The sequence below is a fragment of the Corvus hawaiiensis genome, chromosome 25, assembly GCF_020740725.1.
Source record: "Corvus hawaiiensis isolate bCorHaw1 chromosome 25, bCorHaw1.pri.cur, whole genome shotgun sequence".
Lineage (NCBI taxonomy): Eukaryota > Metazoa > Chordata > Aves > Passeriformes > Corvidae > Corvus > Corvus hawaiiensis.
This window is the reverse complement of record NC_063237.1, coordinates 5,259,815-5,495,685: the sequence shown is the minus strand read 5'-3', so window position 1 is coordinate 5,495,685 and position 235,871 is coordinate 5,259,815. Positions and strand designations below refer to the sequence as shown.

At 54.4% G+C, this 235,871-nt stretch overlaps 15 protein-coding genes and 2 long non-coding RNA genes across 23 annotated transcripts; 8 read left to right on the top strand and 9 right to left on the bottom strand.

Moving 5' to 3' along the window:
* Positions 1-6,110: 6,110 nt before the first annotated feature.
* POU2AF1 (POU class 2 homeobox associating factor 1) lies at positions 6,111-30,647 on the top strand. Of its 3 annotated transcripts, XR_007208260.1 has the most exons (13): positions 6,111-6,590; positions 13,915-14,042; positions 14,708-14,750; positions 14,824-15,095; positions 16,077-16,348; positions 19,339-19,444; positions 20,084-20,230; positions 22,282-22,333; positions 22,730-22,896; positions 23,234-23,350; positions 25,965-26,129; positions 26,328-26,455; positions 30,378-30,647. XR_007208260.1 is itself a non-coding variant. In XM_048329043.1 (12 exons), the coding sequence occupies exons 1-12, from the start codon at positions 6,575-6,577 to the stop codon at positions 26,397-26,399; spliced, it is 1,557 nt and encodes a 518-aa protein (XP_048185000.1). In that variant the 5' UTR covers positions 6,111-6,574; the 3' UTR covers positions 26,400-29,113. The 3 variants fall into 3 exon arrangements, 2 of the variants coding, with proteins under 2 accessions (XP_048185000.1, XP_048185001.1); XM_048329043.1 differs by lacking the exon at positions 30,378-30,647 and having other exon boundaries at positions 26,328-29,113; XM_048329044.1 differs by lacking the exons at positions 19,339-19,444; positions 20,084-20,230; positions 22,282-22,333; ... (3 more) ...; positions 26,328-26,455; positions 30,378-30,647 and having other exon boundaries at positions 6,208-6,590; positions 16,077-18,264.
* Positions 30,648-30,676: 29 nt separating this feature from the next.
* On the bottom strand, positions 30,677-37,612 carry COLCA2 (colorectal cancer associated 2). Its single transcript, XM_048328543.1, has 6 exons — positions 37,598-37,612; positions 37,040-37,122; positions 35,075-35,192; positions 33,292-33,358; positions 31,660-31,886; positions 30,677-31,268 (listed from the first exon to the last, which is right to left on the bottom strand). The coding sequence occupies exons 1-6, from the start codon at positions 37,610-37,612 to the stop codon at positions 30,930-30,932; spliced, it is 849 nt and encodes a 282-aa protein (XP_048184500.1). The 3' UTR covers positions 30,677-30,929.
* A 1,969-nt stretch (positions 37,613-39,581) lies between these two features.
* Positions 39,582-50,256, bottom strand: POU2AF2 (POU class 2 homeobox associating factor 2). Its single transcript, XM_048328542.1, has 6 exons — positions 50,000-50,256; positions 47,494-47,538; positions 45,489-45,651; positions 41,760-41,802; positions 40,810-41,108; positions 39,582-40,148 (listed from the first exon to the last, which is right to left on the bottom strand). The coding sequence occupies exons 1-6, from the start codon at positions 50,254-50,256 to the stop codon at positions 39,750-39,752; spliced, it is 1,206 nt and encodes a 401-aa protein (XP_048184499.1). The 3' UTR covers positions 39,582-39,749.
* LOC125338346 (histone H4 transcription factor) lies at positions 50,148-55,122 on the top strand. The gene is made up of 9 exons (XM_048329010.1): positions 50,148-50,417; positions 51,017-51,243; positions 51,409-51,520; positions 51,955-52,107; positions 52,608-52,685; positions 52,777-52,897; positions 52,992-53,130; positions 53,247-53,371; positions 53,954-55,122. The coding sequence occupies exons 1-9, from the start codon at positions 50,255-50,257 to the stop codon at positions 54,459-54,461; spliced, it is 1,626 nt and encodes a 541-aa protein (XP_048184967.1). The 5' UTR covers positions 50,148-50,254; the 3' UTR covers positions 54,462-55,122.
* An 83-nt stretch (positions 55,123-55,205) lies between these two features.
* Positions 55,206-57,670, top strand: LOC125338347 (complement receptor type 1-like). The gene is made up of 5 exons (XM_048329011.1): positions 55,206-56,231; positions 56,500-56,634; positions 56,801-56,968; positions 57,080-57,283; positions 57,398-57,670. The coding sequence occupies exons 1-5, from the start codon at positions 56,057-56,059 to the stop codon at positions 57,409-57,411; spliced, it is 696 nt and encodes a 231-aa protein (XP_048184968.1). The 5' UTR covers positions 55,206-56,056; the 3' UTR covers positions 57,412-57,670.
* A 1,845-nt stretch (positions 57,671-59,515) lies between these two features.
* On the top strand, positions 59,516-72,118 carry ABCG4 (ATP binding cassette subfamily G member 4). Of its 2 annotated transcripts, none has more exons than XM_048328929.1 (15): positions 59,516-59,954; positions 61,464-61,701; positions 63,902-64,019; positions 64,093-64,225; positions 64,451-64,501; positions 64,637-64,782; positions 65,042-65,165; positions 65,371-65,485; positions 65,650-65,786; positions 65,869-65,967; positions 66,114-66,282; positions 66,794-66,894; positions 67,070-67,228; positions 67,362-67,480; positions 67,563-72,118. In XM_048328929.1, exons 2-15 carry the CDS (start codon positions 61,473-61,475, stop codon positions 67,786-67,788), a joined length of 1,926 nt encoding a protein of 641 aa, XP_048184886.1. In that variant the 5' UTR covers positions 59,516-59,954; positions 61,464-61,472; the 3' UTR covers positions 67,789-72,118. The 2 variants fall into 2 exon arrangements, with proteins under 2 accessions (XP_048184886.1, XP_048184887.1); XM_048328930.1 differs by lacking the exon at positions 59,516-59,954 and adding an exon at positions 60,050-60,161.
* Positions 72,119-72,496: 378 nt separating this feature from the next.
* NLRX1 (NLR family member X1) lies at positions 72,497-79,042 on the top strand. Of its 2 annotated transcripts, none has more exons than XM_048328944.1 (10): positions 72,497-72,607; positions 73,407-73,533; positions 73,631-73,758; positions 73,955-74,015; positions 74,386-74,483; positions 74,672-75,288; positions 75,657-77,071; positions 77,873-77,959; positions 78,043-78,294; positions 78,404-79,042. In XM_048328944.1, exons 3-10 carry the CDS (start codon positions 73,638-73,640, stop codon positions 78,720-78,722), a joined length of 2,970 nt encoding a protein of 989 aa, XP_048184901.1. In that variant the 5' UTR covers positions 72,497-72,607; positions 73,407-73,533; positions 73,631-73,637; the 3' UTR covers positions 78,723-79,042. The 2 variants fall into 2 exon arrangements, with proteins under 2 accessions (XP_048184901.1, XP_048184900.1); XM_048328943.1 differs by lacking the exon at positions 72,497-72,607 and adding an exon at positions 72,759-72,881.
* A 98-nt stretch (positions 79,043-79,140) lies between these two features.
* PDZD3 (PDZ domain containing 3) lies at positions 79,141-82,961 on the top strand. Its single transcript, XM_048328945.1, has 10 exons — positions 79,141-79,444; positions 80,058-80,085; positions 80,304-80,368; positions 80,578-80,789; positions 80,927-81,113; positions 81,196-81,332; positions 81,406-81,610; positions 81,768-81,964; positions 82,066-82,236; positions 82,409-82,961. Exons 1-10 carry the CDS (start codon positions 79,429-79,431, stop codon positions 82,451-82,453), a joined length of 1,263 nt encoding a protein of 420 aa, XP_048184902.1. The 5' UTR covers positions 79,141-79,428; the 3' UTR covers positions 82,454-82,961.
* Positions 82,962-84,111: 1,150 nt separating this feature from the next.
* LOC125338263 lies at positions 84,112-85,093 on the bottom strand. Its single transcript, XR_007208236.1, has 2 exons — positions 84,833-85,093; positions 84,112-84,504 (listed from the first exon to the last, which is right to left on the bottom strand). It is a non-coding gene; the product is annotated as an uncharacterized LOC125338263 (long non-coding RNA).
* A 241-nt stretch (positions 85,094-85,334) lies between these two features.
* Positions 85,335-123,028, top strand: CBL (Cbl proto-oncogene). Its single transcript, XM_048328718.1, has 16 exons — positions 85,335-85,593; positions 91,774-92,021; positions 102,484-102,630; positions 103,885-104,041; positions 105,494-105,615; positions 106,078-106,215; positions 106,651-106,738; positions 109,404-109,535; positions 109,912-110,115; positions 111,488-111,619; positions 112,488-112,865; positions 113,725-113,819; positions 114,722-114,877; positions 115,353-115,456; positions 116,100-116,282; positions 118,803-123,028. Exons 1-16 carry the CDS (start codon positions 85,447-85,449, stop codon positions 119,081-119,083), a joined length of 2,712 nt encoding a protein of 903 aa, XP_048184675.1. The 5' UTR covers positions 85,335-85,446; the 3' UTR covers positions 119,084-123,028.
* A 2,552-nt stretch (positions 123,029-125,580) lies between these two features.
* On the bottom strand, positions 125,581-135,400 carry MCAM (melanoma cell adhesion molecule). 2 transcript variants are annotated; one of them, XM_048328977.1, is made up of 15 exons: positions 135,164-135,400; positions 131,331-131,458; positions 131,011-131,224; positions 130,833-130,903; positions 130,664-130,751; positions 130,391-130,570; positions 130,185-130,312; positions 129,870-130,026; positions 129,658-129,779; positions 129,251-129,389; positions 128,991-129,112; positions 128,776-128,911; positions 127,991-128,135; positions 127,475-127,592; positions 125,581-126,823 (listed from the first exon to the last, which is right to left on the bottom strand). In XM_048328977.1, exons 1-15 carry the CDS (start codon positions 135,228-135,230, stop codon positions 126,794-126,796), a joined length of 1,845 nt encoding a protein of 614 aa, XP_048184934.1. In that variant the 5' UTR covers positions 135,231-135,400; the 3' UTR covers positions 125,581-126,793. The 2 variants fall into 2 exon arrangements, with proteins under 2 accessions (XP_048184934.1, XP_048184935.1); XM_048328978.1 differs by lacking the exon at positions 127,475-127,592.
* An 8,398-nt stretch (positions 135,401-143,798) lies between these two features.
* On the top strand, positions 143,799-147,458 carry RNF26 (ring finger protein 26). Its single transcript, XM_048329005.1, has one exon. The coding sequence runs from the start codon at positions 143,882-143,884 to the stop codon at positions 145,244-145,246; it is 1,365 nt and encodes a 454-aa protein (XP_048184962.1). The 5' UTR covers positions 143,799-143,881; the 3' UTR covers positions 145,247-147,458.
* Positions 147,459-151,587: 4,129 nt separating this feature from the next.
* Positions 151,588-154,101, bottom strand: C1QTNF5 (C1q and TNF related 5). Its single transcript, XM_048329032.1, has 3 exons — positions 153,967-154,101; positions 152,927-153,155; positions 151,588-152,388 (listed from the first exon to the last, which is right to left on the bottom strand). The coding sequence occupies exons 2-3, from the start codon at positions 153,138-153,140 to the stop codon at positions 151,871-151,873; spliced, it is 732 nt and encodes a 243-aa protein (XP_048184989.1). The 5' UTR covers positions 153,141-153,155; positions 153,967-154,101; the 3' UTR covers positions 151,588-151,870.
* Positions 154,102-155,464: 1,363 nt separating this feature from the next.
* Positions 155,465-159,781, bottom strand: LOC125338361 (membrane frizzled-related protein). The gene is made up of 13 exons (XM_048329031.1): positions 159,490-159,781; positions 159,298-159,409; positions 158,957-159,085; positions 158,488-158,649; positions 158,167-158,410; positions 157,955-158,085; positions 157,703-157,828; positions 157,506-157,582; positions 157,223-157,371; positions 156,913-157,043; positions 156,388-156,522; positions 156,154-156,281; positions 155,465-156,073 (listed from the first exon to the last, which is right to left on the bottom strand). Exons 1-13 carry the CDS (start codon positions 159,541-159,543, stop codon positions 155,849-155,851), a joined length of 1,803 nt encoding a protein of 600 aa, XP_048184988.1. The 5' UTR covers positions 159,544-159,781; the 3' UTR covers positions 155,465-155,848.
* Positions 159,782-161,585: 1,804 nt separating this feature from the next.
* On the bottom strand, positions 161,586-175,537 carry USP2 (ubiquitin specific peptidase 2). Of its 2 annotated transcripts, XM_048328674.1 has the most exons (14): positions 175,355-175,537; positions 173,785-173,895; positions 170,922-171,676; positions 164,088-164,138; positions 163,698-163,821; positions 163,351-163,462; positions 163,163-163,273; positions 162,947-163,011; positions 162,753-162,856; positions 162,577-162,657; positions 162,380-162,458; positions 162,167-162,274; positions 161,863-161,983; positions 161,586-161,771 (listed from the first exon to the last, which is right to left on the bottom strand). In XM_048328674.1, the coding sequence occupies exons 3-14, from the start codon at positions 171,633-171,635 to the stop codon at positions 161,684-161,686; spliced, it is 1,758 nt and encodes a 585-aa protein (XP_048184631.1). In that variant the 5' UTR covers positions 171,636-171,676; positions 173,785-173,895; positions 175,355-175,537; the 3' UTR covers positions 161,586-161,683. The 2 variants fall into 2 exon arrangements, with proteins under 2 accessions (XP_048184631.1, XP_048184633.1); XM_048328676.1 differs by lacking the exons at positions 170,922-171,676; positions 173,785-173,895; positions 175,355-175,537 and adding an exon at positions 166,643-167,027.
* A 1,321-nt stretch (positions 175,538-176,858) lies between these two features.
* THY1 (Thy-1 cell surface antigen) lies at positions 176,859-182,252 on the bottom strand. Its single transcript, XM_048328677.1, has 4 exons — positions 182,144-182,252; positions 179,810-179,891; positions 179,371-179,706; positions 176,859-178,803 (listed from the first exon to the last, which is right to left on the bottom strand). The coding sequence occupies exons 2-4, from the start codon at positions 179,844-179,846 to the stop codon at positions 178,691-178,693; spliced, it is 486 nt and encodes a 161-aa protein (XP_048184634.1). The 5' UTR covers positions 179,847-179,891; positions 182,144-182,252; the 3' UTR covers positions 176,859-178,690.
* A 6,512-nt stretch (positions 182,253-188,764) lies between these two features.
* Positions 188,765-189,564, bottom strand: LOC125338224. Its single transcript, XR_007208228.1, has 2 exons — positions 189,508-189,564; positions 188,765-188,909 (listed from the first exon to the last, which is right to left on the bottom strand). It is a non-coding gene; the product is annotated as an uncharacterized LOC125338224 (long non-coding RNA).
* Positions 189,565-235,871: the final 46,307 nt, after the last annotated feature.

Below are 235,871 nucleotides of genomic sequence, written 5' to 3'. Positions count from 1 at the left end.
GCTGTCGGTGGGAAGGAGGTGGCTCTTGCTGGTGAATCCGTGCTGGTTTGTGGGTTCGGCGGGCAGGGATTGTTTGTCTCCCACAATCGAGTCGGATCATTGAAATGCTGATAAACACCTCTGCATCCAAGGCTGGCCTGGCTCTGAGAGCCTTGCTGAGCGTGGCTGCTGAGATCTCCCCGCTGGCTCGCAGGAGCTGCAGATCCCATTTCACCGACTCCCGAAAGGGAGCTGCAGCTTTCTCCTCGGAGTGGGAGCTGTTCGGAACACAAAAATGCCACTTTGCTTCATGCCATGAAGGTCCTCTCCCTCTAACTTAGCCAGGACAGAAAAATAGGTGACTGAACTCGCTGATGTGGATTCCTTTTGATGCCAAGAATTTGCTGTTTCGATCAAGTGCTGCCACAGTAGCAGCAAAAATGGAAGGGTACACACATGGAGTGAGTAAAGTATAAAACTTTTCCTATTTCCCCTCTCCCCCAACTTCCTAATGGAGCCTTTTCGCCCAGACCAAGCAGGGAATTAATGTGACCGCAGAGATGAGCTGAGCTCCGGGGGTGCTCCTGCAGGCAGAGCTGTCCAACCCCTCACGCTCCTCGTGTCCTGGGAAAAGTAAACGTCCCGAGCTTTCCGAAGCAGCTGCACCCTCAGGGGGCTTTCCCAGAGCTTTGGAGGAGACCACAGAAAAGTAAATGAAGCGATGGGAGCTGTTGTGTACACTCAGAGCTCACCATTGTTCTCTGCAGCTCTCTGCCCACTGCTCTGCAGGGATTCAGGGCAAGGCAGGCAGCAGATGCTGCCAGAGCTGCTGAGCCCCGTTCCTCCCCGAAGCTCTGGGGGCAAACGTGCCCAGAGAGTGCTGTCAACACGTTTGTTTTCCAGAAAAGTACCAGACAAAGGGGACTTGACTTTCCTTGTGACTCAGCTTGGATTTGAACTTTTGCCTTGATAGCAGAGTCAGGGCTCATGTGCTGGGTGAATCGGGTGGAAGCAGCCTGATTATCTGACCTGATAGTGGAATATCAGGCACCTTTGGCTCGAAGAAATGCTGGGGGTTAGGTTTTGGCAGGCCTGGGCCAATATCTGCATGTGAAAGGAGGTGTTGGAGCCCCTGGGTTGCTCTGCTGAGTTGGGCACAGGGCTGGGCTGAATTTGGCTTTTCTAGGACGGTTTGAGATGATTCTTCCACTGGGTGAACTGAGCACACAGAGTGGGAGCTCTGAAATGCTTTTCTAGGGCTTGCCTTAGTGTGCATCCAGTCAAAAGTGCTGTTCTCAGAACCTAAACTCGTGTCAACAGTAACAGGAATTTGGAATGAAAGCCTCTTCTGCGAATGGTGAATGTAGGGCGTGAGAAGCATCCCCGAACCCGTGTTACACCCCCTCCTTGCTCTTCAGCTCTGCTGCTGTGAGGAGAAGGGCCACTAAAAACTCCTTGAAAACCTGCTGTGCTTTGGCAGACTCGGCAGAGAGGGAGCAAAGTTTTTTTTGGGCAACATTCCCTGGGTTCTGTGCAGGACAGGCAAAGTCTGAGACTCCAGAGGGAACATGGAACTTCCTGCTGCGTTTATTTCCCAACGGGTGTCACCCCAGGCTTCCCTGAGGTGTCACCCTGGCAGCTCCCAGAGCCAGCCGTGCCATTTCCGTGCGTGGCACTCAGTGATACCCTTAATCCTGTTTTCTCTCCGTGAATCATTTGCGACCTGCGTTGGATTTCTGTCAGCGCCGCGTTTGTTTTGGGGGTGGCTCTGGGTGTAATTTCCCAACAGATCGTTTTGGATGGGTGGTTTGCACTGTGTTTGTTGGTGAGCACAGGCTCTGGAAGCCAGAAAAGCACCAGGGTGATGCTCCCATAGGTGGGGAAGTTACAGAGATGCTGCCCCTTCTCCTCTCAGCCCAGGTGCTTTAGGAGCCTCTCAGGGAATCACAGAATTCATTGAGACAAGGCCCTGAGGCCGTGCTGGGCATGGTCTGTGTGAGCAGCAGGAAGGTGGAGGCAAGGGCAGGGGAGAGCTGAGAGGAGGGGGGAGATCACTACAAACAGTATCCATCGATATTTATGTATTCTTAAATATTTAACAAGTGCTGCAGTGGTTCTGTGTCGGTCTGGGTTTTTTTGGAGGGGGTGAACCAGTTGCATCTTGGAGCTCAGGGACAGACCAGGTGATCTCCTTAGGATAAAAATCCTGGAAAGGGCTCTTCTAGTACTTGGTGTGTGTTAAAAAACCCACAAGGGCTTGCTGATGGGAAATTCTCACCTCTCTAAGTGCAGGCAAATATCATTGAGTTGGATTTTTTTTATTTCCTCTTTACTCTAGAACTTTTTACTCCAGAACTCAGAACTTTTTTGAGGATGTTGAGAAATCTCTTTGCTCAAGCAGAGTTTCGAAGGGTTTCCCACTTTCCTTTGTGCCTGATACAAGGGATAATTTATTGTGGGAAAAGATCCATGTAATGGATTTAGAATGTGCCAGGATCACGTCCTGGCTGTCTGAGAGGGCTCTGCTGGTTTGTGCTGCCCAAGGGCTTCGTCTCCAATGCTGAGCACACACGAGGGCTGCATCATTTGTTCCTTATCAAAGCTGAGGAATGAATCAGAACTCGTTGCAGAGGGTGCAGTGGGAGGTGTGAGGCTCACATCAATATTAAAAAACGAAAGAAGAAGAAGAAAAAAACCCGACAAAGCTGAGTTTATTGCACCACGCTCGTTTAGGCGTTAATTATGGTACTGAATAAAAGGGTGATGCACTCCTTGGGAAGCACAGGATTAAGCAGGGCCTTGTACACAAGGCTGGCCCCAAAAATTTGGCCTCTGCTCCTGTCCCAGTTACAGATTTCTGATGTGACTTTGAGCAAAGCAATTTTGCTGTCTAATCATCTCATCAGTTCCAGAATGAGGAGCCTCGTTCAGTCCTGCCCTGTGTCCTACCAAAAGAGCTGAGGGTGGGTGGGATTTGGGTGGCCCAGAGCTCAGGTTGTGCTCAGGGAATTCACCAGGGCGCCGCGTGAGGTTCCTAAATCAGGGGATGGGATTTACAATAACTGCCTGGAACAGATCCAGGCTCTCTGAGCTGTGGTTCTGGAGGGTTTCTTGCTGTATTTCCACATTCAATGTCAAGCTACAAAGTAAAGACACAGGTTGTAGAATCTGTGATCTCAAATAGCAAACCTTTCCCAGTCCTGTGTCTGTTTTCTCTGCCTTAAATGAGACTCAGCTTTTCATTTCCTCCATCCTCTCCTTAGAAAAGGAGTATGAGAACCTTTTCTAAGCGTGGTTTTCCCCTACATTCATCCAAAGATCCACTTATTAATTGAGGTTTTGTGTTCTCAAAGGTAAATGTTTGTGCTTGCAGACCACAAAGCTTTCTGAAATATCAAACTACTCCTCACATATTCCTACCTCTCGTGCTGCATGGCAGCATTGAAGTGCTAATATTGACTTGTTTAAAAACCAACAAAAATAAACCCCCCCCACCCCACAACAACAACAAACACTCAGCACTTCTGTCAACAGCATTAATCCACTTTGGGGAGAAAATTACTGATTCCCTGGAGCTGGGCTGGTAAGAAAACATCAAAGAGACGAGGGAGTGAATTAAAGCTCAACTTCAGATTGATATAAAATCATTGGGATATTTCTATTTATCACTGAAAATTCTTGCAGGGCCAGACCAGACAGAGCAGGGACAGCCCTTGGTTTTAGTTCCCTTAAGAGCAGCATCAGGCTTAGAGCATAAACACGTTTTTTGCAGAGAGCTTAGCTGCAAGATCACCAAAAATCTGCTTTCTCTCCATCATTTTACCCCGCTCATCTGCACTGCTGTGCTGGGGAGAAGCAGTGGCAGGAGGGATGGGGCATGGAGGAAGGGTTTGCCATGAAAAAGAGGGAAGGATGGAAGGTCTGCAACAGCTTTGAGGCTCCAGATTTATTTATAGACTTAAAGTTCATAGTTTATAATCATTCATGTTCACATTTATAAACCTGAACCGTGAATTACAGAGTTTTCAGGGGAAGAGGCAAATATGATGCTTTTGATCTTTCTATCCACTTTTGTCTCTTCCTTTGGACCTCATAAACAAATGGTCCTTAACTAAATTGTGTTTATAAAATGCATGAAATGAGGAAAAACTCCTATTTTTATTTTGCTAGGTGTGGGGTCATGTGGCCCTTCCTATCTTAATGTACAATTGAAGTTACTTTTTGGAGAGCGATTCTTTGTTAGCACATCAAAAGTTAATCTAGAAACCACGTGTAAAATATGGAAATGGATGATTAGCAGCCACCAAAACACTTTTATCTGAGGAAAACTTGCCCCTTTTCTGCAACTTCCTCATTTTAGATGTCTATTACAATAAGACTTTATCTGCCTGGCTTCGTATTTTTAAAGTATCGATGTAAAGACCTCAAAACCGGTTTAATCCTGAGTTATTTAAATGTTATCCACAGCTTTTCTAAGCTCAATTAAAGCACAGCTGAGGGCAGGATGATAAGCACATATAGATTCTTTTAATATGAGTCTGTATATTTACTTTGGGTATGAAGCAATCTGCCTTCACCTGCACTTCAGACCTGCTGCATACAAACCTCAGTCGGTGCTGCTGCTGCTCTGCAGAGCCCAAATGTACACAGAGGGTGTTCTCAGAGCGAAAAACCAGGCCAGAGACCTGCCTGGACCCTTGATTTGCCATGCTCTGTCCCAGTAGCTCTGTGCTGTCAGAATCCAGAAGCAAATTTCAGCAGAGCACAATTCAAACCCCTTCTGGCACTGCCTTTGCTGCAGCCAAACTCCAGGAACTCTTCCCACTGTTCCCTGGCATTGCCTCGTCCCTCAGGCTTTCAGCAAATCTAAATGTGTGCTTGGGCCCTGGCTTTCAGACTGAATTTGTCAGGAACAGATTTGCTGCTGCATTTTCTTAATTCTACACTTTTGTGAGGTTTCTGAAACCGAGTTTCATTAGGTTGGGGAGAAATGCACCACGGATATCTCACAGATAGGAGAGTCCACGATTCCTTTGTGCTCTGGTGTGGCTGAAATGCCAGTGAAACCAGTCTCAGTGCTTTTCCTCGCTTCACCTGGCATCACTGTGAGTTAAACCCCAGCCTACCTGTCAGGTTTTGCAGTATCAGCTCCGAGGCTGTCAGCTATTACTAAGCACTTCAGCAGCAGGGAGGATGTCACAGCGCGGGGCTGGTACTCAGCAATAATTCAGATATGCAAAATGTGGCTGAACAATGCCCTCGTGCCTGAGAACAGAGGAGGTTGGGGCTATTTTGGAGGGCAGACATGCACATCCCTTAATTCTTTCCACTCCAGTTGCTCTGGGGTTTGCTTCTTTTTTGGTTTCTGGACAAGTCTTTGAAGCAGAGTGAGTGCAATTAAGCATTCAGCTGATTAATCAGTGTTTTCCCACTAAATGCAGTTTGGTGTGTTGTGGAATGGTTCACAGAATGGATCTGCTCCCAAGAGGTGCCTGAAACACCTGAAAGCATAAAATTCCCTTAGTAGAAATTCTGGCCAAAAACCCCACCAGATCCTGCCTTGGTCTTTTTATGGGAAGAGAAATTTGTGAGAGCAAACTTTTGGCAATTCAGTGATTAAAAACTGAACAACAAGAGGGGGAATGATGAGATTCTGACCTCACTGTGCAACTCCAACAAATATTTCTCTGGGAATGAAGCTCCTAAGTCGGTGTTAATTGTGAAAATTGATCCCAGGGGTCTGATTTTTAGAGGGAAGAGGGTTGTGTTCATGGTGTGGATGGTACTGGTGCTGTCGTTATTGCCAAGAGCCTCTCCAGGCTCCCATGGCCTTCCTTCAGCTTTGCAGCTATTTTGGCTGCTTGTCCTTGGGTAGGAAGTGTTGTATTTTGATAAAAACAAAACAGAAAAAAAAAGGGGTTTCTTTTTCAAATGAAGGACGCCCTGGCTTAATGAGGCTTGAAGTGTTTACAGGTGTTTCCTCACAAGTTCAAATTTAGTGGCCCCGGGGAGTTGAGATTCTCATAAGGCAGGAGCAAACACTCAAATGTTGGGTTTAGAAGGGTTGCACATTTAAAGGGCCAGGCAGGCATGGCCTGGGGGCTGGTTTGGCTGTGTGGAGACAAGAGCTGTGCCATCCAGAGCAGCAGAATGTGAGAAAAAAATCACCCTTAGTGCCACAAGAGGTCAAAATCCTCCTCAAAGACCCTTTGCTGCTGTCCAACCTTCTGACCCGATTTTGCAAATCTGTGGTGAAAATCCCACGAGGGGCAGGTCCCACCTTCGACTGTTCAAAGCCATCTTGGTGACACATTTTTTATGCAGAACATCTCCCAGGGCTCGCTGCCCTCGGAGGAGCTGCTGAGCACGGTGAAGGAGAAGAAGAAGGAGAGCAGAGAGCAAAGGGAAAATGTAGAAGTGGTTGTGGTTGGAGGATGTGATGATGTCACCGGGCTCAGCGGGAACACGGCGCTTTTAAAAAGCCGAAAGAAACATCCTGACCCTCACTTGTCACATCCCCACCCGGGAGTCACACACACACAGCCGAGTCACCTTCAGCCAAGAGGGGAAAAAAGGCTCCATCCCACCACAGAACATGCACTGGCAAAAATGTAAGTGAGCTCTGATTTGCTTTTCCTACCTCTGGTGACAGCGGAGGGCTGTGATGGATCAGTCAGCAGAGAGTGGCAGGGGACGTGATGCTCATGAATGGCTCAAGAGAGGCAGATGCTGAGGTGTGATGCTCATTTTCCAGCAGGGATATGAGCTCAGGGCTGCTTTGTTGGCTTTCATCACTATGAATCAAGTGGAAGACTATGATTCATAAAAACAACAACAGGATGCAGGTATTATATCAAAGGTTACGGTGGTTACATAGCAGAAAATTTTCCTTTTGAAAAGTGAAACCTGTGAGAAATCTTATTTCTGTGCCTTTTTTTTTTGATATGCACTTCTTTCAGCTAATAAAAAAGATAAGGAACAAAGCGGTTGAGGGCAATACAGTTATGACTTTACAGGAAATCAGTTTTCTTGTTTTCAAGATAATTTCACTCCTCTGGGCCCACCTTTGCTCGAGTAGTTTACTGATCATACTCCAGGTAGGTGTTTGCTTCTTGCAAGGTTTTCATTCTCTTATCACCATCATATCTCATTTGTCATCAGTAGGTGATGCTCATTTTGGCAGCTGTGCTGCCACCCTTTGCCTCTCACCGTGCTTTTCCATTAACATAGAATGCTACAACACACCTGAGTGGAAAAATTAATTTCTTAAGCCCTTGCCAGTGACTTATCTGACATTATTCATCTTTTTATCACAGCCTGCAGGTTGTTTCACTACGTGTGGTAAACCAACCATGTGCCTTTGTGAGCTTTGAAATGTTTCCTCTGTTTTTTTTTTCCCTGCTTTCTTTCTTTTCAGCTGAACATTTTGGAAGCTCAAATGTGCATTTGGGAAGTTTTATTTCTATTTCCCCCTTCATCCTGTGCAGTTTTCAGGATCAGTAGGGAGAAGACATGGAAAACCCTGCAAGATGATCATATCCAAATCCTGATTCTAATCTTCCATCTCAGAAGTCCATGAATGGTTTCTTTGGGTTGTTTTTTTATTCCTGCAGTGACACAGCAATGCCAACAACAATGCTTTAGGTAGGAGGAAATTGGGAACTGAACTGGTGTTTTTATTTTGCTTTCTTTCTTTGACACTTGCAGTGCTCAAAGGGAAGCAGGAATTACAAGTCAAATTATGTCTGGTGTTCCCTAATGATAACTTGTAGACAACTCCTGGCCAGTGTCCCCTGAGCTTGTAATCCTTGAGTCTCCCTCCACTTGCAGCAATGTCAGAGTTCCTTTTTCCAGCGTGGAACTGTTGGAAATCTTATTAATGCTGTTCTTTCCCGAGCCACTGCAGTGTGTTGGCTTTGCAGGCAGGCAGGAGGGGTGTCCTGGAGACCCCCTGTGTGACCCCTGGGGTCAGAGCAGGTACCCAGGTGCCAGATCCCACAGGTTTCACTGGGAGCTGGAGTTCTCAGCAGCTCTGTGGGTCCCCATTCGGTGTCACCTCTGTTTCCTGTCAGTGTGACCAGCTGTGGCCTCACGTTTCCTGCACCACCTGCTTCGGGCCACCTGTGACCCCATGGATGTTCCCGTGGCCACATGGGACCCGTGGCCTCGCTCTGGAACATGAATTGATGCAGAGGCAGCTCAGGTGACCTGGGAACTTTCCAAACAGAAACCCTGAGATTTGACTCATTTGGTGCTGGTAACACCAAGACTTTGGGTTCAGTCCCTGTATGGGCCATTCCCTTCAGAGCTGGATCATCCTTGTGGGTCCCTCCCAGCTCAGAATACTCTGTGAATCTGTGAAAACCCAAAAGTGATACAAGAACGCCCTCAAGCAGCAGATGTGACCTCACCTGAGGGCATTTCCCAGGGCACCTCTCAAGGGTGGTTTCCTGCTCCTTCAGGGGACATTTCTGCAGGAGCACAAGGAAAGCTGGGACACTTTGCCCTCTGCTGCCGTGGTTGGAGGCTCTTGCTCTGCAGGGAGTCTCGCCTGGCTGGCCCTGCAGGCTGGGAATGTTCCCCAGGGTCACGGCACAGTGACTCCTCTGCAGGAGTGGGGCCCTGGGCTTCCGCTCGCAAAACCCCGAGGGTGGCTCAGCCTGAAAGCCTCCCCTCCCACGGCACAGGAGAAGTGACTGGTCGGGGCTCCCCAGGATTCTGCTGAATGGGAGCAGGCCCAGCAGCCCCTCAGGGATGGGAAATTCATGGGCAGCACCAGCAATTTCCTCTGAATTTGTTTTTAGTGTCACCTCCATAGTGAAGTTTTGCCAACAACCCGAACGTGCCTTTCATACAAATGGTTTCTGTTCTGAAAAGCGTGGAAGCAGGTTGGGCTTGCTGATCTCAAAGGTCTTTCCCAGCCTTGTTAATTCTAAAATTCTAATTCTGCAAGAATCTCCTGTTTAGGTGCTGGTTTTGCCCGTGTCCAAGGTTTTTTGGGTGCTCAGCTCCTGTTGCAGTCACCAGCTGAGATTCAGCTGCTCAGATTCCCTTTACCACTGAGAGATGTGAATTCACACCTCTGCAAATCCCTTCCCAAATGCTTTTAAAGTGAATGGAAAAGCTTTTCTGTCCACAACAGATGTGGGGCTGTACAGAGCCCTCCCTGAAAGTATCAGCTAATGAGACTGAGAGGTGAAACTGTGACATTCTGCACCTTGTGAGTGATAATTTTGGTAAAACCCCACCAGGAAAGAGGGATAGCACGAAAGTTGAGCCCATCCATGCTTTGCAAAGCAGGTGTCAAACTCTCCGAATGACCACAGCAGCAATTAAATGGAAAGCTTGCATTACTAAAATGGAAAGAGTATTATGGGCTGGGAGGAATTAGGACCTGAGGGTGAGACTTATGGTTAAAGACACTTTCTGTCTATCTCAGCTTCCCCTTCACACCAGGGCTTCTCTTATTCTGAAACAGAGAATTTTTAGTAGCCCTCACCACTACCATAGCCAAGGCATCCAACTCTCATTTGGCACGTGGAAGCTCTTATTTTTTTTAATTAGAATAATCAGAGCAGCAGGGACTAGCCAGCATTTTGTGTCTCCCCTTGATTTTTGTTTCTGTCCAAGTGGAAAACTCCAAAGTTCACGCTGCATTTGTTGATCTGCAGTACCTTCCTCGTGTGGGAACAGATGCAGGCTCTGCACCGTGCTCTCCACTCTTTCGATCCTTTTAGGTGTGAAGGGAACCTTTTTTAAAGCACACTTGTCACAAACATTCCTCAAGGACAGCACAGGGCACACAGATCTGCCTGAATCCAAGGCTAATTTGATTCCTGGAAAATCTTCCAACAGCAGGTGGACGCCTGAAAACAAAGGGAAATTTGGTTTGTGTCAAATGCACAAAGAAAGCTCCATGTCCAGCTCCATCCCAGCCTGGATGTGCAAAGCTGGGATGCATCCTTTGGGATGGAAAGGCTGTTGATGGATAATGAAGCAAGAAATGGCCAAATGGAACTCAGATAAACATTTTCTGAGTTGTTTCATGATTTATTTGGCATTGATGAGGTTATTAACTCTCAGGACCAGCCAGAGAATTATCAGTCAGGTGTGTGTTAATTAATTTAGGTCAGGTACCAGGGACCTGGTGCTCACCAGCCACCCAAGCCTGACGCCACCACCGCAACTGATTCAGATGGATCTTGGCAGAAATAACTGGATTTTTGTTTCCAGGGGTTGGAGCTGCAGGTGGGTCATGTCAGAATGTTTCACCTTTAACTGCTGGTTGGATCAATTAAAATATTAATTAAAATAGGGACACACCCTGAAGGCTGCTGAGGGATAGGGATGGAGTTGAAATGATGATTTCTGCTGAGTGACTCCCTGTCATGTCACTATCTGGGATTTTGGGCAGTTAAATGCATTTCAGTGCTCTGTTCTCCTGCTGTGGACTGACCACAAAGCAGAGATAAAGATCACCCTGGTTTTTTTGAGGGAAACTGTGTAATTAGCCAGGAAATAAGGACAGGATCGTGACCAATGTTGAGTCCCTTGCAATGGGCACGGATGTAAAAAGGTTTTGATTTTACTCTAAACATCCAAGTCTCTGAAACTGAGCCCCTTTCTTCTTTTTATTAGCCAAAGTTCACGGGGTCTGATAAAAATGTGATTTGGTCTCCAATATCCAAGCCATTAACTCGGGAGTTTGCTAATTGAAATCTACATTTTCCTTGTTATTCGCAGTCAGTGATTGCTTTTTGGTGTGACTGCAAACAAGAGAAACTTTCCTATTGTGTTTCTTTTCAATTTTTTATTACATTGGAGGTGAAAGGAGAAAAAAGGGGAAAATATTTGCAGTGTTAACACTGCTCAATTGATAAGCTTATCACGTGTCAGCGTGTGAGCGCAGAAATCTTCTGGAAGAGGGACCAGAGTGACACTTGCTGCTGCAGGCAGGGACTAGGCAGGATTAGCAGGGCATTTCAAACTGAAATCTGCCTGCTGGGAAATGGCTCTGCCTTGGCTGGAAGGCTGAAGGCTGAAACCGAGCTGCAGCTCGTGTGTGTGTGAAGGCCAGCGCCGCTGGGGTGAAGTTTAGTGATCTGAAACTCGCCACGCTTCGGTGCCTGCACCCTTCCAGCAGCTGTTCTGCCACTCTCTTCCCTCCAGTTTCACCAATGGTTAAATCAATGTGTAGGGGAGGATAGAGTTTTAATTTTTTGGCGATGTCTTGACAGGTTTTCTCTGCCTGACCTTTTACTCAGATCAATATTTCACAGATATTATTGAGAATCGGGGTCTGTATCTGCATCACTTGAGGGTGACAGATCCCATGGAACCTTTTTTTGTGCAGTTTGGACGCTTCCAGGCTGATTGCAGCGTGGTCTGGAATCCAGTACCTTCCTGCTGTTGTCACTCGATGTTTAGAGGCAAAGGACTGCTGCGCTTGGTGCCTTTCCAGCAGCTCTGGTGTTCTAAAGATTGCTCACAGGGCTTGAAGGTTTTTGTGGACTTTTAGCAAATACATCAGGTGATAACATTGATGGAAGCATTGGGGCCGAGCACGCACGGGGGGCTGGGGAGGCAGCCGGGCCAAAGCGCTGAAATGAGCCCAAATGAATTGTAGAAGCCATTGCAAAGCTTCCCAGTGGTTGGGTTTGGATCCCTTCTCTTCTTTCTTGACTTGAGGTGTTTCAAGCTGCCCCAGCTTCCCAGAGCAGGTGCCAGTCAAAACAGTACTGAGGAACAGCACCTGGATGTTCTGTGGTCCTGGAATTGCAGGAGAAGCCAGGACACTGCTGCTGTTCCTTTGATTTTATTGAATGGAATTTGGGCTCTCATGACTTAAATGAAAATACAATGGAACCTTGGTCCGAGGCAGCTTCAGGGGTTGTTAAAACCTTTCTATAAGGACTTGCAGATGGCTAAATCCAGGTTCTTCCTTTACAAGGATATTTTAATTGTCATTATTCCTCCAAATGCTGATATTTGTACATGACCATGTATCTTTAGCTCGATGAGGAATTGCACCCTGAAGCCCCAAAGCCATTTTGCTGTGGTCTGTCTGCGATGCTCAGACCCCACACACCCCTGAGCAGTGGAAAAGCAGCTGTGCTTGCATTATTTTTATTTCTGGAGGTCAGCTTGGGGGAACCGAAATATGATCTGCAGACTTTGGTTTTTAAAATTTTTTTTTCTCTTTATTTTTTTTTCTGGTTACTCTGCTTACACCGGAAACTCTGAATAGGTATATTTGTCAGCTTTTACAGTAAATTTCTTCTTTCCCATCCCCCAAACCTGGAGCCAGAAACCACCATCCTTCCCCACCCTAATTCTGCAGGGAGGCCCTTTGATGAGTTGGGCATGAGATACTCCCCAAAATGTTCATTTCTGCCTCTCAAGCAGCTCTGGCAGAGCTCAGGTTTGAGGAGCTGATGTCTTCAGGAAGCACCAAGAACACCAGAACTCTTTATTATTTGCACTCATATAAATTAATACCAACTAAATTTAAAAGGCAAAATGTGAGTTGTATTAAAAGCCCTTGTATGGAGAATTAAAGTGACCATTATTCTCTTTAAAACCTTCCTTTCCAAAGCCACAGGATTCATAGGAATGCAAGAAACCTGATTTGAAGTGCCACAAAGGATGCCCACAGAAAGCAAAGGTAGATCAGGCAAAGGCTGGAAATTCATCTTTGCTTCAACTACTGTTTTAAAGCAAACTATTTCCTTAAGGTGCATAACAAAGACAACAGTTCAGTGCATAAATGTAGTTCTGTCTGGTCCCAAAAGGATTTAAAGTGGCCAATCAAGATTTCATAATTAAGTTATGTGTAAAGAGTCAGACAGAGTTAATAAAAGAGCCAAGCTGAAGGGAAAAAAGTATTTTGAAAAGGAAAACAGAGCAGAAACATTTATTCTGTTAAGTAATTTTTGAGGTGGATTTACAATCTCTGTATTTAGAACTCCATTTTTCTCCTCCCAGGAAGGTCCAACAGAAACATCTCCGTGTGCACAGAATTAAATGTAGCTGGGAGAGGTGATCCCAGGTGAAATGATTCATTCTTGTAGAATGTAAATCTAAATAAATGCTCCTGGGGTGGAATAACAGTTTAAAATTCAGATTGGAGCTGCATACCCACCTGTACTTCACAGAACCAAAGGCCAGTTGCAATCTTTAAAAATGGAAAACTTATCAATTAGAGTATTTACCCACCAAAGTGCAGTAAAAAGGGGCAGGCAGCCACTGCTGCTATCGGTGGCTTTACAAACACCAGGCTTTGATATCCCCCAGTTTCCTTCTGCTATCGATTCCCTCCAAACACTGCACGTAAAATATGAGTTGTTAATGCTGGCCCTGGCAGAAATGTGCTTCTCCTGCTTCCACTGCTCACATGGCCTTGGGAGAGGCCTTTGGAGCTGGCTGTAAACTGAATTCTTCAAAATGGAGCGGAATTTATGGGAGTGAGCTGGGAGGTTTTTGGGAATAAGATCCGAGATGTGTTGTCACCTGTTTCTCAACCTCTGTTTGGAACAGAAACACAACTTCAGCACCTGTCTGAGCTCAAAATGAGGTACTTAAGTCCAACTAATGATGTTTAAATGGTTTTCCAAATGAGGATGCTTCCCTGTTTTGGGTTGCATTTATACCTTGTGCCTAAACAGTGAATATATTTCTTTTAAAGATCTGATCTCTACTTTTTTATGTCCCTGCCTGGCCAGCAGTTCTGGTTTGTCACCTGTTGGGTATTTCAGTCAGGTTTTCCTTTTGGGAGTGTGTAAAGCTGCTCTCTGCAGGTCAGTGGCACTGAGGGACACAAAGGGAAGGAGGAATAAAATAAATTAGAACTGGTACAGCCACCTGGCTGCTGTGGGGATTTGGGCTCCCTGGAAGGAAAAGAAAAGTCACCTGCATTTTAAAATTTTTTTTTCTCAGCTTCTGCCCCAGACCAGCAGCCACAGCCTCGCCCCTACCAAGGTGTCCGTGTGAAGGAGCCGGTGAAGGAGCTGTTGAAGAGGAAAAGGGGGAATGTCCATAATTCCAGTGCTACTGCAGCTACAACGGTAAGAGAAAAATCCCCAAACACTGGAGGAAAATTCTCCCTCAGGGAGCTCAGTGATTGCCCAGCCCCAGCAATGCTTTGGCAGTGAGAGAAACCTTTGCATCTCTAAAGCACTCTGAAGGCCCTGCAGCCTGGTGTTACCTGGCAATGCCATTAATATCTCTTTAGGTGCAGTGGTTTTAGTGTGCTGAGCACCTTCCATCACTTAATGGAAAGGGGAAAGTGCTTTGCAGTTGGCAGGATCTGATTCCTTGGGCCAGAAAGTGGCTTGGAAGTGAGGCAGCTTGTTCAGGAGTCTAAAAGGGATGGCCCAGAGCCATCCTTGGCTGTTTGCTGCTTAGTTTCAGCCTCAATTTGCCCTCCCAGGAGGCAGCAGCTTGGCTGGCTCCTCTCTGAAGGAGAATTCCCTTTGCCACATGAGGTTTAAATACACTTTAAGGTCCCCTTGAGCTGAGGGGACATTGTGAGTGTTTGGGGTGGTGTGTCCTGGCTGCCAGGCTCAGTTCTTCTGGCCCTCGTGTGGGGTGGGAGAATTCAGACCCTGACATTGATAATCAGCTGATAATGCCTGATATGCTTTGTCCCTTGGTGTTTCTCTAAGGGATTGAATTTAATGCTGATGGGCTTTACCTCTGATTTCTATTTTTATTTTTTTCTCTCTTCCAGGTTGTTTTGCCCCATCAGCCACTCCCTTCCTATTCACCCATGGGTAACGTATCCCTGACTCTGTGTGACTCTCCAGACAAGGCTGGGCTGGGCTTTAATCCTGTCCTGTTTTCCAGGCCAGCCTTGCATTGACATGGACGCAGCTGCCCCTGCCCTACCTGGCCCAGATGAAGGAGCTCTGGCCTCTGGCTGGATCTCCCAGCCCTCTCCCACCTCTCTGCAGCCCCTGGCCCAGTGGAGCCCTTACCCTGACTACGTGTCCCACGAGGCTGGCAGCTGTCCCTACACAGCAGACATGTATGTCCAGCCCATGTGTCCCAGCTACACCCTGGTGGGACCCTCCTCTGTCCTCACATACACTTCTCAGCCTCTCATCACCAATTTTGCAGTAAGTCAAAAATACCAAGCTGGAAATGGTGTTAATTCCCACCTTCTAGAAAGAGCTGTGGGGTGGAGTTAGTCTAATTTCCTTAATTACTGTAATGTTGTGTGTCCTTGCATCCATGCCATGTAGTTTTCCTAGCTCTGGCTGGACAATAATATGGTTTGAGCAGGGCAAAAAGTTGTGGTTGTGCTGGAATCAGGCAAAATTCACAGTCTTTTCCCCAGCTCTCTTCACTCTTCCAGGCTGAGCAGGGATTTTCACTCTTTTATTTCCAAGCTTAAAATAAAAAAAATTGTAAATGGGTTCCGGGAAACACATGGACCAGGTGAGGCAGGAATGTCATCCAGGTGAGGATGACTTGGCAATAAATTTCTCCAAAGTTGCTGTTTAAGGATAAAAGAGGAAGGTCACAGTACGCAGAGGTAGCAGAACACTTGGCTTCAGGCCAGACAAAATCTGCTTGGCTGACACAAGATGATCTGATCCCCTTTAGAGGGGAAGGGCAGAGAGTTCTGTTCCAGTGGATCTTAGGCAGCTGATTTTCGTTTCCCTGGTTCAGTTTGGCTGCTCAGGCAGACCCAGCAAATCCCCCAAAGGCCATTTCTGTGTCCTTGTGGCCCTCACTGCTGAGGAAGGGCCGTGGGATGGGTTTGGGATGTGGCTCTGCCTGGGCTGTTCCAGAGGCCACAGGGAGCTGCTTCAGCCTTGATGGCAGCAAAGTTGGGACTGTCCAGAGGGCAGTTTCCAGCTCAGGGTGTTACAGGGTCACAGGGAGGGTGGGAATGGGAACAGAAAGCTGGAGAGAGCCTGCCATAAGCATGACCTGGACACAGGACAGGCATCACCCTCAGTGCAGAGCTTCACCCAGAGCAGAAGGATGAGGGATGTTAGAAGTGGGATGAGCATCCCCAGCCTGTGCTGTGTCCTCCCCCTGCCCCACCTGGCCTTTTGTCTCATTTTGTTGTATTTCTGTCCCTTCCCCAGCCCCGAAGCACCACCCCGGCCATGGTGCCACCACTGGAGGTGACGGAGCAGCAGCCGCCCCTCACATACTTCCCGTGGGCACAGCCCCTCTCTGCACTGCCAGCCTCCACCCTGCAGTACCCTGCAGCCTCCTCCTCGCTACCCGGGCCCCAGTTCGTGCCTGTGCCCGTCTCCATCCCCGAGCCAGCCCCACAGGAGCTGGAGGATGCCCGGCGAGCCATCGGCGCCCTGCCCATCGAGAAGCTGCTCCTGGAAGACGAAGACAATGATACGTATGTTTTAAGCCATGCTCTCTCTGTTGAAGGGCTTTAGGTTGCACATCTGGGGCCTGGTCCTCACCTGCTCAATGCTCCACCCAGCACCTCAGTGGGGTTTGAGTAGGGAGGGAAAGCAGGTGGGGTGGGGTGGGAATTTTAGCACACCGCGATTTGTGTGTTGAGTGAAATTTGCTTTGTCCTGGCGCCCAGCACGAGATTGCTCTGCTGTTCCAGCTCCTGCTGCCTCTCCCAGGCAGGCTTTGGATGCTGCACACTTGTGCTCAGCACCAGCACGAGGTGACTTTCACCCTCATGGCCTCAAATTGACAGAATCCAGTGTAGCCAAGGCCAGCTGTAGCATTTGGTGAGGGTACAATTGCCTCTAAATTTTGGCAAACCCGGTTCAATAGGGCTGCTTTTGTGTAAATGCCTTGTTTGTGTGTCTTTGACCTGTGTGGGGAGGAAGTCCCACCAGATTTCAGCCACTAGAAAATGTTTGGAGGGCCTAAATTGACATTTTTCTCTCCTAAATTGAACTGCTCCTTTGGAAATCAGGAAAATGTGAAGTGTAGCTTTGTTCTGCTGGTGCAGTTAGGTGTAGTAGTCTGAAAATAAAGCTGAACTAAGTGCCAGAGCAGTGAGAGATCCCTGTTTGCAGGGCAGGAATTCACACCAAGGTGTAACTGGAAGGTCTCACCTTGTCTGTCCCTGGAACCCAGCCCTGCAGGTGTGGAGCAGTGGGTTGGGGTTGTGTTCTTTTAGCTGCAGGGTGGGTTTGGACTCTGAAATACCCAAATCTGAGGTGTGGGGCTGATTTAGTGGCTGGCTGGTAACGCTGCCTGTTCTGCCAATGGACAGATCCTGTCCCACTGAAGTCCCTGGGAGTTTTGTCTGAGTCAGGATTGCAATTCATGGCCCTGTATCAGGAGATCATTGAGAAGACAGGTATTTTCCAGAATCTGGACTGCAGCCCAACAAGGAATCCATGGCATTACTGTTATTTGGCAACATTTTCGCTTTTCTGTAGCCTTTGAGTGTGAAGCTGGTGATGTGCCGAGCCAGGGCACTTTAGTGACCTCTCCTTGGAAAGCTCCCCAGGCCCAGAGGTGCACACAATTCCTTTATGGCTTTCTGATTTCCTCTCCTGGAGAACGAGTAGCTTCACTTTTCCCTCCGATGCAACTGTAAATATTTTGGTTGATGCTCAGGAGTGCCATGCCACAGGCAAATGTATTTCAGGAGATACATCCCCTTCAAACTCTGTTTACTGGTTTCTTGACAAACAAGAGGCTCTTGGCTGGTGAACACAATTTCTCTGGGTTTTTCTGCTTTCTAAAGCCCAGGATTTTTAGATGATTTTATTATTTGCAAGACTAACTGCAAAATAATTTATTGTACTCTTTATTACCTGGAGTCCAGTTGCCACCCAGGCACTATTTCAAGTGGCCTTTATAGTTCATGCCTGGGTGAGGTTTGAAAACTCAGGTTGAAAGTCTTAAAGACTTTCCAAGAGTATTTTTTTTATTGAGTATTGACAAATGTGGAAGACACGAGCATTAGATCATGTAAGTGATCATAAAGTTGTTGGAAAATAGCAGTAGTTCAGGTTTGCATTGAAATTAGTGGCTTATATTTGTAGAAAAACCCAGCAAAGAAATTAATTCAAAGGAGCTTAATTCACCACTGCTTCCTCCAGTTTTATAAAGTACAGAGATATTCCCTAGGTAGAACTGGGATAAAGCAGTTGTGAATCAAGCCTGTGGTTGCTCTGATTGCTTTTCAATTCCTTTCACTCCAATGTATGTAAATTCTGTGTGTGAACATAAAACAGAGATGAAAGTGTTTCATCATTTCTTTCTGGGTTGTTCTGGTTAGAAAAAAAAGACAAATTCTTCTTTTTTTTTCAATAAAGATCTACAGTAACTTTGCTATGCCTAGAGTGTTTTATTTCCTATCCACAAGCATTGGTTTAGCAATCAATCAGTTCAACAATATCTGTACAGGCTAGAACCAGAGATTAGCTGTCAGTCTTTGTGCTAATTTTGCACATTAAGCAGACTAAGGAGGAATTCCATGATCCAGCTGTGGCCTGGAGGCATTTCCTGCAGCAGTCCTTGCTCCTGCAGTTCAGCTTCGATCACTATGATCCTCTCCTGGCACCCTTGGGGATGTGTGGGTGTGCAGCCACAGCTAATGCTGAGCTTGACTGAAAATCAGATTAGCCAGAAAATTGTATTTCCACTTCCTGAAAGTGCGAGGGGTGGCTCTGGGCTACAAAATTACCCGAGGAGAGAAACAACTGCCTGCCACCTTCTGCTTGAAAAGCATCAAATATTGCTGTCTGGAGCAGAATGAAGCCAGGGGCTGCTGTGACTGTGTATGGGGTGGTCTCCTGTTCTAGGGGGTTGGACTTTCCTGGCAAGTAGGACCTGGGGGAATGGAAGTGGCTCCAGCCAGAGCCAGATGACCACAGTGAAGCAGAGAAGTGTTTTCCCCAACATTAAGGGCCACCAGCCACTCCCATGGGCTGTGACAACTCTTTGTCTTGTGCAAAGTGTAAGGACTGGGTCCCTCTCTCCGGGAGCTGTGATAAAGATTAGATTTAACAGGTTGATTACAAATAATATCAATTAGCGATGGTGAGGTTTCACCAACACACCCAGGGCTGCATCACCCCAAAAAGTGATATATACATCCAATTCCCCAAACTGGGAATTGTGGAGGACTTTGACACCTCCCAGTGTGGAATCTCAGCTGAAAGAAGGTGCTGGAGTGGGAAGGAGGCAGCATGGCAAAGCTCAGGAGTGCTGAGGGCTCTTGGACACTGCAGCTGCTCGAGGTAGGAAGCCCTTCCCATGGGAATGGGAGCTTTTGGGGCTCATGGCGTGGATCTGTGGAACTCTGGGTGTAAAACCCCCAAAGTGGCAGTGCTACCCTGTAAAACTGTTTGCTCCCAGGGTGCTTGGTGGCCCAGCAGTGATCGGTGTCTCTATTTACTGTCTTAGAATTCTGCACATTTATGCAGCTAAAGGCCTGCGGGCCCACACGCTGGCAGCTGCAGAGCGCATGAAACCCCTGAGGAAACTCGATGCCAAGGAACACAGAGGAAAGGTAAAAAAGGGGCCACTTTCTCCTGTAGACTGCAGGGTTGGGGATGGGAACTGGCTTGACACGATTGAGAGCAAGATACCCTAAAAAATCCAGCTCTGCCCCTCTGTTCCTGCAAGGAAGGCTTGGCACTGGTAGGCCTCGCTGAGGTGCCTCTGGCAGCATCATAAAATTAAGTGGCGTGATCATAAAATTAGGTGGGATGAGAATGAGCCTATTCTTTTTTCAGCCCATGATTCGTGGAGTGATGTAAGAAAACACTGGTCCAGCAAAATATTTGTGTGCTGGCATCAGTCTCCTAGGCTGAATGTTTTATGGCCAACTGACTTGTTCTGTACCTGATGCAATGGGGGTTTCAAAAACGCTGCGTTTGGGTTGCCATCCAAATTAAGGGCTGAAGAACACTAGAGGGAGTCCAGCAAGAGCTGGGAAACATCCCCATCTCATGGTGCCATGTGGGATTCCAAACCATCCTGTGAGCTGTGCTCACTGCGGGCACCACAATCCGTGGGATTTCAGACACCACTCTGATTCACACAAAGCCATTCCCTTTCCCCGCTCCCTGTTTGATGCCAGCAGCTGCTGCCAGACTCTCCCATTTGTCTGAGCTGGCTCTCACAGGTGTCTGTGCTGCTGTTGCAGACTCCTCTGCTGGTGGCTGTCACTGCCAGGCAGGCAGCCATCGTCCACGACCTGATCCAGGCAGGAGCAGACATCAATGCCGTGGACAACAAAGGGCAGTCAGCTTTGCACCTTGCTGCGACATACGGCTATGCTCAAGTCCTCCAGGTAGGAGAAGTTTTATGGCTTTAATTGCTGGCAGTATAAAACCACAAGAAAGTGTTGATACTGGTGTTTTTAAATAAAGGCAAGGTGTCAGCGAGCAATGGAGACTGAGCAAAGGCTCCTTGTGCCAGGAGTTGACTTCCCAGGGTGGGTTTATTCCTGTTTTAGGACTGTACTTGCAGCCTGCTGTTACAGAGGAAAATTCTTTAGTGGCTCTGTGGGGCAAAAGAAATGATTTCTGCAGATCACAGCTCTAAATCTGCTGGTGGCAGCCCCCAGTGTGGTAGAGCACTGGAGGGGGATACCCAGCCATGAGGTGTGAGGAGAGGGAGCTCTAAAACCAGGGTGAAACCCCCTCCCTGAGGTCACTGTCATCCAGACAGGAGCAAAAATTGTGTCCAGGCTCCAACCAGCTGAGGAGAAATGAGATGTAACCCTGCAGACAGGGATGGCACAGGCACAGCCTTCAAAATGAGGCACATTTTCAGATTTTCCTTCAAAACCTGACTTATATGCACAGATCTTTGCTTCCCTATGGCTTCATGGATTTCTCTGCAGACAGGAACTGCACCTAAGCTCTGTGCCAGCCATGGACAGCGAAACAGCACTTTGAAAAAGGCCCTGTGGGAATTTTGGGAAGGGATTCCACAGCAGGGATTATCACACTGTGCGTCCTAAACGCTTCACCATTGGCCAGAAAATGGAATTAATAAAAAAAAGCCTGCCTTGAGTTGTGGCAGCGCTGAGCACAGGCAGAGTTTGGTGGGTGCTGCTGAGTTCCCTGAGGGCAGGGGACAGGGGTGAGGTGCCAGGGGACAGGGGTGAGGTGCCAGGGGGTGCCTGTGGTGCTGGCACCACGTCCAGCATTCGTTAGCTGTGCCTGCACGTGCCCCAGGCTGAGCCCTTAGCAGGCAGTTAATGTGTAACACGGCCAGTTCTTTGGAAAACAGGTGCTTCCTTAAGTAGGAAAAAAGGTTTTAATCCAGATGATGCCAACAAAGCCTCGCAGAGTGCCTTGTGGTGGTTTGGATTGCAGGGCTCCTTTGTTTGGTTTTTCTTTTGTGGGTTTCTTTTTTTTTTTTGCCTTGACATAAAAAGGGAAAACGGGCGCAGACTTGCTCCTCAGTGGGGTCAGAGCCATGAAAGGCTTTATGGTTTATTTGTTTATTTTATTGGGTTTTTTTTTTCTAATGGATTAACTATCTAATCTCTAATAATCAAGCACCTAAGAGCTAGCTGTCAATATTTGATCTGTACATATTTTATTATTGTTATAAGAAGATAAGTCAAGCCCTAACAGTTCTGGGTGATCTTTCAGCAAGAGGATTCTGTCCTGAGCCTTGTCTAGCTTGACACAGATGAGTCACTGCAGAAATTCTCAGCCATTAATGTGAACAACTTGCTTTAGTCAATCAAAATAAATAAATAAATTATCTGTAATAATATAGACAAGGAGCTACTTAGCTCCATCATGTTAAATCCGTAATTTTCTCATATTAAAGAGTTCTAAAATGTTGATTCTCTGCTAAATCCAAGAAATTCTCATCTCCAGATCACAATTCCTGGTGTTTCTTTATCCTCGTTGCCACAAGCTGAGGGTTTAACTTCACACACTGCTGCACACTGAAAACAAAAAGTAAATAAATCCAGCCTGAGAATTGTCAGTGTTGGCAAACTTTTAGGTCATAAAGTTTGGCTATACCTGTCAAGGAGGGATTTTCATTTGTCCTTGTCAAGGATCACTCAGAACAAACACGTACTGGTGTTACTGGTGTCTTTGCCTAATCCAGGGTAAAAGTGAAGGAGTCTGGCTCTCCTGAGCTGGGGCAGTGACTGAATTTTACTGTTCTGAACTGGGAATCTGAAAGGATACTTAGGTGGGAGTTAGGAAACCAGGGAACACTCACAGCACTGAAATCTACTGGCAAATAGGGGTTACTTTGTACTTAAATTATCATTATCTGATGTTTGATTTTGGATTTTGTTCATTTTGGCTCATTTTGGCTTGCACAGTTCTGCTGAGCTAAAATCCTGCAATTCTCTGCTGCCTCCAGGTTATCCTGTCACTGGGATTCCCTCTGGATTTGGAAATGAAGGATTTTGAAGGTAAAAAGCTTTGCACAAGTGGTGTGAGAACCTGTGTTGGATATTTCACTGGCTGATGCTCGTTGGTTTTTGGGGTGTGCTGGGAGGCCAGAGCAGGCTCAGGAAATGCCTGGGGGAGAGAGAGTCGTGTCTGTGCACTCAAATACCACAAAATTCAAAGGTGCTGATGGCTCAGGGGGGATTCAGTGCAGAATTGGAACTGAGAACATGCTGGAATGCCCCAAAAAATGTCCCTAGAGCCAGAGAAGAAACCAGAGAAGGGCTTGTGCCCCAACAATGCCTGCACAGATTGAATAAATGATTGAATAAATGACTGAACAAATGCTCTCTGTGCCAGCCCTGCCTCCTCTCTGCACATCAGTGTTTTTCTCACCTCCATCCATATCTATTTTCCAGGCCATACCCCTCTCCACTGTGCTGTCCTGGCCCACAACACCCTGCTGAGGGATCAGGGCAGCCAGGCACTGACAGAGGAGCAGCACAGGGAGCTCCAGCACCAGAGCAGGGAGCTGGAATCCTGCATCCACCTCCTGGTGCAGACCGGAGCCTCCATCTACAGCCGGGTGAGGATCAGCTCGGTTATCTCCGGGTTTCTCCAGGAATTCTCCCCCATTCGATGCTCAAAACATAGAACTGGAGAAGGAATGAGCTGCTGGCACAAGGGCCAAGCCTGTTCCCCTTCCCCAGGGACTGCTGGCAGAGTTAGGTACTGCCTTTTGGAGCTCCTGAAGCAGACACTCGACACTCACAGGGTCACTGGAGGGAAAGAGATGCTCCCCACCAACTGCAGAGCTGGCCTGGGTTTCCTCTGATGGGTTTATGGGATATCTCCAGGTTGTCCTCTAGAACATTTCTTATTTGGCTTGGGTTTTTTATATTTTTTGTTCTGTTTTTAAATAGGATGTAAAGAGCAACAAGACAGTTCTTCATTACACAGTCCAGGATGGGAACGTCTCCCTGCTCAGGTACTTCTTGGAGCTGAACGCTTTCAAGTCCAAGGATTTTGTCAACAACAAGGTAATTTTTGTCAACAACAAGGGGATTTTTACAGAGAGAAAGAGCAACAGCTGTGAATCTGAACTGCTTTTCAACCCCAAACTGCATTTTCCAGTACAAAGACACCAGGAAAGCAGCACCTGGCTTGGACTCTGTCATGAAAAGCAAGGCCCTCTCCCAGCAGGAGCTGACAGAATGATAGTGAAATAACCAGGGAAAGGGGAAGGATGTGGGAAGTGGTTGCTTGAGGAGGAACATGAACTTTAGAACATTGGGCTGAGGATTGAGAAAACAGCCCTGCAGTGATGCAAGGTTTGACAGCAGCAGAACACTGAGAGGTGGCACTGAAGGGCAGCCAGGTATCGATTCATGTCTCCTGTTAAATGTGCCATCACAGGAAGGACAAAGTTCCTGTTTCTGTCAAGGGCTATGGGGGTTCTTTCTGCCCTAAATGTTGTTTGCATGTCTTCTGGCATAGCCATCCCTGGGTTGGGTAAAGCAAGCTGGACACCTCCCGGGTGCTGGCCCACACCTCACCTCGGAGCAGATCCCGAGCAGTGCTGCTATCTCACACAGGCATCAGCTTCACCCTTCCTCCCAAACAAAAATCCTGGCATTCCTGGGAGCCTCAGCTGACACATCACTGTCCCACCAGCCAGAGCCTTGACTCTGGACAGGCTGCCGTGTCTCAGCAGGGCTAAGGGGGTGATTCTGGGTGCTTCCCTCCCTCTGTCCTTCACCTTTGAGGATGGGGACAAGGCTGGGGGTCCCTGGTTTTCATTTCAGCAGCTGCAGTCTCTCAGCCTTACTTGTGCTCCCCAGAGTTTGTGTCCCTCAGGAAGGAACTGAATTTCTCTGTCAGCTCCGTGGCTCACTGAGGCAGACAAAGAGCAGCTTCACTTTTTTTACCCCTCCAGAATTCTGTTGGACTGGAGAAAACATATTTTGGGTTGTGTGTGTGGGTAATGGCACCGAGCTTGTGTTTTTCTGTACAGTGAAGGGCTTTTCACTGCATTCCTTCTGTATCTTTAAAGACCCTTCAGGCAGGTGAGAGCCTGTCCAGAGGAGTCTCTGTTGTCTCTTGATCACAATCCTGGGAGAGCTTCCTCCTGTGATAGGATCACTTGGAGCCTTCAGTCTTGTTGCTGAGCTGTCTGGGGCAGGGAGAAATATGATGGTGGGGCTGTCTGATGCCCAGCCTGGCTCTTTTAGCTCTTCCAAGCATGAAGAAGACAAGGAAACAGCCATGTTTAGGTTTCCCTGGCTCACCCACTGTTTGCGCTTGTCTCACTCCATATCTGTTTCCATGGGGTTTTCACAACGAGAAAAACATTGGAGCCTTGGAGGCTTCACCTGTAGGATTCCTGGAGCCCACATTGTCTCAAATAAGTCCTGTTAAAGTCAACCAGAGGCTTCAAGGTCAGGCCTTGTCAGATTGCCTCATTTTCTTAGCCCATGCCTGAATTTGGAAGCTCTCAAGTGCAGATCTTTCCATTTTAACAAGAAATCCTGTAAAGAGCTTGTAACCATCCCTCAGCTTCCTGGGATAATAAAATTGACAAGGATCTGCTTGTTCAGGGCTTGTAAAACATACCTTGTCTGAGAAAAGCTGTTGAAATTCTGCTATTTTATTTCCTGCTTCAGTTCTCCCTGATGTCTCAGTGGTTAACAGGACCTGAAATTCATGTGGAGTCATTTTAACAACTGGAATATTAATACAGGCTGCAATTTGTGTCCAACCATTCCAATGTCATAACAAACCCGTGATTGTTTCTGAGAGAAAAAAACAAGCAGCTGCCTCAATGAGACTCTTGCAGCCTAAAAATACCTCGCCTTGTGCGTTTGTTTATCAGGTTTTTGTCATTTACAGCCGTTACCAGTCATACCTGACCAGACAGGGCACAGATTTCTACACGGTCTGGTGGCACCAGAGCTTCTCTGCACCCAATTGCAGCACCCTCCATCCATGCCTGGCTTCACAGCCAGCTCTGTCCTTCCCGTGCAGATCCTGTCACTGGAGCCAATCCATGCTTAACCTCGGGAATTTGCAACTTCCTGGCACTTGGAAGTGTTGGAAAAGGGGCCAGTGGGGATGTGTGGAGCACAAAGGGGGCTGGTGGGGTGGAGCTTTGTGTGGTGGGCAAGAGCATGATGTGTTTGGTGTCTATAATCCGATTTAATGTTTCCCAGTAGAATGTTTCCATGGCTCTTACATCCTTCTCTTTTTCCAGTAACTCCCCAGGTCTCTGTTTCCATGAGGGTGTGATTTAGGGGGTGATTTCAGAGCAGTTTTAGGGGGGCATTTCAGAGCAATCGTACATGAGGGTATGATTTAGGGGCAATTCCTGCAACCAGGGAATGTTCCTGCTTCCAGGGCTATTTATCACCTACACCCAAAGCATCAAAGCCCCCAACTTGTGGTGCTCTAACAAAGAAATACAATCTAGATCCACAAACCTCCTGTGTGGGAGAAACAGAGCAGAGATCCTCCCTCACCTCCTGAGGACAAATCCCATGAGGATTCTTCTCTCATTTCACATCTCCTTTTCTAGGATGATTCTGAGGAGATAGCACAGCTCATGAGGGAGTTTATCTGGGTTTTTTACTCCTTTTCCTTCTCCTCCCCCTGCTTTAGGCCCATGGCAACACAGCCCTGCACATGGCAGCTGCTTTGCCTGGTGACAAGAACCAGAAGGAAATCATCCAGCTGCTCCTGGACCACGGGGCAGACCCGAGCATCCGGAATTTGGACAACGACCAGCCAATCCACATGGCCCCTCCTGGAAAAGCTGGGGATCAGGTATGGGATCCACCCTGCTGCTCTCCCCTAACACACCTGCACACCCAGGGGTGCGTGGGTTTCCTGCTTGCAGGTATAAAAATATTCCTGATATATGTGGATGTTTATTTAGTTGCACATGTACATGTAAATAATTGTGTGTGTGAGTGTTTTGGATGGCTCAGATGGTAATTCCTGAAATTCGACATTTTTTGGCAGGTCAGGCATTTGCTGAAGAAAGGGAAAGTCACACCTGCATTCATCTCCTGCCGCAGAAATGCCAGATCCTGAGTGAACTGCAATTTATGGAATGCCTCCAACTCCAGCTTCTGCCTCCTATAAAAACTGTGAGGGTGGTTCTCCAGCACATCCCTGCTCCTCCGGGCTTAAACCAGGGTGGGATGAGAGTGTTTCTCAACCTGTGGGCCTTGAGCAGCTTCCAAATGGTTGAAAACTCAATTTTGTTAACAAAGAATGCTAATTGCTTGCAAGCAAGGAGGCAAGCAGAGCAAATGGCTGCTAGATAAATAAGTGAACATTCCAAATAAGTTCAAAGCACAGCCAAGCTCTGATTTGGTAGCAGCTGAAACCCTTGGAGGTGACAGAGCACAAGGGGGCAGTTTGGCTATAAAAGGTTGAGAAATGCTGCTCTGAGACACCCCCAACCTGTGCCTCTGGCTGGGCCCTGTACAGAGGGGCTGCTGGAAATGCTGAAGCCTCTGGGATGTGCAGTTAGCACTGATCCTGCTCCCCTGGGAATGCAGGATCCTGAGGGGAGGGGAAAGCCTGGATGGAGAGCTCCAGTCAGCCTGAGGAGGCATCCCTGGCTGGATTTCACCTGAGGGAATGGACATCCAAACCCAAGAGCCCCACGGGAGGGTCCTGCAAGCTGGAACTCCCTGTTCTCAGCACTTTGGGAGGGCCCTGGAGCAGCTCTCCATGGCCAGGCTGTCACCCCAGCCCAAGAAAAGAAACAGGTGCTGTAAGAACAAGGACACGGGGCAGGTTTGTGTGGCTCCTGAGGGCTTCCCAGTGAAGGGAGACTTCCAATCCAACCCGAGTCTCCAGCTCTGGTGGCACAGAACAGCTCTGGAAGCCCCTCAGGTGGGGAGCTGAACCCTCACCTGTGTGGGAGACAGAGAATTCCTCTGGGTCTCCAACAGCTTTTAGGGCAGAAAAACTCTGTGGGTCTGCGCACAGCAGGGTCAGGGTGCAAGGAGTGAGGGCTCCCCTACTCCCATTCCCATCTGAGAGGGGTTTAACAGATTCTTTCTAGCGTTTCTGTGAAATGATTTGTGAATTGCTGTGCAATCAGTGTCTCTGCCAGGGCAGGGGACTGAAGGTCGGTGTCTGAAGGGAGGCGAGGCCGTGTTTTGAGAGGCTGTCCCACGCTCAGGGCTCACTCTGAGCTGTGTTTTGCTGGTTTCTCAGTGTTGCACAGGTGCTGTTCTCTAGCAGGATGAGCAGAGAGATGAAGGGAGAGCTCTTAAATCACTGCAGCCACTTCTTTGAGCACTCACCAGCTGCCTCAGTGGTGTGGGATTTCCTGAGGCACTCGAAGGCCTGGGGTGTTTAAACAACTGACATGAACAAAAGCTCTTAAGAAATGCAGAGGTCTCGGTTTTCCAGCCCTCCTCTCTCTGCTGTTGGGCCATTGCCTCTCACTACACCGTGTCTACAATCCTGCCAACACCACTGACAGAGAAGCAGACGTGTATTTGCATGTGTTTGCATAAATTTTCATGTATCTGAGCACAGGCCAGCAAAAGCCTGTGCTGTCTCACTTGGAAGGATGTTATAGCAAGGCCTGAATGGAGAGAGAACTGTATCAGGGAGTTAGTACCGTGTGGCAAGACAAAATGATGGATAAAATATTAATTTCTGGAACATGCCAGCAGCAGAACTGTCAAACTGTGAGCAGCACGTGGTGCAGCAGGGAAAATGTAAAAAGCTTTTTGCCATCTAGAAATGTCTCTGAGGTGACTGAAGTCCTTTGGCAGCGAGTGAAAAAAATACAGGAGCTTTCTCTCCCAGAGTGGCTTTTCTCTTTATTATGTCATCTGTTGGGTGTTTCATACAAAGCAGTGTCACTGGGAGTCTGGAATCATCACCGTCTCCAGAGTATCTGGAAAAACATCCTTTTGGGAGGAATGTGGCTCCATTAAAGCATCACCCTGGCAGCTGGTGCTGCTGGGAGCTGATGGATGAGGTTTGAGTGGGAAGAACCCATGACAGCCCCAGGATTCCTTCTCTCTGTGCTCAGCTTCCCAGAGCTCAGCCACCAGAGGCCTGCTCTGAAAGCAGCCACAATCCACAAGCTGCTCCTGCTGGCTTTGGACTGGAGCCACCAGACTGTTGGAAGCTGCTGCTTCCCCCTGTGTGTAAAACACCTTTCCCTTTCCTAATTCCTGGCCTAGCTGTGAAGAAAATCAATTTAAGTCTCAAACCTGTCCTGAGTGTCTTCTCTACTGGGGTGAGTTTCACTGATTTAAGCAGTTCATAGTTCACCCCTCATTTTTTTATTGCTATTTCAGGGGAAATGTAACTTCTCTAAGCTCAGCATTGCTGGCAGCGTGTGATATCCCTTTATTTGCACAGTTTATCTCTTCCTACCTGTGGCTTTGGATAAGTTGCTCATAACAAAGGCTCGTTATCACCAAACAAACATTCTGAAGTGGCACTGTAGAAAAGCTGTCAGTCGGTTGGCAAGCAAAACTTTTAGATCATTTAGATCAAATTCTCGGGTAGAAAAGCTGAAAATAAGAACCTTCTCTTTTCTCTGTAACTGTGGGTGACTTCTGGAGTTATTCATGGCTTTGTGAGCACGAGATGATCCTCGGGTTTGTGTTTATAAAGGCCGTCAGGGCTTCACCTGGCAGGGACTGATGAAATGCCAGCCTTTCAGCAGGGCTATGCCAGCTCTGGTTTAGGTATTTCCTTTAACTCCTCTTTTATTTTTGGGAGGGATGAAGGAGGGAAATAATACATTTCTCACAGCCAGAAAATGCACAATCAACCTTTGAATGGCTCCTCTGTTGTGTTTTTTCCCTTTCTTGTGTCAACAAGACTTTGTGTCAACAGCCAGCAAGCTTTTACTTGCCCTGAGTGTGTCCCCTGGGGCTGTTGACAGGGGGGTGGGGACAGCATCTCAAACATGTTTCCAGTCTGGCACAGGAGGATTGCAAAACCACTGGAGAAGGAGCAGCAGGGAAAGAGGAAGAGGCTGCAAGGGATGGGGGACAGTGCTGCTTAAGGGATGGAAGCTGATGGAGCCTGGAGATCTTGGTGTGTAGGAACATTTAGCTGGAAATATCCTTGTCTCCTCCACTGAGGAGATTTTTTTTTGCCTGGATCCGGGCATCATCCAAGGATAAGGATGGGAGATGTAGGGTGGTTTTAGTGCTCACATTGCTCAGTGGCTGTGCCCAAGCAGCAGCCATGGCATCAGGGATGGGCACAACCACAGCTCTTGCACAGAGCAGTCCTGGGGAGGATCCACACCACAATACATTGATAACTGTTCAATCTGCCAATAATCGATCAGAATTACACATCCACCTCATCTGGAGGTCAGAGATATCTTGTTAGACTCCAACACTTCCCTTCCCTGCTGTGCACACTTAGGCTACTCCTGTAAGATGTGTTAATAAGGGTGTTCTCCAACCCTTATTCACCATTTCACGGTGCCCTTGGCTCCCTGAGAGCATCTCCTTGGCTCTGCTAAGCTCAGGCCAACCTTGGGGAGGATGTGGGCACCCCATTTTTTATAGAAGCCTCAAATTTCTTGCCTCAGCCTTATCTTCTCCTGGCTCTTTCATGTTGCTGATAAGGGGCCTTGACATGTGGCTCGAGGTGTGCCCGCTCCTGAGGCAGCAGGCAGGGGTAGCTGGCACTGGGTGAGCTCTGGGGCAGAAGTTCAGCCCTCCAGTGCCCCTAAATATCACTCAGGGGCTGAAGCAGCTGCCAGCACTACTAAAATGACACTTGGTGGGGTGTGCCTGTGCAGGGGTGATCACACCTTTAACTGCTGCAAAGTTACAGCTCTTTATGAGCTTGCTGTGACCTCATGAATTTATCACTTGGGCCAACGCTGAGATTAATCAGGGGAGAAGGGGAGATATCATTTGAAGGTGTCAAACTATTTTTAAAGCATATTTTATTTAAAAAAAAGACAAAACCCTGCTAGTCTGGCACTGGATTTTACCTCTGAGGGGCTGTGGGCTAAACCCTGGGCTGGTGTGGCAAACAGCAGCTTTCCTTTTCTGCCAGAACCACTGGAAAATGTCACCAGGGCAGCAGCAGCGGGTGAGGAGCTGCAGATCCACCTCAGAGCTGGGAAAAGCTGGATGCTGGATTAAATATGGACTTTTTATCTGCTGGAAAGGGTGAGTGAGACCTTTCATGTCACTGAATAGGCTGATCAAAATCTCATCCTCACCTCCATGAGAGCAGGGTCAGCAGCAGAAGGGAAAAGCACTGACCTTTAGCACACGAAAAATGACCAGGCTTCAGCATTTGCACCAAATGATCTATTTGTATCAAAAAGAGCTGGTGACATGACACTGGTCTGATAAGGCAGCTTAAGATTTATTTCAAAAACAGCAACAATGAAAAAAAACAGGGAAAAAACCCCACCAAACCACCACAACAACAACCAAACACCCCTGACTGTAGGAGGATTAATGTAGTGACAGCATCATGTAAGAAACTGTGTAAGTAGTGAAGAATAAACTGGACTGTGTTAGGCAGCACAACTTTGCATAGTTCATGGGCAATTTAATCTGATTTGGATGCAGTGGATGTGTGAAACCACAGCCCCCATTAGCTGTAGCAGATGTCACAGCTCCTGTCCCTCCTGAAGAAGTCCTCAGCCACGGCCAGGGGTGGCAGGAACTCCATGCAGTCCGTGCTGGGGCAGGGGAAGCACTGAGGGACCCTGCTGTCCATGTTCTGGGAGCCACAGGCTGTGCAGCAGCAGGCAGGGCTGGGGAAGGGGCAGGGGGGGTGGCAGGGCCACTCCTCCACGGGGCAGCTGTAGGGCTTGGTGTCCAGAGAGGAGGGCGGGCTGGGGGTCAGCGGGGTGAGGGGAGACAGCTGAGGGGGAGAGCAGCTGTAGTTCCACGGGCTGGGCAGGTCAGCTGAGCTGGGCGAGCTGGCAGCCTGGAGTTTGAGGGAGAGAAAAAGGGAAAAAAGGGGATACTTCAGGGAAATGTGGCCAGCAGCCAGAATTCCCATGCTGTTGCCTTTCTCAGGGGGGTCTGGCTGCCCTGGGGGACAGTTTGGCCCTTGGAGGTCTAAACCCAAAGGCAGTTTCTGTTAGTAGGGACAATCCCTAGCAGGAACTGGGCTGCTACTTGAACTTGGGACATTCCCCATCCTGCAGCCTCTCCCAGTTTATTTGGGGCCCTCCATGGGAAAGCAATCAGAGCCCATGAGCATCCCAGGCTCCTAAAAGCAGCCAGATTCCCACATTGCTGCTGTTCTGCCCCAGGATGTGACTCCCTCTCCCCTTGGGGACACTGTGGCCGCTCCCCTGGGGCCCAAAGCTCACCAGGCCCTGGTTGAAGCAGAGCTGGACTGGCTGGAAGGCGTCGGGGGTGTAGTGTGAGGACGGCTGGCAGGCACTGAACGCTGGCTCCGAGGGTGCATCCGACTGGAGGCAGGAATCTATCAGCTGCTCCAGGTATCCGGGGCTTTCCTCGCAGGAGAGGCAGCTGGAAAACTGCCAGGACGGGCAGCAGCTGGGCACAGAAGGGATGGGTTCTGCTTCAAAAGGTTCTGGGAGAGAAGGGACAGCAGACAGCAGCAGGTTATTCAGTGTCTGTCTCACAAAGGGCAGTGCTGCCCCAGGCCAGGCTTCAGTGCTCTCCTATGTTCAGTAACCCTGTGAGTTTAGACATTAAAATAGGTCCTGCAAGGGCAAGGTGAATTTTCCAGGAAAGCAGAAACCAGGAGGGAGATGCTCAAAAGCATGTGAATAACTCAGGGAATTCAGCCCTCTCAACTATAAAGCTCTTCAAATGCTGGAAACTTCTGGCCCCAGGCATTTTGGACAGGGATCCAGCTGGAAACTCCCTCAGACACTTGACCCTCAAACACTCAGACACTGTTTGCAGCCCCAGAAGGTGGTGCCAGGCAGTGATTTGTGCTTCCCAGCCTGGCAGATGTGCCTTTGCCTCATCTCCAGACCCGGGGCAGCTACACCTGCAGGAAAAAGGGGATAACAGGAGGATAATTTGCTCTTTTATCCTCTGAACAGCCAGACAGGAGACAAACTTCTGAGCAGAACAAATGGAGCAAGCCAGGGATGATGTGGCACTGCAATCACGTAGTGTTACTGGCCAAAGGGTGAGTTCCTGGAAAGCTCCCAGCAGACCTGGCTTTTCAGAATTATTATCTTTTCACACCGAGTTCAAACATGGTTTAAGGCAAAGCCCTGTCCACACGAAGGGCACAGGTCTGAAGTGCACACTGTAGGGTCAAGTTGGCAGTGCTCAGCTGGCTGTGGGGAGTGAGAAACACCCAAAATACATAAACTGATGGAGACTTTCCAGCCTGGAAAGGCTTTGGCATGTCAGCTCTGGCGTGTCTCACGTTTCTTTATTAACATAAGCAAATGGACTCCCAGCTATCGACGATGGAACAATTTCTTTGTCCATGCAATGGGTGCACTCACACCTGCCCAACCTTTCCCCTGTGCTTTGGCTGGGTATAATTGAAGGATCTGTGAGCCCAAAGTGCCGCTCCCCTCACCCCTTCCCCCTTTTCCTGAGATATTCGCAGGCAGGAGGAAGAAACCCTTGGTGGTGTTGAAAATCTGGTCTTTCTCTCACTCCTATGGATGCTGCCAGGAGAGGGAGAAGAGAACAGAACTCAGCCAAGTGCTCCAGGGCACTCTGACCCTCAGTGGCACCCACAGCCTGGGGAAGGTGTTGTTATTCCCTAGGGATGAGCATCCCTTCCCGAAGGGGATCCAGTTCCTTGCTGTGGGAAGAACAGCCTCTAGAAAGGAGAGCACCGTGTGCTCCTGAGCTCCTCATCTGCATTCCACGGGCTCCTTCCAGGTGCTGATTGGCCGCACCGCGGGTGGTGCCGGCCTCAAACCTGGGCTGGGAAGGCTCGGGGCTGTGGGAAAATTTGGGAATGGGGAGGGAAGGGCCGTGTGGATGGGCTTTGTACCAACCTGGGTGAGGCGGAGACACAGGCTCTGCAAACTGGATGCTGCTGCTGCTGCCGCTGCCCCAAGGAACCTGAGCAAAGAGAAGGGAAGGAGAGGAATTGTGGCACAGAGCAAGGTGAGTCTGGATTTTAGTGTAAGCTCTTTATATAAACCTAATTTCCCTCATGGCTGTGGCTTGGAAAAGCTCCCCGGCATTGACAGAACGTTCGATTAAAGTGTGTAACAGGACTTTTCCCAGTGCCAGCGCTGGGAACCGCAGCACCAGCCCAGTGTGAAGCCCTGGGATCGGCACCGTGCTGAGGGGCTCTGTTTGCTGCACTCCCGATTGCACAGAGCTGCCTCTGAAACTCACGTGTGTTAATTTCTAGGAGCGTGAATTCCACAGTGGAGGGAATCCCGAGGAATTCGTAGAGATGGATATTACTGAGAATGAGTAATTAACTAAAGACCACCGCAGGGATCCCATCAGAACGGACTGATGTCGTTTGAGAACCAGCTCTGGCACTGCTCCCCACTCCAACACAGGTCTGTGAAAATGGATGTGCCGGTTTGGGCAAAATTGGAAATATATCCTCTGAGAGACAATGGACAACCTCGTTTTTTAAGGGATGTTGGAATCTGAAGCAAGACAGATCAACCACTTCTAGGAACCTGCCCTGCTGGAAGGGAGAAATCCACCCCAAAAGCAATGGGAGTTTTGATGTTTGTTGCATGGGACCAGGATTTTACTCTACAAGTACAAATACTGCTGGATTTCCCCCCTCAGTTTTAATTCATACAGAGCTCCACTTATTTCCATTATTCAAGATGCTCTCGAGTGAGCAGCTCATTTCCCTGGTAACAACTTCCCAGCACATCCCGTGCATTTAATTCCTTAAACAGTGGCTCTTCTGGGCTGAGAGTGCCTTTTCTCCCTGTTGCAGATGTGACAAGGCAGACAGAGATGAAGTCCCCAGGTTGAGCTTTTCTCAGTGCTCATCCTGCCAGCCCAAACCCTCGGGGCTTTTGGGGCGGGACACACCTTGTGCAGGTCACCGAGGTGACTTCTCTCACCGCCACTTTTCACTTTTTCCTGTGTGGGCACCACAGGGGTTGTGTGACGGGGTGGTGGGAAGTGAAAAGCGGTTCCACACAGCCCTGGGACACCTGGCTGAGATGAAGAGGCTGCTGCTGTCGGGGCTGCAGGGGAGGAGTGACCCAGCGTTTCCAAAACCTGACAATTCTGTTCACCCAGACCTCTCTGCCCCTGGCTCTCAGGCTGATTTTTGTGCAGTCAGCTGCAACAAGGTGCAGAAGCTGAAATCTGAAAGCCTTCAAGAGCTGTAATGTCACGAACCAGGAAGAAATAATGATTTGCCAAGCTCTTTATGCAAATCCCCAGAGTGGCTGGAGCTGGAGGAATCCTACAAAGGCTGGAAGAGGGAATGAGAGGGAATGTGCTCGTGTGTGTGCACACAGAGCTCCATCCCCTCCTCCAGAAGGGATGGGGCTGCCCAGGTGAGCCTTCCATCCTGCAGGGAGTGACTTTTCTGGAGCAGCAGCTTTGCTTTCTCGCTGTGTTCCTCAGATTCTCACCCCCCTAGGTCACTGCTGCAGCCAGTCTGGCTGAATGTTCTTTTCCCCCATCCTCACCAGCCTGTCACACTCAGGTTTTGGCCCAGAAATTACAGATTTTGCCCAGTCTTGGCAAAAAAAAAAACCCAAAAAAACAACAAAAAAAACCCACAAAAAACCTAAACAAACAAAACATTAAAGGAGAAGGTGCAAAGCAAGCATTTTTACTCACAACATTTTTACTCACTGCTGAACCGGTGGCTGCTTGCCGTGCCCTCCTCTGCTGCAGTAACTCCTTGACTGTGATCTTTACCCTCACACCTTGGTACACCTTGGGCTTTCCTGGAAGAATTCATGGAAAAAACACTTAACAAGGAGGGAGAACCTCAGAGCAAACAGCAAATCCAGCAGGTTTTCAGGCATGCTCTACATGGAGAACAATTAGAGTTAACATGACTAACTGGTGACTGTTTGCAATCACACTCACAGCCCTCTTTAACACCTGCTATTCCAGCTTGTGGCAAGCAGACGCTCATGAAAATCTTGCTGTTGATAATGTTTAATAACCACATGTTTTATTCTCCTCTATCTCCTTCTTCCCCCCTTCCAGCTCCATCTGGTGCTGCTGTTGGATTCATTTAAATTCCTAACATATTTGCCTCTCTCAGGACCTGTAAATAAATGTGGGAAGCGCTTCATCCAGCAGATGAAGCCCAGGAATAAAACAATGGAAAGATGTGGGTGGTTATTCAGAGAGCTAAACAAAACACAAATAAAATGACTGCTTTCTTGCAAAGCCCAGATTATCTCTTTATTCTGCTCATGTACACCCCTTATTTATTTCAAACAAGCATTTAGGGTGTGTTTAATCCAGCCAAAACCAACCAGCAATCACCAGTCCCTGCCTGATGAGGGATTTTTAGGACAGGAAATGATAAAGAATTTACGTCTTCTGAAAAACCACTTCTTGTACTCATGGTAAAGCACTCAGATCCTCTGGCAGTTGTTTCTGCCCTAACTTTCTGCTGGAGTTTTAATCCAAATCACACAAGAAAAGGAAACACACCCAGACTGGTTAGAAACTCAAAAAATGCCAGAGCAGGCAGCAGACAGCCCTGAAGGAAGCACCAAAAATAAACCCACAGCAGGAGAGCAGCAGTGCCAGAGCTAAACCCGGCCTTCCAGTGCCACCTCTGGATGTGGGACATCCTCTCCGAGGCAGCTGCACGCTGCCAGGACATCCTGGCACAAAACCAGCTCTGGGTTTGCAGGTTCTGCCCACACATCCAGGGAATCCTGCACTGCAGGCACTGTCCTCCTCTGCTGGAACCTCTGCCAGCCCTCCCAGTGCCCCCGTGCTGCTCTGGGTGAGGACAAGCTGTGACAGGCACCCGGGTCCCTCCAGAGAGGTGACGGGGCTGCCTTGAGGGCAGTTTGCTGAGCTGGGCTCAGCTGGGGATTATCCATCTCATGTTTTGGTGTTTTGTTTCTGTTCAACAAACTGAAGATGGGGAAAATGAGGGGAGGGAAGGGTGGAATTGAAGGAGAACACCCTGGTTACCAGGCCTCCCTCCAGCCAGGGAGGGCTCTGAGGTAGCAGCCCCTTCTAGCAGGGTCAAGGGTGGGATGGCGAGGGTGGGCACAGGGTGGGCAGGGAGCAGAGTGGTGGTTCTGGGGGTCAGGGTGATGGGGCTGGGGGTCAGGAAGAAGGGCACCAGGGGTGGTCTGGGGGTCAGGGGGCAGAGTGATGGGGCTGGAGATCGAGGGAAAGGGTGCTGAGGGTGGGCTGGGAGTCAGGCACGGGGTGAGGAGGAGCAGGGTGACAAGGACAGGGGGTGGACTCGGGGTCGGGGGAGCAGGGTTGGGGTTCAGGAGCAGCGTGACCGGGACGGAGTGTGCGAGGAGGGCACCCAGAGGTGCGGGGGTCCCCTGTCACCCCCGGCCCGGGGGTCGCAGCGCAGCTGACCCGGCAGAGCCCCGCTCGGTGCCCGCGGAGCCCCGTCCCGAGCCGGCCGCGCCGGCACCCGGCGGGCAGCAGCCGAGCCTTCCCTGCCTCCTCCCTCCCTCCTCCCCGCCCTCCCCGCTCCCTCCTGCCTTGGCAGGCGGGATCGCCTCGCTCGCGAAGTGACCCCGGCGAACCCCGAAACGGCCCCAAAGCGGGGAGTGGGGGGCCGGCGGGGGCCAGAGCGGGGCTTACCGGACATCCTGAGCCGGAGCGGGCAGCGCCTCGCCAGGGGCCCGGTGCAGCAGCAGAGGTGGCCCCGGCCCCGGCCCCACGAGCTGGCGAAGGGGGCAAGAGGAGTCAGGCTTGAAATTTGGGGGTGAGGGGACCTGCCTGCCTGGTGGCAATGGCAGGTGGATCCCGACAATATTATTGTTTTATCCCTACGGGTATAAGTTTGAGTTTTTCTCTCCTAATGCCAAGTATTTAAAACCTCTAGAAACCAATGATTTGACAATCAATGATTGCGCGATAGTTTCAATTTGAATATTCAAAGGCTCCACAAAATGGGCTATCTTTTTGTGAAACTGAGCACATCCCCATCTAGCAGAGGGTCTGGAGGAATAGGATTCGGTGGGGTCACCCTCCCCACCCTTTGCTTTTGGGACATTTGCAGGGTTTTGTCCATCTTTCCCCAAAGGAAGCAGATGCCTCCAAAGCAGCTCAGTGTTTTCCCCTCAGATGCACAGGCTGGGCTCCAGCCCTCTCATATTTCATTTGCTACCTGCAGTGAGGACTCTGCAAGGGACCGACTTGCTTTTTGCACATTTTTTCGCATTTTAAGGCTAAATTCTGAGGGTTTGGGGCCAAAATGGCAGCGGGCAGGCGTGGCCTAACAAAGAGGCTGCCCTGGGCACCCAGGTGGCTGAAGCTGCCTCAACCCCACTTGCTCCCACAGCATTCCCTCTCTCTGCCCGGATGCTGGGCTCGTACTGGAGTTTATTTGTGTTTTCCCCCAATTCAGGCTGCTTGTCTGTGCTGCACACACACTTGTCTGTGCCTTTTCCCCACTCGCCTCAGCGCTGGCCTGCCCTGCGAGCTGCAGCTGCTGGGCTTCAGTGTGTGTGGCTCAGAGCTCTGAGGTGACCATCCCTTCGCAGCGCTGCTGGAGCTGCGTTTTTAGGCTGCTTTTGAGCTTTTTCCTGGGGACCACGGCCTCTACCATGGGCAGGGAGTCGAGGCAGAGAGCAGGCCGGGCTGTTAATCATCTACCAGCAAGCTCAGGCTGGCTGCTGTCACGGCCGAATCTTTTCTTTTCCTTTAAGTTGAACAAATACCACTGGATTTCTGCGGGGAGTGAGGCCATTCCTGGCTCTGAAATGTGCCCCTGCAGCTCCTGGTAGGCCAAGCCTTGCCTGGGACAGCTTTATAGGGACACATCCCACCGGGAAAGGAGCCCGCCTGCCACGGAGCACAAAGGAATGTGCTGTGCTGGGAATGGGGTGGGGGGGGTGTCACTGAGGAATTTGGGATCTGAAGCTCTTCCCTTCCTGGGGCTGCTCCCTCCTGGAGCTGCTGTGGGTGGGTGCGGCCCGGGCAGGCTGCAGGGAGCTGGAATGCCTGGGAGCTGGGATGGTGTTTACCCCCGTAAGCAGAGCCCAGAGCCGGCAGGCTGCCCAGCTCCAGCCCCGGGGGAGCCGCATGCCTTCAGGGAACACGAGGCAGCTGAGTTCTGGGTGTTCCTGCAGGGCTCGAGCTTCAGAGCATTTCCAGGTGGATAAAAACCCTGCCTTGGGTAGGAGCTGAATGCCTGACGGCGTCAAGCACTTTCAAGACAAGCTCAAAACCCTGTCCCTGCTTCTCCCTCAGAGCCTGATGGCAACACGGCCACGCTGGCCTGGTGGCCCTGCTCACACCAGCCCCTGGCAGAAGGAACAGCTGAGATGGGCACTGGGATGCACTGGTGTCAGCTGGGGAGTGGAAGAAGGCTGGAGCAGGACTCAGGTTTGGGGGCAGCAGCGCTGGCTCTGGGGCCAGGAGACCTGCACACACCCTGGGATGATCGGGGAGCAGCTCTGGCTGGGCAGGGGCCACCCCAGGAGGCTCCATACCTGCCACTCGTGGGAGGGGAAGGGGCTGTGAAGGCTTCAAATGCCCCCCCCCCCCCCAGCCCCAGGATTTGAGGAGAAAAGGCAAGGAGGGATTTAAAACGTCTCATCCCTACACATTCCATGGGGCTGGAATGCTGCAGAGGCTTTTGTTGCTGCTGCTGTCGATGCCAGGCTTGGGGGGGGGGGGGGGGGTGGCGAGAGGAGGCAAAGGGGGTGCTCCCCTCCCTGGGACAGAGCAGTCGGGATGTGCCGTGAGCGTGCCAGCTCGGTGTGTTTGCGTGTGCAGAGCTACCTCTAGTGGCCACGGGCCCCGGAGTGGCCCCGGGACTGGGAATCGGTCCCGTTCCCACCGACAGCCCACCTGGGTGCCCCCTGGAGCAGCCTGCCCCGTGCCCACCAGGTGTGCGTGGATCTGGTGTGAGCAAGGAGGGAGCGGCTCTGCGGTTAGCTCGGGACAGAGGGGATGTCGGGGAGGCTGCGTTTGGTGCTCTGCAGTGGCAGGGATGGGCAGGCTTCCTCGGGCACGGGTCAGCAGGCAGGGCAGTGCCCACACCCTCCAGAACCTCTAAACCATTGAAAAGCCCTCTGAGGAGGAATCCGTGTTGGTAGGAAAAAACCTGCCGAGCGCAGACATTTTTCAGGCTGAGTATTTTACTTGTGGCACAGTGGGACTGGGAGAGATTCCTTTCACGAGGCACTAGAAGGCACCACTCTGAGCTAAACGTGGTGTGTCCAAGGGGCTGTGTTTCTAACCAGAGCACAGAGCATCACGTTTGAAGGAGCAGTTTTAGGAAGGAGTGTAAAATTTGCTTCAATAACGGTCTGTTTCTCTTTCCTCCAGCACTTCTCTCTCCTCAATAAGTTCTCCTGCCTTCGTAAGTCCCCCAGAGGGCACTTCCATCCTCTTTAGCCCAGGCAGAGTGGTCGGGAAGGTGCGGTGCTTCCGAGGGCTGCTCCGGGCACAGGTGGCTCATCCTGGAGGGCTCGTTGGCCCCGGCCATGAACGGGGACAAGCTGTAGGGCGAGGTGGCAGCGTAGCTGGGGGAGTAGTGGACATCTTCAAGGGGGTGCAGAGGGTAGGGCTGGGCTCCAGGGATGGCCGGGGTCCAACCTGAACCTCGGAACGGGGAAACACCTCCGGATTCAGGCGGGGAGAGGCAGCTGGAGCTGGCAGGCAGTGCCTGCAGAGGGTCTGAGCAGGCACTGTCAGCCTGGCTGAGGCTCTCGGGTGAGGTCTGCTCCCAGGGCTCTCTCTGCAGGGAAACAGGGAGAGAAGGCAAGAAAAACCTTTAGGGACTAAAGCCTGTCCTGCAAGTAATGGAACATCTATCCCTGGGAACACTCAGAGGGTTTCTGTGGCTCTGGAGCAGTGTTTGGTGTTAGAACTGCTGAAAGGAAACATCCGTCCTGTCAGTGGTGGGCAAGGCCTGGAATAGGGTCCCAGTAGGACTGACCAGCCCTGATCCTACAGGATCCAGGAGCTCTGTCCTGGTGTGTGAGTGGAGCTGGCTCCTGGGAAGTGGCAGGGATAGGGACAGGCAACAGCCTGGAGTCACCAAGGGCTGTTTCTAGAAAGGGAGGGTTTCGTCAAATCATAGAATCACAGAATATCCTGAGTTGGAAGGGACCCACAGGAATCATCAAATCCTGCTCCTGGCCCTGCCTAGGGCACCCCAACAATCCCACTCTGTGCCTGGGAGTGGTGTCCAGCTCAGAGCAGAGCGGAATGTCCCCAACAGGAAGAGGGGAGAATTAGATGGGACCAAAGAGAGCAAACCTTCCCCCAGAGTCTGGCCCCACTGCTGTGGCTGCTCCTGTAACAGCCACATCCTTCCCCCACGAGTGCCCCTGACTTAACCCCGCATTTAAATGGGGTGAACCTGCCCTGGGGGACGGAACCATCGAGCCACTCACGAGCAGGAAGTGCCCCGTGTCGTTGGGGAAGGATGGCAGGAGAGGGGGCACGGCCGGAGGGCTGAAGAAGGAGCTGGTGCCAGCTGGGAGAGGAGGAGCACGGTGATCCCCGAACTGCTCGCTGAGATAGGGCTCCAGGAGGGCTGGGTAGCCCTGGGGGACAGAGGAGTCGCAGGAAAAGGGCTTGGAGCCCAGAGGGGAGGAGTAGACATCACTGACAAGCTGCTTGGTGCTGTGGAAATCCAGCTCGGCCGGGAAGGATCTGCGGACGCCGTAGTACCCAGCCGTGGTGGGTGAGCCTGGGGGCCAGAAAAAAGGGTGGGAAACTGTAAGAAAAACTCTGACAGCAGCCACAGAACTATGGGCACCTCTGTGGGTGCAAAGCAGAGCCCTTTTCTGTCCAGCATCACCCAGGAATCCATCCTGCCTCGACACAGGTGTGTGAGCCCAGGTGCTTTGGGTTCCATCTGGTGACCTCCAACTGCAGCAAACCAAACGTGTTTGGAGAGCTTTAAATAGGAGGGCAGGGAGATTGAGGTCAGCTTAGCCAGGCTGGGCTTTTGCCTTGTTCTGCTCCCCTGGGGAGGAGGTTCCAGCCTCACTCCCCTTTCTCTGCATGAGAGCTCAAGGAATAAAACAGGTCAGCTCCTGATTTTGTTTTCTCTCTCCAGCTCCAGGGAAAATTGGAAAACACAGGAGGAAAAGGATGGGTTCTGTGTGGCTCCTCTGCTAAAAGAGGTGGGAAGTGCTTTAATTACTGTCTTTGAGGATTTTACACAAGATTATTGCTGTTCTTTTTTCCATTCTTTTAATTACTTTCCTCCTGGGCTCTCTCTGAGGGGTGGCCCCGCTGCAGAGCTTGTTTCACATCCTCTGGAGGAGAACAGACAGGGCTGTGCCAACCCTCCCACCTGCAGGGAAGGTGTTTATCTGCGGAGGGAAAACCTCACCTGGCACTTGGCCAAAGGGTGACTGCACTGTGCTGGTGCTGCCCTGCAAAAGAGAAAGAAACATTTTAAAAATGACTTTTCAAAGCAAGGCAGCTCTCCGAGTGTAATTCACGTGCATTATTTGAGCCTGGGTGCTGTGAAGGGTTTAACTCCCTGATTTCCAGCCCGGGGACTTGGAGGTATTAACAGATGTAGGCTAAGCAGAGATTTTGAAGGTCTTGTGCAGAGCTGATAAGAGGAGGAGTATCAAGATAACTGGCTTCTTCCTCCTGTCCCACAGCATCCCATAAAGCAGGCAGAATGCTGAGGAGTCCTTTTGGTGTTGGCACACACCAGACAAGGTGAGATCTGAGCTCTGGAGTGGCCAAAGTGGGCAGATTCCAGCCCGTGTTCCAGCTCAGCTGTGCGGGGTCTGCTGCCCCGGAGCTGCTTTACCTGGCCCCTCCTGGCAGCACAAGCAGGCTGTGTGGAAAGAGAGTTCCTAGATCCTATTTGGGTCCTACAGCAATAACAATCACCCTCATCATGTCCTCTTGGTCCCCAGGTAAAGGAGAATTACCCCCGGAGTGCCCCTGATGCTCCCAGTGCCTAATTCCTTACACAGCACCCTGGCAAAGGCATCTTCTCCTCTGGAATCCCACTGAGTTCTGCTTTTGGGATCCCCAGGGCAGGAATCCAGAGCCCCGAGCTGCACTGATGTCAGCTCTGTGTCCCCTGGGCAGTGCTCTGTCCGGTTTGCATAGTGCAAACAGGAGGTTCCTGCTGTAGCACGCAACCAAATTTAGAGGTTTAGATTTGAATTAAATTTGCCAGCTCTGAGGACTTCCCTTTACTGCCAAGGGAAGGTTTGCAGCTGCTCCCTGCTCTGTCATGGAAATGAGCTCTGAGCCTGCACAGGCCACACGCGCTGCAGAGGTGACAGGAGGTGTCAGGAAGGAGCCCCTGGGCTTGTGGACAGAGGAGCGTTCATGTCACACGGGCAGGGCTTGCACCTGTCCCCAGCTAAAGCCATCACATGCAAATCCAGGTCCTCTCTCAGCATCCAGGTCACTTTCAGAGGAAAGAGCTGAGCTGGGAGGTTCACACAGCACAGATGCTGCCCAAAGGACAAGGGGCTGCAGTGATGGGAGCTGGGATGCTCTGCTGGAGGAACAGGAAGGTCCCTGGGCATGGCTGGCAGGCTCCAGCAGGGATCATTTCCAGTTATCAGAGGATTTAATCTTTGATCCTGTCTGTTTAACAGCCACTGAACTGCCTGGCTCTGTGCACACACCTGTGGTGCAGAGTCACAGAGGTGCCAGGAGCTCTGAGGGCTTTACCTGCCTTAACTCGAGTGCAGGAGCCTCTGCTGCAGCCCATCCTTGGGCTCATCAGAGCTGAGCCCTGCATTTCATTCCCTTCCCTGCTCCTTATCAGGCTTAATTGAAACCCATTAGTTCATTTCCTCCCTACACTGCTTCCTCTCCATGCCATGGGAATGGGGAGCCTGGATCTCCTGCAGGTCTGCTCAGCCTCCCTGGGGCCCAGAGCGTGTCCAGCTGTTGATAAGCTGGGCTCAGCCTGCCTCGCCCATGGCCAGGCACAGATCCTGCCTGGGATTACTCCAGAGAGCTCTGTTGCTTCACTGCCTCCTAACTCATCTACAGAATGCCTAAATGCAAGGATCCAGCTCAAAATAATGACCTGGCTCTGCACTGGCTGCTCTTTGGCAGTGCTTTGGCTCCCGGGCATCACTTCTCTGGTCCCAGTCTGTAGTAGAGCAGCTGAAGGAATAAAAATTCTCCAAAAAAGCAAAGCTTAGTCTGGGCAGGGCACTGCTGAGTGTCTGGCCCTGGTCTGTGGGCACCCAGCAATGAATTCTCTTTAAACCAGAGCATTGCAGTGCTTCACCTGTGCAGGAATCCACTTCCACACCTCAGAGAAGACAGGAATCCTTTTACCCTGCAGAGGACAACTGCAGGTTCATACCTATGCACAGGAACAGCCAGAGCCTCCCTAAAGCCCAGGCCCGAGCCCTGCAGCTGGTGCAGAATCCCCGATCCGGTGTGGTTTTCCTCACAGCACACCCTGATTTCCCACCACTCGATGTGTGCAGGGCCTGGCTGTCAGGAAATTGTTGAACCCTCAGCCCAAAGCTCTGCTCTGCTGAGCCCTGACCTTCCCTGCTCAGCTCAGGCCTCCTCCAGCGGCCTCTGCTCGCACCAACAACGGCCGAGGGATTTTTTCTGGAGCAAAGATCACCCTGAAACAAAAGATGCAGCTAAATTACCCCACATCATCAAGAGACAAAGGGGTGTTCAGTTATCTGCCACTGGCTTTGATTCTGGGTCGTATTCTGCCAGACAAACAGAGCTGCACTTACAGCTGCTCTTTTCATGATATGTCTGAGCAAATACGGATGTTTGCCCTGCACAATAATTTTTTGTCTCTCTCAGGGAAGGAGCAGCAGGGCTGGTTTTGCATCAGGCAGAGACACACAACTGCTGAGCTGCGGAGCACAAAGCCAAGGGCAATAAAGCGAGGAGGATTTTACAGTTCCAGGGGATTTTGATTGTGGTTGTTGAAGCTGCCGCCTCCAGAAAGGGAGCAGGTAAATGGTGATATCATCAACCAGGAGCTGTTTTCTGAGCTGTTTTCTCAGCTGCTTCCTGCTGCTCCCCAAGGAACTCTTCCTAAACTTCTGCCTGGTGGGAGCTTGTCTTTCCCAATGACTCTTTCCCAGTGCCTCTCCATGGCTCAGGGGAGCTTCTGCCTTCCCGCAGCAGCTCAAGGCTCTGCAGATGGATCTGTGGCTGGATTTTGCTGTGTTTGGTGATGCCCGATCCTGGTTTTTCCTGCCTGTTTTGTTGCACAGAGTTAACGGGCATGAAAGTCACAGTGAGCAGAACCCTCTCAAGTAAGTCCTTGTGAGGTCTCCTCAGCAAAAAAAAGACAGAGCTGAATGGCTTTTGGGGGGAAAAGCATCAGAAGCCCCAATCTCTGTGTTCTGCTGCCAGTAACCCGGGGCTCTGCTCCCTCTCTTTCCTTCCAGGACACAGTTCCAGCACCCCCTCCTCTGTCAGTGTCCCAGAGCTCCCAGCCAGCCTGGAAGGGAGGAGCTGCTGCCCAGCAGAGGTGAGTCCCAGGAGCACCCAGGGGAAGGTTCGTTGTGCCACTGGATGCCACCTCGTACTGGCATCACAATGTTGCGTCCCCTCCTGGGGACAGCGTTGCTTTTCTGGCTGGCAACTGAGGAGAAAAACAATGTAGTGTAGTAGGACTTGGGTTTCCTGTTGCCATAGAACCACTCTAAGAGGAAATCATCTCTTCCAAGCTGATGCTTGGCCTCTTTCCAGCCCATGACATCCCTGCAGCTCCCCCTGGCACTCTGAGAGGAGCTGGAAGGAGCTCGGCATTAGGGGAAGAGCAGCTATTTTCAGGGCACTGTCCAAGTGTAGCTGGTGGAAAAGGAAGTTGACTTGGGAAGGTGTCACATGTGGGATGTGAAAGAGGAATTTAACATCACTGCTATGCTTGAAAAGGGAGGGAAAAAAAGGGCTTTGAGGCATTTAGGGTTCACAGATGTAAAAATCACGGAGCCATCATCGATGTCTTGGGGCAAGCATTAGTGTTGCAAACATTTTCGCTGTTCTCTGTTACTACTGACAGGGCCCCAAGCTCTCTTGAAAGCAGAGGATGGGATGACACGACTTTATGGGGTTAAAAAGGGGGTGGGGGGATGGGACTCACACTGAACCGGGAGCCGCTGCTCTGCTGGGATCGTTTTTCAGCCAGGAGATCCTTGACCGTGTGTTTCACTCGCACTCCTTGGTACACGCGTTTGCCGAAATCTGCAGGGACTGAGGGAATGCAGGGTTCAGGGAGAGCACAGAGCAGCTGGAAGAAGCCAATTCATCACCTCTGGGCATCGAGTTAGGGAGGAAAAATAGAAATCTGCAATTATTAGTAGAAAATCATCCCTCGGGAGCCCAACAGTGAGAGCAGAGGAAAGACCGGTGTGTGCTACCCTTTCCATGCAGGTCCCTCTCTGCCTGGTGGTTTTTGGCTTTTCTTTTTCCAAAGGGAATCCCACACATTTCCCGTTTGGGTCAGCAAATGTTTATTTAACTGTTCAGTCCCTGTTTCTTTCAGCAGAGGGGTTGTGGCTCAGCCCTTGTGGAGCTGCTGGCTCCCAGCACAGCTCCCTGCCAGCTCTGATCCCATGGAAATGCTCTGGATGGATGGAGAGGCTCCTCTGGACCTCAAGAAGAGAAAGGCTCAGCCTGTTTTGTCTCCACAGCAGCCACAGGCAGGTACTCAGGGCTCTGCTCTACCCAGGTTATCGAGGAAGGCACTGAGTGTCCCTGCTGTGGCACCTGGGGGCTCTGGCCCTGTGTTTTTGCCCTGCCTGGGACACAGCACAACCCAAAACAGCTCTGGGTGGCTTTGGCATGAGGCACCTGCCCTCTCCCCGTGCCTGCACGGAGCTTTGGGAGATCCACGCTGTGCTCAGAGCTTGTGGCACAAGGGAGGGTGCAGAGCTGAGGGACAATAGCGGGGCCAGCTCTTTTATCCTGGCCTGGACACAGAGCTCGCACCTGCACAGCCAGGGGGGAGTTTCCATGTGGGCTTTTATTGACTTATCCCGGAAAATAACCCCTAACTGAAGCTAATCCCTTGGAAAACACAGAGCCACGCTCTCCTGCAGGAGCACAAACTGCCACTGCACAGCTGATGTGTTTGATCTCTAGAATTGATCATTTGGCTCTTCTGTGCCTCAGGATGTGTCCCTTGGCTCCGTTTCTGGTGGCATTGTGGCCCCAGGTGTGCACACACACGCACACAAGGGGAGATGAGAGGGTTCAAACAGCACAGTGCTGGCTTGGCGTTGCCCCAGATGGGTTTTTTTTGGGTCGTAGCAGCTGCAAATTTGGGCAACTGGAATTTTATTTTGGTGTTTGAGTGCTGACCAGACAGATTCAGCCAAGGCCAGGCACAAAGCAAACACAAAGCAAGGGATGGAGTCCCAAAACCAGAGGTGAAGGTGAGAATCTCATACCAAAAAGCAACAAAAGTGGCCCAAAATGGACATCAACTCTCCCAGGAATCTGCAGAGGACTCCAGCAAGCCTGATGCTCTGCAGGGGTTTTCCTGACACCTTTACTGTGGTCTCAAGGCATCAGGAAAGCATTTCCACCCCCCTCCACCCTTACACGCAGCTCTGTGCTGGTGAAGTCACTTCACTCACACCCTCAGTTATTCATTCCTCTGCCCAAATGGTTTTAATTAAGCAATGCTCAGCCCTCAGACCCTGGTCTGAAGTTACCACACCACCAAACCTGTTGCTTCCAGTGAATTATCCTGAGGCATCTGATGCTGAGCTGTCAGAACTTCAGACAACTCTGCCACTGGCAGCACTGGGGCAGAAAATGCTAATTCAGGCCTGAGTTTGTATCATTTCCAAGCAAATTGAATCCAATTTCACATCACTTTGATCTAACTGCCTTTTGGAAAAAAAACCCCAAAAAACCATTGCAGTGTGAAGGAGCAGCAATTCAGTCTGGAGAAGGCAGAGCGTGCTAATGGATGCCATTAAATTCCTGGGACATTTCCGATGTCATTTGTCTGCTTTAAACAATTTTTGTGGGTTTTTTTTTTTTTTCAATAGGAGCCCAAGGACAGCACAGTTTGTTCTTTCCCTGATATTGCCATGAAGATGCCTCAACTTGGGAAAACCTGAGGTGCTGGAACTCACCTGTTTCCATTGTTGGTGCTGCTGACGAGTCCCAGCTCCCGGATCCTGCAGGAATTTGGGGAAGGTCTGTCCCTCATGAGCTTCCCAGAGCAGAGTGAAGCCTGTGCTCATAATTCCCTGGGAAACTTCCAGCTGAGCCTGGCGGAAATGGGTTTTCTAGAATTTAGGGATGACTCCAGCACCGTACCTTGTTTGGGATTTGCTTAAATGCAAATCCCTGGATCTGTGTTTCACTCCAATTTGCATGGTCAGTGCAGATCCTTCCCCAGGAGCCTCCTTCCTGTCCGAGCTGACATTTCATGGATGAAAACCAGAGGTTTATGGACAGAAAACCCTCGGGTTGAAGTGAAAGGCTGGCAAGCCTTGCAGGGAGGAACGATTTCCTTACAGGTGAGGAATCTGCCTGGAAAAACAAGGCTTGGGATGAGCACCTTGTCCTGTGTGAGATCCCCACGAGCTGTTGAAGGCCTTGGGCAGGAGTTCTGCCTTTCTGGGACTCACAGACTGGTCTGGGCTTTGCACAGCTAAAACTGTGCCTGGGAACCCAGGGGGCTTTGCCTGGAGTCTGCAGGGAGCAGGACAAGCTCCATGAGAGTTTGGGGCAGGAGCATCCCTGGCTTTGGCTCCCTGTTGTCAGCTGAGGGTTCCCCTTTCTGAGGGGCTGAGGGAACAAGGAGAGGGAACAGCAGCCAGCAAAGGAGCTGCTGGACCCAGATTAAAGGTTCTGGTGGCCAAAACTGCCACGGCCACTCCTCTGTCGGCAGCAGGGCTTGGCTGCGCAACATCTGACCAAGGAATGGAGCCTTTAAACCCTTCTTTAACCACTGCCACTTAAACCCTGCTTTGACACGTCCCCACACTTGCTGGTAGGGAGCCTTTTCCCTGCAGTGGGGCTTGCACAGAGGCTCTCTGGGGTGCTGTGTGCCCGAGCAGGGGGGGCTGGCTCTGTGCAGCATCGCTGTGCTCATCTTACAGGGGCAGGACGAGCCTGGCGCCGAGATGCTGCTCCTAATTCAATCTCCCTCCTTGTGGAGCCTGCTGCCAGCTTGCGGAGCCATTAGGGAAGATCCTGCCCTCCTGCTCATTCCATGAGCTCTCCCCAGCGCTGGCCTGGAGATTCATTCGGCCTCTCAGGTGTCCTGCCTTCCTGGGGAAGGGTTTTTTGATGTATAATTCTTTTTAAAGTGTAATTCCTCTTTTCCTTCGGAGGAAATAAAAAATACCAAGAGCAGCATCTGGCCAAGGCCGTGTGTGGGCAAGGCAAGCTGAAACAACATCCTGAATAATTCCTGATGTTTTTAACCTGGAGAACCACTCGGGTTCTCTGCCTGCTCGGGACCGGGAGGACTCCACACCACGAAGCCCAGGGAGCACTCGAGCCCCTGGGTGCGGAATCTTTCCCAGTGTGTGGATGGATTTCTATATAAAAACAACTCCCCTTTCGGCCCTTCTGTTCTTTCCCAGCCCTTCCTGGTGCCCACAGGTGTCTGGGATTTGGCTGGCAGGTAACAGAAGGGGCAGGAAGCACCAGGTGGGCCGGGGCAGATGGAAAGTGGCCCAGAAAAGGGTTGGTTTTGCTCTGTCAGCAGTGGGCTGCGTTTGCCAGCTGCCTCCTGGCACGGAGTTTTGTCTTCTGGGCTGGATATTGATGTGTTTTGGTGAGGGTGTTCAAGTTCAACCCCAGCCCCATTCAGGTGTTTTCTGTGCTGGTTGCAAAGTGCAACCAACCAGAGAGAGAACAAAAGCTCAGCCAGGCTTCTTTGAGATGAAAACCTCTTGCCTTGTGTTTTTGTTTGAAAAATCATCCCACCCAGATTTCCTGGATTGTTTAGTGGATTTGGGCCCGTGTTTTCCATTCCCATCGGGGCAGAGCTGGGCTGTGTGGTGGGATTTGCAGGAGCTGCTGTGTGTTGGTACGACGCGCTCTGGGCCTGCTCTGTAAGCCCACATTTGCTTTTAAAAAGGCATTTACCTGTGCCAGAGCAAACTTGGAGAATTGTGCCTCAGCTTTGGGTAACAAAAGAGCCTGGGACGGCAGATGGGATAGTCAGCGTGGGTTTAATTCAAACTGTCCTTCCGAGCTGCCTACTGATGGACGTGCAAAGAGAATTCCTTGTGTTATCTCTCGGCAGGAGCTGCAGAGCTGGTGGGTTTTGTGTTCAGTGCTGGCTGGGATGGATTTTCAGTGTGAGGACTCTTGTTTAAGCAAGGAATTATTCCGGAAGCACCAAAAATTAACTTGGAGTCACAGAACACTTTGGGTTGGAGGGAACCTTAAAAAGCTCATTCCGTTCCACCCCTGCCATGGGCAGGGACACCTTCCACTGTCCCAGGCTGCTCCAAGCTCCGTCTAACACCTTGGACACTTCCAGGCATGGGGCAGCCACAGCTTCCTTGCAGTGAAAACCGGTCCTGGCTCCCGGGATAGGCTTTTTCCCGAACCCGAATTAATCCGTGGAATTATCCCGAGGACCTAAAGAACCTGGGAACCTTTGTAACCCGGCACCATTTCCCGACGGGCCCGCTCAGCCGCCGCGCGCACGCCGCGGGTTCCTGCGCGGTGATTGGTGGGTGGGCGGGCGGCGGCGGCTGTGATTGGCTGGCTGGCGGGGGGGGGGGGGGTGCGGTCCGTCGCGTTCCGGGGCCCCCCGCGGGGCAGAGGCGGGCGGAGGGCGCGTCCCCGTTCTCCCCGAACCCCGCGGGTCCCGCCGGGCTCGGGGCCGGTTCCGGGCGGCGACGGGAGCCCTGCGCGACCCCGGCCATGCCGCCCGCCAGGGCCGGCGGTAAGGGGGCCGTGGTGCTGCAGTGCGAGTGGCAGCAGTGCTCCTTCGTGGCCTCGGAGATGGAGGAGTTCTGCGGGCACGTGGCGCAGCACCTGCAGCAGCACCTCCCTGGCGAGCACCGCGACGAGATGGACCCACTGGGTAAGGCACTGGGGAAAAGGAGCTCAGGGGGACCTTGTGGCTCTGCACAAGTCCCTGACAGGAGGGGGCAGCCGGGGGGGTCGGGCTCTGCTCGCAGGGAACAGGGACAGGAGGAGAGGGAACGGCCTCAGGCTGGGCCAGGGGAGGCTCAGGGTGCACAGCAGCAGGAATTTCCCCATGGAAGGGGTGGTCAGGCCTTGGCAGGGGCTGCCCAGGGAGGTCTCGAGTGCCCATCCCTGGAGGTGCTTAAGGAAGGGCTGGAGGTGGCACTCGGTGCTCTGGGCTGGGGACAGGGTGGGGGTGGGGCACAGCTGGGACCCGATGATGTTGGAGGGTTCTCCAACCTAAATAACCCTGTGTGCTTCTGACAAGAGAAAGCTTCCGGCCTTTTTCCTCCTCTCCCTGAGTAGAGCAGTGCTGCAGGGCTGGGATTTCAGGAGAACACATGTGGTGTGTGTCCACCTGCGGGAACCTGAGCTTTGCTTGGAGAGTAAAGTTACTTGGAGGGCAGATTTGCTTGGAGAGACCCTTGGAGCTGCGTTTTTGTGCTGCAGAGGGGTGGTTTGTGCTGCAGGGGTTGTTGTCTGTCTGTGTTGCAGAGGAGTACACGTGCCTGTGGCAGGACTGTGGCTTCTGCTCCCTCGAGAGCCCGGCTGACCTGGTGCGCCACGTCTACTTCCACTGCTACCACACCAAGCTCAAGCAGTGGGGGCTGAGGGCCCTCCAGAGCCAGGCGGACGTCAGCCACTGCCAGCTGGACTTCCAGAGCCGGAATATCATCCCTGAGATCCAGGAGAACTTCCTGTGCCTCTGGGAGTACTGCGAGGTGAGAGCAGGGGGCTCAGTGTGGCAGTGAGAGGGGAGGTGCTGCCGTGCTGCAGCTCACCTGGACACCTGCAAGGCTGCCTGCTGGCTCTGTTGGAGCTGTGTGGAAGCATCTGGGCTTGTTCTGGGCTCTTCACCCTGTCCTGTCTGTCCTTGCCCCGCTCAGAGATCATTTGACAACCCTGAGTGGTTCTACCGGCACGTGGAGGATCACAGCTTCTGCTCCGAGTACAAGGCAGCAGGGAAGGAGAACCACGTGGTGCTCTGTGGCTGGAAAGGTTTGTGGGAGCCTGCAGAGCTTCTCCTGAGAGCTTTGGGCTGGGTTGCAAACAGGGGAACAGGTTTCAGAGACCCCCCCTGATATTCAGAACCAGCTGTGTGCATGGTTCTGGCTGTGAAATGTTCCTGCAGAGTTTCCTTCAGGGAATCAGTTGAGTGCTTAGTGCAGAACTTCCCATTTAAATGTAACCCGTGCCTTGGAGAAGAGGCTGCAGTTTATTCCTTCGATTTTAACTTTTTTCATGAATTTCTCCTGTGTTTGTGCAATTGCCTTAACTGCTTGGGTGGGGGGCCCACACTGATTGTACTGTGGTGACCTCACCCCCCTCCGTGGGGATTTTGGAGCCCTGCCAGCCAGAACAGGAGGCAGAAGCTGCTCTCCAGCGAGGCTGTGACCCGTGGGAGGGCTCTCAGCTGTGCTGTCCCTCCCCAGACTGCGACTGCAGCTTCAAGGGCCGCTGCAAACTGCGGGAGCACCTGCGCAGCCACACGCAGGAGAAGGTGGTGGCCTGTCCCACCTGCGGGGGGATGTTTGCCAACAACACCAAGTTCTTCGACCACATCCGCCGCCAGACCGCCCTGGACCGTAAGCCCCGGGGCAGGGAGGGCTGGGGGAGGCCTGGGCTGGGATATTTGGGCTGCTGGAGCTGCTTGTACCCTGTGAGCCAAGGGCAGGGTGTGCTTGGGACAGCCTGACTTCTCTGCTGACTGATGTGAGCCACAGAATTCCCGAATCAGAAACCTCTGAGACTGAGTCCAGCCTGTGATTGATGCTCACATTGTCAGCCAGCCACGTCCTGACCAGGGATAGGGACTCTACCACCTCCCTGGGCAGCCCCTTCCAGCATGTAATCACCCTTTCCATGAAGAAATTCCTCCTGATGTCCCACCTGCACCTCCCCTGGCACAGCCTGAGGCCGTGTCCTCCAGGCAGTGTCTCCTCTCAGAGGCAGGATGGGAGGCTGTTCCTCTTGTAGGGACCCAGCCTCCCTGTGACACCTCTCCTCACTGCTCTCTGTGCTGTTCTCCCTGCCCTGCCCTCTCCCCTCCCCACCCTGCCCTCCCTCCCTGTCCCCACTGCTGCAGAGCAGAGGTTTCAGTGTTCCCACTGCTCCAAGAGATTTGCCACGGAGAGGCTGCTCCGCGACCACATGAGGAACCACGGTGAGTGCAGGCCCCTGCTCCCAGCCCAGCCTCTGTGGGCTCTGTGCTCTGCCCTGCTCTGGGGTGATGTTTCCCCCTATTTTTGGCCCAGTGAACCACTACAAGTGCCCCCTGTGTGACATGACCTGCCCGCTGCCCTCCTCCCTGCGCAACCACATCCGCTTCCGGCACAGCGAGGAGCGCCCCTTCAAGTGTGACTACTGTGACTACAGGTGAAGGCCGGCGCTGGCCCTGTCCCCAGACCTCCCAGAGGCACCTGTGTGAGTTTGTGTGTGCTGCAGCTTTGTCCCCTCGCTGTCTCCTCAGCTGCAAGAACCTCATTGACCTGCGGAAGCACCTGGACACGCACAGCAAGGAGCCGGCGTATCGCTGCGAGTTCGAGGCCTGCACCTTCTCTGCACGCTCCCTCTGCTCCATCAAACTGCACTACAGGAAAGTCCACGAGGTGGGGAGGCAGCAGAGCTTACGTTGCTCGTGATAGCCCATGTCAGGCTTCTCAGAGAACTTTGTGTCTCCTTCCATGCACCTGTGGGGTGCTGACATCGCTCCCTCTGCCCCCAGGGTGACTCGGAGCCCCGGTACAAGTGCCACGTGTGTGACAAGTGCTTCACACGGGGGAACAACCTCACTGTGCACCTCAGGAAGAAGCACCAGTTCAAGTGGCCCTCGGGACATCCTCGTTTCAGGTACTGCCCACCTTTAGCTCCTCAGTACCTCCTCTCCAGTGCAAGGGATCGCTGGAGCTGCGTCCTGTGCTGTGCTGTCAGTGCTTGGGCTCTGCTGTTTGTAAACGTGCTCAAGACCCATTTCCCAGTGGCTGGGAGGCACTGGGAAGCAAACATGCAGTGGGATCTGAGCAGTGCTGGGTGGCAGTGGTGCCATCACAGCTGCCTCTGGTGGGACAGTTCTGAGCTTGGCAGGGGATGGGTCCAGGCGTCCCCCTCCAGAGAGATCAGAGTCAGAAGCCTCTGCTGCACCCTCTGGGAAACTCCAAAGGGTTTCCAGAGCCTAGAAGCTGGGAGGGGAAGAGGATGGACTTGAAGTGCTCCCAGTGAGACAGAGGTGGAAGGAGGTGGGCTGGGGAGGTGATTGAGGCCTGGCATCAAAGCTCAGGAGCTGCCACGTGGGTCTGCTTTTGGGGGTAGTGGCTGCAGTACCTTCTGTGCAGCACTGGGATTGAAAGCTGGGATGCTGTGCCCTTTCCTTGGCTGCTCCCCATCTCCTGGGAAGGGGAGTGTGCCAGGCTGACCCTTGCTGTCTGTGCCCAGGTACAGGGAGCACGAGGACGGCTACATGAGGCTGCAGCTGGTGCGCTACGAGAGCGTGGAGCTCACGGAGCAGCTGCTCAAGGACAGGGAGAAGCGTGGGGAGGCTCTGGATGGCTCCAGCGAGTGCGTGGTGCTGCCTGAGGGTGAGGGCAACCTGCAGGGCATCCTCTTGGAGCCTCCAGCAAACCCTGCCCTGGCAGAGAGCAGGATGTCCGAGCTGCAGGTGACCCCGGCCCTATGCTCTGCTGCCAGCCCTGAGCCAGCGCGGCCCAGCCCCTGCCCGGGGGCTGCCTCCTCCTCGGAGCAAGGAGCCAGCCCCACGAGCAGCCCCATCATCCGAGTGGTGAACAGGACCAACGAGCAGGGCCAGAGCGAGACTGTCTATTATGTGATGGCCAGCACGGCCTCGGAGGAGCAGGGCACAGCAGCCCTGGCTGCAGAGCTGGAGGAGAACGTCATGGACAGGCTGCAGAAAACAGCAGAGGAGCTGGGCATCCAGATCGTGTGAGGGGCTGCATGAGGAGAGCCTAAACCTCCATGGGCTGTGCTGCTGGGGGAGTGCTTGGGGAGAGGGCTGGGCTTGTCCTCAGCCCGGCCTCGCTGGTGGCTGGTTCTGGTCAGCATGGGCACAGGGGAGGGACGGGAGAGCTCTCCCAGGTGTGAATCGAGGGATCTGAGCTGGAGGGAGCTGTCTGCCTCCTCCTTTTGGGGATTAGGGCCTGTCGAGCTTCTCCCACCCTTCCAGGCGGTTTGGCCTGGGCCTGGCAGGGGCAGTTGGTCACCAGCTGTGCCCGTGCTGAGCCATGCAGGCTGTGGGAGCACACACTGGTGCTGACGCCTCTTCCCTGGGGAGGTGTGTGGCCCTTGGCAGGCCTGTCCTGCCCCCTTCTCCAGGGGATTTCACGCCTTCCTCAGCACTTCCTGCACACGTTTCCTGTCTCACCTGGTGCTGGTGGTGGTGTTTCCCTCCCTGATCCCATAACCAGCACTGGTCTCTGGGAGGACAGCGCTGGAGGTGCTGTCCCTTGCAGGCCACTGCAGCACTGGGACATTGGGAGCCTCTTGCTGCTTTTATCATGCCCTGGGTGTCCTCCCCACATTGGGGTTTGGGCTCCTGGCTGAGCTAAGTGTACTTTGGCAAGAAAATAAACATCAGGCTGCTGGGCCCAGCAGTGTCTGGTGTCTGTTTCTGCTCAGCCCCATCCCTGCCAGCCGTGCTGTGGTGGGTGGATGGCACTGGGATGCCTGCAGTGTGGGAGGTGGGCACTGAGGAGCTGCCAGGCTCTCCTGGCACTGTGCAGGCACCACTGGAGTGTGCTGCTCCCCAGAGGTGGCACTGGAAGGCCAGGTTTAGTTCTGGCGCTGTTGCTGCTGTGGGATTGAGTTTTGCTGCCTCCCCCAGGGCTGTCTGCTGCCTGCTCCGGCCTTGTCTGAATACAGGGAGCAGCCTGGGCTTGTGAGCCGAGCCAGCTCATCCTTTGTTGAGTGCTCGGACAAGGACAGCATGGATTTGGGGTCCCTGGAGTGACACTTAGGCCTTCCCTGCCCTGGGTGTGGAGGTGATGTGCCCAGGGGGACACAGGGAGGCACCTTGCTGGTCTTGGCTGGACGCTGACTTATCCCCTCGTGTCCCTTTCTCAAGCAGCTGAGCAAAAGCTGTTGGAATTCCAGGTTGCCGGAGGAAACCACTTGATCCCAGCACCCCTGAGGGAGAGGCAGAGGCTGTCCCTGACAGCCCCCACTGCTGGAGGATGCTCCTTGCTCCAGGCAGAGCATCCCTGCCCTTGGTGCTCAGCGTGGCCTTGCCCAGCCTTCCCGTCCCTGCCTGGCCTCTGCTCCCGGGCCTTGGCAGAGCTGGGCTGAGGATGCCTTCGAGAGAAGGGCCCCGTGCCAGCTTTGCATTCGCAGCACTTCCAGCCTGGCCCTCTTTCCAATGTGCTCCAAAGCCACGGCTGTGCCCGCATCCTGCTGGTTTTCGAGTGGGTGGTGGGTGCTGGGAGTGGCTGGGAGTTGTCCCTTTAACCACCAGGTGCAGGGTAATCTGCCAGAGATTATCTGCTGGAGGAGGATTGGCATTAAAGGGAATGTCTCCTCCCTCCCCCCATGTCCTGCAGCATCCCCTGGCCTGGGTGTGTGTGTGGAAACCAATTCACTTTCTCCTGGGCGAGCAGAGAGGGGTCTGAGGTTGGAGGGGCGAGGGGAGGAGGGCAGATGATGGCACTGGGCCTCTTCTTCCTCACCGTGCTGGCCACGCTGGTCTCCTGCCAGGACCCAGAAGGTAACAGGGGCCTTGGGGGATGATGAGGGGGTTTATGGGGTGCCCCAGAGCTGCTGGCACCAGTCCCTCCCCAGTGAGGAGCAAGAGCAAGGCTTGGCATGGGAGAATTGGGAGCTGGGCTCTGAGTGGATGCACTCCTCACCACAGCAAGGGCTGGGGCGGGCTGGGCTGAGCTTTTGTGACCCTGTGGGACCCTGAGGGCTGGGCGGCTGTGGGAATGGTGTCCCGCCAGCCCCGCTCAGCCCTGCCCTGCCCGCTGCGGCCCCAGGACAGCTGGACACTTACTGGTCTGGCACGGCGCCCATCTGCGTGGGGGGCTGCAAGGGGAGGCACAAGGAGCTGAAGAGGAGCCAGTGTGGGAACGGCAGCTGCTGCTGGCTGGGCTACAAGTCCTTCTGCAGAGGTAAAGCCACGGGGGGAAGGACGGGGCATCCCCGGGGGTGCTGCAGGGCTTTGTGCCACGCTCAGGTGTGTGAGTGCCGCCAGCAGCCCGGGCCACGCGGGCACACAGCCCGGGGCACTCCCGGGGTTGTCCAGGCTGCCAGCCCCGGTTCCATCCCTGTCCGCAGTGAACTGCGGGCGGCCCGAGGCGGATTTTAACTCGGTGGTGCACGGGAACGACTGGTGGGTGGGCTCCGTGGTGCGCTACAGCTGCCGGCCCGGCTTCCTGCTGCTGGGGGAGCCCGCCAGCGCCTGCCAGTCCGACGGCCGCTGGACCCCCAAGCCCTCCTGCCTCCGTGAGTACCGCGGCTGCCGCGCTGAGCGCTCGCCAGCAGCGCTGCACGCACGTCCCCAGGGGCGAGCACGTCCCCCAGGTGAGCAGCCCGCGATGGGCTCTGCCCCTGCAGGGATCTGCCTGCGGGGCCGCATCGAGATCAGCGAGCGGGACATCACCGGCAAGTGCTCCTCGTCCTGCGGCAGCCAGGCGCACCTGGGAGCCTTCCTCAACCGCGGCTGCATCAAGATCTCGGCCTGTGTCACCAAGCTGTCGGGCTGGGCCCGCTGGTTCCAGCGCTGTGACATCTGCGAGTGCGACTGCCACGTGCCCTGCGGTGAGTCCTGGCGGTGGCACTGCCCAGCTGTGGCTCCCTGGTCTGTGGGGAAGGTTGGCACTGGGAGATGAGGGCTGCAAACAGCTTAAAATCTGCTGTCTTTGCTCTCCTCAGGTTCCTCCACGTAGAGCTGGGCCACCCGGGGCTGTGGCCACTGGCCCTGTGCTGAGGGAGGCTTCCACCCTGGGTTCTGCTTCCCTTCACCACATGTCTCCATTGCTGTGCTCCTTCCATAAGCTCTGCCTGTCCCGAGGCTGCCATCTGCGAGGCAAAGAGATACTCTGGACTCACTCCTGCAGGGCTGGCTCATCCCAGGACTCTCCAGAGGCAAGGGATGCTCTGGGAGCAGCAGCTGCTGGGATCTGCGTGTGTTTCCTGCAGCTGGACTTGGGGACAGCGGTGCCAGCACCCATTTGCCTGGCTGCTTCCCCGAGGAGGCCCAGACCCCCTTCTAGGGCAGAGGCAGCACCTGTGCCTGTTGCAAAATACCTGTCCCTCAGTGCTGCAGGTTGGGATTTCTCCCTCTCGGGTAATTCCAGGCCCTGAATGAGAGGTGGAGCTGCCCTCTGAGCTTGCTGAGGCCATCAGGAGTGTGGCATGTGCCTCCTGTCCCCATGCCACGGGCAGAGCAGCCTGGCCAGGGCTGCAGGGCTCAGCATTGCTGAGGAATCCAGTGGGTCAAACTGCCCTGAGCCTCCCTGGGAGTGCAGAGTGGGGAAAGGTCTTGTCTCCCACGTGGAAAATCTTTCCCTTGGGCTGTTCCACATGCTGGCTGCTGGTCCTGCTCCTTCCAGGGGGTCTGTGGTCTGCTCTGAGAGCCCCTTTCCCCAGGGGCTTCTCCTCCCAGCATTTTGAGGCTACAAAGAGAGAGATTTGGCTCCAGCCAGGAACAGCTTTGTGCCCCTTGAGGACGTCTCTGGCTCCTGATGAAGCAGCGTTATTCCCCAGGGAAGGAGAAGGTCTGGAGCACGTGTGGTGGCATTGCTGAGGGCGCTGCAGGACCAGCCACGGGTAATTAAAAGTATATTTGCAGGGAATCACACAGGTTTTCCTGTCATGCAAAGAGGTTCTGCTGCCTGCTCTGTCCCTGGGGCCCTGAACACCGATGACAGAACCAGGACAGGCTCTCTCTGCCGCTGTCCTGAGCGAGTGGGGACAGTGCCACTGTCCTGATGGGGACACAGCTGTGGACAAGGCCACTTCAGGAGGGTCCCAGCTGGGGATTAGAGGGATGTGAATGGGCCCCATCTCTGCTTCCTTCCACCTTGAACTGACTCCACAGCAGCTGCTGGTTGCTGCATGGCCACCAGCTTGGGCCCAGCTGAGCAGAAAGGGGTTTAACAGCAACGGAGTCATTCCCAGGACATCCTTCTGCCCCCCTCTAGGGAGGAAGGGCTGTGTGGCGCTGCACAGAGCGGGCCTGGGCTGGGACCTGCTCACGGGACTGCCCCAGGGAGGGGAGGCAGCTGGATGCAGGGAGAGCTGGGTGAGTCCCACGTGCCTTTTGCTCCATGACAAGATGACTTAAGACCTCCATGAGGAGCTTGGCTCCATGGATAACTCCCCTGGCCCAGCCCCATGGTCTCCCCTGCCTGGATCCTGCCCTGAGCTCTGTCCCAGCCCTAAGCTGGTGAGGGGTGGGGAAAGCTCTCCTTGGCTCAACAGATGGTTTTTTAATTAATACTCTTGCTGGTGCCACTCATTTCCATATGTCTTTCGTGTTTAAGTGCTGTGGTGGGTGAGAGGTGTGAGTAACAGCGAGGAGGGAGCCAGGCGTGATGCTGGGGGGGTGGAGGTGCAGCGGGATCCAGGTCCTGCAGGATGAGCTGCAGCGGGGAGGGTGTGCTGGGCATAAAGCCCTGGAGGGACACCCCCTAGCACGACCCTTTGTGACCAGCTGTCACCCCACTGGCTGTCCCAAGCCATCGCAGCCCTGGTTTCACCCCATGCCCATGTTGGGGTGTCTGGACAGGGGTCTGTGCAGGGCTGAGCGGGGCACGAGTGGGTTTAGAGTGTGTGGGGCCCCCTCAGGGGGGTTTGGGCTGAGGGGGCAGCGGGGGGAGATGTGGGGGCTGTGTCCCAGGTGCGAGCGGGAGCCGGCGCTGGGGTGCAGGGGGGTGCAGAGGCAGGGCTGGCAAACCCCAGGCGTGTGCTCGGGGATGCTCAGGGCCTGCTGGCAGGCAGCGGGAGGAAATAGGGCCGGTCCCTTTAAGAGGATTTTTCGCTGCCTGGCAGCGCTGCCCGCCCGGGCAGCCCATCCATCCATCCATCCTGCCGCCCATCCCGCTCCCCGCCCGGCAGCACCGGCCGCGGGGCTGGCGGAGAGGGGCACCCCCGAGCAGCCGGGCCTGGGGGGCCGCTGCTGGCCACTGCGGGGCCGCTGCTAGCCACTGCGGGGCTTCTGCTAGCCACTGCGGGGCTGGGGCCGGAGCGCCCCCCGCCCGCCCTGCCCACCCAGCCCCGCGGAGGGATGGGGAGGAGACCCGGGCCGGGCACCCGCGGGGGCAGCGCCCAGCCCGGCTCCCGCCGCTGAGCACCGGAGCCGCGCCGAACCGAGCCGAACCGAGCCGGCCCCCGCCCGGCCGGGCCCCCCGGGCATCGCCCCTTTGTCTGCGGAGGAGGCGAGGCGGGGGCGCTGCGGGAGCGGAGCCGCCGCCCCGCACCCTGCCAGGTGAGGCTGCGGGAGAGCCGGGACCCGGGCCGGGGCCGGGCGGGGGGGGGGCTGGGGATGGAGGGGGCCGGCGGGGAGCAGGGATGAAGGAAGAGCATCCTCGGCAAAGCCTTCCCGTCCCCACCCCGCGCCTCGGGGCTGGGCTAAGCCGCGGAGAGCCGCTTGCGGGATTTAGCGCTCCGTGAACGCCCAGCCGGAGGAGTCAAGGTGAGCCCGAGGGCGCTTCGAGCCCGCTGCCCCCCACCACCACCCCCGAGCCCCCCGTTGCTGCACCCCGCGGATGCTGAGAGGGGACCCGCGGGCTGGGAACCCCCACCCCTCCTTCCCACCCCTCCTTCCCCGGGGCTGGGCTGGCTTCCTTCCAGCACTGAGCGGGATCTGCCTGCAGCAGGGAGTGGGCTGGGGGATCTCCCGCAGCTCCCGGCATCCGGCCGCCCCTCGCAGGGGCCGTGGTTGTGCGCGGCATCCGCAGCGAGCCACTGCCCGCAGCCCCAGCTGAATGTAGGTTAGCGAGGCAGTGAGACCCCGGACTGGGAGGCGAGATGGGTGCAGGGCACAGCCCGCTCAGGCACAGCCCGAGCTCCTTTTCCTGCTGCCGGGGGGATCCCCGATCTCCTCCCAGCCTCTGAGAGCGGGGTGAGCGTGCTCCCCGCCCTGCTCGGCTCAGCATCCCCCGGCGCCGCAGAGTCCCCAAGCCGAGCGGAGACACGAGGAGCTCGGCCGGGCTGCAGCCGCCGTGAGAGCGCTGCAGGCAGGAGAGGGCTGGGGCAGGTGTGTCAGCGTCATGGCCCCAGTTAAGGGCTGGCCTGGCCTCCGAGGCTGTGCTGTAAGAGCCCGGAAGGTGAAACGATGAGGCAAGGAAGGCAGAGAAGGAATGGCACCGGCAGGGCCCCCTCCCTGTTCTGTTAAGGCTCTCCCAGCAAGCCCAGGGGGACCCCAGGCACCAGCTGAGGGTCTGATCTATCCCGGACTGCTCTGGCCCGGGAGCACGGCGTGCTTTGTCCACGAAACCAGCTGGAATAATCTGCTTGCTTCAGATTTCATACCTGTGTTCCCTGAGGCCAGGGTGGGCAGGGCTGGTTCCTGGTGAGTCCTTGGGGACATCCAGGCACAGGGCAGAACATCAGCTCTGCCACCTCCCATCCTGCACCCACCGTGACAAATGGGATCGGGGCAGGGACCCCAGCAGCCCCAGGGCCGGGGGAGCTGAGCAGCCCTGCCAGCTCTGCTGCCGGAGCTGGACCAAGCTGCAGGAAGTGCATGAATTATTGACTGTGGAGCTGCACAAAATCCTGCTGTTCCTCGCCCTGAGCCCCTCGGTGCAGGCTCGGCATCCCTGGCCGGCTCCATCGTTCCAGCCAGATGTGGGTGCTGGCCCCAGCTGGGCGGAGGGGGCAGCGAGGCCTGGAGCCAGCGGGAGAAGGAGAGACAGGACTCGCTGTGGGCTGGTCCCTGCAGTGCCTGGAAGAGGGAGCCCGCTGTGAGCCGATCCCTGTGCGCTCCCCACAGAGCAGCAGGATGGCGGAGAAGGGCATGGATCCCGCGTGCGTCTCCATCGCCCTGGAGGACACGGTGTGCCACGCCAGCCCTCCGGACGCCCCGCTGCTCACCACCCACTTAAAGAAGGTGGAGAACCACATCACAGAGGCCCAGAGGTTCTCCCACCTCCCGAAGCGCTCGGCTGTCAACATCGAGTTCATCGACCTGTCCTACTCCGTGCGGGAGGGATCCTGGTGGAGGAAGAGAGGTAGGAGCTGGCGGGTGGGGAAGGGCAGGGAGGGGAGGGGACCTGCAGGGCTCTCACACCCGTTCTCGTTCCCGTTCTGCATGCCATGATCTCACCCTGGTCTGTCCGAGTGCCAGGGGCTCTTTGTGGCCGCTTGTTTGTTCTGGGTGCCCGCGGGAGGAGGGGGAAGGCTCTTGTCCCGCAGCAGTTGCTGCGTGCCTGCGTGTGCTGTGCAATGCCGGGCGAAGGCCGAGCGCATTCCAGGGAAACCTCTGGCCAGGGCAGCTATCCTGGGGCAGCCAGGAGGGATGGGATGGGATGGGATGGGACGGGACGGGATGGGATGGGATGGGATGGGATGGGATGGGATGGGATGGGATGGGATGGGATGGGTTTCCCCAGCACTGCTGTTTTGGGGTATGATGGCTGTGTGGGATGCAGCAGGAGACCTCAGGGCTGCCCCAGCTCAGAGCCTGGCGAGGAGCAGGTGTGGTTTGGGGGGGATTTCCTCTCCCTGTGCAGCCGAGGCCCTGGCTCCCCTCCCTGTGTACGACTCTGGCCGAGAGCTCAGGGAGGGGAGAGGGGAGGCAGATGGTGGCTGGTGGGTGGTAGTCCGCTTTAATTAGCGCTCTCAGTTAATGGGATGCCAATCAGGCAGCCCGATAAGATGGAGGGTGAGCTGATCTGCAGAAGCCGAAGGCAGGCAGGGACGAGCAGGGACCGAGGTCACAGGGCTGCCCGGTGAGGGGCCCTGCCAGCCAGGAGCGCCGGACGGAGCTCTGCCCCTGTCCCCGGGCTGTGCAGCTCGGGAAACCGAGGCACTGAGACACGGTGGGAGCAGCCCCGACATCTGCCGGGATGGTGCCTCCCTGTTTACCCGGGATGCTGAGGAGGCATCCCAGGAGGATCCATGGCACAGCCGCGGGTTCGCCAGGGCACATTGTGCTGTAGCCCCCAGGAGGGAACCGGCTGCTTGCCAGCGGGCCAATGCCCTGCAGCGAGGGAGGGGAAAAGGCTCGGGCAGCTAGACCAGGTGGGAGCAAGCGAGGGGTCCGGGGGTCGCGGGGATGGCGCTGGGAGAGGCGCTTTTTTTCCCCCGTTCAGGCAGAGCTGGCGGAGCGGGCGGGGGCTCGCGGTGGCTCTGGCCACAGCCCCCGGCCCCGGCTGGCCCGCCGTGCTGAGGCAGGAGGTTACTGGCAGTCAATGAACGTGAGTAACCGCTGCGCAAGCTGCAGTGGCGCCGACGTGAGCAGCATGCGCGGTGCGGAGCCGTGCGCGCTGCCGGGGGGGCTGCCGGCCCCGCTCGCCCCGGCCACCCTGCGCAGCCCCCCGCCCTCCCCTGGCCGCCCCTCCGCCCGCGGGACCCCCTCCTGCTGCAGCGTTCCTGACCCCGAGGGGTGCAGAGGAGGAGCGGGGGGCTGGCGGTGCTGGATGACCTTCCCTGGGGATGGACAAGTCAGAGGGGTCCCCAGGGAGGTGGGACTGTGAGTGGTCTGTCCCTGGGGTTGCCCCAGCTTGGATTTGTCGCCCTTGCCCCACACCAGCTGTCCCCGTGGGGCACAGAGGGGGTACATTTCCATGAGAGGGATGCTCAGGCTCGTGGTGTTATCGCCCCGATGCCATTGCTGTCCAGCCAGGGCTCCATTTCAGGGGCAGCTCCTGAGAGCCTGAGGCTGTGCTTGTTCCTTGCTCCCGACACATCGTGTTCCTTCTGCCAGAAAATGCTAATCAGCCGCGTTTAGAGCAGAGATAATTCCAGGTCTGATTAGCAGTGGCTGCTGCCGGGTGCCACAGCGTGAATGCCAATGAAGGCAGCAGCCGGATTGGGAACTCTGCCTGCCCCGTGCTGCCCTGCTCCTCGCTGGCCCTGTCCCCTGGCCTTAGGGATCAGCATCTGAAGACATGCCCAGGACCAGTGTCACAGCCTGGTAATCTTCCTTGGCAGCTCTGTGCCCTGACCTGGGGATTTCCCTGGTCTTTGCTGTGATCCAGGTCAGGAGCTTCTTCGGCACTGGGAATCAGTGGGATCAGCGAAGGACCAGGGACAGGGATCATGCTGGAGGTGGCAGCTGCTGTGGCTATAGCCCTGGGGGTGCTGATGGAGACACCTCCAGGCACGGCACATGGAGGCCCTGAGGTGGCCCAGGTGCTGGGGTGGCATCGCAGTCCCCATAGCACGGCTGCCCTGGGAAGCCAAACCCCTGCTGCTCTCTCCCTCCAGGGTACAAGACTCTCCTCAAATGCCTGTCAGGGAAGTTCTGCCAGCGGGAGCTCATTGGGATCATGGGCCCCTCGGGAGCCGGGAAATCCACGCTGATGAACATCCTGGCTGGCTACAGGTGAGGCTGGGGGCAGCCTGCGGGGCTGGGGGTGCAGGGCTGTGCTGCATTCCCTCACACCTCCTTCCTGCAGGGAGACTGGGATGAAGGGGCAGATCCTGGTGAACGGGCGGCCGCGGGACCTGCGCACCTTCCGCAAGATGTCCTGCTACATCATGCAGGATGACATGCTGCTGCCACACCTCACCGTGCTCGAGGCCATGATGGTGAGCTCTGGGGTCATCCTGTGGGCTGTCTCCTTGTGGGCACTTGAGCCCACACTGACATCAGGCATTTCCAAGGGCTCTGGGACACGGGAACAAAATCCTGCTGTCCTTGCTGCCTTTGTCCTGAGCCACTGCTCCTGGGCGGGCAGGGATGGAGCCGTGGTGCAGCCGGTTCTGTTCCTGACACCTGACAGTTGTGTCTCCCTGGCCATCCTCTGCCTGCAGGTGTCTGCTAACCTGAAGCTGAATGAGAAGCAGGAGGTGAAGAAGGAGCTGGTGAGTGCTGAGGAGGGTGGGCCCAGACCCCCTCATCTCCCCCCAAGACAGGGCTGAGGGGAGCAGGGGATGGCAAGGAACTCCTGGCGAAGGGAGGTGGATGAAAGTCCATGAAAACCCTTGGCTGTCTCACAGGTGAACGAGATCCTGACGGCCCTGGGGCTGCTGGAGTGCTCGTACACCCGCACCAGCTCCCTGTCGGGGGGCCAGCGCAAGCGCCTGGCCATCGCCCTGGAGCTGGTCAACAACCCGCCCGTCATGTTCTTCGATGAGCCCACCAGGTGAGGCCACAGGGGCTCCCAGCGCTGCCCGCCCAGCTGGGCTGCCCGGCTGGCATGGCCAGAACCCTCCGGTGCCCACCTGAGTGTGGGATGGGACTGTGCCCCCTGGGGCTGGTGCTCTTCTGCATCAATCTGTGGGGAGGGTGCCCACAAGGAGAGGCAAGCAGGGGCATCTTTGGGATGTTCTTCTCCCCCTCTCAACTCTCCCCTTCTCTCTCTGCTGTCTCTCTCTCCTCCTCCCCACGCTGCGTGGCCACAGCGGCCTGGACAGTGCCTCCTGCTTCCAGGTGGTGTCCCTGATGCGGTCCCTGGCTCAGGGTGGGCGCACCATCATCTGCACCATCCACCAGCCCAGCGCCAAGCTCTTCGAGATGTTCGACAAGGTTTGGGCTGGGATGGGGTCCCTCTGGCCCCAAGGCCCAGGAGAGGGGCCATGGGAGGGGTGGGCTGCAGGCATTTGATCTGGGGCTTGTGTGGCTGGGGTCTGGCAAGCGTGGCCTGTGTCACCCTGGCACAGGGAGGTGGGCAGGAGCAGGGGGCAGTGCCCTGGCTGCCCTGCACCTGCCACATCCCAACTTTCTCTTGCAGCTCTACATCCTGAGCCAGGGCCAGTGCATCTTCAAGGGTGTCGTGACCAACCTCATCCCCTACCTGAAGGGTCTTGGCCTCCACTGCCCCACATACCACAACCCCGCTGACTTCAGTGAGTGTCCCTATCCCAGCAGAGGGTGGCGAGCTCCAAACCCAGTGCCCAAGCCCTGGCAGCTGCCCAGGTCACCCCCAGGTTGCCCAAGGGCGATGCCTGTGCCCTTCCTGTTAGGTGCTGGCTGGCTCAGCACCTCTCAGGGGTCCTGTCCTCCTCCACAGTCATCGAGGTGGCCTCAGGAGAGTATGGGGACCTCAACCCCGTCCTGTTCCGTGCTGTCCAGAACGGGATGTGCACCATGGCTGAGAAGAAGAGCAGCCCTGACAAGGCAGATTCATCGTGCCCAACCTGTGGGACGGTGAGTGGGGGGTCAGAGGAGCCTCCTGTGCCAGCAGGGACCCTGTGGTGTGACCCTGAGCCATGTCCCTGTGCTCTTGCAGGATGTGGATCACATTGAGAGCCACACATTTGCCACCAGCACCTCAACTCAGTTCTGCATCCTCTTCAAGAGAACCTTCATCTGCATCCTAAGGGACACGGTGAGGGCAGGGGAGGCTGGGCCGGGGCTTGAGGCTGGGCTCTGTTGGGGGCTGGCAGAGACAAGGAGTTAAATGGGCTGTCTGCTGCTCCCTTGGGATGTTTTTGGGGTGCAGCCCCACCTTGTTGAGCCCCCCTGTGCCTGCAGGTGCTGACCCACCTGCGCTTCATGTCCCACATCTGCATCGGGGTGCTCATCGGGCTGCTCTACCTGCACATCGGCAACGACGCGGGCAAGGTCTTCAACAACACCGGCTTCCTCTTCTTCTCCATGCTCTTCCTCATGTTCGCCGCCCTCATGCCCACCATCCTCACCTGTAAGGAGCTCCTTGCCCCAAAATCCCTTCGCTGCTCCCGGATGTTGGGGTGCTCCGGCTGTGTGGCCGTGTGTGTGTGCTGGGCAGGGTGTGGGCAGCCAGAGGGATTGGGCAGAAGGGGGAAAATGAGAAAGAAGAGGAAAAAAATTAAAGAAGAGGGGAAAAACTTGTGTTTGCCTGTGCTGCAGCTTTGCCCTTCGTTTGGCTATAATATCCTCGTTGGCTCAAAGCAGGTTTGGGTTTGGTTTCAATTTATTTTTTTTCTGAGAATCCGTGTTTTCTGCTTCACCTCTTTTCTTAAAAAGCCCCACCCAAGCTGACTTTTCCATGAGGAAATTTCCCATATCAGGCACTGATTTTTTTTCCCCGATGAAGGTTTGAGCACCCTCTCATGCTGCAGGCAGGGGGTTACCTGGTGCATCTCCCCTGCCTGCACCAGGGAAGGTGGGAGAGGGGCTGGAGCACCCCAGGGCAGGGAATTGCTGGCTGCTCACTCCCTGTGTCCCTGCAGTCCCCCAGGAGATGACCGTATTCCTGAGGGAGCACCTGAACTACTGGTACAGCCTCAAAGCCTATTACCTGGCAAAGACCATGGCAGATGTGCCCTTCCAGGTGAGCTTTCCGTGGATTTAACCACCACCCTGATGCTGAGGTGCCTCCCTTGGCACAGCCAATTCCTCCCCAGTGCCCCAGGCTGGCCATGGAGGGGTCCCTGCCTCCCCCAGGAGGCTCTGTGGGGTGAGGATGGCCGTGGGTGCAGCAGGGCGGTGTCTCTGTCCCCGTGCAGGTGATCTGCCCCATCGCCTACTGCAGCATCGTGTACTGGATGACGGGCCAGCCCCCCGAGGCCACGCGCTTCCTGCTCTTCTCCGCCCTGGCCACCGCCACGGCCCTGGTGGCCCAGTCCCTCGGGCTTCTCATTGGAGCTGCTTCCACTTCCCTGCAGGTCAGACGGGGCTTTGCCTGCTCCATGGAGAGTTGCAAGAGGTCCCATGACAATTTGGGGTGGAGGGAAGTGCTGCCCACGGCTAGTGCAGCTGTGGGCAGGGGCGTGACCCCCAGTGGCCTCTACTCCCCAGGTGGCCACCTTTGTGGGACCCGTCACTGCCATCCCCGTGCTGCTCTTCTCGGGCTTCTTCGTCAGCTTCAAGACCATCCCCACCTACCTGCAGTGGAGCTCCTACGTCTCCTATGTCAGGTGGGCCCCCAGCTACGGCCAGAGCTCCCTGTCCTGGGCTCCCCTGGGGCCCCTGGTGACCCTCAGGTGTGCTCTGCCCTAGGTATGGCTTCGAGGGGGTCATCCTCACCATCTACGCCATGGAGCGCGAGGACCTGGAGTGCCTCGAGGACTTCTGCCCTTTCCAAAAGCCCATCAAGATCCTGCAGGAGCTGGATGTGGAGGAGGCCAAGCTCTACCTGGACTTCCTCATCCTGGGCATCTTTTTCGTCATCCTGCGGCTCCTGGCTTACCTGGTCCTCAGGTACAAGGTCAAATCTGAGAGATAAAGGGGCCGTGGGGTCCCAGTGCCACTCCCGGGCCTGGCCTGCTGTGAGAGATGTTCTGCAGACGGACACGGTGCTCCTGCAGGTCCCGGACCGTGGCGGAGGCTTTGGGAAGTGCCAGCCAGGCCTGGCTCAGTCGAGAAGGGTTTTGAGACATCTCGGAACTGTTTTAACCTTTCCACACACTCTTCATTGCAAAACGTTTTGTACAGCCCGGGCATGTGCCGCCCTCCCCCCCAGGACTGATGGCCCCGCGGAGCTTGGGTCCCCTCTTGTCATCCCTGCCTGGCGCTGCCCTGGGGACACCAGGGACAGTCCTGCGGAGGTGATTTCTGCCGAGCACGGCTGGGAGGAGCCTGCTCCGTGCAGGGGGAGCAGCGGGCTGGGGCTGGGCTGGGAGGAGGGAGCTGCAGAGTTGGAAGAGCAGCTCGTGGCCCCGTTCCTCGTCCCGGCCAGCAGCGCGTGAGTCAGAGCTGAGAAGAGCCCAAAGATGCCATAGGTGAAGTTGCACAAGGCTTTAGTGTTTCCTGTCGCCGTAGCCACAGAGATTGCTGCATCCCCCTTTCCTTTCTGTGCAAATCCTCCTCCTTTTTTTCCCCTTTTTTCTTTTTTCCTTCCCCCCCCCCCCCCCCCCCCCCCCCCCCAAACCCTACTGCATCCCAGTCTTCATGGAGGGGAAAGGGAGCCAGCGGGCAGAGATGGACTTGGGGCTCTGTCTCAGACTCCTGCTGGGATGCCATCCTCAGAGACAGGGTCTTCAAACCAGGGTCTGCGGGAACAGGACAGTGTTCACAGACCTTAGGGAGTCTCACGCTCAGTCCCTGTTGTCTTTGGGGTCGGAGAAAGAGGGTCTGAACCAAACCAACCAACGTGGAGGGAAGTGACTGGTCCCTTCAAGTGCTTGCATGGAGCAAGGAGGATTTAGGTTCCCACACCCTGCCAGTTCCAGGAGGCTGAAAAACAGGGCTGGGCTCGGCTGTGTCATCACAGGAGCCTCTGCTGCAGGAGGAGAGCTGGCCCTGAGCCCTTCCCACAACCTCCCTTCCCCCGGCACCACTGGGGCTGTCTCAACAGGACAGGGAGGACGCGCCTCGCTCAGCACCGACTGTGCAAGGAGGGGATGCCAGGGACACCCGGCCTGTCACAGTGCCAACCTCCCAGGGTGACACTGTGCAGAAGGGGGTCCCAGCAGTGCTGAACTGGAAACCAGGTGAGATCCCAGCGTGGTTTGTTTGCAGCGGGCAATCCGGACACTGGGAAGGCCTTTGCACTTTGTGACTGGTACCGCTAAAAGATCCCTTTTGGCACACGGCTCTGGTGGCTCCTCCAAAGTCGCACACCTTGCGGAGGAAAGGCAGTTCGGCACCTTGCTGGCTCTCCAGAGGAACTGAGCTGAGCCCAGGGCTGGTGGGGCACCTGCACAAGCTGCTGTGCTGGGAACACAGCACCCTGCTCACCTGCACAGCACAGGCTCCGTGGGTGCGCTGGCACTGCTGGCACCGGGCTGCACTTGTCACCCACAGGTTTTTGGTGAGCACAGACGTGGGGGAGGCAGCCCTGCGCCACCCTGGCAGGCTGGCCCTGGTTCAGGTCAGCCTGAGGGGTGCTGCTCCTGGCACTCTGAGCAGCCAGGGACTGCAGGGCAAATGCCAGATTCCAGCAGAGTCCTGGAGACTGATCTTTGGTTTTGCTGGCTCCGGTTGGGGCTGCACAGCAGAGTCTGGCTGGCCTGACACTGATGCTGGGCACTCAGCAAAGCCGAGTTTCCCCTGCCTGGAGGGCATCGAGGAATGTTTGGCCATGGGGCTCTCCTGCACAGAGGGTCTGGAAGCAGGACACACCCTGCTGCCCTTTCTGTGCAGAGCATTGGGCTTTTCCCCAGGGACTATTGTCTGACTTTGCACCATCCCTGACAAAATTCCCCTCTGCTCCTGGATCTTCCTTCAGTGCCGTGCTCTGCAGTGGAGCTGTGGCAGCTGGAGGGCTGCAGGGTCCTGGGCACAGTGCTGCCAACCACAGCCACAGGGGCACGGAGGAGTGGGGGACAGTCCCTGTGTCTGCTCTGTCACGAGGTGCATGGATGGGCAGGGAGCCGGGGGATGGTGGGGCTGTCACCCTTCTCCATCTCCTTGTCCCTGGAGCTGATGGGACTGATGTCCTGCTTCTGTTCTGCTCTTGGGCTGGCACTAGTTAAGCCTGGCCCAGCACAGAGCATGCTCTGCTGGGCTGAGGCTCTTCCCTGGATGGATCCCGAGGTGCAGGAGGTGTCAGCGGGGCAGCTTTGCACAGCTCCTGCGTCCTCCCTGGCATTTGGGGCTCTCGTGGTGGGTCCTGCCTTCTGCACCCTGGAGGCACGGCCGTCCCCAGCGCTGTGTTCTGCACCCAGCACACCTGGACACCCCTGTGCCATCACAGCCAGGGCCACCACCACTGCCAGGAGGACCAGGACAAGACAGACTAGTGTGTGGAGCAAAGGCTGCTACCAGCAGGCACCAGTGACTGCCACTGCCCGTGTCCCCCATGCACAGGGAAGGCTTTGTTGACCAGGGCTCCCACTGCTGGGCCCAGCCTGTCTGGGATGGGGCAGCTGGCAGCACCCCTGGGATGTCCAGGAGGGCTCAGCACAGCCTGTGCCTCCTGCACCGGTGCATTGCAGTGTCCCAGCTGACCAGGTACGTGGCCACTGCGGGGCAGAGGGCCAGGACAAGCCCTGGAGCTGCAGGATGGCTGTCCTCGATCTGGGCAAGGGCTCTGGGGGGTGGGGGTGATGGGGCAGGCCCCTCGTCCCCGGAGCAGCAGGACACAGGTGAATGTGTTGGTACAGAGGGGCTGCGATGAGTGAGGGATGTGGCACAGGGCAAAGGCACCTTCGGTACTGCCTGAGGAAGTGAGCTGAGGTGCCACTGTCCTTTCCCTCTCCTCAAGGACAGTCCCTGAGGTGGTGGAAGGTGCAGGGAAATGCAAAAGGAAGAAGCGAGTTTGCACTGAGCCCCCAGGCCGGCGTGGCTGGGCTGGGCTGGGCTGGGCTGGGCTGGGCTGGGCTGGGCTGGGCTGAGCAGCTGGGGGTTATTGTCCCTCTGCTGCCGGGATGGTCCCTGCCCTGCAGGAGCAGGTTGTCTCTGCCCTGGCATGGCAGAGGGATAGGGTGCAGCTGTCCTGCTCCCGGGGCCCCTTAGGGAAGCAGCAAGGATGCACTTTATCAGGGCAGGGAAGCAGAGCACCCAGGGTGCTTCTGGCTGCAGGAATCCCACGAGAGAACGCAGCTGGATAATCACTAGGAGCGTGATGGAGGAGAGCAGGCTTCTTCCCCCACACCTCCTCTCCTCTCCTGTCCCTGCCTTCCCTTGTGATGCACTTTGCGTGGATGAGGGTGGGGTTCAAGCTGTGGCCCTGGCTCCCTGGGAACACCGGTCAAGCCTCAACCCACCACAAACTGCTTCAGCCCCTTCGGCCCACGGCTGTATCAGGTTCTGCCTCTCACCGGTGCTGGGATGGCAGGCAGGCAGGCAGGGGTATGGCCACTCACCTCCATGCATGTCCAGGCCACCTTTGTCACACGCAAAAGAAGAGCAAATGCTTCATCACCTGGCTGGGGGTTGCTGGAGGGGAGACTGGGCTAGAACAGGGAGGGGATGGGGCTTCTCCCAGGGTTTTACCCCTCCCCCAAATCAGGCAATAAAACAGTGTTTCCTTCTCACTGTGTGGACACCATTTGTCCTGTCCCTCTGCCACGGGCAGCCTGGGATCTCTGTGTGTGTCCCTGCCACGCTGGACCCTGAGCTTTTCCAGCCTTCACCATGTCCACAGGTGCAGAGGAGGCTGGACAGTGCGGGGTACGTGTGATCCCGGGGGCAACCATGCAGAGAAGTGCAGCCATTGAAACTCACATTTCCACAAGACACAGGCGTGAGCTGCTTTCTCCCTGGGACAGCTTGCCAAAATAAATGCAGGTAACAGCTCAAAGGCCGGGGGAGTCTGCTGGCACAGCTCTGTTGTGGCAGCTGGTCAGGTGGCATTTGCCCAGGTCCTTCTGCCTTGCTGGGAGGGGGCTGCGAAGTGGGACCAGGGCACTGCTGCCCACAGCTGCAGCCTGGCAGGAACCAGGCAGGGTGGAGGTGAGGCCCTGGGCTCTCCAGGCTGGGCTGCACACGCAGGTAAGTGCCCCGCAGGGACGGGGTGCCAGGTCCCAGCTTGCTGCTGGCACTCACCAGTGCCCAGAGGGTCCCGGGAGCTGTAGGGCAGGAGGAGATGTTGCGGTTTGTGTCGGTGTTTCCGAGATGCCAGCTGTACTTGTTGGATTTCACACATCAATAAAACTTATATTTATAGTGTACTGCCTGGATGTCTCCCTTTGCTGAGAGCCTCGAGGGCACACGTGTGGGGGGGGGGGGGGGGGGGGTGTTGTCAAGGGATTTGGGATGCAAATACGGCCTGGCAGCCTTACCCAGGTGTGACCCCTCAGTCCCAGCACCCCTGGATGGGCTGGCACTTCCCGGGAGAGCAGCCAGGGACTGAGAAGAGTGCATGTGGCCCCACTGACACAGCTGTGCCTTGCTGGGCGGCCAGAGCAGATCTGCCAGCAGCGAGAGGCAGGTACAGGTGTGCGTGTTTGTGTGTGCATCACGTGTGTCAAACTGGCACAACCGGGCGTGCTGGGCTGCCCTGCCGGCAGAGCCTCCCCCAGCTCCTTTTCCCGGTGGGGAGGGATTCTCGGCAGAGCAGAACTCGTCCTTGCAGGCTGCAGTTGCACAGCCGGGCAGCAGCTGGGGATGCAGAGCCGCCAGATGCGTCCGGAGGACATCCCCGCCTTGCAGCACATCTGGTAAGACCCCCAGGCCCCCAGCCCACCAGTTTGGGCAGGGAGTGCGGATGTTCCTCCCGGCCGCTCTCCCATCCTGCTCGGGGAGCTGGCAGGCGCCGGGCGTGGGGCGGGACAGGGCAGGAAGGCGTTGCAGGAAATTCAATCTGCGGAACAGCCGCCTCCGCAGCGGAGGCGTGCCCGGGACAGGCATGGCAGGAGGCGGATGGGCAGCTCTGGGCTGTGCTCCGTGAGCACCGGGAGCTCGGCTTTCCCGGCTGGAACCCTGCTGGACGAGGTAACCCCGCTGCTTCCAGCGCCGCCGCCGCTCTCGCCCCGCTCCGTGCCGGCCTCCGTGCCCCGGGCTCCGTGCCCTGGGTGGGCTCCGTGCCCTGGGTGGGCTCCGTGCCCTGGGTGGGCTCCGTGCCCCGGGCTCCGTGCCCCGGCACCGCCACGGCCCCGGCCGTGCGGCGGGGAGGGCACAGGGAGCGAGGGCACGAGTGCCACGGGGGGCCCGAGAGGGTCCCGAAAGGGCTCTGCAGCAGGAGGGCAGCACGGGGCCCTCGGCTCAGCAGAGCGGCTGGGAAGGGGTTGGACACTGGGGATGGGACACAGTGGGGTTTGTTCCTGCAAAGGCAGCGAGGTCGGGACACCCGTGTTCAAGGTCGGCTTCTCTGCCCCTGTGCCTCAGTTTCGCCATGTGGATAACATAAAAAGGGACTGTAAACAGCGTGGCTTGTGGAGGGTGTGAGCAAGCTGTCACCCTGCTCGTCCCTTCCTCTCTGATGGGGTTTGCTTGTATCTTTCTTGCCCCGTGCCTCAGTTTCCCAGGATGTTGCGGGCTGTGAGCACCACCCGAGCTCCTGAAGGATCACCCTGGTGAGCCGGGGCAGGAGCCTGAGTCAGCGCCAGCACAGCCGGTTCTGCCAGACCGGACTGCACTGGGGCAGGTAAGGCTGGGCAGAGCTCTGCTGCAGCACAAACCTACAGCCCCCTGTGCTCTGCAGAGCACCCCGGAGCCCCTCACCCACCTCCCCTGTCTTTCAGGTGGAGGATGTCCCGGGCCATGCAGTGCCAGAGCTGCCTGCCCTGGGGCAGCTGGGCACAGCTGCCTCGGTCCCTGGCAGGGAGCAGGGGGACCCGCAGTGTGTCTGTGCGTGCTGCTGCAGTGCCAGGTGAGCTGGGCTCTGTGCCTCTGGCACTCTGTCCTGTCCCCAGGGAAGCCTGTCCCTGTTGGACATCCCTCCCCAGCTGGGCAGGGATGTGGGACACCCCAGCAAGGTGTGAAGCCAGTGGGCTGGGTGAGGTTAGCTGGGCTGGGCTGGGCTGGACAGGGCCATCCCTGACCATGTGCATTCTTCCTCCCCACAGGTCCTGCAGGCAGGTGCTTCCTCAGGAAGATCCTTCGCACAAGCAGCATCTCCCTCCCCAGGTACAGTCAGTGTCACACGGCTGGGGCTCTGCCAGAGCACCTGGGTGGCTGAGCTGGCTGCCTTGGCACCAGGACACTGCTTTGCTTCCACCTAGAAACACACCCAGACCCACCTCCCTGCCTGCTCTGACTCCAGCCCACCTCCTCTGCCTCTCCACGGGTTTTCTGGGAATGCACAGCCCATGGCTTGCTGACCTGCCTTCACCTCCCAGCCGTGCCCCTGCCCTGGCCCTGCGCTCTCCTGTGGTGTGGGGGAAGGAAGGGGTGAGCTGGCTCCTCTCAGCACTTCCCACGGCCTGGTTTGTGACCTGCCCACCCTGCCCCAGGCAGGGTTTGGAGCTGCTCCTCGTGACACTCCCTCCTCTTGCAGGGGCTGTGTTCGCTACCAGGGAGGCTCCCAGCAGAACTCTGCTCAGCCCGGCTCCTCTGGCCATGCCCAGTCCCAGCTGAGGAACGTGGCCTCTTCGGGTGAGTTTGCAGCTCTGTGCGGGAGGGAGGGTCTCACACAGCGGGGTGGGGGCAGCTGCTGTCCTGGGCAGTGTGAGGGTTCCCCATATGGGTGCTGTCCCCTCTCTGCAGTGGCTTGGGGCAGGCAACTTCCCCAGTCCCCTGCCAGGGAGAAGCTCTTGTCAAGTCCAACACCTTCCTCCTTCCAGGCGCCATCAAGAAGCACCAGAAGAGCCTGTCTGCATGGTTCAGCCACCAGCCTAATGAGGAGAGGCAGTTTGGCCCTTCCTTCTCTCTGGATGCCGTCCACGTGGACCCAGTGATCCGGGAGAGCTCCCTGGAGGAGATTCTGAAGCCCTCCCCTGACTTAACCATCCAGAACCAGCTCCAGCAGCCCTCCAGACGGGTTATCAGCCTCCACAACCTCTTTGACGTGGACGCTTGCGGGCGGCAGGTGAAGAACGTGGTGCTCTACGGCACCGTGGGCACGGGCAAGAGCACCCTCATTAAGAAGATGGTGGTGGATTGGTGCCACGGCCGCCTGCCCCGCTTCGAGCTGGTCATCCCCTTCTCCTGCGAGGACCTGTCCCACAGCCATGCCCACATCTCCCTGCGGCGCCTCATCACCAAGAAGTACCAGCACCTCCGGGATGTGGTGCCGGTGCTGGAAGCTTCCAACCTCAAGGTGCTCTTCATCCTCAACGGCCTGGAGTGCCTCAACCTGGACTTCCGCCTGGCTGGCACGGAGCTGTGCTGTGACCCCAACGAGCCCGTGCCTCCCTCTGCCATCGTGGTCAACCTGCTGCGGAAATACCTCCTGCCCGAGGTCAGTGTTGCCCTCCTTTGTGCTGGGATGAGCCCTGAGGCATCACAGGGAGGGCTGTTGTGATAGTTATTTGCAGTCCAGCTTGACTGGGAGCAAGCAGGCAGCCTCCATTCGTGGAGGGACTTGCCAGAGTGGCTTCATGTCACTGGTGGGGTCTTTGGGGAGGCCTGGTAAGGTGATGAAGGCTGTGAACTCCCAGACTCTGTCTATGTCTAGCAGGGAACGGGGAAAGTTCTTCTGTCCCCTCCAGCACCCTTTTTGCACCAGCTTTGTGAACCGCAGCCTGTGGATGGGGTGCTCCTTGTGCACCTCTCCGTGGGCTGTGCCCTGGTGAGCAGCCCCAAACCCATCCACCCCTGTGTCCCCAGGCCAGCATCATCGTCACCACACGCCCATCGGCCGTGCGCCGCATCCCCGGCAAGTACGTGGGACGCTACGCCGAGATCTGCGGCTTCTCCGACACCAACCTGCAGAAGCTCTACTTCCAGATGCGTCTCAGCCAGCCTGGCTGCACCGGAGAGAAAGGCCAGGATTGCAGCTCTGCAGAGCAGGAGAACCTGGTGGAGATGTTGTCGAGGAACTTGGAGCGCCACAACCAAATAACGGCTGCCTGCTTCCTGCCCTCCTACTGCTGGCTGGTGTGCACCACCCTGCACTTCCTCTACTTCACCAGGACGGTCCCTCCCAGCCAGACCCTGACTGGCATCTACACCAGCTTCCTGAGGCTCAACTTTAGCGGGGAGGTGCTGGACAGCACCGACCCCACCCACATCTCCATGATGAAGTATGTGGCCAAGACAGTGGGCAAGCTGGCCTACGAGGGGGTGATGTCCCGCAAGACCTGCTTCTCAGAGGAAGACCTGCAGCAGTGCTTTGAGGTGGAGATGAAGACTGAAAGCGAGCTCAACCTCCTGGAGGTTTTCCGCAGCGATGTCTTCCGCTTCTTCCTCAGCCCGTGTGTGCAGCCAGGCAAGGAGCACACCTTTGTCTTCACCATCCCCGCCATGCAGGAGTACCTGGCAGCCCTGTACGTGGTGCTGGGTGAGAAGAAGACCCTGGCCCAGAGAGTGGGGCAGGAGCTGTCAGAGGTCATCGGGAAGGTGAGCGAAGATGTGGCTGTGGTTGTGAACATCATCTCCAAGGTGCTGCCCCTGCGCTTCCTCCCCGTGCTCTTCAACCTGCTCAAGATCTTCCCTCGCTACTTCTCCCGGGTGAGCGGCAAGGACAAGGATGCCATCGCTCACACCATGGCAGAGGAGCTGTTCAAAGAGGAGGACTACTACAATGATGACGTCTTGGACCAGATCAACTCCAGCATCCTGGGTGTGGAGGGCCCCGTGCGCCACCCCGATGAGGCCCCCGACGATGAGGTCTTCGAGCTCTTTCCCATCTTCATGGGTGGGATCCTGTCCCGCCGCAACCGCGCCATCCTGGAGCAGCTGGGCTGCTCCATCAAGAACCTGGCAGCCTTCGAGATCGCTAAGGCCATGAAGAAGACGGTCATCAGGAAGGGCCGCAAGGGCCTGCCCCCCTCTGAGCTCATGGACTACCTGTTCTTCCTGCACGAGTTCCAGAACGAGCGATTCACGGCTGAGGCCATCCGCTCCCTCCGTGCTGTCAACCTCTCCTCCGTCAAGATGACCCCTCTCAAGTGCTCTGTGCTGGCTTCTGTCATGAGCACCACGTGCCATGAGGTGGAGGAGCTGAAGCTGACCTCCTGCAACCTGGACAGCGGCAGCTTGAGGACCCTCTTCCCTGTCCTGCTGCGATGTAAAGCTCTCCAGTGAGTACCACCTCTTCCTGCCCTTGGGCACTGCTCAAAAATTGGGTTCTTCCTCGCCTCTGCCCATCACGGGGATGCTTTAGGAGCCCAGGTATGGAAAAGCTGAGGATAGGCGTGTTTATCCTCAGTGCAGACCTAGGAACTACAGCTCCCAACATGCAACACTCCTTGAGCAGCCTTTCTAGGGCACTGCGTGCTGGGATTTGCAGTCCCAGCTCACCCTCCCGCAGGAATTTTGGGAAGTTCCCTGCAGCTGGTACAGGCTGGGCAGGCTGCCAGCTGTCCTGGCAGACCCGCGTCCCTACGGGAAGTTCCCTGGCATCCCCGTGTCGTTAGCGCTGTGAGGAGTTTGGTGTCCCAAAGGTGGGAGTCTGGGCTGTGCAGATGTTCCCACAAGCGTTCCAGAATATCTGTGGAGCTGCAGGTCTTCCTGTCGCCCAGGTGGTGGCGAGACGTGCTCAGCACAGATGGATCGGGCTGTGCAGCTGGGCTGTGCCGCACTTCCTTCCTCCAGATGCTCAGGAGGGCTTGATGGAGCCCTGATCCCTCCTCTGACCTTCACCCACCCCCTGAAGACTTCACCATCCCCTTCCTCTTGCCCTGCTCCTGCTGGCACTGGCTCTGCTGGCTCATGCTCCGGTGCGGTGTCACTGTGCTCCCTTTGGCAGAGGAAGCTTGGAGTGGCCTAGTTTGGGGAGCCCAGGGAGGATGGTGATGGGCAAAATGGAGCGGGCAGGGCTGCCAGGCTCACAGGTAACAGCCATTTTGCTCCCGTCACCCCCATGTCTTGCTCTGCACCAGTCTGCAGCTCAACAGCCTGGGCTCCGACGCCTGCAAGGAGATTCGTGACCTGCTCCTGCACGACAAGTGTGTGGTGAGCAGCCTGCGGTGAGTATGGCCCCCGCCCTGCATGACACTGCCACTGCTGCCCACCACGTGCCCCGGCACTCCCTGAGCTCCCGTGTCCACAGGCTGACCAATAACCCCGTGGGCGAGCAGGGCGCTCGCTACCTGGCCGAGGCGCTGGCCGGCAACCGCTCGCTGACCCAGCTGTCGCTGCTGCACACGGCGCTGGGGGACCCCGGCGCCGAGGCCATCGCCCAGCACCTGGCTGAGAACCAGCACCTGCAGGAGCTCAACCTGGGCTACAACTCCCTGACGGACGCGGCAGCCCTGCGTGTGGTGGAGGTGGCCAAGAGGCACGAGACGCTGGACAAAGTGCAGTGAGTCCACTCTGCCACGTCCCTGCCCTTTTGCCCACACAGCCTCCCTGTCCTGTCTGCCTCTGTTCCTCCCCTCAGCCCTCACTGGTGTCTCCTGCTGCTTTCCCAGCCTCTACTTCAACGACATCAGTGAGGATGGCAAGAGGGCGCTTGACAGCCTGCGCATGGACCGGGATGGCGTCAGGGCTCTGGTTTTCCTCACGGCAGGCACTGATGTCTCCGATTACTGGTCCCACATCCTGAACGTGGTGCAGAGGAACCTGCCGTTCTGGGACCGCGAGCGGGTCCGGCAGCACCTCGCCCTCCTCCTGCAGGACCTGGAGAGCAGCCGCAGCCAGACTGCCAATCCCTGGAGAAAAGCCAAATTCCTGCGAGTCGAGAGCGAGGTCAAGAAAATGCTGGGGAAACTGCAGGATGGGACCCTCTAACCTGCTGCCCATCCACCAGCCAGGGATGGGGCAGTGGAGGGTGCCTAGCAGCACATTCCCTGCGCCCTTACCCACCTAGAGATGCTGAGTGGATGGTGCTGTCAAAGGTGCTGGGTGTGTGGGGCTCAGCCTCCTCTGCAGGCGAGGCTGAAGTGTGGGAATGGGACAGAATCCAGGCCAGGAGCAAATGGGACTTGTTCTTCTGGGCTTGTGGAAACCCAGCCCCTGCACCCCAGCCAGAGCAGTGGCAGGCAGCAGGATTGGGGCTTGTCTGTGAATCTTTTGGGAGCATTAAAGTGCACCACTTTGTTTCCACTGAAGCGCACTAGTGCCAAGACGTGATCTGCTCTTCGGGCCCTTCCTGGGGTGGAATGTGGAGCTGCCCCTCCAGCAGCTGGAGCGGAGGGTTCTGCCCCTTCCCCATCTCACAGGGTGTGCGTGGAGCAGCCCCCCTCTGCTCCAGTGCTGAACCAGTCACTCTTCCCCTCGTGTGTCCCCCTGGAAGCCACCAGGAGCTGTCCACACGCTGGGTGTCCCGGGGTGCTGGTCCCTGCTCCCAGCTCTGACTGGCAGTGCCCTGGGGCTGGGAGGGCAGGGGAGACCTCTGGACTGTTTAACCATTAAACCTGGGGCGTCTTGGAAGAGGCGGGGACACTTCCCTGCCACTTCACCCTGTACCTTGCTCCCTCCTGCAATCCCTGCAGCCATGAAGCAAACAAAAGGTACGTGCCGGGGAATCCTCTGGAGACCCTTCCCCATACACACAGGCCCTGCTGCTGCATGGAGCAAGGCAATGCCAGAGCCCAGGCAGCCCGTGGAAGGGAGCTGGAGGCATGCAGGAAAATGTCTCATTGTGGGGATGCCGGGGAGGAATCCCCTCTCCCTGGGTTTGGGGTGCCTTGTGCCCCAAGAGGTGGGGAGGGGTTTTGTGGGGAGGTGTGTGCCAGGGAAGGTCTCTGTCTCCATCTCCTCGCTCCAGCAGCTCTCTGGGGTCCTGGTGAACCTTCTCACCCCTCACTGAAGAGCCTTGTAAACCCCCAGGACTGAGCTCCATCTGCCTGGCCCTGCTTTTCCCTCACTGGGCTGGGCAGTGAGTGCCCATGGGACCTGAGCAGCAGGTCCTGCTGTTGGGAATGCAGGAGGACGTTGGTGACAGGGCCAAGGAACAACCTGTGCTGAGAGACAGAGGGGCTCGGGGGCTGTGTGGGCTTGGCAGACCTCCTCACCTGGCATGGCAGGCTCAGCCTGCGAGTGGACAAGCCTTGAGTGCTCGAGGGTGTGGGGTCTGCTCCCAGCCCACCACCTCCTGTGCTGACCTCTCCTCTCCCTCTGCAGGGCTCGAGGGAGACAAGATGTCCATCATGTAAGTGCTGATCTCCCCTTGGCCAAGGCCTTCCTGGGGTGCAGGAGAGATGTGGGGAATGGTCCAAGAGGGAGATGCCCTCTGGCTTTCCCCAAGGAAAAGGAGGCACAGGCCCCAGCTAGCCCTTTCTGGGAGGAACAGGCTCCCCAAGGCTGGGGGAGGCAGGGACAAGGCTGTCCTGCACTAAATGTGGCCTCTCCTGCCCTTTATCATTTCAGAAAATTTGAATTTAACCCCAAAGTTGGGATCGACAACCCTGCCTTGACACTGACTGAGGACACGGGTAAATACACACCCTCATCTCCCAGGGCATCCTTCTGTCTGCATGGGGTTGTGGCACCTGGGCACTGCTGGGGTCCTGAGCTCTTTCACACTGGGGGCCTGTGGGAGGTGAACACAGGAGGGATGAGCAGATCTCCAGCCCAGGATGGGGCAGAGAACTCGTGTGAGGATCCCTGCAGGGCCCTGCTCACGGGCTGTGCTCCCACACAGACGGCGAGGGCGTGGGGGAGCCCCGCTTCTACCTCCTGACCAAGGACAACACGGAGACCTTCGGCTTCTGCCTCCACGAGGAGCTGGGCTGCCAGGGCCACGTCATCCGGCAGATCGAGCTGGGGGGGGTGGCCCAGCGCAGGGGGCTGCAGGACGGGGACCGGCTGCTCCAGGTCAATGGCCACTTCGTGGACCACATGGACCACGTCAGGGTAAGCTGGGAGCATCCCATGGGAACGCCTGGATCCCCCCAGCCAGGGGCACAGAGGGTTCATGACCCCTGCTGACCCCAGGGACACCCCATCGGAGGGGAGCACCTGCCCAGGGTTCACAGCCTGGGGCCTTCCAGGTGGTGCAGAAGATCAAGGCCAGTGGGAACCAGGTCCTGCTGGCGGTGCTGGACGGTGACTCCTACGAAGCCGCCAAATCCCTGGGCAGGGACCTGTCCCAGATGCTGCCGGACGACATCCGCCCACGCCTGTGCCACGTCATCAGGGACAAAAGCGGCTTTGGCTTCAGTGTGTCGTGTCCGGAAGGTAAAGCAGGATGCTGGCACCACGAGCCTCCCTGCTGAAGCACCCCACTCACCCCAAAGTGCCCCTTCTGCTCCTCCTGCAGGCACCAAGGGCACCTTCCAGCTGTCGGTGCTGCAGGACGGGCCAGCGGACAGAGCAGGGGTGCCACCAGGCTCCTGGCTGCTGGAGCTCAACGGGGACAGCGTGAAGAGCTACTCCCACACACAGCTCACCAAAAAGGTGCCTGCTCATGGCGTGGAGGGTGAGGGATGGGGCTGAGAATGTCACTGAGCACCCCGTGCTTCCCATCCAGCTTAAGCAGAGCGGCAACAAGGTCACACTGCTGGTGGCATCCAGTGCCGTGGAGGAGTTTTACCGCCTGCGGGGCCTGCGGGTCACGGCTGCCTTGGCAGACACCTCCTGGCTCCCCTTCAAGGTGCGGGAGCTGCACCTGGTGAAGGGCCCTGCTGGCTACGGGTTCCTGCTCAAGGAGGATGCCTGCAGCTCGGGGGGCGTAGGTGAGGGGGCCGAGGGGGGCAGTTTGTACTTGAGCAAGGCACTTGTGAGGGTTGGGAGGAGCCCAGTTGGGACCCTGTCCCCACCTGCACACGGGGGCCAGCAGAGCCAGTTCCTCCCTGCGAGCATCTCCCCCCTCCCTCTGCCCCGCTGTGGCAGGCCAGTTCCTGTGGGATGTGGATGTGGGGCTGCCGGCCGAGCAGGCAGGGATGAAGGAAGGGGACCGTGTGCTGGCGGTGAACGGGGAGAGCATCGAGGGGCTGGACCACGAGCAGACCGTGCACAGGATCCGCGCCCATGAGGACCAGGTGACGCTGCTGGTCATCGACCCTGCTAGTGACGAGTTCTACCACTCGGTAGGTTTTGGGGGCATGGTCCTGCCCTGGCTGGGGAGCCCTGGGGTGGGATGGGGGTCCTCCACAGGGGCTGTGCATCCATCCCTCTTCTGCTCTTCCAGATCGGGCTGTCCCCTCTGCAGTTCTTTGAGGACAGTGACCCTGCCTCGGGCTCCTGCACGCCCTCCCTGCCCTCTTGCAGTGGCTCCCCTGCACTCTGTGATGTTGAGGTGGGACCAAAGGGACCTGTGTCCTGGCTGATGGCTGCTGCCAACAGTATAGAGATCATACAGGTAACTCCTCAGGGCAGTGCTCACAGCCTGGCAGTGCTCTGAGTCCTGCCACCCTCCTATTCTGCCCATCCTAATATTTCCCTGCCACCTGTGGTGGCAGCAGGAGGAGGCTGTGTGGTCCCCTGGCCACGGGGGCCAGGCAGAAAGACCCCTCCAACCTGTGTCCCCACAGAGCCAGCGCCAGGAGGAACAGACGAAGCTGTGTCAGGCGTTCTAACAGCCCAGGAGCCTCTGGACAGGCTCTCCCACACGGCACCTCCACCCAGGCCACATCCAGCCCCTCGGGCCGCAGCACTGCTCAGCATGGACCCTGCACACGCAGCTCCTGTGTCTCCATGCCTGGCTCAGCATGACACTCCCAGGGACTCGTCCCTGCTCACCGAGGATGGCTCTGAGCTTTTATCAACCACAGTGGCAGCTCCTTGTAACCTGACCGCAGACCTGTGTCTCTGCCTGCCCAGCTACCTCCAGGGATTTCTCAGGACATTGCACTGAAGTCCTCACCCAGCTCCAGGCTCTGGGAGTTCCCAGGAGAGCTGAGGCACTGCCCTCCGCACTGTGACCCAGGGGACTTGAGGGCTGGCTCAGATCTGCACACGCATGGACATCTCTCCTGTGCTTGTCCTCTCATGCTCTCCCTGAACCCGTGGGCAGTGAGTGTCCACCACCCACCACCACAGTCCCTGCACCACCCTTTTGGGGTGTGATTAAAGGACAAATCCACACTGCTGTTTGTGTGGGTGATGTTATGGACAGCACTGTGACTTGGCAGCGCATCCCAGGGCCAGATCCATCCTCTCTTCCCAAGCCTGGAGCTGGGCAGTGGATGTGGGAAGCTCTCCAGGTGTGCTGCTGAGGAGGGAGGAGCTGAGAGCCATCCTGGGAGCCCCTGGGCACTGGATCTCCTGGGATTTGAGGGCGATCTCCTGTAGGCATCCCTTGTGCTCCACGGCAAGGGTCATTCCTGAGGGTTCCCCTTGCAGGTGACACATCAGGAGCATCTGTTCATGCCCTGCCAGGGCTGTGACAATGCTGGGGGCAAAGGGACAGGGGGGATCCCACCAGGGGAAGTTTCACCTCTCTGCCGAGCGTGGGGGAGTGAAAATAAGCGTGGAGTTCTGCATGTGGCCAAGAACCACAAACCTCTGGCTGAGGTTTTACCTCGGCCCCTTCTCGAGCACGAACGGAAACGCGATAATGGAGCATCACCCCGTCAGGCAGGGAAGTCGCTGCCTCTGTGGTCTCCTCTGAGCTCAGTGCAGACATCTGGGGTGCAAGGAGTTCCTGGCCAGAGCCTTTGGGAGCTGACAGCTCGGGAGGGAGCAGGGCTGACCAGCTGCAGGGTGGTTTGGGGCTGAACAGTCAAGGGAGAGGTGGGATAAGCTTGGCTGGGAGCCCCCAGCAGCACCAAGGTGTGGGATCCCTGCATCTGTCCCAACAGTACCAAGTGAAACCCTCCCAGGAGTCCCAAGTGAGATAGTCAGAACAATCCCAAGCAAAACCAACCTTTGCTTGAAGTCTCACACGTAGCTACAGCCCCGACGTGGAGTGAATCATGCCCAGGGAAGCAGATAGTCGGGAATGCAATTGCTCAAGCGTGTTCCCTGATCTCTTTGGATCAGAGCCATGGTGATTTTTGTACTTGGCTCTCACAAAGCCAGTGTTGCCCTCCCCAGTTCTCTCCCCAGGTACTTGTGGTAGCGTGGAGCTGGCCAGGGCACCCGCTGGTGGTCAGTCCGGCTTGACTATTAGCCAGAATCCATTAGCACCTAATGGGAAAAGCCTCAGGAACACGGCCTCAATAAACGTTGACATATTTGAGGTCAATATAATCCTTAGGAAAATTTACCCAGGTAATTAAAGCCAGACAAGGAGTTGCCTGTCCCAGAAATATTTACCAAGCTTTACCAAAGGCAATAAAATGAAGACAGGGAGTTTTATAACCAATCCATGCTGCGCTCCCTTGTTGTGTTTAGTGCTGCTTCCTGCTGGCCTGTCGATCTGGCTCCTCAGCAAGTGGCTGCCACAGGGGAAGCAAAGCTCCCTCGAGGAGGCTGGTTGAGGCTGTGCTGTCCAGCCTCCAGGCCCGAGTTTGGGGTGCTCGTGTTCCCCAAAGTGATGTAGCCAAACTGCAGCACCTGCAGTTTTCCTTTGCCCGGTTTCCTGTCGCAGCCCCTGTGGTGAGGCTGCTGCCGTGTGGTACCAGCCACAGCTGTTCTTTGCAAAAGGATGTGTCCTTCTACCTTGGAGAGGAGATGAAAAGAGGATCTGAAGGCAGCAAAGAAACAGAGTATGAGCCCATGCTGTAATTTTTTGAAATTTTTGGTGGTGTCAGCTCTGACAAACTCAATCCTTGGTTCCCTTTAGATTCCCTGGTCCCCTTTTCACTCCCTAGTTCCCTTTTCTCTCCCTTGTCTCCTTTTGACCCCCTGGTTCTCTTTTTTGCCCCTGGTCCCTTTTCCCTCCCGGGTCCCCTTTTCTCTTCCTGTTGCTCTCGCTGCCCCGGTCCTGCTCCTTCTCCCGTTGGAGCCTGGATGTCGGGAACACCCGGTGGGCTCTGCCTTCCCCTGCCCTTGCGGGGAGACGTCTCAGGTACCTGCCAGATGTACTGCCACGCTCTCCTGTTCCCATTCCCTCCCTGCCATGGGGACGCCGATGCTGCTCCTGCCTCGGGCACATCCCTCCCCGGGAGAGCGGGAGGTGCGCCGCCGCTTCCTCGCGTCCGGGCCGTTCTTAGAAAAGGGAAGGCGCCGTCAGGAAAGGGGAAGCGATCCTGTTTCGCAAGCTCGGCGCGGGAAGGGCGGCGAAAGGCCGCGGGTCCCTCCCGGGGGCGGCGGGGCGAGCGCGGCCCCCGCGTTCCCATGGCGACCGCGCCCCGCCCCGCCCCGCCCGCCCCGGCCATGGCCGCCGCGCCGCCCTCACGCCGCCGCACTGCGCATGCCCCTCGCTGCCCCGCCAATCAGCGCCGGCTCCTCCCCGGCGGAGGGGGCGTGACCGGGCGCGCGGGGGGGCGGGCGGCCAATCAGCGCCGGCGAGGAGGGCGGGGCCTCGCTGGAACCGGGCGCCGCCGCCGCCGCCGCCACCGCCCACGGCCGCCGCCGCCGCCGCCCTGCCCGGCCCGGCCCGGCCCGGAGCGCCCTCAGCCCGGTCCCTTCCAGGGCCGCGGCCTCGGTGCCGGACGGGCCCCACGGGCCGGGTGTGGGCGCCCCCATGTCGGCGCCGCTGAAGAAGGGCCCCGGCGGGCTCATCGGGCTGATGAAGGACGCGTTCCAGCCGCACCACCACCACCTCGGGCCGCACCAGCCCGGCGCCGTGGACAAGAAGATGGTGGAGAAGTGCTGGAAGCTCATGGATAAGGTGGGGAGGGCGGTGGGATGGGAGCGGCCGTGGGGGGCTGGGGTGGCTATGGGACTCTGGGGTCAGAGGGGGTCTGGGATGAGCCTGGAGCCGTGGGGTTGGCTGGGAGAGAGCTGTCTGTGGCTCAAAGAGGAATATTTGGGGGGCTGAGAGGTGTGTGGGCACAAAATGGGGTGCAGCGCTTTGGGGGAAGGATGTAGCGAGCATGGAGTGACAGGACAAGGGGGAATGGCTTCACACTGATGGAAGGCAGGCTTAGATGGGGTATTGGGAAGAAACTTTTCCCTGGGAGGGTGGTGAGGCCCTGGCACAGGTTGCCCAGAGAAGCTGTGGCTGCCCCATCCCTGAAAGGGTCCAAGGCTAGGTTGGACAGGGCTTGGAGCAACCTGGGATAGGGAAGGTGTCCCTGCCAGGGGCCAGAACAAGATGAGCATTAAGGTCCTTCCAACCCCAAGCATTCTGTGATTCCATGTGGAAGCTGGTGGAAAGGTGAGCGATAGAGGAGAGGCCAGAGGCTGGATGGGAATGGGATGCCAAGATGGGAAAGTGTGAAGAGAGATCAGCAGCTCTGCAAGGAACAAGCTGGAGGAAGAGGGGACAGTTTGGGATGGAGGATGCAGACTTGCTTAAGAGGATCTGGGATGCTCCCCCAGGGCAGTGGTCACAGCCCTAAAGCTGCCAGAGCCCAACATTTGGACAGCACTCTCAGACACTGGGTGGGATTGTTGGGGTGTCCTGTGCAAGGCCAGGAGTTGGACTGGATGATCCTTGTGGGTCCCTTCCAAGCCAGGATATTCTGTGATATCTGTATATCATATACAGGTATAGATGACGATAATCCTGCAGGTGCTGGGGTTGGCACTGGTGGTGCTGGGAATGGGTAGGGGCTGGTGGGGAGCTGCAGGGGGTGACAGCAGCAGGACAAGGGAGAAATCTAGGATTTGCTCCTTGCAAGGTGTGCCTGGGCCTGTGATACAGGCTGGTGTGTGGGTACTGGATAGTGAAGCTTTGTGGCAGGTCCGGTTATTCCTTTTGGAATGAGCAGGAATGTGTTGCTGCTCTCAGGACAAAATATTTTCCTTAGAACTGAGGAAAAACTGTAAAAGCCTGTAAAGAAACCCTTCTGCAATAAGTACATGTAGTTACAGAAAGATAAAGTATTAACTGATGTTAAACAAGAAAAACTTGTGGCGTGGGAGTTGGAAAGGCCTTCTTCCAGTCCCACACCTTTAGGAGGGGCACGGCTCTCTGGGGTCATTAAGACTCTCCCCTCCTCCTCCTCCTTTTAAAATGCCAGGAAATGGCTTTTGCCGGGGGCAGGGCACCAGACCTTTTGGCCTGCTGGTGTGATGGGATATTTGATTTACTGGCCTGGCTAGGTGTGCTGGTCAATCCAGAGTCTTCAGAAATCCTGGAGAGTTGTCAAGGAATGATGTGGTGAGTGAGTGCAGGCACACAGAAATGGGCACAAAATAAAAATCTAACGTTCTTGTATTTCATTCATACTTCCTGTTCAGCCCTGAAATCAAGGCTAAGCTTGACACGTTGCAGTCTGAAATGTGCATTTTATGGCACTGGGTTCAGCACCTTAAAAGTAGTGCAGAGTAAGAGCATCACCCAAGTTGCCCCCAGGCCTTGGGGACTGTCACCTGGCCACCTTCTTCCCCTCTGGGAGCAGAGCAGGCAGGGCTTTTGGGCATCCCTCATCCAATTGCCCCTCAGGCTTATGCATTCCCACTTTTCCTTCTCCTTCCCCTGCATTGTTTATCCATGCAGTGTCTGAACCTCCTGCAGTAAGTGCTAAAAGCAGGCAGAGCAAATGACTTCTTTAAAGGCATATTAAATTATATTCCTGCCAAGAAATCACTCTGTGTTGGCTAGCTCAACAAAAGCCAGGGTTTATAGTTGTGCCTTGCTGTGCCTGTGATGAGCTTTGATCACCTACAGCGAGACTGGGGCAAAGAAAAAAAGCCTTTTGAGAAGTGCCATTGGCTCTGTTACAGACACTGAGGGCCAAGCACAAGTGCTAATGTAGGGAAGGCAGTTTGGGCATGGAAACAGGATCCTAAATAAGTGTAACCTGTAAGAATGCTGATCTTCATGTACAGAATATGTAGATATGGATGGCAACTTGTATTTGACCTCCTAACCTGCTCTGTTCAAAGGAGAAGACTGGCCTGAAAAAAAAAGCTAATTATCATTCTGAAATTATATTTTGATTATATTTTGAAATGCAGTGGGATGTTTTGTGGGGGGAAATTTCACAGCTTCAGGTCTTTAGAGTGGGTTGGATGTGTGCTCCCTCCACTGACAGAAAAGCCAAGGCTGGTGCTGTATTTGTCACAAGTTACATCAACCTCATTTGACTTCAGGTTTACTCTTAGGCAGCATCCAGAAGCTCTCAGGCTTAAGGTCTTGTTCAGTCTGATTTGTACAAAAGGAAAGATCTGGCTCTGAAAAGCCTTTCGGATTTCAGTTAGATTTCAGCTGTACTTCTGCACACTCAGGAGAACACATCTGAATTAAAATCTTTTTAGTGGTGTAGCAAATTGCCAGTGAAGCTAATGGTGAGAAGGGCTAAATGAATGGAAGGTGTTGAAAATGGGTTAGATTTCTGGGCCAAGAATGTGAAATTCCAGGTGCAGATAAAAAACCTGCTCGTGTGCATGTTTAATAGATGATGTTTTTGCCTCTCAGAGCTGCGTGCTGTGTCTGTGTGGGTACACTACACTCACGACCTCATTTGTTAGTCTGCATAATTAGCTGGTGTTGTCAAAGCATTCGTGCATCTCTGCTTTCGGATGTGACTGATGAATTTCCTATGCAAGTTGATTCTTGTCCAAATATTTCCCCTGTAATGCTCTCCATAAGCTGCCTGACATATTTATGTCTTTCAGATTCTTTCATTTGAAGCCCTAATTTTTTGTCAGTACCATTCCTCCCACAGCTGCACGTGGTCACACAGAGCATGGACATAAAATACCCTTTCCATCCCTGTGGATGTTCCCCTTCAGCTGAATGAGGGGATATTTATGCATTTCTCTGCAGAACAGAGATTTAAATGCAGCCCCCTGGAGTTCCCTGCTGTGGGTGGTATTTGAGGAATAGGTGGGTTAGTCATGAGCTGCTTGGGATGGAGCAGAGGAATGGTGGGATTCATGTGGGAAGGCTTGGAGGAGGAAGAGGAGCTTTGAGATAAAGCTTCTCTAAAGCATTTCCTGATACCATTCAGTTCCTAGAACTGAGACAGAGAAGTGCCACTGCAGGTCACCTTCATTGTGAGTAGAAGAAAGGCCAAACACAAATCCAGCAAGAGATAAGAGATGCTTGAGTAGGTTTTGTTTTGCTGTTGGCTGAAGCTGGAATGAGGTGTGATCTCAGTACAGTTGGCTGTTCAGCTGCTAAAGGAAGGAGAAAAATGAGTTTTCAGAACTGCCCTGGAAGAGAAAATTTTACCTGGGAGTAGCCCCTGGATGCTCGTCAGGCCTGGGACTCTTAAATCCAGAATTAGTCCAGGCAAGCTGCAGATTGTTGAGGGGAAAGATTCAATTCCAGGCCTCAAAGATCTAGATGAGATTGTTTTTCCTAGAATGAGTAGGTAACAGATTCTTTCCTCAAAACTGAGTTGGGGAAACTTGTTTTTGATTACTTTCTCCTCTTGCGTTTGGAAAATGGAAATGGGTGAAGTCAATTTTTGGGTTCTTCACAGGCCCACGTCTCTTCACGCTAAACTTTATTGGTGTGCCTAAAAACCCAGAAATTTCTCCCTAAAAGGTTTGTTCCTGAAACAACAAAGCATAAGCCATGCAAACTTTTAGATGATAATTTAAAACCATGGATTGCTTCTGTTCGTTGCCATCACACCTAAACAAAAAATAATTTGCTGCTTTTTGCTCGATTTCCTTCCACGTTGCTGGTCCCTGTGGAAGGCTGCTGAGGGGCAGCTGTTCCCAGGGCTGGGAACATTCCTTTGGATGTTGTCATGATGCTGCAAGTGCACACGTAGAGAAACAAGGAAAATGCCCCTGCTTTTGTTGCTGCTGTGTTATGAAACCACCAAGTTTGCTCAGGAGGCAGCAGTTCCTAATTATGCAGTGTTGTTTAACTGCTTATCTTAGCTAATTTTGGTCTGCTTGGTAAATAAAGAAGCTGATTTGATAATAAAATACCAGCAGCTTTGACCTTTCCCTTGACTGTTTGAGGCATCTACAAGTCACTTCTTGGGAGGCATTTTACAGGGGCTCTGAGAATGAGCAGTTTGCAGAACTCTCTGCTGCTGTGGGGAGATTGTTCTAATTGATACCAAAGTCTGAAATGCAGCAGGTCTGCTGCTCCCAGAGCTGGGTATTTTCAAAGGGTAACAGCCAAATGGTTCTCTATTTCCAGCTGGCTGAGGGCAGTGCAGACTCTGCTTGCTCAATGTGGCTTTCTCCTCGGAGCTGACAGTGTTTGTTAAGGTTTTAAACCCACTGTATAATAAACAATTTCTGCTGAAGAAAAGGTTTTGCTGCCCAGAGCACAGCTCAGCTGGGTCAGAGGAGCGTATTTAGAACCTATTCATGCTCATAGTGAAACTATTTTTTTTTTTTCAGGGGACAAATGTGTTGACTTAATTTGTTGATATGGTTCATTGTACAATGTTCACAGGCTCCAAGGAAGCAGCAGTTGAGGCATCAGCATCAATTGACTAAGTCAGCTGTCTGCCTGTTCATCTCTTTATCTTAAGACCATGGCAACCTCCTCAAAATGGAGGGAAAATTTTGGTAGTTTGTTTTTCCCGTGTATTCTTGCAGAGGCTTTTTTAGGTGTTCATTTTTTTTTTTTTTTTACTGGCAGTCTGATTTTTCTGGTTTGAGTTTTGATACACTGTGTGCCTTTCTCTTGGCTGAAATCAAACTTTTCTCAGTCAGCTCTTGGTACAGGCACTGCTGTAAGTCAGATAAAATTGGAGATGTCACTTCACAAGGTTGCTTTTTGCACATGCCATAAAGTGCAAAGTTAAATGCTAAAGCACCATTTCAGAAGAAATGACTCTGTTTACCATCCATGTTTAAGGGAAGTAGGTATTTTAGTGTGTGCTGTAGGGAACTGCTCAATTCCTCTTGAAGGTTTCACAAGGTTTTGTGGAAATGAGATACTGCAAAAGGTTGTTAAGTTGTTCTTTTGCTTTTTCTTTTGCTTTTTCTTATCCACTTTACTTAAGCTTTGCACTCTGCACTGTTTGATATCTGTAATTCCCTCATACCTGGCAGTGTCATGAGTTTAGACCTCATTTGTATTCGGGATGTTAAGCAGCCAGATAATATTCATTATAGGGAAGAACTTTAGGGAAGCGTAGCTACATTTTGTACTCAAGTTTGCGGGAAATCGCAGATTGTAGAAGTGTTGGACTGCTGGTTCTTACCTTGTAAACTTGATCCAAAACTGACCTCGCAACTCTAATTCCTGCCCTTTCTATAACTGAAAGTTCACTACTTAATTTTTAAAATTGCAGCTTTGCCATCAACTCTCCCTTTTATTCCCTCAGTTTAGAGAATGGAAAAATTTGTCTGTGGCAGATGGTGAAGTGGCTTCCTTTCCCCTCCCCTGTCACATAAATTTATTACCATGAGTTTCATCAGTCCACATGCACTTCAGCCCAGAAACTGCATTCTTTTATGGTGGCTGGGCTCACTATCTGGAGAAAATAGCCTGGAGAAAAGGAGGCTCAGGGGAGACCTTATCACTCTACAACTCCCTGAAAGAAAGTTACAGTAAGCTGGGGTTGGGCTCTGCTCCCAGGCAGGCAGTGACAGGACAAGAGGAAATGACCTCAGGCAGCACCAGAAGAGGTTCAGGTTGGACATCAGGAGGAATTTTTCCATGGAAGGGTGGTCAGGCTTTGGAAGGGGCTGCCCAGGGAAGCGGTGGAGGTGTCCAAGGAAGGACTGGACATGGCACTCCGTGCTCTGGGCTGGTTGGCAAGGTGGGGATCGGTCACAAGTTGGACTTGATCTCAGAGGTCTTTCCCAGCCTCAGTGATTCTGGGATGCTGTGATTCCATCTGAATTTGAACAACAAATGGGCTTTGTTGGAGTGAACGTTTTGGAGCGTCGCGTTTGCGACAGGGAATTGTGTTTAACCCCTGATCGTGCTCCTCTCCTCGAGTTCTCACAAAGGTGTTTTCTCCATTACCCACAGGTGGTGCGTCTGTGTCAGAACCCCAAGCTGGCCCTGAAGAACAGCCCTCCCTACATCCTGGACCTGCTGCCTGACACCTACCAGCACCTGCGCACCATCCTGTCCCGCTACGAGGGCAAGATGGAAACCCTGGGCGAGAACGAGTATTTCAGGGTCTTCATGGAGAACCTGATGAAAAAAACCAAGCAGACCATCAGCCTCTTCAAGGAAGGGAAGGAACGGATGTATGAGGAGAACTCCCAGCCCAGGTAATGCAGAGAAATGGTTTTAAGTGTTTATTGTAGGAATTAAATGCGTCGGAAGCTTGGTATTTAAAGTAGATCAGTTGTCGGCTCGTCTTTCATTTTGTACAAAGGCATAGCTGAGGTCAAGGGACATCTTCAAGGTGAACAGCACTTAAAAAAAAAAGATAGATGGAGGTAGAAACTGCACTTGCTGAATATAAGGCTCTCTTGAACAAAACAGTATGAATTTAATGTACCTGAGAAGGTGTTTCCTCACCAAGCTTTATGAAAGGGAAGACAAGGTGATTTAAGAGTAGAGTAAAGCTCTGGGAAAAATGAATCTTACAAGTTTGTGTAAGGTCTAACAGGCAGAGATATACAAGGCATACATTTGTAACACTAAACTCATTTCAGGTTTTTAAAGTAGATGTTGAATTTTTTTTTTAAAAAAATGGTGGGGGGGGAAAAAACAAAGTGAAAACCACCCAGTGGCTGAGTGTAATTGCCCTGGGGAGAATGTGGTCAACTCCCTGGCAACAACTTGGAATTACTGGAGGGGAAAAAAGTGCTGGCACATGTTTCTGGTTTGATAGTGAACTCTGTGTAGCATATTCCATAGTACTGAGCTCCAACCAAAGGCTGTGGCAGTGGCTCCAGAAGGCATTGCTGGTGCTGTTTGGATTGCTGCTGACTGTGTTGAAGAATGAGTTAAGAAATGGAAATTTCTTTCTGGAGTGTTGTTAACTGTGTGTGTATTGTGATCTGTCATAAATCTGGAATATCTGATGAGTAAATGATGGCTGTGTCAGTCATGAATCCAAAATCCCTCCTCCAGTGCCTTGGTTTTTCAGAGAGAAGCAAAGAGAAATCATTCCAGAGGGTTAATCATCCTCATTGGTTTGTAATCCAGCTAATTGACTGGAGGGAGCAGGGGAAATGCAGATTGATAGATGTGAATGTCAGGACTGCAGCAGAGGCTGGTGTTCTCACAGCAGGCATGGGAGTCCTTGGGGAATTGCTAATTGTCCCATTTATGAATAAACAGCTTAGCAGGGAAGGAACTGTGGTGAGACTTGTGTTAAACACAGGCATTAAAACAGCATCACATCCTGGCCACTCTGATGGCATCTTCCTCTGCTCTAGGAGCAGCCCAGGAAGCAGCAGGGACTGTTTGGTCCTAAAGGGGTAACACCAGAGAGCCTTTTCCTGGTGCTGAGCTTGGGAACTTCCTCAATTCTTTAATTTGTCACAAAAAAGGACAAGATCAGAGCAGTCAGTGCATGTGATTTGTGTACCAGTCCAAGAGATATCTACACAAAGAATGGGGCTTTTGGGTTTTGGGGGATTCTGTTAAATGCTGCACTGCCACTGCCAGATTCCACACTTATGGGAGCTCTTGGAACCAAATCACTTAAGTGCTATTTGTTAATTAAATTAAATGAGTTTTTGCTAAAAATGCACCTATAAATATAAAATATATATACTAATCTAAGATGAAGAAACTGAAATTTTCTCACTTGTTAGGAGTTGAAGAAAAAGACTAATTTTTTTTTAGTAAGAATTAATAAATTCAAATACTCCAAGCGTGGGAGAAGCTTTCTGGAAGATGGTCAGTAAAGCAAATCTGGTATTCACAGGGAATGTACTCATGGCATTGTATATATGTATATATACATATATGAAAAATCTAGTTTGCCCTTGATCTCATGCAGGTTTGTCGCCATTAGTCTGCAGTGTTTTGAGAACAGGACTTTAAAAGTTCCATAAATGTGTTGTTTTGAATCTTTTGCTGACTTTTCCCCCTGTATTTCTTGAAGCTTTTTTCCTCCTTTCTTCCAGATTTCACATTCATTTTGCTTCCTGTTGTGTATCACCTTATTTTCTCCCCCAAATGGCTGCTGGTGTAGAGCAAAATGCACTATTTTGACATTTGTGTGAGCAGTGTGCAAGCTGTGCAGGTGTTTGCTCCTACAGACCAGTCATGAAAAATGACTGAAGCAGGATCAGAACTGCCCTGATCACTTGAGCATCACCCTTCTACTCGTATTATTTCCAACTTGCTCTTTGAGTATTTCCTCTCAGGCATTTGGGAGGTCCCTGTAGCTCTGTGGTTTTGGTGTACAGTGGTTCAGACTATAAATATATAAATTAACCATGCTTGCTCCTTTCCTGCCTAAACTCACGCTGTGATTTTTGTGAGGAGACCTCACTTGTTTTATTAGGAGAGCTTTCAAGATGCTATTTAAATTCTGCTTTAGCTCACTTCCATGTCTGTTTAAAAATTCATGCTGCTGAGGGTGCTTTTAAAGCTCTGTGTGCACTTCCTGACTGATAGGTACGAGCAGTAACTTCTGGTTGCCGTTTAAAACTGAATTTTAGGGAGTGGATCAGATGCAACTTGGTGACTTGTGAGTAGCTGTGGGTTTTTAGTGGAGATGCTGTGCTGCTCCTCTGAGCTTTGATAGCTAAAAGTAACATCTGCAGGCTTGAAATTAAAGAGTGTTTCTAGAGTTAATAATTTTGGATATTTTGTTGTATGCTTGTAATAAGGTAAAGGCAAATCATGCGATAATTGCTTGGTTGTGTGAGGTAATTAACAGGAATTTTTGAGGCTGAGCCCATTCAGAGCTGCTGCTTCCCTTTCTTTATAGATCCAGAGGCAAATACGTGACTTCTCTATTGTGAACTTCTTGAGGCTTTTTTTTTAACCAGTGATAACAAAAAAAAATATTAAATAAACGTATTTTTTCCCCTGCAGTGTGATGGTTCCATTGCTTGACAGTGCCATTCTTGCTCTGAACATGCTGAACCTGCCTCAGATCTTGATTTCAGTTTCATTTAGAGGCTCAGTGGTTTTGCTGGACTATTTTTTTTTCTGTTTCCATTGCAGAAAGCTTTTACTTCTCAGCTCTCTTGCTTTCACAGAGGAGCTGCAATTTGTCAGCCTTCCACACTACATCAATTACTTATTGCAGCAGTGGTTTTGCAGTTGTGTAAATAGATTACACTTGACATGACAGGAGTGAAAAATAGCTTGTTGATCAGGAGACAGGTAGAGGAATTGTGTGTTTCTTGGGAAAAGATTAATTAGGCTGAAGAGTCCATTTTTCACCAAAGAATCAAATTTACTAATTATGTTAAACCAGAAGGAAAATTCAGAGAGGTTATTTTCTAAATAAAATCAGAGCACTGCAAATGTTTCCACATTAGAACACAGCTGTGGAAGCTGCAGGGTGAGTGAGCAGAAATAATTACTCAGGATGTGGACTGGATGTTTAAGGAATAGCACAAGTTATTTTTCTAGTTCAGCTGTGGGAAACAAACTGTTAACAAGCCCAGTTAACAAAATAAATATATCTATAGAGAAAATGGGGTTAGGCAGAGAATATAATAAACTTTTTCCATCTAGCATGGAGGTGAAAAAAAGCTTTGGGAAGCTGGTCCATGTTTAATTGTTCTTCTGACAACGGCTTAGGGGATGCTGGCTCAGCAGGATTTCATATTCTTCTCCAGCTCCAATGTTAAGACTCACTAATTTACACAGGAAAAAGCTACCAGTGTTTAATGTCTCCTGGAAATGACCATGCATATCTCTAAAGGGGAAGGAAGTGCATGAAGAATTACTTAGAGAAGAAAAAAAAAAGAAAAAAAAAAAAAAAAGAAAAATGTTGGAATTTAAAGAGGAAAAAGTTGGAAAACACTTGTGCTAAGCCCTGAACCAGAAAACCCTCTGGGGGAGGGGGGGTTGGTGCTCTAATGTCATCTTTGAGACCTCTTGCACGCATTCCTGCCCAGTGAAAACGAGATAGTGCAAAATGTGGAACTCAAATGGTGCATGTGAGTCCTCTTTCTGTCACTTCCTTCTAATACAGCAGCACTTTTTTTCCTTTTTTTTTTTAAACAAAACCCACTAGTGTGAAGTCTACATCTGCATTTAAATTAGAGCATCTTAAAGAAAAGAACAGGCTCCAAAGCTGCCCACAAGAAAGGTTTCCTTGCCAGGCTCCAGCATATGAACACTAACTAACTACTTATTACCCAAGAAGAAATTCATTATCATGTAAATGTTGTTGGAGGGAAGGAATGTGAATTATTTCTTTTTAATTTGGTTTTAAATTGCAGTTTAGGTGATAGTTTTGGAACTTAAGTAACACTTAGCATAATTGGCTTAAGCTTGCATTCATTATAGTTTTCTTTCTGTCTAAAATTGGACCACTGTCTTGAAAATCAGTTTGTGGACAAATGTAAGATTTCAGATGATTGCGTAATAAGGAAGGAAGATTTTTATTCTTTCCTCTCAGAGCCTATAAAATTGTAGAGTTTTATGGGAGGCTGTGGACTTTCTGTTGTGGGTGGAATTACAAGCACGTTGGTTCGTTTGTAGTAATTATCATTGAAAATGTGATGGATTTCTCCATGCTGGCAAAAATGTGCTGCTGCTGCTACTTGGCAACTCTATCATGTCTCTTGGGTGCTTGGCTGGTGTGTTCAGGGCTGGAATGCCACATTTGGGATTTCTGGGGTAGGATTTTATCCCATCCCACCCCCTGCCATGGGCAGGGACACCTTCCACTGTTCCAGGGTGCTCCAGCCTGGCCTTGGGCACTTCCAAGGATCCAGGGGCAGCCACAACTTCTCTGGGCACCCTGTGCCAGGGCCTGCCCACCCTTAGAATAAAGAACTTCTTAATATCTATTCTGAACCTGCCCCGGTTCCTTGTCATTGCCACTTGGTATCCAAGAGAATTTTGAGGTGGCTGAAGATTAATCATGAAATACGGAGTCTTCCTTGGTGTAGAAGCAGGGCTTTTGTGCTCTGTTCTTCTCTTTAACTATGGCAAATAGCCGCTGAAATACGAATTTGGATTCCAGTGCAGAGAGCCCAAAATTAGGTTTAATGAGAAGTGTCCTGAGCAGTGAGTTTGCTGTGTAATCCCCTTGAATCTGGTAAAGTAAATTAATCTGTTACCTAAGTGAGAGTTTTATCCTTTACCTTGTCAGTCCTCTGAGTATATGTTGAGCTCTTTAAAGACCATTAATCATATCAAATGTATTCTTCTCTTTAAAGCTTTTTCTCTAAAATATAAATTTTAAAAATGGATTTTTAGCTTCGTAACAGTGGAAAAAAAAAATGTAGCACCAGCATTTGTGCCTAAAATAATAAGTCCAGATCCTTTAAAAAAGTCAGTAGGTTTGGTTCTTGTGGTCAGCACAGTGGCTTGATGTCCTTTCTTCTTCACATCAGTCACAGCCATTTGCATACTGATAGGAGAATATAAAGGTTTTGGGTGGTTTGTGGCCTGCAGGGTGTTTTGTGTGGCACTTTGAAGTGATGGGCAGGCTCTGCTCACAGAACTCAAGGTGTTTAAATATATTTATGTGAGCTGAAAAGTGCCAGGATTCAGCAGTGTAAGGAAACTGTCCCATAATACCTAAAGCACTGAAAAAGAACGAGCTGAGGGTGAAAAATTCTACAGAACCAGCAAATATTTAATATTAGGTTGTTCTTTTAGCTGTCCTGAGGAAATCTGTCAATGTTAGAGAGCTACAGCCCAGCCTGACTCTGTAAGGTGCCTTCTGTTGAGCCAGCAATAGTTAAGAGGAATTTCATTCACTTCCTGTGTTGCAAGTTTTGTTGAAAGTAGTTCCGCTGTTTCTATTTTTAACCCCGATCTCTGCGTGGAGAGGACGCCCGAGCTGTCTCAGGGTTACAAAAGACAGCTTGGGATCAGCTCGAGCATTTCCACTCACTGCTTCTGTGAACGTGAACGCACAGAAAACTCCTGGCTGGGCTGAGAGCACAATGGAAGATAGAGTTCTTTTGGAAGCCAGGCACATCAAACTCTCTGCTGAAATCAAACTGCTCCTGCCTGGTGCATCTGAAAGCCTCTGTGACATGAGAACCTCTCACATCTCTGTGGTTTCTGAAAGGTGCATTTCACTTGTTAAAGTCGTTAAAAGAGCTGTTTGGTTTTTGTGTTTTTTTTTTTTTTTAATTAATTTTTTTTAGCTCTCCAAGTATAAAATCGTAAGATGTAGTTATAGGAAAAAACCTGTGGGTTTGTGGTTTGGTTTATTTTAAGTAGTGAAGCTTGCACTTAACTCCAGTGGATGCTCACCTTGTCCCCTAAACAGAATCTGGTGGTAAAGAGTGTAAGAATAAGAAACGAGGACAATAATTACAGAGAAGTGAAGCATTTTGAGGTTGCTTTCTTGTGCTCCAGCTCATAGTTCCTCTGTGTTTGTAGCATGCCTGCAAAGCAGAAGGAGCTTTGCAGACACGACAGTATGTGCACGTCAAATTACGGCATGTGAGCACAATATTGTGACTAAATCAGCCTGGCGAGCTGATCCTTGCTACGTGTGAGGAACTAAATTACACTGTGTCAGCTGGGTAGCTCTGAAGGAGGTGAGAAATACTGGAAGAAAATGAAAAAACTGTAGCTGGCAGTGGCAGAAACCAGCCACGTTAACATTGCCTTGAGGGGAAAAGGCATTTAGTCACAAAGCACATTAATTTAACTAATTGTGTCAGCGTGGCTGAGAGAGACATCCCTGATTAAACCATCCTCTGCCCTTAATGGCTTTCCAAGACGGAGCCCATACGGTGGAAAAACGCTTTTCTCCAGGAAACTGGGGAAGAAAAATCTGCTGAGGGTCTGGGGGGAGAGACAACAGCACCAGAACCCCCAGCTGGAGCTGGCCATGGGGGGCTGCACATGGAGGGGCCTCCTCGGCCCCTTGAATTCCACACAGATGTGTGGAGCAAACCCATCCTGAGGCAGGAAGGAAGGAGCAGAACCGCAGCGGAGGGGCTCGGAGCAGGAAGGAGGGGGGGACCCGTCTGTGGGCTTGGAGAGCCAGCGGGGCACGGGGTAACTGAGGAAAAGCTCTTGCTTCATGCTGGTTTTGTTCCCCAAAGCAGTTGTGTCTTTAGAGCCCGGTGAGTGTGGAGGCAGCAGGGTTTGGCAGCAGGGACTGCAGCTGAGCAGGCTCTGGAGCTGCTGCTGCCTTGTTACGGGAACAATTCTCAGCTCACTCTGTGTGCACAGGGACTGATGCCTCCATGCTCCAGCCGCAGGTGTTCCTCGCGAGTGAAACACTCGGTTACTGTATACAGTGGAAAAATATCGGGCTTTTTACATTTTCACTTGTTGATTCATTATTTCTGACCGTAATAAACTGAAAGCTTTGCGCGTACGTGTGAAAGCGCTCAGGGATGTGAAATCCCACCTCGGCTGTGGCTGTTGCTGTCTCTGGCTGTAACCACGGAACAGAAACAGGCTCTGGTGCTTTGAAGCTGGCACAGGTGTTGCCTCCAGCTGGCTGCACACACCGGGGAGAGCTCACTGATGTGGCCTGTGGTCCCTGGGTAACGTTTTCAGCAGTGCTGGGGTGACAGGTGTTTAAATTCCCCAGCAGCAGGGTTTGGGTGCTGCAGTCGGTGCTTCCCAAACTGGGCTTGGCAACCTCTGGTGCCGCCCTTGGTGACAGTTTTGTGTGGATTACTGTGTGTAGCTAAAATTTTGAAAGAGGGCCATCTTGGGACATTGCTGGAGGTCTGTGGCCAAAACTGTTTGGGAATCTCTCATCTAAGACACTTAAATATTCTTTGAATATATGAGCCTTTTTCTGGGAGTACGTTCACATCTGTTTAGTTGAAGCAATGGCCATAAGAACAGTTCTGATGTTACTAAAAATACAATCACCAGTAAACTTTGATACACCAATAAAAATATTCTGTAGAATTGCAAATGTTTGTTTGGTCTGTATAAATTTACAAACATGTAAATTGTTTTACATTAAAATTTAAACCCTTTTAGCATAGGATTGGTAACTATTTGCTGTATGTAAAAGCCACTAACACAAACTAATTTGCAATTTGCTGCTCTTTATGTTCACTTCCTGTGGTTTTTCCTGTTGTTTACCTACAATATAGCTGAATATTTATTCAAAAATATGATAATCTTGAGAATTTAAAATGTTCAGCTCTCAGAAATGTTTTTGGAAACGGAGTCCTTCAATGTGTGTGTGTAAAACTATTTGTTTATCCATCCTTAAGCCTGAGGAAGTTCTTACTTCTCTCATTAACTGATGTGCTCAGCTGAGTGCAAGCACTTCCTGGAGCTCAGCTGAGGCAGAAGGCTCTTGGGCAGAAGAGATAAACAACTGGACACAGGAATATTCCCTGGCTTCTTGCAGTGTTTTATTTAAACCATGCACTTGTTCAGGGTCAGAAATGCACCAAAGGCTTGTCTGTCATACCCAAACTTCCCCACATTGCGCTGGGCAGCAATAGGAGAGTACAAAATCATTAGCAGGTTCATTAAAGCCTCCATTTTTATGAACTCGGTTAAAAAATTACCGTTTATTTTGCTCGGATTGTAGATGGATTAAATGATTGATAACAGCATGGTGTTTGCTTTTTCTTCTTGCGCTAACACAAACTGTCCTCTTTTTTTGTCACTTTATGGGAGTGAGGACTTTCAGAAGTCCACAGCTCACACCTCTGATTCGCAATTTTCCAGTGCTTGTGAGCCAAAGGCATTGCAGGGACACAGTGGGAATGTCCATGAGGGAGGGAGCTGGGTGTGAATTTACAGTTTAATCATCTTCCCTGGACCACGAGCTCAGAATCGGAGCCTTCCCCTGGTAAATGCAAAGAGAAGTACGCAGCTTTGGATTACTTAACGTGCCACCAGGGTGGGGAGATGCACAAAGCAAACTGCAGAACTGCTTTAAAATACCCACTTTGAGTGTGTAGCACAGCCAGAGACAGCTGGGGAATGGGACAGCTCGTGGAAGAGCAGCTGGGGGCTTTTCCTTGTGTTAATCCCAAGCACCTGCTGTGGTCGGACATGTATGAAATGACAAAAACCAGAATTCTTTGTGTAGCTGGTGCCTTCCATAAACACTTTGAGCAGCTTTCACTGCTGCACACAAATCAAAATGTAGCTGAATAAAGAAGGGTAAGAGAGAACTGCTGTCAGAGAAGATGTAGAGTTTTGGGCCCTTCTCATCTACCCAGACCGTGTCAGAGTGTGGAGAAAGGGCTCGTGTGGGGCTGAGTAAATACAGGAATATATGTCAAACAACAGGGTCACTTCCAGTTGAGTTTAGACTCTGTGAAAATGTGGAAAAATGTCCCAAATGTCCAGGGAATTTTTGCTGAAAGGCTGGAGGTCAGTTCTGCAATCAGGCACATTAGCAGGATAAGTCCTTCAAGCAGCAATAGCATGTCTGGAGCAAGTGGTATCTGGAAAAACATCAAAGATGAAGTGAATAGGAACCAAAATTGGTGAAAGGCTGGAGCCTGGGGGAGCAGAGTTTGCTGCCAAAAACAGGTGTCTTCTGCAACAGCAGCAAACTCAGGGAGAAAGATGGGAAAATGAGAAAATACGACGTGACTGGGGATGTTCTGTGCTCCCTCTCTGTGGTTCAGTGTTTAAATAATCAGTGCCATAAGTGAGCCTGTGCAATGCCTGGGTGGTGGATGCAGTTTTCTGATCAGCTCTGCTGTGTTGGGCAGAGCTCACAAGTTGTTCTTTCCCACATGATGCCAGTTCCTTCTTTTACCTTCAAGCATGTGATGTGGGGGTGAAAAAACCCTCTGGCCTAGAAATAGCCCTGTCTCTTCAGGAAGTTTTCCTAGCGATGGAGTGGAGGAGAAGAGAGGCATCCTTTATTTGGATAAAGGAGTGAGAGAAAGAAGTGCCTCTGGTGAACAGAATAGCAGAGAATATCTATTCTCTTCTGCAGCTTTCCTGCTCCAGCTTAAAAAAGGGCATGTGCTGAAGGATAGAGCACTCCTGATACCTGAGTGTCATCAGGCAGAGAAGGGACTTGGGGTACCAGCTGTAATTCAAATTGGATCATTAAACACAAAATGTTTGAGAGCCCTGACCATGAAGCTTTTGTGTGGAAGTTATTACCATTTTAGGTAAAACCTGCAGGTGTTTTTGCATTCCCTTGGGAGCTTGGGCCTGTTATTATCAGTTAGACATTCCCTGAGCAAACCTATTGTGTTGGGAGCCTCTGGAGACCTGGGAAGACATTCAGCTTCCATTGTCTGGGGCGCAGTAGTAGTTTTATGTGCTCTCAAAAGGAATTTTCAGACCCAAGACCAAAGAGGGCTGATGAGGTTTTGTCTTCAATACTCAATAGGTGAGGTCTGAATATTGGTTTTGCAGTTTCTGTGAATGTGTTTTTCCACGGGAGGATTTTTGCCTTGGAAATAGCCTGCCCACCTTAAAGAGACTGTACGGAGTTTGTCATTGTGGAAAATGTCTTGACAAACACAGGCCTTGCTGGTAATTCCCGTGTTTTGGATGTTCTGAATGCTGGGGAAACACTTGAAAGAGAGCCCCAAATAAGAGTTTTGCATGCTGGGATCATTCTTAAATTGCAATAACCACTGGTTCTGCTTTGTTCAGAGTGATAAACTCTATTTTTTTCTGAAAAACAATTGTTTTTATGGTCCTTTGCAGGAGGAACCTGACCAAGCTGTCCCTGATATTCAGCCACATGCTAGCAGAACTCAAAGGCATTTTCCCCAGTGGCCTCTTCCAGGGAGACACGTTCCGAATCACCAAGGCAGATGCTGCAGAATTTTGGAGAAAGGCTTTTGGTGAAAAGTAAGTTCCTAACTCATCTTAAAAATAGAAGTGTGGGAGCAAATTGCATGCAGTGTTTTTTAAGAAGTCTGTTTGGCCATCCACAAAGGGCTCGGTCAGGTTAAAATAAATGATGGAAGAGACCTACTGGTCATTTGTCCTTCTCTGGGGTGAGGTAAGGAATTATTCATACTTCAAATTTCCCAGTTTTTGTCCTGTATGGTTTTAAATGTGTCAAGTGGTGAGTCTTTCCCCACTTTCCCCAGGAGACTCTTGTATTGTCACAGTGTTTCCCTTGATTATTCAGCTTTAATTTTCCTCTCCTTGATTTAATTCTTTAACTTGTAAGTAAGCTCTACAAGCTATGCAAAATAATCCTTTCTTCTTCTAAATGTTACCATGCCCCCAACATGGGTTGTTCTTTAGCTAAGCCATTCTATTATATTCTTTTCATCTTCCCTCCAATTAGTCTTTCCAATCATTTACTCACCTCTCTTCTTTGAATTTCTGTTTTCAAAATGGCTTTGCTAAGAGTGAGGGGGAAAGGGAAATGCAACAATCTTTGTGTGCAGACTGCTGAAATGTCAGGTTTAATTTCTCTATCTAATGAAACTCTGACTAAATGAGCCATGGAGGTGTTCACAGCAGTGTTTGGGGATTAAAGTTAATGGATTGGGTACTGCTTTCAAACTGAGGGAACTGAGGTACTTCACCTAAAGAGTTTAATTAGTAGCTGTCAGAACAAAAAGCTGTAATATATTTACTCATGAATAGCACAGTTGTCTGAAGTGAGGCATTTTCTTTCTATGCTTCTATTCCACTTGATATATTAAAAGAAGGAAATATTCCTTTAAACAGGAGCTTGTGTTTTGGCTTCTGATTATCTTCCTTCTCCAGTTAATCCTTCTTTAGACAGTTGTTTGCAGCTTTTTTTTTTTAACCATCTAGATTTAACTCCTCCACCAGCTGCAACATCATGAAATTATTATCAGGTGATGCTGTGATAGGACTGCAGAAAGAGGGAAAGGAGAAAGCAGAGGGGGATTTCTAAATCCAAATTTTTGCATGTACAGAGAAGATTGTCTTAAGTTCATTTGTCTGCTGATTTCCTGCTGTCCCAAGAAATCTGTGTTTGTGTAACATGAATAAATCTCTCGTGGGTGTTTTTGGTTTTTCTCTGTTCTGTCATCACAACATGGATACTCACAAAAACAATGTGTAGGTGTGCACATGGTGGGGGTCCTCAGCCATATCCCATTCCCTGGTTTTCCCCAGGACCATTGTTCCTTGGAAAAGCTTCCGCCAGGCCCTGCATGAGGTGCATCCCATCAGCTCAGGGCTGGAGGCCATGGCCCTGAAGTCAACCATCGACCTGACGTGCAATGACTACATTTCAGTATTTGAGTTTGACATCTTCACACGGCTCTTCCAGGTAAGAATTGAGGAAGGGGAATCACTTAAGGTGTCTCAGTGCTTCAGGTTAAACTCTTTTTTCCAGGCCAATATTTTACACACATTATTTATACTGTATGGGATTTGATTGTCTTGCCCTCCACCCCTTAAACAGACCCCACATTGCAGTAAAAGCAGGTAATATTTCTGGCTGTAGGATAAAAGATTCCCTAAATATACACTGCAACTCCCAGGCACATTCAGCATCCTGCCGTGAATCAGGTTTTCCCTTTCAAAGGTCACTTTGAGACTGAAGTTCTGACACAGCTTCTGCAAGCCAGGAAATGCGAAGCTTAGTTTATCACTCTGTCCTCTCTTGTCCCTTTCTTTATTGTCAGATTTATTTTCCATGGGGGTTGTTCAGGATGGAGCTCAAGCATGAGAATTTGGGCTTTCTATCTTTTGAACTGACCCAGCCAGGATGTTGTGGTCGTGTCTGTGTGTGTGAGAAATCTCTGTATCACTGAAGTGATATTAATAGTAGGTAAAATTCTTCCCCACAGTCTCTAGTACTGCTAAATTCAAAAACACAGCTTCTGATGGTACAATTGGGTATTTACAAGAACAATCACTTACTTCTTTGGCTCTGACTTGCCTTTTCCCATGTGATAGGGTGGGTTGTAATTAAGATACATCTAGATGAAGAATTCCCATGTTTGGTGTTGCAATGTAGCTGATCTCATTCAGCACTTTTTCCAGCTGTCATACATAAAGAACAAGTCAAGAGCTACTGCAGATTCCAGGGGAAGCAGAGTTCTTAGGGAGTGCTGGTATTTTTTTGTAGACAAGTTAAAAAACTTGGAAAAATCAGGTGAGATTTAGACACCCAAGCCCTTCTCAGGGTCGAGAGCTTTCAAACGATTGTTACGACTTTTGGGGCATCATTTGAAAGAATATTTGAGATGTATGTGCTGGTTTCTTTATTCAGGTCTGAGATCAGCCTTGCCACACCCTGGTGAGGTTGGGTTGATGAGGAATAGTCACAAGTTACTGACAGTGAAACTGAGACACACAGGGGAGGTCACTGTCCCGAGGCTGTGCAGGAAGTCGGTGTTGGAGAGCAGACCAGTCATGGTTCCTGGGCCTGTGCATAATCTCATTAAACTCCTGCCTTCATCCCTGTCTGGGGAATGAGTCATTTTCTCTGCAGAAGCAGCACAATTGATGGCTATTCTTGAGCTGTGACCTCAGTGACTTCTCCTTTAGTATTTATTAAAGGAGTTTTGATTAAGGTCTGTCTTAGGTGATGGTTTTATCCCCAGCAAGTGACGAACTCAAATGCCAAATGCTGCATGGGAATGAGTGTTTTGGTCTCTCTACTGGATTTGTGATGGAATAGAAAATGTTTCTCTAACTGAAGAACCCTTTGATTCAGGAATATTGACCCTTTTCAGAAGTGTGTGGTTAATTTGTTTCTTTGTTGCTGCTGCAGCCCTGGTCATCTTTGCTGAGGAACTGGAACAGCCTGGCAGTGACTCACCCTGGGTATATGGCATTCCTCACCTATGACGAGGTGAAGGCCCGGCTGCAGAAATTCATTCACAAACCTGGCAGGTGAGAGAGAGCTCAGCCAGCAGGGCCCTGCTGGGAGGTTCTTCCTGACGCCACTGATCGCAGCAGGGCTGACAGATTCTCTGTGGTCCTTTCTGGAGGTTATGTGATTACTTCTGGGCTGCTTTTAAACATGAAAACCTCCTGTAGTCCGTTTGTTGTTGGCTTGTTGAAAGTTAATTTGGAACAAATGATTTTAAGGATATTAACTTCTCTTGCTCTGGATTCTGGGTTTCATTTCACCTGGAGGCCAGTGCTTGGATTCTTTTCTCGTTTTGTATGGTATTGCAAAGTTTCCCTTTGAACTGCCTGGGATCAGTTGAGGAAAGCTGGTACAAATCATCAAGTCATTCCTACTAATTTTTATTTGCCGTCTTGATATGGCCAGACAAAGGCTGCCTACATGTCATTTAATTTTTTCTGCCTGTTCCACACTGAGGTTTCCTTTCCTTTGTGTGTTTTTAGTTACATTTTCCGATTGAGCTGTACCCGCCTGGGTCAGTGGGCCATTGGCTATGTCACTGCAGATGGGAACATTCTCCAGACAATCCCCCACAACAAACCTCTTTTCCAAGCACTGATTGATGGCTTCAGGGAAGGCTTGTAAGTAACTTGATAAAAATTAAGACCTTGATTCAACAAAGCAGTTAAATCTTGAATAGTCCCATTGCTGTCAGTGGAATAACTCATTGCTGAACTATTTTGGCACTCAAGAATTACTGACAGCTGTCTTTGCACTGGAGAGCTGGGCAGTAGCAGATGATAAATGTGCAGCAGTGTTTCCCTTCTCATAAATCCCTTGTTTTGTCAAGCCCTTAATTTGAACCAATACTTTCAAGAATAATATGTTTGATTTTGGTCCAATCGTAAAATTCTTCCAAAACTTTAGAATTCAGAATACCTTGAATTCCCACCCCTTGCTTCTCCCCTTCATTCTTTCTTCGTTGCCACCCCCAAAAGCAGCCTTATATATGTGTGTGTGTGTATACACGTGTGCTCATGCACATATAGAGGTATTTTTTTCCCAACTGCTTCCAGTTATTTATTTCCCGACGGCCGGAATCAGAATCCTGACTTGACTGGCTTGTGTGAGCCCACACCTCAGGACCACATTAAAGTTACACAGGTGAGTGAAATATTCCATCCCATCAAACTCTCTGCCTTTCTCCCTAATTCCCACCCTCCTTAGCTGTTCATACAACTCTGCCAAACTTGGTATTCCCAAGACTTGTTTTTAAGGCTGCAGTATTTTAGAGGAACTACAGAAATCTTTCATGATAGGGAATTGTTGCAGTGGGGATCCTGCAACACGCATATATCAAACCAGGAGTCCCGTGGAAAGGAAATATATATACGGACAGACAGATTCTTGATAGCTGTTTCAGAGAGATGTTTATTTCTCCAGCCGCATGGCCGGAGCTCTGCCCAGGAACTGTTCCAGTCACGGGACCAGGGGTCCTTCAGCCCGCGCAGGGAACACAAACCAACCAATGGGAACGAGGCTGAGCAGGGGCAGGGAAGCCCCGTGTCTGTGCCCTCAGGGCCCCTCTCCCAGGGCTACACGGCAGGGGAGGGACCCCAACACCTCACCCGTTTTATTTTAATAAAAGGAGAATGAAAACAACTGGATAAACATAACAAGAACAGTTTCAAAACAAAACAAGCCACCCTCCTGAGTCTTTAAATGTCCAAACAGATTCTCTGGAACATCTTAGGGCTGACAGAAGGGAGACAGAATTCTCTGAGCATGCTTTGTGGGGAAACTGAGGCAGGAGAGGATTTAACTTCTTCCCTCCCCCTTTTCATCCCCCACTCGGCATTGGAAAGGGATTTTTGGGGAAACAATTGGCAAAAGCATGGTTTTGTGAGGGAAACCATGGGTGAAAAAACGGATTGGGAATACACTGGGGGTAATAGGACATAGGGTAAAAGGGAAAGGTGGGATTAGGAAAGGGAAACTGTAGGGGGGGCTTACAATGGAGATACTGTCTAACATGACTACGATTTTTTGCATATATACTGCCTTTTACAGGAACACCATCAGGCCCAGTGACCTGCGATGCTTGTAACCCTTTTCTCCCTAGTACAATATTAAATTCCACCACCTCTCCATCTCCCAAGCTTGGGATGCATTTTTCAGGGTTATTCTTTTTAATAGCAGTTCTATGCACGAATATGTCTTGCTGGTTGTCACACCTTGTTATAAAACCATAATTTTGCTTAACATTATACCATTTTACTATCCCTAAGGTCTTAGTTGCTATGATCTTTTCCTTTTTCCGAGTGGCTGCTGTTTTCTGTCTCGCTGCGTCTTTGCTGTCTCTTTCAGTCGCTCCCGTGTTGGAATTGTCGGGGCTGCTGGTGCCTGCGCGCTCTTCCCGGGGTCGCGTTCGGGGCTGCGCGGGCCGGGCCGGGCCACGCCGCTCAGTTCTCCGTGCGTTGCCTCCTCTGGTCGCAGCTTCGCTGCCGATGTCGGGCGCTGCACCCACGTCTCGGCCGGGCCCCCGAGCGACGACTCCCCCGCGCCCTGCTCCAGCGCGCGTCTCGGCTGGGCACGGCTCCGTTCCACCGCCATCGCCGCCAGCCGCTGCCCGCGCGCCGCCCCTCTCAGTCGGGCGTTCACGGGGCTCGCTCCACCACGCGCTGCACGCGGCCGTGCGGGTCCTGCCGGGTCCCGCCGCTCCCCGCTCCGCCACCGACACTGCGGCTCGCGTGGCTCCGCCCGCGCGCGGGAACTGCCTCGCCGCCGCTCGCAGAGCGCTCGGTGCACGTGGCCTGGGCCGCACGGTCCCTGCGCCACGCTTCCCTTCGCCAGGACACAGCTGACATTGCTCAACAGTCTCAGTAACTAAATAATATTCACGAAAATATTCTTCCATCGGCATATATTTTGACTCTAGTATTAACTGTGTCCAAACGGTTTTCCAAAAGCCCTTGGTAATAATTAAATCCCAAGAAACATAGAAAAAGTTCTTAAACAACCATGCCAGGAAGTGTTTCAGTTCTTTTTGAGCTTGAATCAAGCTAAAATTTACAAATCGTTGTTCAAGAATCATTTTAAGTTTAAGATAAATGTCCATATGCGGCTCTGAGAGCCAAGAGTCTTCCCACGGTTCCTCCATAGTTTAGATATGGAATAGCAAAGCAAAACCAAGAAGAGGAATCCAAAGTTTCCAGGGTTTACTCACACAAATCAGTCGGTTAGGGATCGGGGATCGTTCTGCTCACAAATCTCCACCATTTGTTGCAGTGGGGATCCTGCAACACGCATATATCAAACCAGGAGTCCCGTGGAAAGGAAACATATATACGGACAGACAGATTCTTGCTAGCTGTTTCAGAGAGATGTTTATTTCTCCAGCCGCATGGCCGGAGCTCTGCCCAGGAACTGCTCCAGTCACGGGACCAAGGGTCCTTCTGCCCGCGCAGGGAACACAAACCAACCAATGGGAACGAGGCTGAGCAGGGACAGGGAAGCCCCGTGTCTGTGCCCTCAGGGCCCCTCTCCCAGGGCTACACGGCAGGGGAGGGACCCCAACAGGGAATGGCAGAGGAGATTGCACAGACAGATTTTAGGGGGTTATTTTTAGAATATTCTGCCAAATACTGATGTTTTTGTGCCATTCAACATGTCTTGAACCCTGCTTTTCGTGGGACACTTAACTGGAAATTGTGGATAATTTGAACTCTACTTTTTTCAGAGCTTGACAGATGCATCTAGCACATGGAATTACAGTGAAATCTTTGCAGACTTCTGTTCTCCCTGTGATTTTATGCTGTCTTTCCCTCAGGAACAATATGAGCTGTACTGCGAGATGGGCTCCACGTTCCAACTGTGTAAAATCTGTGCTGAGAATGACAAGGACGTGAAGATCGAACCTTGTGGGCACCTGATGTGCACCTCCTGTCTCACAGCCTGGCAGGTGAGCCTTGGCCTCTTCTTTTATCTCTCTGAGGGCAGCTGCCTGCTCTTTTACAGATATATTCTCTTCTCAGAACTGTTCAGGTGTGGAGAGAAGGCAGCAGAAACATTGAGCTCATAATGTCACCGCATCAGAAGCTGTTTAGATGCCTGATCTCTTAATATGGAACAGACATAAACTGTGAGAACTGGCTAAAAAGCTGATTTTCTACTTCAAGGAGAAAATATTCTGTATTTGTAGCCCAGTTTTGCCTTTGTCTTCCTCTCAGCTGAAAGCTACCTGCCAAAAAGCAGGTTAAAAGCCGATTGTTTATGAAGCAGGTGATAATTTGTGCACCCCAAAGGCTGCTGTGACAGATCTCTTCTGGCCCCTGCAGGAATCAGAAGGCCAAGGTTGTCCCTTCTGCCGCTGTGAGATCAAAGGCACGGAGCCAATCGTGGTGGATCCGTTTGATCCCAGAGGAGGAGGAGGATTGTCCAGGCAAGGGGCAGAAGGAACCCCCTCTCCCAATTATGACGACGACGACGATGACAAAGCTGATGATTCCCTCTTCATGATGAAAGAACTCGCTGGTACCAAAGTAAGGTCACGGGAAGGGGTGCTGATTAATGTGGCAGTGCCTTTTCTCCAGCAGTTTTCTCTTAATGATTTGTGCCTGTGATGGTCCCCAGACCTTGTAACAGAAAAGATGGAAAACAGAGGTTTAGGTCCGGTTTTGTGAGCTCACTTCACACTGTCAGTTTGGGATCACACTTTGAAGCTTTTGATCTTTTGTGTGTTGTCTTGGAGGAATCCCTAGAGGGGTGAAACAGCTGGCCTGACCTGCTGGAAGACCTGGCTTTGGAACACTCCTCTGTGTGTTAGGTTTTGATTTCCTAGCCAGATTTCACCCAGATCAGCAAAAATCCGTCCATTTTTCCCCAGTGGTGGATCCAGCCAGGCAGGTACAGCCTTCCCAAGCTCCTGATGAATAACAAGGTAGAGGGCAGGCTGTTCTGCTGAGGAACTCAATTTGGCTGTCATCTTTTCATATGGTGGCTGATAAATTTGTTTAATAAAGGTGTGATAAGTCTGCCTTTAGTGCTGCTTCCCTCCAGGAGCTGCGTACAAGACAGGTGTTCTTTGTGGATCCCTGCGTGGTTTTTTCATTTCATTTTCATTTTTCATTTCGAAATCTGATTGCTGCTCTTGCATTGTTTTCCTGCATAAAGAACTGGGTTTGAATTTGGCTAATTTTAATAGCTGAATCAACTAAAATAAGCTGCATTTCAGAAAGAATCTTTTCTGGTTTACCTAGAGTCTTATTTCCCTTCATCTTCCACCCTGTAAATAGTGTACTAATCAGTAAACACTATTCCTGGAGGGTTTTATATACATATTTTGGGGAAGCAAAGCAATTTCCTTGGTGTGACATCCTGTCAATGTTGATACTCTGTTGGCTTTAGTGAGCTCAAACATGCATGAAGCTTTTCAAAATTAAAAAGCACTAGCTTTGATTGTAAAAAAGAGAAACTAAAGAGAAGAACAGGCACTGTTCTGCTTTGTTAAGTGGAAAACCAGCTTTCCAGGGACAAAACTGGAGGGTTTGGTGCACATCAGTGCAAGGCAGTTTGCACAGGGACAGGAAGGTTTGCAGCAGATCGTGCCCTCTGGTGTTGAAAAGCAGCTTTTCCCTGCTCAGGGCGCACTGAGGCAGGTTTGTTACTCCGTCAGAACAGCTTGGTTGATGTTTCCAGGTGTGCATTTGCGGTGGTGTCTCACAGCTAAGCCCATTCCTCAAGGATTGCTGCCAGTGCTGCAGTGCTGGGAACTGGCTGCATTCCTGGAGGATGGCTGTTACTCACAGAGCAATTTATCACCAATATTGCAGCCAGACAGCTGGAAAGCCTCTCCAGAGGACAGGAATTCTGTGGGTTGAGCCGTGTGCTGACTGTGCCCTTGTCCCCTCTCAGGTGGAGCGTCCTCCCTCGCCGTTCTCGGTGGCTCCTCAGGCCGCCCTCCCTCCCGTGCCCCCTCGCCTGGACCTGCTGCAGCAGCGAGTGGCCAACCCCCCCGGGGCCTCCAGCCCTGGCACCACTTCCAAGGTCAGACACACTCCTCTCCCCTTCGGCTGTGATTTGGGTGGGGCAGGCAGGGAGCACAACAATCTGGTGACCCCAATGTGTTCTCTGTGACGTCCCCAAGTACTTTCTTCCTTTTCAGTCCGGCCTCCCTTAGAGTGACTGGCATCCTGAACTACCAAATTATTGTTACTACCATCATATTCCCTGGTTTTCAGCCTCAGTCCCTGCTCCCTGTAGCCTTTGGATTTTCCTTGTATTTTGTTCTAGCTAAGACAGAAGGTATCATATTTCTCTCCCAACTTTTCTGCACTCATTTTTACATCAAGCATTGTTTTAGATAGAAAATGAAGGAAGGAATTCAATGTGTGTGACTGGGAGAAATTAACTGGCTTTCTGATTGATCAGCAGAAGGCAGTAGGACGATCTTGGTGGCATTAAGTTAATGGTTCTTGAGATGCAGCAGCAGTTTTTCATCTGGTTTGGATGAAATAATGAAATTAGGAAAGTTCAAGCAGAAGAAAATACCTATTTCTGTGAATACTCATTGCTGACTGATGAATGTTAACTTGTACAAATAACCCACAATTGAATCATTTTTTTAAATAGTGGGGGGGCTCTGTTTGGAATCCAGTCTAAGGCTGCTGTAAACTCATGTTTTCCTTCAAGAAGAAGAATCTGGGGTGTTCAGTGCCTGGCTGGAGTGCACGTAGTTCCTGTTATCTCCTCAAGCCTGTACGGAAGGTGTGGAGATATCTCCACATCCTCAGAGATAACTCCTTGTAAAAACACATAAAACCACCCCGAAACTCTCCCTTCTGCTCCCACCTGTTTATCTTTTCTGGCTGGGCTGCCTTTGTTAAGCAATATTTTCCATTCCTGTGCCCTGCAGGCCGCACCTGGTGCTCTGCACAAGGACAAACCTCTGCCAATCCCACCCACGCTCCGGGACCTCCCTCCACCGCCGCCTCCGGACCGGCCGCACTCCCTGGGCACCGAGGGGCGCCCGCAGCGCCGGCCCCTGCCCTGCACCCCGGGGGACTGTCCTGCCAGGGACAAGCCACCCCCGCTGCCCTCCAACCGCCAGGGTGACCTGTGGCCAGCCAGGCCCATCCCCAAAGCCCCGGCGGCAGCTGTGAGCCCCGGGGATGTGTGGGCTGGGAGAGAACTGTCCAACCGGCACTCGCTTCCCTTCTCCCTGCCCTCCCAGATGGAATCCAGGGCTGAGAGCCTCCGGCTTGGGAGCACGCTCAGCCTGGACAACCCAGGGGTGAGTAGGTCTGGGGGGGGGGGCTGGAGGTAATCTGGGAGAAAAGCACCTTCTTATCACACTGAGGTGTGGGATTTTGTCAAGGGAGAGATGGAAAGAAGCTGGTGGATGCCAGGCAAGGGAAGTGCTTTCATTCCTCTTGGGAGCAAGGTTGAAATCGCAGTTTCAGCAGTCATGAGCCACAATTGCCTGATCATTGTTCACCTTTCAGTGTTCACCTTTCAGTGTTGAAAAGCTGAGACTGTTTTCTGTTGTTATCTGAAAAACTCTGATTGCTCAATTTTCAGCCCTGAGAAACCTACACACATCAGCTGTGATGAGTTTGACAGGGTAAAACCTGAGTTAAATTTGGGTCTATTCATGTGCAGGATACTGTTACCAGTGTACTGAGTAGTCCAACATTTTGTTCTCTAAAAGAAATTGCAGGCAGTTTTGCTTTCCTTGATTCTATTTCCTTAATTTTTCCTTTTAATGCTTCCAGCTCGCTACAATTGAAATCCAGCACATTTTTAGCCAGATTTTCTAAGAAAGTGGCACGTGCACGGTTGTCATCCTGTCTCCAAATGTGTGTGCTTGTCTGCATCCTTTTCCTCTTGGCTCCCATCTTGGCCTGTTTCAGCTGAATTTGCCAAGACCACTGAAATCTCAAAACATGTGAAGTTTTTCCTGTGGGAAAACCCCTGCAGTGTCCTCACTGAGGGAAGGCTGTCAGAGAATTCCTAGATTTCTGGGGTGTTTGTAAATGCTGTGGAATAAATGAGGATGCTTCATTCCCACAGAGGCTGTTCAATGAGTGGCTTTGCAGCTACACTGGGACCTGTGGTGTTTCTGATTCCTGCTTTGGAATTTTGTCTTCCAGAGCTCCAACAGTGGTCCAGCAGCAAGCTCAGAGTGTGAACACCCCAAAATCAAACCCTCCTCATCTGCCAATGCCATCTACTCCTTAGCTGCCAGGTCTGCTGGGATTTTTTTCTAACTTACAGAGTGGGAATTGCAGGGTGTTGGTGCCAGGGACAGAACTGATACAACTCTTTCAGTCTTAAACTCTGACAGATTCAAAACACACAGTTTAAGAGAAAGCAGCTGAAATCAGCATCCCAAAGAGCTGTGGGGAGAGGTGGGAGTTCCCCTGGGCTGTGGCAGTAGGAATGAGGCTCCAGATGCCATCAGCTCTTTATTGAATTCACTTTTGAGTGGGGCTTTATGTGATGTAAAAGTGCATGATATCATCACTTCCTTTTGCATCATGACTGTACTAATTTGAAAACAAACCAGTGGAAGATAGCATAAATTAATAGGAAAATTAAAATAAATGCAATAGTACAAGAACACTGACAGAGGCAGCACACAACCTGACACCCTGTCAGGCAGGGTGGTGGTAGCAGTCCAGATGGAACGGTCCTGTTGAAGCTGTGATCCTGTAGAAGGTCCGGAAGTGTAGCTCTTATCCTCTGGGAATCCAGTAGGTAAGGGCTGAGTGTGCTGTTCCAAACCCCAGATTATATCCAGGTGGGAATGCTTGGCCCCTCCCCGTGGGTGGAGCCTCTCACAATGGGATGATGTCATTCCATGGGTCAAGTGGTGAGGGTATTATCAGGGATGAGTTATGGAAGAGATAAGAAACATTGCCCCACCCAGTTTTAACAGCTGGTGATGGAATGCATACTTTTGTTTACATTTTACCTTGTAACCTGAGACAATGACCTTGTGCCAGTGTGACCTTGTGGGCTGCTTCCTGAAAACCAAATTATCTCTTTAGACAGACTTGCTGTGAGGTGACTGTGGATTTTAAAGGGCACCTTGATATTAATTAGATTTGGTGTAAATGTTTTATATCTTGTTTCTCCTGCCTCCAGACCACTGCCTGTACCAAAACTGCCTCCTGGGGAGCAGTCTGAGAGCGATGAGGACACTGAGTACATGTCACCATCCTCTCTGCCTGTGGTGCCTCCAGGTCCTGCTGTGCAAAAACCAGAGCTCAAAATGCCTTTGGAAATGACTCAGAGTTTACGGTGAGATTCTGGATGGTTTTGCACTTCCTCCTCCCAGCTCTGGGGCAGCACATTTGGGACATCAGGGTGGGAATTTTGCTTGCTCAGATTTCTGAATTCCCCTAGTGATATTCACCAGATCTTGACTAAAATAGCAATAAAGGAAATGTGACTGGTGCTCTTGTGCAGTATTAAAGGACTCAGATATCCCCTTCCTTCCCTCTCTCTTTGCCAGGAACCTTTTGAGAGCAGAAACAACTGAAATTCAAAACCCTTATTAAAATGTAATTTTTGGTGGTATCGGTTTTTATGGTATCATTTTAACTCTTTTAAGCTGCAGTAAACATTACCAGAGCATTTTCCAGAACAAATATTTCACAGAGCAGTGGTGATTTCACTTTCAAACAAGAATCTGTGCACAAGCTCTGTCACAGAGACAGGGTGGAGGTGGTGGCCGCTGTCACCTGTGTGAAGGGGAATGTGTTCTCTCCCTCAGAGTTTTGGACTGTGACCAGCAGCCCGAGGGCTCCATGTATGAAGCAATGTACAACATTCGCTCCCAAGCAGCATCCTCTGCTTTCGAGGCTGTCAGCACTTCTGGTGAGTGGGTGTGGCTAAAAGACAGCTGAGGGACTGGGGTACAGTGAATTGCTGGTGCCAGTGGAACAGCATTTTAGGCTGAACTAAAGGAATAACATTTGGTTTCGTTGTTAAAATAGCTGGGATGGATGTGGAAATGTGAGTCTGTGCATGCATTTTAAAGTATTCCCAGTCCATACTCCAGAAAAATCCAGTTTTTCCCTGAATCCATTCCGTACGCTGGGGAAAATCCAGTCCGGGTTTTCCCTCCAGCCGAATCCGTTCTGTACGCCTGGGTGAAATCCAGTCCGGGTTTTGCCCCCGACCGAATTCGTTCAATACTCCGGGAGAAATCCAGTCCGGGTTTTGCCCCCAACCGAATCCATTCCGCACTCCGGAAAAATCCAGTCCGGACTTTCCCCCATGCCGTACTCCGGGGAAAATCGGATTTTTCCCGTGCCGTCCTCGGGGAAGCAGGTATTTTTACTTAAATAGTCCAGTATTTTTAACTTAATATTCCCTTTTGGAAAGTGCTGCCATTAAATGTGAGGTTTTAGCAGCAAAACTTCAGTTCCGTGTCCTGTCAGTGTTTGGAAATGGGGGAACAGAGTCTGCCTCGGCAGACAGCTCAGTCCCAGAGCTCAGAATGTGCCTCCTCTTCCAGATGAAGGGAACTTGGCAGCAGCCACTGCCAGCAACGGCCCTGAGGAGTCAGAGAATGAAGAGGATGGTTATGATGTCCCCAAGCCACCACTCCCCATTGCCATTGCTCGTCGCACACTGTCTGATATCTCCAATGCCACTCCTGCCTTCAGCCGAATGTCCTTGGAAAATGACCCTGTCACAGGTCAGAGAGCTCATGTGTCTCCTCTTGGTACCAATGGCTGGCTCTGCTGGTTTGAAACCTGTGTCACTCACTTGAGATTTTGGATGTAAGCTGTAAAATCAGGTTTATGAGGCAGAATTACACTGATTCTTAGGTATTTTGTTTGATTTATTTTAGCTTTTGTTTGATTTATAGCTTGGAATGCACTGCCTTGGTCATTTAATCCCTAAGCTTGTAGATCAGACTGAAATCACAGTTAGGAAAAGCTTTTCTCAGCTTAAAGTATATTCCTTAATCCACTGCTGACTACAGGGGATAGAATATTTTTGTACCAGGGTGTACCAGGGCATGAGACAGGATTTCCCATCCCTGGAAGTGTCCAAGTCCAGGTTGCATTTGGGGTTGGAGCACCCTGGGACAGTGGAAGGTGTCGCTGCCTGTGGCAGGGGTAGAAGGAGATGGGCTTTGAGGTCCCTTCCAACCCAAACCATCCAGGGATTGTATCCCTGCTCCAAGTGGAAGATGCAGGGCTGGCCTGGCACAGTTTGTGGCTCTGTCAGTCCCTGCAGATGGCACGAATGTTCTGCCTGACGCTCTCAGCTCCTCTGAGTGGGGACCAGTGGCTCAGCAAGGTCAGCTTTTTGTCCCTGGGGAATAGAGGACGTCGTGTCCTTCTGGCTGCAAGGCACATTCTCTGAGGGAAGAACTAAAGCCTCGTGTCTCCAAGAGCCTTTCTGAATAATGATTGACTTATTCCCTGCTCAGCAGCTCTTAAGGAAGCTTTGAAACTCTTCCTGCTGGGGGTTTTCAGTCTGAATGTGCTGGTGATTTGCCAAGGAACAGGAATGAGTTTCATGTTCCTTCTGGAGGCAGAACCTCCTGTACCCAGAACCCCTTCCCCCAGTGAGTCTTCTCTTTTCATGCTTCACCATTCCACTTCCCTGACCTTCTTCAGCACAGAGAAGAGTTTCCTAGTGCAGAAAAGTTCATTATTTTTGCCCCACCTCCCTGCTCCCTGTTTCTCTTTTTAAATCTGTCCCTCTGTGTGTAGAATTTGGCTGAAAGGGATAAAAAGGAACAGAGCAAATCACAGATGAAGTACTGAACTTAATCACTGACACTTTGTTTCTACAGCCCTGAAATAACACTGCTGTTGTCCTGCTTTAGGGGTAGGGAAATGGAAAATGTGGAAAATGGGAAGCAAGGCACTGGTGCAAGCAAGCCTGACTGGTGTGGGATTCATCTTAGCAGATTTATGCTCTCAGGAGTTGGACCCTGCAGTTTGGTTTATTAACGATTTACCAAAATAACTGTCTTAGCAGTTGTCCTTTCAGACTGACCCGTGGTCTCTGAAACTTGATCCAGCTCAAGCTGAAGCAGCTATTCCAGAAGGCAGTTTGGGGCAGAGGAGTGGGCAGACCTTTTTCTCACGCGTACAAAAAGCTTTTCATGCGTGAGAAACTTGAATTCTGAAGATGAGGGAGCTGGACTGAGTTGTGGTTGGTGAGGAAGCTTCAGGGAATTTGATTCCTGAGGAGCCTTCTCTGTCTCAGGGCTTTCAGTGCAAGTGTTTCAGAAAGGCCCCACAATGCTGCTTCTCTGAGCAGGCTGCGGTGCCCACTCTTACAAAGGGATTGTTTGGACGTGATTTGTCTGTTGTACTCCAGTTCTGCTGCCAGAAAACTCTGTGGAGTGCCCTGAGGACTTTTTCCAGGAGACAAATAAATCTTTTTTTTAAGGTGATGTCAAATATCCATGCAGAAAAGTTTCCTGTGATTGGCAGAAAAATGCTTTCTGCAATGATACAGGAGGTTAAAACTCAGAAATGATCAGATGCTGGATGAGCACATTGAACAATGTGGTTTTTCCTTGGAGAGTTTGGTGACTTGTTTGGTTTATTGGCTGTTGTTTCCTCTTCCCAGCAGTGCATGATGTGGCTGCAGGGCAGTGTCACATCAGAATGACTCAGGGAAAAGCAGAACAGGCTGAGCTTTATTGATCTGCCATTAGGCAGGGAGAGCTTCAGCAGAGGAAAAGGAGAACATAATTCAGTTGCTGACCCTTCAGAGAGCTTAATTCAGTTGCTGAAGCAATTGTGGTGGCTGAGTTGGGACTGGGTTTGTGCACACAGAGGTGAGGGTGCTAAACTGGACAGCTAAACTGGGGGGTTCTGTCTGGTTCTGGGAGGAAATGGGATGTCTGGTAAAGAACTGAATATTCATGGTGTCATTTTTTCTGATTCTAAGGCTGCTATCTGAGCTCTGCTTACACACATAGATCCTATGTCATTTTTTATAAGGTTTTGTCTTAATAAATGAGCCTGATGAGACCGGCTAATTAAAACCAATCTCCACAGCTGTTTTTGCGCACAGGAGGGGAAGCTGGGCAGGTTGGGGGGAGGATAAAAGGGTTGGAGAAAGCGGCGGAGCTCAGTGACAGCTTTTTGAAGTGCCTTTTATCCCCCTGATGTCATCTCAGCTTTGTTCCAAGCAAAATTTCCACTTCTTTTCACTGAAGTGATGCACTTGTTTCTCCTTGCAGGTTTTTCAGACGGCTCCCAGGTCCCGGAGCGGCCGCCAAAGCCGCTGCCCCGGCGGATAAATTCAGAGCGGAAAGCCGGGAGCTGCCAAGCAGGAGGAGCCAGCAGCGGGGCCAGCTCCTCCCTGCACCTCTCCAGCGAGATCGAGAACCTCATGAGCCAAGGCTACTCATATCAGGACATTCAGAAAGCTCTGGTCATTGCACATAACAATATTGAGATGGCCAAGAATATTCTGCGGGAGTTCGTGTCCATCTCCTCCCCGGCGCACGTGGCCACATAGCACACGACCACCTCCACACCTGAGCTGCTGTGGACCAACTGCCTGGGCAGCTGCTGCCCAGCTGTGCACCAAAGGGGAAGGGGGTTCCTTTAGAGACTTCGTGCTGAGGTCAGTCCTGCCTCTTTAAGAGAATCAGTTATCAGGTTTTCGTGGTTCCAGATTTCAAAGCAGTGGGATGAAACGGAGTGGGGCGGTGTTTTATACAGTGTATGTCTTGGAGTCCTTTACCCCTACCTCTTGTCTGAGAGAGCAGATTTATTTCCAGGGTGTTGGTAGAGAAAGTATCATGACAAGGGATCCCCGAGCCCATGCCCTGGAGGCTGGGGGGAGTTGTTTTGTGCTGTGAATTTTAAGTGGATGCTCAGAGAAACAAAGTCTCGAGGTCGGTGTGGTGTGTCCTGTGGTTCATGGTACTAGGTTTGGGTCTGTTCGCTGCTGTGTGTCTGGCTCAGGCTTTTTAGAGCAGCTGGAAGGTCACTTCCTGCTGGGAATTTTTAGGAGACCTTGGAAGAATCATTTGATTGCTTCCTGTTGGCCATGGCGTGTCCCCCTTGTCTGTAATAATAGCAGTTATTGCTTCTGATTCCAGTCCTCCCCTGCTGCCTGGAGAGAGCAGGATGAGCTTTTGTCAGGGATTTTGATCCTGGCAGTGCTGGCAGTTGGATTTCTCTCGAGTGTGTGTGCTCTTGCACTGGCAGCACCAGATTCCAGCAGCTGGAGGAGCTTGGCCTGGTTTTGAGGGGTGGGACAGGGGGAAAGAATTTGAGCAAGAGCAAAGAGCTGGGGCTGCTGCTTCTCCTCTCTTAGCCTTGAGCATTTTGTGCTTCAGTGCTCAAACTTGATTGTGGCCCTGCTGGGCTGGAGCAGCCAGCACTGGGCACTCCCATTGCTCTTCCCTAGGAATGTTGCACCTGGTAAATAGGATGTTTTATTTATCTTCTTTGCATGGTGGCTGTTGCAGGCTAGTGGCCTTCACACACATTCCCTCACCTCCTCCAGAGAGCTTTTGCAGGAGCCATCATCGTGCCAGGGTGTTTTGTGGAATTGGTAGATGCAGCTGATGTGTTTGTTGGTATCTCACCTGCTTTGCAGTCACAGAAGTGCAGCAGTTCTCTGCATGGCTATCAAAAGAACGTGAGGGCTCTCTGTTCCATTTCCATTTCTCTAAGGTATTGCTAGGTCTGGTGTTTAACCAGACCTGGGGGAAAAAATTCTGTATTTGTGAAGTGATCACATGGCTTTAAAGGTCAGAACTCAGCTGTTACATTGGAAAAACCTGACTTGCCTACTCAGCTACTTAACTCTGTTCATACAGGAGGAGTGGATGGTTCCTTTGGAGAGGATTTAGATCCAGGAGGCACAGACAGATCACAGCCTGACAGCCTGAGAGGCTCTTGGCCTTTGGAGCATGTCCAGCATTAGTTGCATCTGCCTGAGGTCAGCAAGGGGTCACCAGGCCAAGGAATATTGCTGGAGTGATTCTGGCAGTCAGGTGCAGTTTGGCCTTTTGAGGAATCCAGAGGCTGGGCCAGATGGCTGCAGTTGGCAGAGAGGCCCTCACAAGTGTTAGCAGAGCAGAAAGTGGGTTTTTAATTAAAGCAGAGGTTTCAGCTTTCTGAATTGCTGCAGTGGCTTCCAGGCAGGCTGAGCTGTGTCTCTTTACTCCCCTCCTTTCTGTAGGGAAGAAAACACTCTCAGACAGCGTGAGGAGATCTGCCACGCTCAGAGAGCAGCAGCCTTTGCTGTTTTGGGCTCAGGTCTGGCAGTGGGCAGGGTGCTCTGCAGGGCGCAGGGCTCAGGCACAGCCCCCAGCAGCCCTGGGCAAGGTGGGGTCAGTGCCTGGGGGAAGAAGAAGGGGAATAAGAGCTGCTCTTCCTCCTGTGCCTCCGGAGCAGCTGCCAGGGGTGCCAGCCCTGCTCCCTGTGGGATGTGCTGGGCACGTGGGAGCCTCTGGAGAAGCAAGGGCAGCGCTGGTGCTGCTGAGGCAGGAGCAGGGGACAGCTCTGAGGGCTGTTGTGTCACACTGGGGGCCCTGAGCAGCCACACAGTCCCTTGTCCTGGAGATGCAGGTGAAAACCCTTTAGTGAGGAGTTTATTTCCCTCTTTTTCACACTCCCACTCGGCTCTGGGTTGGTTTGGAGCCGCTTGGTGTCTGCCCTGCTGTGTGAGCTCAGTGTGTCAGTGTGACTCTTGCCATGGCTGAGCAGAGCTGAGTCCAGCCTGCTCCAAAGCCTTAACTCTTGTCCTGCCCCGTGTGTGTGACCAGAGCAGTGATTCCCTGTCCCCTCCAAACCCCTCAGGGCAGGCTGGCTGTAATTTCAGTGAAACCTTGCTTGGCAGAGCTGTTCCAGGCCTGTCCTTGGGGTCTATGTGCCAAGAGATGTTCCTGTGGGTGTTGTTCCGGGTATTAAGAGATTAGAGAGAGCAATCTTTTGTGGCATGTATCACTGATTTCTCTGCATGTGTCCTTTCTGTGCACTTGTTTATGTCTCAAACTGATTTAAGAAACTTAAGTCTTGCCTTTTCTTCCTTAGACACGTTAAGAATTTGCTGATTCCACTGAGTGCAGCAGAGTCCTGGCCATGTCTTGTGGCTGTGCTCTGCCAGCTCAATCCAGGCACTGCCCAGTGGAATTTTCTTGTTCTTTCTAAGCCCAAGACTGATTGCTCTTCTTTCCCTTCACCTCCTTCTTCTTTATTCTGAAGAAAATTAACTTTCTGATGCTACTTTAAAAAGGAAAAAACAACCCAAATGTCTAGTGCCTTTCTTAAGGGGATGCTGCATGGCCAGGCTGGATCCGAGAATCCGCCCCTCTGGGAAAACGAGCAGAGCTGGACAAGCAGCAGAGCTGCCTTTGAGCACGGAACTGCTTTGGGAAGGGGTGAAAAGGAGGAGCAGGAGAGGTGGGTGATTGTCACTGGGACTCTGACACTGTGTTTTGTAGCATTTCAGCCGTGGAGCTTCCAGTCTGGACTGGTGCTGTGCCGAGCTCGGGGCCAAGTCAGCATTGTGGGACGGGCTCGGTTGGGGTGAAAAATGCTGGGTTTGCCCTGCAGCTGTCCCCAAAAGGAGTGGAAAACACTCCCAAGAGGAGCAGGAAACACTCCCAAGAGGAGCAAGAGCTGTGGGAAGCAGGAGGTGCCCTCCTGAGCAGGATCCCGGTGATTTCCAGCGCCACCGGAGCCGAGCAGGAATCCCAAATCTTTCCCTTTTTAGTGCATGTCCTTGCCCCAGCCCTCCCCTGGGGGGCCAGGCATGCTCAGGGCCCAGCATGAGGCCTCCTGCACCGCACTGGTGACATTACTGTAGCTAATCCTGAGGCAGGCTCGTTACTGTAAATGTGGTTTGCTTGGCTGGTTTGTTGGGGTTTTTTTTTTTATTTTCAGTTGAGCAAGAAAAAATGCAACTCCCAGGGCACCTTCTCAAAGGTGCCACTTTAAAGATTAGTGGGGAATAAGGACATTTATTTTTAAAGTTCCTCCTAGAAATCTTTTTTGTTTGAAATTCCCAGCGGAGGAGGAACTGCTGTTACTGTTGTTCTTTCTCACGGATGACAAATACCAATTTGTAAAATATCAGTGTTAAAAAATGTTGAGATTTTCACGAAATATTTAAAAAAAAAAAAAGTATAATAGTGTCATTAATATAAAATTATAATAGCAGTATTTAATCCTTTCAGATCTGTAAAGAATAAGGAAAAACAGAAGGTAAATATTCTTACAGAGAGTAGCTGAGCTTTAAGGTTCACTTGGTTTAAAGTCCTCATTTTGTTTGCAGATGCATTGTTAATGTTTAGAGGTTATACTAATGTTATTTATTAATTGTTTCCATCCTTGTATGCTGCCCACTAAGAGCTTCTTTGTTTGGGATTTCATTCACCTGTGTCAGTAAGAAAGAAAACAAAACAAAGTTTTATTTTTAAATAAAATTTCCTTTGTTGTAGCATATGGTGTGTGTGGTGTGGTGCTTCTGGGAGTGCTGGAAAAAGAATATTTTAGGATTTCAGCCTCCTGGATCCTTTGCAGTCTGACTTTGGAGTTATTTTATAATTATTTACCACAATTACCTGTTAAATTCAGATTTATACTGTGGGTGCTGGCAGAGGCCAGGAAAGATTTATACAAAATTAAACATATTCTGGGAGAATCAATGAATAAAGGCTCGAATCCATCAGGACCAAGAAAGACATGAAGTTACCACCCAGGGAGAGAACCCAAGGGAATCCATGGGAATATTCTGCAGACTTTTATAGTTACTGCATAGAAATCCTAAAACTATGTATAATCACACATTGTATCTATAGGCATCACAATTCTAGAAATAATAAATATATAAATAATATATATATACATATATAAAAATATATAAATAAATAAATAATATAAGAAAAATAATAAAATTATTTGAATTTATTATGTGCTATTAATAGAGATAAGAAAATAATAATATATTTGAATATATGAATATATTCATTGACTATTCATTGATACCTATTCATATCTACCAATAGATGAATATTTTGCACATGGAGGAGATACAATAACCCCAGGTTCTGCCACACACTCCGACATTCCAGAGCCTGGAGGGGCCCAGAAATGGAACAGACTCAGGGACACACAGGCCCAGCTGAGCCCCCAGGACATTTGGGGGCCAGGGGACCCCACTTGGGGACGAAGGGATACACAGGGGGCAAGTGGGAACCCAAAACGAGTCAGTGAGGGTAACTGGGGCCACGGGGAGCCAAGTGAAGGTGGAAAAAACCCTCAAAGAAGCCACCGTGGGGTCAAAGGAGGACACAGGGGTTACTTGAGGTCATTTCAGGCCCTGATCGGGGTTACTTGAGGTCATTGGGGTCATTTGAGGTCATTTGAGGCCCAGATCGGGGTTACTTGAGGTCATTGGGGTTACTTGAGGTCATTTGTGTCTCTTTTAATTGATCTGGGGTCAAATGAGGACACGGGGGTTACTTGAGGTCATTTGAATCTCTGATCACAGTTACACAGGGGTTACTTTAGGTCATTTGAGTCTCTGTTTGGGGTCACTTGAGGTCATTTGAGGGCCTGATCGGGGTTACTTGAGGTCATTGGGGTCACTTGAGGTCATTTGAGGGCCTGATCGGGGTTACTTGAGGTCATTGGGGTCATTTGAGGTCATTTGAGGCCCAGATCGGGGTTACTTGAGGTCATTGGGGTTACTTGAGGTCATTTGTGTCTCTTTTAATTGATCTGGGGTCAAATGAGGACACAGGGGTTACTTGAGGTCATTTGAATCTCTGATCACAGTTACACAGGGGTTACTTTAGGTCATTTGAGTCTCTGTTTGGGGTCATTTGAGGTCATTTGAGGGCCTGATCGGGGTTACTTGAGGTCATTGGGGTCACTTGAGGTCATTTGAGGGCCTGATCGGGGTTACTTGAGGTCATTGGGGTCATTTGAGGTCATTTGAGGGCCTGATCGGGGTTACTTGAGGTCATTGGGGTCATTTGAGGTCATTTGAGGCCCAGATCGGGGTTACTTGAGGTCATTGGGGTTACTTGAGGTCATTTGTGTCTCTTTTAATTGATCTGGGGTCAAATGAGGACACGGGGGTTACTTGAGGTCATTTGAATCTCTGATCACAGTTACACAGGGGTTACTTTAGGTCATTTGAGTCTCTGTTTGGGGTCATTTGAGGTCATTTGAGGGCCTGATCGGGGTTACTTGAGGTCATTGGGGTCATTTGAGGTCATTTGAGGGCCTGATCGGGGTTACTTGAGGTCATTGGGGTCACTTGAGGTCATTTGAGGCCCAGATCGGGGTTACTTGAGGTCGTAGGGGTTACTTGAGGTCATTTTGGTCTCTGTTAATTGATCCAGGGGTCAAATGAGGACACAGGGGTTAATTATTATGAGCTGGGACAACTTTGGTGTAATGGACCAGCCAGTGCAGTCCAGGGGAGCCCAAGGCCTCGGGGTCACCCAGTGGCCTCCAGTGTCACCCATCATTTGCCCGCTGTCCTCTCAGGGTAGTGACAGGGGCTGGTTATTAGCTTCATCAATATTTTGCATTAATTAGTAGTATATTAGTGTTTATTATCATCTCCTGTAGTATTGGCATTAGCTATTAGTACAATTATCAATAAATTCTACTGTTAAATTCTATTGACAATATTATCTTGTAAGATCCAGTGGTGTAATCACCTATTACTACCTAAAACTAGGATTATTTATTAGAATAAATAGATTTATTAGCATTGGTAGTAATTAGTGTAGTATTAGCAGCCATAGGGGCTGCTGCTAATAATAATATTATTATTTATTTTTATTATTAATAATAATTATTAATTGTTATATATTTTTAATTTATGTATCTTACATAATTTAATTATATAATTAATAAATAACAATAATAGTAATAATAATAATAATAATAATAATAATAAATGTGTCCTGTTGGAACCTCCGTGGGATTATGGAATGCCCTTCCCACCCTTCTGCCTGTGGGAACAAACTCCAGCACTCAGCTTTGAATCCGTACTTTATTTTCACATATATAAAAAAAACCTTGCAAGTATTGGACAAAAAAAAAAATAAACCAAACCAAACAAAACTCCTGGAAATATACACACAATCCAACAAAAATATATATAAACCAAAGCTTTTGCTTGGACACCACGTGTAGCAGGTGGGGACGGCTCCCCTCTGGTCAGGGCTGTGCTGGGGACAGCGCTGGGGCACCCAGAGGACAAAGGCTTGTGGCCAGCAGAGCTCAGAGGCCGTGGTTGAGAGGCTGGAGGGGCTGAGCCCTCTGGGGTGAGGCAGGGGAGGGCTGGGACAGAAGCTCAAGGCAGGTTCTTGCCCGTGCCCCCCCCCCAGCGTGGGGCCAGAGGTGCCACTGAAGCACAGAGGGGAGTTGGACCTGGGGCTGGCAATGGCTGAGCACAAAAAAACCCCTGAGACGTCACTGACTGGCTCTGGCTAATGTTGATTTGAAATCTGTGGGAGCTCTGGGACCTGCTGGTGCAGCAGCTGTGCAGCGTCCCTAAAATAAACCCAGTTCAGAGGGGAGAGGGGAGCCCTGCCCCTCGGGTCAGCACAGCTCCGAACCAGACACCCTAAAGCCTTTCTGGAGACTGGCGCCCCTTCCTTGCTCTGCCAGGTCCTCTCCTCCCACGGGATCACAGCCCCGCTGGGATACACGGGGCTAAACTGACTCAGAACAGTTCAAAGGCAAAGCAAAGCACCAAAAACCTCTCAGCAACTCACCAGCTCTCTAACAAACCCCCTCTTCCACTCCTCTCTCCTCGAACCTGCACTCCACTACAGCTAAGGTGCCTCAGACATCCCAAAAGCCAATTTCACCAGCCTCTCTGAGCAAGGTCGGGGTAAAAAAAAAAACACATCAAAACCTTCCCACACCTGTACAGAACAGATTACCTGAAAGAGCCTCAAATCCTTCCACCAAGTAGGGATTAATGGGATACTTCTTCCTAATATTGCTGTGGCTTCTCTGGAGTAGTAAAGCGAGTCCAGCTTTGCTGCTAAGGCAACACCTGCAAGCCCAGGGCTGAGGTAATGGCCAGGTGAGGCAGGGAGGTGGCCCCTGCACGCCCAGCATGGTGACACACGGGTGGGCTCTGGCCGTGCTCCCCAGGGGCTGGAGCAGGGGTGGGAGAAGGCAATCCAAGAGCAGGAAAGGTTCGAAGGAAGAAAGCACTTAGTAGGTTTCCTCTCTAGTTTCTCAGATCGATGTATTTCTCGCTCTTCAGTTCCGCCAAAACAGAGAGAGGGGGAGGGAAAACACACGGTTAGGGATGAACACGAACCAAATCCTCTGCTGCAGGTGGGGCAGTGGCACACACGGTGGGGTGGAGGACAGCTGGGGCACCCCAGGGTGGCTGAGCCAGGCAGGGGCTCTCTCCCGGCCCAAGGCAAATATAACCTCAGTGGGCTCAGGGGCTGCATCCTGTGGCTGGCACGGACAGTGGTGGCCCAGCAGTGACACTGTGAAAAGCTGGTCCATCCCAGGTGAGGGGAAAGCACATGGCCCAAAAGACTCATCCCAAGAACTCTGGCTGAGAGCACCCATTCCTGCAGCCGCTGCCCTGACTTCTGGCCAGAGATCTTTCTATTTCACTTCCTACTCCCAAAGGCCCCTGGGGAGCCCGGCTCCTGCTCCACAGAAGGAGGCAGAGCCCAAGTAGGGCAGGCAGTGGGCACTGCCACGGGGCAGAGCTTTGTCCCCTCCCGGCTTTGTCCCCTCCCCTCCCTCCCACAGCTCCCCCGAGCGCTGCTGATGGATGATGGAGGCCCGTGCAGGGTGGGCAGTGCCGGAGGAGGGGAGCGAAGCATTACCTGGGTGCAGCCCCGGCCCTGAGCTGCGCTCCCGGCCCCGGCCCGGCGCTCTGTCCTACCTGGTCAGCTGCGGCTCTCTTCTCGCCGTTGGCGCCCTGCAGGAGCCCCGCCTCTTCGGAAAGTTTATCTGACTTAACTTCAACTACAATCTTGTCTTTACGGGCCTCTGGCTTTGTGCTAGGGGAGGGAGGTGACAATTTTTGAGACACGTTTGCGATACCCGGGAGGGCACGTGGCCGGCCAAGCCCTGGGGCTCCATCTCAGGGGATGCTCTGCAGTGGGGCCGGGGCTCAGAGCGCTGGGGTCAAAGAGACTCCAGCTCACAGAAAGCTTTGGGCTGCGCAGCCGCTGCCCAGGGAGAGCCCCCCTGGCTGCTCTACCACTCTGCTGTCTCCTCCCTGCACGGCAGTGCCCTGTGGGAAGCTGGAAAAGCCGCCGAGCCCCCGGCGCGGTGCCCCCGAGGCCGCGCTCCCGCCTCGCTCTGCGCTGGGCAGGGAGCAGCTGGAGCGATGGGATGGGATGGGATGGGAAGCACGAGCGATGGCAAGCACCCCCAGCCCCACGGCAGTGCTTACATGTCCTGCTTCCCGGCGCGGCCACACGGGATCTTGCCTTTCTTGTGCAGGAAGTAGATGACAGCGCCCAGCACGGCCACCACGAGGATGGCCACGATGATGGCCACGATGATCACCCCTTGGCTCTCTGCTGTTGACTTTTGATCTAAACACAACAAGGAGAGGAAGAAATTAATGCCTGTCCCACCATGATCCTCTCCAGCTTCCCCTGTGTGTTAGGAAAGGGCCCCTTCTCCCAAAAAAGCTCCAGTGCTTCCTCAGCTGCCTGCAGGATGCAGATTTCAGCACAGAAACGCTCTGTTGGGGCAGTTTCTGTAGGAACACGGAAATTCTGCTCCAGGCTGCCATGCCCCCGGTGCCACAGCAGGGTGGATATCAGGAATTCCTGCAAGGCACCAGCCATCTCTCTGCTTCCTTGCCCAGCAGGTCTGGGCTGAAAGAAGCTGCCCTTGGTGGCCGCGCTGGGGACAAGCAGGCAGCTTTCCCCCCGCTGGAGCCAGAGCCTCCGCCTCCCTCCTGGCTTGGCAGGGAGAGGAGCAGGGAGAGCAGCAGTGTAGAGCCAGCAGCCAAGCTCCCTCCCCAGGCTGGAGGTGAGCATAACTCGTGTCCTGACGGACATCATCAGCAGACTGACCTTTCCTGATGGAATCATCTGGAAGAGCAGGAAGGCAGGGAAAGAAAAGCACCGAGCTCAGCCGCCCCACGGCAGCACGGCACAGCCGGCACCGGGGCCACGGCCGGGACTGACACTGCTGGGGGGTCCTGGGACAGCGCCTGACACTCACCCACCAGCTGGATGTGCTTCTCACTGACACCCAGCGTGTTGGACACCCGGCACTTGGCTCCCGCCTGCAGCAGGTCGTGGCTCACCCGCACCGTCAGGTTGCTGGCGATGTGCTGGTTGTCCATGTACTCGTGAGCCTGGGCAGGGCAGGCAGAGCAGGATTCAGTGCCTGGGCAGCCCCTGGGACATCCCAGCCTGGCCCCTTCCAGCTCTCACCGTGCCGTTGATGCTCCACTGGACGGTGGGACGGGGGAAGGCGATGGCCTTGCAAGTCAGGTTGACCACCTCGTCCTGCCGCACGTACAGCGGGGAGCTGATGGCCACGATCCGCGGCTTCCCTGCGGGCAGGGGACATCAGCACCCACAGCTCCTGGGGCAATGGGTGCTGGGCAGGCAGGGGTCACTCTGCACCCACAGCTCCCGGGGGATGGGTGCTGGGCAGGCAGGGGTCACTCTGCACCCACACCAGGTCTTACCCTCAACAGTCACGAACACCTGCTTGCTCTGCTCCAGCCCTGGCACGCTCGGGGCCATCACCTTGCAGCTGAAGGTTTTGGAGGTTTCAAAGGTGAGGTTCCTCAGGACGAGCTGGTTCCCTTCCCCCACCTTCTCGCCCTGTTGGGAAGGGATGTCCCCAGCAATGAGCCCTCTGTGCCCACATCCCAAAGGGGTTCAGATGCACAGGGAGGGAGGCTGCAAGCACAGGACTTCCCTGCAGTACTGGCCAGGAAGTGACAACATTGGGGTGGACAATGCAGGCCCATGGAAGAGGGAATCCTCCCCCTGGCCTCTCAGGGGAGATGGAGCAAGCTCCTGACTCTGCCCAATTTGCTGCAAAGCCCAGGCTGAGCCTGAACACGACAGAACTGGGATGCCTGCTCACCTTCCCATCACTCCACTGGTAATTCAGGGCCACGGGGCTGTGGGCATCACAGCTCAGCTTCACGTCATCCCCTTCGCGAAGGTTTGAAGATGGCTCCATCTTCACACGGACCCCTTCAATGTCTAGGAGAGGGATGGAGACCAGGGCAGAGTGAGCAGGAGGAACAAAGCACCCACCGTGAGATCCACAGGGTCCATTCCCCCCCGTCTTACAGTTCACAACAAGATCCACATCCTCCTCTTTCTGTGACAAATCATCCAGGTCCAGTGACTGGCACCTGTACGTGCCACTGCTGCTCTTGTTCACGTCGTGCAGGTTCAGGACCCCGCCGTCGGACTCTGGCGACGACAGATCCTGCCACTCATCCAGCTGCAGACAGTGGGCACAAAGCAGAGTCCTTAGCCCCACACAGGCCCCCTGCCACCCAGCCACTGCATCCCCCTCCTCAGAACCCTCCGGGCAGGGGACAAGGAGCAACCAGGAGATGTTTGCCAAGGGAAGGGTGCCCTGGCCCCCTCTGGCCTCACGTTTTTCTTAAAGAAGCTGAAGACAGGCGGTGGGTTCCCATCAGCCTCGCAGACCAGCGTCACATTGTCCCCTTCCTTCACCAGCGCCGAGGACGACACCACCTGCATCTTCAAGTGCTTGGTGGAGTCTGGGGGCAGGGATGGGCAGGGTCAGTGCCCAGCCCTGCTGCAGGGCACCAGCACGGCTCCCCCAGCCCCAGACTCACAGAAGATGTTGAGCTTGACCTCCTGTGACTCCAGGGCGTGCTGCTGTCCCCGCAGCCAGTAGTGCACGGTGCAGTGGTAGCGGGAGTGGCGGTCCTCGCGCGTGACGGGCGCGTACAGCACGCTGCTCACCGTGTACAGCCCGCTCGACTCGCGCGTCAGCGTCGACTGCATCATCACCTCTGCAGGGGACACCGCCGCTGTTCCAGCCACCCTTGGGTTCTTTGGGTGCCAGCCCCTCTCTTGAGCCGGTTCTCCATCCCCATCCAACTCACGGTTCTCCTTGGGGTGCAGCTGCTCCCCGTTCTTGTGCCATGTGATGTTAGGAGGTGGGAAGCTGTTTCTGCTCAAGCACTTGGCAATCTGTGGTGGCAGAGACAGTTGTGAGCATGGGTTAGGGTCAGCAGGGAGCCTCCCCGTCACCTGTGTGCAGCCTCTCCTCACCTCTGGGACCTCATTGCTCCTCACGGAGATGCCTCCTGAGCTGGGCTCAATCTCAGGGGTTTTGGGGACCTCTGGAAAGAGAAGCCACCCCACACGTGTTAGAAGGGACCGGATGGGATCCCTGCCAGCCCCACAGAGCAGCTGCCCAGCCATGCTGCCCTCCCACCCTGTCACTCACTGTAGACTCTGAGCTCGGTGCTGCTCTCGCCCATGCCATAGCTGCCAGCTCCCACCTGGCACATGAAGGTCCTGGCGTCCTGCACCGTCACTGAGCTGATAGACAGGGCCTTGCCCTCCTCCAGTGACAGCCGCCCCTTGTAGTCCGTGTCATCCTCCAGGACGCCGCTGGCCGTGACGTGGTACAGCCTCACCTGCCTGTTGCTGCGGTCCATCTGCAAGGTGAGGGGCGAGGCTGGGCTGGGCAGCCCAGCAGGAAGCCCTGGGCTGGTTGCCACCCCAGCCCACCAGCCAGAGCTGCTCTCCCAGGCCAGCACTCACGTAGAACCAGTCGATGTAGGTGTAGGAAGCATTTTCAGGGATGTAGAAGTTGCACTCGATCCTGGCTGTGCCCCCGATCTCCACTTCCACCACAGCTGGCATGGAGATCTCCAGCTTGCTGGCTGCAGCTGTGGGGCAGAATTTGCTGTTAGGGGCAGGATGAATGGGGAAGAATGGGCTGTCCGAGCACGGCCTGTCCCCATCTCCATCCCTCAAAAGCTGTGGGGCAGAGCTGTGCCAGCATCCCCTAGACACTGTGTCCCAGCCCAGCAGGAGTGACAGCCAGGACCCCACTGCCTTCAGCATCCACAGAGGGCCCATGGGCTCAGGCCAGCGATCCTGTTCCCAAAGAGGGGACAAGACAGGTCGTGCCCCCACCAGGGGGGTGTCCCCTGGAAGTTGTGTCCCCAGGACACCGTTGGGAGGCAGCACGTCCCCAGCCACCACGGCCCTGGCACAGCTCTGACCCTGCTGCCCCAGCAGGAGCCCGGCAGTCAAACATCCATCCCTGCAGCATTCCCAAGGTGTCCCCTCGCTGCTGCTCTGCTCCCTGCCCAGCTCTGCCCAGCCACAGCACCCCTGTGAGCAGAGCTTGCCCATCCCTGCACCCCACCTTCCTCCCAGCCCAGCCGCCCGCAGCAGTAATGGAGCTGCTGGCCCTGCTCCAGAGCGGATGGGAAAGGTAATGGCTATTGATCCAGGACAGGGAACGGAGCAGCTTCCCAAGGGATTGGGAGCAGAGCAGCCCCAGCCGGGCAGAGCAGAGATAAGGGCAGCATCACAACAAGGCTGGGAATGTCACTGCCACCATCCCTGCCAAAGCAAAGGGGGGTCTGCACGCCCTGGGCTGGCACACGGCCCTGCAGAGGGGACAATAGTCTGTCCCCAAGCAACAGAGCCAGCCCAGGTATGGGAGCTGGGGACAAGAGGCTTGGAGGAAGCAGCTGTGTCAACATCTCCCTTGATAGCGCCCGCTCTGTAACAGCCACCACCGAGGCGACTTCAAAGGGCAGCGCTGTGCCCACAGAACGCTCTTTGTTTGGAGTGGGTATGGGGTGGCACATTGCCAGAACGCAGCCAGAGGCCCTTCTGCCACAGCAAAGGCCCCAGCGTGCAGGACCAGCCACCTCAGAACTCCCCAAAACACAGGTTTTGGCCCTCGCCCATCCCATCAGTGCATTACAGTTGGCACTAGGCAAAGAGGGATGAGCAAAGCACGGCACAGCAAAGAAGGTGCTGGAAAAACAGGTGAAAGTCCCAGAGATAAGCACGCACTGGGGACAGGAAACTGGCTGAGAGTACAAAGCAGCTGCCCACCTGTACGGCCACGACTTGGCTGCCTGCTGCAGGAGGACACCTGCACAACTGGGCGAGCCTGGGGCTCGGGTGTGTCCCTGCTGCCCCTCCGCTGAGCCCTGGCACCCTGGACTGCAGGCAACCAGGCCAGACTCGGCCTCTCTATCATTTTCAGACCTTTGGCAAGGGCTTCAGGCAGACCCAGCCCCTGGGAGAGCAGCTGGTCCTCCCCCTGACCCGCTCGGCATGAGAGCCCTCAACCAGCCAGCGGAGCAACCGAAACCATGAGCTCAGAGCTGGAGAATGGCTGGCATCTGGTGCTGGCATGAGGAACACAACCCTCCCAGCCATCCACTGCCCTTGAGGAGGCCGACACGGTCGCTGCAGCCCCCACACTGCCTGGAACAAGGGCTCGCTGCTGCCCATCTCCTCCAGGACAGGCTGGAAGAGGGACACAAGGGGACACTCACAAGGTCCCCCACAACCCTGGGGACACAAGGCTCGCTTCTACAGCTCCAAGACCTTTTGCTATGTGCGTGGGCACGCTAAAGAGGCACTGGGCACAGCCGGCCTGGCACAGCAGACTCTGGGAACTTGGCGATCCTCCTTTGTGCCCAGCGCAGCTGCAGGTTTGGTGATGGAACCTGGGGAGATCCATCGGCCACGCGTGGAGCAGCCCAGCTGCAGCACCGAGCTCCATCCACCCCAAGTGCCTGGCACAGCTCCAGCGGAGACCTCGAGATCTGGAGAGGGCGTCTGCAGGGAGCGAGCGGGGAAGGAAGGAGAGCCCCCGCGCCTTTTCCATCTGGCTGGCGGACAGCCGGCCGGCAGCCAGAGCTCCGCAAGAACAAAGATTTGCTTTTAGAGCTGGGGAAGGGGGTGGGGAGCAGCTCAGTCCCTCGCCAGCCTCCTGCAGAGCCGAGGTGTGCGGGGAGACGGCGAGAAGTGCGGCTGCGTTGGCGGCGCAGAGCCCCCGGCGCTGAGCCCCCGGCCCGGAGCACAGGAGGGGCACCACAGGGGTCTGGAGCCGCACGTGGGATGCCTGAGGTTTCCGTGGGTTTGTGTTCCCCTCTCAGGGAAACCAGCTGCGGCCAGATCCCGCCTGCTGCCGCACAGCCACACATGCTGCCCTCCTATTCCCCGGGAAAGATGCACGGATCCCCGAGCCGGGGCGCCCCACCTCCCACGGAACAGCATCACCAGCACCCCGGCTTCTTCACAGAGAGAAGAAAGAGGGTGCAGAGCCCCAGCCCTGCACGAAGCAGCACGGCCAGCAGCGCCCAGCACCTCCACACACCAACCACCGCCACCCAGCCCTCGTCGTGCCGGGGATGGGGACGGGGCCAGGGCTCTGCTGCAGCCAGACCAGCACACTGCACCCCAAAACAACCCCACCAGCCCGCCAGGACCCCGCCATGTGCACCTGGAGAGGCAAAGTTCTCAACCCCACCCCGCAGCTCGGTGACAACATCCAGACACCTCTCTAACAGCCAGACTGCGGTGCACAAACGGCTGGGGTGGCTCAGGCAGCCCCGGGGTGGGCTCAGCCTCCCGTTCCAGCAGCGCTGGCTGGCCTGGGAATGTCTTGGCCGTGGCTCCTTGTGCTTCTGGGAAGCATCAAGCCTTTCACGTCGCTAGGCTTCCAAATACACCGACGCCGCCAACCATTGAGAGACTCCTGGCTCAGCACATGTGCTGTGGGAAGGGGATCCCGGCACGGGACGGGGGTGGGAGCAGCCTGCTCTAGACTCCGGTCTGAGCCTGACTTTGGCTCCAACACCTCGGCCTGGGCAGGTTCCCAGCGCCGAGGCCACCTCCGCAGCTCGGCGGGGCAGGGAGCAGCCAGCGCACCGGGACCGCTCCCGGGCCCCCGGCGAGGGGAGAGCGGGATGCGGGGAGCGGGGCAGGGCAGGAAGCGCAGCCACCCCCCGAGGGTGAAAATGGACTGGAAAGTGGATAAAAAAAGAAGGCACGAAAAAAGCCAAGAGAAACACAGCGCTCAGGGGAAAACTCCTTAGAAGGAAAGGGGTGGATGCTTCCTAACAACAACCAGTTCACCCCGGTGCGCGCTGAACGCACGTGGGTCACCCCTCAACCTGCCCTGCCCTGGGGGGCTGCAGAGGGGCCCCGAGAGCGGGACGGGGCACCCAGACCCGCCCCGCCGCGGATCGCCGGGCGGGGACACACGCTGGGAAGGGCCGATCCCACCTGGGCTGCCCCGACCCCGCGATCCGAGCATTCCCGGCGCCGCGCCAGGCACCGCCCGAGGGGCGCAGCGCTCCCGGCTGCCGGCGCTGGCCCCGCCGCGGCTCTGCGGGGACACCCCTCCGGCTGCCACCCCGGGGAGCTGCACAGGGGCAAAACCCAGCCCCGCAACCCCCGCTGCAGCCCGATGTCCCCGGGGCGAAGGACATCCCTGCCAGGGCTCCGCGGGATCCCGCGCCGCGCCCCGGAGCGCTCCGCAGGTGCGCGCGTCCGTCCGCCCCGCACCGCCCGGCCCCGCACCGCCCGGCGCCGCCCTTCCCGCAGCCACTCACCGCAGCAGAGCAGGAGGCAGCAGCCCCAGCCCAGGGCGAGCCCCGCCGGCCACCGCCCCCCAGCCATGCCCGCCGCCGGCCGCCCGAGACTGAGCGGGGCCGTGGGCTGACGTCAGGCGGAGGAGGAGGAGGAGGAGAGGAGGAGGTGGAGGAGGAGGAGGAGGAAGGCGCGGTGCCTGCCCACCGCCCGCAGCTGCTTATCACCCCCAGCAGCAGCCGGGCGGGTGCCGCCGTCGCCGCCCAGCCCCGCAGCGCCCTGTCCGGCCCCGCACGGCAGCGGGCAGCGCTCGGCCCGGCCCCCAGCCCAGCCCCCGCCGCGCTCGGGCCGTTCCCAGCTGCGCCGGAGGGGCTCGCAGACCTGCGAGCTCCTGCCTGTCCGGGCGTGCACGGGCTGAGCCGGGCAGACAGCCGGGCGCTGGAGGTGGGATCGCTCACAGACCCAGGGAAGGGGCCAGAGGCGTGGGATGTGTTTTTCAGAGTGTTTGGGGAACGCCGGCGACGGCGACAGTCCCTGAGAGTCCAACGTGCGGGTAGCGGTGGCGATAATCAGAAGTGACCTGTTGCCCTGCTCAGCCCCAGCCCCAGCCCCGCACTGCCCTAAAGCTCAGCCACAGCTGCTGGGTCACCTTTGAACCCTCGCCAAACAAGGACAGACACAAAATAAGGAGGCAGAACACTCTTTGTCATTGCCTGGGCTCCGAGAGACACCTGGGGGCAGTTTGGACTGCGGGGCGGAGCGGGGTTTTGTCCCAAGCAGATCATCAGGGTCTGCAGGGTCGGCACCCGAGCCTCGCTGAGCCTCGGTGTCCCCCAGCCCCGCCGGGAGCCCCGTCCTGTCCCCGAGGCGGGGCCCCAGGGCTGCACAGCGATCGGCGGCCCGAGCCCAGCGCAGCTGCTGCTGAATGGGGTGGCTGTGAGAAGCCGTCCCCCGCGGTGGCCGGGGCAGCAGCCTGGCCGGGGGCCGGCCCGGGGGCGGGGGGGCTGGCGGGGCTGCACAAGGCTCCCATTATCCAGGGGTAATCACCCAGCCCAACGCTGCCCGGCCCCTCCGGCGGCCCGGGGCAGAGCCGCGAGGAGCACAACAAACCCCGCCAGGTGCTGCGAGTTGGCCACAGCCAGCCACGAAGGACAGCCGGCCCCAGTGTCCCTGCCCTGTCACAGCCTGGCTCCGTGCCTCAGTTTCCCCCGGGTCAGTCAGAGCCGGAGGGGCTGTGTTGGAGGACAAAGGTTTTCTCCCCCTTCAAAGCCGTTTTGCTTCCCCATTCCCAGGACTCCCCAAACTCACTGTTTCAGGTTCATCCCACATGAGGAAAGACCCAGGGCCTGCCCCAAACTCCCAGGAACTGTGACAGTGCTCTCCTCCCGCTCTCAGCCCAGAGGCTCTGAACTTTTGCACATCCTTTTCTCTCCTCCACTTGCCTTCCCTGCAGTGTGAGCCGTATTCCTGTCCCCTGGCAGCAGGGGTTGCATCCCTCCCACCCTCCCTGAGCCACTCAAGGGCTGGGCTGCAGGTTCCCCTGAGCCACAGCATTCCTCCTGGGAATCCTCAGGCACTTCTCCCACCGCCGGCCCCTGTGCTGGCCCCCAGCCCCAGCCCTGCTCCCCGGCTGGTGCCATGCAGCGGCCCTTCCCATGCCCTCCTCCTCCACCTCCTCCTCTGCATGCCTGACCAGCACCCCCCCCCCCACCAAGGCTTTCCCAGCCAAACACACTCAGTGATTCATCGGAAATGATTAAGTTTTTCCCCAGGAGATCAGTTGCTTAAAATGGCAATGCTGGGCAGAGATAAGGCTCAGAGCCCTCGCACTGCTGCTGGAGAGGGGAGGCCTCCTCCCTTTGCTGGGAAGAACAAGTGCAAGGGAGCTGTGCCATCATCCACAGGATGCTCAGGAGCTGCTCTCCAGCTTCACAGCCCCAGTTTTGGGATGCTCTCACACCTCATCGCAGGAGCTCCCTGTCTGTGGTGGGGAATCCACCCCCTGAGTGGGTGCCCTGGGCTCAGGGACTCCCCAACAATGTTCTTGCTCTTCCCCTCCCTCCAAAGGGCAGGATGCTGCACTGGAGCAGCCTCAGGCTCTGCACTCCCTGGAGCCTGGAGCAGGGAAAGGGATGTTCCACTTCGCACAAAACACCACAGTTTAAACCCCTCAAATGCCACCCCGAGAGGGAAGCGGGCCCACGGGAAAGCATCCACCAAAGTAAAACAAACAAAGCCGGAGAACTCAGCTGACACACCCCTGGTGCATTTTGTTCTGGGGCTAACTTTTATTCCGCATTAAAAATAAAGCAGAACGTTGCTAAGAAAACCTCTGCAGAAAATTCCCAGCAGTTGGAAAGGGCAGTGCCACTCCCCGGGGAAAACAGGCTGGCCAGCCCCTGTGGCAGGGAGCGTGCCACCTTCAGACAGCCCCCTGCTCTCACTGCACGGCTCTGCCTCCAGTTGGTTGGGCTTCAGCCTGCTTAACTTTGAAGAAAACTCACTTTCCCCCCCCCCCAACAAACGAACGGTTCTGGGGAAGAGGGGAAGGATTTGAAAGCAAGGCATGAACAGATGGCATGAAATCGCCCCGCCGCGCTGTGTGTGGCACCCGGCGGGCTCGGGGACTCTGCGTGGGGAGCGTGGCGGGCTGGCCACCTTCATCTTCCCTCCCTGCTGCCTGATCTCACGCCTCCTTGTTTATCTGCTTGCTTAATGGATTTGGCTTCAGTCCCCACTCACAGCGATGCACACAAACTGTGGATGAGGCTCCGGTGTCGCAGTCCCACGCACACAGCTGGGGTGGGAAAGTCAGGGAGCAGAGGTCTGGCTCCACCTGAGGCACAGAGCAGCTCCCACAGCTCCCACTCCCTCGCAGTGGAGGGAATGCTGGTGCCTGGGCCCCCCCAGCACTCTCCTGCTCCATCGCTCCTGCCACCTCTCAGATGAGGCTGCGCCTGAGCAGGCAGTTCCGCCCCTGGCAGTGGTGGGGCTTTGCCAGTCCCTGGCACAGCTGCTGGAAACCTGGGATCCGCAGGACCCTGCCCAGGGCAGGGCTCATTTTCCAGCGTTATCTGAGCATCGCAGATTGCAGGAATGATCTGGAAGTGTGTAATTGCATTTGCCTCCCTCCTCTGGCTCCCGCTGGGCCTGGCTCTCCGCAGCCGGAGAGCAGCGATGGCCAGCACAGAGCCAGGCCTGGGGCTCTGCATCCCAGCACACACCACAGCCCCTTCCACCTTTTCCTGTGCTCCCAGCAAGATCCTGGCTGATACAGGGCCTTGGGATGCTGCCAGAGGGAGCTGGCCCAGCGCGGGCTGTGCCTGTGCCTGTCCTGACACATGGCTCGGCGTGTCCCAGGTGGGGACGGGGGGCCCGGTGCCTTCCCCAAGCCCTGCAGCCCGCAGCCGTGCCCATGGGGCCCAGAGCAGCTGGGGTGGGTCTGGGGCGCTCTGTGCCGGCTGCCCCCAGTGAATCCCTGCCAGTGCCGATGGGCGGGGGGCTGGCCCGGCTCCCTGCAGGTCTCCGGGGTGGATGGAGGGCAGCCGTCCAGGGCGGAAGCCTCTGGCTGTGTCCACCCAGGTCTGCACCTCTTCACACAGCACCGTCAGGGCCGAGAGGGCCCCGCTCCCCGGGGAAGGGACGGGATGCAGGCCAGCGCCGAGCTTTCCCACATGGCCCGCGAGCGGCCGGCTGCTCCCCTGCCACTGCTCCCCTCGCCCTCGGGGCACCTTCTGCCAGTCCCTGCTGCTGCATTTTGGGGGGGCTCTCGGGCTCACACGAGGCTTTGCACTCTGGGCTAAGTACAGGAACCCTCCTGGGCTGTCCAGCCTTTGGGTCTCTGCTCCCTGGGTGCCATGAGGTCACTTTGGGGTACCCACGCCCCATCTCTGTTCACCTCTGGGAGCCCTCTTCGAGGCCCGTGTCCTCCAGCTCAGGAAAACGCCTCCTTCCAACCCCCTTCCTCGGCTTGGCTCCCAGAGGCTCCTTTGTGTCTCCCCTCTCCTTCCTCTCCTCTTGTGCAGGGCCTTTCTGTGGGGATTATTAACCATGGCTACGGGGCCTTTGTTCAGGAGGGGCCAGGAGCGGGGTGAGGAGCCGGGAGGGTGGAGGAAGGAAGGACAGGAGCGGAAGAGGGGAAGGAAGGTGGGGGGGGGAAAGGAAGGTGACATCTGGATTTCTGTCACGGGGGACTGCGATCCCTGGAGCAGCTGTGTGGGGATGGCTGGGGGATCAGCGGATGCAGAGCAGTGGAAAAGCCCCAAAAAGGAGCTGAGCTGGCAAGGGTCACCCAGCCCAATGCAGAGAGCTCAACATCCTGCCCTGGTGATAGTGGTGCTGACAGAGGACAGAACCAGCACTCCAGGGCTCCAGGACTGCTTTGTGGTGCACAGGGGTGGCAGGGAAGGCTGTGGAGCCGTGCAGCCCTTCCCTTGCTCCCTGCTTAGGAGCCCAACCCTGGTGGTGTGCGGGGCGGATGGACAAGGACAGCTGGAGCACGCCTGGAAGAACCTTACCCAGCTGAGAGCCACTGCCAAGGCACAGGGGGAAGGAGCCCTCTGCCCAGGGCTGGGCTGACACTCGACATCCTGGGGTACAGGAGCCCCGTGGCCCGAGCAGGTGCAGCCCTGGGACAGGGTGTGACAGCCACGTCCTGCCCTCCCTCGCACACGTCCCGCTGGGCTGCTCACGTCCGTGTCCCAGGCTCCTCTCCCAGCCTGGGAGCGCAGCGGGCATGGAGCAAGGGGCAGGATTTGGGGATAGGCGCTGATGGGGCAGCCAAGGGAAGCCAGGAGAACTATTTATAAACCGGCCTTTTCCTTGGGAGCACTTCCGAGTCCATCTCCCCCCAGCGCCGGCCGGAAAAAGACCGCATTGTGCTGGCGCCGGACGGGACAGGGCCGGGCACTCGCCCACACAATGGGGCAGATAATAGGTCTGGCTATGGGGTCTGGTGGGGGCTGCCCAGGGGACAGTGAGGGGTCCTGGCCATGCTCATCCAGCACAAGCCAATGCCACAGCTCCCCATAGGAGCGGGCAGGAGGAACGGCCCTGCCCTGTGCTCCCCGTCACCTGGCTTTTCCGGCTCCCTGCCAAGGAAGGGAGAAGCCAGGATGGGGACAAAGCATCACTTCACGCACTTGCCTGCAGGGATCTCTTCCTCCCAGCTCTGCCTGGCTTGGGGCTCCCCCAGGACAGCTCATTAGGATCATCTGTGAGAAAGCCTAATGAGAGATTAGCCCCAGGCAGGCCCAGCTTTGGGGGAGCCCCTTTTGCAGGGGATCCCTTTGGAGGCCTTTGGGGAAGGTTCCTCCTGGAGAGGGGTGAGGGCAGCTGAGGGCTGGCTGGGATGAGGCAGCAAGCAGAGCACAGTCCCTGTGTCACATCCCCACACCACTGGCCCCACAGCACTGGCCCCACAGCACTGGGGACACCATGGAGCACCAGGGCCCAGGGGAATGGTGGGGCTGGCCTGGCCAAAGAGGAATTTCTTCTTGCAGGACTTTCCCATGGAAGAAGACTTGCCTTTCCCAGGGCTGTCTGGCCAGGCTCCAGGAGGAGACAGATATCCCAGCTCCCATCGTGGGGAGACACAGAGCCCTCCAGAAACACGGCGAGCAGCCCTTGTGCTCCTCCTCTTGCCCAGGGCTGCAGGGTGAGCAGAGGCAGGGAAGGTTCCGGCTGCTGGGGACACAGGGCTGGGCTCCCTGCAGCTCCCGGTCCCGCCCGAGGGCTCTCCCCAGCAGCCTCGCCACGGGGTACGAGCCGTGGGGGGATTCCATCACCTGCCCCTGCAAGGCCAGAGGAAGAGTGAGCCACAGCATCCTGGAGCGGAGCCCGAGTGGGGCCGGGGGGTTTTCCGGAGCGGATGCAGCCAAATGAGCCATTGTTCCCGCCTGGGCTGCGAGCACTGGGCAGGGGCGTCCTGAGGGGACCCGAGGTAAGGCTGCTGGCAGTGCCCAGCAGGACGGTGCTGCCCGCCTTGCCCCGGCTGTCGGGGCTGCCCCACGGCCCTGGATCTGCAGGGGAGGGCACCCTGGGGATGGGCCCCGCTGCTTAGGCAGCTGGGAGCACACTGGGAGCGCTGGAGGGAGTGATGCCAGCAGGACCCACACTCCAGAAATTCCCTCAGGGTGTGCCCAAGGAGCAAGGGAGGCAGGGGAACGTGCTGGGGCTGGGGAAGCCCCCCTGGCACGCTGGGCTCCAGAGAACCCCTCAAGCACTGGGACACCCAGCCCGGGAGTTACTCCCTCTCTCCCGGTGCTTCCAGATAAATCCAGAAGGACTCAGCACCTGCGAGGCAGCGCTGGAGCTGGCGTCCTCTGGCTGCTGTTTTTCTGGGATGCGCGGTGAGCTCAGCAGCGGGAAGGCAGCTCGGAGCCGTGATGCAGCAGCCCCGTGGTCGGGCTCGGTGCCAGCAGCCGGTGCTGCACAGCCCTGGGTCTCCGTGCAGGGCAGAGCTGCAGGAGTCACACACCTCACGGGCTCTGTGCCCTCAGGGTGGGCTCTGGTGGTCCCAGGTAGCAGCAGAGCTTTGTGTGCCCTGTGCTCAGTGAGGCTGATGAGGGGAGGGGGCTCACAAGCGGGGTATCCCCTGTCCTGAGCTGCCACGGGCACAGCTGGGAGCGCAGTGGCATCATCCCAGACCTCCATCAAGTGCATGAACAGCTGGGGGGACTGTCCTTGAGAGGAGGGGTCCCACCCACAGCCCAGCTGCCAGGCACCTTGGCAGGGGCCTCCGTGCCCCTGTAGAGCCCCGGGAAGGGTTTCCATCCAAAGCCCCACTCTACTCCAGCCAAATCACTGTCCCGACCTGAACTGCTACCAGGTGTTCCCAGCCCCCTGCACCCCTCCTCGCCCTGTGCTGGGGTGCCTGAGCCCTGTGCCTCTCTCCTGCAGGCCTGGACGCCCTGCAGCTGGACATCCTACCGGAATGGGAGCGGGCACAGCTCCCCTGCATCCCACGGAGCACAGAGAAACTCTGCTACGGAGCCATGACCTCTGAACGCTGCACCCCCAGCCTGGCAGGGAGGAGCCCACCGGGGTGCCCCGGGCATGGCAGGGGCTTGGCAGGCACCGGGAGCGGGGAGGGTGAGGCAGGTGCACAGCTGGAGGCAGGGAACGAGTGGAGCACGCCCAGCCCTTGGCTCGGCTCTCTTTTCATTCTCCTGTTTGGTAAAGCAATGAGAAATCCAAACATTACCATAAATGCTGAAAGCATCCTGACTCCGTCACTGGCGTGCACTCCCTGGGGATCCAGGCGCCGGCTGCCACAGGGCTGGCGGGGGCCAGACAGCAGGACAGAGCCCAGGCAAGGACAGACAGACACGGATGTGCCACCCCGGCTCCTGCCCCGCTCAGGGTGTTACAGGGAGGCAGCTGCAGGAAGGTGACCCCAGCTCCCTTTGGAGCCTCGCTGCCCGGGGTGTGGTGCTTCCCTCCTTGGCCCCACACTGGCCGGAGCCTCCTGGGCTGCACACGGCTTTCCCATGGGTCATCACCCACTGCACTTGCCCTCTCCTTCCTTAAAAAGCCTCGGGCTTCAGGGCTGGATTTTCCTGAACTTGCCATCACCATCAAGGCGGCAGGGCTGGACCATCCCCTGGGGCACGGCGGAGCAAAGGCCAGAGGTTTTGACAGCCCCACGCCCTGGCTGGGAGCCAGCAGGGAGAGCAGGACCTGTTCCAGGGCTGTAACCTTGGTCTGAGCCACGGCCATGGCTTTATTTTCGAACCTCCTGCAGGAAACTGCTTGGCCGGGTGACCCTGGGCTGATCCTGAACCAAACAGGCCCTGGGGATCCTGCTGGCAAGTGCACACCTTCCCTGTGCCAGGGCTGAGGCAGGCACAAACTCATCTCATGCACGGACGCTAAAGGTGGTGGGTGCCTCCTGCACCGTTTGGAACCAGGATGAGGGGGCTGATATCAAACCCTGTCCATCCCGTGCACTGTGCCTGCCGTGTCCTGGCTCCTGAACCCAATCCCATCACTCCATCCCTTGTCCCAAGTCCCTCTCCAGCTCTCCTGGAGCCCCTTTAGGTACTGGAAGGGGCTCCAAAGTCTCCTCCTTCTTCTCTTTTCCAAGCTGGACACTCCCAGCTCTCCCAGCCTGTCTCCAGAGCAGAGCTGCTGCATCCCCCTGAGCATCCCTGTGCCCTCCTCTGGGAGAGATGGGACAAGGGGGAATGGCTTCCCACTAACAGGGGCAGGGTTAGATGGGACATTGGGAAGAAATTCTTCCCTGTGAGTGTGGTGAGACCCCGGCACAGGTTGCCCAGAGAAGCTGTGGCTGCCCCATCCCTGCAAGCGTCAGAGGCCAGGTTGGACAGGGCTTGGAGCAACGTGGGATAGTGGAAAGTGTCCCTGCACCCTGAGCTTTTCGTCTTACCGTAATGGTCAGGCAGATCCACTTCTACAAAGAGACAGGGAATTACCTCGACATTCTTCGTTCCGCAATTAAAAAACTGCGAAAACCGACGTCGCGCGTGGGGAAGCGGAGCGGTCCGGACTAACGGGAGCTGCTGGCCCTTTAAATGAACGGCAGTGGGCGCGGCCAAGCTCGCGCCGCTGCTGGAAGCCACGCCCCCTCCGCGTCCTGCGAACCGACCAATGGGAAGCGAGTTCAGGCGGAGCCCCCGCCGCTGATTGGCCCCGCGCCGCACCGCGGCGGGTGCCAAGATGGCTGCGCCCAGCGCGGAGGGGCCCCGCGGCTGAGCCGCCGTACGGGCCCCGCGGGGACCATGGACGTGCTGTTCGCGCTGCTCCGCGGGCTGCGCCTGCTCGTCGACCTGCTGCTGCTGGTGCTCGACCTCAACTTCTTCCTGGTGTCCTCGCTGGTGTCCGCGCTGCTGTGGCTGCTGGCCGCGGCCTCCAGCCTGCCCGCGGCCGCGGCCGCCGCGGCGGTGGCGTGCTGGGATGCGCTGGTGCTGGTGCGGGGGTGCTGCGGGGCCATGGAGGGCATGCGGGCGGCCGGGCACCTGGTGTCGCACCTGGCGCTGCGGGGCCGCGAGCTGGCGCAGCGCGGGCTGGGCGCCGTGCTGGGCTGCGGGCAGGCGCTGGGCCGGCAGCTGTGCGAGGCGCTGGCCATCGGCACCAGCCTGCTGATGTACCTGGTCAACAGCCTGGTCAACGTGTGTCTCATCGGCACCCAGAACTTCTTCACGCTGCTGGCCGCCCTCTGGGACTCGCTGGCCGGGCCCGTCCTTAGGGTCACGGACCTGCTGGCCGCGTTCCTGGCGCACGTGTCCAGCGGCGCCATCGCCGTGTCCATCCTGCTGTGGTCGCCGTGCCAGATGGCCTTCGAGCTGCTCTGCTCCGCCACCAACCTCTTCATCAGCGTCTTCTTTGTCAATGTCTACGGCCTGGGCTTGCTGCTGCTCATCGTGGTGGTCAGCGCCTTCGTGTTCAACCCCGGGCTGCTGTGGACGCTGACGGGATACCTGCTGGGCTACTTCCACACGCTGCCCTCCTTCCGCCGCCTGCAGCGGGACGTGTGGCGGCTCTACCAGGTGGCCGTGCTGACCCTGGGCGTGGCCATGACCTCCCAGCCCTGGCGCAGGCTGGTGGACTGGATCCTGCAGGTGACTGACTGGAGCCTGCAGGTGACCAACTGGAGCTGGGGAGGCAGGATGGTGAACCAGGGGAGTGACCAGCGACGGGCTGTGGCTGCCCCCAGAGCCCCGGCCCCCGGTAGGGTGACCCCGGGCCAGCTGCCGGCCGAGCAGGAGGAGCAGCTGGGTGCAGAGCAGGGGCCGCAGCCACGGCCTGCTCTGAGCCGTGCTGGGGCAGGACAACGTCACCAGACATCCAGGGAGGAACCAGGCACGTCCTGGTGGAAAGCTCCGAGGAAGCAGCAGCTGAACGCGACAGCCGGGAATGCTGAGGGAACCCCCGACAACGACCCCTGGGTGCTGCTGAAGGAACAAGAGGAGCGTAAGAAATGTGTCATCTGCCAGGACCAGACCAAGACAGTCCTGCTGCTGCCCTGCAGGCACCTGTGCCTGTGCCAGGAGTGCACAGAAGTGCTCCTGCAGCAGGACATCTACCAGCGCAACTGCCCCCTGTGCCGCCAGATGATCCTGCAGACCCTCAACGTGTACCTGTGAGCCCACGGGGGGCTTGGGCTGTTTTCCCAGGAGGTCAAGGGCACCCCTGTCTGCACTTCCCAGGGCTGCCAGGAGCAGTTTCCAAAGAACTGTGGATGGTGCTGGAAGGGCAGAACACTGTGGGGTGTCTGCTGGTCACATTTGCTGCGTAACTAATTGTAGCTCTTGCTAGCAAGCACAATACTGATCTCTGCAGCAGGCTGGAAGAGTTACCTGTTGTTTTTTTTGACAACTTTTGCTGTCTCAAGGCCTCTTGGTTGCGTTGAGCCTGCAGCAGCCTGAGATCCAAAGCAGAGCACAGAAAACTGCTCTGCTCCCTCCTAGCCAAAGCTGATGGAAAGGTTAAAGGCTGTGTCCTCCTGGGAGTCACAGGGGCTGGTGCAAGGCAAGGGAGGTTTTTCCCCCAAGGTTTCACTATGAAACTGCCTGGCAGGCTGCATCCAGGCTTCTGTTTCCTCCTCCCACCATCAAAGGGGAGGAGCTCCCTGGGAAAAAGGAAGAGTGCCCTGTTTGCAAGGCCTGGGGAGAGCAAGGAGCACACTCGAGTTTTTTAGTCTTTGCTGAACCTGGCTCTCAGCTAGACAACAGGGTTGCTGGGGTACTTCATCACCCCAGTGGCTTTGCTTTTTGAGAGCTCTCCCTTGCCAGGCCAGCGTGGAGCTGTGATGAACTCGGGCTCCCTGCAGAGCTCAGCGTTGCTGCTGCTTCCACGCATCACCTATGCAAGCCTAGCGAGCACACGTCAGGTTACCTGCACGGGGAGGCTGGGGGGAGTCACTCCTTCTGCAGGGCTGGTGGTGCTGCTTGGGGATCCCCAGAAGTGGCCACCCAGCCAGTGCTCCCAGCCCTGGCAGCAGCAGCAGCCCAGGTCTGAGCCAAGGCTGGAGAATCCAAGCCCCACACATGGCTCAGAGTGCCATGGAACAGGGAGGGTCACTCCAGAGCTTGCTGGCTCCTTCCCAGGCTGGGCTGGCTAGAGGGAAGAACTCTTTGGGAGGAGAGGGAGCACCCCAAAGCTCCTGGGAGCTCGCAGACATTCCAGCTCCAGGCACAGTTTCTGCACATCCATGCTGTGGATCTGCAGTTGTGTGCGTGGAGCAGTACCAGGACCACGGATCTCTTGGATTAGGGCAGGGCTGGACTGTTGTTTTGTCTTCTTATCTGTCACCAATGTAGCTACTTACATTCACAGGCGTCCCCTGAAGTCTGACGAGGGCATCCCATCCTGGCTGGGGGAGGCCTGAGGTGGCTCATCCCAGCTTGGGGAACCAGCACCATTCCAAGAAATTGCTGGGCTACAGGAGGGTCTTGCACTAAAAAGCTTTTCCTTTTCCAGCTGCTTGCCTGAGGTCAGCCACACGCCACAGCCAATTTTGGCTGGAGCCAGACCGGAGAGAGTCTTGACTCTGGACTGCAAGCCAAGAGCTTGAGGGCAGCTGGCATGGTTTTCCTTCTATTTTCCTTCTTGATTAGCAATTTAAGCCAAAACAGAGGCAGCAGAGAGGCCAGGCCGTGCTGGAAGATGCCTCTGAGCTGTAAAGCTGAGCTGTGGCAAGGAACTATCTTCCTGTTGAGAGGCTTTGCTCGGAAAAGCACTGCCAGGGCTGGTTGTTCCCACATTTCCTGGGAGCTGGAAGGTTTCCCTGGGTCCAGCCAGGCTCCTGAGCACTAATGGGTGGTGGAAGGGCTGTCAGCTGCTTCCACTTCACTTCAAAGAGATGCAAAGCTCCCCATGGCTCAGCCTCTTGTCCCTGTGCCTCCCCACACACCTCCCTTGTTACTGTTGGCTCTCTCCAGCCACCAACACTTGGGAGCAGCCAAACCCTCGCCAGAGCAGTGAGCGTGACCCCAGGCTCTGGCTTGTCCCAGGCACTTGCAGAGGAGTCAGGGACCTGCACCTGGAGCCACTCAGGAGTGGGATTGTGGCCGTGCTTCTGGCCACAGGCAGCAGCATTCCCTCGGGACCAGCTCGTGGATCAGGGGGTGCAACGTTCCCTCCATGAGTTACAGGGTGGGGGGGGAAAGGAGACCTCCCCAAAACTGCAGTTTGTTCCCTCAACCCCTTTTTTTATTACTATTATTATTATTATTATAGCAGTCACGCTTGTTTGTTTAGGGCCTGTTTGCTGTTTATAAGAGAAGGCTTTGCCTTAAGTTTAACTCTTTGCACTATGGACTAGATACTGAGCAGATTAAAATCTCTTTACCAAAAGCTGGGTGCTGCCTCGTTCTTGGGAAGGTTTTTAGGGGGGAAAATGTGTGTTTGTGTCTCCTCTATCCACCCCTGGACTCCAGGGGAAGCCCACAAAGGGTCAACACCACCTGCAAATCCTGGGGTGTTTGCTCCCAGAAAAGCAGTGCTGTGGGATACCCTGCAGCCAGGCTGCTGCACAGGGAAAATCCAGCACCCAGGAGATTAATTTACACCCAAACCCACTCTGGGTGGGCTTTTCAGAGCTGGCAGCCCCCAACTCCTGCTCTGCCAACCCATGGTGAGAGGAGATGGTTGTGGATATGCCACACCAGGGGACAGGGAGGAGGGGCTGGGGTTTCCCAGCGTGTTCCAGGCTGGCAGGAACATGCTGGGACATGTTCATTCCTGTTCCTGCACGTATCTGATGCCTCAGTGTCCTGTGTCAGACTGTCCCCAGCACCGGGATGGGTCCTGCCTTGCAGAAAGGCTGTGGCAGGCTCAGGGTTGCCGTGAGCAGATGCATTTGCTGCACAAGGAGCTGCTCCCTGGCTCGGATCTGAGCTCCTGGCAGGTTGCTTTGTGCTTTTAAGCACTCTCTGCTTCCCCAGCATCCTTGTAAATTGTTTGGAAAAACGTCTCAGGACCCTGATGGACAGAGACTCCAGGAGTCCTGGCTTGCCCTGCCCTGGCAGGGCCGTGCCAGCAAAGTGGCTCATTTTAATCAGGATGGAGACCAAGAGAGGGGAGATGGGAGCTGCTGGGAGGCCAGAAAGGGGCCAGATCTGCTCAGGCACGGGGAGGAGGGCAGTGCTGGCAGCCCTGTGGGGACCTAGCTGCACATGGGTGACAACTGGGCAAACTGAGGCACTTCTCTTGCTCCCAGGGCGTGACCTGAGGCTGGCTGGGCACCTGGGGAGGCTGCCGAGGGGGCAGGAGGGTGGGATCGGCAGGGGAATGTCTGCCATGCCCTGCACAGGCAGGATGCTCCCAGCCCAGCCCCCCCAGCAGGGGATGGGAAGGGTGTTTGGCCACCTCAGGCCACTGCGGCCGAGCTTTCCCAGAGAGGACAGGATGTGCAGGACACAGCCCTCCCCCGGGAGCCATCCTGCACACACTTGGCTCCATCTCTGCTCAAGCAGCCAGCAATTGCAGGAGGGAAATGCAACCACCCCCCTGCTAATGGACAAGGTCCGTGAGCCCTGCCTGCCCTGGCAGCGGGTGCTTGGTGCAGGGCTGCGCTGCCTGGGCAGCACCATCGCTCGCAGACCACTCCAGGGCACGGGATCTGCAGCCCTCGGGGTATCCCCTGCTCCAGAACGTGCTTGGGAGCCTCCCACACGAGCCAAGCGGGCTGCTCTCAGCTCAGCAAAGCGCCAAGACCCTTCCCCAAGGAGGGAGGAGCGCGATGCTGCCGGGTGACCCCAGTTTAGGAGCACTGCGGTGGTCGGCACTGGCAGCCCGCTGAAAGCAGGAGCCCTCAGGCGCTGGGAAAATCCCTTTGTCAGCCCAGCTGCAACTCCCCCGCCCTAATGAGCGGCTCGTCGCAGCCTGGGGACAAGAGGCACGGTCTGCCTGACAGCAGGGAGCGGGCGGGACAGGCGGGAGCGCAGATGTGGCACAGCAGGAGCGGGGAATGATACCCGGCCGGGAGGGAGGGAGCAGGTGAGGATCAGCAGCGGAACCACGGGGGGCCTTTGGGCTGCTCCCGGCACCAGCTTGGCTCTCTCATTAGTGACCCAGCACTCATCAGCTGCCTGGATGCAGCAGCGATCCCGGAGCCTCGCAGCCTCAGGGACACGGAGGGGCTGAGGCTGGCGGGGACATCGAGGTCAGGCAGCCTAGAGCAGCTTGCCCAGTCCTGGGGACAGTGGGGCTCCCAATATCCCCGTGGAGGGAAACTCTGCTGCCCCTGGGAGCAGCCCGTGCCAGGCTTTGATCAGCACAGAGAAGCTGCCACCTCCCGTCCCTGCTCCTTGGGATGGACTCGAGTTTGGAGGAACAGACCCTTCATCCTCTTGGACACCTCTCCAGCACATGGGATTCTCCCAAGGACATCGCTGAAGGAGCCAGTGTCTGCTCTCCTAAAATCCAGGCTTGTGGTCCTTTTCTTGCTCACTCCACCCCCACATGAGCAAGGACTTTCCCCTCTCCTGCCCATTCCCAGGTTAAAGGGCTCCTTACCAGGTCAGCAGTCCTGAAGATGTCTGGGAGTGTTCCCTGCACCTCGTCAGCGATGAGGCCTCTGAACCTGGGCCATAACCAAACTTTGGGCAGAGCAGGAGCCATCCTGCTGCTGCCAGGAGTCACCAGGACACCCTTCACCTCTGGGGGCATTTCCACACTCTGGCACCATAAGCACTGTGCAGCTGTAGGGTCTCAGAGATGATCCAGCTGATCTCTTTAATGCCCTCTCTGGTGCCTGCTGACCTCAGATTCCAAGGACACGAGTGCTGCTCTGGAAAGAGGTGCTGACATTTATTTTTGTTTCTAAAAACTCACAAACCAACCACAAAAACCTCAAAAGAAACAACAAAACAACCCAAATGCTGCCTCTGTCAGCTGTATCACAGCACCTGTGGCCTCAGCCTGGCTCTTATATAGGCTTCTCACTTGCCCTGGCTGAGGGATGCTGGCCCCTCCCTAACCTGGCCTCAGCTGGAACAGGGCCTCCAAGCTCTCCTTCCTCAGGGGGAAGCTGGCAGAGCTCATCAAAAGCAGCTGGAGCTCACTGGAAACCTGTCAAAGTCTCCTGTGGCTCTCCTTCCCTTTCCCTTATCCTTTCCTTTCCCTCTTCCTCATCCTCCCTAGGCAGCAGCAGGCACCCCCACGTTCTCACAGAGCTCCCCCGATCCCAGACAAAGTGTCCACACGACCAAGAGCATCCCACAGGAAGCAGAGCCCAGAAAATGCTGTGCCAAGTGCTGCGGCTGCCTCTGCTGTCCGTGCTCCCCCACATCGTGACAGCGACCAGGGAATGCTCCCAGCCCCCACACACTTCGTGCAGAAAATTCCCTTTCCTCCTCCCAGAACAGCCATCGATCTGCTCTGCGGCGTTGTTTGCCCCCTGGGCAGCTCTGCTTACAGAAAAAGCCATCTCCAACCCAAACAGAGGCTTCCGCTGCAACCCAACCCCGGGGCTGGCTGAGGGGCCTGCAGGGTGGCTCCAGCACAGCCCCTTGCACCCCAAAGGGGCCCGAGGTGTCACCCCTGCTCCCAGCACCTCCACAGGCCCCCACGAGTTGGGGGTGGCCCAGGCAGGTTGCGCTGATGTGCCCATAGTCCCCGGTCCCGGAGTGGGGGTTTCCCTTGGGGGTGCCGCTGGCCCTGTACAGGGGTGCCCAGGTGTGCCCACGGCTGCTGCAGCTCCCAGGTGAGCAGGGACACGGGGTTTGGGCACAGCCGTAGTCCTGGGGGTCCATCCGGCACGGATGGGGGGCAGGGGGGGATCCGGGGCAGAGGAGGGGTGGCTGCCCAGCTGTGTACGGGGGTCCTGGGCTGGGGAGCGCTGCGAGGTCCCGCTGGCACGGCCAGGAGAAGAGCCGGGCCCAGCTGGCACCCTACGGCCGGGCAGGGCTGCGTCCCAAGCCCTTTAAGGGGGTTCGGCCACTGGCCAAGAGCCCCCTCCCCGGCTGGTCTCCGCAGGGACCTATTTTGGGCAAGGAATGAGGAAGCTCTTCATTCCCCCGCTATAAATAGAGACCTTTCCCAGCGGCGGGTCACGGCGTTCACACTGGGGCGGGGGGCGGGCACGGGGGGGCTCCGCAAGCCCCGTTCGGGGACGGACGGGCCACCCCCGGGACTCGTGGCTCTGCTCGCCCCGGGCAATCCGCTCCCCGCGGGGTGGCCCTGACAGCATCGGGACCCTCCCATCCAGCGAGAGTCGGTCCTCGAGGGGACCCCGAGGGTGCTCCCGCCGCGCTCCTCGCTCCCGAGCCTTGGGGAGGTGCCGGGGGCTGTCGCAGAGCTGCGCTCGTGGCCCAAGGACGCCAATGCCACCATCTAGCGGCTCCCGCTGGTCCTGCGGGCACATCCCGCCGCGGTGGCCCCGGGCCGGTGTCCTCCCCGGCAGGGCTGCGCAGCCCCCTCCGCCCTCGGGGCTCCCGCACCGCCGAGGGTCCCACGGGGGCACAGGCAGGCGGCACACGCGTGGCTGAGCAGCCCTTTATTGAGGGGAGGGATGGGGCAGGACCCGCGGTTCGGGCTCCTGGCCCCGCAGCCCGGCTTGCCCTGCCCCGGGGAGCAGCGAGGAGCGCGCACCGTGGTGCGGAAGAACAGCGAGCTGCTCAGCAGCGCTGCTCCAGGGTTGCTCCCACGGCACGGAGGACGTTTCTCCGCCCTGAGCAGGGCGGGGGTCCCGGTGCCCCGGCTCCCACCACGCTGGTGGCTGGGAAGGGGCACATGCCCGGCCCCACCCGCAGCCGAGGGCGAGCTCAGGCGAACACGGCGGAGTTCTGCCAGTAGGAGTAGACGAGGAAGCCGGTGAAGGTGCTGTCCGTCTTGACGCTGGCGTAGAAGCCGATGTAGTCCCCCACGCCCACCTGCACCCACACCTCGTCCTCGGGCTCCAGGCGGACCAGGGTGCCCCCCGAGAGCGAGGTGGGCTTGGGCCAGTTGCCGTAGTACTGGAAGAAGGAGGCGATGGAGTGGCCGTTCTTCATGATGTCGAACTGCAGGCTGGTGCGGTACACGGTGGCGTGCACGGCGAAGTAGTACAGGCCGGGCACCTCGCAGGTGAACTTGCCCGTGGTGGGGTCGTAGTGGCCCTGCTCGTTGATGAGCACCACGTCGAAGAGGATAGGCTGGTCAGCCAGGGGAGGGCTGCGGGACTCGGAGCGCTTGGCGCTGAAGGCCGAGCGAGGGGCCACGGCACACTCACCCTGAGCCCCCTTCTCACCGTGCAGCCCGTCCACACCGGGGCTGCCCATCTCCCCGCGGGGACCGGGCACTCCTGGGGCAGGCAGGAGGGGACAGGGTTACCTCTAAGTCGCCGACACAGCTCCTCCACCCCTCCTGCCCAATCCCAGTCCCACCAGGGATTCCCTGCCAGGGCCAGGGCATTGCATGGGGAAGCAACACAAATGGGGAGGGCTGGGTGCACGAGGTAATTTAGCTCAGCATCAACAAATCGTTGGAGAAAACTTCAAAGGCTGGGAGAAAGCCCAGCTCAGGAGCCATCGAAGGGATGATGAAACCCTATTCCTGGTGATCTCTCCTAAAGCAGGGCTGGAAGAGAGGGGTGGCATCAGGGATGGGGGCAAATGCAACTCTGCCAGTGACAGGGAGCTGCTGCCCTTTACAGGAACACAGGGGCACCACAGGCAGGGCCAGAGGGGTGGTGGTGGCATGGGAGGGGCACTTCTGCAGGACCCACTCTCAGTTTGGCAATCTGTGCCAGCATGCAGGACTTCCCCCCCTGGCACGAGGGCGTTCCCCATGGGCAGGGAATGGCAGATCCCCCTCCCCAGCTGGGATCTCTCCTTGCTTACCAGGAGGGCCCATCTCGCCCTTCTCCCCTGGCATCCCCGTGGCCCCATCCCGGCCATCTCGTCCGTCTCTGCCTGGCAAACCCTGGCCCCCGTGCAAGCCTGGGGTCCCCGGGATGCCTGGCTGCCCTGAGCACAGGCCAGGGATCTTGTTGTCTTCAATCTGCAAGGACCTGGTGATGAGCCCGAGGAGGAAGAGGAGGAAGAGCTGCTTCATCTTGTCCTGGAGGGGCTGGAAGGGGGCAGAGAAGGATCACAGCTCTGGGGACCGCAGTGAAGAGGGTTGGGAGCGCTTGGCAGGGAGTGCCAGGGGGTCAGCAGGGGACATTCCCCTCTTCTCTTCCCTTTACAATTTGGGCTGCTCCCCTCAGCGAGGCCCCAGTGCTGTCTGCACCTGCCACAGCATCCCCGTGGCCTGGGTGCCATCGCACCACCCTGCAGCCCCCGGGACAGCTCAGGATGTGTGTGCGGTGTGGCTGTAGGGCCAGGGACTGTGCCAGTGGCTTTGTTTGCGGCTGGGGGCTCTTTGGGGTGGGCACTGCCCTATCGTGCCCAGCGATGGGGGAACGGGCAGGGGGATTTAGGGCTGTCAGCTGCTGAGCTGTGAGCGTGCCTGGGGTGGGGTTGTTGCCTCTGGGGGGTGCGTGGTGGGGCGGCAGCTCGGGGAACGCGGGGCTGTGCCGTGGCCCTGCCCTTGGCAGCATCCCGGCTGCCGGCGGCTCCGCTCCAGCCCCGGCCGGCTCCCCGGGGCACGGCTGCCCGCGGCTGCAGCATCCCCGGCCGTGCCGGACCACCCCTCCGCCGGGACCACCCCCCTGCCCGGGCTGCCCTCAGCCCTTCTCACAGCAGCGCAACGAGGGCTGAGCCCCAGGGCCAGCGCTGGCCCCCTCCCCGTGGCCTTGACCCAGAAAAGCTGCTCTCTTCCCTCTCCACGACGGCAACAAAGAGGAAAAGGAGGAGAAAAGCGTCTCTCCTCCGCCCAGGCGCCGGAGCCAGGAAGGCAGGGAGTCCCAGCTGCCCCCGGCTGGTTATTCCCCACTCACTGTGATCCCGCAGTTCCTGTCCCGGGACCTCGCTGCTCGCCGCTGTGGAAGGGCTGAGGCTCTTCCTGGCCACTTCGCTCTGACGAAGGCCCTAAGAGAGGCAGCCTCTCCACCCCCCCTCCTCCCCACGTCTCTCCTCCCAAACTCCAAAGGAAATCAAGGGCCTTGGGAGCCAAAAGCTACAAGACAAGGGGAAAAAGAAAAATAATCCCATGATGTCGGAAGTGCTGTAAGCAGGGGGAAGGGAGAGCTCTGCAAACAGCCTGGCTGAGGGAGAAGAGGCACAGGCTGTGAACCACCTCAGCTGGGCACGGCTGGGCACGTGGGCAGCAGGATGGAGGGCAGGAAAACAGGGAAAACAGGCAGCAGAGGGAAAGGAAACAAGATAAAAGCTGAGGGAGGGAAATCCAGCAAGGCAGAGAGAGATGGAGGGGCAGAAAGAAGAGGGAGCTCTCAGGCTGTGCAGGTGCCCTGACTGGCAGCAGAGCTGAGGCAAAGGGGATGGCAGAGCACTGCCAGCCTGGCAGTGCCAGCCCTGGGAGCATCCAGGGGAAGCCGCAGGATCCATCTGGGCAGTCCCAGCACGTTGGGCTGAGCGTGCAGGGCAGGTGGAAGCGCAGGCAGAGCAGCGCTGTGCCCGTGCCAGGAGGCAGGGCTGGCCCCAGGGAGTGCAGAGCACGTGGTGAAGCTTTTGAGGCACTTCCAGCTCGCCTTTAACTTGTTCCAGCGCCGGGTGCGTCCAAGGGACACAGTGACACGCTGGCCAGCGGGGCGGGCCTGTGGCTGGGGATGTCCCCATGCCCGGCAGCAGCTGGGACATGCAGGGAGCGAAGGAGCTGGGTGGGCTCAAAGCCCCAGAGCTGGGTGGGAGTGGCAGTGCTGTTCTGGGTACAGGGGCAGAGCCGTGCTGGCACGAGTGGGTCTTGCTCTCAGTGACCCCAGCCAGGCTGGGGACTTCCCCACACGCTCAGGGCAGCGGGAAGCACGGTGGCACTGCTGGCTCTCTCCTCCCTGTGCCTGCAGTGGAGCAGGTGACATTGCTGGCTGATCCTCTCTGACCTGGATGCCCGGGGCCAGGCTGGGTGCTGGCAGGGAACTGCCCGTCTCCTCTCTCCCAAGGTGTGAAGGGACTGTTGTTTTTGGCCAGCTGGACACTGGTTTGTGGCCACGGGTGTTGCCAGGCCTGTGGCCACCAGGGTGGCCTCCAGCCAGCACAGCCAGCAGGGCCACAGCTCTTGGTGGGGCAGGTGGGTCCCTTCCCTGCACCATGAGGTCACCAACTGGAGCCCCTCTGAGACCCATCCATCTCCCTGGGACCCTGCAAGCCTCCAGCCCTGTGAGGGCACAGCCAGCTCTCCCCTGTGCCCCTCCATCCCTGCTCAGATCCCCCACCCCATCCCTGGCTTCCCTCCCTTGGCCCATGCCTCAGTTTCCCCTAGGATCTGGCAGCATCCACACACAGTTCCCTCCCCCCAGACGAGTCACCTGCTCCACTGGGTTTGTCAGCTGCTCACACTGTTTATTCTGCTGGCTCTGGGGCTGTGGGACACGGGCAGCCCTGGGCTCTTGTGCCTGCAAGCCTGGCTCACCTCTGCCCAGCCTTGCTCCGTTTGGGGAGCATTCGCCCTTTCCCTGGTGCCCCCAGCACAGCCCCTCCGGCACGAGCCTTTCCCTGTGGGATATGTCACCTGCTCTCTCGGGATTTGGAGCTGTGGGCAAGCCCGTGGCATCCAGGCACCGAGCCAAGCACTGGGCAGCGGGGCTGACCCGGCGCAGGTGAGGGGCCACCCCAGCAGCTGGGTATTTACAACAGGAAGAGCACGGGAGGGACATTTGGGGTGGGGAGGGTGGCTTCAGCCCCTGCTCCTCTCCTCTTGCCGGCTCAGGGCTGGAAGCACTCTACGGGGTCGTTGGAGTCGGGCAGGATGTTGCAGTTGATGGGCCAGAGGATGCCGAGGAGGCCGAGGGACTGCTGGCAGCGCAGCTCGGCCGCCAGGCACACGGCCCGGCAGGGCTGCAGCACCCCGCCGTCCGGGGTGCACTTGGGCACGAAGAGGCTGCAGATGAGCAGGCGGAGGTGCTGGTAACACGCCAGCTCCATCAGCGTCTGCGGGACAGCGGGAACAGCGGCGTGAGCCCGGTGGGGTGTGGCGAGGGCAGCCCCGAGGGCAGCCCCGGGCAGCTCACCTGGTAGTCCTGCAGCACCTCGGCGGCTCCCTCCTGGTCTGGGATGGCCAGCCAGATGTTGGGGAAGGAGGTGGCGTTGTAGCCCAGCCCCAGGCACATCTCCACTTCCACGGGCTCGCAGACAGACCCTGCCACAGGGAGAGGGGATTCACCCGTGCCAGCGACAGTGCTGCCCACCGGGACCAGCTCAGGGGGGGCCGGGTGCTGGGTGGGGCACCCAGGGGTGGCACTCACCGAAGGCCGGGTAGGACACCCCGGTGCAGTTGAGCTCGTCAGTGCCGTCGGGGCAGTCGTGCCAGCCGTCACACACGGACTCCAGCGCCTGGCACTCGCCATTCCCACAGGAAAACTCCGCGGGGCTGCAGGTCTCTGGGAGGTGAGAGGGCAGGGCATGGCCGGCAGTCAGCCTGCTGACCACCCCTGTCTGCTCTTCTTGGTCACTGGCTAGGGGATTTGGCAGGTCCAGCTTGGGGAGATCCCAAATTCCCTGGGTTATTTGGGGGCAGGCCTCAGGTCATGGATCACGCCTGTGTGCAGGTGAGCCCTTCCAGGTCACACCCCCATGGCTATTGGGTTATAGGGTAAACCAGGTGAGAAGGGACCCCGGGGGCCCATGGCCCAACCTCTTGCTCCAAGCAGCGTCAGCTGTGGAACAAGAGCTGTTTTTCCCAGGTTTTTATCCAGCCTTGCCTTGTAGCCCCCCAAGGACAGCGGTAGCACAGCCCCCCTGGGCAGCCTGTGCCCCCCTTGGCTACCTACTCTCTGTGGCATTGCGGGCGTGGTAGGTGGCAAAGAACCCATCATCTGCTACTCCCTCGTCTGCCACGAAGAGGACGGTCATGACATGCCGCGAGGAGGTCAGGGTGAGTGGCAGCTGGTGGCCACAGAACCTGCCGAAGTCATGGGACGAGGGATGGGGTCAGGGGGCTGACCAGCACCTCCCCAAACCCTGCCTTCTGGCGGCTCCTCCCCACCAGCCAGCCCCGTGCCTCAGTTTCCCCAGCTGAGCCATGACATCGGTGTCCCCAGGGTGGCGCAGCAGGGCTGGGGGTGTCGGGGATGCCTGTACCTGCCCATGAGGCTGGCAGCCCCCGTGCCCGCGCTGTCGTGCACCTCCACGAAGTCGAAGCTGCAGTCCCCGTGCGACTCCAGGCTGAAGTTGTGGAAGTGCAGGTCGATGACGTGGCCCAGGGGCACCGAGATCTGCCAGAGGCACAGCTGCGGGGCGGGGGGGCAGCCGGCGACACCCGTGAAGCTGGGCAGGGACACCCCCCAGCTCTCCCCGGGGGGAGGTTGCCTTCCTCCCTACCCCCCTCGCCCTCACCGTGCTCGCACAGCACCCCTTCTCTCACCTGCTGGTGCGGGTACGGCTGGGGGTGGTTTGGGGTGGACAAGTGTCCCTCCAAGGCGGTCAGCGGCCCCCCACACTCTGGAGGGACACACACACACGCAGAGCTTTACCCCTGCCCCTCTCTCCTCCCTCCACCTCCCCACTCCCCGCCCGGTGCCGCGGGGGCTGGGGGCTGCAGGTGGGGTCTGTCCCGCCCACCTCTGTGCTTCAGGCTGCAGTTGGCCTCGTCGCTCTTGTCCGTGCAGTCGTGGAAGCCGTCGCACACAAAGCCCGGCTGGAGGCACAGCCCCTGGTCACACAAGTGCTCGTCCCAGGCGCAGCTCTCTGCACGCAGCCAGACACCCAGAATGGTGGGGGGGTTCCACCGGGCACCCTCCCCTCCCCGCGGGCTCTCCCCACGGCCTGCCGGCGCTGAGGGACCCTGGCAGTGCCCCGGGGCGGGGAACTCACTCTCGGCCGGGGTCACGGCGCGGTAGCGGGCGCTGAAGCCCTGGGCGCCCACGCTGCTGTCGGAGACGAAGGTGACCCGCAGGCGGTCGGAGTTGGAGTTGAAGGTCGGGGGGGGCACGTTGCCACAAAACCTGGGGGCACAGCGAGGGCTGGCACCGCTCGCTGCCCCGCCCCGCTGCACCTCCGCGCTCCCCAGGTGTGAGGGGCCCTACCTGGTCGGGGCCCCCCGAGCTGGGGCAGGGGCTGTGCCTCCAGAGCCCGGCTCTTCGTAGAGCTCCAGGCGGTCGAAGAGGCAGGAGGCGGTGCCCTCCACGCTGAACGTCTCCATCCGCAGCTGGATGGCGAGCCCGGCGCCCACCTCGATGCGCCAGACGCAGAGGGCGTTGGGGGGGTAGGGGCCGGGGTAGTTGGGGGAGCTGAAGGAGCCCTCCGGGCCCCGCAGGGTCCCTCCGCAGGCTGAACGAGGCAACGGTGTGGGCATGAGCTGGAGCGGGGCACCCCCATCCCAAAACACCGCCCCACGCGCGACTTACCCGGTACTGCTGCGCGGGCCGTGGGCAGCCAGCTCTCGGTTGGGCTGGCAGCTGTTCCGGGGGCCGGAGGGTCCCTTCGGGGGGGTGCTGTGGTGGTGGTGGCAGTGCCACGGGCGGGCAGGGCTGTGGCCGGGGCGCCGGGTGGGTGTGGGGACGTCAGTTCTGTGCCCAGGGAAGAGCAGGGACTGCTCAGCCCCAGCGGGGAGGGACGGCTGCGGTGCAGGGAAGGGGCTTAGGAAGCCCACCCAGCCCTGTGCTCCCACGCTACCCAGAGGTGTGCAGCTCTCCCAGGGGCAGTGATCCTGCCGCATCCCAGGAACGTGGAAATCCACCTTGCTCCTATGCGTGGGGTCATTTTCTCCCCATAGCGGGCAGACCCCGGGGTGTCCCCTGGGTGCCCCTCTCCCCCTCTGAGCCGGTTCTGTGTCCCCCCACCCCGGTCACAGCCACCTCCCGGCTCGGCACTCACGGTGGATGACGATGCCGAGCAGGAGGGAGATGAGGAAGAGCAGGATGGTGCTCATCAGAGCCACGCAGAGCCAGGTGAACTTGCAGTCGGCGCGGTACCTCCAGCCCACCTGTCCCCAGAGCTGCTGGCCTGGAGGCGAGGACAGCGGGCAGAGCCGGGGTGCTGCTGAGCCATCCCCCCACCTCCCTGCGCGGCTGGCTCAGCCCTGGCCGGATGCGTCCCCACCGCTCGTCCCCGCGGTGCTAACGCGTTCCCAGGCAGCCCCAGAGCCCAGCACCCCGCCCCCAGCCCCACGGCAGCCCCACGGCCAGGGGTGTGTGTACAAACCCCCGGGCTGGTACCGAGGCGGTCCCGGCGTGGTGCGGGGCCGGTCCCATCCTTGTCTGGAGGGTTCTCCGCGCTCGGTGCCGCCCGGGGCTCCTCGCCCTCAAAAACGGGATTGCAGAACTCGGTCTGTGGGACAGAGAGCGCGGGTGGCACCCTGGGGGCCCGTGGGTGGGGACCATCAGCAGCACCCACAGCCCCAGCCCTACCTTGCTGCGGTCCAGAGCCTCGGGGCAAAGCGTGATTTCGGTGAAGTCTTTCATGGCAGCGGGCGGTTCCCGGCGCAGCCTGGCTAAAATCCTGCCCAGTGCCCTGTGCCCCCCAGCCCCACCGCCCCCTCCTCCCCAGCTGCCCCCATGAGCCCCGGGGGGCTGCGGGGCGGGGGTGGTGGCAGTGCCAGCTCTACACGTGCCAGCCCAGCGCCGGAGCCCACCCGAGGGCCATGCCCGCCGTGCCGGGAGTGCGGGGGCCCCGGGACGCAGCAGCCCCAGTCCCCTCTGCAGGCCCCTTCCCCCTCGCCCCGTTAATCCAGCTCAGCTGAGGATGCCGAGGTCAGGCTCTGGCACGGAGAACCAGCGTCTTAAAGGGGAATGAGTGCTCGAGCCCATCCCGCTGCGAGCCCATCCCAAAGGGACCCTGCTGTGGTGGGGTCCCCACAAGGGACCTTGGTTTTCCAGCTGCCTCCAGGCTCCTCACCGCTCAGAGCAGCACTGAAGGGGCTGTGCTGGGGACCCCGGGCTGAGCGTGTCCCTCCTTCCCTCGCCTGGGCCCTGCCACCTGCATTCCCGCTGCCCCTTAATGCCCGTCTCCGTCCCTAAGCAGGGGAGAAAGGGGCCATTGTTCAGCGGTTTTGAGGGAAGAGTGTGGGCACCAGGGAACTCCGTGGGGCTGGAAAGGCTCCTTCTGGCACCTGCACCCACATCTCCCTCGCTCCAGGCCAGCCCTGGGTGCTCCTGGTCCGTGGATGCTCCTGGGTCTCCACCGGTGGCAGCTCCCCACCCTCTGCCAGACCACGCAGAGACAAAACACGCGCACCCAACGCCCTGTTCAAGCTCAAATTTATTCCTGCACGAGTCTCCCATGTATGAGACACTTCCCACCCGTCTTGCTTACACAGTAAACAAGCCACCTGCCAAGCAGCATCGCTGCCCCAGCCCAGCTCCCGGCGCGGGCAGCCCCCCTTTCCCATCCTGCTCCCCCCCGAACCCCGCTGCGATACCCCAGGCTGGGCAGGATGCTGGTGCCAGCGCTAAGCCCGTGCCCGCAGGGCAGCGACGGCAAAGCCGGCCGGGTGTGGGTTGGATGGAGCTGCCCCGAGGGCTGGGATGGTGCCCGTGTCTCCTCCCGCTGCACCTCAGGCAAGGCAGGACGGGGAGGAGAATAAATTAAAGGCTAAAAAGGCCACTGGCATTTGCTAGCTGGAGGACAGAGCAGCAGGGCGGGTCCCCGGGCACCCAGGGGGGCTCCTGATCACAGGGAGAAAAAAGCCCCGTTTGCAGATGGTCCCGGCAAGCCGCTGTCCTCCCCTCCCTCTTCCGCACAGGTTCCTGTGCACCCCCACGGCCCCCGCTCCCCTAAATGGTTTAAGGCACCGTCGTATGAGGAGGCAGGTAAAAACCACCCCGGAGCAGCTCCCGGCACAAGTCCCTGGAGAGGCAGGAAGTGGCGGGGGGCTCCAGGTGAAACGAAGTCCACTATAAATACATATAAATTCCACAAAAGGTTTTCCTCCCTCCGGTCCGTGAGTCTGGGCCTGGGCTCGGGCTGCTTTGAGGAGTGTGTGTGGGGCAGCTGCTGGGGATGTGCTGCCTGAGACGGGACGGAGGCCACTGGAGGGCTGCAGTCCTTTGCCAGGAGGTTTGGAAGTGCCGGGAGGAGATCGGGAGCAGTTCACGAATCCTCTGGGACGGCCAAGCAGATACAGGAGTGGCAAGAGGCCAGGAGGGATGTGTGAGGCTCTCCTGGGTGCTGTCTCAGGGGAGCAGAGGTCCTGGTTGAGTCAATGGGACAGGTGGCCCCATTCCTGTAGAGTCCCTTGCTCAGGATTTTTATTACACACCAAAAAAAAAAAAAAAAAAAAAAAAAAGAGAGAGAGAGAAAAGAAAAAAAAGAAAAAAAGAAAAAAAAAAAGAAACTAAAACCCCGAGGTAAGAACCAAATGCCAGCAACCAGAAGGCGCCTGAGCTGCCTGAGCCCTGTCCTGACACGAGCTGCCCTCCTCAGTTCGGAGCTGGGATATCCTTGCCCGGGCTCTGCTCCTGGCTGTCCTCAGCCTCCCTCTGCAGCCACCTCGGGGGTGTCTCCTCTTCGCCTCCCTCTTGCTCTGGGGAGGCCGAATGCCCGAATCCTGGCGGAGCCAGCTCTGAGGGGTGGCACAGGGGGTCCCCAGGGAAGCGGGGCTGGCTACATGCGGGAGGACGGGCTGGCCAGCTCGTAGAAGAGCAGGTAGGCATCGCTGCTGCGCACGTGGCTCGAGGACATCGGGGTGACGCTGCGGGGAGGGGAGGAGGAGAGCTGTGAGCAGTGGGGACGGGATGCCCAGAGCAGGGGGTCCCTGCTCGCCTGTCCCACCCCACGCTCACCGGGAGTCGTTGAAGCTGTGCCACTCGCTGGACACGGGGCTCTTGCAGTAGGCTGTGTAGTGTCCCCCCATGGTGGTGCCCGAGTGGTTGGAGACGGCGTAGAGGTTGTAAACAGCGTGGTCTGTGGGGAGCAGGGGTGCTGCTCAGCCCTGCTGCCCCCCAAAGTGCCAGCACAGAGCCCCTCACCACACCAGCAGCTCCAGCACCCTGGATTCCGTGCCTCCCACCCCTCACGCCTCTGCCCCCCACCACCCGGGGACACGAGGAGACCAGGAGTCATCAGGAGCTCAGGGCTGGGACTCACTGCAGCTCTGCGAGGCAAATTCCCGGAGGTCCAGGTCCTTCAGTGGGAAGTTGACGAAGGTGGTGAGTTTGCTGCTTCGTATCCTGGCCTCGGAGAAGCGCTTCAGGTCTGGAGGGTCCCGTCAAGGAGGCAAGGGACAAAGGGGAGCCTGCAATAACACATCTGCCTCCCCCCCCAGCACCCCCTGTCCTCATCCCTCTGCCCGAAGGATACGAAGCACCAGGATCTTGGGGAACTTCTGGATGCTGAATTTTTTTGTGCACCTCGTCCTGGCTTTGCAGCGACAACACGTCTGTGGGAGGCAAACAGCACAAGCAGGAGGGTGAGGGGCACTGAGCCCACAGTCCTGGCAACACAGGCACGGAGGGCAAGGGGCCCAGCCTGCCCCAAGGAGCCCCCCTGCCCCGTACCGGTTTCTCATCCCCATCCAGCACGTCCTCTTTGGTGAAGAGCCGGAGGCAATCCATGAGCGTCACCTCCCCGTAGCCTTTCTGTGGGAGTGCAGTGAGGGTCAGGGATAGGGAGCATGGGACAGGGGGACAGGGAGCGTGGGACAGGGGGACAGGGATCACTGGGGCTCCCTCACCTTGGGGATGGGCAGGGACAGGTCCCAGAAGGGGTCGAAGGCTGTGGAGCAGTAGCCGCACTCGCTGCAGGTCAGAGAACTCTTCAGCTGCCCCACGAAGAGGTCTGGCGGGGTGGGACAGAGCAGGGTGAGACCCCTGGTTCCCAGCCTTGCTCCCAGCCCAGGCCTGCCCTCCTTCCCCCAGCCCTGCTCACCGCTGATGCGGCTGTCCTCCCTCTCCTGGTACCTCCTCCACATCTGCCGGCTCTTCTCGTCGTCACTGCAAGGATGGAGACACAGCAGGGCACTGAGCATGGCCTGGGGGATGCCAGCACTGCCACCGAGCCCAGAGGGACCCATGTGGTCACCGTCCCTGGGCTGGCCTTGTGGGCAGTGAACTCTTGCAGGGCTTGTGCAGTGCCAGCACTTACGGGAGGTGATCCAGGGTGTCGGTGCTGGCTCGGGGCCGCACCAGCACACGGTTCACCTCGCTGTGCAGCCCGTCCAGGAGGAACCGCAGGAACTCCTGAGCATCCTGCTGGCTGCAAGACACGGAGCACGGCCAGTGAGGGGCTGCAGGGGGCTCAGCTCCCCCCACCACCCTACACCCCCCCCTTACTTGTATCCGACAAAGCGTGGGGCGTATCTCTGGATCTGCGTCTTGAAGTCCGAGGGGCTCACGCTCTCGTTGGGGGACGAGGTCCAGAGCAGCTGAATCAGCTTTGCAAACTCTGCAGGCAGGGAGGCAGCTCAGCAGGGGAGGCGGCCCAAGGGGACAGCTCAGGGCTGCGCTCTGGGGTCTCAGGGCCTGATCCTCCCCTGGCTGGGCAGCCCAGAGAGGAGCTCCGAGCTCTGGGTGGGGGTCCCGCAGGACGTGGGGTATCTCAGGGATATGTGACAGGGATGTGCTGCGGGAGCTGCTGCAGGGAAGGCCCCGCAGCCGCCAGGCCTGGGGCCGGCCGTTACCTGTCATGAGCGCCGTGCGCATGCGGCTGTTGTTGTTGAGGTCCCGCAGGTACTGGTTCTGCAGGCAGTAATCCCGCAGCTCCTTGGTGTTGCTCAGGCACTGCAGGATGGAGTTCATGAAGCACTGGGGGAGGCAGAAGAGAAAACCATGGCAACGGGAAGCAGAGGGAGGCAGGCCGTGGCAGGGGGACACCTGGGGCGGGCGGGCAGAGGATGGGGACGAAGCCGTGGGGAGCAGGGGAAGCTCCTCCTCAGGCAGCACCGTGGGGAGCAGGGTGCAGGGAGCTGCCAGGGTGAGGGTGTGGGTGTTGGGGGCCAGGTGAAGGGACAGGGCTCCCCCTGCCCCACAGATGTGCCCGCCGTGAGCCAGAGGCCTGGGGACACACTCACCGTGTTGCCGAGGTTCCGCAGGCCGGTCAGCCCCTGCACGGCCTTGGAGCTCTGCAGAGAGAGGGAACAGGGCTGGGACGGTGGGCTGGCCATGCCTGTGGGCAGCCCAGCGAGGCCATGGTGCCACAGACCTGCCGGTGGAGCAGACCCTCAGGGGCAAGCAGAGGCCCCATCCCGCTGTGACATCATGGGCAGAGCCAGCACCGAGCAGCTCTCTGGGCCAAGGGCCTGGTGACAAACCACAGCCGGCCTGCCCCGTCCTGCTGGCCCAGGACAATGCACAGGGCTCAAAGTTCTCTCTGCCTGGCAGCACTTTTGCCCCATGCCCTGGATTGTAGGTGAGGCCGGCAGCCTGGGCTGCCTCTCCTGGGGACGCTGGGGGGTGGCAGTGCCCTGTGCCTGCCCCACGCTGCAGGAGGAGCACAGTGCCCTGTCACTGCCCATCTGGTCCATGCCAGGTGTCCATCCCCTCCAGGACACCCTGCACAAGCGCAGCCCAGGCTTTGGCACAGCTGTTTTGCAGGATAAAGTCCACCTGGGAAAGTGCAAGCCCAGCCCTGCGGCAGCGAGCGAACAGGGGAACAGGGCTGTGTGCCCGGTGGTGCCTTCCCAGCCGCTCGCTGCCCAGGCTGTGCTGCACCTGTGCCACGGGGTGGCAATTCCAGGTGATCCAGGTGCTCCCTGAGCTGGGAAAAGCAAAGATGGGCATGGGCAGCTGGGCGCTGGGGCCAGGAGGCATCACCACTCTTTGCTGGAGAGACCGAGAGCACAGAGGGGTTTAGGGGTGCCACCACCCCTCTCCCAGCATGCAGGACAGGGGGCAGATGGGGGACACTCCCTGCACAGGGGAGCAGCAGGATGAACCTCCTTGAAGCAGGGTTGGGTCTGACAGGGCTTGCAGGGTCAGCCTGCTGATTGTGCTCCCCCAGATGCCCAGGATTTAAGGATCCTTAGGCAAACACCCCAGCTGCCCACCCCAGGCTTGAGGAGGAGGAGAGGAGGCGAGAGGAGGGGAGGGGGCCCAGCAGCTCCGAAATAGCAGCAGCTGGTGTGTGTGTGGGAGGTGCTGAGCACCCAGCCCTGACAGCAGCCCAAAATAACCCAGATCCAGTTACACGTGCTCCTTAGCGACGGCACAGGCATCACCCACCGCCGCAGGGACCGGCACCAGTGGGGACCCGGCTGCCCTGCGTGGGCACGTGCGGCTCTGCCAGACTGACCGGGTGCCCTCTGTGCCATCGGGTGCCCCTGCAGTGCCCAGAGCACAGGGGCGTCCCCAGATGTGGCTGCCTGTGGCTGTCAGTGCCGGGGGGTGACTGTCCAAAAGTGCCAGGCAACTCCCTGGCTTCTTCCTGGGTGCAGACAGGCTTGGATGGGCACAGGGTGCCAGCAGGATGTGACAGGTCAGTGCCACACCACGGCCGGAGGAGCTGGCCTGGCTCTGGTCCCCGAGCAGATGGCAGCAGGAGAGGTGGGCCTGTGTCCCAACACCTTACATCCATCCCTTGGAGGATCTGAACCCCAAGGCCTTGCTCATGTCCCCACACCTATCCCAGGGAAGGTCACAGTGCCAGGGGTGAGCAGCAACCCCTGGGAGTGCCCCAGTGTGCCCCAGCCATCCCCAGCAGGACACTGCTCATCCAGTTGCCCCGGTTGGGCAGCTCCCGCCGTGTGCAGGAGGGACCGGACAGTCCTGCCCATGTGGGTGCAAACCTCCCCACAGATCCTGCATTCCCCCACAGCCAGGTCCTAGGCTGCCCTCCCAGAGCCTGGAACAACCCCTGGGGAGGGCTGGAGCTGAGGACGGGGTGTCAGGTGCTCCCCTAGTGTGGCACAAGCCCTGTGTGCACCGAGGTGTTACTTCCCCCCCTGGATTTCCCTCCCCTGGGTGACTCAACTCCAGCTAATCCCCCTCTCCCGTACAGGGCTTTATCTAGGACACGACATGCTCAGAGGCGGTGAAGGAGAGCTGGCTCACGCGGCGCGGCTGGGGACTCCCCGAGGCTGCACTGCAGGACGGGGACAAGGGACAGGCGATGGGGACAAGGGACACGATCCGGACTGTCCTGCCCCATCCAGGTCCGCGTGGCAAGTGCCTGTTGGGGCAGCAGGAGAGCTGGAGCAGCCAGACTTACATAAGTGCCCAGACCCTGCCCTCTTTGCCCCTTGCTCTGCCATCCCTGCAGGAGAGATCTGCCCCAGCATCGTGGCTCTGGGGAGAGCCAAGTTCACTCCGGTGACGCTGCCAAGGGGCTCAGCGTGGCCAGCAGACCCTTCCTTGCGGTGGGACACGGGGACCTGGCCAAGGTCACCGCAAGGGCAGGGCTGGGAGAGCAACCCAGGTGTCCTGACACGTGCAGTTCACCGGCCCCCTGCCATCCTGTGGGACACCAGGACACGCTGTCCCCACGGGCAGCCGGGAGGACACCCACCCCAGGCATCACATCCTCGGGCACGGGGGATGGCACAGGGCATCCCACGCTCCCCAGGGAGGGCAGGGGGTGCCCCCTTCTCTGCCCCCAAGCCGGGGGCCGGCGGCTGCGGGCATCTCGTACCTTGGTCTTGTTGAGGACGAGCCCGACGAAGGTGGAGACCAGCAGGGACCCTGGCATGGAGGTGCGGGGCCGCAGGTCCTTGTGAAGGTCGGGGAGCGCGGGGGGCTCCTCGGGCAGCGTCACCGTGTAGGAGTCCCTCATGATGGCCCCGGCGGGCACCGCAGGACGGCGGGGAGCAGCCGCGGGCAGCGGGGCTCCAGGGGACACCGGCCGGGCTGCCCTCGCCCGGGGCCGGCTGCAGCCGGGGGCGCGGGGTCAGGTGCGGAGCCCCCCGTGCTGGGCGTGCGGGGCCGGAGCCGGTGCCGGCTGCGGGGCTGACGGCACCTGAGCGGCTCTGACATCAAATGGGTGGAGAGGCGGCAGCCGGGCTCGGTGACGGCTCGGTGACGGCTCGGTGACGGCCAGCCCCCGCGCACCGCGTGGTACAGCGCGCCGGGAGCCAGGGGGGCCCGCGAGGGGCGGCTCTGCCCCGGGGACACGCTCCGGAACGGGGCGGCCACACCGCCCCGGCTCCGAGGGGGCTGCGGGACCCGCGGTGCCCCCTCGGCATCTCTCTCAGCGGGGCTCCCCGCGCTCCCGTACCCCAACACCGGCACCGTGCGCGCACCGCGGGGGCAATGGGGAATTGGGGCGAGGAGGCAGCCGGAGGAGCGCCTGCCCCCTCCAGTGCTCCCCCGTGCTCCCAGCTCGGCGTGCCCAGGGCTGGTGGCACCGGTTGTCCGGCCCCGGGCATTCTGTGCTCCGGGCAGGCACTGGGCAGGGAGCGGGGCTCCCCAGCTGGGGGTTACTCGCCAAAATTGCCTTGGGAAAAGTGGGACGGTCCCACAGCATGTGGGTGCAGAGGGTGTCTGTACCCAGAGAGGGGCTGTGGGCTGCCAGACAGGGTTGTGAGGCTCCCGGTCATGTGCCGTCCCTGCAGTGCCAATGCCAGGCACCCAGGCAGTGACATTTTGGGGGAACCCCCCTCTTTGGGGGATGCATTAGCACTGAGCTCAGAGGATATTTCAGTGCCTTGCGCTGGGGAAAAACTCCCCGCAATTCCTATGTGGAGCAAAGACCCCACCTGGTGTCTCCCCTCAGGAAACTGAGGCACGGCACGGGCAGGATTCCAGCTCCTCTCCTGCAGCAAGGGCAGATGCGGAGCCTGGCAGGGAGCCCGGGTGTCCTGCGTCCTAGTCCTGCGTCTCCCGCTGCTTCACCCCTCTGACCGCGGCAGGACGAGCGCCGGAGCCCTGCGCCTGCTGTGCGTGCCCAGGTGTCTCTCTGCCTGCTCAGGGAAATTTCCATGGGCAACCAGGGTAAGGGAGTGCGGCTGGGCTGCTCTGACAGAGCCACAGCCTCCAGCCTCATCGAGAGGGCTCCGACCAGAGCCTGCTTTCCTCCCCTGGAGCCCCCAAAGCACCCCCATCCAGCGGCGGGGGCTGCTGAATCCCAATGGCTGCTGATGCAGCCTCCCCTGTCCACGGCGGAGCTCGGCACAGCCAGCGGAGGGGCTGGCTGGGGACGGGGGGGAGGGAGGAAGGGAGGGAGACTATTTTTGGCACCAGCAAAAATATCTGAGGAGGCATCTTGCAGTGTTATTCATCTGCAGGGCCAGGGCTCTTTTGCATCACAACCGGAGGCCTGTCGTAACCGGGGCCTGCGTGTGCTCACACGTGTGTACATGTACACACCCCACGCTGTGTACGGTGTACACACACGGGGACACGCTGTGCACGCCGGGGCACACGCCCCACTGCCCTCCTGCAGCCTGTGTGGGTGCCCTGCTGTGCCCAGGCTGGGCCTCCGGGCTGTGGCACAGCTCCCTGAAATCCAGGGCTCCTGCCACCCTGCCCGGCAGCGCGGGTGGGTACGGCAGGGGCAGGATGGCCCCGGTGCACAGCCTGCCCCGAACGCTGTGCAGGGAGCTGGGGCAGCTCTCCCCGTGGGGATGAACCGTGCCGGCCGAGCCGGTTCTTCCATGGCAAGAGGGTGGTTCAGCCACATCCCGTGTTGAACCTCGTGCCCCAGTGGCATGGACCGCCCCAGGCCAAGGACCAAATTCCCCGCCAGCCAGAGAGCGGCACGCGGGCTCTGAGGCTGGAGTGGGAGAGAGAAGGGGAGACCCGGTGGGACGGCATCACCCAGAGCCAGATCCCTGCCCTCGGCTGGCCCCTCTGCAGCGGTGACCTTCTGCCGCGGGCAGAGGTTGCCACAGGCCCGGTTGGCACCGCGGTGGCAGGCAGGGCCAGCACTGGCTGCGGGCCAGGGACGTCAGCTGCTCAGGATGGGACTGTGGAGAGCTGCCGGCGGTTTTGTGGGTGGCCCTGGCCTTCTGACCCTATGTACACCCGGGGTGGTTAATGGGGCGGCACAGCTCCAGTCCTGCCCCCTACCAGACTGCCCTTCCCGGGAGCCAGCGCGGCCCTGCAGCTCCGCAGGCACAGCCCCTCGCTGAAACCGCACCTGCACACACCTCCCTTTGCCCACGGGGTGGTAAACTGAGGCTCGAAGTGACAGTGAGGGTAGGGTCATACGTAGACACCCCCACTCCTGGCTGCAAACCCCTCTGGGTGGCGGTTTCTGTGGCGCAGAGGCAGGAGGCGGCGGTGGAAAAAGGGATGGGAGGAGGCGCGGGGCCAGCCCTGCCGTCCCCTGGCTGCGTCGGCAGCGGGTGCTGCTGACACTGCCCTCGGGGCTGGGCAACGGGGCAGAACCGATGGCAGCTCCGGGGCTGCAGCCTGTGCTTGTTTCCGGCACCTGGCACGGCCGCAGGCACCCAAGTCTGGTTTACGATCGGGACATTTGCTTCCCGGCTTGGGAAAGGGAGGGAAAAAACCACAGCAGTGGAAAATAGCAGGTGTGCCCATCAAAGCAAGGAAACCTAAGGCAGTGACACTGAGCCTGCCTGTCCTGGCATGGGTGTCTGTCCCAGCGCCCTGTGCCACCTTTGCCACCCACCAGCCCTGGCTGTGTTCATGTACAGAGCACAGGGCTGTGGTTTGGGACTTGCACAGCCCCTGCTGCCCTGTGGGCATCCCATGGGATCAGGCTGGCACCCCATCACAGCAGTGTGTGGGCACATGGGGTGGGCAGCCTGCCCTGGCAGTGGCAGTGTGGGCTTTTGTGAGAGCCAGTGGCTGCAGCAGCTGCTGGATCCCCCCTTGGTGCCCCCCCAGCAGGGCCTGGTGTGGGAGATGGAGGCAGGAATTCCCTTCCACAGCACCGATCCTGCACTCTCCTGACTCCCCAGCCCGCTCCCTCCCCCCAGGACTGGGGGCCAGGGATGAGGCAGGTGGGCACAGCAGGTCCCACACCACGGCAGGGCACTGCTGAAGGTGGTTCTGTGGGGGAAGGGGCACAGGGAGGGATGTGGGGGCACTGGCTGCAAAGGGAAAGATTGCTGGGGGATTCTTTCCTGCTTTCTTGCGAGCAGGACAGGACTTTTCCTCCCGGTTCGGCTGATGGTGGTGGGACAGAGACGCAGGCAAGCAAAGGGCAGGTCAGACCATGGGTGAATGGAGGGTCACTGGAAAGACAGCGGGAGACAATGCAGGCAGAGCCTGGCCAGATCTTGGAAGGAAACCTGAGTGGAAAATTACCAGGCTGCTCCCCTGCACGGGCTGCGTGTGCGGCGCCTGCTCCCGGCCCCGGCCGGGGCTCTGGGGATGCCGCAGCACTGATGGGGGCCTGGGGCACCGAGGACCTGCCAACACGTGTGGTGCTGCCCAGAGCAGCACTGCCACAGGGAACCCGCTGCTGCCACGCAGGCTGGGGCACAGGGCCCCAAACTGGCAGCAGTAGATGGTGCCAGGGAACTGGCATCGCTGGGCACCGAGTCACTGTGGCAGAGCCAGCACCAGACAAACCAGCTGTGCCAGCAGGATGAGTGCCCAGCCTGGTCATGTCACCTTCCCTATCTGGGATGAGGCGGCAGGAAATCCCCGTCAGCCCCACATGGGGCCAGAGCCATCACCTGCTGTCACATGCATGCAGAAAGTGCAGCGGGCACAATCCTGGGCACAGGCTGATCCTTCCTCCTTGGGGAGTGTCCCCTGAGAGCGCAGCCCCTCAGAGGACACCCGCCTGCCCGCACACGGCTGCCTCAGCAGCTCCAGCCAGGACTGCTGCGCCAGCAAGGGCATCTCGGAGGGTCGCACACAGAAACTGAGGCTCGGAGCAGCACACCCACGTTCCCAGGCAGAGCACGGGTGCCTCGGGCTCCTCGGCTCACCACAAGCACGGCCCACATCCCCCCCAGCACAGCTCTGTCCCCCCGCCCCCAGCCAGCTCCGCGTACCATGGGGTCCTGGGCGGACACGTCGCAGTGGTCATCGCTCCCCTCGCAGGGCTGGCTGGCACAGCGGGTGCCCGAAGGCGGCAGGGTGGCCTGAGAGGAGCTGAGGTGGTCGGTGGAGAGGCTGCTGTGGTGGCTTTTCCTCCCGTAGCTCTCCAGGTAGCCACGGACATAGTCGGAGTGCGTGGCAGCCTGGTACAGACCCTGCAGGTTGCCGAGCTCTGGCCGGGTGCGGGCGCTCAGCGCGCCGGCTGCGGGCAGGTAGGCGCTGTCTGAGGTGTGCAACCCCGAGAACTCCTGCGCCAGGTCCGAGTGGCTGATGGATTTGTGGCGGCTGAGGGGCGCTGTGGAGGGCAGGTAGCCTGTGGGGCTGCCGGGGGTCTCGCTGAAGGTGTAGCAGGCACCCCCACTGAGCCCGGCGCCGGGCGGCCGTGGCTGCGTGCGGAGGTACAAGGGGCTCAGGCGGATGCTGGGGTCGGGGTACAGCCGGCTGCTGTCATAGCCGCTGGTGGGGGACAGCCCCCCAGCATGGTGGTAGCGGGGGGAGGGCAGGTAGCTGGCTTTGAAGCCGATTTTGTTGCTGTCTGCATAGGTCGTGGACAGCGTGGAGCCATAGGAGCTGTAGGAGCTGTAGCCGCTGGGCACTTTGCTGTAGGTGGTCTCGGCGTAGCGGGAGGAGTCCACGTACCGCTTCAGGGTGGAGGAGAGCTGGGACATGCTGGAGTCTGGGGTTCAGCAGGCTGTCCTGGAGGCATCGACTGCAAGGGAAGAGCCCAGGGATCAGCTTCCACAGGCCCTGGTCAACACAGCAGGGCACCCAGCAGCTCCCACCCAGCAGCTCCTGCCTCCCCTGGAGACCCCCTGGGAGAGGCAGGAAGGTGACAGAGGGGATCCAGGGGCTGTTGGCCACAGTGTTGCCATGGCTCCTGCCACCTGCCAGCCTTCCTGGAGAGCCTGGGACAGCAGGACCCAGCTGGCACTGCCACCCCCGTGCCCCCAGGGACCGCATATCGCAGAAGGGCACAGCCAGAAGCACCCAACATCCCCATATACACCAAGAAACTGCAGCAGTCACCTCTGCCCCAGCCCTGACATCCCTGCCACACCATCCAGTGGCTGTCCCACTCCTGGGGCTGGAGAGATGTCCCCAGTGCCTCCTCCAGGTGGGAGGCAGTGGCCTGGTCACAGGGCTTAGGACCAGCTCTGGCTGAGACAGGCAGGTGGGATGGACCGATCCAGCCAGCCCAGCACCTTCCCCTGGTTACTCACAGTGAGCGCTGGGGCTTGGTGGGGGCTGGCATTTCAGCGAGAGGGAAACTGAGGCGAGGTCAGGATCTGGGCAGCTTTCCTGTCTCCCTGCCGTGGCTGTGCCCCGTGAGCCCCCATCGGTAATTCAAGCCGAGAGTCCTCCTGGTGAGGTGGCAGCTGTGCCCCTGCCAGCCAGCCAGAGCCAGCACTCGGTCCCCACGGGGAGCTGGTGGCTTCTGCCCCGTGGCACCCGCACAGGGCAGGAGAGGAGCATACAGGGTACAGCGACAGAGGTCCCCAGAGCACACACAGAGCCAGCCCGGAGCAGGGACAGGGCAGTGCGGCAGCCAACAGCCCCCAACACGGGCTGTCTGGAGCTGGAGGAGAGTTTGCCCTCAGTACCCACGCTGCCAGGCTGATGGCTGGATCCCTACCTGTCCTGGGGCTGTGGGTGGCACTGGGGCAGGCAGGACCCCAGCCGAGCTCCTCTGCCCTGGCGTTGCTGGTGCTCAGCTCCCGGGGTGACTGGTGTCCCTTCCCTGGCAGGACAGTGGCTCATGTGGCTCCGAGAGTCTCCAGTCACCCGGGAGATGACCCTGATTCAAAGGCTTTTCCCAGCCCAGCCGGGGAGGGCTCTGGCCCGGCTCCAAGCCAGGAGGTGCCGGAGCCTGTGCCTGGCCCGTCCCTTGCACGGCCCCGGCAGCACCGAAGGGGCACCCGGGTTTGGGAACGGGCCAGGCACTGCACCCCGGCAAGAGGAGCCGCCGCGGCGGCACTCCCCGCCTGGCCCCGCGGGGACCCAGCCTCCTGCTCAGAGCCCCGGAGGCTCAGTGAGGAAATGCCCCGGGAATGCTTTTAGAGGGTGGTGAGAGACAGCAGCCAGCCCCGTGGGCTCCTGGCTGGCAGCTGCCTTTGCAGCCAGCCGGCTGCATCGCGGCGCTGTTGTTATTGCCCAGGGAGCAGCCGTCCCACAGCCGAGACGGAACTATTTACAAGCAGCAGCGAGGTGGAGCGCACGGACCTGTTTGGGGACGGAGGCTGAAGGGTGAATAATCTGCTCCCAGGCAAGGGCTCCACGAAACACCCGGCTCTGCCCAGCCTGGCTGCGGCCGCCCTCATCAGGAGAGTGGCTCTGCCAGTCAGGATTTGACACGGACAGCGGGGAATTTCGCTCAGAGGGAGTGGGACCCCAGCCAAGGGACTGGCACTGGAGTGCCAGGATGAGAGTGACGGAGCCCCTGGGCTTCCAGAGAGCACATGCCTGGCTGTCTGCCCTGCTGGGGCACGGAGCAGCCTGGCACAGGGACTGCCCCTGCTTGCCATCCTCCTCGCCAGTAGAGATGATCTGGGCTTGGGACAGTGCCAGGGCAGCCCCACGCCATCGTCCCCTGCCAGGTGCCCACGCTCTCCCACTGCAGCTCCTCTGGCACCAGCAGCACCAGGAGAGCAGCAGTTTGGGAACAGGAGGGCAGCAGGTGCTCCTGGCAGCAGGACAGGTCTCCGCAGGGCAGCACCTGCCCTGGGGATGCGGAGGAGCCGATGAAGGGATGCAGGGTCGGGAGTGGGCACTGGCCCCAGACACATGAGCTACCCCATTTCTTGGGAAGAGAGGCCTTACCATGGAGGAGTGTCACATCTGCCAGGCTTGCCTGTGCTTCCAAGTCCCCATGTCACATCCAAGCGGACCCCAGGACGGCGGGAGAGCGGAGCGTGCCAGGAGCCAGAGGAGCTGAGGGGGTGTGAGAAAACCCCGGTTCCTCCCAGCGCTTCCTGGGCTGCCTGGCCCCTCCCTGCCCGTCATTGTGCTGAGCTTTCCTGCTGCCTGGCAAAGCCCTGGGGCCGGCACGGCTGAGTCAGGCCTCCTGCACCCTCATCATCCTCCCGGGGTGTCAGGGGAAGCTGAGGCACAGGAATGTCCGGTCCGCAGTCATGTGGCCAGGCAGGAGCAGCGCCAGGACATGGGAGTGGGACACCGTGGGGCTGCTCAGGGTGCTGGGGAGTCCTGCCCTGGCTTCCAGCTCCAGCAGCTTTCCCAATGGGAAGCTGAGCTCAAAGCAAGGAGACTTGCTGAGGCAGAGAAGCAGAGCCCCTGCTCTGTCCCCAGCTGCTGTCCTGCCCGTGCCCAGTGGCAGGTGTCCCCTCTGTCCTGCCCGTGCCCGGTGGCAGCTGTCCCCCTCGGTGGCCACGGAGCCCCAGAGCAGGCTCAGCTCAGCTTACATAGCGCTGGCTCCATCCAAGGTGTCACAGCACAGCTGCTTCTCGCTTACGCAGGCTCGGAGCTGTGTCCCCTGTCCCCTGAGACACAATGTCCCAGCCTGGAGGTTACGTGGGAGCTCCCAGCACTCCGCAGTGGTGGATGCAGAGAGGGGACCCTGTGTGAGGCACTTCACACGCTCCAGAGTACAAATGGTTTGGGGCTGAGGGGCTCTGTGTCCAGCTGAGAGTGCCAGCAGGGTGGGACAGCCTCCTGCCAATTCCCCAAGGGGAACAAGGCACAGAATTCCTCCAGGTACCCATTTCCCTCTAGGAAGGGTGACCACGAGCAGCCCTGGGGGGAATGTGCCACGAAATGTTTGCTGCCTGTAAGGGACAGGAGTCATCCTTGTCGACAGATGGGGACCCCAGTGCCTCTGTCACAGCCCGGCTCCAGCGCTGCCCCCCACCACTCCCACCCCCCAAAGTGACAGGCCCTGCCCAAGGTGACTCATCCAGCCCGGACCAGCCTGGCCAGGGCCCTTCCCCTGCCAGCCCTGGGCCTGAGAACCCTCCAAGCTCACACCACATGGCCGGGAGTCATCGCCCCGGCCTCGCTCCGCGCTGCTGCCACATCCCCACCCTGCTGCAGAACCTGCTGCTCACTGCTCCGGGGCCACCCCCCAGGCAGCAAAACCCCAAACCCACGGGGGACCCTGACGTAAAACCCAGGGCATGAGTTACTGCTTTGAGGTCTGTGGGTGGCAAAAAAGAAGGGAACCCCCGGGCAGGCGGCTCTGCCCACGCCGGGGGACAAGGCAGGTGCCGGGGAGGGCGGCTCAAAGCCGGGATTTTGTGTGTGAACTCTGAACCCGCTCCTTGGAGAGAAACCTCTCCCCCTGGTTTTATCCAGCTGAAGGAAGAGGGGGGCAGTTTTCTCTGTCTCCGTGTCCCCCTCCCCGGGGCGGTGTCCCCACGGCACCCCCTGCACTCACCTGCATGTGCCGCGGGTGGCCGATGGCTGCTCAGGGCACGGCGAGGGGCGACCAGCCAGGCATTTGGTGATGCCCTCGGGGCTGATCCTGCCTCCTTGGGGAGCTTCCCCCTGGCACCGGCGATGGGCGATGTGGAGATGGGCAGCAGCCGAGCCCTTTGCAGGGGACAGGACACCCCGGTCTCAGCCCCTCCGCCCTGGGAGGCAGCGCAGTGGCCGGAGGCGGCCGAGCCCGAGGGCTGTGGGGCCACGTAAAAACACCACCGCAGAAATTCAGGGCTCAGGTTACCGCCAGATAAATATAGTGTCTTTATCTGACCTCACAGGGCGCTGAAATGCTCCTCTCGCATTCCAGCCTGGGGAGGCTTAAAGGGGACGTGAACCGGGGGGGCCAGTGGCCCGCGGCAAGGGGGTGCCGGGAGGGGAGGCTGCGGGGGCAGCGGGAATGGAGAGGGATGACTGAAGGTAAGCGTGAGGAACGGAGAGATTTAGGGAGGGAGATGGAGGTCCAGGAGGGAGAGGATAGAGGGAGGGTTAAGGGAGGGAGCGGGGGGGACACAACTTGGTGTGGGGGGCAGGGAGGCACAAAAAGGCCTGGAGTAGAGCACGAGGGTGAGATGAGGAGTGGGACTGGGGTTTGCCCCCCTTGGGGCGAGCTGTAGGGAGAAAAGCCCTCTAAACCTTCAGCAGAGGTGGGCACGGGGCAGCTGGCGTGGCGTGGCCACCCCTCGTGGGGACACCGGGGCAGCGCTCCGGGACGCCTGACCCGCCCAGGGTACGGCACCTGCGCGGCCGTGACTCAGCGAGCACCTGCCGAGGATAATGGGGAGGGATGTAATTAGGGTGGCATCTCCCTCCCGCCTGGCTCCAGCCCTTAAACAGGGAGGGACGCGTCGGGGCGTCACTCTGGGAGGTGGCGCAGGGTCACCAATGGTGTTAGGGGGTGGTGGCAGGGTCGTGCCGCTGGTTCCTGGTGCCGGGGTGGCATCTTGACCCTGGGCAGGGCAGCGTGTGGCTGCTCCAGAGGACACCGGAGCCCTTGGCAGCCCTCCAGGCAGCGTGTGGGCACACGGGCTCCGGCGGGACTCTGGTGTGACGGACACAGGAGCTTTGGGACACACGTGCACACCCAGCCCCACCCCCAAGGCCACTTCCACCCCTGGTAATTCCCCCCCCAGAGGATGGATGGGCCAGGACCAGACTTGGGGTCCCCTGCTTTGCCTCCCTGCCACCGCCGTGGGCACTAGGTGGCCTCTGGGATGGAGCCAGGGGTTTAGGGACAGGGATAGGGGGTCTGGGCACGGGGGCCATGCTCCGGGTGAGCAGGAGGGGGTTGCCCTGCCCAGGAAACTCAAGTCTTTCCCCCCGCCTGCTTCTCTCCCACAGGCATTGGGGTGCTGGAGGCACAGGGGGGCTGCCTGGGGGGCTGTACCGCTCAGCAGGGTCCTGGAGCCCAGCCCCACACAGCCCCTGCCCCCACTGCCGCACACATGGGCGCCTGTGGCTCCAACACACAACCTAGGTAGGGTTTTATTGTGCAGACAGAGGAACACTCCTGGATGATAAGGTGGTTTTTTTTGTTGTTGCTTTTCATAGGGTTCTTTTTTTTCCGTTTTTTTTCTTTTCCCTTAACAGAATTTCTTTGACGACAAGCTGTGGAAACAACTACAAATGTTCACAAAAAAATGAGACTTGAGCTGCGTCCGTGCTCTGCCGCTGGGCTCTGTGCCTGCCCCAGCGCTCACCAGCACGCCCAGGGAGCTGGGCACAGCCAGGCCTCAGCTGGGCATGACCTCAGCAGCACTAGACAGCAAGCAAGCAGGCAGGGATGGGCAGGGGATGGGCACGGGGGAAGGAAGCAGCTCTGGAGAAGAGCAAGGAGTGGGGAGCAGCTGCTGTGTATTGCTCTAAGCTGTGGTGGCACAGCCCAGGCTGCACGGGTAGCACAGCTGGGGCTCACCCCATGGACCTGGATGCTCCTGCCTGCCTCTTCCCTTCCCCGTGCCCTCCCCTCGGCGAGGCTCCTCGGGGTCCCGTGGGCATCGGGGCAGCCCTGGGCTGGCGGATCTGAGCTGTGCTGGCCATCCCTGTCCCTGCTCTCGCCAACCCCTGGCACCATCCTGGCCTTACTGAGGTTGTGGGCTGCCCTTAGGTCCTTTCCTGCTCTTAAAGGGAGACAGGGAAATGCTGAAAGGGAGGAGGGAGAAGGAAGGGGGCACACGGGCTCCTCCCAGGAGCACAGTGGGATTCCAGGAAGACTGCTCTGCCTCTTCATGAGGAAGGACTGGGGTCCCCAGATGTTCCCTTATGAGGACAAGATGCCGGTGCAGAGGAGTCCCTGCGGAGACCCTGGGGTCACACTCCCAGAGGGGAGCCCCCTCCCCACCAGCCAGCCTGGGTGCAGCTCAGGGGCCCCTGGGGAGGGCAGTGGGGCTGTGGCTAGCTCAGAGAGGCTCTGCTTGCCTCCACTGGTGCTGGCAGCAATTCTCTCGTCACAGCTAAGGGCTGCTCCCCGGGGAGAGCGAGGGGTGTCTCTGGCTCGGGCAGCCCAAAGGTACCAGATGGTGTCGAGGAGGCCTCACTTCCCGCTCAGCTGTAAGAAACAGATTAGGAAAAACTTGTTGCCAGAGCACGTTTGTACTGACCCCATTCCCAGGGCCCCAGAGGAGCCCTAAGGAGGCAGGGGGGGTTCAGTTCATGGTGGCTCCTGGACCTGCTCCCCTCTCTCCTCCCCTCCTGCCAGGCCCAGCAGCATCCCATGGCCCCGCTGTTCATTGAGACAGGAGTCATTTTGTGCCCTCTCCCAGCTGTGGCAGCTCAGGGTGAGGCATTGGTCACCTGGCTGGCAGGCAGGGCAGGTGGGGACACTAGGAACCCTGTCACCTCCAGGGGCTGTGGGCACAGCACCCACCACAGGCATCCTCTGCACGCTCTCCCGTCACCCCTCTCTCTTACCTGCCAATCCAGCTGTCTTTCCCCAGTTGAGAACAGGCAAACCCCAAGAGTTAAAGGGATGGGACAAGCGAGGCTGAGGCCTCCAGTGCTCCCAGCACAAGCAAACCAGCCAGCCTACGGAGCGGGGAGGCGCGATGGGAGAAGCAACGCTGCCTAGCAGAGCCACCATGCTTCGGAGCGGGGCGCGTGTGCGTGGGATGGTGGCCTCGGCACGGGACGGTGGTTAGCGTTAGATATACGGCTAAATAGAGATAACACAGAGAGGTTTCACGGCTTCCAGACGCTTCAGCTTCTCTTTCCAGGGGCTGCGAGGAAGGCGGGGTGGCTGGGGTGCTCGGTGTGTGCGTGCGTGTGCGAGCGCTGTGTGTGTGTGTTTCGCCTTTCACAGGGACACGAAGTCCACGGCTTGCAGGAGAGGCAGGGAAAGGAGCAGCAGCAGGAGCCATGAGGTGTTCTGGATCAAAAGGCTGAAGCCGGCGCATTTCTCCAGTTTGTCTGTGAGGAGAAGGAATGGGGAGGGAGAGAAGAGAGGCCATGAAATCCCTTGGGAACGGGGCTCAGGCTGGGTGTTCTAATGGTGCTGGAACCCAGCTTCTTGCCTTTGCTCTGTCACAGAAATGCAGCAAGTCCCATCCTGGCCCCTTGACTGTTTCCCTCCCACCATGTAGCAGCAAACTTTGGGGTCACAGGGACACTGAGAAGCATAACCCTGCCTGTGCCTGACTGAGGTGACAAGGGGATGGGCACCAGGTGAGACAAAGGGCTCTGCACCTGGAGGACAGCTCCTGTGCGATGTAGGTGTGGAGACTCCCCACTGTCCTCTCTATGGGAGGATATTGAGGCAATGTGCCTCAGGTGGGACCCAAGAGAGGCAGGAAAAGCAGTGTGAGATGGGGCAGAGTGAGCCCATCTGTGGGATGAAGCATGAAGGGCATGTCAGGGTGGGGACACATTTATGGAGCTCAGGGAAGATCTGGGGACACCACAGGGAGTTGTGGTGTTCTCTGCTGGCCCTGCCAAGCCAAGGAGCTGGCTGAGGCCAGGTGCCACTGCCTGTCTCACCTTTGATAACAGTGATGTTCCTGATCTGGTTGCCGGTGTAGTCGTTGGTGGCCTTCAGCTCGCACATGTAGATGCCCTCATCGCTGGTGGTGAAGCTCTGCAGGTGGAGGCACACCAGGTTCTTGTGCATGGTGACGTTGGCTCGGTTCCGGTAGATGTTCTCAGAGACGCTGATGGTGCTGTGGATGACGTGCTTCCTGTTGTCCTTGGTGATGCTGAACTCGTAGGTCAGGGGGTTGTCGGTTTTGTTCTCATAGCGACAGTCCACGCGCAGGTTCTGGCCCAGCAGGCAGGCACTCAGGTCCTTGATCATCTGGCAGTGGGCGGCCTGGAGCACTGGGAGAGGCAGGAAGGGTTGGACAGGGAACAGAGAGCTCTGGGGGTGCCCATGCAGCCTCCAGGCTGCTCTGGGCCAAGCAGGGAGCAGGGAGGGATGTACCTGTCAGGATGACAGCGATGCCCACGGTAGGGTTCATCTTGTCGCTGAGGTGCCCGGTGGGGGCTGTCTCTGAGAGGGGAACCTGGGCAGGGGGAGAGAGAGGCAGTTAGCCAGGCCATTGCCCCATGGATGTGGGCACTCGGTGGTGCAGGCTGCCCTTCTTGCACAAGCTATGCTCTAGAGCCTGCTCCTCCTCACCATGGCATCTGATTCACTGCACAGAGCCCAGCTGGCACTGCAGCCAGCTGGGGAATCAGGCACTGTGTGTCTGCCCAGCATCATCTTTCCACATCTCCAGGCAATGCCCCATCCACACTTTGTTTTCCTCGTCCAGATCCTCCCAGCAGACATTAAATGAGCGTGGCCAGACCCGCAGCAAGGCCTGTGTGCGCTGCCTCCTCCCCCTTCTGCCCCATGGCCAGCCAAGGTGCAGAGGTGAAATCAGGCTGCACCCCAGTGCCTGCACACCTTGACCAGAGGTCTGTGGCTCACGGAGAGGGAGCTGCCAGGTGAGGGACTCTCTCTTGGGGCTGGCAGGCGCCTGTCCTGCCAGTCCTCCCGCAGCTCCAGCGGGTGAGCTCAGCAAGGATGAGTCACTGCGATGCAGTGAGGGAAAGGGGCCAAGAGCAGTGAGGAAGAGGGACACAGCAGCTGGACAGGGAGCCAAGACGACCAAAGGATGGCACGAAGCCTCTAAGAGCTGAGCTCAGCCTGCCTGGCCACAGGGTGGAAGGGGTTTGGGTGGCAGCATCCACTTTCTGGGTCCCTGCCTGGTGCCTGTCTCTCTCCAGGCGGTGTGTGGGCAAGGGACCCATGATGTGCCATCCAAACACCAGGGCTGCTGATTCCAGGCAGCCCAATGCAGCCACAAGGAATCAATTAAAGGTTTGCAGCCTGGCCAAGCAGCCGCATGGGGAATCCAGCCACAGACATGCGGAATGGAGGGACAGGGTGGGGGAGCAGCAGTGAGGCAGCCGCCAGGCTGAAGGACACACCGAGCACCCTGCAGTCAGCCCTCCAGGCTGGCCATGTGGGGCCAGGTCCAAGAGGGGGAGCTGATAAACCACCCCTTCGTGAATCTGGGTTGGCAGAGGGGACAACAGACCCTCAGTTTGCTCCCTCTGAGCTTGGCAAAGCATCCAGGGAAGAGCTAGGAATTGCCTGTACCACAGCCAGCTGCATTTTTCTATTTAGCAAATTTTGGGTCTTTCATATAACATTCTAGGAGGAAATACCAAACCCATTTGCTCACCCTGAAGCTCTGAAAAATCTCTTTATCCAGGAAGAAAAATTCCCTTCTGGGGAATCGTTGGCCAAGAAGAAAAATTCCCTTCTGTTTGATCTTGACAACCAAGAGGTTGCAAATGGGGCACATGCCTGAACCTCTGGATTCCTAGAAACTGTCCCCCGTGTCCCTTGCTTTGTCATTTCCCAGCACCAACCTGCTCCTCTTTGAGTGTCCTGGGACACTATCTAGGTCATAGCCTGGCTTTCCCCCAGAAAATCAGTGCAAAGAAGCTCCCAGAGAGGGGGTCTTCCTCCCATCTATGTGCCCAAGCACTCAGATTTTCTAGGCTCTGGGTTGATAGCCCTTGGACCCCTCTTCTCCTCCTGACAGCAGTGCTGGGAGCAGAGCAAGCCAGGTAACTCTCACTCCTGCATGATCCCAGGGGTTTGGCGTAGGGACAGGGCTCAGGAGGATGGCAGCATTCGAGGGGCTCCAGCTCTTACAGGGCAAAGTTCCCGGCGTGGTCCCCACTTGCTCGGGGTCACACCACGGCAGTACCTACCCCCTGTGCCTACCAGCGTGACAGGCTCAGGGTGACAAACGAGCTGCGGGGATGGGGACGGGGACGTGCAGAGCCAGACTGGTGAGCTGAGAGAACCCCAGAGCCCCAGGGAGCCGGCTGTGCCAGGGGGTGGCTGCCAGCAAAGAGGATGCACGGGGACGCGGTGCGCAGGGAAGACGATCGGGCGACCCTCGAGAGGGGCAGCAGGGCTCGGGGTGGGCGAGCTCCCCCCCTGCAGCAGCGCGGAGCGGGAGCGCGGCTGCGGTGCGGGCGTGCGCGCGGGCGCGCCCACCGGGAATGCCGCAGTCCCGAGCCGGGGGTGGGGGGTATCGGCAGCGGGGCGAGAAGCTGAGCCCGTCCCCTCCGCCAGCGCGTTCCGCCCGGCCGAGCATCCCCCGGGCGAGGGGCGAGATGCTCCCGGTGCCACGGCCGCGCCCGGCGGCTGCGGACCCTCCCCGCGCCCGCAGCCCCGCGCTGTGCCCCGAGCCCAGCGGCTGCTCCCGGCCCGGCAGGGCGCGGGGCGCTGCGGGCGGTCGGTGCCTACCTGCGGGCGCTGTCCGGTGCTGCCCGCTGCCTGCGGGGCTGCCGGCGCTGTCCGGGGCTGCCCGGCGGGCTGTGGGCGCGGCGCTCCCGCAGTCTGGGCAGGGCTGGGCGGGCGGACCCAGCGAATGGGGACCGGGAGGCGTCACTGAGGCTCGGCCCCCGGCCCTGCGGCGGGGGGCGGTGCGGGGGGGGCCCTGCCTCTGCGGGACTCGGACGCCCCCGCCCCGGACAAGGGGTGCGCACTGGTGCGGAAGGTCCCACTCGCCCCCCTTATGTTCCCCAGGAAGGGCGACACATCCCCATTGCCATGGGAACATCATTTTGCGGAAGAGCTGCCAACCCTCATCCTCCCCGGCAGCGTGGGAGGTGTTTTGCTGGGAAAGGAGGATGGGTTGGGAAGGGGAAAAGGAGCCTGGCGTGGGCTTTGCTGAGGAGGGGGCAGGTATCATCCTCTGCCACCAAATGAGTTCTGCTCAGGTGCCCAGAGAGGCCACCCTGCACCAAGTCACCACAGGCCTGTGTGACACAGCTCTCCTTCATGTGGGAAACCATTGTGACAATGGCAGGACACACAGCTGAATTAAAGAATCACAGAATCATTTAAGCTGGGAAAAGCCTTTGAGACCAACGAGTCCAACTGCTAACCCAGCACTGCCAAATCCACCACTAAGCCATGGCCTAATGTGTCACATCTACAGGCTCTGTCTGTGATATCACTGGACACAGACCTTCAGTTTTAGGCCCAGGTCTGGTGAGAGTGAGGACACACCAAGGTTTTGCTCCCCACAGGCTCCCATCAGCATGTTTGGGAAGGGGATAAGCAGAGCTGCTTCTGCACAGGCAAAATGGCTTTGGATCCAGAAAGAAGCCTGGGACAAGACCTCCTCCCTGCTCTTTGGCAAGGTCATGACAGGAGAGGAGGGCAGCATCAGGGAGCTGTTTTCCCTGGGAGTTTGGGTCCAGAGGTATCCCAGGAAGGCACAGAGACACACAGGATGGCCTGCCCTGCCCTCACCTTCTCCCACAGCCCTGGCTGGGCTCTGCTAAAAGGGCTGACACTGGGAAAGTTGATATGAAAGTCATGTTCTGCTCCAGCAGAACCTGATCCCAGGTGACACTTGACTGCTGAGGTTTTGCAAGCTGGCTGTGCAGGGGGTTTTGCTAATTCTACAAAAGCTTGGCTCAGGCTGCTGCATGGGCTGCAGGTGTGCTGGCCCAAATGGGGACAGCCCCCTAAGGTGGCTGGGGGGTATTGAAGGCACTGTGGCAGCACAATGACACACCACACTGCTGGCCCAGGACAGCTCAGGCTGGCAGGGCTGGCTATGGATGGGATGAGAGGCATGGCAAAACAACAGGGAAAGATACCGAGACTGGGAGCAGATGGATGCAAGGCAAAGAGACAGACACGAGGCATGCTGCAATGTTGTCAGGGTGGAAAAATTGCAAGCACAAGGTCTATGTCCAAACACAGCTGTGATGTGGGGCAGTACATGTAACCACACACACACACACACACACACACACGTCCTTTTCACATTTAGCCTCACATCTCCACAAGCTGCATCTCTTTCACATGCCCAGCCTCACTCCCAGCTATCCCACAGGGAACCAGGGAATTCAAGCTCCAAGGACTGGCTTTTAGAGGGATGCAGTGACCCAAGACCCACTGCGAGAGATTTGGGCTTCATATCAGTCTCTGGCTGCGGTGCTGAGGAAGCAGGTGTGAGTGTGCAGTTTCTGGGCAGTGCTGGCAGCCACTGTCCTGCCTAGGTATTTGCAGGAGGCTCCTTGCAGAGGTTTTCCCTCTGGATAGTCCTTTTGCTGCAGATTGCAGCCTGGCTGCTATCCACAAACCAGAGAAAAGCACCCAAGTCATACCTAATGCAGAGGCCTCCAGATAGCGGCCAGAGGAAAGGGGTGGGGAGGAGAAAACCTAATAATGACAGACCAATGGAGAGGGGGGCAGGCAGTGTTTGCCGTGGCAGGTGTCAGTCAGGGAGACAGACAGCAAGAGGGACAAGGAGGCAGCCAAACAGGCACAGTGCAGCACAGCAGTGCAGACACCAGCAGGAGCCAGTGGATGCGGCAGGACAGACCGACCATCAGGCAAGAGGCAGGGCACAGACAGCTCCCCTGGGAGCTCAGATCAGCCAAGCTGCCCCTGGATCCCCTCTGGAGAGAAAACCAGGGCATGAGGGGAGCCCCCGGGGGGAGATTCACTGCTCCCAGTAGCTCAGTAGCTGCAGGAGGCAGGCTGGGAGCAGAAGCTCGGAGGGGCACCATGACTCGGGTGTCTGGTGATGCTGCAGCAATTAAAACCTGGCCTTGCCCAAGGACATCCTGCTGCAGGAGACACCCTTCTAGAAGAAAGGTGGATGCACATCCTTCCCAAGAGGAACATATCTGCCCTGCCCTCAGCCTATCCCAAACACAGGAATTGGAGAGTCTCTCCCTTTCCCTCCTGCTCATGAATCACAGCACAGCAGCACACCCTGGGTCCTACTCAAAACAATGCTGACACAGAAACCATTTGCTCCCACACTGCCAATTGCTGGGGAGAGGAGATGTGAGGACATGGACAACAGGACCTGGGGGCAGCAGTGCTGTGGAGAGACCCCTGACACCCTCTCCAAGGCCATTAGAGCGGGGGAGTTACAGCATGGAGGAGTAAGGGAGGGCATGTGGGAATCAGTGGTGGATCTGCAGAGATCACAGCCCTAGGAGTGACTTGCTCGCCTCACAGCTCAGCCCCTGCCCCAGACACAGGAGGGCTGCAAAGGGTTTACTCCTCACTGCACTAAGCCAAACCCAGGCCCTTCTCACCCCATCTTTGAGGGACAAGGAAGGGAGGCTGCAGAAGAGCTGTGCCCTTGATTGGAGGTACGGAATGGCCCTCGGGAGCCCAGCGAGGCCCCACAGATGCTAAATGTAGCATGGCCCAGATATGAAGCCCCTGGGCTTTGTGGTGGTGCTGCACAGAGCAGGGGTGGAGGAGACTGTGCTACCCTGCTTCCTGCAGGCAGCACAGAGCCAGGGAAAACGGGCAGGCAGGACTCCTGCTGCAGCACTGGCCTGGGGTCATGTCAGCCTTGCAAAGGAGATGGCTGGCACAGAGCCCCAGCCTTGATAGCCTGAGCTACCAAGTGCCTCTGCTTTGTGCCTGTGTCCTGCATAAAGAGAAGCCCCAGAGACTGAAGATCTCTGTCTAACAGTGATCATGGCTAGGGAGTGCCTGTGAGCAATCAGCTCCAACCCTGCAATGAGACACGGCTGCCAGCAGGAACATCCCTCCCTTCCCCCTGTTCCTCCCTGTTTGCTGCACACTGTTATCCTGTAGCTGCCTTGTAGCCCCCGGCTCTGTGCTCACATTCAGTCACGCGAGTGGCCCAAAGTGGGAATGCTGTCGAGGGGGCTTCTCTGGGAGGCTGCCAGCAGTGAGCATTCACTACAGCGTAGGATCCTCCACAGTAATCCCTGCTTCGCCTGCACTGCTGCCTTCCCAGCCTACTGGGATCCACCAGACAAGAGCCCAGCAGTGCAGCTCTCCTGCCCAAGCAGAGCGGAGCCATTCTCCTTGCAGCCCGATATCCATCTGGAGGAGTGGGTGACTATCTCTGTCTGCCTCCAGCCCAAGGCTACTAAAATCTCTTTGCAAGAGTCTTGGGAATCCTTGTGGGAGCCAGCCAGGACACGAGGAGCCAGCTCAGCCTGGAAGAGGAGGTTGACTGAGGTAGAGAACTCTTAGTTTGCTCCATCTGCTCTCCAGACTGAGTGGGAAGGGTGCTTGGCTGCCTGCTCCAGCCTCCTCCTCACTGCCTCCCATCACATCCTGTTACTTCTTGGCAGGGGCTGGGTTTTTTTGGGAGAGCTGCTTTCTGCATCATGCCCTGCAAACCTGATCTCTGCTGAGCTGAGAGGGAGACTTGTCCCTGGGGGCAGGAGAGGCATCTCTGCCAGCTAAGCCAGGCAGGTTTGGCAGGTAACTCCTGGTTCAGTTTGCAGACCTGTCTCTTACCTGCAGGGTCAGTGGCCACAGGGCCTGTATTCCAAGCTCTTTGCAAGGTGCCATATCCCACGGGCTCTTTCAATGGGAGTGAACATGGGCAGAGTTGGAATTGGGAAAAGCTGCCACTTCAGATGGTGAAACTCCTCCTCCACCTGCTGAACACCTGTGACACCACCACCCCCACTCCCTTTAAAATGGGGAGTACCTGTGGGGGCTGATACAGGTTGTGCAGCATTGGAAACCCTGAGAGGGAACTGATTCCCAGATAAACCTTAAGCCCCTTTGTTTTAGGGACATTTACTCATGTTGGAAAGGAGAAGCTGCTGGGGACCTCCCAGGAGGTGCTGGACAGAGAGAGGTGTGGAGCACAGCCCAGTTTCTGCTGCCCATCCCCAGCCAAGCTTTCCCCTCTGTCTCAGGAGAGATGACTAATGCAAGTTACAGAAAGTGGAAATGGCTTCCTTGATTATTCTCTTCCTATCTGCTGGACCTTAAGTAATAGAAAGTGTTTAACAGCATTCCTTATTTATGAAGGAACCATTAGGCTGGGCTGGTTAACTCTCACCACACAGGTTCCTAGGGATAGCACCAGAGAGGAGCCACAGGGAGCAGCTGCCTGCAGGGTCTCCCTATGCTCTGAGCCATCTGGGAAGCCCCAGACTCTGGAGAGAGGCAGGTTAAACACAGTCTACAGTTAAATACAGTCTACAATTTCCTCCTGAGGGGCAGCACCAATCTCTGCTGTTTGATGACCGGGGACAGGACCTGAAGGAATGGCTGGAGCTGTGCCAGGAGAGATTTAGGTTGGATATTAGGAAAAGAGTGTGGTGGGGCACTGACCAGGCTCCCCAGGGAATGGTCACGGCCCCAAGGCTGCCAGAGCTCCAGGAACGTTTGGACAACGCTCTCAGGCACAGGGCAGGATTGTTGGGGCTGTGCTGTGTGGACTCAATGACTCCTCCCAACTCAGGATATTCCATGATTCCATGATAAACAAAGGCAGTTTTTCCCCTTTCTGGCACTGCACAGGGCTCAGTCCTACCCTGAGGCTGTCAGGAGCCCTGTCTGGGACCTGGGCAGTGCTGGCAGGGCAGGGGCTGTGGCTGCACACACAGAGCTTCCCTTGAGCAGCCACCAGCTGCTCCTGCCCTGGGGTTTGTGTCATCAGCTCCAGCGCTCCCTCCTCTCCCCATTGTTAGCAGGGACAATGGCACATGTGCAGGGCTGAGGGAGAAAGGGCTTCCCCTGCTCTGCGAGCAGCCCTCCTGCCCCAGCCACAGCCGAGTGCCTGGAAGAGGAGGAGGCAGCCCTGCCTGTCTGCCGGGCTGTGGCTCCTCCAGGCACTCGGCCAGCCCTGCTGCTTCCCTTCTCGGCATCACACCCCAAACACCGGCAGCCCTCCAGCCACATCAACCTCTTCTGCTGTACACGGTCACTCAGGGATTCCTCCCAGTCCATAAGGACAAACTGTTTGGAGCAGAGGGGGATTTTCAAGTGCTTCCCAGGCAGCTCAATACCTATTTGTTGTCTGCTCCTGCTTAGGCTGGAGAACCCTGGAGAACGCACAAGTGTCTGGGCTCTCACAGCAGAGCTGGAAGCCCAAGTCTCCCATCCCTTCTGCTGTCTCCTTCAGGGACAGCAAGTGGGTCTCTTCACATCACTGGGGAGCAGTCTTGCCACAGAAAAACACACCCTGAAGAAATTACTTTCTTTTTTTTTTTTTTAATCCAGGCCAATGCTCTGATTTGAAATATTAGTGTAGGAAAGACTGTGGATATAGACAGCACTGTCATAAAGAAGCACTGAGCTTTAGAAAGGAGAAGCCCAATGTTAGAAAACAATTAGAAATGAAAGGGGAAAAACATCAGGATTGTAGCAGTGAGAATTTACCCAGGCACACAAAGAACTGTGCTGGTGAGTGCTCATCTCTCTGAGCCATTACTTATTATCCATTATCATTAATTATTTATTATCTATTATTATTATCAATTACTTATCTCTTTATTATTTATTATCTACAGTACCTAAAACTCAGCAAGCAAAGGCCCTGCCGCTTGGAAAATGCTTTAAGTTTGGCCAAGAAGCACAACAGACATGAGCAAAACCAGGTTTTACTCTCTTGGTGCCGAGGAATTCACAGCTGGTGCCCTGTACCAACCCCAGGAATAAACAAATAAAGGCAACACATGCTTAATAAATCTCTCTTAAATGTTAAAGTCTTCGTTGCAAAGAGCAAACACCTCCTGTCTGTGTTTAATGGAAGAAATTTCTCCCTATGGATGAGGGAGCTTGAGCATATTCCAAAGCAGAAGCTACACAGCACCCGGTGTAACATTTACGCCTAAGGGGTTTGGGATCCTGCCAGCCAGCACCTGATTACAACTCACTCTCCTTTTCAAATAATTCATGGAGATCTGCCATAAGATGTCAGCTGTAGCAGGGCAGTGGCACCTACCTGGACACCAGAACATGGTAACACAACTGCATTTAGGAGCACCAAGGATGGACAGACACCTCTGACATCACAATCTGCAGCTGCAGGGGAAAATGTTAAAGAAATACAAGACAGTTGTAAAAGCATGAGAGAAGAAAAATGGTGTATGAAAAATTGTAAAACAGAGACTGAAAAAGCATTTTATTTATGGAAAAGAAGATGGAGGAACAGCTAAAATGGAAGTCACAGCTGCTGTTCCTGGGGAGAAAAAAAGAAAGATTTTGTGGATGCTGAAATCCAGATGTTTTCTCCCCAGTAAAAATGCTGTAAAAAACAAAAACAGGTTGAGAGACAAGACCACCACACTTCTCTAAACAAGATGGGCAAAAAGCCTAAAGGAGCAGGGCAAAAAGACATGCTCACCCTATGCTAACATCCTTCCAAGATGTTCCTCCTGTACCTCACAATTTACCTCAGATTTCGCCCCATAATATTAATTCTGTACACGATAGATTATCTCAGATTTATGCCCAAAATATTCCCTAAAGAGTAATTCAGCTTTTCCCTCCAAGAGTTTCATTCTGTCCCTCAAAATTTACCTCAGATTATGCCCCCAAAATGCCCATTCTGTCCCCTATAGATTATCTCAGATTTTATCCCCAAAATGTCACCTACAGAGTAACTCAGCTCTCCCATACAGAATCTTTATTCTCTCCCTGACAGATTTTACCTCAAAAATCCCCTGGCTCTCACTTCAAAGTTCCCTCAGCTTTCCCCCGGCGAAGATGTTGCGTCCCGTCTGAACTACCTAAGCTTCTCCCTCGGCAACTCCACCGAAACACCCTGCTGCCTTCTGACGCCGCTGCTCAACATTCCCTCCATCTGCAAGAGCCCCCAGTCTGCCCCAGGACCACTGCAATACCTTTTTTCGAGCCGCTCGGAGCGTCTTTCGCCTGCGCCCGCCTCACGGACCGCGGCGCTGAGGGATCTGAGGGCGCTGAGGGGACAGGCGGCAGGCGCCCCCTTGCGGCGCGGAAAAAGCTACGCGGCAGCGGCACAGCCCCGCCTCTCCCCGTGTCCCTCAGGGCAGCCCCAAGGCCTCTGAGTGACCGCCTTCCCCCTCAGTGACCACCTTCCCCCTCAGTGACCCTCCCGGCACCCCAGCGACACTCCAGGCACCTGCCTCTCCCTCAGTGGCACTCAGGGCACCCACCTTCCCCCTCAGTGACCCTCTCTCCTCCCCAGTTACACTCCAGGCACCTGCCTCTCCCTCAGTGACACTCGGGGCACCCACTTTCCCCCTCAGTGACCCTCTCTCCACCCCAGTGACACTCCAGGCACCTGTGTCTCCCTCAGTGACACTCGGGGCACCCACTTTCCCCTTCAGTGACCCTCTTTCCACCCCAGTTACACTCCAGGCACCTGTGTCTCCCTCAGTGACACTCGGGGCACCCACTTTCCCCCTCAGTGACCCTCTTTCCACCCCAGTGACACTCCAGGCACCTGTGTCTCCCTCAGTGACACTCGGGGCACCCACCTTCCCCCTCAATGACCCTCCCGGCACCCCAGCAACACTCCAGGCACCTGCCTCTCCCTCAGTGGCACTCAGGGCACCCACCTTCCCCCTCAGTGACCCTCTCTCCTCCCCAGTTACACTCCAGGCACCTGCCTCTCCCTCAGTGACACTCGGGGCACCCACTTTCCCCCTCAGTGACCCTCCTGGCACCCCAACGACACTCCAGGCACCTGCCTCTCCCTTAATGACACTCGGGGCACCCACTTTACCCCTCAGTGACCCTCTGTCCACCCCAGTGACACTCCAGGCACCTGTGTCTCCCTCAGTGACACTCGGGGCACCCACTTTCCCCCTCAGTGACCCTCTTGGCACCCCAGTTACACTCCAGGCACCCACCTTCCCCCTCAGTTACACTCCAGGCACCCACCTTCCCCTTCAGTGACACTCGGGACACCCACTTTCCCCCTCAGTAACCCTAGAAGCCCCTCTGACAGTCAGGGCCCCAATTACCCCTCAGTGACCCCCACTGACCCCTCAGCGGTGCACGGGGCATCTGCTTCCCATTCACTGACAATATTCTCCTACATTGCTAAAACGTAGCCCTCTTAGATATTTAAAGTCCTGAAACACGAGATGATTTAAAAATAAAATAAAAAAAGAAATTCCTATTTGAGTTCATATGCTGTCTTAAAACCCTTTGGAACAAGTATGTTTCTCAGCTTTTTGTTGCAAGGATTGACTTATTTACTGTGTTTATTTACACATAAACGTGAGCTATACTTATGTAGTTCTTTACTATCAGAAGAGTGGAAGGTGTTTGTGATGCATTGGTTATGACATTATTTGTCATTTTACTCTTTCCATGGGATAGAATTTTTTATCCTATGGTTTGGTTTTTTTTTTTAGTGTCATGAATCTGTTTTGAAGAGATTCAGATTTTAGTCAAAGAATGTTGGGCAAGATACTCCAAAAAGCAATGTTTTCTTAACTTGAAGGAAGTAATAGTAATAGTAGTAATTACTTATTTCTGAGACTGCACATTAGTAAATTCAAAAAACCCCTGAAAGCAAGTTTTTTGCAACCAAAGGAAAAACAGAAAATTCTGTTGGTTTAAATCAGAAGCAGGGATAAAAAGATGGGCAAAATAAGAAAGTCAGGGAAAACTAGATGAAAACCAGAGGAAAACATTGCTATTATAATCATGCTACACACAGGCATGGGGGAAGGCACTACTTGCAAACACACACTTAACGACGCGGGGATTTATGAAGCACCACAAACAACATAACCTGCTGTTTACTATAAGAAGAGTAAACAAATGCTAGGAACCAACCCACAGCTTCTTTTCATGCAATTCCTCTCTGTGCTGGCAGGCCAGGACTGCATTTCTGAAAATATATTGGAAATAAATCACAAGAAGCTCCATTCAGATGAAGCAAAGCGTTGTAAATATGAAATAATCAACTGTGAAGGGCCAACAAAGACGGCCCATGTGTCCTCCTCACGCAAAGCAATGATTTGATAGAACCAGCCTCTTCCTCTGGATTGCTTTTGCTTGGAGAGACACGAGGGAATCAGAACCCCAGAACGGTTTGAGGAGGAAGGGACATTAAAGCTAATCTTGTTCCAGTCCCTGCCATGAGTAGGGACACCTTCCAGTAGTCCGGGTGACTCTTGTTCTCTGCTCTTCAGCAGGTTTTTAGATGTGACTGGGGCTACAGCGGGTATTTGCTGGTGTTGCTGGTCAGGTTGAGTGTGGAGTCTTGCAATCTTGGCCTATCTTTCTTCCTTAAGTGTGTGGTTCTTGGTGGATGTAGTCACTGATGGATTTGCAGCTTTTGGTAAGATCCATAGATCTATGGATCTGCTAATTGCAGGCTCCAAATAAGGCTTTTCTCTCAGCTGGAATGGTCAGAGCAGCTCTACAGTGGGATTGCTGTTACTCGTAGGTGTTACCTTTTGTGTTCCACATGGTCCGGGTGCCACCAGAGTCGCTCTCCTCCCAAGCAGCTGTCAACAGTTGCACAGCTGGAACAGCTGGGGTTGCTCCACGCAGGGAATTGGCAGCGAAAGCAGCAAGAGGAGTGACGAGGAGGGCGAGCACAGGCAGGGTGTGATCCTGCCGGCGACCACGAGAGAGCAGCCTTGCCCTTCGCTGGGCCGCTGAGCACAGGTGCGGGGGACACAGGGCGGACACGAACTCCTTGCAGGTGAGCACAGATTACACAGTCCACGTGTCCCGTGCTTTCTTTACAGACTACAAGCCGTTGGTAGGGCGGCCTTTGATTTATTTTTTCATGTTTTAATGCTTCTTGCTTTTCAGAGCTTAGCCTTGTGTTCCCTGCTAGGGTAGATAGGAGGGATGAAAGGGAGCTTTATGAGCTGCACAGCTCTTTTTTTTGTGGTTTTGTATATACTCTCAGGCCTGACTTACTGAAGCAGGGCTTTAGTGGACAGCACAGATTTCAGTGGGGAGGAGCACTCCCAGCTGTATGGAAAGTAGAGGGGAAAAAAAAAAGTTAAAATCTGCTGATCTCCCAGCAGCTTAGAAGAAGAAATGATAAAAAGTAAGAGCAGCACAACTTCTGAATGCTGGCATGATGTGCATGGAGTGTGCAATGGGCTCCTCCAAGTTTTATGGTTGCATCAAGGGGCTAAGGCAGACTCTAGTGGGGAATTCTGGTAGGGAGATAGTTATAGAATGACTGGAAAGCCAGACTGGTAGAGTCTTTAAATAACATATAAGTCTTCGTTCTCTGTCCCAGGCTTTTAAGTACCAGCAGTGTTGCTGGCACACTTATGTGTGGTGGTGAGGGAGTGAGGGGCTTAGACTTGGGAGCTCTCCTGGACTGTTTTTCCAGGCCTAATATGTCCATCTTCTGCAGGTGTGGACATCTGACCTGTCTGGATGGCTGTAGACCTCAGCGTTGTGCTGTGCTTCCTGCCTGGCTGCAGCTCAAGCTATCTTGATTGATAAAATAATTTCCAGCTCCTTGCTAAACAAAACAAGGAACTGTTCATTGATCACTTAAATGTTTTTCAGTCCCCCATCTAGCCAAACTCTGTCTCTTTGGCACCACTTACCACTCAGAAAACCTCAGCCAGCAGAAAAAACAAATTGTATCTTTGTTTACAAAATAAAAAGAAAAGAATGATTCTCTGCTTCAGAGGCCTGGAGACCTTATTTACCCTGCAGCCAAGAGTGAGTTTTTATGGGCAGGTTTATAAACCCCTGCACAGCTCTGTAGTGCTGACAGACCTTTCAGTGTAACTGCTTTAACACCTCTGCTCTGACAGCAGCACCACTGAGGATCTCAGGGACAGCAGCAGAACAGACAGACGTTTTTGCCTTTTGGCAGGCTCGTGTGTACTGCAGAAACCTTTATCTTGCTAAGGGAGTGGAGCCCTTTTAGTGTCTTGATGGGGAGGGGGCAGGAATTCAACGTGAACAAGGCAAACCCATTGCAGTCCTGCCAAAGCCGATGTTTTGCCCTGAGTTTTTGAGCCAGAAACCTGGTACAGTGTGTAGGGGAAAAGTGCTGGGGTGAGCCTTGTTCTAGAGCTGTCACCAGCAGTGTCCAGTCACAGCACTGAGGACCTGCAAACCCTTCAATGTTCCCTGTGCCCCCTCTGGCATGTTTTCTTCTGCAGCCTTTGGTTCTTCCGTATCATAAATCCTGTAGGATTTAACTTCTAGCTACTGATCCTTTTGACAGTAATGGACCATTAACTAACTAGACATAAAACTGAAAGTGTAAATCCCTCTGCCCTGGGGAATTAGAAAGCAGGTTTAGGATGCAGGCCATGGAATGCAGGAGTTCATTGTGATCGCCAGCAAGCCTTGATTAACTCTGCCTGGCCCGGCACCCTGGTCTGTGCCAGCTGATGAACACAAGTCCAGGAGCTGAGGCTGGTGCTACAGGACATTTGCAAGTGCCAAGGGAAAGTCTTTGCTCTTGATGCTTGAGCTTGTTTATCCCATTGCCAGGGCCTTCCCTGCAAGAGAGTGAGGGAGTCTGGGCTGCTGAGGAATTATCTCCAGACACTGATTCCGCTCTGATTGGAAATTTGGTGTGTTTGTTGAGACAAGGTGAGAAGGGAAGACCAGAGGTGAAGGTGCCTCTGCCCCCGGGGAATGGCATCAGGGAGAAGGATGAGGTGATGGAGCAGCTCTGCAGGTTGGTGTGTACCAAGTCCAGTTCCCAGCCCTTTCCTGGGGCCTCCAGTGGCATCACAGAGCTCTGCTCTGAGTCCGTGGGAGTGAGTTTGCTTCTCTCTCTCTGTTCACTAGACCTTGAGATCAGTGCCCACTGATTAAAAAAGTTAATTACCTTCCTCTTGCAGAAATGACTCTGCTTTCAAAGTCTCCCAGGCCCTTAATTGAGCATCTTTCTTTGACAGAACTTTTGATTGAATTGCAGTGAGTCACTATCAGAGCCAGGATGGCCAGGTCAGAGGGGGATGTCTTCAGGGAGCCGGCTGGGCTCTGCATGTGGTGAATGGAGTGGTCCCAAACTCCTCAGGAATAAGTGACTGCATGAGAGAGAAGAGAGGGAATCGGGTTCAAAAGCAGGGCTGGGTGGAGTCCGCGTTGCTGTGGCCTCCTGGGAAGTGAAGTGCCTGGTGGCCAGTGGTCCCTGCACACCTGAGCCTGCCCAACCACCTGTGTGTGCTCCTGAGCTGAGTGCCTGTGTCATTCATCATGCCAGCAGCACAAGAGCAACTGGAAAAAGTGTCTGGAATTTATCACCGATGGCAGGAGCTTTTGTCTGTAATAAAAAACATTTTCCCCCTCCTCTCTTCTAGCGCTTTTCTCCTTCCCTTCTCTCATTATTATTATTATTAAGAAGCTTAATGCCATATGTCTTGCTGTTTCATAAATAACCCCTGTAATCAAACAGCACTGGGTAAATGGGCAGTCCAGCTTGTGCAATTTGTTTGACAAAATGAATCCAGAACAATATGAGTCTGTGGAGGAAAGACAAATAGAGCAGCTTGGATGAATGTGTTAACCAAGAGAAAAACGGCTTGGCAGAGCAGTTGATGCTATTTTTATCCATGCAAAGGGAGTTCGGGGCTAATTTATTAAAAATACAGTACGGAACTTGCCAGAATGGTCAGTGTCTCCTGGGATGGAGAGCAAGAAAGGTTCTCTGCCTCCTGGGGGTACAGAAATGCAGCTAAGGAGGGAATGAGGTGCAGCCAGCCTGGAGTGTGCTTAAGCTGCCAGGAGGAGGGCTGGGCCTGGAGCGTCACCCAGGTGGCAGGAAGGGAGGAGAAACTGCCCTGGGCTGGTGGTCCTGGCAGTCAGCCATCCATCCATCCATCCATCCATCCATCCATCCATCCATCCATCCATCCTCAGATCACAGGGAGATCCCAGAGCTACCTGAGCCTCGGGAGAGCCAGCTCCCAGCTGGGTGTGACCCTGACAAAATCACAGATAGGGTTAGATCTGTGCCTTCCTGAACAGCTGGGCTGTTGCTCCCTGTACCCTGCTCAAGATGTACCTGAGCATCCAAGTGAACTTCCTTGGGCAGGAAAAGCTGAAGGAAGCCTTTATCACCTCCTGCACAGCTGTGTCTCTTCGCCAGTGCTCTCTGCAGTCTCTTCCATGGGAAATCCATCCCAGAAGACAGTGAGAGCCTGCCTTAGCCTGAGAGGTGCTGCAACCTAGAGGAGAAATCCCCTCATTCTGCAGCAGGGCCCTGCCTCCTCCTCGCCATCAGGCGGCAATACAGGCTCTGGTGCCTGGCCGGGCTGGGATGCGCAGATGAAGGGGAGCATTTTTCATTGATGAGAAATATCTCGGCTACTGCTCCCTGCATCTCACCTTTTATGGATCTGCCCCATGGCCAAGGCAGCTGAAAAGATGAATTTTTAATCAAAACAATGAATGTGTTTCTAGGTAAGGGGGGATTGTGCAGAGAAGGATGTTTCCCTGCCTCCTCCCCTCCTTCCTTCCCTCAGAACACCTGAGGTATCTTTGCTCTGACTTTGCAAGCACAACATTGTCCCGTGGGCTTGAAGGGAAGCCTGTGGGATGACCTGCACCCCGGGATGCAGGGGGGGAGAGCAGAGGCTGGGCCTGAGCTGTGTGCTGGAGGTAGAGACAGGCAAAGCTGCAGTGCAGGTGACTCACATGTCGGACTGCACATCCACAGCCAGGGATGCTGGCTCATTAGTCAAGGAAACACCTTTCTCCTGGCTGCTTCCCTCCCCCTCCTCCAAGTGAGAAAGCAGCCCCCATCCTTTTTCCCCATTCCTGGTGTGTATGAGAATTCTTTTTTAAGTGGCAAGCTGAATATTTTAAACAAACACTGCTTAAAATCTATAATTTATGGGCAAGTCTTCAGAAGAGGAGATCAGTCGTCTCTTGGTGCTGAGGGTGTCTCTCCATCTGCAGCAGCCCCCACTACTCTGTTCCCAGTCAACTGGTGCAGCATAAGGGATTAGGCTTGGGCATGGCAGCACTGAGCAACACTGAGCAAGAAACACTGAGCAGCACTGAGCAAGAAAATTCCCAGCTCTGAATGAAGGAAAACTGGACTGTCTTCTCTTGCAGGCAGGAACAGATCCAAGCCCTCCACCAGCAGGAGAGCCCTTCTGCTAGCCCACCTGGAAGCAGCTGGCTGGGCCCCACATTGGCTCAGAGCTGGGCTACTTGGCACAGCTCTTGGAATTGGGGGTTAGGAATCTGCAGCCCCTTTCAGCTCCCAGCTCGACAGTTACTTAAAACCTGAGGGAGCCAGGGCACAGGTGAGGAGTCCAAGCTGGCAGAGGCTGAACTCCCAAAGCTGGCAGGTCAGACATGATGAGAAGCTGAATCAGGATCTGAACCTGAGCTTACAGGCACTGCTGGGCAGCGGGAGGTCCCAGGTCACTGGGAGAAGACCCTGCCTCTGCTGTCCTTCTCCTCTCTGTGCCCCTGCATGTTCCCCAAGCTGAGCTGCATGTGGGAGGATTCCAGGCTTGTTCCTTAATGGGAATGGAGAGACTTTTGCTTCGATTAATTAATTTGCTGCTCTTCCCCATTTTCAGGACCATCTTTTATTCATGGCCAAGTAGCTCAGACACCGCTGCTTGCTGCCTGTTCAGGATGCTGGCATTAATATTTCATCCCAGAGCCTGCTCGTGCTGAACACAGCTCATGTCCCATGTTTCTGCCTCTTCCTGCTGGTCTCCTGCCCTGGCCCAGCTCACATTCCCCCCTTCCAGCCCAAGGCTCGGTCTCCCCGTCTCTTCACCACTTGCACGGCCTCTCCCTGGATCATATTCCCTGGGAATTAAATGTGGCACGCTTGGAGCTGGGGCTTGGAGCTCCCTGCCTTTGTCTCCTGTGGCTCTGGGCAATCAGCCCTGCACAGAGGGTGTCGTGCTCACTGTGGGAATAATGGGTTCTGGGAGCAACTTGTGATATCAGGCGGCAGGGAAAGGGGAGTGACTCTCATCCTGCTGTCCCCTCCCAGGAAAGCGGGTTATGTATTTCAGTGGCCACAGAAGCAGTGTGGTGCTGTGGCTGCAACCTGGGAGAAAAGAAGGCTGCTGAAGGAGAAAACCCTGGCTGTTATCTTCCAGGAGAGCAGCAGAAATGAGGAACTCAGACTCTCCCGCTTCTTCAGCTCTCTCCTGGCTCCTGTGCATGCACTCCCCAGCATTCCAGGGCCAGGAGCAGCCTTTGCGTGCAGCTCTGCAGCCCCTGCAAGGCCCTGTGTCTGAACGAGGGCAGGCCACAGTGCAGCTGTTTGGAGTGGCACTTCATTTACTGAACGGCAGCTCCATAATCCTCTTCAAATAAAAAGACTGTGGAGTCTCTGTACTGGGGGCTGATGGAAGGCTTTGCTCTCAGGCAGGTGGCACAAAGGGAGTATCTCCTTGCTGCATGTAGGAGTTCCTGGGTTTTGCTTCGGCTTTGTTATTTGATTATTTGTTCTCTTATTTGTCACTGGGGCTAGTGGATGTGATTCATTCTCCCTGATTGAAGCACTTGTTTTGTCAGGGAAACATTTCCCAGGTCTCCTGGGATGGGAAGAGAGGCTTTGTAAGGCACAATCTGTGCCCTTCCCTCTTCATCCCAGAGACGCCAGAGCCAATTCCTGGTACATCTTCCATTTCTTCAGGAACAAAACAGCACAGCAGCTCACAGACTGTCTGGCTACAACCCTCTGGCTCAGAGACTGCAGAGCCACCAAACCAAAGCATTACCTTAAAAGAGGTCTCCAGACTGGGGTGGGAAAATGTGGAGTTGGGAGTAAAGTGTGGAACTGTGCTGGAGAACATGTGCACGTGCCTGCGCATCCAGACGTGTAGTGAGGACACGTTCAGTTAAGGGAATGTGACTGCAGGTTGCAGGATGTGGAGGCTGCAAGTGGCAGAATCTCCACAGCCTCATTAAACTCTTATGTCCAAATTAAATGTCAGATTTGCATATTGGTTCTGTGTTTTCAGGACCGTTATGCAGCAGCCAGGAGGAAGCTGATCATGGGCGGGGGTGCTGTGGGTATCCAGATTGCAACCTCCCTCCTGAGAGCCCTGCAAAGCCAAGCATGTGAAATTTTAGGGAGATCTAAGGATTAAACTTGGTTTTACAGGAGTCAGGCCTCTGTGTCTCAATTCCTGCAGGTGGAGCAGAGAGCTGCCTGTGGTGGGCAGTGTCGTGTTGTCCAGGTTCCCAAAGCAGCTTCTGTGGGGTTTTCACTACCCCCTTTCTTTCAGGAGACAGAGGAAGGGCACAGCACTTCCTGGACTCTGGCTGTAGAGCTTCACCTCTGGGAAGCCCTTTACAATTTTCCCCAGGCTGGATTCCAGTCAGATCATGTTCTAATCCAGATTTAATTACCTGTGAAGACAGACAAGCCTCTTCCTTGCCCCTTGGGAAGCCCAGCCAGCAGGGTAGCATCGGGAATTGGGACGAAGCCAAACTGCAGCCCAGGTTGGTGAGCCCCTGATGTGCACAGCAATTTTCATTGTGGCTGGAGACAGATAAATGTGTCCAGGGACTGAACTAGGCAGCACTGGGAATCAGTGATCCAGCACCTGAGAGAGACACATCCCTCCCTGCGGGCAGTGGGAGGTTTACCTGGCTTTGTAGTGGAATGCTTATTACCCATGGAGACTCCTGCCAGTGGTTTGGCTGCAGAGCCAAGGGTGGCAGTGGCAGGAAGGTGCTTCCCAACAGCATGGTGGAGGAGCTAAAGGTAGGAAGAGATTCCTGGTCACCTGGGTACACTGTTGTGTGCTGCCCCAGTGTCCCTGCTGGGAGCCGAAGGAGCCATGCAGCCCATCTGCTTTAGTCCCTGGAAAGAGATGGGAAGCAAGGAGGAAGAATGAGCTCTCTGTTGCTCTGGGAAGCCTGTGCCTGCTGCCCTGCACAGCTGTGGAGCATGTCACATCCCTGATGGGCCAGATGCTGAAAGATGCTGAACATCCTTAGAAGGTCAAAGTCAGAAGGCAGAAAACCCTCCTGGCTAATTCTGAGACACAGCAGTGACAGGGCCTGCACGACAGGAGACACCCGGGAGGCAGAGCAGTTCTGAGTCAGCCGTCTCCAGAGGAAGATTTGTCAATGGCTGGGCCAGTTTTCACCAGCTCCACAGCTGGTGGCAGTTTCTGCACTTCATTCGACAAGCATCTTGTGTGGCTGACATGCTGCTCCCTGGAGGGGAGCCAGGGGATGAGACCCCTCCTTTCTCACTGGGGGTCGGTGCCTGTGGACTTTATCCAAGCACTCTTTGCACTGCAGTACCATTTCCCCAGGAGGAAAAGGGGCCCAGCATCAGGGAAGAGTCTGCAGGCCTGGGCTGGGGAACTGCAGGGTCTGAAGCATCGTCTGTGGCCACCTTCCCAAGTTCTGCCTGCCTGTGAGTCCTGGCTCTGAGTGCAGCCCAAAGCTCACCACCTTAGGGCAGGCTCTGGGCAGGTAAGGACAGAGTAATTCCAGGGGAGTTGCTCCAGATTTACATGATTGTAAAGAGAAAGGATGCAGCCTTGATTAAACTTCTTCTGAGTCCTAGGAGAGGCTGGAATAAAACTCTGAGATCTGCCACAGGCTGCCTGTATGTCAGTTGTATAATTCCTCCTGGTCCCAATTCTCCTATCCATAAAGGCTGCAGTACCTCCTGCCTTGGTTATGAGGGATGCAAACCTTTCAGGGCTGTGAATGCTCCTGCCAACCACCGCAGCATCCAGGAGAGTAGTGGAGCTCCATGTGCTGCTCTGCCGACTGCTTCATCCCTGATCCTGGGCTGCCAGAACTGCCCATGGAGCAAAGCCCACATTTCCCTTCCAGGTCCCCAGCTGTGAGACAGCATCCAGCTCCCTCAGCCTGCAGTGGAGGCAATCCCAACAGCCTCTGTGCTCTCCAGGCATCCCTTGGTGCATTCTCTTCCAACAACAGAGGCCGATGTGCTCGCTGCATGGTGCATGAGAGCATCCCTCATGGCACAATGGAAGGAGCGAGCCTGAGGCTCCTGCAGGCAGGAGAGAAAGCCATGAAGGACAGCTGAGGACATGGGGCTCCAAACAGGATCTGTGCCCAGTTTTAATGTGCCTGGCCTTTTGTGTTTGCCTCTATTCATGCTGGGAAGGAAACTGCTGTCTCAGGATCCATCTTTCTGTCAGAAAATCCTTAGGCTCGGAATAGATTTACTCTCCAATCTGTAGGCTGGTTAGCACCAGGCCTGTCCAGTGGGAGGAGGTGAATGACTCTGGAGGGCTTTATTGGCAGGACAGTGCTCTGGAGAGGAGGCTGGCTCGCTTGTTATTGATGGGATCCTTCACTGGCTGAGACAGCCTTGGGGATAAGGAGTTGAGCAGTGGTAGATAGTCCAAAGATCCCAAAGTTGGCTACAGGCTTGACCCTGCTTTCTGTACCCACGGGCAAATCCCTGGTATCCACTTTATTTCTGTAAGAGTTGCCTGTCTGTAGCACACAGTGGAGTGTCCCTCTCTCCATGGATGGCGATGCAGGAGTCTCCTCTTCCCTCGTGTTTCAGGCCCAGAGCTGTTTGGCTACCTATAAACAAGCAGCCAGGTAGGTTGTGAAAAGGACACCACCATGGAGTGCTTGCTCAGCCTGTGCTTTCTGTCAGCGCAATGATGGTGCAGACAATTCCTCAGCTCCCTGGCTGGATTCCCCGGGGGCTCTTGTTAATGCTGCTTTCCCAGCTCTTCCACTGAGCTGTCTCTGCCTGCCGCACTCATATAATCAGGAGCTGTAAAACCACTGACAAGTCCACAGACCAGAATGGAGATTACATGCAACATTAAAATTAAAAATGGGCCAGACTCACCAAGTTGTCTTCATTAGGCGGCTGTGTTTTATTTGTGGCTTTTACTGCCAAATAAATAATCTTTCAGGTGAGTTAGTTAAGCTGCCCTCAGGAGCAAGACAAGATGGGTGAGGAGAGGCAGTTCAGCACAGCCTCTGGGATTCCTGCCACAAATCAGCCAGTCTGGAAACGGCAGAACTGGTGTCAAACCAGGATGAAAACCTTAAAATCCCACCAACACTCAATGCAAAACGACACAGAACAGTCCCCTCCCCTGAGCCAATGCAGAGCTGGCTTCAGCGCTGAGAGTGAATTCAGCCATTCGAGGCTCTGCCTCCCTCGCAGCCTCTCTCTATCATCTGCATTCATTTGGTTCCTCAGGTTTTTTTCTCTCCCTTTCTGCCAGACTTCTGGCTTTAGGAGTGCTTCTAGGGAAAGCATTAAGGGGAGACAGCACTATGGATACTTAAGGGCAGTTGTAGACGGCAGAGCATTTTTTCCCCAGAATATTCCAGGACTTTCTATGGAGAAAATGCACTGGTCATACACTCACCAGGTGTCAGTGCTGGTGGATTGGGTTCCGTGTGGCCACGAGTGCTGATAGAAGCTGCAATGCATGAATGGCTTGGTTTGACTGCATCAGAACCAGATGAAGTCTTGTCTTTGCCTTGTCTCCTCTTTGCACTTCTGGACCCTTTCAAATCACAGACTTGAAGGGCATGACAGTTGTTCCCCCAGGGATCAAAAAGTCTCATGCAAACCACTGCAAAATCACTGCAGACAGAGGAGAGGCAGAGGAAAGGTGTTAAAATTCTCTCTTGCTTCCTTCCTCGTCTAGGTCGGGGTCCTGTCTCCCTGATTACTCCTGACTCCTGGTCCGGAATCATGGCAAACACAGGAATCCAGCCCTCCCACTTCTGCCACTGTGTCAGAAAATTCCTCAGTACTAACGAGGGAAGATGAGACACACTAGGTAAGGTCAGGTACTCTCTGATTATCTGCTTCCTCATCACAAAACTGCTTTAATGAAACTGAAGTTCTTTGCAGGAAACTCTTCCATAAATAAGTCAATTTCTGCAAGAAACATGACAATGAGTATATCTGTAGGAAAGAATGAAAGATACTGGTGAATCATATCATTTCAACACTTCTAAAATGAAAAAAACCTGCCACTCTACATTTTGTTCAGAAAAAAAAGTTAATTGATATTGCAAAAAAACCCCAGCCAAAACACAAAGGCTGACCTTGTGTGGATGCAGATGGTGAAGGAGCCCTTGTCCTCCTGCTTAAGGAGTCCAGACTGAGCTCAGCTGAATGAACTTCATCTTTTTAATACAAAACAGATCTTTTCCCAACCACTCTTTGACTTTTAAATACCCTCTACTGCAAAGCCAGAGCTGTGAGCAGGCACCTTGCACAGTTTGAAATTACACCTGCTAGTAGGGTGAAAAATAAACAGTGTGGGAAGTTGTGAGACACTTGGTAATCTGTCCCCAGCAGTTTGGGGACTTCTCCTTTGGTGTGTGACATGGCTCTGCTCACCTGATTGCCTTTGGGTAAGGGAGACTGTCAGGGGCCTGTCATGGACCATCAGGAAGAATTCGGGAAGCAGTCAGGAAGAATTTCTTCATGGAAATGGTGGTCAGGCACTGAAAGGGGCTGCCCAGGGAGGTTTGGAGTCCCCATCCCTGGAGGTAACCAAGGAACAACTGGATGTGGCACTCAGTGATCTGCCACAGGTTGGACTCGATGATCTTGGAGGCCTTTTCCAAACTTAATGATTCCATGATTCTGTGATCAGATTTGGGTGCTGGTTGGCACTGGTGCAGATGTGCTTCCTGGCCCCAGTTTTGTCATTTAGATTTCTCTGTGCTTCTCATCTCTCTGTCTGGAAAAAAAACCAGGACAAAAGAGAAAAGCAGGTCACAACTCCATTCCCTAAGGATGTGTGATGCTGGCGAGGAGGTCCTGCACAATAGCAAGAGATGTTATTCAAGCCTTGGAGATGGGTATGGTTTCACTGGCACGGATGTTAGACCATAATAAATTCTCCCTGCCGGGCTCCTGCACATCATGTGTGACAGAGGGCAGGACAGAGCCCACGGCCACGCTGGCAGTGCCTGAGTGTCCCCTCCCTGCTGCAAACAGGGAACTCCCCATCCCTCAGCGGGAGCAGTGGCTGAGAGCCCCGCTGCTCCCCGGGGAGGCAGCAGGAGAGCGTTCCTGCTGCGTGGCTCTGTGTGTCTGTGTGTCTGTGTGTGTTTTTTCCCTGGCAAAATCAAATCAAATCTTTCTTGGCTCATCTGCCGGGGCGTGAGGGAGCTCCCTCCCACCTGTGCCATGAAAGACTTGTCACCCCCTGACTCCGGAGGGGCACAGCACGAATGGCTGTGCTTGTCCCCAGCTGTGCTTTGAAGGGGATGGTTCTCATTTGTGTAACGTCCTATTGTGAGGGGATTTAATTAGCTGTGGTTTGTTCTCTCCACAGACACAAATGAGGTTTTAATTTTTTGTGTACAGGCGTGAGGTGGTTTTTGTTCATCACACTGGGAGCTCTCGCAGGCCTCCCATGTCAGAAGCTGCCTGCAAGAGGATGGAGAGGGCCAGACAAAATGGGGATGGTATTCCAGAAGTGGCAGGATAGGCTGCAGCTTCAACATGAGCTGAGTATTTTTTTTGTCACAAGCCCATGGCACTACAGTGTGCCCTTCCTCTGCACCTGCAGTGTTCCTGTCTCCAGCAGAAAGCCCCAAATCCCAGCAAAAGGAGAGTGTGTAGATGCTGAGAAGGCTGGGGAGCAAACCTAAGCCTCTCTAAATCTTTCTAGAGCCTCATTTCCTTCTGCTCCTCATCATCTCTCTCCTCTCTTCCAGCACCCAGAAGCACAATGGCATTTACTTTCTTACTTAATGTCAATATTTGCTTTGCTTTGGAACTGTCTGTTTAATAATAACAATTCCTGAGCACAGAGGAGAGGTGAGGCCTCTGTGGGTTCAGACTGGTCCCAACACTCACATTCTCTCCTTCTCCTGGGGTTGGAACAGCAAAGGGAAGATTCCCAGACTTCAGGGTCCTCACCCGCAGACAGCTGATTTCGGTGGAATGCCAATGCATCAGGTTCTTACTCCTGTATGTTTTCCTTCCTTTTGTGATGAATGCTGTCTCTGAGACAGGCAGCTGCAGAGGGAGATGCAATTTTTCTTAGCTTGCCAGCCATCAATCTCCTGAACAATACCCTGCTAATGAAATGGCAATGTTATCACACGCCTGTCACCAGCAGTGATGGGGCGGCCGTTCCAAACTCAGACCAGACAGAGGAAAAGCAAGGAGAGCTCCAGAGTTTCTCTTCAGGGTATGATTCCTCCTGAGGGCTTTTGACAAACTCCGAGCATCCTTCAGTGCAGAACCGAGAGCCCCCAAGTGAGGTTTGCTGGCCACCTCCTCCTATTTTGCAAGGACAGAAGTGTCCACACATAAGCAGCCACTGTCCTGTAGGCCCACGCTGAGTTTTCATCTGAATTCACCGTGTGGTCATCCAAGGAGCCACTTCCTGCTGTCTCCTTTGGGAACTGACATCACCAAGTGGGCAAGAAAGTCCTTGATGCTTCTTGCTTTGAAATCCAAGTGGTTTTTAAGTGGATAGACTGTTCCCTGACCTGTTGCTACTCCACCTCCTGCTTTTCCCCATTTGGAGCTCTTCAGATTAGACAGCAAAGAGCTCGTTGAGTGGCATTTTGTCCCTGAGGCCCTTCTGTTCATGATTTCAGTGAATCCCAAGGCACAAAGCACAATGACAAGGCTTTCTGCTTTGCATGGCTTGTTTTTGTGCTGAGAGAGTCCCTGCAGCCTGGTGAGGTGTTTCATTGTGAGGAGCTGGAGCTCGTGATGGGGACACAGCTGGAACTTGCAGGAGGCGTTGATCAAAGCAGAGGTGTTGCCTGGGCCATGTGTCATGAGGCAGACTCTCCTTGAATGGTGAAAGACTTCCACTTCAAATAAAACCCCTGGATGTGTGAACAGATGGTAGCAGCTACTTGGAGGGAATGAGAGATGAGGGGAAGTTACCAAAGGGACAATCTTTCTAAAACTCAGGGCTGCCTCCAGACAGGAAAGGTGAGCTACCCTGTAGGTCTCACCCTGCTTTGGATTATGCTGAGAAAATGCCTGTGGTTTCTGTGCAGGACCAGCAGGAGAAACTCCAGCTCATTCCCCAAGTTTCCCACAACCAGATGAGGCACTGAGAGGCTGAGCAACCCCTGAGCCCTCCTTTTTCTGAGGCTGATGCCTGCTCAGCATCCTGCAGCAACATCCTCCTGCTGCCTGGATGAACGCTGAGGAAGTGGATGACACCTCCAAACTGTGAGAAGTGCCAGAAATAAGGTGTTTGGAGTGCTTCCTTCTGTGTCTGGCAGGTACAAGTTAAGCTGAGGGTGCATGGAGGGGCAGAAGTTAAAAAACGTGTGCAAATCTCCTCAGTGCATCCGAGGTCACCGAGGTTCCCAGGATTCTCTAACAGGTGGATGCAGCCTGATTGCTTCATCCTTTAGAAATCACGGTTTACATGACTGCTCCCACTTTAGGTCCTGGCTGGAAAAATTGTTCTTTTTTAGTAATAATTGTCACTGAACGCTGAAAAACAACCATGAGAAATGACCAGAATATAACCTCTTGAGAGTGCTGTAAAAATTTTTGTTGTTTATTTACTTTGGAAAAAAAAGAAAAATCAAAGAGAAGAGTAAGAAATCTAAGGCACTGCGATGAGAGAAAAATGCAATTTACTTTTTAAAGCTCTTTCTGATTTTAAAGTGATATACAGAAAAATATAAATGGTTCTAGAAAGCTTCACCAAATAATAGAGAGGAGAGAAAATAACTACAGTGAAGGGCAGTATATTGAGGGTCATATCTGCCTCCATCTCCCGTAAAACAATATTTGCTGCAACAAAAGCACGGGTATTTTAGTTATTTATTGTCGTGCCAGCTACAAAATATTAAGGAAGTAAAAAATTTTAATTTATCCTGGATGAAGTCTGGTGGCCAAGAGGCGGCCCAGGAGCATCAGACTTGAATGCACAAGCAAGGAGGGATGAGGAGAGCAGGAAAAGCCTCTGAATAAGGAAGTGGGACTGCTCCCTTTCCTTGAGTTGAAGCTGGTCCAGGGAGTGCAAGGAAAAAAGGTGGAATGTCAGACAGCACCTGCTGGGAGAGGACTGGTCTCCCTCAGACCCCATCACACCACAGGTAGACCATAATAAGCAAGATTTAAGTGCCAGAAATCCATCACCTTTTTGAAATGGAGTGGTGTCAGCTCTTCCTCACCCCAGTTTGTGCACAGAGGGTTCAGAGTCTTTTTCAATCCAGCCCAAGAATCATCTTGTCCCTTTTAAGTCTCCTCTTCAATCAGCTGCTACTTGTCATTAGCACATTTTATTAGTCTTTGTTCCCCACCCCCAGTAAAAAAAAAAAAAGTCTTAATAGAATGCCAGAACACATACTGAGCAGAAGAGCAAATTGTTAATGCAGTCATTAAACAAATACACCTTTCCTCTGGTCTTTGGATGGGAATTAATTACCCTCCTGCAACCGAAACCTGGATGTGTGCTTTGACTGACAGCTGGGCTTTTGTCTGGAGCCTTTTTTCAGAGGATGAAATCAGGACTGGGCCCTTTCTCAGTCATGAGGAAGGTGATGGCAGGACTCTGAAGGACTCTGGGGAGGGATGAGACAACAGATCATGAGAGTTGGGTTCAATGTCACAGGGCAGGAGCAAGAGCTTGCTAAGCCCCACAAGCAACTTGTGGGATTTCTCATTGGCTGGAGGCAAAATCCTGGGCTAGCTGAGTCTTCTGCCATAATTAACATCAGTTTCCTCTTCCTGCCTGCCACTGCCAGAGCCGTGGGAAGGCAGGATTCCACTTTATCCTGGAAATTAAACCCCCTGAGACCCAACCAGGTGCATCACCCCATGAGAAAACAGAGCCCCACAGGGCCAGATGTGCCTGCTGCCACCAGCAAGGCTTGGGGACACTTGCAGGACATGTAATTGCTCTGCCCCATGATCTGGGTGCATTACTAGTCCAGGAGCATGAGATAATGAACCTTTTAGCTCAGAGTAAAGAGGGAGAAAGAAAGAGAATGAATGAGCTGGGCAAGAGAGAATGACTGCGGATTCAGTTAGTTAATAAAGGGATTGTAGAAAGCAAGGTGAAGAGACAGTGGTAATTTTATGCACTGCCAGTCAGGCCCATTTGTCCTGGGAGCAGCTCCAATTTCTCTCTGAGCTGTTCTTTTTTCTTTAGAAATGGAGCTGTGAAAGGGGAAGAAAAAAAAACCCTCCCTGATTAAAATCAGCACCCAAAGTGACAAGGAAAAAAGCCATTTTAATCTCCGCATCCATAGATGGATCTTCTCCCAAATAAGCGAAACAAAAGGGAATTTAGAATATTGGCCAGTCTTACACAGCACAGGCTGAAATCATCCAGAGTCTGATGGCAGACTTATCATATCCCAGCCCTAACCACAAAACAAAGCCAAATTTCATCTTTACAACTATTAATTCCCACTCATACACGAATCTCTCTGCTCCGCCCTCATCCACTCCCTGTTCATTCATGACCATTTAAGAGTAAACCTCCCTTAAACCCCTAATTAGCGCTGCAATTTTGATGTTTTAGCTCTACAACTGCTTCAAATCTTCCTCTTGTTATTAAATATTCCTAATCCTGCATCATAACTCCTACCCCCTGAGCTGAGGCCAGAGAGAGACAGAACTGGGTGTCTATTGCCTTTAAACTCAGCTTTTATCAGATACTTGAGCACCAAGGGGCAGTGAGAAGTACTTGTCCCATTGAACTTTAATTTCTGATTGAGGAGAAAGGAAGGGAAGATTGGGGAAAACAGCAGGGAAGGGCAATCCTGTGTTTAAAAGCAGGCATGGATTATCCCTTGCAGTCAATGGGAACTGTGAAAAGGCTGCTTTTACTTTAAGACCATAGGATGGGGACATAAAGAGGGAAATGTGAGTGTTAAATTCTGCCTGAGTTGTGCTTGGATGGGACAGTTTTGCATCAGGTCTCTGGGCAGGTGGATTTGTTCGCCTATAGATTCCACTTCCCTACCAACCATTCCCTGCAAGCTGCCCCAGTGCCAGGGCTCCTGAGCAGTTTGTGCACATCCAGATCACGCTTTTGATCTCAACAGAAATGCCCTGACCAGCCATGGTGGTGGTTGGTGCAAGGATGAGCGGGATTGAGCATGTGGATCACAATTTGTGTCTGCATGCAGGAGCAAGCTGCTAACACAGGAGTATTTCTGCTGCAGGAGTCCATTGCCTTGTTATATCCTGCCCTGTCCATCCCCAGCTTGGCCACTGGTCAGTGTGGATGGCAGCTGAGGCAGGAAATGAGAACACTCCGGGCTCTGAGAGAAGCTTTCAGGGCTTGTCTCCAAGGGAACAAACAGAAAGGTCCGGGGGCAAAGCCAGAGCAGTTCTTAAAGAGGATTTAATCTGATGTGGGCTGCCCTAAGCACAGGGTCTTGCACAAAAGGCTGAGAGTGTTCATAAGTCTGTTTAACCTCTTTTAACTCCCCTGCCTTTCCCCCTTAAGCTGGGTGAGCACAACTGCCTTGTTCTGGTCCTGATGACTTGAGCCCAAAAGGGGAGGTGGGATTTTTCCTCAAGGAAGGCACCAGCAGTGTGTGCCCTTTCCTCAGGTGCACAGAGGATATAAACCACTCATCAGCAAGCCAAAAGCTTTTATTTTTGTATCAATATCCTTGGAGATGAGATGTGTGGAGCCTGGGAAACGCAGGCAAGCAGGTTTTGTCAGCCAGGAGGATGCTGTGGATGTTAATGTGAGGAGCAGTAAAATCAGGGGGGTTGTGTGATGTGGTTCAAGCTCCAGGGCACTTTGAGTCCCTTCTTTTATTAGCAGTGGTGTCCTTGAGTGCAGGCCGTAGCTCAGCACAGTTCAGTCCTGGCACCGAGGCCCTGTGATCGCATTACAGGGAATTATCAGGTGGCTGCACCTGGTTTAGAGAGCTCCAGGAAGGCACAGGGGTGCAAAAGGAAAAGCAAAGCACCGGTGGTTTATGAAATTAAAAAGTTCATGAGTGCCAAATCCACATGCTAGAGAGGAACTGAGAAATGGAAGAGGTCTCAGCACCATCTTATCAGGAGGTAGGACAAGGAAATTGGAGTTGAAAGCACTGTAGTGCCTGATTTGCTATCTCTCCTCTGCACCTTGGCTGCAGGTTCTGCCTTTAGGGGTTTGTTAGGCAACTTGGGGAGGAATATTTTGTGTGTATTCAGTGGGTTCTGCTTGCAGAGGCCTTAGTATGCATGAGGCGGAAAACCTGTCTGGAGAGATGGGATCGAGTGTCCCTTGTACCCTACAACAAACACAAACACAGGAGGGAAAAGGACGGAAAATGGTAACATGGGCTTCACGCAGCTTTTTTGGAGATGGAGGACAAATTCTCCCCTGCACATCCCCCTAAGCCTGTGTGCCTGCAAACACAACCGGCATCTGCATTGTAAATGTTACTGAGGGGAGCAATTCCTGTTTGAAGGGGCCTTGGCAGCACCTGGCTGCTGCCTCGGAGGGAGAGAGGTTGTGCAGGGGGACAGGGCGAGGTTTTCTTGTGTGAAGTGTGTGGAGAAGGGAAGGAGAGGCCAGTATCCCTGTGCAATACAAGCCCCTGCTTTTCCTGAGAGAAGGGCAGACAGTGCCTGGCCAGAATTGGGAAGGAAGCTGACAGAATCCAGCAGATCCAAGTGCCTGTGGTATGTACCAGCTGATGAGGAGACCTGCTGGGCCAGAGCTCAGATGCCATTAATGCAGGAAAATCTGAGGAGGTCAAAATCCTTAAATGATGCTGCCAGAGAAACTAAGATTTCACTTTCTGTACTATAAACGGGGCTCAGATTCCTGCTTTTACCTCGAGACTGTGCTTCCAGTTGGGTCAGCGAAGCGGATCAGGTTCTCCTTTGCTTTCCTCTATCTATCTCCACTCTTTCCTCAAAGGAAAAACCTGGAAAACCTGGATACTGATGCATTGTCAGATGCTGGTTTCAAGCACAGTGTGGGTCTGGTCCTGTAGCTGCTGTTGCAGCTTGGAGATGCTCAGTAATAATATCACGACTTGCTGGCAATGGCACAACAGGAAATTGGAGTAGTAAAATATTTCCCTCCTCGATGCATCCCATTTACATGTTTATAATGGAGGTTTTTAAGGCCCTAATGACAAGGAATGCTCATTGCTGGGAGAGGATGATTAAAGCGGAGACCGGGTGATTGCAGGCGGTGACGAAGGGATGTTAATTACATCAAAGGAAGCAGGAAGGCACCACAGCTGGAGCGGCTGCTGTTTGCCACCCTGGGATGGGGGCTGCCCTTGCCCCCTGATCCTGGCACAGATGTGCTCACCCACCCTCTCCTGAGAAGCAGCTATGGGTAGGGAAGGAAAAAGCAAAGGAAAAAAACCCAAACAAACAAAATTCTCCTTCCAGCCTGCAACAGGAGTGAGCTGAATTTGTGCGTGGAAAGCTGCAGGGGGAGTGAGCAGTGCTCAGAGCAAGAACAAAGATGCTCAGGAGAGGCAAAAAGAGGGAAAGAGCCCTGGGTACAGGCTGAGGGCTCAGCCTGTTCAGCGAGGTGGGCCTAGGAGTGAACTGATGCGGTGCAGATTAAGGAGCTTCTGTTGGGTGCATATGAATCAGAGGAGCCTTTGAAGCCGTGCAGAGGATGCTGTGGTTGTTTCATCTCTGGCAGCCAAGTTCTCTCCAAATTCTGCTTTCTGCCACCTTGCTGGTGGAGCAATGCCCTGGGGAGGTTTCTCCTTGGATGGAAATCTCCATCTGCATTCCTGGGAGATTATAGGGCAGGGTACTGCTCTAGAAGAGGTGTTTGAGGAGCTGTGCACTTGGTGACAGAAGAGAGGGAGAGAAAGATAAAGGAGAGCCCATGCATTTAATTCAGCATATCAGAAAATAGCAGAGAAAGGAGTTAGTGGAAGGATGCATAAAAGAACAAATGAGAAAAGAAGTCCCTAGCAATTGCATAGGGCCTAATTTAAGCAGAGTATTCCCGATATTTCCTCTTTAAATAAATAAAACAGCAGAGCCCAAAGTGTTTGAGATTTTCCCAGTCAAAGCCTTGGTATCAAACTTTCATCTATTCTTGACAGAGCAATTAAAGGGAGGGATACAGGCTCTGAAACGTAGCCAAAAGGAGTAGACTGAATATTTAATACAGTTTCAGGCTTTGAAAGTCCCAACAAACCAGTGGAATGGGGAAGCTGGTGACAGTTTTATCTTAATAAGGAAAGGGAGGGGAAAAACCTTTATTCCTGCCAGCAAGGATGGCAGGGAAACACAAACTGGATGGGAAACAGGCAGCACCTTTCCAGATTGTCTTCTTGGATGTCACAATAGCATTTCTCAAATGGTATTTGATGGAGAGGGAAGTGGATCTTCCCACCTATCCTATTCCAGCTCTTGATGCTGGAGAGATGTAAGTTTGGGGCTCTCTGAGGTTGTTTTCCATAGTGCTAAAGAATTTAAAATATTAAATAAAAAATGCTTTAGGGGTGAGGACAATCTCCTGGTCTGCAGCTTCTGCTCAGCAGCAGGGAGAGGGTGAAGGGAGAGCTGGGAGGGGAAGAAAGGAGAGCCGGGGAGTTGAACATGCAGGTTAACTCGGCTGCCAGGGCTAAACCAACTCATTAAAGGGATTAGCCAGCAGCCCTGACTGGATTTAGGAGGGTGGCTGTTGCTATCAATAAGTAATCCTGTCTCCAATCCTCTCTGGTGGCTTGGGGAAGACAGGGAGCAGAGGAAGGGTGGGAGGGAAGGAGGGACAGTAAGGAATGAGAAGAATAATTTAAGGGAAATGCTGGAGGCATGGAAAAACTCATCCCTGAGAGGGCATGGCTTGCTGAGGAGTGAAATATTCCTTCTCCCTGTGCTCTGGTGAGGATCATGGGAGCTCTGGAATGGGGCTGCACTTCCTCTCTCTGTACAACCCACCAAGGCAGAGTTGCTGGAGCAGGATTGTGCTGTTTGGTGACGGGGAGATTGAATTTTGATTAGCTCTGACACAGTCTCTTATAACCTTTTCATTAGAAAATTACCTTTAATAGAAATTGTTCTGACACCTCAGCAGCGCTTCCCCCTAATTCATTACAGACTCTCGTGGTGGGAAGGGAGGGGAGGGGAATGGAAAGGCACCTCTGCTTCTTCTACTTGCATATTTATTAATCCATTTACAGTATAATCCATCCCCTGTTTACCTACTGACCTATTTGCTGACTTCTCTGTCTGTTCCTCTGCCTGCAGTACCCATCCAAGCAGGGGATGTCTGCTTCTTCACTCTGAATTAAAATCCAGTGCTCCTTTTTCCTGTGAAATGCAATTTTTGGGAAGAAACATTGTTTGGGGGCGACTGCAATATTTCTTTCCAGTTTTGCCTTGAGAAGATAATAGTATAAAAGTCATGTTCTGACTTAAAATGAAAAATGAAGGTGTTCCTTTCTAACAGTGTTTCAAAACTCTGTTGCTGCTTTGTCCAAAGGCATCTCTGCCTAATTTTAAATCAAAATTTCCACCCAGTTGATGGATGGGTGGGTGTTGGAGGCAAAAGAAGCAGAGCAGGGATGGAAAATGTCTCCATGTTCTCATCTAGTATCAAAACCCAGCTGATACCATGTACAACACAGAGCAAATCCTGTCATCTCAGCCTCTTCCCAGACCTGTGTGATGGAAAGGAATACCAGGTGTGGGAACATAAGGAATAATAGTTATTTGCAGAGCTCTTTGAGATCCTTAAAGGGAAAACCCTGGAGAGATGTAAAGTATTATTAAAAGGGCTGTAAGTTCTTTTCAGGCAGTTAAAGGGATCATAAATTCATTGCCCAGGAGATGTGGTAGTCAAAGTTCTGTGCAGAACGTGGTAAAAGGGAAGACTTTGGGAGACTTTTGGGTACTGAGCAGGAGGACAGTAAAGCCAGGCTTATCAAGTTAAGGCTGATCTTGGTTCTGGGTTAAAGTCAATTTTGTTGTTTAAGCAGCCCTTTCATAAAGCACTGAAAGTGTCTGGAGCTAGAGAATTTGAGCAGATTGTAGTGTTTAATCACATTGCAGTGAGTCAGGTCTTTGGGCCTAATTTCTCATTTGAATTTCTCTGGCTTCATCTTGCAGTCATTGGGCTGTCTCTCTTTTTTTTCCGCCCAGATTAACGAGGCCTTTAGTACCTGCTATTGTCTCCCCACAAAGGCTTTTATCTGCTCTAGTCAAGTCACTTCTCAATCTCCGATAAACTGAAAGGATTGAGCTCTCTGTGCCGCTCTCCAGGGAGGACGGATCAGTGCTCTCCGCGTGCTCTGCATTTGCCTTTGGTCTTTTCCAGGGAAAGCCCTGTCCACACACCAGCCCTGCTCCAGCGAATTCCTGCCCTCGCCCGGAGCAATTTCCCCCCTTTTTTTTTGCCATACTCCTCTCCTTAGATCTTCGGGCTTCCTGCAAATTTCATTAGGATTAATTTAATTCTTCATATCAAGATTATTGAGGGGAATTGAGTCCAAGGCTGGAAATGTGTTAAAGCTCCACTTGTGCCTCTCTCTCTCCCGTGTTCTCTCCTCCATGGACAGCCTCTTCCATCAGAAATAGGATTCTTAATCCATTTACCACATGCTTCACTGATATCATATAACACTAATTTTTTAATCAGAAGGTTGTGAGATACAAAGTCAAACATCTTACAACAGCTAAATATATTATATCTCTGCAGTTACCCTTATCATCCAAACTTGTAATCTCATCAAAGAATGAAATCAGATTTGACTGACAAGACCTATTTTCCATAAGACCATGTTGACTGATGTTAATTATATTTCTACCCTTTAATTCCTTATCAATTGAATCATATATCAGCTTTTCTGATTGCTTTGCCAGGGACAGCTGTTGGCTGGCCTAGATTCCCTGGTTCAGCCTTGTGGCAGCTATGGAATACAGGCACCAGGTTTGCTTTTCCTGCTGTAATCGATCCCTTCCTTTTCCAGGAGCTGGGTAGGTGTGAGGTCTCACTGTGCGCATCCTGATCACCATTCCCATCCTATTTTCACTCTGCAAAGTGCACAAGTTATTGGCCAGAGGGCTGGGATTTCTGAAGTGGGAATTTGTGCGAAGTTGTGAGTCCCTTTCCCTGGAATGCCCTGATCCGGTGACAGCCCCGCTGCAGCCTCTCCTGTGAGTTTGCAGACATCAGAAGCAATCAGCTCTCTCCTGCTGCCTGACAGTGTCGGATTTTCTTACATCTCCCGATAAGAACTAACCTAGCATTTTACAACTGTATATCTGAAATTAGTAGCAGCTTAATCTCCCTCTGCTGGATTACTCAGAGGCGTAATTGTGCAGAAAAAAGGGTATTAAAATGCAAAACGCCCTCCTATACTTCTTCATGTTAAATCCCTTCTTCCTTCTATTCTTTTTTTTTTCATTTTACAAGAGGGCTTTTACTTTTTGCCTTCCCCCCATGTGTGTGTCTGTGTGTCTTCATAAAGAGAATGAGCTGGGCACACAGAGAGAATAATTTCTATTTCTACATAAATCTCAGAAATGAATACTTAAATTCAAGCAAAAAATACATTCTTACACCTTTAATTTCCTCTCTATGAAGTATAATGAAAAAGCCTGATTATTTTTAATTCTTCCCTTTAATAATTCAGCAGCAGAGTGATTTAAAGCTGGGGACGATAATTACCTTTTCACTTTCCTGGTAAATGGAGTTTTAATAGAAATGGAAGCTGAAATGCTGGAATTAATTCAAACAGGTCAGCATCAGGTCATCCATAGCATCTTCTGTATAAATCATTTATCTGAAAAATGGCCTGCTTCTCAATTTTCCAGGAATCCCTACCCAGAAGCTACGTTTAAACAGAAGACTCAATGTTTATATCTTGTAAAGCATGGAGGGAGGAAAAAAAAAGTGCAATCCACATCATCTTGGAAGGATTTTTTATTTTTTAAATGCAAATGAAACCGCTGTTTGAAGGACAGGGAAGCAGGGGCTTGTCTAGATTAGGGAAATTCAGCTGTAGCTACAATGATGGTTGGCTGTGGAAGCTTTCACAGATCCCATTATCTGAGCAGTTTGTGCTGCTCAGTCTATTTATCTTCATGCTACACCTGCTACATCTGTTTTAGAGGTGAGGGATGGAGCTGAGCAGTGTCATCTCTAGCAGCGAGCAGACACCCGAAATAAGGAGTAGGCTCTAACTGCTGCCCTGTGAGCCAAGAAGGTCTGTCAGGGAGAGAGGAAAATAAAGAAAAATATCTTTTCAGCCCCATCCGTGGAGGTGTGTTTTCTAAAAACAAGGGGAATAAAAACCAAGGCAGGTTTAGCCAAAGTTGCTCCTGCCCTGGGGAGGATGGTGACACCACAGAGCTGATGTACCAAGAATTTTCCTGGCACAGGGAGAAAAGGAAAGGCTCTGGTGGCTTCACTGAGATTCCCACACATCGTACCAAGGTCCTGTTCTGATGGATTCAACACCAAACCATCCCTGGAGTGTCTGAGGCTCTGCTGAAACACCTCCCCTGAGCATTCCCGGGGCTGCTTCCAGCTGGGATTGACGTCCCTGATGTCCCCGCTGAAGTGGAAGGGGCTGGACCAGCAGCAGGGTTTGGCTGGGAGCAGGCAAAGCATCCGGGGGGTTAAATTTTTCATGAGAGTTAAACATAAACTGCCTCGTCTCTAATTAAGCACTGGGACATGGAACTTTAAAGCACTCCAGCTCTGATTTGCCACAAGTGTGTGGTAATGATTTCTTTTCAAATGTCAAGCAGTTTTGTTTCTATTTCCTTTCATAAATAATTGGTGCTGAGCCGGTGGCAACACCAGCATCCAGCTGGCAGCAGGAGCCTCGTGATCCACTCCTCACATCCAGCCAGGCACGGGGGCAGTTCCAGCAGATCCCAGGTGGGGACAGAGATTTTCCTGCTCCCAGTGCAGGGAAGATGTTGCAATTTCCTTGGAGTTTGTGAATTCATTGGATCAGGTGTTCTGTTTTCACTAAGATTAACCCAGCGTACAGAGCGTGCTCGTGGCAGGGAAAGGTGGCTGCAAGGGTGGCGAAGGAATTCTGCAGGAATAAGGGGGAAATTTAATGCCTGAGGGCCAAGAGAATCCTGGCTGGGGAGCCCACACCTAAAAAAGTGCCTGGCCAGCTGTGCTGTTCGAGCAAAGGCATCCAGGTGAGTCCTCCCCCTCCTGCTCAGGAACAGCACATCCCGGAGCCATCCCTGTGTATTTTCTCTGCCACTTACTCTCCACACTAATATTTCTCTATCCATTACTGTTTACAGCCACGTATTATCCACCACTGCCTGGGGAACTCAAGCAAATGATTGCATTGCTGGGATCCCAGCCCTGTCGGTAAATACAAACACAGCTTCCAGACACTGCCAATGACCCATCACTCATCCATTCCAGGGGATCAAACTGATGGCTTTTTTTTTGGGGTGTGCTTAAAATGCTGCAGGAGTGCTGTATGTCATGAAAATGTTCATGGCAGGTCCATATTTACTGTCAGATGCCCTAATGAGATGTTAAATAATGTCCTTTTTGCTTTCCCTCCTTTCTGCTGTCTTGGCAGTGCCATAGGTGGGTGCATTCCATTTAAAAAAAAAAAAGTGTTTTAGAAATATATAAACTTTGGGAGTCAGATCTCCTTGAAGAAAAGTGACCTGCTAAGGGACATCACAGTAGCGATGGAATTGATCTCCTGTCTGTCTTTCAAAGGAGCTTTTCAGATTTCCCAGACCCATCCAGCCAAGGAAGGCAGATGTTTAAACCCTGATTTTGCTTGCCTCTTGCTGCATTCCATATTTAGACCCCAGAAATATCTGAAGTGGTCATGCTGCCTATCTCAAGAGGGAAGGAAGAAAATAAATCAGACAAAATAGAAGCTGGGTTGTTTGCTGCAGGCATGTTAAAGAAGTGTGTGTGTGGCCTTCTGCCTCAGCTGCAGGGCAGTGCCATGGCTGATCTCTGCTCCTGCCTCCCATGTGTCACATGGCCCTTGGGGACAGCCAGCTTGCGCCGTCTGGGGTCACTGAAGACATGGACCTGTATCACAGGCATTTCACTCACAGATGCACTGTACATAGATTTAAATAAAAATAAAACCAGAAATATACTTATGTGTAGAAGTCTCTGCATGCCCTGGTTTGTAGCTCTATCTCTCCCCAAGCACATGTGCCTGTCCCATCCCATCCAGCCCTTCCTGATGGGAGCAAGCTGGAGTAACACAGGGGATGTTCCTCTTTCCCAGAGCCTTTCCCTGTGCTCTGGGTTTCCTCCTGCCTGGCTCACAGCCAGTGGCTTTGCTCTGGCCCCCTGCACAAACAGCCCTTTCCCCTCTGCCTTGCAGTAATGATGTTTATTGAGCCTCACACACAGCCACGCTCCTGCATTTTTCATGGAGCAGCTCTCCGGAGGCGGCGCAGGCTGATAATCAAACAGCACCCGAGCAGAGAGCAGAGATTGCTGCAGCTCCCACCACAGCTGGTAATTACCCTCCTGTCCCTGCAACAGGCCCTGACAGCTGCCACCCCCTTGGTCACCAGCCACAGATTTAATTGACCCGTGGTCTGTTTGTGGGATCACACAGGCTCTGAGTGTCGGGAGGAGGCAGAATGTCCCTGCCTGTCTCTGAGCAAAGGTGAGACCCAGCTGTGTGCAGCACCCAGGGATCTGCCTTTGCTGTGATGAACCACTGCTGCAGAGACCTCACTCCTTGTGTTCCATCCTCCTCTTTCTCAGGTCACCCCAGAGCCTGGATTTTTTCTTTCTGATCTCAGATAGAAATGGACCAATCAGAAATACAAACCAAAAAGTGGTGCCTTACAGTGCAGAGCTGGCATTTATTTCTTGGTGTGTTGCCCTAGATGAAGGCAAAGTTGGGTCCAAGGACTTCTCACTTTCCCACTCCCTCCAAAACCAGTGCCTGCTCTGTTCCAAGCACACACTGACACAGAGCATCCTGTGGTCTCTGTGCCAGGAGAGCTGCTCCTGGTTACAGGGTAGGAAAAACAGCTCCTTGAACTCCTTCATTCCATGGGATAACTCTGGAATGCTGTGGGAGATCCCTGGGGCTGTGGGGCTTCATGGTGTGAAGGAAGAAAGGAACAGGGTGTGAAGGATATGCAGAGCTCTGAGAGAAACAAGAGCATCTGTTATTCCCACCCCTTGCTAGAGAGTCGCCCTTCACTTTTTTACTTTATTTTTGTGATGAATTGAATCCTCTGGATGAGAAGAAAGGAGTTCCACGCTATGGAAAAGTGAAATCTGAAAAGTTGTATCGTTGTTTCTCTCCCTGCCTGAACAAGACAAGGACCTGCACACTGTCAGGGCTCCTGGTCATATCCCATGTCCTCATCTCTCCCCTGAAATAAAACAGGCCCTCCAGAAAAAGCAGTGACAAAGAGATGTAATTTATGAGCTCTGAATAATTCAAGGGACTTCCATGCCCTGCTCCTTTTTTTTGTTGTTGGCCCTTGGGAGAATCCACCCCCTGCCACACACACGGGGCCTGGGTGAGGGGGAGCCTCTCCTGGGAGACACAAACATTACACATTTTCCTTTCATCCCTCCTTCCCTCTGGCTGTCTCTCCCTCTGTACAAACATCTGCCTTCCCAGCCAGCTCTTTCCATACTTTGTTTTGCCTGCCTTGCACACACACCTCAGCCTTCCTGTGCTATCCTCCAGCCTCCCTCAAGAGCACGCCATTTCAATAGGAAAATGGGACCTGGGAATTTGTCTTTAATATTTCATAAGCTTCCTTCTAAAATGTAAAGCATATTTATGTTATTTGCATCAACTACCAGGAAAAATACTGCCTTCAATTTTGCAGGCAGATCCTAACCTGCTGCCCACTTTTCCAGGGCAGAGCATAAAAAAACCAATTTATTCAAAGGGACCCTTTCTCCTATTTACATTCATATTGAATAATTTAAAACAACTTTCTCCACTTCCATAAATTTTTCCTTATTGGATGGGAGAACCTGTCCATGTTTAAGGAACATGTTCCTAAGGAAACCTAACAGCACAGCACGCAGAGACGTCTGCAAACCTGATGGCATCTAAGGGATCATCATGCTGGGCCAAAAATCACCCGTCCCTTTCCAAATTCTGTCCCTCTTTTGCTGTGTCTGAAGACGGGGTAGAAAGAGATCAGCACAGGCTGATGTGTGAGTGTAGCACAACAAACCCAGTTTCCACAATTTTAACTCTGGAAAAAGCTGGCAGGACTCAGCCTGAGGAGTGTCAGAGCTGAGCTGCTCCCAGCAGCATCCAGGGATGCAGCTCATCAGCTGGTGCCAATCTGTGATAATAAGGGAGTTGATTTAAACCCACTGAACACCACTTTCCAGCTTTCGTTTCCTCTCTCCCTGGGCACGTTTAGGCTCTTTGTCTCTTATCTCTTTCTAATCCTTTATATTTTCATCACTTTCCTTTCCTCAGGGTTTCTTTGGCAGCATTTTCTGAAGTTTGGTCTGTTTACTGGATCCAGAGTTAGTGTCATTATCCTACACTGGTGTCCAGGCACAACGTCCATGATTTAGGCACAACAGCAGGGAACTGAACCAAAAATGAATCAAGCTCTCACACCCCAGGGGATGGGTGAACATCCCTTGGAAACCAAAGCAGGAACTACCAGAGAGGAACATCTACAGTGAATCCAGATTAATTAGCAGTACAGAGAGTGGAAGTTTAAATAATGTCTAATTTCCTAATTTCAAAACTGTATCACTCTCAAGGCTCCAGGTTCTTTCCCAGCACAAAGAATGATTCAAACTGTACCATGTGCTGGGGACAGCTGATTTTTTTCCCCCCTACCCTACTTTAACAGATATTTATTCTTCTTTCTTTAATCTATGGCAATTCCAGCCTCTCTGTGCAGTAGACACAGGCTGTGGAGCGGTAGCTGGATCTTCTGTGGCTGCAAAAACCTCCTGATGCTGAGTGGTGATTGTTAATTTGGCCAGGGGAAGCCAAGGAAGTGGAGGAGGGCGCTTGAAGCAGACAAAAGGGGTGGTAACTGAGCCATGCACGATCCGCAGCTCCTCTGTGGCAGGAACCTGCGAGTTTCAGGCATATATTACACGTTATACACATTCCATAACCCAAACACACTGCGGGGAATGCCATCCTCAAATTGCTGTGAATTAGGAGCCATTCAAACGCAGCCCAAAGCACTCGTGAACTATTTGGGTAAATACTCTTTTAATCTGGTGCTGACTCCATTAGAAACACAAGAACCTAATTTCTGCTTGCAGTAAAACCAGAGGAAGATGTTGGCAAATCAAAGCTGATGGAGTAACAGAAGTGTTCGTGTTTTAATTGAACGTGGAATAAATCCACCTGCATATAATACCTCCCCCAGAACATTCCTCCTCAAAGAGAGCTTCCTTTTTTTTTTTTTTTTCAGTCATTACTAGAATTTCAAGGTTAGAGATTAATTATAATGGTAATATTGCCATTTATTTTACTGCCAGCTGTAGTGGGACAATAAATCTAGCTAGAAAATAAATTGTGAGCACTGTGTCCACACTTAAAAGCTTGTAATACTGCCTCTGTGTTAATGAAATATTATTGACTGATTCTATTGAATTTGGCAAAACCCCCTCCCTTGCTGCTCCTACTGCACCGAGGCACAAATCTTGGAAAAACAAGATCTTGTTTAAACAGGAGTTCAGCTCCTGACATCTATCAAAGTGGAGCATCAGGAAAGAAAATGAACACCCTTCCCTTCCTTTATCTTAACCCAAAATGTTTCCATTCCCCCTTCTTTTGCCTTCTTTATTTCTCTAAAATCCAACAGATGCTGCAGGTACCTCCTGGTTGTGTTTTATGTTTAAGGACACAGATACCCATTTAATTAACTCCATAATTGTGTGGTTGCTGCTGGCTTTGGGATTGCACAGTAAGCAGCAGAGATAGATTAAGGCAGTAATTTCGTGGCTATTTCTGTCTTCCCCCACTGCTGGTCTCTCAGGGACAGATTTAGATGTCCTTTAGGAAGCTTAAAATTAGGGAAAGCCTTTTTTTTGCATCAAGGAGAGATCCATCACCAGTTCTCCTGACGGAGGTGCAGAGGCTGGAAGGTGCCTGGTGCTCCCACAGGGAGCAGGGATGGAGGGATGTGATCAGAAAAAGTTGGGAGAAAACCTAGGCCAAGGGAGAGAAAAAATAACCTCTTTAGTCCCTGTCTTAGCACCTCCCTTGCTTCTTGCGGGATCCCTGCTTGTCTGATTGCCTGCTCACAATAGCCTGGCTGGAATTATCTTTCTCTGAAGCCATTCTCAGAACTAGAAAGAAACATTTCCCATGAGCTGCTGGCATTGGAAACTGGGATCTACAGGCAAGCTCAGCCTTTCTGCACTGAACAAATCCCACACAGAAAGGCTGCAGAGCATGAAACTCTTGGCTTTATTCACTCAAAGTGCTGATATGTGATGCCCACAGAACAAATTGCCCATTAAGTGGGTAAATTGAGATGGGAAATGACAAATTCTCCTCTCCCAGCTCTCCTGGTCCACCTCAACTGGTGCATCAGGACCTTACTTGAAGTTTGAGTGGTGCTAGAACTTTAAAAGGATTAAAACATAAGATAACAGGTAGGAGCAAAATGAAAAACTGGGATCACTTGGCAAACACTGCTCTTTGGATGAACCTGGAACAAACCCAGGATGAGATTCAAAGCTGAGACCCACTGGTGGTTTCCACTGGCTCTTCACACTCTCTTCACTTGAGAGAACATCTGGGGACCATATGGCACCAACGGCACTTGTCACAGTGCTGGATGTGCTGGAAATTCTGTTTCAGGGACCAACATAAAATCTTCTTTCTGGATACTCTTCCCAAAGACCCAAACTGTGATATCCTTCAAGCACCAAAGAGGGGCCCATTAGAGCGCTTATGTTTGAGCATTTGAAGCAATTACTCATGTTCACCCAGCTCCAAACAGCTACCAAACACCATGTGTTTTTCCTCACTGTTAATAAAATCCTAAATGATTCTTCATTAAGAAGCCCATTAAGATGACTGCAGTTTCCTCGAAGCTCATTAGAGGATATTCTCACCACTAAATTATCACACTGGAGTTTTATAGGAGGCTGAGCAAAGATGCCCTATTGTGATTAATTCATGATAGATTTTCCTCTCCTCTGCTTGCAGTCTGCTCCCAAGGCTCAGCTTTGCTGATTTCCCAACTTTGGGAGGATAAAACTGATCCTTCACCTTGGCTTTGTGGGAGAAACATTCCAGAGCTGAGCCTGCCATCCCTATTTGTGGAACTTTCCTTCATCTTATGGTCTGTCCTCTGCCCAGAGAGTTCCTGGCAGTCTGAACTAGGATTAGAATCAAGGGCAGCCCTTGCAAGGCAAAAATCTGAGGACAAAGTGGTAAAAACAACAGCAGAAAACAGAATCATTAAGCCCATGCTGGATCAGTGTTCTCCTCACTCCAGGTTCTCCTGAACCCAGTGGGAAGCTCCAAGAGCTGGGGATCACTCAAGTGTGGGAACAGAGGCCGCTGTGACAAAACAGAGCTGCTCGGATCTCCCACTGAGTATTAAAATCTCATTTTATGGTACATTATACACTTGGCCTTTTGAACAATCAGTGGCCATAAATGGTGTTTGCATCCCGGAGCCAAATCTGGGGAAAGAACAAGAGATAATCCATCTGGCTGGAGAGGAAGGGGTGGGAAGGGCCAGCACTGCACAATTATTTATGTCCACTCAGAGACACAGGGAAATGAAATGCTTTAAGAGGGCTGCCAGGCCCTCCTCAGAATGGGGCTTTAAATGATATTGATGTGGTGCTAATGGGTGCACAGTTTGTCTCCTCTGTATTACAGCTCAGAGCTTGGAGCTGGCACTTGGAGAGCCAGCTTAGGCATAGTGGGTCTCTTTAGGAGGATTTCTTTATGGGGATTTGGAGTCTCAAAGAGCTGCAGAACCCATTTGACCCAACAAGACGATCAAGGAGATGTCAGGGGCACCTAGCCACAGTGCCACCGCTTTCACTCACACCTCATTCACCAGCCAAGGGTCAGGAATCCTTAAATCGGGATTTTTTCCCTGAATAAGAAGTGAAGAATGAGTCTGAATAATATCCCTGTAAGGATGACCCTTGGCAAGGGGCTTTGTGGTTGGCAGGATGTCACACGCTGCCCCAGAATGTCACACACTGCCCCAGCAAGGCTCAAAATCCCCAGGGTTTTGAGCCAGACCTCTTTTAATAAGCCACATTTTTCAGGTGACAGAGGAAACTTTGTCCACTCCTCCAGCCTGTGTGGCTGCCTTGGAACTCTCTCCCACCTACGGATAAAAACTCCTCTTATGTGGCCTATTCCTTTCAGCTTTAATCTCCTCCGGAATCAGCTATTAAATCAAGAGTGTGTGTGATTATCTTTGGAGGAAAAGGGGCAGGGTTTGAAGGCAAGAGCTGTTTATTCATTCAGTTCCTTGTGCAGCTCCGACAGGAACGCTGATCCTGACACGGAATTAAGGGAGGAAGGGCAGAGCTGCGATTTGTTGGCTTGATCTGACAGCCAATTTTCAGATCTGGATCAGAAAGTTATAAAGGAAGTTTTAAAAGTGCCTGCATTTGGGTTTAGCTCTGTGGAGGAGAGTGTTATTTTTCACTCTGCCTTCAGAGAAAAGTTTTTCATGTGTCAGGGCGGTTTTTAAGGATTCAGTTCATTGTGGCACCAGCTGAAGCCAGCTGAGAGCAGAGACAAGTGCTGTGCACTGCACATGCCCAAAGCAAACACAGTCCCTCCCCAGAGGGCTCAGAGACTCTGATTATTAAGAATAACTGAGGAAATCATAGAATCCCAGGAGGGTTTGGGTTAGAAACCTGGCCTTGGACACTTCCAGGGATGGGACAACCACAGCTTCTCTGGGCAACCTGTGCCAGGGCCTCACCACCCTCACAGGCAAGAATTTCCTCCTAACATCTGAAGTAAATCTTTCCTCTTTTGGTTTAAAACTGCTCCCCCTTGTCCCATCACTGTCTGCCTGTGTGAAAAGTCGCTCTCCATCTCTTTGATATTAACCAGTGAGTAATGAATCACAGCAATGAGTGTGTGCAATGTTCTTATTTTCTAATTCACTTCCTTCTGGTGCAAATCCACCCCTGGGATCAGCTGAGTGAAGCTGCTGAGGTGTCAGAGGAGTTGTTGAGCCCTGTCAGTGCAGTGGGTAAAGGAATGCACTCAACTTGTGCCTGGGGGAGTTTCCAGCCTCTGTTTCTTCAGAGAAAACCTTCTCCAGGTGTCCTGGGAAAAACACAGCCAAGACTATTTGGTGGCAGCTCAGAAACGCAGCAGGAGCCAGCCAGGCCATCTGGGCAGTGCTGAGTGTGGGGCATTTTCCTCCAGTCTCTCTCTCTCCACGAGCAGAGATAATTATTTCTGTGGCTCAAAAGTGAACATCCCTGATACCAGCTCTGCCTCTTACCATGAGGCAGCTGCAAAATCACTTTCAAATGGTTCTACAGTTGGACTTTGCTCATGAACTCCTTGGTTGAGTAAGACATGGGAAAAACATTTGGGAAGGAGGCAGCAGAGAGGAGGCCAAGAGGTTGGGATTGGGGAGAGTGAAGAGGGGAAAGGGGGGTGAAATATCCTATTTTCAGCAGAAGCTCAGGGGCCATAGCAGAGGGGATGGGTCCTTTGGCCTTCCAGAGTGAGAAGCAGAGCCTGGCACATGGATGTGAAGCTCTACCAGAAGGCAAAAACCTTTCACATTTATGGTTAAAATAAGGCTTTTTTTTGGGGGGGGCACACCCAGCCTGGTGCCTTTTCTCCAGCAGTGAGAGCAAAAGGGGAATCACAGCCACTGTGCAAGTGTGGAACGGAGTAAGAAATGAAACCCTGCAGGTGAAATTGTGTCCTCTGAGAAGTGAAAAGTAATTTTTCCACTGACTGCATCTGACCACAGCTCTACTCTCCCCCATCAGGCGCCAGGCCTTGGTTAACTCTGCTGCCAAGGTATCCCCTTGCAGTGCAATAAAAATAAAATACCCTCTGTTTTCCTGATATCAGTGACTTTGTTTAAGCAGCTTTATAATGAACCCTAGCTCTCCTCCCAATAGATGCTTTTGCTATAATATCCTAGAATAACAATGGACTAAAATAATCACAAAGAAGGGAATGTAAACCAATTTCTGATCTCGTTGAGGTGCACTGAGATTTCAGTGTCATGAAGCTTGAGTGGGTTTTGAAATTGCTCTTGAGCCTGAGAATTCATCTCTCCTTTCTCTCCTCTGCCAGCAGAGATGTTGCTCTTAACCCCTGGAAGGCTGGCCTTGTATTCACCCTTTTTTTGGTGTCTCTGCCTGTCTACAATTCATTTGTGTATTTGTCTTGAGATATGGAGAATTCAAGGTGCAGAATGCTCAGAGCCCTTCACTGACTAGAAAGTTACCAGTTCTTGGGAGAAAGGGGCATCTGGGACACAGACACTGTCACTTGTGTGAAACACCTCACCCACCATGGGTGTGAGCCACTCGAGACACCCAGGGGACACAGCTGGCTAGAGCAACACTGCTGGTGGCACTAGGGCTTGGGGGAAAACCATTGGAAAATTGGAATTATTGCAAAAATCGTAATTATTGTGAAAATTGGTGGTGCTGCCAGGAAAATCCTGCAGGTTCTCAAGCCCTGCTGGGAAAAAGAGACCCATCCTCACCATCCTGCCTTTGTCAAATGCCCATGCACTGTGTAATTAAGCCAGTTAGCAGAGACACTGATGCATGCTAACTCCATGAAACCAGCTTATTATCTGCTCTGCTAATTAGCCATGGGAAAACAGGTACGGGGTTTATGAATATCCGTTTAAGAAGGGGGAGGAGAAAAGGAAAACCTGTTGAAACAGATTTTTAACCCTGTTATTCCTTTGCTTTTTAAAGAGGGGTGAAAGCAGGAACAGATTAAAGTGCCCACGTGGAGGAGGGGTTGGTTTGACAGGCTGGGGCAGGGAGCAGGATGGAGGGGGGGCGTGGCTTTGGGAGATCAGGGTGAAAAGCTGTGGGGAAATGGGTTTTACCATCAATTCCTGTACATGTTTGGGTTGGGGCGACCTCTCTGCCTGCCTGGCCATGTTGATGAATTACGAGATCTATTGGGATTGTAGCCTCACCTGGCTGGAGTGGGGCTGGAAACAGCTCTGAGCAAGGATTGGGGGGAAGAGCAGCAGCACTGCAGCATCAGGAATGTGCATCCAGTGCTGGCTCACCAAGCAGAGCTGTCACTCTCACAGTGAACAGGAAGCTGTTCTGGAGCTTGCTGCTGCATTTGGTATTCGGAGAAGAGCCCAATTCGCTGATTGTGCTGATGGGATATGAAAGGCAGGATGGAGTTTTATTGCAGAGCAGTTGACCTTGCTCCAGAGATATTACTGATACACAGCTGCTATTCAGCATGGCAAAACACTCTAGTCATTATGTGAATCTGGCTGCTAAGTGAAGCAGTTAGACCTCAGAGCTTTAGGATTTGCTTAAAAAAAAATAAAATCCAGGCACACTCAGGTGGGAGGATGGGGCAGCCCCCTCTCTGTGTCAGGTGGTGGGATTGCTCTGGAGGAACACAGGGGGGCTTTGTGCTGTCATTGAGGGTCCAAGCAATGACCCTTCCCCATTTTAAAATCAGTTGAAGGCAGGTGAGACTGTGGTTCTGTAGCTGTTCAATGAGATTTCAGCATTAGTGAGGCTTTTCTCAAAGGCTGTGAGATATCACAGAACCACTGAGGTCGAAAAAGACCTCCAGGATCATCGAGTCCAAGCTGTGATTGATCCCCACTGACTGCCACATGCAGTCATTCCTTGAACACCTCCAAGGATGGGGACTCCAAACCCCTCTGGGCAGCCTGACCACCCTTTCCATGAAGAAATTCCTGCTGATGTCCAAGCTGGTGCAGCCTGAGGCCGTTCCCTCTCACTGAGGACCCAGGATATATAAAATATAGGATAGCTCAGGCGAGGGAGGGAGGCAGGGAAGGTTCCTGTGCTTGCTGGTGAGCCGTAATTATGCTCAGAGCCTGTGTCAGCGACTACACTTGTTCCACTTGTACAGCACAGGGCTGGTGCCTTGTTTAACAATGCACAGCTCATTGTTCTCGCTGCAGCCCTCAACGCCACCAAATTGATACTGCTTTTCCACGGGCAGGCAGATAAGGCACGTGCTCAGCACACTGGCAGAGCCACGATAGCATCACTGCACACGGGGAAATTAAAAACCGCCACATGGCAACAAAACCCCTCTTCCTGCCTCGGCAGCAGAGGAATTCCCAGCTGGAATTACAAAGACGAGCGCAAGTGAGAGGGATGTGCCACCCTGAGGGGAGGAAATCCTACTGTAAGGGATGGGAGCAGAGGAAAACCACTGGAACCACAACTGCATTGCTCACTGGGGAAGCCAAGTCACACCTGAGGTTGTCCCTGTAAATTTACGCTGGGCTTTAAAACAACTGATGGTTTTAATGCCCTTGCCATGCCAAAACACACTGCCCTCAGCTGGGACACAGGGAAGTGTTGTTTCTATGGCAGAGGGTGGGAATCTGTCCCAAATCTGTCCCGTGCTGCATTCGGGAAAGAGAGGAGATTAAGAAGCAGGAGAGAACTGGAAGGAGAATGGTGAGCATGAGATTGCTTCTGACAGGCAGACGCAGTGGCAATTTTTTCCCTGAGATGCATTTTTGTCCTTCACTGAAAAGTGCTCATTTGTTGTAGCAGAACTATTCAAGATTTGGAAGCATTCACGAGGAATTTTCTGGGTTGGAAAAACATGGTTTGAAATTATCAAGGCACCCCAGTCTCATGCAATCAGGACACAAACTCTGGGAAAGTCTTGAGTCGAAATTTACCCTTTCACTTGAAGTTTAAACTTGAATGCTTTAAAATACCCTAAAACTTAAAATCAAAATGGAACAATCTAAAGTTATTGGAGGAAAGGAATGACCCAATCTAAACTGTATTTCTACTGGTCATCTGGGGAAAATTGGCAACACATCGACTTTTTGCTTCAATTTGGGATAGATTTCTGTCAGTCAAAAAAAAAAAAAAATTGTTTTCTGCCCCACACTTTTCCTCTTTCTGTTTGGTGCAACATGAGCACGCTGAGGGATGTCTGCAGTATCTGGGTGTGTGGGACCCTGCGATCTCTGTGCCCAGAACCTCTCAGAGGAGTCTCTCCCTGTGCCAGGCTGGGCAGCAACTCTGGTGCTGGGCACCATTCACCCCAAAGGGAAGAAATTATCATTTTCTCTTGTCTCATCCCTGGAGAATAGAAGTTTTCTCCTCTTTTGAATTAAATTTACCCAGTTTTTTTGCACCTCTAGCTTTCCCCCAGCCTGGAGGAGCTCTGAGAGGGCAGTGGGAAGGGGAAGCTCCAGCATGGGGATGTGGGATGCTGTCCTGGCTGGATACAGGGGCCCTGTCAGGGCCTTCTCTTCCTCAAGCCAAGCCACTTGGAGAAGACAAGCAGTTTTCCAGAGCTTCTGCCTTCTGCCAGTAACGACCCTCTGGAGTATTCCCATTTCCATAGATTTACTGGCTTAATGCTTTGTTAGAATGATAAAAGCCAGTTAATTATCCCTTACGAGATTCTGCCTCCCCACCTGCCTTCCTCGGCCCCCCCAGCCCGGCCTCCCCACGGCTGTGTATTTATCTTTTGTTCATCCATTTGATTTGGAGGCGAATAAATTGGGAAAGCTGGAGTGATTCATGTACTGTGGATTGCATATTGATCTGGCACGCTCTCCTCCTTAAAGCCCCCATTAGTCACGCCGATCAATGGCTCCTGGATGGGAACCCGTGCTCGTGAAGCCAGGACGGGAGGTGCAAGCTGGGGAAAGGTCTCTGCACTTCACAGCCTCTGCCCAGCCCCTTTTATTGATTTTGTTTTGGTTTTGTTTGTTTTGGTTTTTGGGGGTTTTTTTGGTGTGTTTTTTTTTTGTGCTGCTTTTTTTTTGTTTGTTTGTTTGTTTTGGGTTTTGTTGTTGTTGTTGTTGTTGTTCTTGCCAGAAATTTGGATGCTTAAAATTTTGCAGAGGCGGGATGGCTCTGCTGCACTCCCAGCCCCTGAGACCTTTCCTGGTGCAGTTTCTAAACACTTCCAGGAGCTGCTGGTGATTTTATCTCTGCCAGTGAACTTTTTCTGATGGGTATTAAAAGCCACGAGGTGAAGGAACATGTTGTTTTGCAAGCTGCTGGAGAAATACTTCCTCCTACGTGGAAAAAACACAGGGTTTTCCATCAAGACAGACTGCTATCAAAACAGTATCACTGTACACGAGCCTGGCATTAGCTGATCTTCCAGCAGAGCTCATAAAACGCTTTACCGAGGCACAGCAGCATCATCTTCCTCGGAATAAAGACACAACCAACACCTCCACCGCTAAATGGGGCTATTTAGTGAGCCATCAGAGAAGCCATCAGCACCACCAAATCCACGCCTCAGCCCCCTGACTCCCTGCTTGTTTCCTTTTCTTATTCACTTCCACAGGGGGCTGGGAAATTCCATGCAGGAATGTGGATCCATGGCGCATTTTCCCACCCCCTGGTGCGGGTGAAGCAGTTTTAAGGTCGGCGCTGAGGTGACACACACCCCAAAATGCCGCAGGTCAGTGGTTTTCAACCTGCACTTCGAAGAATTTTGGGGGTCAGCAGATTAAGGAGCTGCAAGAAGGAGCTCAGAAAAGCCAAGTTGTTGTCAGCAGGCTTAACTGAGGTCTTCAGGGGTCAGGGAAACCATTCCTCCACGAGAAACTTAAAGGGATCAGAAACAAAAAAAGGGACTGAAAGCTCGGTATGTGACTGGGGCTAAGCACTGGAACACGAGGAGAACAGGAGGGCCTTTTGGGCTGTTTAATTTTAAGGGTTTTTATATTTCTCCCAGGCTCGGTTCTCCTCAAGAGGTTTTGTGTCCTGTGTCAGAAATCCTTCTGGGCCAGGCAACACAGCTCTGAGCTGCTCCCGGAAACAGCAGGAAGAGCATTCTTCTTGTCCCGAGTGTGGTTTATAACACGAGTGTGCCCTGAGAGAGGGACTAGATGTCCCTCAGGCTCCTGCACTTGTCCCAGGGCTATTCCAGAAGCAGGAGCAGCTCACCCCAGGCTCAAAGCCACAGTTCTGCCCACACTAACAAAGCAAAATCAATTAATTTGCTTTGGGAATCCTTCCTCTGCTGGTTTAGTCGAGCCATAAATCATTCTCTCTGTTCAGGGTTGGTCCCAGCCTGTCCCTGCTGGGAACAGCATCCCTGGGAGCAGCGAGGAGCATTTGCTGTGCTTCACTAGCTGGGTCTGGCCAGAAGACCTCTCTGCATCTCCATTTTCCCAAACTCAATCCTGCCCTGAGGCTGCCGGGGCCTGGTTGTGTCCTTTCCACAGGGTTCCCTTCTCCATGGTGCTGGATCTGCAGCAGAGCAGAAGAGCAGGGTGAGCCTGGTGCTGTCAGGCTGATAAAAGCCTCCAGCACCCTGAGATGTTGCTAACACGTTCTGCCTTGCCAAGCTCGGGCTGATGGGCGCTCCTGACAGGCAGCAGCTTCCCTGGGTGTTAAACATTAATGGCTTTCCAGCTCTGCCTCTGGATTTTCGGTTGCTGAGGTGTCAGCCCAAGACAGGACAATTACCGCCCGAGTTCCACACACACACACACACACATACACACGCAGGGAATGGATTGCCCGGCAGTGATTAAAGGGACTCAATCGAGGGTGTGTCACAAGGCAGGGGCACAGGACACTGCTGGCGTGTGTCACCGATCCCCACCGAGGGAGAGGAGTGCAGATGTTCTACCCAGTATCCAATTACTCCTGTTAAAACCCAGAGCCACGCTCCAAATCCATCACCATTTTCCTCTGCTTCCCTCATTTTGGATGAGGCTCCCAGTCCCCATCTGCATCCTCACCTGATGCATCTCTGCAGACGTTTGGCTCTCTGCTCTCCCCAGCAATAGCTGCTTTTCAGGGCAGCTGATCAATGGCAATGTTGTATAAAGTCTCAGCTGCTTTTTTTACCCTTCCTTCCTTTGTATATGATTCACAATTTTGTCTTTCAGGAAAGCTCATGTCAGTGAAATATGTCTCCTCTGTGAAATTTCGCCAAGCTGAGGGTTTTCCCTGCTGAAAATATCTGAAACTGCAAGTGTTAGAGGTTTTGGTACAAATCTGCCTTCATGAGACTCACCACTTGGAACGGATTCAAAATTTCCTTCATGGCCACATGATCTTTCACATAGGCTAGATTTGAAAACAAACTCGTTTGCTCTGCCAAAAAGGGAGGAATCCTCTCATGAAAACAGGATGAGTTCCAATTCAGCAATGATCCATGTAAACACAAAAATATAGGGTGCCATCTTTCTTTCATAAATCCTAGGCATTAAAAGATCAGCTAACAGAAAACGGCATGATTGCTTTGAAACCCACATCATTTGCACTGCTGGATGGAAAAACACGGACACGGGAAATAAAAACAGGAGGACACAAATGTTAATTACTGGAGAAACAGTCCTTTCCTAAACTGCGTGTGAGCCTCATGTGTCTCTCTGCCTCTCACTCTCTTCTGGCTGGAGGACTCCAGCTCAAGGTTTGGCCCAGCCCCACAGGGATTGGGAAGAGGAGACACAACCCAAGCTGCAGTTCCAGATCTTTCTGTAGTCCCATCCTGCTTGTGCTGCACCAGGTTACGTGCTGGCTCTGGGGTGCTGAGGATCCCCCTCCCTGCTGACTGCTGGGACCATGTGAGGAGAACATCTCCCCGTGACCCAGGAGCTCGGTGTGAAATGAAACCCTGCAAGTTTCTCCAACCTCAGCAGCTTTTTTTGCGGCAGAGGTTCGGAGTAAGCCAGACATGCTCCTCAGGGGAAGCAGCCTGTGACGTGATGCTGTGCACTGCGCTCACCCCAAGCCCCTGCAGGCTGGAGACCCTTCCCTCTGTTATAAACGACCCAGATCCGAAATGGATATGAGTTATTAAAACTCATCGAGAACGCAAAAACATTGGCAAAGCACAAAGCCAGCGTGCTGGGAGCGCAGCGGGTCGCCAGAGGCTCGGTCACAAAATGGCGGCCTGGCCTTTTACACCCCGGCGGCTGAGGCGGCGCAACCCCGGCGTTGCCATGGCCACGCCCCCCTGTCAATCTCCCCCGAGCCCGCGCTTTTCCGGCTCTGAGGCGATCGGGCTCTCGGCGGCCGCGCCCTCGCTGCTCTCATGGCGCTGCTCCCGCAGCCCGGCCGGCGGCCGCTCGCTGCCCACGGGACGGGCACTGTCACACGAAACCCACCCAGGCGCCACCAAACCAAACCTGTACGATCAAAGCCACCCCAGCACATGAAACCTTTAACATGTATCTTATACCCTTGATATTCCCACTGGGTAATATCATCATGCCCAACATTATAATCTCTAACATAATTTAGAATATAATTCATAATTAATACAACATATGGCGAAAGCCAACCTTCAAAAATCATTCATAACACCTCAGCAAGGAGAACGTCCCTGCTCTCCCCTCTTTTTCTGCTCAGGGCAGAGCACTGACCCTTCCCTGTCCCCACCTCCCCAGCCCCATTCCGAGCATCCATCGCCCAGGTTCACTCCAGAACCCGGCCCATACACACTCTTACAGCTGCAGCCAGGCTCTGAGGGATTCTGTGGCCTAATGGCTCCACCCATTTGCTTTTCTAAGAGTCACATCAGTAATACTGTGAGTGCTCGGAGTCACGGATAAATCTGCTGCTAGAAACCCCCTTCTGCGTAGAAAGCCCCTTCTGCATTTCACCCCACGGAGCCCTTTTCACTCAGGTCGCTCCTGTGGCACAAAGCTCCCGCCTGGCTCAGGGATCGCCATCCTCCAGGGCAATTCCTCAGGGACAAGGCCTGTTGCTTTTATCTGTAGATGAAGCTTTTCCCCCACTGTTTTCCCCACACACACCTTATTACAGTGCAAATGGAAGTGTCTGTTCGTTCCCCACTCGGTTGTTTGCATGGTGGAATTGTTGCAAGGGGAGAGAACAGAAAAATTCTGTCTGAAAAGGGAGGGAAGGAAGGGAAGGAATGGAGGGAAGGAAGGAAGGAAGGAAGGAAGGAAGGAAGGAAGGCAGGCAAGCTTTGATCCCACTTGTGTGGACACTGGCTCTGCATGAGCACCTTCCCTTTTTCCATGGTCTCATTTACCAACTTACTTAACCTTCCCTGGTGAAAATAGCTTGGAAGAGATGAGAGCAGAGGGACAAAGAAATAAGGTTACACACTTACCAGTCTGTTAATATTTATGAGGGCTATGAACCAGATTAATCTCCATGCACCGTTTCACCTGCAATGCTTCCCTTCCATATTTATGTGAGGGGAAAATAAATAAACAAACAAAATGAAATCCAAATATCTACCTGCTTTTAAGCAGTGAATGAGCCACCTGTCAATCAAACAGGTGAAAGAGTTTTCCTCTGCATCTTTTTGGGCAGGGGGATTGTTTTCCAAGCTCCAGGCCAAGGGATGGGGTCACTGCTCTGTAGGAATTCAGGATTTGCCTGGGGTTTAGGATCCGGGGAGTGGTGATGTGCAGGTGTGTGGGATAATCAGAAATGGGTGGGAAACTCAGAAATGAGTGGGAAAGGGGCACAGCAATGCCAAAACCAGGGCTGGTGCTGGACCCAGGGCACAGACAGACCCTGCACTGCACTATTCATTCAGCTGCACCTCTTCAATCCCGGGTGGCTCCAGGTCTGTTATTCACAAACCCAACTGCTGCTGTTTGGGTTCTCCCAATCCCCCAGGGAAACATCTCTGCATTGTCTCCAGAAGAAAAGCAGTCAATCTGTTTATGAAACTAGTTATGAGGATGAATTAACATTTAAAACCCTGCACAGTTTACATTTCCATTTATAAATTCTCCTGTTGGGATTATTTGATAATGCAAATTCTCATCTACTGTCTTAATAGACCCTTCAGTCTTGGGGTGGGTTTGGATTTCAATTGCTTTTTTTTTTCTTCCTCTAGTAATAGGATCTGCCTCACATATGACAGATTTGTCAGCGAAATTTTAACAAATAATATTAAATGAACTTTAAATGCCGTTTGTATCATCAGTTTTTAATTTCAAAAGTGTCATCCCGTTGCATTTGGGGAATATGTAAATGAACAGTTCACCTACTAAATTTTATGGCAGCCCAACGTGTCTGGAATACTTTGTGCTGATATTTCTGTTTATTTAATCCTTGCAATATAAGGGAAAGATTAGCTCTGTGTATTTTGTACATTTGTTTTATAATGACTTGGGTTTTTTTTTTTTTTTTCATTAATGAAATGATTTAGAGTGATGCAAAACAAGGTACAAATTATATTGGAAGTTGACTATGAAATAAACAATTCTGGGGGGGAGAAAACACCTGGATTAAGGAAAAAGAAGCACAGTCCTGTGCCACTACATGTGATGAAAATGTCTAAATCCCTGTGTTCACCTGGATTTACAATGAGATACGATAGAAAAGAGAAATGTTACACCTGAAGTGGAAGAAGGAGCTAATTTGGACACCCAGACTCTGCTCCATTGCAGAGCTTTAAATCCTGGCCAGCCACTGCTCCTCCTTGAGAAAGAGAAATTCTCACGTGGTCAATGCTTAACTCACTTTTTGCAAGTGTTTAAGGACCTTAAAAAGACCTTGCAGAGATTAAAACAACTCCTATAAGCTCAGGTACTCCAGTGGCTGAAGATTGGTGAAAAGAGCCACACCATGGCTGCTGCAAAAATACCCATTTTTGGCTCAGTGGTTATTTTCTGTTGTTGTTTATCTCGAAAGAACCGGAGGGTTTATTTGAGCAGAAACACACGGGTGGAGTGAATTACACTTGTCTGTGGTGTTTTCCCGCCCCAGCACTGGTTTCTAACGGGGGTGGCATTCCCAGGAGGATGATTTGACTCCTGTAGGCAGCTTTTGATGTGCTGTGCTGGAAGGAGGAGGAGGAGGAGGAGGATGGAGCCCAAGCAGCCGCCTGTGACTGTGGGGAGCTCAGGCTCTGCTCTGCACTGCTGAGCTCATTCATTCCAAGCGAACACGGGGCTCTGGGAGTGACACTGATATTAAGTAAGCAAAGTGCTCTGCTTAATCACAGCCCTTGTGTGCTCCTGAGAGAGATGGAGCCAGCAGAATTCCCACTTACACTCAGTATGGAACATCCAGAGCAAGATAACTCGGTCAGGATCCTTGTCACAGCTTGTCTGGAGAGGACAAGGAGAGGTCTTGCTCTGTGAACTGGCCTAAAATATAGGTAAATTTTGAAGAGAATACCTCTTGTTAACGCAAAACAGCCTCTTGCAGCCCCTTGTCCCTAAGTGCCTCAGCTGAGCCCTCTGTCACCTCTCTGAGCCACCTGCTGTCACCTCTCACGAGGAATTGCCACTGCAAGAGCACTCCAAGAGAAAATAATA

What these genes read in the sequence shown, in the direction of transcription:
- C1QTNF5 (XM_048329032.1), bottom strand. Translation starts at nt 153,140, where the DNA reads ATGAAGCAGCTCTTCCTCCTCTTCCTCCTCGGGCTCATCACCAGGTCC. An exon ending in GGGCGAGATGGGCCCTCCTG is followed by an intron (nt 152,389 to 152,926) that starts GTAAGCAAGGAG and finishes TGCCTGCCCCAG; the next exon opens with GAGTGCCCGGTCCCCGCGGG.
- THY1 (XM_048328677.1), bottom strand. Translation starts at nt 179,846, where the DNA reads ATGAACCCTACCGTGGGCATCGCTGTCATCCTGACAG. An exon ending in CATCGCTGTCATCCTGACAG is followed by an intron (nt 179,707 to 179,809) that starts GTACATCCCTCC and finishes TGCCTCTCCCAG; the next exon opens with TGCTCCAGGCCGCCCACTGC. An exon ending in GAACATCACTGTTATCAAAG is followed by an intron (nt 178,804 to 179,370) that starts GTGAGACAGGCA and finishes TTCTCCTCACAG; the next exon opens with ACAAACTGGAGAAATGCGCC.
- ABCG4 (XM_048328929.1), top strand. Translation starts at nt 61,473, where the DNA reads ATGGCGGAGAAGGGCATGGATCCCGCGTGCGTCTCCATCGCCCTGGAG. An exon ending in CCGTGCTCGAGGCCATGATG is followed by an intron (nt 64,226 to 64,450) that starts GTGAGCTCTGGG and finishes CTCTGCCTGCAG; the next exon opens with GTGTCTGCTAACCTGAAGCT. An exon ending in TTCTTCGATGAGCCCACCAG is followed by an intron (nt 64,783 to 65,041) that starts GTGAGGCCACAG and finishes GCGTGGCCACAG; the next exon opens with CGGCCTGGACAGTGCCTCCT.
- MCAM (XM_048328977.1), bottom strand. Translation starts at nt 135,230, where the DNA reads ATGGCTGGGGGGCGGTGGCCGGCGGGGCTCGCCCTGGGCTGGGGCTGC. An exon ending in CTGCCTCCTGCTCTGCTGCG is followed by an intron (nt 131,459 to 135,163) that starts GTGAGTGGCTGC and finishes TCTGCCCCACAG; the next exon opens with CTGCAGCCAGCAAGCTGGAG. An exon ending in CACCGAGCTCAGAGTCTACA is followed by an intron (nt 130,904 to 131,010) that starts GTGAGTGACAGG and finishes TTCTCTTTCCAG; the next exon opens with AGGTCCCCAAAACCCCTGAG.
- RNF26 (XM_048329005.1), top strand. Translation starts at nt 143,882, where the DNA reads ATGGACGTGCTGTTCGCGCTGCTCCGCGGGCTGCGCCTGCTCGTCGAC.
- POU2AF1 (XM_048329043.1), top strand. An exon ending in GCTATGCTCAAGTCCTCCAG is followed by an intron (nt 20,231 to 22,281) that starts GTAGGAGAAGTT and finishes TGCTGCCTCCAG; the next exon opens with GTTATCCTGTCACTGGGATT. An exon ending in AGGATTTTGTCAACAACAAG is followed by an intron (nt 23,351 to 25,964) that starts GTAATTTTTGTC and finishes CCCCTGCTTTAG; the next exon opens with GCCCATGGCAACACAGCCCT.
- LOC125338361 (XM_048329031.1), bottom strand. Translation starts at nt 159,543, where the DNA reads ATGAAAGACTTCACCGAAATCACGCTTTGCCCCGAGGCTCTGGACCGC. An exon ending in AGGCTCTGGACCGCAGCAAG is followed by an intron (nt 159,410 to 159,489) that starts GTAGGGCTGGGG and finishes TCTGTCCCACAG; the next exon opens with ACCGAGTTCTGCAATCCCGT. An exon ending in CGCCGTGACCCCGGCCGAGA is followed by an intron (nt 157,829 to 157,954) that starts GTGAGTTCCCCG and finishes GGCTGCGTGCAG; the next exon opens with AGAGCTGCGCCTGGGACGAG.
- COLCA2 (XM_048328543.1), bottom strand. An exon ending in GCTCCGGCTCAGGATGTCCG is followed by an intron (nt 35,193 to 37,039) that starts GTAAGCCCCGCT and finishes TTTTCCATGAAT; the next exon opens with TCTTCCAGGAAAGCCCAAGG. An exon ending in TCTGCTTCAACCAGGGCCTG is followed by an intron (nt 31,269 to 31,659) that starts GTGAGCTTTGGG and finishes CTCAAACTCCAG; the next exon opens with GCTGCCAGCTCGCCCAGCTC.
- NLRX1 (XM_048328944.1), top strand. Translation starts at nt 73,638, where the DNA reads ATGTCCCGGGCCATGCAGTGCCAGAGCTGCCTGCCCTGGGGCAGCTGG. An exon ending in GCGTGCTGCTGCAGTGCCAG is followed by an intron (nt 73,759 to 73,954) that starts GTGAGCTGGGCT and finishes TCCTCCCCACAG; the next exon opens with GTCCTGCAGGCAGGTGCTTC. An exon ending in CTGCGATGTAAAGCTCTCCA is followed by an intron (nt 77,072 to 77,872) that starts GTGAGTACCACC and finishes GCTCTGCACCAG; the next exon opens with TCTGCAGCTCAACAGCCTGG.
- POU2AF2 (XM_048328542.1), bottom strand. Translation starts at nt 50,256, where the DNA reads ATGGCCGGGGTCGCGCAGGGCTCCCGTCGCCGCCCGGAACCGGCCCCG. An exon ending in GCAGCGGCTCCCGGTTCAGT is followed by an intron (nt 41,803 to 45,488) that starts GTGAGTCCCATC and finishes TCTCTTTTGCAG; the next exon opens with GGCAGCACCAGCACAGTGCA. An exon ending in ACCCTTTGGCCAAGTGCCAG is followed by an intron (nt 41,109 to 41,759) that starts GTGAGGTTTTCC and finishes TCTGGCCCCCAG; the next exon opens with GCTCACCCACCACGGCTGGG.
- CBL (XM_048328718.1), top strand. Translation starts at nt 85,447, where the DNA reads ATGTCGGCGCCGCTGAAGAAGGGCCCCGGCGGGCTCATCGGGCTGATG. An exon ending in GCCCTGGCACCACTTCCAAG is followed by an intron (nt 111,620 to 112,487) that starts GTCAGACACACT and finishes TGTGCCCTGCAG; the next exon opens with GCCGCACCTGGTGCTCTGCA. An exon ending in GAAATGACTCAGAGTTTACG is followed by an intron (nt 114,878 to 115,352) that starts GTGAGATTCTGG and finishes TCTCTCCCTCAG; the next exon opens with AGTTTTGGACTGTGACCAGC.
- USP2 (XM_048328674.1), bottom strand. Translation starts at nt 171,635, where the DNA reads ATGTCCCAGCTCTCCTCCACCCTGAAGCGGTACGTGGACTCCTCCCGC. An exon ending in CCCCAAGATCCTGGTGCTTC is followed by an intron (nt 162,275 to 162,379) that starts GTATCCTTCGGG and finishes GGGACCCTCCAG; the next exon opens with ACCTGAAGCGCTTCTCCGAG. An exon ending in CACAGCTTCAACGACTCCCG is followed by an intron (nt 161,772 to 161,862) that starts GTGAGCGTGGGG and finishes CCCTCCCCGCAG; the next exon opens with CGTCACCCCGATGTCCTCGA.
- LOC125338347 (XM_048329011.1), top strand. Translation starts at nt 56,057, where the DNA reads ATGTCCTGCAGCATCCCCTGGCCTGGGTGTGTGTGTGGAAACCAATTC. An exon ending in CTCCTGCCAGGACCCAGAAG is followed by an intron (nt 56,232 to 56,499) that starts GTAACAGGGGCC and finishes CTGCGGCCCCAG; the next exon opens with GACAGCTGGACACTTACTGG. An exon ending in CCCCAAGCCCTCCTGCCTCC is followed by an intron (nt 56,969 to 57,079) that starts GTGAGTACCGCG and finishes CTGCCCCTGCAG; the next exon opens with GGATCTGCCTGCGGGGCCGC.
- LOC125338346 (XM_048329010.1), top strand. Translation starts at nt 50,255, where the DNA reads ATGCCGCCCGCCAGGGCCGGCGGTAAGGGGGCCGTGGTGCTGCAGTGC. An exon ending in CGACGAGATGGACCCACTGG is followed by an intron (nt 50,418 to 51,016) that starts GTAAGGCACTGG and finishes TCTGTGTTGCAG; the next exon opens with AGGAGTACACGTGCCTGTGG. An exon ending in TCGGGACATCCTCGTTTCAG is followed by an intron (nt 53,372 to 53,953) that starts GTACTGCCCACC and finishes GTCTGTGCCCAG; the next exon opens with GTACAGGGAGCACGAGGACG.
- PDZD3 (XM_048328945.1), top strand. An exon ending in GACACTGACTGAGGACACGG is followed by an intron (nt 80,369 to 80,577) that starts GTAAATACACAC and finishes GCTCCCACACAG; the next exon opens with ACGGCGAGGGCGTGGGGGAG. An exon ending in ACCACATGGACCACGTCAGG is followed by an intron (nt 80,790 to 80,926) that starts GTAAGCTGGGAG and finishes GGGGCCTTCCAG; the next exon opens with GTGGTGCAGAAGATCAAGGC.